This window comes from Neodiprion fabricii, chromosome 5 (assembly GCF_021155785.1).
Source record: "Neodiprion fabricii isolate iyNeoFabr1 chromosome 5, iyNeoFabr1.1, whole genome shotgun sequence".
Classification (NCBI taxonomy): Eukaryota; Metazoa; Arthropoda; class Insecta; order Hymenoptera; family Diprionidae; genus Neodiprion; species Neodiprion fabricii.
Window position 1 is genome coordinate 5,014,654 of NC_060243.1, and position 261,776 is coordinate 5,276,429.

At 39.2% G+C, this 261,776-nt stretch overlaps 12 protein-coding genes and 3 long non-coding RNA genes across 22 annotated transcripts; 12 read left to right on the plus strand and 3 right to left on the minus strand.

Moving 5' to 3' along the window:
* Positions 1 to 68,147: 68,147 nt before the first annotated feature.
* LOC124183569 lies at positions 68,148 to 68,967 on the minus strand. Its single transcript, XR_006871006.1, has 3 exons — positions 68,948 to 68,967; positions 68,749 to 68,886; positions 68,148 to 68,303 (listed from the first exon to the last, which is right to left on the minus strand). It is a non-coding gene; the product is annotated as an uncharacterized LOC124183569 (long non-coding RNA).
* A 2,203-nt stretch (positions 68,968 to 71,170) lies between these two features.
* LOC124183558 (laccase-5-like) lies at positions 71,171 to 101,114 on the plus strand. Of its 2 annotated transcripts, XM_046572197.1 has the most exons (11): positions 76,259 to 76,264; positions 86,083 to 86,089; positions 97,156 to 97,531; positions 97,625 to 97,909; positions 98,436 to 98,709; positions 98,797 to 99,001; positions 99,236 to 99,420; positions 99,508 to 99,703; positions 99,801 to 100,013; positions 100,124 to 100,354; positions 100,450 to 101,114. In XM_046572197.1, exons 2-11 carry the CDS (start codon positions 86,083 to 86,085, stop codon positions 100,623 to 100,625), a joined length of 2,148 nt encoding a protein of 715 aa, XP_046428153.1. In that variant the 5' UTR covers positions 76,259 to 76,264; the 3' UTR covers positions 100,626 to 101,114. The 2 variants fall into 2 exon arrangements, with proteins under 2 accessions (XP_046428151.1, XP_046428153.1); XM_046572195.1 differs by lacking the exons at positions 76,259 to 76,264; positions 86,083 to 86,089 and adding an exon at positions 71,171 to 71,662.
* A 4,168-nt stretch (positions 101,115 to 105,282) lies between these two features.
* LOC124183563 (laccase-like) lies at positions 105,283 to 109,794 on the plus strand. The gene is made up of 10 exons (XM_046572202.1): positions 105,283 to 105,527; positions 105,695 to 105,827; positions 105,952 to 106,236; positions 106,432 to 106,702; positions 106,784 to 106,988; positions 107,400 to 107,584; positions 107,673 to 107,880; positions 108,179 to 108,394; positions 108,482 to 108,712; positions 108,831 to 109,794. Exons 1-10 carry the CDS (start codon positions 105,392 to 105,394, stop codon positions 108,968 to 108,970), a joined length of 2,010 nt encoding a protein of 669 aa, XP_046428158.1. The 5' UTR covers positions 105,283 to 105,391; the 3' UTR covers positions 108,971 to 109,794.
* A 2,023-nt stretch (positions 109,795 to 111,817) lies between these two features.
* Positions 111,818 to 121,747, minus strand: LOC124183567. Its single transcript, XR_006871004.1, has 3 exons — positions 121,612 to 121,747; positions 114,133 to 114,135; positions 111,818 to 111,828 (listed from the first exon to the last, which is right to left on the minus strand). It is a non-coding gene; the product is annotated as an uncharacterized LOC124183567 (long non-coding RNA).
* LOC124183564 (laccase-like) lies at positions 113,023 to 126,713 on the plus strand. Of its 2 annotated transcripts, none has more exons than XM_046572205.1 (10): positions 113,023 to 113,180; positions 114,257 to 114,389; positions 114,514 to 114,798; positions 114,994 to 115,264; positions 124,010 to 124,214; positions 124,672 to 124,856; positions 124,945 to 125,152; positions 125,451 to 125,666; positions 125,754 to 125,984; positions 126,089 to 126,713. In XM_046572205.1, exons 1-10 carry the CDS (start codon positions 113,078 to 113,080, stop codon positions 126,226 to 126,228), a joined length of 1,977 nt encoding a protein of 658 aa, XP_046428161.1. In that variant the 5' UTR covers positions 113,023 to 113,077; the 3' UTR covers positions 126,229 to 126,713. The 2 variants fall into 2 exon arrangements, with proteins under 2 accessions (XP_046428161.1, XP_046428159.1); XM_046572203.1 differs by lacking the exons at positions 124,010 to 124,214; positions 124,672 to 124,856; positions 124,945 to 125,152; ... (1 more) ...; positions 125,754 to 125,984; positions 126,089 to 126,713 and adding exons at positions 115,346 to 115,550; positions 115,992 to 116,176; positions 116,265 to 116,472; ... (1 more) ...; positions 117,074 to 117,304; positions 117,409 to 118,074.
* Positions 126,714 to 129,861: 3,148 nt separating this feature from the next.
* Positions 129,862 to 132,994, plus strand: LOC124183261 (laccase-like; the record flags this gene model as incomplete). Its single annotated transcript, XM_046571522.1, has 8 exons — positions 129,862 to 130,157; positions 130,353 to 130,623; positions 130,704 to 130,908; positions 131,365 to 131,549; positions 131,638 to 131,845; positions 132,144 to 132,359; positions 132,447 to 132,677; positions 132,782 to 132,994. Coding segments are annotated over 8 exons (1,767 nt in total), but the record flags the coding sequence as incomplete, so codon positions are not given.
* Positions 132,995 to 136,227: 3,233 nt separating this feature from the next.
* LOC124183565 (laccase-4-like) lies at positions 136,228 to 140,665 on the plus strand. 2 transcript variants are annotated; one of them, XM_046572206.1, is made up of 10 exons: positions 136,228 to 136,451; positions 136,932 to 137,067; positions 137,147 to 137,431; positions 137,563 to 137,830; positions 137,907 to 138,111; positions 138,412 to 138,605; positions 138,703 to 138,895; positions 139,051 to 139,266; positions 139,354 to 139,578; positions 139,858 to 140,665. In XM_046572206.1, the coding sequence occupies exons 1-10, from the start codon at positions 136,340 to 136,342 to the stop codon at positions 140,010 to 140,012; spliced, it is 1,989 nt and encodes a 662-aa protein (XP_046428162.1). In that variant the 5' UTR covers positions 136,228 to 136,339; the 3' UTR covers positions 140,013 to 140,665. The 2 variants fall into 2 exon arrangements, with proteins under 2 accessions (XP_046428162.1, XP_046428163.1); XM_046572207.1 differs by having other exon boundaries at positions 136,965 to 137,067.
* Positions 140,666 to 141,076: 411 nt separating this feature from the next.
* On the plus strand, positions 141,077 to 145,997 carry LOC124183559 (laccase-1-like). Its single transcript, XM_046572198.1, has 11 exons — positions 141,077 to 141,473; positions 142,376 to 142,532; positions 142,797 to 142,926; positions 143,088 to 143,372; positions 143,477 to 143,750; positions 143,835 to 144,039; positions 144,143 to 144,333; positions 144,433 to 144,628; positions 144,718 to 144,930; positions 145,002 to 145,232; positions 145,326 to 145,997. Exons 1-11 carry the CDS (start codon positions 141,447 to 141,449, stop codon positions 145,490 to 145,492), a joined length of 2,076 nt encoding a protein of 691 aa, XP_046428154.1. The 5' UTR covers positions 141,077 to 141,446; the 3' UTR covers positions 145,493 to 145,997.
* A 900-nt stretch (positions 145,998 to 146,897) lies between these two features.
* Positions 146,898 to 148,197, minus strand: LOC124183568. Its single transcript, XR_006871005.1, has 3 exons — positions 148,128 to 148,197; positions 147,324 to 147,449; positions 146,898 to 147,227 (listed from the first exon to the last, which is right to left on the minus strand). It is a non-coding gene; the product is annotated as an uncharacterized LOC124183568 (long non-coding RNA).
* Positions 148,198 to 149,682: 1,485 nt separating this feature from the next.
* LOC124183562 (oxidoreductase ptaE-like) lies at positions 149,683 to 153,365 on the plus strand. The gene is made up of 10 exons (XM_046572201.1): positions 149,683 to 149,878; positions 150,151 to 150,280; positions 150,442 to 150,726; positions 150,831 to 151,104; positions 151,644 to 151,848; positions 151,951 to 152,141; positions 152,237 to 152,432; positions 152,516 to 152,723; positions 152,795 to 153,030; positions 153,124 to 153,365. Exons 1-10 carry the CDS (start codon positions 149,740 to 149,742, stop codon positions 153,288 to 153,290), a joined length of 2,031 nt encoding a protein of 676 aa, XP_046428157.1. The 5' UTR covers positions 149,683 to 149,739; the 3' UTR covers positions 153,291 to 153,365.
* A 2,756-nt stretch (positions 153,366 to 156,121) lies between these two features.
* On the plus strand, positions 156,122 to 160,236 carry LOC124183561 (laccase-1-like). The gene is made up of 10 exons (XM_046572200.1): positions 156,122 to 156,334; positions 156,606 to 156,735; positions 156,897 to 157,181; positions 157,286 to 157,559; positions 158,099 to 158,303; positions 158,406 to 158,596; positions 158,692 to 158,887; positions 158,971 to 159,178; positions 159,250 to 159,485; positions 159,579 to 160,236. Exons 1-10 carry the CDS (start codon positions 156,196 to 156,198, stop codon positions 159,743 to 159,745), a joined length of 2,031 nt encoding a protein of 676 aa, XP_046428156.1. The 5' UTR covers positions 156,122 to 156,195; the 3' UTR covers positions 159,746 to 160,236.
* Positions 160,237 to 162,204: 1,968 nt separating this feature from the next.
* On the plus strand, positions 162,205 to 165,834 carry LOC124183560 (laccase-like). Its single transcript, XM_046572199.1, has 10 exons — positions 162,205 to 162,398; positions 162,622 to 162,781; positions 163,032 to 163,322; positions 163,753 to 164,026; positions 164,101 to 164,305; positions 164,396 to 164,580; positions 164,658 to 164,859; positions 164,923 to 165,129; positions 165,198 to 165,431; positions 165,552 to 165,834. Exons 1-10 carry the CDS (start codon positions 162,308 to 162,310, stop codon positions 165,734 to 165,736), a joined length of 2,034 nt encoding a protein of 677 aa, XP_046428155.1. The 5' UTR covers positions 162,205 to 162,307; the 3' UTR covers positions 165,737 to 165,834.
* Positions 165,835 to 166,060: 226 nt separating this feature from the next.
* On the plus strand, positions 166,061 to 180,536 carry LOC124183566 (pre-piRNA 3'-exonuclease trimmer-like). The gene is made up of 12 exons (XM_046572208.1): positions 166,061 to 166,557; positions 166,726 to 166,960; positions 167,035 to 167,316; positions 167,446 to 167,650; positions 167,745 to 167,846; positions 167,921 to 168,034; positions 168,113 to 168,209; positions 168,299 to 168,398; positions 168,515 to 168,601; positions 168,883 to 168,971; positions 179,164 to 179,262; positions 180,341 to 180,536. Exons 1-12 carry the CDS (start codon positions 166,427 to 166,429, stop codon positions 180,411 to 180,413), a joined length of 1,614 nt encoding a protein of 537 aa, XP_046428164.1. The 5' UTR covers positions 166,061 to 166,426; the 3' UTR covers positions 180,414 to 180,536.
* Positions 180,537 to 197,339: 16,803 nt separating this feature from the next.
* On the plus strand, positions 197,340 to 231,480 carry LOC124183518 (calcium-transporting ATPase sarcoplasmic/endoplasmic reticulum type). Of its 5 annotated transcripts, none has more exons than XM_046572130.1 (14): positions 197,341 to 197,616; positions 201,157 to 201,358; positions 212,763 to 212,780; positions 218,513 to 218,595; positions 218,897 to 219,283; positions 219,933 to 220,420; positions 220,513 to 221,518; positions 221,642 to 221,862; positions 222,026 to 222,161; positions 222,260 to 222,412; positions 222,507 to 222,640; positions 222,801 to 222,918; positions 223,018 to 223,135; positions 229,815 to 231,480. In XM_046572130.1, the coding sequence occupies exons 2-14, from the start codon at positions 201,241 to 201,243 to the stop codon at positions 229,841 to 229,843; spliced, it is 3,009 nt and encodes a 1,002-aa protein (XP_046428086.1). In that variant the 5' UTR covers positions 197,341 to 197,616; positions 201,157 to 201,240; the 3' UTR covers positions 229,844 to 231,480. The 5 variants fall into 5 exon arrangements, with proteins under 5 accessions (XP_046428082.1, XP_046428086.1, XP_046428085.1 ...); XM_046572129.1 differs by having other exon boundaries at positions 230,429 to 231,480; XM_046572126.1 differs by lacking the exon at positions 229,815 to 231,480 and having other exon boundaries at positions 197,340 to 197,616; positions 223,018 to 226,011.
* A 6,743-nt stretch (positions 231,481 to 238,223) lies between these two features.
* LOC124183262 lies at positions 238,224 to 239,514 on the plus strand. Its single transcript, XM_046571523.1, has 3 exons — positions 238,224 to 238,249; positions 238,311 to 238,876; positions 238,962 to 239,514. Exons 1-3 carry the CDS (start codon positions 238,224 to 238,226, stop codon positions 239,348 to 239,350), a joined length of 981 nt encoding a protein of 326 aa, XP_046427479.1. The 3' UTR covers positions 239,351 to 239,514.
* The last annotated feature ends 22,262 nt before the right edge of the window (positions 239,515 to 261,776 follow it).

Genomic DNA, 261,776 nt, shown 5'->3' on the forward strand with positions numbered 1-261,776 from the left:
TTTCACCTCAACGTCGCTGCTGCTTATTTTGGAAACTTGATTATCGAATGAAAAGAATGATCGAGATAACAATTGACGTTATAGATCTATAACGAAGTTGTGCGACAGATTGCGCAATTTATTCTTCGTTGGTATTTTCTCCGCAGGAACTCGCAAGCAACGATATTTGAAAATATTTTTCCACGACCGAGAGAACGAGTAAAGTATCGATTATCAAGGAAGAAATGCAACGGAGTAAAACGAAGCGATCTAGACACGCGAAACTCGCAAGTCGGATATTATATAGACTTATAAATGATACGTGGGTACGTATAAGTTTTACGTAAGCGATTATAAAATGACAATATTTTACCACAATCGCACACTCAATAATTAACCAAGAATTCTTATGCGATATAAAAGAAAATATTGCCGCAAAAACCCGCAGGACGATTCGTTACGAATTATTATGTTTCCTTATAATCCTAATTTCGTTCACAATATCGGTGCGACTAGGCGCGTAAACTTCGCACTTTCTCTTTCAATTAGGTACTTAAACCAGGTTTTATTAGCTGCTCTAATTATTATTTATGATTGCTCAGAAATCCGTGTGTAAATATATTAACGAACGTCGAGTCTCCTCGCTCTTCGAGGTTTCATAAAACTTGTCGTTAAGTCCGTAGACAAATTTATATAATTTGTACGATTCGTTCCTTGTAAATTTTTTAAGCACACGCACGCAGCCGGAAATAAGATCGTTGTTAAACATCGTATCCTTTCTTTGTCGACGTCATGATTTTTGCACGAGTGGTGGACAGGAATTGCTTGACAAATGTACAACCGATGAGAAGAACGAATCGAAATACCGATGGAAAGTATCCAACGAACTTATACAGCACAATAATGTGGATAATTGGAGAGAAATTACTCTACGGACATTAACAACTGTCCGACCAATCTATATTTTGCCGAGCTTTCATACCACGCGGTGATATTTATCTTGGCACGCACTAAATTATCCTGTACATTACAATATAATAATGCGCTAACTCAATTAATATTTACAATTACAGCGATTACCGTAATTATAATAATCAGCGGCAGCAGTGACTGGCAAAAATTTTTCTACATTCTCAGACGAATATCGATCGGCTGTTGCCGTGAATTTATGATTATCAAATTATATGACGACAATTTTGATATCTATCACTCGTCTGCTTTCTCTGTGATTTTGCGATACCGGAATCCGAAGGGATTTATTTATTTTTACCGTTATCGTGCAAAATATCAAAAGCGTTACCGGTATTTATGTAATACGTAAATATTCGGGCGTTGATATTTATATAATATACATGTAATTAAAAAAAGTGAATAATCGTCTTGTAATTCTGCAAAATTTCCTTGATATTTGCTCGACGCGTATTTCTACAAAGATAAGCAGTAAAAAAAATCTTCTATTACGTAATACGATTTTATCGTACAAACATAATTCTTCCGTCATAACATCCACCGTGTATTGAAAATTTATAAAATCACATCGCACAGATATTACATGTATATAATATGTAATATGTAATACCTACACATGTAATACGCGTGTTCCGAAAGTTGCGTCGGCGTGATTTTCTAAATTTTCAAGATAATATCGGTATTCCAGCATCGAGGTGTGTTAATTATTTCAATTTCATCTTTGCATAATAAAGCACTCAGCGTATTTTAAATGAATCGATAATGCCGATCGGATATCTTCTCATCCCAGAATACGACAAGTAGGTAAATACATTACGTATTCGATGAGTGGTTCCGGTTTCTCCGGGTTACAAGAAGTATAAAAAAAAAATAATATTTTCAAAAAGCAATCGCAGGGTATTGAAACCGAGTTGGTCATAATTACGGTGGTGCAATTACTTGGAAAAATAAAATTAATAGAACACTGTGTGTGTGTATGTATATATATATATATATATATATATATATATATAGTATATGATAATAAATGTTGAACGAGTTTATCGGCTGAAATCTTATCGCATGTTTAAGCGTATAAGTAGCTATAATTCAATCACCGCTGATACATATATTTTGCGCTGGTTTTAAATATAATTCAACTGGACTGTGCCTGCGTGTTATATACAAATACATTGCATGTGTACGCGTGTGTATGTTTTTATACACGCGGAAGAATTTTGTCCGTGACAAGTCGTAGAACGCTGTAGTGGCAATTCATTAGAAAGGCTGTATTTGCTAACGCTTTGCGACGCAGCAGATATGCAGTTTTCTGCATATTCTATAGCCTCGTTAAATACTTAAAACGACAAATAATAAAAAGCGAAAATCAAACTGTCCCACAGTGAGAAAAATTTCATTTGTTACAGTAACTGGAGAAATTTGGTAAAACGGGTATCGTTGAAAAAACTGTTTGAATATTGTTGGGATTACGAAAAACGAGGTACGCGTAAACATTTTGTAAACAAAATCAGCTTCTGAGGTTTAATCTACTTTTTTGTTAAACAAGGCTTTAACGTCAATTTATTCTTGCAAGAAAATCCAGCAGCAGTGATCGTAATGAGAAAGAATAGTAACGGCTAGAAAACTAATTTTCATTTTCTACCCAGAACTATATTTTTCGATTGTGGTAAAAATTGAAAATATTTAATGACCGAGCGGTAACCGGAATTAAAAATTTCTCTCAGCGTGTGAATTTTGTGTAAAATGTGCAACGATTTCGAATGAAAGTTTAGGTAAAATTTACTCGGTGTAATAATCAGCCGATTCCGTGCAATAATTGCGCTCACAGATCGGTAATTTTATTCGTATCAAAGATTCTTTTTGTAATGGGAAAGGCCTTGCGCACTTGTCACAGTTAAAATCTCACCGCTGTCACCTCTGCGATAATTATTTATTTACTTTTATTCCACCCATACCCAATTCAAAACTGCCAATCAATATTTGCACGCGATCCACGAAAACGGCAACCAATTTACCTAACATCGTGTTTCAAGCGGGATTCCTTTTCAATCAAGGATCTCGGACAGGTCGGTTAATTCCAACGGTGAAATAAACGCACCATACAAGGTTCTCATATATGTAGACACGATGTTGAATATTACGATCATTGCATCAATCCTTGTCGAGTAATTGCCTCGAGTGTGAGCAGGTTTAGTTTAATAGATAAATAATACCGTTTATGAATTATTCAATACCGTCGTGTATGTCTTTTTTTCTTTTTCCAATAAATATTTATACGTATTACGATGCGGCATTTAAACTGCCACGGACGTAACAAAACTTTTATCATCTTTCCCATCTTCTCGACTGCATCACTAGACATCTTCTTATGTCATTTTCTTTTTTTGTTTTTTTTTTTTTTTTCTTCGGTTCCTTTTAAACATTTCTTTCATTTTTCATATACATATATATGTATAGAAACAATGGTGGTGAAAAAAAAAAATATATACGTATGTACGTATTTATCAATCCCAGTTTATATGTATATCAGATCGCAGCGCGAAACTGTATAATTTAATATACTTTCTCGAAGGTGAAGAGAAACACGAGCACGCTTGATATACCCACGCAAGATAAATACATGTATTAGCAACGAGTTTATATACCGCGTTACACGGTATGCCGTTATTATGTAATCACGCATACGTCGCGATGCAATTTATCTTGAATATGATATATTTTGTAGATAATTAAAACACAGAAATGCAATATCGGGCAGATTTAATTCCATGGACCAGAAGTAGAATGTTTCTTTGACATTGTTTTATACTTTTCATCCACGCGTATCTTACGTTTTATAGTATATATGTATATAACATAGGGTGATTGTTAAACTCTCTCACCCCTTGAACGGATAGATAATGACGAAAAAACAATCTGTCTGTTATTCCAGATTTTTATCTTCGTTAGAGAGGGTGCCGATATGGATTTGAAATCGAAAAAAAAACCACATTTTTGGAGTAAAAAATAAGGATTCACCGTACGATTAATTTTATTTGGAAAAAAATCGAGAATGAGAAAAAAAAAAAACGAAACAGTTTCGGTAGAAAAATGTGTTTGACGGTGTTCTTATCACATTGCAATGTTATGTAGGTACGGACTATATTTGTTTCACACAAAATGGTATAAACTTTAAAAGACATGACACGTCGTTGATCTGTAGGTTCGAAAATAAGGTGGCAAAAAAAAAAAAAAAATAAAAAAAAAAAATGCGACGCGTTGACGAATTGATTTCGACACCCTTTCCAACTTTCGAGACAAAAGAAATTTGTCTTTTTCTTTTTCGAGTGAAAAGGAAGAGAAAAGAACTAATTGAACAATAGTGTTCTTTTTTTTTCACTAGATAGCTGAAATTCTTTGATCACATTTCAAATTTTCAAAACCAAATAAAATGAATCGATCAACAGTTTTCTTCTTTCTTATACGTGAATTGGGAATTACAATTTTTTTTATTTTTAATCATGTATCGGTTTCGGCACCGTTTCCAATCAAGCTAAAAATCTAAAATAACTCACAGCCTGTTTTTTTTCGTAATTATTTATCGATTTCAAAGAAAATCAAGGACCACCCTAAAGTATAGGTAGGTATATTAAAAATTATATCTATGTTTGCATGTATTTATTAATCAATAAAAAAAATCTCCTTCTCTTCCGACAAAACGTAAATTTTATTCCGTAAGAGGATCAAGATGGCGGATCAATTATATTATGTCCAAGTTTAAAACCGGTCGATTTTCTAATTGCAGCAAATTGAGACGAGTGGCACACGCAGCTGTTCGATTTCATATTTCGTATCCCACGAATTATATCTCCGCGAGATTACCGTCTTGATACATGTATTTTCTGGCATTAACAGACACACGCCTCGTTTAACGACCTCCAAAGATCGATCGATGAGGTTTAAAATCGAGGGTAACTGTCGATCTAAATTTGTGATACCTAAATCTTGCCCCGCACACTTACAACAATTAGAACAGCGTAGAAAAGGACGGAATAAAAAAATATGGAGAATCAGCGGTGATCGTTCCGCCATATGTACCCACGTTAGAAAAGCAGCCGGTATATCAAATTGAGTAATTATGCGGTATGTGGATAAACTCATTCCGATAATAGAGAGTCGACTACAAGAATTGCAAGCTGGAACAATAATAGCCTGAAAATAATCACCGCTGGTGTGAGAAATTTTTCGAATAATTATGTTATATTCAGAGGTGAGGTCAGGTGGCAGAAAATAAATCAGAAACTCGTACGGCCCGACCTTCTACGTGTCATAATATAATTATACGTACGTTTGTATGTGTAACATACATATACACACGCATATATAAATTTGTATATATACGTAACTTTGTATATATGTATTTGTATATTGGATTACAAGCGGGTACGTTCGAAAATAATCTAAAAAAACCCGGAACGGGTTGAACGAAAACTCAGTCAAATCTCCTTCCCCGTTTACATTGCAAGGATTGTTTGTTTATACCCTGAAGTAGCGTAAGAATTATGTCTGGTCACACCCACGGGTAATGATCGAGATTATTGCCCACGCCTCGCCTTTGCGGAATTAAGAACAAAGGATATACTTTGCATTGAGAGTCGATATTATACATGTGGATAAAATGACGATATGTGTATACGTATAGTGGAAGAGATGTGAATTTGGATTATTAATCGGAGGTCGAAGGAGTGGGGTTGAAGATAGGAATTTGAAAAGTTCCGAAGGGGCCTAATTTCGGAATATTTGGTGGTGAAACTTGAAGTACAGAAATCAAACTTTGAAGAAAACACGCAGGTTTCGAATGGTCGGAAAGCCGGCGGCTCAAATTTCCGAAATGCAACACTGGGAAAAATTTCATTTGTTATAGTAACTAGAAAAATTTGGTAAAACAGGTGTCGTTAAAAAAAACTGTTTGAATATTGTTGGAATTTGACTAATTTTCATTTTCTACCTAGAACTATATTTTCCGATTGTGGTAAAAAATGAGAATAATTAAAGACCGAGCGGTAACCGGAATTAAAAATTTCTCTGAATGAAGATTCCGAAAATTCAAGTTACGATTGAGAAAAATTCCGAAAAGTAAAGTTCGGATGGAGCAAAATTTCGAATAATAAAGTTTCGATAGAGGGAAATTTGGAATATTAAAATATTCTCGCGCAGCTTAGTTTACTCAACGAGTGACTGAAAAAAATTCGAAAAACCGAAAATCGGAATGACCTGGATTCCGAACGTAAAAACATCGAAAATTCAAGACCAAGTAAGATCAAAGTGGTGAAATTTCGGCAAGCCAGAAATTTCGATGTTTCAGATTTTCAAATTTTCTCATTTTCGCAATTTCGAAAGCTTGAGCCTCGAGTTTCTCACCATTCGAAACTTTGATGTTTCGTCAAAGTTTGATTTCTTTACTTCAAGTTTCACCAGAAAAATATTCTGCGTTTTTGTTGTTTTTTTTTTTTTTTTCTTCTGCGTTTTAATTCACCAATTTTCACCACCGTGTCGTCGAACGATTTTAGTGATAATTCATATTTTCTCCTCTAGTTAAAAAATAATTTCGCGATTTATCGCCGCACGTGCAACTGGTCTGTACAAACGCGTTTGACGAAAGTCCCTTTAAAAGTTCTTTTCTAATTAGTCAAGCGAAACGTGCATGTGACGGATAGGAACCTGTCGACACGATGCAAAAAAGGATACAAAGTCGTATACTTCCCTCATATATACCTATAATCACGAGTATACATGGTAGCAATTACAGGATCTTGTTTTTCACAGCTATTATAGGCGCACCGTCTCTATGATCAGCTGGGAAACACAGCAGCATAAATCTATAGCTTCGAACCCTTAAGCGATTTACGCGATCAACTTTCGAAACGTCGTTTAAAGGAAATCGTTGTATCGATGTAGTGAAATGTAACGAATGTCCGCCGAGCTAAGATTATCGGTCTGCAACTATTCCATGGCAGGTATAACGTAATATTGATAATTGATTTTTCCATCATCCAAAGCGATATAACGCGCGTATTACGGAAGAACCGAAATCCGATTATAATAAATTCGAAACCGAAGATAATTCAATTATTACAGGTTCTCGAAGAACTATTTTTCCATACAATCCGTCACCTTTGACCTCCCCGAATTCCGTCAGCGTATCTTTATTGTAACGCCAAGGCTGAACTCTCAATAAGCGTGAACAAAAAAAATAAAATAAAAAAACCATATCTAACATTCTGCCGGTCGGTCGAATATATAGCGCAGCTGGTGATTTTAATTGTCCGGTGTGAAAAAAGAATGTTTAAAAAAGCTAACCAAAAAAATAAAAAAAAATAAAATAAAACGTGAACTTTTCGTTACGAAAATAATTCCGCACCGAGTTCGGTTTGATTTGATTTGACGGAAGAGAGAGAGAGAGACGGAAAAAGAAAAAAAACTAAATTTGCAAACACGTGTAGACACGTACATGAAGTATTTGTTGTTAGAAAGAATTGCGAGGAGAGATCGACGAGTCATAATAGAAACAGTGTAACAAAATGTGAGAAAAAAAAAGAGAATAAATATATTTTCGCGTGCGAAGCTCGACTCGGCGACATAATATAATTTTTCGCCCCAAGGTGAAACTTCGTTGTTGTTGTTATTTATTTTTTTCAACAGCCACAGGCGTTAAGAACCACATTGATCGGAGTAATTATCAGTAAGACCACCTTGGCTGTTCGGTCCGCATGGTGCACCGCATATTACACCTCGAGAATGTTGCCCACATTTAATAACCCGCAATTAATCCCTCAAGTATCACGATAATTACTTATAAATCGCTGAGTTGCGATAGGTTGGCCGATTTTTGCCGATTGAAATCACCTTCTCCTTACGATATTTGAAAAAACCGATCGGTTCCATCGAAGGAATTCGAACGGCGATTCTTACTCGTTCCTTTTTCCATAGACGAAAGAAATGTCGTTCGAACAATTCGAGATAAGAAATATTATTTTTCTATTCTTTTTTGTTTCTTACGAAAATCGTAATTGTTATTTTTCAGCCCTGCATACGCATTAAATACGAGTTTCAAACATTAGTTGCGTAATATCGAAGGTTCTCTGCTAACCAAAGACGGAGTGAAAGCTGCTGCATCATTTTGAAATCCGTATAGGCTCGTGAAATTTAACAGCAGCGCAAGTCACCCAAACTTTTAGAATCACACCGCCATAATTCAGTGAAAATTAATGAAAATTGCTTGACGACAATCTGACAAAGCAATTCGCTGCCAAGATTCATTCCTGAGAATTTCAGGTTCGTCAGATTTTCCATAAATATGTAGGTATACGAAAAATGTGCGTAACCACAGTTGTTTTTCGTCTCTTTTTTTTTTTTTTTTCTTCCTCTTCTATTTCCTTAATCGCATCGTTTTAACGTAAAAAATATCCCACAAAGTCACCGATCGCACGGTGAATTCGCAACCCGCGTTACACATGCCGCATCGCATCGCGTCGGTTTCATGACTCGACCGCTTTTCAGCGTAAAAATGTTTTTATCCTTTTTAAGCTCCGGCTTGTATAACACGCCGATAAAAATCTCCACATCCGTACGTGTATAGAAAACCGAGTGATTCAGGTTTTGTCCAACTTTTCATAAAGAACGGGATCTTGAAACGGCGAATTATGTACATACCGAGATTCCGATTGTCCATATTAAGAGAGGTGGAGCGTATCCGGTATAAAGTGATGCAGACATGGGAGTGGCACACGGTGTTCTTATATTGACATTGAACGTAACGAAACTGAGACACAATCACCGGGAAAAAACGCCCCACCACCTCTCAAATTTTTCGATAACTCACAAGTTGCATATATATATATATGTGTGTGTATATATATGTGTATATATATATTTGTGTACTTACATGTCCCGGCTTGCGAGACCTTGAACGATTTCTCAGGGTTGCGCGGGTGGTTCGAGGCCCGATTGATCCTGATTTATTATTTTTGTTACGTTATATCGGTGCGTCATGAAACCGAGCAAACGTTACGTGGACTTGATTGAATTTTTTTTTTTTTACGAAAAAAAAGGAATATTTTTCGAGAACTGAGAGCTTTGAGAGCAAAAATTATCGATTCGGTAACGAGATTTCACCAAGATTTTTGCACGATCATCGCGTTTTCTTGACAATTCGTTGCACACCTTTACACCCCGCGTCTCACTGACATCACATTGACATCCCGACATAGATCATTTGTTTCATTTGTTTTGACAACTTTTGCGAAACTGGCAACGCTGCGTGAGGAATTCGCGTGGCGCCACCTGACGTCAAAATCGAACCTTGCGACGTACTCAATGCGATTGGATGTACGTAACTTGTCGTTTCGATCGGAATACGATTCGAGTTTTGACCGTTTTTACTTGCTTTCATACCGAATGGTACATATAAATATATACCCGGGTGCCTTGACTTTTTTTCGTTAAAGGCTTGTTGTAACCATGCATTTGAAATTGAACGATTGTAATTGTTTATTATGCGATGAAGAATGCGATGTATCTTTACCGCTGAATTAAATCATAAACGGTACAAAACTATACACAGATTGTTGAACTGCTACGCTATATCAATGCTGAAAAAATATATAACATATCTGCGTAAAGTAATAAAACAGTTGATTTTCATAAGACCGATGAACAGTTTTAATAGATACCTTCACTGTATAAAGCTACGTTTTGTCCGGTTGTAAAATTCGCCTGATTGCAAATGATACGAGGGAATATAAAACGAGCGCAAAGTTTCCTCGTTTGTTATATCACCATGCCAATTCTAATAACGACACGCTGCACTGATTGTGAGACACGATTTTGTTGAAATTTTTTTTTTCTGTTGTTTTTTTTCTGTAAAATAAAAACCTAGTTTTTACCGGGTGAACACGTTGTTAGTTGTACACTATACTTATTCGTGTAGCACGAGTGAGTGGCAGAAGAGAGATAGAAGGAGAGAGAAAAAGAGAGAGAGAGAGAGGCTTAAATTATCCAGATTCTGAAATCTCGAATCCGGAATCTAGAGTTTTTACATCTGCATGGCTGTGGAGTGTCAAACGAGGGCGGAAGTTGCAAAATGGTAAACCTGAGAGCAGCGGCAATTACACACCATGTGACACAAGTGCTCGCAATCGTTACTTAACAATAATTGTTTTTTTTTTTTCTTCTTTTTCTTTCCCTACACCATTTTCTTCTCTTTGTTTCGTTTTATTTATCATTTTTCTTTTTTTTTTTTTCTACTCTTGTTACATTATTTTTTCTCCATTTAATTATTTAGTTGCGGAAAGTAGGCTCGAGGCAAGTCTCAGTCTCGCTCTCTCGCTGTTCGTTGTATTGCGATGTGTTTTTTTACACACGAGTCTAAGTAATTGTTCACCTTGTTACAATCATCGGTATCCGAACGAAAGGAGGGAAAGAACATGTGAAAAAAAAAAAAAAAAAAAAATTACCGCTCGCAGGCTTCCGTCCGACAAATATTCTTTGCGCGTAACGCAAGTTTGCACAATAATTTCAACAGTCTGAACGATACGCTCTTGGTAGTTGAAGATAGAAAATGAAACTTGGATGTGATATTTGTTAGTGCGGACTGTAAGTTCTTGTTAAAGAATTCATTTTCTTTAAATTTCAGAAGGTGTAAAAAATGTTCTTTCAAAGAGAGAATTCTGAAAAAGGTAGAAGAGGAAGCAGAGGAATTTTGCATACGGGAATGTTGAAAATAATCGTTGATAAATTCTGATTCACAAGATACTGAATTGTTTAGATCAGAATTCCGTCGATTCATGTCAACAATCTTGCGAAATAAGTCAACAGTTCTGACATCTGCTTCACTTTGTTTATAATTCATAAGTTTACGATATCAAGTGTCTAGTAAATATTAAAATTGACAAGGTTAACAAAATACGGTCTTCCAGTCTCGCTCCAGAAAAATACGTTTAATATAAATAAACAAGCTTGTGTTACCGTCTCATTGCTTGATGAATCAATGTCATTCGGGTATGACAACATTGAACCAATAAAACATGTCTAAATTGTTTTCAATTTTACACACGTGTGTGTTCAGTTATACCAGTTGTTTACATTACAATGCAAATCTACCAGCTCATCTAGTGAAGTGATTATAGTGGTTACTGGTGAAAAGTTGTAAATGATCGTTTTACTTTCCATTAGAGCCGGTTTTCTATGCGAATTACCTAAGCCCGGTATTCGAGACATTCATTTATTGCGTAACGATCATCATTTTCAAAATTTATTCACAGGATATATATAATGGACCAGGAACAAATTCACGACAATTTCGCCTGCAATTTCTATTCTATATATTCCGGTAAAATAAAAAATATCCAATCAACATTTTGTTGAAAATAAATTTCACGTAGTAACAACTGTGACCGCAATGTCACAAGTAACGAGTGAATAAAATCGATAAAATGATCGCAAATCAGCCGTGTAACGAAGAGATACTCGCTCGAGCACCAAAGACAAGTACCTTTCTATCGGGTTTGTCCCGTTCTCCGCGAAACGGCAGCTCGGATTCTGATACGGGAATAGAAGGGAGTGTCCCGGGCACCCGCACAACCATGAGACCCACCGTCTGTCCGCTGCATGTGGTGCAATAGCTAGCCACTGTGGTTATCGACGTTTCATTCCGTAGGAAAATACGTCCAACGGATTGATTGATATTCGAGGTTGTAAGTGGGTACCGGGCAGGCTCGGCTTGTCCGCTACATTTTGCTTGTAATGAAACGTAGCTTGGTCAAACCTAACAGCCTGGGTGTACCAAGTTCTTGTGTAGGTACCAGCTAGCTATGAGATCCGAGTTGCGAAACTCATTCTCTCTCGAGGCTCGCCCTCGACGCCGCCGACGCATATCGGCAGCTGTAAGTAACGTGCTTCACGACCATTCGATACGTGCTAGTTTCACACGTCGTTGTATTCCAATGGGATGCGCTTAAGGTACCTCATAGTAGCCTCGTCACTCCGAGCAACATCGATCGTCAGTCGTTTCGTAAGGTCTCGTCATTCTTTCAGTCGGATTACTCGAAATGATCAGTCCAATCTGTTTCAAGGACATGAGATGCGTTTGTACAGTCTTGGAATCATACCAACTCGAACAAAGTCACGCGATGTAAGCTTCAAGTCGTGAGATCATGTCCGAAGCTTGGAAGTCACATTAGCGGTCCATCATTGAGTGGTGAGTCCCTCGGGGTCAGAGCAATGGATTAAGACGAGAAGATTGAGAACGAAGACGTTGAAAGGATACAAGCATTCCAAGTAGGTGTACGGACTTGATTCAACGAGTGACTTCGGCACTATTTGAAGGCATTCGCTTCGGTCGGTGGTTGGTATGATACAAGAATCAAAGCGAGTCGTTGTCGAACGTACGGCGTACGCCTACGAGGACTTTCGCGTAACACGTTACGCCTTGGCACTAACTGTTACGTCAAAATAATACCGGGCGCCCGGGTTCGTTCACTCCTGAACTGTACGAGATCCAGATTGTTGGTATATTTGTGCTCGACACAATGGTAGCTCGCGGAAGTAGGCGAGGCATGGACATGCAGCTTACGCTTCACGCACATCGTACAAACCTGCCCACGACATTTTCGCATCCAGTTTGCCAAGCTGTAGTTGTATTTTTTACCTCCAAGTCAACGAGGTGGGGTGATTCGGAAAGTCGCTTTTCAATTTTACTAAAACTCTTTACAGCACTTGCCGATACTTGATCAGAGCTGGTCAAAAGGATAGTGATAATGCTCCCTGAGTCTTTGTAAGCGTCTGTCAGACAGGTAAAATGTCCGAACAGTATTCGAAGTGTCCAAGTTGAACCGGAACAGACTAGACTGGACGTGAATATTGAGCTGGGGCGTTCGGTCGATGCGATCTGTTGATAAATGTTGGTCAAGAAATGAATCAGAGTCCGTACCGAGACTGGAAAAGTACACGTCGATTGCGGGTCGGTGATTGTATGGAAGCGGGGTCGATGTTTAGGAGTGATTTAATGATACCTCATTCATACCGATGATCAAATGGTAGGAAACACATGTTATGTCACTCGACCGTGCGGACGTTGATGTTTGTTATGGAAAGTGATTTTTCTTTTGAAAGGAACGTGATTCCCGGCTGCAATGTTACATATTGCATACATCACGCATGGTGAAAAAAACATGGTATTTAATAAATGCGCGGCTGTACAGTCTGATTACAGCGAAACGTTTGCGTCACAGTACAACGTACGTACCTAGGTACTACTACGTAGCATGGTCTACAATGATTATCCTTCCGTTTCTCGGCTCGATTTCGCAACGCGATACGTGAGCTAACATAGGTATGCATATGGATACGGTGCCGTTCCTTGAGCGCATGCATGTGTGCCCCGTTTTTAAAACCATTCGTCCTTTGGTCTCCTTTGCCGTTACTTACCCAGTTGTTCGAGCCATTTTTTCTAGCTGACATCGAGTCGAAGTCCAGCTGCCATAAAACAACAGCCGCATGACGCCAATGCAAACAACCTCCACAGTCTAGATCAGAATTGCTTATTTGTGGCTGTAAAGACTCCACCATAAAACGGGACCACTTTCGCACCTCCTTATCTCACCGTCGGCACTTCGGAAGCCTTATGCCTGTTTCACCACGTTACGCGTTCCACGTACAACAGACCAGCTGTACTCTCCTATTGGAAAACCTAAGTGCACCGGTGTTTTTTCAGATGTTAAATTTACTTTCCATTTCAATGTCGTTCGCGAAACGTTGTCGGGGAAACAGAATATGGGGTGGAAAAAAACCGATTACTCTGATTCAACTAAGTACCTAAGTATCTTGATTCTGAGGTTGGGGTTATTCGTTTGATTTGCTAAGTGCTCCTCGGTAGGTACATTGATGAATATCAGAGGCACTAGTGCCACACATCGAGTTACAGTGAGTGTCAATCACGAGAGACGCACCAATTGTGAGAAGCAATAGTCGAATCAACTGCTTGAACATCAAATCTGAAAACTAGAGCGTTCTTTTACCATTTCGCTGATCTGCTTAAAACCCTCCAAGCGTGAATAAGAAAAGAACCCACAGATTCGAGAATGTCAAGCAGCACACGAGAATGAAGCTCATTGTCAGTGATTTCCTGAGTCAATTGAAATACTGCCAATTTGCAAATATACCAAGTATCACAATTTGAAGACCAACTGCTCGCAGAGCTTTTCCACAAACCCTGGACTGACTCTTTTTCACACTCTTTGAGAAGCACCAATTTGGAAAGGACTCGATACTCGATATCCAAGGCACTTTTTCGCGGCGTCTAAATTTAAGCACCACAAGCCATTCCGCCAAACCTCAAGCTTGTAATCCCAAAGATCCCTAGCTTAGAACCTGTGTAATCCATGCGTGTACTCGGGGGGTATCAGGTTCCATGAGGATTAGCATAATCCTCAGCTTCATCGAGAGGGTCGAAATTCTAGCTAATAAAGTGAGCCGCCCGAACGTTGGACTTGCCATGCCGCGCGAGGCAGGAAAGGCGGCTTTGATCTTGAATCCATTAGGCCCGGATCGACCCGTTGGTGGTTCAGGTGAAAGGAACTCCAGGTGAGGCGCTCGCTCACTTGCCTCACTCGCTCGCTCTTTACAGTGCCACTTGCCTATCCACCGCACTCGACCACGCCAAACTCAGGCTCCCGTAGAATGTACCATTTCCGAAGGACAAATGACCGAGAGTGAGACCTGCTTCACCCGTCGTACGAATTGCCGGACTTACGAGCCGAGCCGAGAAGCCGGACGATGAGGAAAAGGATCGGGCTACAGACCTCGCAGTTATTCACTCCGCTTGGTTTTCGATCATGAGCACCATGAAAGTCGATGTGGGTGTTGTATATATATTACACATGCTATATCCTTCGGGTGAAATTTCACCCGATGTGGCTAAACGGGCCGATCCGCAATCTCTTCAGCTCGTGGATAATCGACCAGTGATTGACGCATCATCATCATCATCGTCGTCGGGGTATATAATGACGATCTAGCAGCGGAGACGACGCAGGTGACGGGTTTCCGTGCGATTTTCTCATGACCCGGTGATGCTCGAGAAAGTCCGTCAAGCTCAACCCTTTCAAGGATCCTCCGCCTTCCGGGAATCAGCCTCCAGCTGCCGGACGCGGATCCTGTTTCAACGTGACCCAACCGATCAGGAATTTTGCAACACTCCGAGCGAGCGGCCGTAGATCATGTTAAAAATCGAAAATCGAACGTGACCGACATCCGGCCGAACGTCGAAGGCCAAAAATTCGGCCCTAGAGCCAATATCGATTCTGACCTCGATACGATGTCTCTGTTATACCCGTGTAATTTATCCCACCCATATGTAACAATTGTCCCGTCTATGGTGTTCAGTCTTACAACCCAAGCGTGATGTAATTTGGTGGATAATTTTTTCGACACTGTTCAGTGATTTATTACGTTCACTGTCAACGAAACGGATCGTGAGTTTCTCATGCCGGTGCCTGGATCGAAGTTTGTCTAATGCAACACGATACGAAGGAAGCTGCGGTCTGTTTGGCGCACGAAAACGCGAATGATCGCTTCGCGAAAATTGTGTCGCTGCTTTTTTTTTCATTGACTTCAATACGGGTGGCCCAATTTTCCGTTTACCGAATCGTGCGGCCTGCCTAGCGGATGAATGAATCGATGGCTATCAAGTCGCAGGCCGTGAATATGTAATTTGCGACAGCTGGTTTACAATTGAGCGACACACTTTGCGGGTGATAAACTTTTACGCGATCTACACGCTCGGTTTCTTTTCACCCGGAGTTTTCACCTTTTTCATCATATCTGTCTCTGTTCATTATACTTGTTTATCCCGTAACTCGCTTATCGCAAGATCGAGGACAACAGTGATAAATTGTTCTTTTGCCTTTGGTTTGGCAATTTCTTTCCTTGTTTCTCAAACGGTGACACTGTTCACCTCACAGCCTTTTCAACGCATCCATGGTGCTGTTACGGACAACGAATAATCACGCTTCTTGATTAGCGTTTTTTTCTCATTTTTCTTACTCCCATTTTAAAACCAATCTCCCGATCTTGTATGAATAATTCGATATTTTACCGTTTCAACAAAAAGCTGTGACGTCGGTTGCACTTTCGGATTGTAGCGTGTCAGCTCCATTTCGGAATTCAGAAAAATTTCACCCGTTCAATCAGCATATAATAATATACACCATACCGTGCGTACATTTCGCCAATTGTTTATTAAATTTTTTTTTTGTTTTTCATTTTCGAAATCTGTAATAGAAAATCTGACAGCTAAGATACCATTTTATGATTCTCGGCTACTGTTTTCATTTCCTCCGACTTGTCGTTCACGTGAAGAAATTTCATTTCAAAACTTCGTCGACAGTGCTAATTTCTCATATCATTTTCCCAAGGAACGTTTTTGATCAAAGAAATTCAAACGTGTCTGGATTAACTGGAGAATGAAAATCGTACATACAATTGAAATGAAATGAAGAATTGAAAGCCGGTTAAAATCTTTTTTTCTCCTGTTTCTGTATATTTGTATTTTAATAATTTATTAAGTAGATAATTCTTCGAATCGATTCTTGAAAACTACTTCGCGTTATTATACCGCTCTTCTCTCAATCTCGCACAGGATACGGCAGATGTTTAACCGTCTAATTAATAACATAAATCGTGATACAATTGTAATGAGATTCGGAAGTTCGTTTAGGGCAGTAATAAAATGTTTAGAGATTGGCCGAGATATCGAGTGGTGAGATTTTAATTAAATTTTATTTCTTAACATATTACGACCGATACAGTACAGGAATTTTGCCAGTCTGTTTTAAGCAGCCGGGACAAATTACCATAATATAGAAATACATTTACAATCGGGCGAGCCAAATTTCACCGCAAATGTGAAATACATGCCATATTATGCTTATTGTGGTATTTATATAGGCATGATTATCGATCCGTTCACTCATCTTCCGTATAATAAACATAAAAGATGTGTTTAAATACCGGGTTTCACAAATCACTTGTAAATGACGCGGCAGCCGTTCCTGATACAATTTTTCGTGTTAACGTGCGAGCAAAAAATTGGAAAAGTTCTTAAATTATTCAAAAAAACCGGTGTGATTGATGCTTGATAATATCAGGTCATTAGGATTGAAGAAATATGTTTAGTCAATAAGGCTTATTTTTTTTTTGGTTTTTTTGATTTTTAACAAATTTCATCAATCGTCAAAACACGGTTTCGTCGATCTCTTCTACTTTTCAAAAACGTTTTCCACGTCGTTCGTAATGAAATACAAGCCAGTAACTGGCAAGTCTAATGAAACTCGTAATCGAGGTTGTACGTAACTTTCCATTGATTTTAATTTTTTTCCCTACATTCTTCGCAGGCAAATAGGAATAACGAGGGTGTTCGAAAGGTGATAGAAATCGCGGTCATATCTGAAACACAACTCTGACAGGTTTTATTAGCCACCTGAATTGCAGGACATCACAGTTACTTTATATACCTGCGTTAGAAATGTATATTAAAATATAAATAACCTAATCATTTCCGCATCAGTGATATATGAATCCGCACAATCTCCTGCATCATAAGTTTGATAAGCGTTTACTGGCCAAACGGTTTTACCGTCAGTAGGTAATAACATCCGTAAACGAACAGAAAGATTCGCGTAAATTATATTTACTTTCACGTATAATAAACGAGGGTATGATTTGCGCACCTTTTAAGTAGGTGAAAAATTTCTGAATCCTTCGAAGCTGATCAAAGTTATCCCCACTGACTCGAGTTGCGAAATACTTGAGCTGAAAATTATTCATTTCAATAGATTGTAAAGCCCATCGAATCGTAAACGAAATGCAAAAGTAATCGAGATCCGATCGCGCATCGATCACGAGTAAACGGAATTGAGTTCGAGTCCTTTTCGATCGGTTAAAAAATCGTGCAGGACTAAAGCTTATTTTTATTATATATATATACATATATATATCAAGTATCGACGACCCGAAAGCTGCGATATGATTTTACCCATGCGGCGCAATATAAATTGCGCAACACGTCGAATAGCCGATTTTCGGCAATCTCTTTAAGAACGACACGACGTGGCATGGCGACTATACAGCTGCGGCAATAACCTGGAGAAAAAGTCTCATTCCAACGCTAGAAAGTATCAGATCGGTTCTAGGACCTCGCGTACACGGCAATCGGAGGCGATATCGCGCCGATTTATCGGTCTGCAGGATTTGCAGGAATAATCGATCAACATAGCGCTGCGGTGATAAAATCCGCCTCCAATTAACCCGCGGGATTTTTATTTATTCGCCTGGGACTTTTGGCTTCTACGAAGTAATCGATTACTTTTCCACGCAATCGGTTCTTGGCTTTTAATGCCACGAACGAAGCAATACAAATATCAATTTGTGCGATTAAAGTATCAATTATTATCATTGACTTACTAACAAATCGTAAGAGAACCTGTTTGATACAATAAGCGAAAGATAAACGAACGCTAACGAAAAAATATTTTAAATCAAACTGCAAATCATCAACAAACTTTTCCGCTAATGAGACTGCGTACTGAAATTTACGAAATTATGGTTTCATATGCCAAGTTTCAAAAAAATTCGAAACAATCTATTAATCGATTAATTTTTACCGATTCAATCGAGTTGCGTTCGATTATTTTTAGCTTATTGTTAGTGACCGTCGTTGCTACGAAATTGCAGAAATTGCTGCCAAATTTCGTCGGCACTCACAGCGTGAATTCCAGTGAACATAAATTTCAAAAATTTATATAAAAAAAAAAAAAGCTTCGCTGATCAGAAATTTTTTTTTTTCTACGTGATACCCAAGTTTTGTCCACAGTTCTGACACCTATCCGTAAAAAAAAATATATCGAAAACCATCATTCCATCATTTAAGTATGTTTTCTAGTCAAAAAAGTGCAGTTAAATTAATCGAATAAATATGCGAGTGATTTTTGATCTAATTTATAATTTTATAATCCATTTAAAATGAACTTTTTCTTTGAAAAAAAAAAATTTCCATGTTTCTAGAATATTTTCAAACGTCATGAAAGAATATATAACATATGTAAGCTCGGTACGTATCAATTCAAAGTTGTAAGCATAAGGGCTACGGAAAATTGTGAAAAAAAATTAGATATCTCGGTTGATAATTTTTTTTCACCGCTGGATTCGATTCACGTTTGAAAGGGTCAAAACAGTCCCCGGAATAATAAATCGCTCGCATTATACACACGCATACATACAATGATTTGCGAATTTCGCATCGCGTGAGTTTTGCACTACTTTGGATATTTCCATTGGATACTGTTTAAGAAAGAAAGAAAAAAAAAAAAAAATCCACGTTTCCTTATACAACAGCGAATTCCTTCAACGTATTATCGTTACTCAACGCCCCGGCCGCCCTCCAACCTTGATCTAGTTTTAATAATTACTTGGAAAGCCTGCAAGTATGTGGATACCCAACTTATGTAATATATATCCTGCACGTATAATAGATCACTGTATATTATTATTCTAAACGATCACTGCTGATTGTTTCACGTTATTTGTTCTCCACCGACAAGCACGAGAAATTTGACGGAATTGTTCTTTATGTTTTTACCGCCGTTATTTTGTTCGTCTGAAGAAGAAAAAAAAAAAAAAAAAAAATGTTCACTTCTCTTTATAGTCTGTAACTCATTGAATGACGAAATCAAGGATCAAACAAGCGCGTATATCGGATAAAACTCATTCCAAAGACTCCGTCGCCTTATAAGTGACTATATTAAGTCTGTTGAGCTATTCCCGTAGCGAATGAAACAATCTTGTAAAGAAAAAATTAATCGAATCGATGTCTACAAATTTTCGGAAATTTTTAAAGATTAAATTCAACATCCATCGTTACGCAATTTTCATATATTCGTTTCTTTTCATATTACCGATTTATTGCGGTAGAAAAATTCCGGTTATTTCTGAAACTTATCCAACAATTAATATACCTTTAACATAATTTAGCGCGCAATGGACGGTTTGAATTTTCAATTAAACAAAATACAAAAAGACAGACGCCTTCGTCCTTTTTTCTATCAGTCTAATAAACTTGACGTTGTAATTCCGGCGTAAGAAATTCAATAATCAATTTGCCAAGCGTAATAATAATATCTGTTACAACTGTCAGCGGTCTGCCGCTGGTAAATGATTAATAATTCAGCACAGCCTGAAGAGATTTGATGAATATTACATTCCCGTCAGGGTCACGGTACGACATATATAAATAAGTTACAGGTCAGTTTAATAGGTCATGCCAATGTCAAATATACAATTTATAACGTATATTTATATTAATATTACCTTCAATCCGTGCAGAACCGAGTCATAAGTAGAGGTATATTTAGTTTGCTGTTTCAGAAATCAATGATCTGCGAATGGTGAAGCGTAATTAACGCGGTTCCTACGATTGCGAAATGAATCGCATTAGATTTGGCAGTTTATAAACAAATCACGTACAAATGTCATTGATCGATTTGCCACGGCCAGACTGTACATGGAACACACACGCGCGCATATACGTATATACGTACACATTTAACCATATTACTGAAACAAAATTTATTAGATAATCAGCATTCCGTATATTACACGTTCAGTCTGCACGCGAACTGTACGTGTAACTGAAATTTTAAATTAATTTATTAGAGGAGGAAAAGGGAATAGAAAAAGTGAACCCAGGCGAGGGGGAAGAAAAAAATCTAACCGTGTAACCTTATAAATATTTGATAAAAAAAAAAATTAAAAAGGTACGTATGTACAGTACATATAATAATATATGATCTACATTATGTTATACGTGTATAAAAAGGCGCCAACGCGAAACTGACGGTAGGGGGGCGTAAGGAAATTAGTGAAAGGATATTGCAAATTCTTCGTGATTTTATGAACACGTAACATATAATCGAGCTCGTAACGAGCTGTAGAAATTATTACAACAGTTATACGTCAAACAGCTGAACTATGACGAATTATCGATGAAACCCGTCTAGTGTGTACTTCGTACACACTACACACGCACTATATATCCTAGACGATCGAGTTTCGCCTCCGTTTTACCTAATATAATTCGTCTATGATCGCCTTTCTATACCGGTATAACCGACTCGATGAATAATTCATTCAATTACTAAAAATTCTTCTCTCTTTCTTTCGGTTACATGAATGGATCGACTCTGCAATACACCCGTGTTTCTCTTACATTTATTTATTCAAAATCATTGGGCCAGGAAATTAGAGTCATTGCGTCATAGTCGAGGTACGCAGAAAGCAGCAGCGATCAGTTTTATCGGGGGAATATCAATGACCTAGAATATTGAAACGAATATGCAAAAAAAAAGAAAAAAAGAACAGAAAAATTATACATCTGCGGTCGAAGGAAACGAGTTTACGGTGAATTTTTAATCTGTGAACGTGAATTTTACTGCCAATTAACGCGGTTTTTAAAATTACAGGTACAATTTTGAACGCTGTGCAATAAACACCGATCGATGGATGTAATCGATCACGGTGTACAATGCACGTAGAGATCTATGAATCGACGGATCGTGACCGCCCGTTGCCAACGATGAGGTGGAAATGTAAGGGATTCGATCGGTTCTCGATCCCTGATCCGATCCATAACCGCGCGTGACAATCGGACAATGGAAAATTGGCAGTTTAATTTATACGAATTTCACTTTTCACGGAGCACGAGTGGCGGACTCACTCGTCCGTTCAGATCGAGCCACTCTATCGGTGAAATTCTTACTTAGTTGAAGCTCGAACGATTCCTTGAGCTCTCCACATTCGCAGATCTGTATTACGTGTACCAATAATTTGTTTACCAATTTATATCTCACACGTACAACGAATTTGAAAAATTTTACCGCACGTGTTTGCAAAACTTAGATTTTCGATTCGGGACTTTGATTCGCAGGAATAAAATATTTGCAGATCTTCGTTATTTCCATTGGAATTCTTCGGTAGGTCGGATAATCGACCATTTTTCTTTTCTTTTTTGCAATTTACAATTTTTGCAAGCCTTTTACGCAGAGTCCGGAATTTATAGGTGAATAAAATTTAACGGTTGTGCGAAGCAGGCGGGGATTGAAATTTATCGGAGGACAGATTTGATCTAATTTTTTTAACAAGCCGAAGTCTTACAAGACGCGTGTGTCCGAGAAAGTTTATATCTCTTGCCAACAAGAACGTTATAATTAATAAGGTCGACAACGCGTATCAACTTCGAAGGATTTCGTTATAATCTACGTAGAGTGACACGATAGGACGACTACGCACCTGCCGGTTTCGTGATTAAAAATATATACCTACGCATAGATTTGTAAAACACTGTGCGTGTTTGAAAAGCCGACGGCGATGTCTATCTGCGTCTGTCACGTTGCACAATTTTACACAATTTCGCGTGTAGCTTGTCGAAGAACGCAACGACGCCGGCTCTGCGCGTAGGTAAAAAATTTTTTACACGCAAACCGACTTTCGGAATTTTTCGAAGGCAAACGCAAATTTATTACGTTGTACTTCGATTTGATATTATTATTCGGCTAAGTGCGGTTATTCGTAATTATCGTTCGTCGAATTTTTTTTACAATTTTACACACTTGTACGTCAAATGTATTCCGATTACTCGGAAACAGAGAAAAACAATCGGCTGATTATTATCATAAGTTTAGCTAAATTTTGCTGGACAAGAAAAGAAAAAAAAAGTTCCAAATTTTACTTCTGGTATTTGCAAATTGAAAGAAACGATTAGAACTCTATTCGTATAAAATTTTCAATTTCCTGTATATCATAATTAATTCGTTGTAAATGTGTAATAAAATTTCACTTTCATGCACTGTGAAAAATTTCATTTGTTACAGTAACTAGAAGAATTCAGTAAAACAGGCATCGTTAAAAAAACTGTTTGAATATTGTTGGAATTAGGAAAAACGACGTACGCGTAACCATTTTGCGCTAACGTCGATCCTTTTTTGCTAATTGCAACGCAAAATCAGTTTCCGAGGTTTACTCTACTTTTTTAGCTAAACAAGGCATTAACGTCAGTTTATCGTTCCACGAGCATTAAATTTTCGCAACAGATGCAAGAAAATCTAGCAACAGTGATCGTAACGAGAAAGAATAGTAACGGCTATAAAACTAATTTTCCGATTGTGGTATAAAATGAAAATAGTTAAGGACCGAGCGGTAACCGGAACTAAAAATTTCTCTCGATGTGATATTGTTAAAACAGAGTGAAAATTGGGGAGAATAATTGAAAAATATGTTATTCGGGAACAAGTGATTTCGACACATGTGTATAATTTTGGTGAATGTGGATTGTGGAAGGTTATCTAATTCCGTCGCAAAATGAATTGATACTGTAAAATCGAGGAGCAAAAAAGTTGGAGCTGTGACAATAAAACGAGGCAAAGAAGAAAGTCGGTAACGAACCGAGGGCAGCGTGGACATTGGCCAATGTACTTTCCAAAATTCATTCGACTCCCGGAGATCGGTTAGCCGAGCATTCGGCAAGTTCGAACCCCGAAAACCGCAAGAATTCTCGTTGTTCTTTTCTATCGTCTCTCTTTAATCCGCGCCGATATAATCGTCGAGGAATTGCGAAAGCGCAAGAAAAGAAAATGAAAAAAACGTAAAAACAAGCACGTTATATATTATTCTTCCGACAATGCACTTTTATGGAAGACAATGGGCGAGACGCGGAACAAACGTTCGGTGCAAAACAACCTTTGCACAGCGGCGAGGTGTATTAAATTAATGCGTGGCGAACGACAAACTGCAGGCGAAAATTTCCGCGTTTCGCAATTTCACCGCAGGTCGCGTTGTTTCCACGTTTATTATACACGCAACGAAATTTCTGCGTTCTGAAAATTCCAGGTTTATTTATTGCACAGTTAATCACGAATTTTTAGTCTCGGTTCTAAAAGTAAAGATTATCCGATGAAGGAAAATAAATAGTTTTATTAAATAAAGTTTGCTTTTGTAGAAACCTTAACGATATTTCAGATTTTAATAAAAATTACATATTTTCTCAAACATTTACTGTAGGTAACAATGAATAAACTTCAGTTTCCTATTTAAATCACTTCTATTCAAAAATAATAATCAATCACAGGTCGACAGATGTTTCATTTATTTTTGAGCTTGTATTTAAATAAATGTATTTTGATTCTTTACATCAAATAATAAACAAAATCTTCATTATTACCCGCAAGGTTTGCTTTTGTTTCTTTCCCGTTCGTAAATAAGTTTTCAAGTTTTTGGTCGTAGAAGATAAAAGCAAATTTTAAAGGAATAAATGAAAATTTTATTTGTTATTCGCTGTGTAGAATCGAAATTTATTCGCTTAGATATAACTCAGACATTTTTTTAATTTTTTTTTTTTTGAAATTGATAAAAAAATAAGCACTGTAAATCATATTACAAGAATATATTACAGACAATTTTGTCACAATTTTTTCGATGAATTATCTGTATTTTGATGACTGTGTAAAACGATTTCAGTTTTATTTTATTTTTGTTTCTTGTTCAATGCTGTGATAGTTTCACAAATTTCATTGAATTCTCTTCATCATATACGAGTCGTTTTAATTTGTTCCCTGACATAATTTTTACTGGTTGTTACGTAATTCCAACTTCATTCGCTGTAACAATTTAGACCGAAGGAGTATAAAATTATAAAACGCTCGACATTCTTTCTTACAATTCGTTAATTTGCAAGTTTCGAGATATATAAACATTCGATGCATTGATTAATCTTTATTCATTTTTTACTATAAGAAAAAAAAATGTGAAATTCTTCGAAAAAATGAAAATGAGCTCAGCAGCAGCTACCATAAAATCTGTAATCGTGTCTTACTGTAATATCTTCGATTATTGTCCCTAGTACTTTATTTTCTCGTAACTGTATTGCGATAATTGCGATGCTGGTCGAAGAATAAATTGATAACGATGTCTTACTCGACTGAACAGTGTTGCAAATTAAACAACGAGATATTCAATGCTGGAGTGATACAGCTAAAACGTACTATTAACAAACCATAAGCACACCAACGATAAATAACAACTTGCATCCACACATTTTCTTGTCATTCCAACAGTATTGAATAGAACCGCGCTATTTATACACAAACGTAACTCGTTTTACAATAAAAATTTTCCATCACAATCGTTCCGCCTAATTATAGCAAAGCCTTTTTTTCAGTGGATCAATTAGAGTATAATTTGTTCATCAATCGAGTTACAAGTTTCAACGTTGCCGTTTCTTCTCCCTCTCCCTCTCTCTCTCTCTCTCTGTCAATTGCCCTAAATATTTTTTCTTCAATCTTTCTTCCTCTCCTTTTTCTCCGACGTAAATTTCAATTACTTTTTTCCCCACATCCCGCGGTTTTTCCACTCCACATTACAGCTCGCGAACGGCGATCCGACTTCGCGCTTCGCTAAACACGACACGAGCTTTCTCTGATCTACTGCAGCATGTACATCAAATCCACCGACACAGAGCCGTCTAATATGCGGTATATTTTCCTGGCTCACAGACTTGGCCTGCACCTGCAGCTCGCAGGGACGTTTCGACAGGTGGGAGAAGCGTCAACACCTTTACTTTGCAGATATCCCCTCCAGTCTGGATAGCACGACTCGTTTTGCACATTTTTGCATTCCTCGACTGCACCGGAATTTTTACAATTTTTATCCGCTAACCAGTTTCCAGATTTCCACTCCAATTTTTATCGACTACAATACGTAGATAATAATTTGCACCGCGTGCGCAATATTCGTCGGCGAAATTCAAGAATTTATTTCCATGGCTGAAATGCATTTTTCAATCGAAGAACATAGCGTGTTTTCACAGTAGTCGCAATAATCAAACTTGATGTGTAATTTTGTTTTTTGTTTTTTGTTTTTTTTTTTGCTTCTTGATATGACAAGGATAACTTGAAAACACCTTGTCAGAAACGTGTTAAAAAATTATTCTCTCAGACGACATTGACATCTTGTTAACAAAGTAGCAACGTTTAATAGAAAAAAAACATACCCTCGTTCCATCAGCAGACGTTGATGTCCTTCGACAGAATTATTTTGGCATTTCACATGTTGTCGCGATCGTCGCAAAATAGAAACGAAAAACAATTTTCCGAAGAATTTCTCTACCAATTTTTAAGTATATCTCGACAGAAAAAAAAAAAAAACAACAAAAAATCACATACCTACCGAGTTCGATGATTGCATTTATTTTTACGATCAGTTTTCGATTAAAAAATGCTTTTTACAATTATGATGTATGAAAAACAAAATTCTCGGATTTCGCCTGTGACAACTGCAAAAAATCCCTCAAGCCACGGATTGATAATCAAGAGCGTTTATCGAACTAAGAGAAAACCGAAAATTTGAACAAATAGCAATCATAAATCTTTCAGCTGCTCGTTTCAAGCTGCATCGTTAAAAGGAACGCCGTTTTGTTTCTTCAACCGGTTCGATCAATCGCACGATTAAATTCGCCGCGTTTACGGGGCTAATGAGAAAACCGTCGCCGGTGCGAAACGGTGCAAAACATACATCTGCAATACAAATAATGTCGAGAAGTGAATAATGAAATTCTTAATTAGCTTTGGTGCGTCCGCGAATTAAACCTGCGGGCTTTATCGTCTCTGATTTATTGAAAAATCGAACGCCGAAGGCGGACTTCGCTTCTCTGCAATAATAATCGTGCATCCTCATCGTCCGCATAAATGATCCTTTCTTTTACGGATATTATTATTTTTTTTTTTTTCTTTTTTATTTATTTATTTTTCTTTTCATACACGCGTGTGAATAATTTATAGCCATCCAGCGGTCTCACGCAGACTTAATTAAAGTCCCATATTGTAATTGCGTTTGCCAGACCCTGGCTTAATAACGTAATTACTCGTGTGTGACGAACACTTGCGTGAACAGACGTAGACGTTGTACGGTTCTAATTATTTCAAATAACAATGGAATTCGGACCCAATTATTTCTTCGGCGAATCGCCGCGGAGTCGTGGAAATTTTTTTTTTTTGTTAATTATTTATTTATTTTTATTTTTTCGTGTTTTTACAATTGCGGCATTGACTTTTCATCTTTCATTTTTAAATTGATCGCGGTACGCGTGTTATCCGAATGATTGAACGGATCGATGTAGGCGAATTCGTCAGACGTTATAGAATCGAGTAAAAAAAAAAAGAAACAGAAGAAAAAAAAAATTGAGAAGAGAAGAAGAATTCAAGTTATAAATCGAAGCTTGAGAAGTGAAATCAATATTGAAAGTTGTGAATTATTTTGATAGATTCTCTCGCCGACGGTTTAAATGAGCTGAATGAAACCGTAAATTTAAAATAAATAAAATTTTAAATTTAAAATTTAAGCATACGAAAAGTTTAAGCACGCTAAGAACTTGACAAAAATCGCTGCACTGATCCGTATAAGGTTTTTTTGTTTACTTGAGATGAGTTTTGAAGTTTATTCATGCGACAGCTTGCTGTGATTTCTGATACGTGTAATTGCAGAAAAATGATTCTTGGGTATACATCCCAATTTGTTACACGTAATTCATCGAGGAAAAAAGTATCGGGGTGATTTAAATTATGCAATAACGCAATAACGCAACAATTTCTATAAAATTATAGACAGTTCGGTCAGTCTGTCGGGATCAACGGAATTCGACGATATCTTTTTCACTTTCAACCGTATCGATTTATAATCGACAGTGAGTTTTTCGCCTGATTTATAATTGTTTATACGCATACCTACGCTTCGTGATTTTGCACACGCGTGGTTTTCATGGTCGAGCGAACGGTGCGTGGTTAACCGGTATTGAAAGTACGATCAAGACACAATAGAAAATCGACTCCAAAGTGCAAATCTGCAACGGCTGACCGCGAAAGGCGTGTCCGGCATGGAACGCGGAGTTTGTAAGTATAGCCGCGAGCTGTAAAACGGTTTTCATACGACAGAGCAAAGTTCCGAAAAGTAAAGTTTTGATGGAGTAAAAATTCCGTAAATTATATCCGAGTGACCAGAATTCCGAACGTAAGAGTACGAAAAATCCAGAACAAAGAGAGATCAAAGCGATTAAAATTTCGACGAGCCAAAAATTCGCAGGTGTGAAGATTGTCAAAAAAATCAATTTACAATCCCTCTGCGGGAACGATTTTTCAAATAATTTTCACCACGAAATCTTGGTCGCAAATTTGCAACCACGATTGAACGATCGTTATTTGACAATTTGCAGCACGAAAATCGCAAAAACACTGTCAGATGAATCGTAAATTAATACAATCGAGTCGAAATCCCGACTTGCCGATTAATTTTCGAGTGAGAAACACGATTAGTCGAAAACAAAGAGGCTTTCGTCGGCAGGTAAAAAGAAAGATGAAGAAAAAAAAGAAAAAAAATGAGAAACTTGAAGAACGTTTTGCATCTGAAGGCTGCAAGGTTTCTCAATTATATTTAAGAGAATATAATTTGTATGTAGTTGGAAAAAAAAATCTCTCTCACCGAGCATTCGGTACAATTATTACAGTTTCACATGCACTCGCAATCACGAGCACGAAACGTGCGAGCGTTACCTTATACGTTGTGCGTAAAACAGACGTACGTTTTAGTTGTGGGAATTTTTATCACGGCGACTGTAGATTTTGTTCAGAATTTCAGATTTTCAGCCTTAAAATCTGTCACCGAAGTCAACTGAATTATAAGCTTTCAATTTTTTCAAACCACAAAAAAAAAAAAAAAAAAAAACAACGTGGATTGAAAATTATTTTAGGTTACAATTTACAAAAATGTTGTGGGTAATAATTTACAATAATCATTTGTTTTATCGTATTGATAAAAAATCTTTTCAAATTTTGGCACGGTTTATGGTATGGAAAAAAATGATGTGATTTTCGTAAAGTTGTCAACGATTGAACTTCACAATTTATCAATTTTCTCCCAACACGTTACAAGAAAACATTATTTGCATAAAATTCGAGCCCATAAACCTTGAACTCGTTATTTCAACTATAATTTTATCATTTTTGTTATCTTCTAAATAATTTCGATCGAAATCAGGGCCAAGCTTTTCCGATTATCTATTGCCTCAACTTTCGTATCATATTTCCTTGTAACTATTCCGACGATTAATTGTGATTCGTGCAAGAATGAATCAATGTTAAGCCTTTGTTCTAGCAAAAAAAAAAAAAAAAAAATGCTATAGTAAACCAGAAGAACAATAAAGACCGTAGCTTCCAACAATATTCAAATTTTCATTTGCACAGTATCGACTCGGTTGTAAAATCTTGCAATTCAATCATACATTGTACGAAAAATAAAATTCCCCTGAGAATCATTGAAAGTGGCCGCGACGGTAATTAAATACCTTCGATGTTGTATTTGCGTAAATAATTTTGACATATCTGTAACATAATGCCAAAAGCAATGTTGCAACCTGTATACGGATTACAGGCATTACAGCTGCACGTGTATTTCGCGTATCAGCTCACCGGCACGTGAAGTCTCAGCCGCTGGACTGTAATCCGTTATTATACCGAATATGAAAATTAGTAACAACGACCTTGTTATGCAACTGTTACCTTTACCATTGCCAAACTTTATAACCGGAGAACGGCCGACCTCCGGTTGGTCGCCTGTCTTTACCGGCGTCTCTCGTTCCAAAATATTTTTATACGCCGAAACGTTTCGATTTTTCGAATCAGCGTAATTACGATCACGCCCGTGGTTTTTTTATCCATTCATTATTATATTTCTTTTCTCGGCCACTTTTATTACCCGACGAATTCATTTCGTGTTCATTTGTAACGAATCAGCATTAACGAGTGTTTTCATGCTAATTCCTTCTCCTCCTTTTTTCGTCCCCAAAATACAGCTTCGACGTGAAAAAAAAAAAATCGGCGTTGACGTTGACGACGCGGTTGATACAAAATAGAAACTCGGATCGTGCCACCAAATCAGGATCAAAATATGACCCAAATTAAATCATTTAAAAAAATACACGTTCGTACGTATACTGAATTATACAGAGTATAATTAATTCCGATCTATCTACCGGCAGGTTGAAATTTTTTTGGCGGTCAAGCTCGCAGATCAAAAGCCTTCAGCGACCGTCCAACTCGACTCTAAATTTTCGGACACGCCCTGAGTGTACCAAATTTCTTATACACATATGCATAATGCACACTAGTGCATATTGACCCAGAATGGTGTTGTCACGGAATTCGAAGCGTATCCAAGATCCGGAAATATTTTCAAACTTGATGCGTATAATCCTTTAATTTTACAGACTGCCTTTTTCGGATTGTGAAAACAGATACAAACAGATTCGACATAATGACGAATATTTCTTAAACGCGTCGCCAACATGAAACACGCACACGTTCGATCACAAATCATTTTCACCTTATCGCGTCTGATCGATACACGCCGCGTTCTTTAAACAGTCGAATTAACTTGACAAAAAGAGAAAGATCAGACGAGTTGCGATGTGAAACGATCGCAGTAACAGCAAAAAAATAAATACTCCAACAAGATGAGTTAATCCGAACCGTTTTCGGACCTACATACAAAACTGCCCGTTCGAGAGTCGACTAGTTCCGAAAGTTTTCGCACGGCTAAGAAGCCGCACGTACGTACGTCGTATAATGAAACACAGAGGAGGAAGTTGAGAGTACAAAAGGTAAACGATAAAAAAAAAAAAAAAAAGGAAAAGAAAGAAAGAAAGAAAAAAATCAACCAAAAACAACAAAATAATTTGCAAACGAAACTTGAGACGTTTCGTCGAGTCCCTCCAACCTCAGATCCTCAAACCTGAAACCTGCTCGAGCATATAATTATAGCACAACGTGTATAATCGCCCGTTGCTCGGGTGACACTTTTTCATACTCGCTTGTATCTTTCGCTCTCACATGAAAAACACGATAAAGAAAAAACGTAACAACATAACGGACACACGATCCGTTCTCCTTGTCCGCCGTTAATAAAAATCTCTCAGTTTTATCAGAAAATTTATAGGTTTTATCCATTTTTTTTTTTTTTTTGTAAATTTTTTTTCTTTCCAAAGAAATTTCAACGAGATTTAAGAGATCGAAAAACGCACGTTGTTCGATGTCTTTAACGTACAATGGGTAATATCAAATGGGTATATTACTTGTGTATACATATTACATGTACATTGTATACATGTATAATATACACGACGTATTAATGCGTTATTATAAATTTGGTAGAGATCGTGGCGTTTGAAATAAAACGAGTGAATTACGGGTATATAAATGTGTCGTGAAATATTGAGCGAAACGAATTGCCCAATTAAAAAGCAAACAAATTGCGTATATCGCCTGGCTCTCGTGAATCGTTAGTGCAATACCGATTAGTTTTGTCACAGCACAGTCATAACACGTAACAGCGGTTATATTAAACGGATATTATATACATATATATATATATATGTATCTATAACCCCGGGTAGAATTTTGCCTACGGCAAATCTATTAAAATTTGGAACGATATTTCACAACTCGTACCATATTATGATAAATATTCGTGAAACGTTGAAGTTTACGATAAGACGCGCGAGATAAAAAAAAAAAGAAATAATAATAATAATAATAATAATAATAATAATAATAATAATAACAAATAAATAAATAAAAAAAGAATTGCGAAAGATGAGTGAGGAATTGAAACTAAAAATCGGCTCGACGCGATATTTGTCGTATTAATAAGAAACTGCCGGGCCTGATCGCGATCTGACGGAGTAGGAAAAGAAAGAGGAAGAGAAACGACGAGAGCTTCGGGGCAGAAAAAATGAATTAACATCGAACCGATCGTGTATTATAACTGATTGTGAATCGCAATCTCTTTCGCTTGCGTCTGTGTGCGTGTGTACGAATAACATGTTTAACAATCGAAAGTGGCGTGGCAAGAACGTCGGGGAAAGTTTTTACATTATTTATACACACCGTGATATGTAACATCGTACGTTATGTTAATCGGACGAACGGAATATCAACGTTGAAAAGTATCGTTGCATAGCTTTTTTACACACTCATGTACGTACGTAATCACGTATTTGTTTATTTGACCGTGTATTTTACAGGCGTGTAAAATTATTTATACGCGTACACGTGTGAGGGGAACTTTGCACGCCAGGGACGCGAGATTGTAATATACGATAAGGATAAAACGTGCCGAAATCAGTTGTCCGTAGTATATGACATGTATCGTACACAATACGATCATCATCGAGGCGACAGAAATTTGCATACCTACTTATGAGAAATAGCGATCGTCAAATACTTCCGCCTCGATGGAATGTCCCATTTTTTCTAAAGCTTCGCGGATACCAAGACGGGTTCGTTGAATTACCTTTTATAAATGAGAAATCAGGAACAATTTTTTCATTCCATTTTTTTTTTCCCTATTTTCTTCATTCTTTTTACACGCATTACAGACTCGCCTGTTTGTCTAAAAACGAATCGCGTTGTTCCGCAATATCGAAATAATTTAGGAGGTAAATTTAAGAAGGTTACGAGTCTCGTTTTATCTATCGAAACAAAAAAGATAAAAAAAAAGAAAAATTCCACAAACGAATTCAAGAGATAAATAATGACGCTGTGAAAAAAATGTTATTTCAACGTTTTTTTAAAATTCTTGGATTTGTTATTTTCATATTTGAGAACGTGGAGTACGACCGTATTTTTCTTCAATTTTAAATTCATTATCAGAAAAAAAAATTAACCTTTCGCAATGAAACTAACCAAAACTTACCGAAACGTCTTGCCTTCTTTCGATTTTCCTAGCGAGTGTGAAAAGAAACAAAAATAGATTCGTTCGAAATGAAAAATGTATTGAAAAAAAATTTCGACATTCGAGAAAGCTGTGAATCACGGATCGCGCTAACGTTCCCTACCCAAAATTCCGCTACGATGATAATTGGAACAGTGATTGAAAAGTAAAATAAAAAAATTGCTGTGCAGGTAACGATTGTTGAAAAAGAATTGTGTTGAAAGAATGAACACAAAAAAAAAAAATATGGTATAAACTTTTACAATCGTTCTCTTAAATCGTCCGATGTCGAATAAACGGGAATAAAAGAGCGGGAAATTTGAAATTTTTATGCCGGGATCTCGGCGTTCGAGAAACGGAGTGGATGCTGGTCGTTGGCTCTTCGATCATTTGTCTCGCTCGTGCCGAGAGAACCTCACGAGCAAAGCTGGAGGACGATACCATGATCTTGTAACTTGATTTCCGAGAGTCGAGTCCGAGGACGACTCGCGACGAGAGACTAGACGCGGGGCCTTTGCTCGTAGGTATTCCTGGTGCAACGATCCCCGGTTATGCAAGAGCTTCGCTGACCGGCGGTGAACTTGAGACCCATCAGTAAAGACGGCCAAGGCGCTCCTCCGCAATTATTTACTCCCCGAGGCTCGTCCGCGAAACGCTTCGCAATAACCTCGCGCAAATTCCGAAGCCGATGTGTATAACACTTGCCCGTTTTACACGCGATTCGCGATTCGATGAATTTTTACGGGATAATGGTTTTTGCGATTTGCTAATTTATTGCCCGTCATGGCTGCGTGGAATTTGATTCGATCCTCGAAGTGATGAAGGGTTGGGATGCGGCAGGGTTGACGTTCCGAGTTTGGAAAGTTACGAATTCACCGAATTCAGAGTTATTTCGTGGCGAAACTTGGAGTGGAGAAATCAAACTTTGAAGAAACAACAGAGTTTTGAATCGTCGGAAACACGACGGATCAAAATTACGACGGAGCAAAATTCCAAAGATTCAAATATACTCGCACAGCGTAGTTTGATCAACGAGTGGGTGGAAAATGTGAGAAAAACCGAAATTCAGAATCACCAGGATCCCGAACGTAAAAATATGGAAAATAGAAAAACAAAGGAAGATCAAAAGGGTGAGATTTCAGGAAGGCAGTGAAATTTTTGATTATTCAGAAATTGGATGTTTCAGATTTTGAAATTTTCTCATTCTAGCACTTTCGGAACTTTGAGCCTCGGGTTTCTGACTATTCGAAACTTTGACGTTTCGTCAAAGTTTGATTTCCTTACTTTAAGTTTCTCCGTCGAAAGATTCGGAATTCGGCGCTTTGGGAACTTTTCAAATTCAAAATTTCAACCCCACCCGGTTGTGATAAAAAAAAAATAAAAATTGGGCATTGTGAACCAACGGAAAAAATTACGTATACACGAAATTTTAATCCAGGCATTTTTCAAAAATTGTTCCATTTATCAGAATAATTTTATCCGCATTCGTCTGATTGCGAGTACAAAGTCGTTTTCAGATCCGGTTAGCGAGCATGTCGAAAAATGATTGAAGACGAAAATTGAAAAAGGCTGTAAGTGCCATTTTTCAATTCTTCCCTTCAATTGTCAAGAACGTAATAAAAATACAGCAATTTACGAAACATATTTCGGAATCGATGAGGACAAATTAAGATCTTAATTTATACCTGATGATTGCAGAGAATAACTTGTCAACAGGCTCATAAGTATTCGATTTTTATCCACTTTCAAATCCCTCAAAAAACGACTTTATTTTTTCCAGTTTATAAATTGATTTTTGTTTTTTTTTTCCCCTTTTCACGGTGATTAAAATTATCACGAAAAAATTGTTTTTTTCGAGCTCGTCGATTCTCTCCTAGGATTCGAATGACAAAGAAAGCAGCCTTCGGAGTCAGTTGCATAGATTGAAAAGGAAGAATGACGAAGTAACGAAAAAAATGAGGTAACTTTGGAAAGCTAAAACGTTCGATATCTCGTGTTTGTTATTCGTTATCCTTGAACGGACACAGCTCCACCTTCGCTTAACTGCAAAGTATCAGCGCTGCGCTGTGCGCGATTTAATGGGAGCGATAGTATAGAGGCGGGTAATTAGCCGGCGTAAAATACGTAAGTAAGATTCAAAAGTAACCTACGGCCACACCTTACAGCCCCGCGTATCGGGCGTGGTTATTAAAAACGAAACTGACACTTCAATGCCGCCGCAAAATTGCCGCCAGGTGTAACAAAATTACCAGAATCCGGTTCCGGAACGTAACCGATTAAACGTCCGAAAAATCACACCGCCGAATCCTTCGAGCAGCGAAATTATTAAATCGTTTCTACAGCCGCATTACATAGCAATCGCCAATTGCGCTATGTTAGCGAATTAAACGTTCGAACGTTTGACGCGGGCACGATATTAGAATATAATCGATTGGTCAATTTTGTACGTGCAAGAATTCATCACACCTCTACAGATACGGATACGGTTCAATTTCACCGCTGTTCGTTTTGTCCGTGGTTTTTTTCCTCCGTTTTCTCACTCGCAAGAAAATTCATCTATATAACGAAACGATATTTTATTGATGTAATAAAAATTAATAACGGTCTTCAGGGATTTTCGTTGCGTAGTTTTGACGGACGTTGACTGTGGATGATAATCGTTAGGATCAAAATGTGCGATTTAATTTGTCTGAATAAATAGAAAATTTATCGCGAGTCGGAGTAAAAAAAAGGGTTTTTTTTTTTATACTGCACCTGAAAATAATATGAAAAGTCTGTCAGGCGGAAGTTTGAATTAATTTATCCGAAATTCAAACGAGTCATTTTTTCAATATTAAAAATTGTAATTCAATTTTATCAGCTGCGATGTGTTTTTTTTTTCGTATCGGAAATGCGAGAAGCCTGTTTAATCTGCTGCGTCCCGTTAATCCGGCTAATAATTAATGCTGCGAAGATTGGCGTCTCGTTAGATAAACTTGATTAAAAAAATCGTTTTTTCAAATAAATCTTCATGAAATACGGATTACGTAAATTCGAGGATTGATTCACCTTTCACAAATCGATAACTCAAAAGAGAAATTAGAATGCAGAGTTTTTGAAAAACAGATAATACGAAGTAAAAACTTGGTCTTTAACACCGAAACATTGACACTGTGTTTAATATGCCGAGTGACGTGATTTTATCTGATGTTCGTAAGAAATAAAAGAGAAAAAATTTATAGCGCGTATTCGAACTGATTGACAGGGTCACTTGTACCGAGTAACATGTTCTGGTTAAAGAGGGGAGTTGTTTGTTTCTGTACCGTTCGACAAAACAGCCAAAAACTCAGTTGCAGGAAATCCTCGTTTGAAACTGATATTAAACATCGCCTAATCACAATTTCTAATCGATTATACATTGTAGTTGCAGATTAGATTTGTATTTTGTATTTGAAAAAAAAAAAATAAAATAAAAAGTACGAACTAAATTTGTATCTTGTAATCCAAACAAAATCAAATACGAATCGCAATTGTATTTTGTAAACGCTAGGTCACCATAAAATACAAATTAAATTTATACGTATATTAATGTATAACATCAAACAAATATAATTTGTACTTTATCTTCTGCCGATTACGATACCATTGTAATTTTTGTTTTACAATTTTCTAATTACAAAACGGCGATACAATTTGCTAAACGACAAATTGCACGTCGTGCGCATTCGCACTCTATTACTTTACGAATTACAAATGATATTTCCTATTAAAAATATCGTCGATCATTATCGGAATTCAACGAATATTACAATAGCCGTGAAAAAATTATCGATGAAAAATTCTCTTCCCAAAATATCCGAACCGATACTTGTTACAATTTGTAATCGACCATACGTTGCGATCGCAAATAAGATTGACATTTCGTATTTAGAAAAAAGAAATTCAAACCACATTTGTATTTTGTAATTCGCGCAAAACCAAGTACAAATTGCAATTGTATTTTGTAAACGCTGGGCTGACGTAAAATACAAATTAAATTTTCTACGTATATTATTGTATAATATCGCACAGTTGTAATCTGTATTAAATTTTCTTCCGATTACAAAATCAATTGTAATTTTTATTTTCCAACTCCAATCACAAAAAACCCCGATAAAGTTTGCCAAGCAACAAATCGCACATCACGTGCATTCGCTTGTAATTTACAATTTGTACATGACCGATAACAATTTTCGTGAATCATCGTCAGAATCCAACAGCGTGTTACAACAATTGTGAAAAGAAATCGATGAAAAAATCCTTAGCCATAATTTTCGAGCCGACAGTAGCGGAGCCAAACGATTTGTGCAACATCATCTCCGGGATATCGTGCGAGAGCAGGAGAGTTGATATTTTCTGGGAGCGTGAGAGCGCGTTTCTAAACAGCCAAGATATGCGATTAGCATTCGTCAGCTGCGACGACCTCGCGTATGAAATAGAGAGAAAAGTTGGGTGGGTTGATACAGAGAGACAGACAGACCGGGTGAGAATACTTGGGTAATGTTTGATGTAAGGAAATGGGCGTGCGGATAATGCGAGATCCAGCCGTTACTAGAAGCTATCCTTTCCACCTGCGCTTTCGTCCTGCTGCATTACCGCAATTCCTTTTCCGTGTAATCTCGGTTATTAACCATTGCACAGGTGTGTACATGCATACGATGCATCGGCGACGGATAAACTCAACATGTGCGGAAAAGTGGAAACCGACTGCGGCAAAAGTGCACAAATGAACTGACCTGAATAACCGCTTTAAGAATATGGAAGTTATGCATGCAGGTTACTGAAGCGGACTTCGTCTGCAGGAGCAAACATTACCCGAGCAGTGCATAATGCGTTATATGTATATATATATATATGTATATGTATGTGTATGTATATGTATACGCGTAACGTAACCTGTAATATACGTTGTGGATATGTCGGTACGTTTATGCACAGGGCGTAATGTAATTCCGCAACTAACGTGGGCGGCGGCTGTTTGTTATTATAGGTATACGTGTAGGTGTACATTTTGCGATGATGTACCTCACGTACAGTCTGGGGAAAAATTTGACACCTACGTTGAGAGAAGTTTTTAGTTACGGTTACCGCTCATTTCTTGACTATTTTCATTTTTTAACAAAATCAAAAAATATAGTACTAGGTAGAAAATGAAAATTAGTTTTATAAAAATATGTAAAAATATTTTAAAACTGCGAAGAGAGGTGAACGAGTTGGAAGTTTTGATTTAATTTCTTAATAAAAAATTCAGAGTGTTTTTCTTGAACGGTTTTTTCTTCGTGATGTTAAAAATCGTAGTTCATTTTGCCCAGATTTTATCCATTAGAGAGATCCATTTCGTAAAATGAAGTTTTTCATAACGTTGATATTATTGTTCATTATTCAATACAAATTTTTCAACTATTACATGAAGTATATTATAATAAAAATATTAAACTTGACGCGTACTTGTAATTAGACGAGAAGCTGAGGGGGAATTAATCGCATTAAATTTATGAATAACAATTTGTTATTGAGCAGTTGGTTCACCCGTCATTTGTTATAAAATTTCTTGAAAAAAAGTAACGCAACGTCGTGTGAATCTTATTTCTAAAAGCATTAGTACATCAGGTGTTTCGGACAAAAATTTAGCGGGTTAGATTCTTAGGTTTTTTCTTATTTCAAGACCGTTTTGTCCGGACTGTACCTAAACCCAATAAATTCTTCCCGTAATTACACGTCGTTAGCTGATATTCGCAAGAAATTAACGACCCTTGGTCGAACAAAATCGGCGAATCGAGCGCAGCCGGTTTTACGGAAGGTGGAAGCGAGTGTAAGAGTGAAAAACGAACAAGTAATTAACAAAGTTTGTTTCTTCTTCTGTTTGAATAATTCGCTTTCTAGATAATAAAGCTGTAATTAAGAAAACCGACTTTTATACGCGGATGATATAGCTGGCCGAGTAGGTAGCGTGTAATTATAAACTATCGTACAATCTTGTTCCTATCTTCGTTTCTTCATTTAATTATTTATTTATTCATTTACGCCTACGCTATCCACCAGCAACTTTTACCAACCGCATCGGTTTTCGAACCCAGAATGAATTAGCTATCCTTATGCCAATAACTCGAAAGCACAAATCGTCTTATTCTTTCCCCACGATGAGAAAAATTTATATATATATACATATATATATCTCAATGAATTGAATTAAATTAAATAATTATAATAATAATCAAAGAAATATTGATCAAAGTCGACGCTTGCGATGAAAAAATTTCAAACCAATCGGATTCGAATAGTCGTCACAAATATCATTTTTGAAAAAAATTAATTTTTCAATTTCGGGAGAGAAAAAATGAAACGCAAATCTGAGGAGAAAAGGAAGTGAGAAGAAAAGAATAGAGCATTAGATACCGCTGACGGTTTAATACCTAAAGTAGTCCGATGACAGGGCGATATTAGACCGAAATCGAACGTTAACCTGCACAAGCATAACTCGGTGACTTGTGACAATTTCTACCAAACTCTGTGACGCAAAAATATTTTGTAACTGATTACGCTTTTGCTCTCCCAGATTCAGGTGACGAAAAAACAACGCGGTATTACTGAACATTCTCCGAAGGGGGTTTCAACTATTTTACAAATGATACTTGATAAACGATTTGCTGTAAAAATCACGTAGTAAAAAAAAAAAACGCATAACACGTTACAAGTGATATTGAGCTTATTGTTCACGAATTGAAAAATTTTATCCTTGCATCACCAGAACGCATAGTTTACGTTCAATTTAGGCAGACTATTTTCTATTTCAATATCGCGAACCGTAGGTGAAATTAAAATAACAAACGAGGAAGCGATCGAGGAAAAGAAAAAACAAGAATGTTCGATCGGGAATTTGAAATCGGAATTCGATCGATCTTTAAATAAATTCCCTAGCTTGATCTTCTCTCCTTTTCGTCGTCGATATGTAATTCTGATAACCTTTAATTTTAGGGTTAAATTTTACCCACATGCAAACGCAGTCCGTGTAATTATTTCACGTAAACTTACTATATCGCAAGGCAGCTGACTAGCGGTGATTTATTTTTCTATCCAACTACCTGCGCAGAGAAATTGAGCCGAACAGCACACGGAACTTGAGCTGATCTGCGCCCCGATGACGAGGTCACCGAATGATATTTAAACGGCATTACAATCACGCCATATACACACACATTAACACATACATATATTTACGCGAGATCGCATTCGTGGATCGCGATAAGCCCGCGAATTGAATTCATTGTTCACTGACTCGCAACACTCGGCTTGTATACCTTCGTAAAACAGCCATAGCAATTAGAAAGGGCCCGAACTTTTTTGTCTGGAAGGATATATTACACAGACGATGAATCGAATTGGTCGCGATTATTTAATCGGCAAGTCGAGATTGATGAGCTGTTGAAAAAACAAAAAGAAAATTTGGCATAATTGAAAGAAATTTGATGTATGTGATAAAAAGAATTAATTTTTCTCTTTCGCGTCGATGTTGGATGTAGAGTAATTTGCAATTCGACGAAATCGGCGATAAATCTTGACTCGAGGATATTTTAATATGTTAAATAAATAAATTGCAGTAAATTGCAGGTGTGTTATAAGCTGATTGTGATCGAGAGCTGGGGACCATATTTAAGAACGGAGTAGGACGACGTAGGAGGAAACCCCCGCGTCAAAGGTGAAATTTCTCTTTTCCCAAGTGACAAAACGCGGTGTGTAGTATCTACATAACGTACAATTCCGTATTACAACAATGGATGAGAAATAAGGAAAATGTCGCAATAAATTTAATACCGCTGCAGAGAGTGCAAGTTGAATGCAACGTGCTGGTAGAGGAAAAACGCGAAACCGAAGCAGCTCTAGAAATACGTCGTTTGTTAATAATCGTCACGAGATACGGAACAATTCCGATTATTTTGCACCTCGTCGTCAAAATACAATTTTTAATTGCAAAAAATTCGCTTAAACAACATTTTCTCAGCTTTTCACCGACTGATTTACTCACACGATTCTCTGCGAAGGAAATTCCGATCTGCGAATGAAAATTTGCATTTTTTTCTTTCATTTTTCTTTTTTTCGCACATCATCGCCGCATATTCGCACAGTCGTAGTATTGTTTGCGGGACTTCGAAGGTGCGAATTTCGCACTTGTCGTTCATGATTAATCGCGATACGCGAAGCGACGAATTTTGAGAGAGTCTTGACGAAGGAAGAATAAAATAAAAAAAAAACAGGATAAATTCATTCGTCCTACCTGTTGATACCAAACAATTTTGAGCTGTGACAAAAAGGCGATACGAAGTGAGGCAAGAAAGGCGGTAAGTCGGTTACACGATTGACGTGAAAACAAAAAAAAAAAAAAGAAAGAAAAATAACAAACGATTAGCGTATTTCGATCGGTACGAATGAGTTTCGTACAACTGAAATCGGCGTGACACTGTCTCGATATTTCCGTGTTGCAAAATTCCAGTCTCGTTATTGCGAATATTATTTACACTATATCGACAAGATTGCCGGGTTTCAATTCCGCCAGAATTAATAATAGGAAAGCGAAACTGAACAGCGTGGAATGCTTTATTTATACACACACACACGTTTGTTATTTTATTTTATTTTCATTTTTTTTCTCCGTTTGTTTGTTAATAAACGATCTTACCCACTGGTGTGTAATTAAATTAGCTCACCTTTGGTATGTTTAATTAATATCGGCAGGTATAATTGGTCTTGATGTAATCACGTAGATAAAGATAATTTATTCTTTATTACACGCGGGCAAACCGCAAATACCGAATTTCCGGAGATGAGATGCAGAGATAAAATTCCGTAACATGAGATATCCTCAATTATATCGAATGCAAAAAAAGGAGTGTCCCTTTTCCCCCCCCAATTTTTTCTTTTTCTCTTACATTGTCTTCGGGGAAGTGCGTGCTTTCGTTTTCTTATACGCGTTGCTCGCTCGGTGATCACGTTTCTTCCTTGTACCCATGATTACTAAATTAACTTGCGTGTTTCGCTCGAGCCGGAAATACCAAGCTCAAATCCAATTTCATTTCTTTCCTAGATGTACGTATAATTACTTGAAAAATAAAATATCGATACACGTAAAATTGTCGGCTGCGTTGGATGTAAAACGGAAAAAATGCAAAGGCAAGTTCAGAACCGTAAAGATAAAATTATATCTAAATACGCGGATATTTATTACTAACAATAAAATCAATTCATTTTCTTAATCTTTAAAAATTCATGTTTCATCGGGAAAAATCATGTTTCGTTTGTTACGGATTATTGTTAATATTTGACAAAGGTTCGACTGAGAATATACAAACAAACTCTATACTCCATATCTCCGAGTCTCTGGAAACTAGAAATTCGTCAAGTCTTGTCTCTCTAAGGAAAATAATGAATATGAAATGAAAGAAGAAAAAGAAAAAAGAATCATAGTTTCTAACACGAGTCTTTACATTCAAGCCGGTTTCGAGCACAAGACGAGATATCGAAATGTGAGAAGAAATGCAATTTCTCGAGTTTTAGTGATTCCTTTGTACAGTTGTTACGATATTAATTAGCGTGTAAACGGATGAGGGTAGGAGAAAAAAAAAAAAAAAAAAAAAAAAAAAAACGAGACATACTAATAACAACCTGAGTAAATAAAAAAAAAAAAAAATTATTCTCTCTAACGATAAATAACAAGGCGTGGTAATGACGGAGGTGTAAATTAACGAGGTTCGTTACATACGATTGCCGTGAACGTCGAAGCTACACCTGTGCACTTGTGGTCTTGATTTTTTTTTCCCTTTTCTTTTTATTTTCGATATATCTCGCGCGTACGTGCCGCCAGGCCTACTTAACCGCACGAAATCTTATTCAGTCATTCGACTTGAACCACAGCGGAGAATTTCAACCGAGATTTATTATACATTATGAGGCTGGAGTAGGCAAGCAGCCTAAGTATGAGGTGCGTACGCATTCCAACGACGTGTGCAACACCAACGGCGAACAGCAACGACAGCCTTCGTTACAGACTTTGTCACGTAATCGCGAAACCTTCGCGTGTGTCGATTCATTTTTTAAGGATGGGGGATAAGAATGTAGAAATATTAGAAAATAGAAGGGCGCGATACGTATAACGATCGAGAACTTTCGAAGACACGAATTACACACGTTTCGTTGAATTTTTTTAAAACCTCGAGCAATTCACAGTCGTCGAGAGAAAATTGAAATTGTACAAATTATAGAAGGACAAAATATAAAAGCACGAGAATCTTGTTAAAACTGTTAATTTTCACGTTTTTAAAAAAATTCGTCACCTCGTGGTCCGTTGATTTTCTATTCTTTATAAAATCTTGGCCACTTCCAAAAGAGTAGAAAGTATGTATAAAAAGGAAAAAAAAATGAAATGAAAAGAAAATAAAATCCACAAACTATCGCCGAAACCATTTTCGCCTGAGAAATGAAAAGGATCAAGTTCGTCTTGAATGAAACAAAAGCAGGCGATCGAAAGATTGTGTTTATGTAGGATCTACGCATAATTGTAAATGTGTAACATTGAACAGGACTCTCAGAAGTATCTTCGACCTTTCTCGCATATCCAGCGTCAATTAGCGTAACTTTGACCCAGTTATTTGAGCAACGAAACCAGGTGCATATAATCGTTGAGCGTGTATATAATATAATAACGTGTATTATACAGAGGTGGAATAATGAGACCGGTTGAGCTTGAAGCAACAACAATCAAGATTCTGGCAGAAGATAAATCTCTGGCCGTTCGAAATAGAGACCGGCTAAAACGAGCGTCGGATAAGAATCTGACAAGGCGTGGCAGCGGCAAAAATTCACAGCCAAAAAACCGCGATTGCGGCGGATGTGCGGAGATCGTCGATCGGCGTGAAATCGGTGCGGTTAATTGAAATAATCGGGCGAGTCGGGGAGAGCGAATAAAATACAGGCTAATGTATCGAAAAAGAATGTGAATTAGACGTTACGTCGTAACGAGATCACTCATCGTAACGCGGATAAACGACACCGCGACGATTGCTAAATCGCGAAGATCATCGTCATCCTTCCTAAATTTTTCTGTGGTAACAAAAAAAAAAAAGAGATAGATTTTCACCGCGAAAAGCTCTGCTGTTACTCAATTATGCGCCTTGGTAGTCGGACGGACACCGCATGCCCTAATGGAGGAGAACAATGAAGCCGTTACAAACCGTACAATCCGAGATACTCAACCCGGTACTCGAATTAATGCGAAGACGGAGCGACAACGACAGCGATCTTTGAGTGGAGAAAGTTTAATGCAATGCAGCGTGTCGTGTGGGCGCAACGCCCAGCGATAAACCGGCTGTCGGCGTCGGTGTAGCGAGTCTCTTTACCGATCGAGCAAAAAAAGCATCGAGCTTTCAAACCCCCAGATAATATCGACAGTCGATCGATGTCGCGAGGAAAAGGGGCTCGGAAAAAATTTCAGCTTAACAAAATCATCCCCAAACGTAACGATCATCTCGTTGCTCTTCTCCGTCTCTATCTGTACGAGCAAATATCGTTTTGCTTGTTCCTGCGTGTTTGTTGCCGATAAAGTCATAATCTACTCGACCGATTTCAACGGAACTCGTTCCTGTGTGTTTATTAACGATAAGCTCAAGATCCGCTTGACCGATTTCAACGGAACCTGTTCCTGCGTATTTTTTACCGATAAGATCATGATCTACTTGACCGATTTCAACGGAACTTGCTTCAGCGTGTTTTTTATCGATAAACTCAAAACCTGCTGGACCAATTTCAACGAAATTTGTATCGATGTCTTCCTGACTCTTCCAGGACTAACGTAGGCTACATGTAACTTATGTAAAGACCCTGACGACTTTAGATTTTATGAATTCAATCAAATACTTGCTATTTGATTACAATTTTTCCGACCAAGCATTAAAATTGCACAAAATAGCCCAAGATTCACTCTTGAATTGTTGACGATTCAAACCCACGATTTTCCACCCACGCGGTTTACTTTACCATTGTATCGGGCGCTGACAATAGCTGGCATGGGATTAGTTGGATTGTGCCTCTCAATTCTCGCTGACCTTACAATCGGTCTGAGTCTACTATTATTAGTGACAATACTGCCTATTGTCACCGTGTATACACGCCTAATAAACATACAGTGTACTGTTGTTAACGATGTGTTAATTGATATAAAGCCGAATCCTTTACAGATTTGATCGACCTTATTCCCCCCGCGAAAACGATATCGCGATTACACAAGACATGTAATTACTTCGAATTATCTTTCATTTATTTATATATATATGTGTATATATTTCTTCTTAATGCGAACAAGTTATTTCACTAATTCTTTTGCGCGTGCAACAGCTGTAATACAGTTAGAAAGTCATGCGGTATTATGTTACTTCGTCAAATTATAATTTGTGCTGTGGAAAGGAAAAAAAAAACAAAAAAAAAAAAAAAAACACTCGGTTACCTTTTCGTTTCTATTTTATTTTTTTTCCTTCCATCACCCCGCGAATAGGATGTCAGTCATCCAGAGGGAGCTGCTGTCTAAAAGCTCTTCGACAGAAATTATCTAAGGCAGAAACCATTAACGAACAGTACAATCAAATTAGAAACCTTTTACTCCGTTTCGCATGGATAATGATAAAATTGTAGAACCCCGAAGGCGGTTCGGAAACCGAATAACCGTATCGTTAATCAGAGAGTGGGAGCCTCTTACCTAACGTAATTAAGCGGTTCGCTGCGACACGGAGACACAAATCGGCCACCGAAACATGGCAAGTATATACATATATATATATATATATCTCAATTGTACTAAAATAAAATTGCAAAACCCGTTTCCACTTGGTATAAAATCGGTAAAAATAACCGATAACGGATAAACATTACCGATATACTGAAATTATACCGGAAATTACAAATGTTAAAAAAGTGACTTGTTGAAAAATTGAGCACGTAGTTAAAAATCTACCGGACGAGGACTTGAAGAACTTGACACGGAGAGTCGGCAAGAAAAACCGGACGATTACTCGAGTTAAATCGCTGAGTGACATTCGAGATAAGAGTCGCGGTGTATCGGAATGCACAAAACTGGTCTTCGTGTGAGAAAATCGCGGGGCTCGAGTGTCTTTCTCGTTTTTAACCTGCAGCCCGAGATCTCAGGGGTGTGGCCCACGTGTCAGCGCCGAGAGTCTGCGCGTATCTGAGATCTGTCATCGTTAATGCGATGCAGCGTCTCTCGCGTGTTCTCTCCTCCGCCAAAACGATGTTCATCGTCCTTACGTGGCGTGACGAAAAGCCTCTCCGTGATCTCTTGGTCGTGACTCGGCACTCGCTGACTTGAGAAGGTGAATTTTCAAGTCGGAATCAATATTCATCCTTTAATTGTACGAGTATTCGTCGAGTAAATATTATCTTCGTATTTATCGAAGGTATTGCGAATATTTTAACGCAATTTGAAGAACAATAAATATACCGAAAGATCACAGACAGTTGGAGGGTGAAAGAATCTAGTACAAACATAAATTTCCTAGATTTTACTCGACGATGATTTTGTCTGTTCAGAAAGAATCTTCTTTCGATATTTAATTGTAAAAAAGTTTTTTTTTCTTCGCTTTTTGTAAAAGCTTAAAAAATCGTGTATTTCAACGATGCTTAATCCGATTGACAAGAAATGTAAAGAAATGAAAAAAAAATTGCGTCAGTGGGGAGATTGTAGATAATAATTGAACAGTCCTCCGAACGAAACAAATCATTGTAGAGTGAAATCGAATGAATTATTACCCGGTTTTTTTTTTACCATTTTTTTTTTTATTTGTTCTTTACCAAACAAAAATACAATATCCGAAATCCGTTTCGTATTTCTTATTTCATCCTCTTGTTAAACGAATACAATTTAAGTTTCGTAAAATTTTTCCTACCCCCGACACTTGAAACTTTGACGTAAGACGTGAATTTCCGTGAAAATTCTTGCGGTGTGAAAATGATCGAGGCATTAATATTTGCAATAATAATTAATGACTGTGTAATATACGCGTACTAATGGCGTTACGAAATAAACACGTGTGCTGCGACAGGCTGAACGAGTTACGTTGGCACTCGACGATTTTCGTCTAATCGCGCTGGAATATGGGATTAAGTTTCGCCTGCCTTTCCGCAACGCGGTCCTTAGAGATTAATGAACCGTTCAGAGAATCGTGTATCTAGTATATCAACTGCCATGCAGAAACGAACGCTTCGAGAATCGAAAAGGGCCGGTATAAGAATTTTTACGTAGGTTTGAAGAACTTGCTTTTTCCGCATTTGAAATACCTTCGCAACAATTGTACAATTTTTGTTGAGAAATCGCTTCGCAATGTTATAACATGTTTCTCGACTTCCCAGAATTGTACTCTTCGAATTTCTACATCGATTTTTCAAAGTCATTCAAGAGGGTTCGGAGAGCTGGAAGTATATTGAAACGAGAAAATTTCTATCGTACAACATTGTGAATTCGTCTGAAAATCGGTAAAATCCGTTTTACCAAAACAAATCGAAAAAATCGTCCCATCACTGACCGACGTCGGAATGATCTTGACGAAAGATAAAATTTTCGACAACTTTCTTAGATTTGAAAGAAAATGCCGATCTTGAGACAAGTTTGAATAATCATAAAAAAAAATTAACGATTGTCGGTGAAAATCTGAAAAAATTGCCGAGCGCTCTTTTTGATATAGGAGAATCGTGTAAAAAATTCTCAAGCAAATGAAAAATTTCGTCAAGTTTACACGGGACGCTGCATAAATTGTCCAAGATTTGAAATGAATGAATGAAAAAACAAACGATCGCGATTAATTGTTTGCCCGAAGGTATAACAAGTTACGTACAGTCTGTACTTGTATGAAAAAAAAAAAAGAACAAAAAACAAATTAGACAACATTGTTGCGGTTATTTTTCATCCCAACGTGAATATATTGTCAAGTTTAAACGAAGAAGAAGTGAGAGAGATAAAAAAAAAAAGAAAAAGCCCTCAAACGCAAGAAATTAAAATAATTCAGTTCCAACTATTACGTGTAAGGCGAGAAGCGTTTCAACTCGGATGATCAATGGGATCAACTGCCCGTCATATTACGCGTATAATTTATAAAGTTGCCCGGATTAGCATATTTAGGTAATTATGTTGTCCGCGTGTGACAAAGGCACGCAGGTTTGTTTGTCAACGAATATCGTATCGCGCAGGTACGTAAATAAATGCGCAAGCAGCAGGGTAGAGACGAGGAAACGCGATGGAGGAATGAATCTTATTACACGTATAGTGAAAGTTAGGAGCATGCTACCCGGTGGCTGGGCAGGTCAATGATTCGCGTGTGTAAAATTCACGACACAGACAGAGAGAGAGGTACGCGTGCGTGTTGTAAAAATGTCGCGATCTATTTACATGTCATTGCCGAGTGTCTCTCTTTCGGAGAGCTTTAACGCGCGAGCGAAAATTGCGCAACCCCGTAAAGTGGTCACCCTCTCTCACAACCGTAGGTCTAGCAAAGCCCCATGACTAGAATCGTATGCGATTTATAATTCAGATTGCAGGCCCGTGTACCTAAACGCATACACGCGTAATAATCGAGACTCGAACGAGCGTTGCATAAATTTATGGAAAGCTGCTCAAAGGTAGATCGTTACTTATTTTACTGCAGTGTTGTATATACCTTCATGTATAATTTATTAATGTACTCCGGATGACTGAACTAAACGCGAAGCGGCGCCGTTTTAGTATTATATCATGTATAAATGTGTACCAATGTGAATACGGATTACATGCTTCATTATACTTAGTTGATCCCATCAATAAAACCTCGTTACGCGGCCTTGCTTTGGACTTTGCAAATTTCGAAATTTTACTCTGGAATCCGAGTCCATTAAACGTTGAGCAAAATCTAATATCTTCCTTCGTTCTTGCTTTTTATTTATTTATTTATTTATTTTTTTATTTTATTTTTTTATTTTTTAACCGTTTGAATGTCAATAGATTTATTCCCTTATAAATTGACGAGCCATGAACTTTTCCTCGCGTTTCAAGCTTTCCTTTTTTTAACATAATATAATAATATATATATATATATATATGCATCTGACGGATGACAGGACACTTTATGGACGTATTATGTTGAGAGAATGACTCGCGAACAAGCTGTTGTAAAATTTGAATATCAACGTTTTCACGTGCGTAAAACCGGTCGATAGAAATTTTCTGAAAATCTCGTCGGGTTTCCTTGATTTATAGATTCATAACCGTTAATTTCTTTCCATGATTTGCTTTCTCTTGTATTTTTTAATCGAAACGTTAGATCCGATTATTTCTCGGTAAATTCCAAAAGCTGATTAACCCGAAAATCGCTGCTAGAAAGTTGCATAACATACAAATCAGTCGAAATTTCCGAAATACGAAAAAAGATCTGTGTTGTTCGGTTTGTAAATATTCGAAAATGAAGCAGAGTAGATTTTTATATCTTTCTCTTCTTTCGCATTGCAGCGGTAAGAAAAAGAGTGAAAAAAAAACACACCGTTGCAACTTTGAATCGGTTGATATAACAAGTCGTATAAGTATAATATAATAAAGTCAAGAATAATTAAGTATGTAAATTATTCAGTAAAAATTTCAGCGGTCTCTTTCGAGAGCTGATGAAAATTTTCTTTTCATTACTTTCACAAATTATTTCAATCAAATTTATTAGTTTCGGACACTTTTTTTTCGCAATCCGTATGAGAATTCAATTGTTTAATATCGCACGTATTGTCTCCTTTTCCCAAATATACTGACCAAAAAAACGGTTACGCTATTAACGACACCGTTGATCATGGATCCAGTCATTCGAATATAGACGCACAGTTACCTACTACATAAAAAAAATTTCACCAAACATAATTACCGCCAGGTGTTACAGATTAGAGACTTCCTAATATGTAATTATTTTCGAGATCGTAAACAGCTCGTATTGAATTAACGTGTTTCAGATGCTTGTCGAAAAAACGGACACGACAGTTTTCCTAAAAAATATATGTGTACGAGAGAATTAGAAATCAAATGGTAAGCCCGTATAATACCGGAGAATTCTTCGTGGGAGTAATTATTCGGCATATCGATCGTACGGTCGATTAATCTCTGATTGACCAATCCGTTCTCTCTCTCTCTCTCACGTATCCACAGAAACGGAATGTGAAACGGAAATTGTCAGCGACCCGAGGGCACGATCCGATAAAATACTTACCGATGAATATATGCATGATATATCAGACGACTCGGGACTAAAACCCGCGGATGAAATCTATTCGTACCGATTAATGACCCATATTAAATCTGCTTCAGATATCCGGCCTGTTCTTGGCAAAGAAGTAAAACATTACGGATCGAAAGTGAGGGGGAAGAAAAAAAAAACTTTCTAAGCGTGCCGCAGCCCCGTTTTTTTGCCCAGTTTCAATACACGCACAGGCTTCGTTGACTAAAAATTCTCCATTCCGATAGAATTTCATTATAAACTTTCCTTTCTTCAAACTGCTATCTGTTCTCTAACTGTCCGTCTATCCGCACCGTGCTCTTAAAATCGAAAATTTCACACCGAAAATATTTTTACGAGTACAAAGTGCGACAATTAACGCCTTCGCGTTGACAGAGCTCGCACTTAAAAATTGTCCATTCAGTGTAAAATTTCTTAATAAAATAGATGCATTGAGTTTGAAATAAAAATAAGAAAATAGTCGCGCGGTTACTTTCGCTGAATTTCTTTGTCCGTTCCTTTTTTGACATCACTTCGCGAAGCTTTACTCTGACCAGGTGATTTCACGCTGATGACACCGGAGCGGATGTTTATAATTATAGAATTGACGGGTTACAAATTTCTTCAAGGTCTTTGACTTCGCGCAACGATCAGAATGAGTTTTATCTCTCGTTAAGAATTTCTCTCCCGATACAAAGCTCCGTTGAATTTTAGTGAAAATTTCTAATTCGGAGTGTCGAGCCGCTGCGCGTGCCCAAATTTTTCTTCGCCAATTTTGCGATCACATTTAAAACTGGTATCCATATTTACGAGTTCACTGTAAACAGTGAGGGAATTTTATTTCTTAAAAATTGTTGGATAATTTATTCCAATCTCCTCGTTTTCGATCTGTGAATTCAAAATATGGAGTGATTACTCTTTCTTTCTAAGCTTAATTATTTATTCGATAGAAGAAATCACGATATTCGTTTTGAATGGAATTAATTTCACGCTGATAAATATCGCAACGACCGCCGTGTCTCTGAGCGATCGATTAATTGATCGATCGACAAATTTGAAATGAAAAAAATGAAAATAATCAAGAACCGAGCGGTAACCGGAACTAACAAATTTCTCTCAGTGTTGGTTTCTTTCTTCGTATCTTTGTTCGTTTTTTTTTTCTTCTTCCGCTTCGGGTAGTGCACTTCGAAGAGAATCGATTTGAAAGAAAAGAGTTTTCTCGCTGCTTTATTCGTCCCCGTCCGAAAGTAGTAATATCCGTATTACTATGCACGTAATAAACGAATAAATCCGGCGTGTCTCTCCCTCCGGATTCTCCCTCTCCGACCGACATGATCGATACAATGGAATATTTCATCCTTTTGACGAATGCCCTGCAGAGTTATGAGCTCAGCTTATGCTGCACCTACGATCGGGGCCAGTGATGCAATAATTCGCGGCCGGAGGTGAGAAAAATTAAATGACATGTGACCCAAATTTCTACGCGGTTCACGCGCCTCGCTCGGCGTTCTTCGGGACAAAGAAAGAAAATAAAGAAAAATAAAATTAAAAATACAAAAAATAAAAACAAAACGAAGCGATTAATACTTCAAGAGTTGACGAAGATGAAAAGGCGATTTGAGAAATGAATTACAAAAATAAATGAAAAAATAAGAAATCGCTGAAATTGAACCGTGACGTCACACCCTCGCACTCGCACACGCGTTGCGAAATGTATACTTGCGAGATTCGCGAAACGGGCGCGAAGAGCTTGTCGGAAATCTCGACGCCTTGGGGTAGGAGAAGGAATGATGGACGGTTCTCGAGGAGGCTGCGGTTTTACTTGCGGGGTATGCAACGTTGGTATAAATCTCGGGAGAATATAACTTCATTTGTAACTCGACGAGAAAACTCACCTCCTCCCACACCTTTCCGTAACTCCTTGGCGAGTTGTACGTCGTCCTATATGCTTTGCGATAACGCGATTCGCCGATAAGAGACGAAACATTATTATATCTTTTCTCTTCGTTCGATTTTTCAAATTTGTATACGCAAATAAATATGCAAGTACCGATCAATGATTTAAAAATATCGTACTTGAATATTAAATCATCAAAAACAAAATAAAGCATTGGATTACTGTACTGAGAAAAATTTTATTTGTTACAGTAACTCGGAAAATTCAGCAAAACGGGTATCGTTAAAAAAAAACTGTTTGAATATTGTTGGACTTGCGAAAAAAACGCAAAATCGCAACGCAACGAAAAATCAGTTTCTGAGGTTTACTCTACTTTTTTAGTTAAACAAGGCTTTAACCGATCGTAATGACAAAGAATAGTAACGGATACTACACTTTTTGGTAACAGCTAGAAAGATAATTTTCAAATTTTACCTGGAACTATATTTTTCGATTGTGGTAAAAAATGAAAGTAGTTAAGGACTGAACGGTAACCGAAACTAAAAATTTCTCTGAGTATAGATAACGCGTAGAGAATAATTAATTCAATGACATATCGACGTTCATGTGATATTAAAATTACAATGAAAGTTAAATATCGTTAATCTTGGATCAGCCCACTAGTTATTAGTATAGTTTTTTAACTATCCAAATTTGAGTTAGTTAAAATTTAGTCTAACGATAAAATTTAGTTTAGAATAAATAAATGAACAAACGAATATGAAGAGAACATTTTGTCATTTTGTCATTTGATTGACATTGCGACGCGATGGCGTTTAAAAATTCAGATTGTCAAAGAAAAGAAATAAATATTGGAATTTTTGAAAGCACCTACTTAAAACTAGCGTGTAACAAGCGTCTGGAAATCGCCGTTGATTCGAGTAAAAGTTAGACAGACCCGTTGCTGTAATAGATTGGTATTTATTTATCGAATCAATTGTTATTTCACGTGGCTTGCGGGTATTATATATGCACGAGTGAGCATGCCGGGTTTGTAATACATGGAAGCATCCGAACCGCGAGGCGGAGAAAAATGTGGGATAAATACCGGGGAGGAGACGAATAGCTGACTTGAAATACGTGTTCAAATTTTATGGAGAAATTTTTTTCTTTTAAAATACACCACACGCGATTCGACAATCCGTTTTGTTTACGATCACCCGATGAAGGGGCATCGAGGAAAGGCGATATAAATCACGATTCTAAGCTTATTATTCGTCTACTAACATTCAGCCAACGTTTAGGTCCGACAGGCGGCCGAAAAGGTCGACCTTTGATTTCTAATTTCTTTTCTTTACCGCAAAATGATAATGCAACACGAGTGCGGAGAGTTTCTTTCTTTCAATTCGTTTTTTTTTTTTTTTCTTCATTTTTCAACATTTTTTCTTCCTTTTTCCTTGTTGCGACGCGGAAAATTACGCAACAATATTTTACACACATACGTGTACGTACATTTACGTACACGTACGACAATGAGATTACGATGATTGAACGAGAAGAAGAGGCGGGGCAATAAGAAAAAAAAAAAAATTCATGAAGGTATAAAAATCATTTGACGAATCGTTGACTCTGAACAGGGTTAATTGTCGAGAAGTTATGGAATATTTGCACGTAGGTATCGCTTGTATAAGGAAGCTGATTTTCTTTCGCCTATATGTGGGGACCCTGTCTTATTAATGAGGTATTCGTTCAATGAAATACAATTACGTCGCGCCGAGGTATGCACGAGAGTCATTCACAGATTTCCCAGGACGCGAATAATTCCCATACCTCAGTATCCATCGGCAATCGGCAATCGGCAGCGATAAGCGGGGCGGCTCTTTTCGCCTTCGTTTTTACAGAGAAAGCTTACTTGTACACGTACGTATAAACACACGCACAGACACGGACACGCGTCTAAGCGTTATTGCACACTTAAAGATTCTGTCATAATTCCCTCCAATTAAACGCCCAAGTTGCCGATCAATACGAAGAAATATTAAGACGTTCCGCAACTAGATCGCTGCAGCTAATCTCCAACGTATAGAATTGAAAAGTTAATTTGTTTCAAGTAAAATGAAAATTATTACAACAATTTAGCATCGAATAATATTCTTAACGGCACCGGATCACGTAACGAAATACGCAGTTTGCTTTTTATTTCTAAAATATCGTTCAAACCTTGTTTCATTATCCAACATTATCGACAAATTATTACCGATTCTTTGCTGCTTCTTCTTCTTCTTCTTCTTCTCAACGTTGCAGAAACGAAGAATTTTTATTTTGTCATAGATAAATCCTAGAACGATATAGTTATTAATATTTTTTTTTTTTTTGTTTCGTTTTATATAATTCTAAATTCTTTTTACCACCTCGCGAAAATGTTGATAATTTTCACCCGAAGTAACGAAATTTATCTCCGACGATATTAACGTTAATTTTTTCAAATTTCAAAAGGCGAAACGTACATATACGAGTATAACATAATACGCTGTAACGCATTGCGCAAAGGGTTGAAAATTTTGTCTTTAAAAATACAGCCGAGCGAGCGGGTTTGCGACTGTAAATCGTTGACCGAATCGACTCGAACGGTTAGCGCTGCACATGCACCGCAAGCTGCATTTACCTTGCCATAAAGTGAATTGGTTTTACGCGCAGCTACCGCGGGCAAAAAGCGTCTGTCGGGCGGTCGGTATTATATTTTATTATCCTTACTGCACCAACCGCACTTATCGAGACGGTTGAGAAGTCGGCTGCATAACTCGAGGATTTGCCAGTTCGGTGCAGGGATTAATTCGATCAGTGAAAATAGTTCGCCAATTATTCGGCATAAAATCGCTCGCTCAATTTCGCGAATATGCGAGAGACGGCTGACGTACGATTGATTCGTGAAGAGAGAGAGAGAGAGGGAGAGAAGGAGAAGAAGAAACCTAAGTTTTTTGACTTTTCTTTTTTTTTTTTTTATTTTGCACTAGGGCATAAATCACATGTTTTAACCCACGTGCAACGGGATTGTTGAAAAAAAAGAATGAAATTTACAACTATATACGGGTCGTTACATCGAATGAATGCGCAAAAGCTACCAGCTTAACGCTGGTCACCCGGAAACCACGAGCAGCAAAGGGTACTCAAACTGGCGCAAGAATCACGAGGCGCACATAGATGAGAATTTTAAATAGTGTAAAAGGAGCAAATGAAATTAGCGCATTCTTACCGGTTGATGGGCAAATAATTTCGTCCCCGTTTTTTTTTTTTTTCTTATTCTTTCCCCTCCACGATGCTTCTTAAACGGACGACTGGGTCTAAACGATATTTACACGGCGATTGAACAGATAATAAGTGGCGTCGAAGAGAGGAAATGGAGTTGCGAAAAGGATTTGGCACGAAATGGAAATAAAAAAAGTTTCAGGTTTGTGGGAACCTGAGATTTTTGTTTCTTGTCTTGGTGTTTTTTTTTTTTTGCTTTCCTTTCTCTCTTGCATACGCACACAAAAAAACAAAAAATACGTTCGCACTCGTCGTCTCGGAGATGAGAACGAGAACGAAATTCGTGGCAAATACGGTTCGACCGTATATCTATGTATACGTGTACGTGTGAGAATAATTTGGAGAAAGTAAACGCCCGCGGTAAACGGAATATCAAATATTTCACGTTATGTTAAATTATCCCTCACCTTTCTGCGGCTACCAGATTATAAGTTCAATCAGACTGCCCATTTAGGGCCTCTGGCGTAAATTCTTTCGAATTAGATGCGAACGGTCGACTCGTGATCTCGCTATTCAACGACTCTGTGGATATACTTGACTCGAAAATTCGTGACGTGACTCGATAATCCGCGTGATGCTCGATCGAACGATTATTATCCGCATTAACACTCGTCCAATCAGGGTACTTTGTACGGAACTGTGTTTGAAGCGAGCAGCGTTTTATGCGTTTTGATTTTCAGAGTGGTTATATTGGTTAGTTGGGCTTGAGATTTTTGACGCAAAAACTGCGACGTAACGAAATTGGGGCAGGGTTGAAATTCCGAATTTGAAAAGTTTCGAAAACACCGAATTCCAAATTTTTTAGCGGCTAAAGTTTAAGTAAAGAAAGAACAGTTTCATTAAACATCGAAGTTTGAAATGGTCCAAAAGTGCAAAATTCTGCAAGCTCAAAATGCCGAAAGGGCGTAACTCTGACAAGTCAAAGTTTTGAAAGTGCGAAAATGAGAAAATTTCAAAATCTGAAACATCGAAATTCCGAATGATCGAAGATTTCCAGTTCCGGGAATTTCTGGCTTGGTGAAATTTCTCTCCTTTGAACTTCCTTTGTATTGAATATTTGATATTTTTACGTTCGGAATCCTGTTAACTCTGATTTTCGGTTCTTCTGATTTTTTATATCCACTCGTTGAGTAAACTAGGCAGTGCGAGTATATTTTAACTTTCGGAATTTAACTCTGTCGAAACTTTATTTTTCGGAACTTTGCTCAATCGTAACTTGAATTTTCGGAATATTGCATTTCGAAACTTTGTTGTCTCTCCAAAGCGTGATTTCTTTACATTAATTTTCGCCACCAAATAATTCGAAATTAGGCGCTTTCGAAACTTTTCGAATCCTGAACTCCAACCCCGTCCCATAAAATTCGCTTTTTTCGTGCCTCTGTATAACGCAAAATCATTCGTTACTCTCGGGTTCCGACCCGAAATTAGCAAAAGCACTTTGTCGAATCTTTAAAAAATCCTCCAAAGTCCTTTGAAGTCATTAAAAATATTTGGAATCTTCTGAAATCTCAAAATCAGAGCTGTGCACCAAAATTGCCAAGTGATCAAGCCTTCGTGTGTTCTACGCTTAATTGAGGGTGGAAGAGGGGGAAAAAATCGAACTTTGTGACCAGAATTAGACTCGCAATGTCTCGCGTACAACGTACCTCGCATACTCGCTGATGGTGCAAGCTCGCCTGAAGATTTATCACTCCAGGTATACAAGATACGTAAGCAAAGTTTCTCGAGCATATACACGCATGTCATTACGGTGCAAATATTGCTCGAGGTGCACATTATACGCATCGTAATAGCTGCCGTCGTGCATATGTCGTGATAATTCACACTTGCTAACCAGAAGAGAGTACGCGCGTGGATCGCGGAGTGCGCTGCAGAAATTACGCAAAGCAATTAACCCGAAGGTATACAATTATTATACATTGACCTGTCGCGAATTTCAAAAACAAGAAGAAAAAATAAATAAAAAAAAAAAAAATTAAACAAATCTCTCAATCGCGTTTTTAACCCAAAGAATACAGAAATCCTCGTCCATTGTAATATCGTGATTACAATTACAGGATCACCGCAGGCGAAACGAAATTCTCACGTAAATGTCTCAAGACTAAAAATTTTGCAATTTTCGCATGAAATTTTTCATCCAGGTAGCGTATACAAATTCACAATTGTCGTTGAGTTATTCTTTCGCAACTGTATCATTATCGCTAGTTTCGAGTAGAATTTCAAGACTATTTAGCACACGCTTCAAGAAACTTGTAAGTATTTTTTTCTTTTTTTTTCTTTCAATTTTGTTCGGAAATTCCCGACTCGCTTTGTATATTCGCCGACTGAATTTGCCAATTTTGAGGTGTCGTCATATCGACGGTTCTTTTACGATCCCGTTTTAATCACCCGTAGATCATGGCGCGCAACTGAATCCACCATATATGCAAACCGAAAAATGTTGGAAAATTTTTGCCAACGGTGTCGCATGACGACGGTGAAAGTGCTCTGGTGGTGGACTCGACGCAAACAACCGTCTAGCGTGTTATTATTTGAAATTCCTAGCCGTCGAACGTATTTTGCATAAAAACTGTATCTCTCCTCTCTCTCTCTCTCTCTTTCTCTCTCTCTCGGCATCGCGCAGTTGGTACTGAAAACTAAGCTTCGGGCATGCACTCGAGAAATTCCGCCCGCGTGTCCGCTCGTGCGAAACTGATCGGCAAACCATTCCGAAGCCTTGCACATAAACACCAACGTAAATTATATTTCAAACCGTGGTACGCGGACAGACGGCTGTTTTTTTTTTTTTTCTTCAATTTTTATCGCTCCCGAATCAAACTCGAGGATGAAATATTGGCAAAAATTTGAAAGAGAGTTATCACGAGGCTCGAAGATTGCCCGCATAGACTCGTGTCGAATTTTTATTTAGTTATTTTTTTTTTTTTTTTTGCAAAATTTAAACCGTTCATAAAATCTAAAGATTTACGAAACGTTCTGGTTTCTAATCCGTATTTATTTGTCACAGATAATTTTCACTGCTCGAAGCAAAGGAAGAATTGCGGTTTTTTTTCTTTCTTTCCTTCTTATTATTACTTCTTTTAAACTAAATTAAATCAGCCAAGATTTCACATTTATGCTAATTTTATCTGCTCGGCTCTGGTTGTAATTACAGCATAATGTATCCGCGCGCTGTGATGATAAGAAAGTTAAACGAGAGCTTTTCTTATGTAGCTCGCGTTGTTTTTTTTTTTTTTCTTTTTTTTATTGTTATTTGTTTTATTTTTTTTTTCTCATCTTCTCAACGTGACTCTCGAAGTGCGTACAAAGACGTCGTCTTAACTACGGGTAAATATTGACACAGCTGCAGCAGCTACACGTCTGATTCGACCCAAAGTTTCCAACGCCAAGTCCCGCACCGCTGGCTGATATGAAATACCGAGGCTCGGACGTATAATCGCAAGCTCTGAGCTTATACGGATCGAATTTTTCCTTAGAATACTCGAACGGCGAAGATCTCGTGATTTATGATTAAATATTAGAAATAAAAGCAAAAAAGAGAAAAAAAAAACGAATTCAAAAATCCTTAAGCTACAAATAAGGATGTTTTTTTTTTTTCTTCTCACTCACCGTTCGAGGGAGAAAGAGAGAGAGAGCGACGAATGTTTAAACGTCTTAGACCAGAAGGCATAAATTTGTATTTTTAAATCACACGGACGTATCGTTTTCTGGCATCCCGGAAGTCGACGATGCATATAGGTATGGATAATTGATCGAAAACCCGGCCGGACGACGAGGTGCTGATCGATTAAATTTTATGACTGGTACAGCCGGCTTGATCGTGAGTACAAGAAACGTTGCTATAATGCGTTATCCCCCGACTCGTTTAAAGTTCGTTCGTTCGTTCTATTCGAGACGATAGTTGCAAGAGCCGGAGAGATATTGCCCGATTTAATCCACGTGCGAGAGCTGAAATGTCAAAAGGACAGATTCCTGTAGCGCAATGGCGTCCGATTACCGTCTGTATCGTCATAAAGATCCTTTATCGTGGCGGGTGGCGCGTGGCGCGTAATTCAGCGATTACATGCGCGATTTTTTCTCTTTTACCCACCTTCGGAGAGTTCGCGCGATTTTATCGGTGACGCGCGGCGTTTAATCGATCCTCGCGCAATTTGCGAGCTAAGTGAAATCTCGATAAGAGAAAAATAAATAAATAAATAAATAAATAAATAAATAAATAAATAAATAAATAAATAAATAAATAAATAAATAAATAAATAAATAAATAAATAAATAAATAAATAAATAAATAAATAAATAAATAAATAAATCAAAGAATAACAAAAAAGAAAAAAAAAACAAAGCAGCAGCTTGTAATTTCGCAATTGGCATGAAATCGCGTGATAAAAACGCCGATAAATAACCAAGAAATTGCTTGTAAAATGGCAAACTTCTGTCGGCACGTGTATGATTGAGGATATAGTTGTTGAAAAAAAAAAAAAAAATCACAACGCGTGTATACGAACCTTTCAAATTGCAATTGTAAAATAAGCAAACAAATCTTTCTACAATGTTTATTATTATTGCCAAAGTTTGCAGATTAGATATAAAAAAAAAAAAAAAATTAACGGAAGAAAAAAAAATAATTTTCAGAAACTGAAAAATTTTTGCAATATTCTTTTCGACAAGCTTCGGTTGTATTTTTTCAGATTTTTTTTTTTTTGCATTTATTATTGCTTCTTCTCAATTCACAACGAATCTCGAAGAGCCTCTTGGAACTAATGTAAAACCGGACAAGCCGGGTGAAAGAAATATTCAAACTGTATTAACGCTCTTTTATACGAGATAAATATTTCTCCTCGAGTATATTAATATACAATTACCGTACGATCTATTCTGGCCGATCCGGCACCTTGTAGATCATTCGTTAATCCGAGGATCGTTCACGGATTATTATGAATCACGTTACGCAATCGCATGGAGATGAAAGATGAAATAACGAGCCGTGAAGCTGGGTTAGTAAATGAATTAGAAGCGAGACAGTCGTTGAATAAATTCTGTAGGAAATAAAGCAGCCTGTCAAAAATCTGCCTATTCGCTAAACGGCGCCGATCGAACGAAGAATGTAAGCCGTCATCGGTGAATTAATGTTGCGATGCCGTTTACTGTAACGAATGTGTATCAATTCACGTTCATGCCCAAATTTTAATTTATTACAGGTTCAGTTTCCCACATTTCTATACAGCACCGGCGTTCAACGTTGCGTAATCCGTATCGCCGTGAGACGCAAATTATTTCAAACAGCTTATAATCATCTTGCAAGCCTTTCACCAACGATAAAACGTGATCGATTAATCCGAATTCGAGAAATTCGGCGACGAATCGATAGAACGAATTTTTGTTGCTCGATTTTTAATACCTGCCAAGCAATTTCTTATCATCATTCAACCCTGCTGTAAATAAATTAAATACATCGATAGATCGTTTTTCTTTTTAAATTTACGAACACCTGACGTTCGGAGACTCGGCTGTGTGATTAATCCGTAAAGGTACGAATCCGTGTATACGTGTATAATATATGAAAGTCGTGTCATGTACTTACGGCTGCTCGTTTACGCCTTTGCACATATAATCATCGGGCAATTTGTTCGACGTGTGGATGACGTTGATTCGCCAGAGGCCAAAAACACATCCCGGTAAATAACGCGTGATTTTAAACGCCACACCCGAGAACACCTCGCGTATAATTGTAAGACACACACCGCAGCTTGTCTCGCGTTCTATTATGTTTTCATAATTGATTCGCGTCTCGCGTAAGACACACATGTTTAAACGCACGTCAGTAATCAATCCGTCTTGAGTAACCGTTTGATTTTATACCCGCATATCGTATCGTATCACTTTGACAAAATGATAAGGGTAAATTAGGTATCAATTACCGAAGGTGTATGTTAATTGTTTCACACTGTCACAGGGGTAAATCAAACTCGCTCGCGTCAACCTCAGAGCTACGACAGAATCCTTCGGGGTTTATCACGGACCGTTTCGCTTCGCTGATCGCTAGCGATAATACTAGCACTTCTTCGCAACGATAATATTTTGACACGTTACTACCTCGATGTAAACACAGGCGTAAATGTTTATCTACAATCTAAGCCAATAGCAGAGTTCAGAGGGTAGAATACGCGTCGGAAAGTCAGTGTCGACGTGGCTTTCTTCGCGGATAGTGCTCTCGGAGGATTAATTGTTACGGATTGAAGACGAGTCGACATCTCCGATCAGGACTACCTCGTTGCTCCTGACAGGATCGAAGCTGCATCCGAAGGTGGAAAAGGATCTAAAATAGAAAACGGACAGTTTCATCCTTGAATACGATAAGGTGAGTGAATCGTAGGACGCACTGTTTTATCTTTGTTGAGGACGGGGAGGGGGGGTCGTTAATTCGGTGAATAAAAGACACTTTTTCAAACATTTTTATTACAAGATATAGCCAATGTATTTTAAATTAACCGATTAGAGCATTGTAGAGTAACATTTTAAGAATATTTTCTGAAAATTTTAGTGTAAAATATTAGAAAACAAACCGTTGCAAGCAAATCTCCGGAGACGTCTCGACAAAAAATTTGTTTTGCGGTGACGGTTGTAACTCATCACTGGGTCATCTAAAATCAAAAAATCAAATTTTTCAAATTTTTTTTTCACCGAATTAGCGATATCCCCCCCCCCTCCCCCCCCCCCCCCCCCCTCCCCTTACGATTAGTTCGTCAAAGTCAACAGCCGACATCGATTTCGTACTACAGACGCGTTTATCATACCATCCGACATTAGATATAACGTAATCGGTGCAGGAGATGCAGCGAATCGCGCACTGCACCCGATTATTAAACCGACCATGACCCAAATGATGGGTCACGTTCACGCTGCAATTTATTTACACGCCTGGAATATGAGAGGGGGAATAAATACTTGGGTAAGACTCTGGATCTGATTGCAACGAGTGAAAGTCCAGGCGTCTTGATGCAGTGCCGTTTCTACTCGATATACGCGCCGAGCTATAGGCCAACATGTTGGATAGGCGAGCTAGACTCGCGTCTGCACTGAGAAGAATTTCATTTGTTACAGTAACTAGAAAAATTGAGTAAAACAGGTATCGTTGAAAAGACTGTTTGAATATTGTTGGAATTAGGAAAAAGGAGGTACGCCTAACCATTTTGCGCTATCGTCGATCCTTTTTTGCTAATTGCGACGGAAAATCAGTTTGTGAGGTTTACGCTACTTTTTTAGTTAAACAAGGCTTTAACGTCAATTTATCGTTGCACGAGCGTTAAATTTTTGCAACAGTTGCAGGAAAATCTAGCAAGAGTGATCGTAATAAGAAAGAATAGTAACGGATACCAGACTTTCCGGTAACAGCTAGAAAACTCATTTTCATTTTCTATCTAGAACTATATTTTTCGATTGTGGTAAAAAATGAAAATAGTAATGGACTGAGCGGTAATCGGAATTAACAATTTCTCTCAGTGTGTATTGGCTAAAGTTAACAAGATAGTCACGTCGCGGCCAGAAGACTCCTGGCTGTGGGTAATAACAGAGGCTGAGACGCCGAGTTTTTCATTTTTTATTAACATTTTGCTGGACAAACCGCGCACTGCACGCAGATCCGTTAGTGAAACGCCCGTTTCGATTAACATTCGATTTCCATGACTCGGGTGGATTTAATTGGAGTGAAAATAAACCTCGGACGATGCGAAAAACGCCGGTTGAACCGATAACGTGTCATTTAGTCATTTCTTACCAACGACGCGAGGTCTCTGAACCGTAATGAAAATAAAAAAACTAGTGAACTAGAACTAGTGTGTACGATGATGAAGAGAAAAAAGAACACACTTGTCGTCTTAAATTACTTACAGACTTGAATTTTTGTGTTTTTGATCTTCTGATAGAAATTTCAAGGAGAAGAAAACGGTGCGTAGTGTATTTATGCTCCTTGTTGAAGTTCATTTTTTTTACACGCGTGAAAAGGTTGTGAAGAATTCTAACTCGGGGTAGCGCAAGAGTTATATGCAATTATAGATTGAAGAAGATAAAAATCTAGAATCAATCAAAAACCCTAAAAATTGTTGAATTTTTTAATTCGTATAATTGTACGAAGTTGCCGGTGAATAATGACCTTAAATTTTATTCAAACATCGCACTAATTCTCACAATGAGATCTAATGAGATAAGAGATGGCCGGTTAATTGATGTTATGAAGTTAAAGTTCACGCCTCGTTTACATCGCATAGTTATTTTCTCACTCAATTACGTTACGGCTAGAAAAAGAGTAAAATCTAACAGTTTGAATACCAAGATGATGCCGACAACTATTGAATGTATACCTTAACATTACCTAGCAGAATACTAGAGTTGCCGTGAACTTAAACTTTCCGTTTTCGATTCAATATCAAGAATTTTTCTTGATCGATCATTTTAGAAGTCGATGTAATTCAAGTTTGTCAACACTTTCATTGGTATTTCATTTACTTCTTTGATAAGAAACGTTTCGACTTTCCGATAAACAATCCATTGCAACATATATTCTTACCATTCAAATCATTCGTCAAGTTACGAAAAAATTACATGTCCGGTTAATTTGAATTCCTTATTAAATATCAGATGCGTGACCAATTATTCAATGACATAATCCGATCGATATAAAACTACAGGAATCTGGAAATGAACCTGAACTATCGACGGCGATCATATCTGGTACATGTACTCCAATATATGATGCAATAGATCAGTCGATTTTAGAAAAGTCGTTTTTTCTGCGTTTCTCATTGAAATCCATGACTTACGATTACCAGAAAATTCTGAAAAAATCATCTTCCACCAATTCAGAAAAAAACGCAATTTTTCCACCTCTAGATCTTTTTCCCAAATGTACAGTTTCCGAGTCGATGAAGATCAGATACAAAATACCTACTCCTAAGCGGCAGATGAAAAAAATCTAGAAAAACTAGAAAATGTATATTAGCTGGAACAAAAGTAAGAAATAAATCGGCTACCAATTCGTTGGGAATCGGGGTCAAATCTTATTCAAATTAATTTGGACTACCTCACAAATAATGCGATAAGAATAACTTTGGCACAAGGTATAAAGATTATTTCAATTTTACATTTTCGGAGAAAACGTTTCAAGTTACGATTTTATTAGTTCTATAAATACGCAATGTATAGGGTAAAATGTATGTAATAGGGTAAAATAATTGATTCAAAAAAAAAAAAAAAAGAAATACCGATATTTGGCCCAACAACATAATTGCAACTGAATCGCAACGATTGAAACGAAACACGCACGTATTTCGATTCACGGAGTTTTACATAACGTTTTCAATAATGAAGTTGATGCCTGCAGCTCAACCTGCCAGTTGGTCAATGTCCCGCCAATTATTACCGCCGCGTAATTGCCTTTCTTGACTTTCAACAGCGTTGATACTCGTAACGAGGGTGTGAATCACGCCACGGTGAGCTTTACGCTAATTGTGCAACATGCGCTTACACGATAGCCAAAACCGTTTGCCAGGTTATTCCTGATGTTCATTGCCCAATTATCCACCCGCCGATTCGATCTGTAGAAATTGTTGTGCTCCGTGATTTTTCGAAAGTGCATGTGAAAAATTGAAGGAAATTTTAATCTCGTCAATGGTAAAATTTTTTATTTTACCCCGAATTGCGGAAAAGCTATGAAAACGGGATGTCTTGATAAGTTTTGTCAAATTTTTATCGTAAAAGAAGATTTTGTTTAAAGAATAAACTCGAATGAAATAAACAAATTTAACGAGAATCTTTATCTTCGTTGCAATTTTTAACGAATCTTCGTTAAACTCGGTATTCAACTTTGTCTTCACCCGTTACCTGATTATCCTTATAATTTCTTTAGTGTAATTTATTTTTTAGCGCGTATTTTATTTTTCTTTAATCCCTGAGTGTTAGAAAATTATCAAAGAAGATTGAAGCAGGGTTAAATTATAATCACCACGAGTGAAATTATTCGAGAATTCGAATTTTCAACGACGACGAGATGACACACGTGCAATCAAACTGTAAACCGTGAAATGGTTATTTGAAATGAATTCGAAGCGATTCTTTGGCCCGAGGTGTTCACACAATTCGTCGAATTTCTCGTCAAGCTTAGCGATGCGGTAACGAAGTCGATTCGGACTATTTGCAATTCTGCTTCGTTTTATTTGATACTATTTTCTTGTCGAAAGGACGTCAAAGCTTGCATCATAGGCGAGCGCGTACGTAACGCACATAACATGCTGTGCGTCGAAACCCCATCGCGTATATATAACAGTGTTTACATAAAAAAAAAAGATATGTTAATAATCGGTGGGTAACTGACAGCGTGGCGAGCCGCCTGCTCCCAACCGATCACGATCAAAACTGGTTTTGTAATCAGCTTAGATTTTATTTAACCAGATGAATATACGCTGCAGCCGCGTGCGGCATGCACGGCAGTGTCAAAACGCTCCGCGTTGCATAACTCAGCCTGGTTACTTGGATTGAACGAAAAGGATGGCGGTAAAAACTAGAGAAAAAACAAACGACCGATAAAAAAAAAAAATTCAATTTCAATTTCAACTACAATCTACCGTAAATCGAATCGACGGTAAATCAATTCCATATAACGAGATTGCAAAAAGTATCCTCGATCGGTGTACACATGTATTATAAGTTTTAATTAACTCGGAACGTTTCGTCCATGCGACACTTTACAGAACGCGAGATACGCGATAGTGAAAAGATATTTCTGAGAATAAAAATAAAGTCTGCAGTTCGCACGAATTTTACATGGATTTAACATTATTACGAATTCGGGAAGTCGGTGTTTTACCGCTAATATGGGTGAAATTTATACCAGCGGGCAAATTTCTACGGGGTGCGCAAAACAGGCGGTTCTTGTACAACGGTGTTGAAAAATTTACAATTGTCCTTGGTATTATCCCCAGCTTTGGAAACAATGAATAATACGATAAGAATCGCTCGTAAAGCTCGTAAACTCGATTAAATTCAGCGCGTTGTCTGCCTTCGGCTTACGAATTGCCTATACATATACATATATGTAGAAAGTGGCAAGAGATTGGGAAAGTATATTAGAGGCATGGGAGTCCGAAGCTTATTAATAACTACGCCGCATGCTTTATGCAACATGTACCGATGTGTAGATAATCTGGAGCAGGAACATTAATCGGTATGCAATTCCTTAGGGATATTCTGTCGGGGGAATTTTGACCCTTTCCTCTGCGTGAGTCCAGGTATTTATTAACGTTATGGGTATAATTGTATTAAAATTCGCTAATGATCAAGGCTTGCAGAGTGTGTGAGTGCGTATAACTTGTACCTGGTTACACGCGTGTAATGTCGTAAATCAGTTAGGCTTCTGATTTCACTAGGTTAATTACCTACCTATCTCGCGGTTGTTTTGTTCAAAATTTCCTGCGGTGAATACAGGTACGTTCACAACCGCTGCTGCTTGACCGAATTATACAGGTGCGTCGTTCTACAGGAGTTGAAAAAATTTTCACCTCACACGCGTCACTGACGCATTGACATCTGCAACTGGAATTTCCGTAGAGGTTTGGTCCCGAATGAAATTCTGCAAACTATGAAAATGAGGTATACATAATGATGTTACATTTTCAAAATTTTATACAAGTCATTAAAATTTATTCGGGTTTAATTTGTATCTATAATTGTGTGACTGAATGCTTGAAGGAAATTCAGAATTGGAATTTATTATCAAGCTCCAAAGTTTTTTTTTCACACGTCACATAGTCGTGAGTGTACTTAAAACCTTAGATATAATGATAACGTATACGGATGTACAGAGACCTGAAATTCATCAATCATTGCCGAATGTTCGATCCGGTTTTCCACGTACCAAAATACAGCTACTGTGAATTATCCAAAAATTGCAATCGCACAATAATCCGAATACACAAAGTGAGCAGCGGTAGCTTCTTTAGCCAGTCACGTCATCGTGTCGTAATCGCATCGTAACGTCAATTCCAATTTTAACCGATGACGAGATAACAAAAAAAAAAAAAACAAAACCAATTCGTCGAACCGTTTTGTCACTTAGTATATAACGAGTACGATGTAAAAATTTCGAAGCTATAAAAGTTGCGCGATAATTCAACTGATCCACTTTCCTACGTAGATCCGAATTTTTGTTCTCCGCCTTTCATTTTCTTCCTACTCTATTTGATTCCTTTTTTTCTTTTCTTTTTTTTTTCGGTTCTCTTTCCTTTACGCAACGGAATTTATTCATGCTAATTAATACTCCGTCAGTCACTTTCACGCGGCTTCATCTCGCGATAGATTCAACTGTAATAAAGCAACCGGTGACCCATAACCAGCAATGGGACCGCTTGTCTGTCAAACCTCTCAGTGACCACGCGCCCCGGCGAATCGACTACCAGTTCCATTCCTTGATTATACAAAAGAAAAAGGATCCTCTGTCCCGGCTGCCTCGTGTCTCCAGCCATTGTGTCGAGTTTTGAATGGCTCGCGATAACGATCCAAGAATTGTCATGGAACTGCAGGTTGCTGGCCGCGGATCGTCGAATCTGTTTCGCACTATTGGTGATCAAGGTTACTCAACGGATTATTATTGTCGTTGCGTAATATCAGCGACGCGTGACCGCGACTTCTGATCGTGAAATTCGAAAAAAGGAAGAAAACAAAAAAAAAAAAAAAACATTCCAGAAGTAGAAAGAGGAAAAAATAATTCAATCTAGATAAATATTATCGAAACAAACCCCTCGATTCCGATCATACTTTTCCAAAGGATATGCAAGCACCGTTGCAAATGTGCAGTTACCATTTTTGAACCTTCACTCAGTCCACTGACCTCCAAAGCTTCATCTGGGTAGGTACGATATCCATGTGCGCTAAGACTGCAGGACAATGACTAGACGACCTTTACCGCAGAAATTCATCAGAGGTGCAGATCAGGTTCTCTGAAAACCAATACTGGAGAACGGTTAAAACGAAGCGTAATATATAGGCTCCCAGATGAATTGGCGAAATGGAATTGGGCCTGATGATATGTCTCGAGTATAACGAACTGTTGGTTGATAAAACGATGAAACGGAGGCGAGGACAGTGTCACTTGAAATCTTTGAAAACCCTGCGAATCATTCGAAATCTGATGGCTGTGTGAATAATGATTTTAAATATTCCGATCTCTCGAATACGAGCACTTTGTCCGAAAATTGCAGGATAGGTTTCATGACCCAATCATGCTGTAGGTACCTCCATTGTATACGAGTCTATTTCCCGTGGTCAGCAGTGATTCGTATCAGTCTGCGGGGGAAGGAGAAGTCGGGTCAATGAATCCGGGAGCTGATATGAGATAAAAAACGTCCTCGAGAGCCGAGATCCGTGTACGAACAATGATTATACCTTTGGAGAACCGAAGTCCAGACGCGTCGCTTCGGCAGCGTCGTTTCGGTGTTCCGCATAATTCGGCCTTCCAATTCTTGGGGGTAGAGTGACTCGGCTGTGATACGTTGAGTAACGAGCTCTTCCGTCCGTCTCGAGCTGCTGACAAAACGCGAAGTTCTGGGCGACGTCTTTTAACGAGAGGGCGGGTCGAACGAACCTTGAGATTGTTATCGATCGCGAAACTGAACCGCGTCTTCCGCATTCAGCTTCTGCGAGGTGCTACCGATCGAGCGATCGGACACACTGCGCATCGACGACTTGAAATCGTTGCCGAAGTTTCCAGACATCCCTCGACTTTCCAGATTTTCGAACCACTTGAGGTTACAAGTTATCGTTTCCAAACGTTTGCGAAATCCGCTTAGGAATCGGTAACGAAATATCGGACCAACGCCGGCCAGCCCAAATAAGTTCGTCCAAGGTTCCTCGAGATAAATGACCAATTAAACTAGCCGTATCTACCTTTTTATCTTTCGTACAAGTAATTATTCTGCCCGGTATAAGCATTACCGACTCATTGCGCACCCGACGTAATCCGCTCACCGACACCGATCTTAATCGGAGGTATTGGTCACTTGGCGAAATACGATGTTGGTACAAGATATCACCGCCCAGGAAAGTCGCCCGTACGCCAAATCGGATTTGGACAGTCCTTGCAATTGGCGTGGTCTACATTCTTCCGCGATTATTATAGCCGTTGTTAAATTTGTCCGACAGGAAATTTTCTGCCACGTTGTTGCGTCTTGATGATTTTTCAAGTCCCGTTCACCACCAGCTCGGAGAGAACCTTAGAGGATCCTTACTCTCTTGGATCCCGGTAGAAATTCCTGCACCTTTGTCTCCGGAGGTGAATTGTTTTTTGGTATTTGCAGCCGAGAAGAAGAAAAGAATCTTCTCGAATCTGATGCTGCACGACGATTGAAATCTCCCCTGATTATCTCGACCCATTATTAACGAAGGAACGGCTCGTTAGGCTCTCGAAAAAAATGCCGTGCAGTTGATGAATGCACAATGTACGATATACCCACGTGCGTCTCTTTATCGAACAAAGCAGACAACCGTTCACGTAACGCAGCTGTATGCTTGCAGGTTGATTAACTGCCGTGATCAGAGTATTGTGAACTCTCTCGTAAGAGATATCCGAACCGCGCCTGCATTTCACTGCACCATTTGCAGCAAAAAATTGGCACGATATATCGACCGAACGCGGAAGCGCGTTGGTTTAAATTAAAACTAGCATAGGTAAAACCTGAGAGACAATGTCGCGATCAGGCGCGTAGGCGCACACCGGCATGTTGATGGTCCAAGAGAAAGAAGAAGAAGAAAAAAAGTCGCCATTTCGAGTACCTACTACGCTAGGGTATCGATTCAGGAAAATTAGCAAGGCAGCGCGCGATCTCTTGGAAAGTAACGGATCAACCGACATATCCGTTCTGCCTCGATTTACATCGGTTTCGCTCGCTGCTCCAACAAATTCCCTTTCGATTTCTAACCGTGCAGGGGATTCCTCGAGCGTGGGTGCATGCCTCTCGACGATTGCATGCACTTAAGCTTTTCAAGCTGCACACGGACAGAGGCTGACTCCGAGATTAGAATGCGAGGCGTGGAGCTGGTCGCGTTTCTAAGTCGCAAGCGCACCTTGTATACACCTGGAAAGTCAATCACTGTGACAACGGACTGCTACAATTTCCCAGACATCGTTTCAAGCGCGGTTAACATCGACAAGGTCACGTTCCGATCCGGCGTGTCAAACACCATGGGACATTAGGCGCGGTAGGAGGAGTGGGCGAAAGCTTGTTGCATCTGGACGTTGAAGAGCGAGCGCGAAGACGCCGTGGAAATCGAAAGGAAAGGAAAATGGGTTCCCATTGTCAACGTCAAGGCGATAGTCGAAGGGTGTGGTCCTGGTAATCGCTGAAACGGGATCCCGTGGTTTTCCGCATCGCGTTACGGACGGCTGTTGCACGGCTCTAGGAAAAGGAAAGGTACCGTGCGATTGGTCGTGTAGCAAGTAGACTTTTAGTCCGGGTCTTGTCCCGGGGTCCGAGTCGCCGATGGCGCCCCACCTCCTGGTCTATCGTGGCCGAGCGGAGCTCCCTTCACCTTCGGAGGAAGTCCACCTCGGAATTCCTCATCGCGACTGCAACCTTAGCCCGAGCAAGAGACACGGGAGGCCCGGTCCTAGGCGAGCGTCCACCACCTCCACCGACTCCGCACCACCTTCGCAGGATAAACGGTACCACCACTTCCTCTTCTACCATCACCACCATACCGCCTCGAGAGCAACCACCACAAGCAAGGCTGCGGCATAGGCGAGTCAAAGCGCCAAACTCTCCTTGGGAACGGTTGCGGCCGTTCTTCGCCGTATCTCTCGAAAGGAGGTGAACGCGTGCGAATTTTACCATTGGCAGGGGGTATCGAGGGTAGGAGCCAATCTGGCGACAGCGGAGGTGGAGCGATAGGTATTAAATAGGCGAGCGACGGTTGGAGTTCGGGTAAACGCGCCGTACGTAATGGGTTGTTGGTATTTCGGATAGTGGTCCGTTTGTGGTGGCTCTTCGAGTTGTCGGTACCGTCGTAAATCGCGATAATTCCTCTCGTCGGCGAGGTTCGAAGGATCATCCGGTGCAGTGTCGCGGCTGCGAGTGACAACGAGTCCCGCGAATACCACCGAGAGCTAGTAAACTCAGTTACCGGTTTGCCAGTGCCGGAGTCAGTCACCAAGACGAAGTGCCCCAGGTATAAACCGAGAAAGCCATGCCGTCTACAAACGGCTGTCACCGCTTTGTCTGGGTCCTCGTTATCCTGGGATCCCTTTTCCTCGAGGACGTAGCGCCGGTACGCATCAGGACGAACACCGTCAAACGGAAGAAGGGTGAGTGGTACCCCAGCATTCCCAAAACTCATCATCCGTCCCGTTCCTCGTTACAAAGTGCGCGCCGTGCCGTTCTTGCCACTTACAACAGAGAGAGAGCAAGAAACAAAAACCAAAAAAAAAAAATGAAAAAAACAACGAACTAAGGAACGAAGCGTTTGGCGAACCCTTCCGAATCCGTATGCCTGGGCGTATATCCAGTATATACTCGATGATGCGAACGTGCATCGGACGCTTCTTAAGCGAGCTTGTTATAACGGGTCCAGGATGACGGAAGACTGTTACTACTAGAGTGTTGGTCAAGCTCGGCGTGAAATGCCGTAGCTACCAGAAACCTAGACACGGAACGGTCTGCCTACCTGCCTACCTTCCTGGTCAGTTGTTAACCTGCTCACCTACATGTCGCCTTCGTCGGTCATTGTCTCGTGCCATCTAGTCGAGGCATTCCGAAAACCAGTTTGTCCGATACGCGGACGCGTGTATTAACGGTTTCAGAGGGGCAGAAAACTTGTTTAATACAGTTTTGCAACCGTGCATGCAGCGTCAACGAACCCATCGCTTTGATTCCGTGCCTACTCGGGCGCCTACGGTTTGAATCGAAGAATTCGAACGAAGTTCAGTGTCAAAACTGTGCATTGGCCAACGCCAATGCGCTTCGAGTACGGTTACCGGACCATTACTGGTCAAACAACACTCGCCGATGTGTTCCAATTCACGAGTAGTCGCTCTCGATGTGTTTTTTCAACAATTAAAAACCAGTCTGTGATGATACGTCACCGATTGCTGTAAAACACGCACTCGACGATCGGCGCAGGCCGAATGAACGTGAATGAACGATGAATCAGACTTCTTTTCATTTCTAACAATCATGACCACCGATCGGAGATCCCTTATCGATCATCAATTGACTTGTTTCATCGGCAGCGGTGCACGTCGTTATTATCATTCTACATTACACCGTGTCCGATAGAATCTATTCGAATTAGAATTGACGTTGAAAACGTTTCGTGTTTCTTCTTGCTTTCTTCGATGCACGTTCCACACAGGATGAGAGAACGAATCCGCAAGATTGTAGAAGGTTGACGAATAATTGGTCAGAGAATGTGACGAGATTCTGTGTCATTTTTTCAAGGTTGCCTAGCGGCCGTAAGAAAAGATGAGGAGCAAAAAGACTAGGAGAAGAGAGAAAAAAAAAACTATTGGATAATTCAAACCTACTACGTCGAGATATCTCGAAGGATAATTACCTAAGCAGTAGAATCGTGTTCACCGTTATATTGTGAAAGTTCGGATGATCGAACCGCGTTGAAAAGTTCCAAAATTCCAATATTTTTAGTTCGCTTCATCTTATCATCTTCCAGATCTTCTTTCTCCCCCTTCTATCTCCTCCTTCCCTACTCCTCCCACTCTTTCTCTCTCTCTCTCTCTCTCTCTTTCTCCCTCTCTCTCTCTCTCTCTCTATCTTTCTCCATGTCAGTTATGCGTATCTACGTCGCTTCTTCTTCGTTAAAATACCCGAGACGGTATCCGCACCGTGGCTGCAACGCGCGAGTAACGGTTTTGGGAGAAAGTCCTGATGATGGTGACTATAAGCGGATTCTGCGTGCTCTTCATTCGTTTCGGTTCGCTCAGCGTTGCTGCCGGTTTACAGTTTTACCATAATTCGTTGGTTTTCACGAACATTTTTCTCGTCTTCTCCGCTTCTTTTCTCTGGTATTCCCAACCTTGTAAAAATCCCGCTTCATTCCAAGTTGGAAGAAAATCACTGATCGAAATTGATTGTAGTAATCAAGGTTATCAATTTCACTCGAAGCTTCCTGCAGGCGGATGAATTGAAAGGACGAAGCGATTCAAATCACTTTTTGCTCAAGAGGAACGGGAACGCGATCGATTATTGCAAGTCCGACAATTGAAAGATGAATTGGAAAGCGAGCTGTTTCCACCTAGGGCACTTCCAGATGACTACACGCTACTTTAAATCCGCCTAATTACTTCTAATCTTCTAATGCTCTCGTGCCCAGAGTATCTTTAGACCAAAGCCGATGTTCCAGGTAGGCTCAACACCTTTTCTGTGATTCGTTGGCACGATTTTATAACAGACATCTGTGTGTGGGTAGATCCTCTCCTTTCATTCATCCATTCCCCATGGCTTCGCTGCGGTAGACCCACGGTAATAAAGTGGCAGTGTTGAACGCGAAGAGTCAGCCGATTTCTGAAAAATTGAGGAAATTACCGCACACGAAGTCTCCAGGCTGTGGTTATTTGTTCTGGATAATTGTACCGCTCTTAGGATACCGGCGTAAAATATTGGAGAAATTAGGTTGTGAATAAACTTCCAGAAAACAATTTTATTTATGTTTGTTTATAATTGCACAACTGTGTAATTATTCGTCATCCTGTTATTTAGCAATGTTTCCAAAACCTTCCGCGTAACGCTTTTTCGGTAATACGGCGAAAGTCGAACGCAATTTTAGATCCTTCGTTCCTCCGACCTGGATACAGTGCCCTGAAATTATTTATCCCACGTTGAGACAAATTTTGTTTTCCCGTTTTTTACTCCCAGATCGATTACCGCAAAATCCTGTATATCGTTAAAAATGCGTGACATGTTACGCGTTTTTCAAAACAACGCGAGGCGATAGGATTTACTTTGACTACGGTAACTCATCGTCAACGGAATGGTGAACATAGCGAAGAGGCTCCAACGAGTGTATAATGCCGCGATGTTTTTATTGAAACGAACACACGTATAATTGGGACGCATTGACCATTCAGCCCATCTTTATTCATTAAATTTTCTACCCAACGTGGCTACAGACTCGTATAATTAGAGGTGATATTTTATCGGGCCAAATCGTCGACGCTATCGCTCTGCAGCCGCACTCTGTAAGTTACGAACTTGCTTCCTGCCATGCTGGATACGTCATGATTAGAGGTGTGAAAGGCTTTATTAACCGTATCATTTTCTGGTAATGAAAAATTCGTAGCACGCCTGTACCACTTAATTCGCCCATGACTCGGGGGAAATTAATTCGCTAGAGAGTCCAAAGCTGGAACCCAAGAACATCGTCCTAGGAGAAATACGGGTTTGTCGAAAGGACGCAATTTCCCTCCTGTCGAACAATGATAAAAAAGCAACGCAACAACCATCCAACGAGGAACGTGGACATTATCTTATTCCTTCCTGCGTTACACTGTTTTGCAAACGTTCAAATCCCTCCGAGTTTAATTAGCGGCATGTAATGAGCCATGGCAATCGAGGCTGGGAACGTTCGCGATTCTTGGCTAAAGTTACGTTACATGCCAGGGCATGGTACTTGCCTCATTTCCTGGCCTGAACGGGATATTGCTCGATGGTTGCAGCATTCGCATTTACTGCTCGGATTGTTGCGGCTTCTTTGGAACCGGCAAGAGGCGTCTGCATCCCAACGTCCGTCTTCCATTCACGCCGCGGCTCTTCCACCTGACCTTGTCTCGCTGCCTTAACAATCGGTCTGCACTCCGAGTACAGTTACCCTGCAAAACGGTTGGATTCTGACGAGGACGTAAACCAGGCTACCCGTACCAAACAAAAGTGAAATGGCACGTATCTTACATTCCGTCATTTCACTTAACGTCGAGTGAAAAATTACCCGTCGTATCTCTCCTAGAGGGGTAATTTTGCCGATTTGAAACGGTACATGACGCGAGATCGAGCCGTTTCATTTTCGATTTCTCCACGGTGTAATTTAACTTGCGATGAAGTTATCAACGTGTGAATATACGCGCTTGGGTGCGTGATTTACAATGATAAAACCTCCTTTCATATGCATTTCTTCGCCGCATTAAAATCTTCAAGGGAACAACGAGGGCTTTCACGTGTATAATGTTGCCCATTGACTTTGTAGCCTATGATGATGGTTGGACGGTCGTTAACAATTCGTTTCCAATCGTTTCAAAGAAGAAGGTGATCCCGATGAAGCGATGCGATCAATTTTTGATGCTGACTACCCTCAATGATTGAGAAATGATTTATCGATAAAAGTTTTGGATCTGTCGACCTCGATCCAGCAGCTTGTGTGCGTATCACGTAAAAGAACCGACCAAGTCGAGAGGGCAGAAGGTCACTCTTCTGGCTATGCATAATCAGGCCCAAATCGGAGCGAGTCCTCGATTAGTTAGGTAATAACTGCGGATCGACGATCGTAATTCGTTGGGCTAAAGCGAAACGGGCTGCATTAAGGCACGATACGATCACGTGCACGACGTGACACGGCGCTCACTTTCCAACCAGCTACACCGTCGTTTCTCATTACACGTCCATTTCGCTGACCTAAGAAGAGTGGGCCTACCTCAACTGGTCAATGTTTGGCCACCGCGCATGATGCAGCACGCAGTAATTGAAAGAGGGCCGACTCGAGTTATTCAACTAGGAAATTATACGGACATGTGTCGCTGCTGCGTTACCATTTTTGGAAATATCCCGTCGTGTCTTAAGTCGACAGCGACTTTCGTCCGGGCAGGACATTAAGACGACGAATTAATTACAGCGAGTACGGAATAATTTGCCAGACTTAGAAAGATTTCATTTGTTACAGTAACCAGAAAAATACCGTAAAACAGGTATCGTTGAAAAAAACTGTTTGAATACTGTTGGAATTAGGAAAAACGAGGTACCCCTAAACATTTTGCGCTATCGTCGATCCTTTTTCGGTGATCGCAACGCAAAATCAGTTTGTGAGGTTTAATCTACTTCTTTAAGTGAAACAAGGCTTTAACCGATCGTAATGAGAAAGAATAGTAACGGATACTAGACTTTCCTAGATTTGCAAGGATACTAGACTAGATTTGCAAGGAATGTCTGGCGCAAAATGAACGGGATACGAAAAAGGTTGACCGAGCCTCGTGCGGTTAACGTAAACTTCTTTGCGCGATCTTTATCAGGAATTAGCCGCAACGTTTATCGGTGCGATAGAATTTGTTTGGAAAGGAATTTAAATTATCACGTTCGAACGCGTGTATCTGGCGTGGAAAGTATCGGTGTCGGGTTTTCTTAACCTTATGAAGTTAGAGATCGACTGCAATAACGCGAACAAGTCCCATTAGAAAACGGCGCTGATAATCCGACGAGATTGAGGTATCCGGTTTCCCGCGATGTCCTACGTGCACCATTCCCGACTCTCGCTTGTACGATGCTCCCATGTTTAAGATTCGATCGCAGGATACATCGAAGGATCGGAAATGCGTCTCCGAATCGCTGGAATTTCTTGATCCGAGCCGTGATCTGGGATATCGTATAAATAGAAGGAAACATGCAAGAAGCGATTTATTAGGTGTGCATGTAACATTATGCATGGATGCGGAGTTATTTGAAACGATATATATGAACAATTATATTTTTCGCTCGAGTGTGAATTTCGTGGCTGTCACGGCCATGCCGCAAAGTTTGGCAAGCGAAACGGCAATTTTCCGGCCTCAATTGTTGTATCGTACCGCCTGTTGTTGTTATTATTATTATACTCATATTTGCGTGCTGCTCAACAGAGATAAAATCGATTCGCTGCACCGTGGATCAAGCTGTTGTGTGATCTAGTTTAGCCTAATTAAAGCAACGCGTGGTTATGTTTATTATTTTTATCGTGCAATCGTTCTGCAGAAATTTGTCGGCTGATTTAAAATTCAACACCTTGATTTTCTAACCCGATATGGTACGATTCAATTTTTGCGTCGGATGTCATTGGAATTTATGTTAAGTCCGAATTATTTGGTGGAGAAACTTGAAGTGAAAAAGTGAAACTTTGAAGATACAACGAAGTATCGAATGGTAGGAAACTCGATGGATCAAAGTTCCGAAACGCAAGATTCCGAAAATTCAAGTTACGATCGAGCAAAGTTACGAAAAATAAAGTAGTTCGTTTGGAATTTCGATTTTTCGGATTTTTTCGGAACTTTGCACTTTCGTAACTTTGAGCTTCGTGTTTCGGACCATTAGAAACATTGATGTTTTTTTGAAATTTTTATTTCTTTACTTCAAGTTTCGCTACCAAAATATTCGGAACTTTTCAAATTCGGAATATCAACCCTGTCCCAGATGTAACATGATATCGCGAACGCGGATGTTGCTGCAGCAACATTCGGCGATATCGCTGATTCCGTTCCGGCTCGTAGTCGCGTGTCGTAAACGCGAACGAATTAACCGTGAATAATGTTTATAAGCCGTAAAGAAAGGATGCTAGAAAGTGAACACGCCTAGACCGCCTACTATTCCGCACTATGAGTGGACTATATTTTATTACGTTTTGATCGAAATCACAACAACTTTTTTTCCAACGTCTTTTTTTTATCACGTAAAATATCACACGGCGAATGATTTATTCTCATTCTACCGTCAGATTTTACAATTAGTAACGATTCATCCGACACCTTAGGTACAGTTGAAAAATCAATTTTTATTTTCCTTACCAATTATATATCACCCTCGAAAAACTGAACAAAATTTCAACATACATTCATCCCGCAAACGGAAAAAAAACACACACACACACACATGCATTCCGAAAGCGATTTCAGAGAATCAAGTGAGGCAGGAAATAAATTGAGATCGAGGAAAGGGAGGTGGCGATAAAAAGTAAAAATCGAAACGTAATAAAAAAAGAGTTTACCCGTCCGTGATACTGTAAAGTTATTATAAATACGCGGCGTAGCCTGGCTCGGTAAAATTTTCTCAAGACTTTCATCCGAATAATTATCACGCTTGAGATTTCTGTCGTTAAACCATTCGGTGGATTATCGTCTGATTTCCCAGGTGCAATTTTTCGAACCTTTTATTGTTAAATCCCAGCAAAGTGCACGTCGGCCGTCCGAACGAATTCTGCGAAGTTAATTAACGTCGTACTTTGGCAAGCGTTATTGCCTTCGTTAAATAATTACCTTCCGCGTCGCATAAATAATTTTACATTCTCGCGCGCGTATATACGTGTGTTAACGGTCGTATCTCAGATTTTGGAGAAAGTTTCCCCCTCGATTATAATGCATACCTACGCATAATGGCTTATCTTTCTCTCTTGAAGGCAACGATGTCGATCAGCGCACACCGCGGTGAAGTTCCACTAAATTAATGGCCACGACTGTCATCGTGTGATGAAAAAAAAACCGCCTGTCAACGCCGAGATTGGTCAATAAATGGAACCATTAGGTGCTTACGCGCAGAGTTCGTACCCCGATAATCTCTAGTAGCCTGCGCCAGTTTCTAATACATTACCGCATAAACATTTGCATAAACAAAATACGGAGCAGCTATACACGAGCAGGACCAGTCAGCTAATTCAGGAGTCAATCAACTGATCGCAGAATTGATTAGCCCGTAAGATTTGACCGCTCGTTGTAGGTTTCTACGCATTTCTACGCATACGACTTGGATCTTTTACTTTTTTTTTTTTTTCGTTTTGTTTTCTTCCTTCATTATTATTATTTCGAACCCGTCCGATTACGCCGTCACGTCTCCGCACGCTAGGATGATCCGTGAGATAAATGGTGCGTGAACGGTGATGCTGTGGCCGTTATGAGTCCTACACTGAGAGAAATTGTTAATTCCGGTTACCGCTCGGTCCTTAACTATTTTCATTTTTTTACCACAATCGAAAAATATGGTTCCAGGTAAACCAAAATGGTTAGGCGTACTTCGTTTTTCGTAATACCAAAAATATTCAAACGGTTTTTTTAACGATACCTGTTTTACGGAATTTTTCTGGTTACTGTAACAAATGAAATTTTTCTCAATTCACGTAGAGGTATGTGAAAAATGAAAGCCATGTACGCGATTCGAACGTGTTAATAACAACATCACACGGTATACGATCGCAAAGATAGACGGGATGTGAACGCGGCTCAAAAAACATCGTTCTCCACTTTTAAACAAACAACCTTATCTCGATGCTCGGACCGATTAGTAGTTTGTACGAAATTTGCAATAGAATATTGATATGTTAATCGGGCGTTATAACGATTTGAACGAAAAATTGTTTCTCGCCTTCGCTTCGTAGAGAGATAATAAAAAAATAACAACAACAACGACAACTCGTTTTTTCATGGGAATAGTTTTTTTTTTTTTTATCAAGATCAATAAAGATATACCTGTAAACAAATTATTGGATACCAGTTTTCTTCAAATATTTGTGAATTCGAGAAAGAGTTTCTAATGACGGTTTCAATATTTTTCAAGTACCCACGTGATCCGCATCTTCAATTCGAATCTGCATATATCCAGCAGTTAAAGGCCTCTCGAGCTGACGCGAGGACCGATTCTTGAATTATGCTCAAACTTTTCGTGTCACTCAAAACGAGCCCAAGAATCTTGATGTCGATTTTATTCCGCGCCGCGTCTACGGAAAAAGTCGATTTCACCGGTCACACATCTTTATACGTACACAAGCACTCCGTCTGTATTATAATCTCGCACGTTTCTTCCGAGCTGGGACGAACGGATTCTGTAAAAGCGTACGAGGGCTTTGCAAGTGCGTGAATTGAGGCGCCGGGCAAAATGACGAGCAGCATTAGAAAACGTCGTTTCTCCTGATCGTGAGCATTTGAAATGTACACACAATGCGTAAATGTATATCCATCTTCTTCTCAGTTTCTCGCTCCATTTTGTTTTCCCTCAAATTGCACCGCTCGTGATTTTTTTTATCGCGTTACGCTGCCCCGCGTTATTTCCCTCCGTTCTAATCACGGTGAAATTTTTACAATGGGATTTACACTTTCGTGTATTCACGGATTCGAATATCGAGGAAGATCCGGTGTACCCGGTAGCAGCGATGATTAACGTTGAAATTATAACGAACGCGATTTTATACGCACAATACGTTTTTAATATATGTATATATATGTACTCGTTTCTCAAGGCTGTATTATTGTTGTGACGTACGAGCAAAATTTCACACAGGATATCACAAGTCTGACCTGTTAAACGGATGTAAAACAATAAGAAAAAAGTTTAGGATAGAATGCAAATTAACGGAATTGGAAGGAATAAAAATAGAACAAAAAACAGAAAAGTATGAAACTAAATATCTCCTCGGTGTATTAATTTTCAGGACAGTGAAAAGAAAGAAAACAACGCCCGCGAGGTAATGGAAAAGAAAAAAAAAAAAAAAAACTAAACAAACAAATTGATCATATTTGACATCGATAATGTTACAGAGCGCTTCAGACGTTCTCCAGTTTCTTTTTATTCTCTCATAGCTTTTATTTTATTTTTTTCTTATTCAACAATATTCTCAACTCTCGGGCAAATTTTCTCCTCCTTACGAATGTGGGTTAAAACGAGCCTCAGGCGTGTTCCTCCGGTACAAAAGCCAGCGATAAATATTAAATCCGATTTAGCATCTCGCTAAAATAATTAATATAATTCAACTTCACCCGCACATGTAGATAAAAAAAATTTTCAATCAGGTCCGCCGAAAGTCGCGTCCAGTATTTTTCATTTTTACTCTCCAATTTATTCCAACTTTTTTTCTAGCAACAAAGAGAAAAAATGTACAGATTATCCCCTGGGATACAAGAAATCGAGTTTAGCCTTTTTTTTTTTTTACACTCATGTCTCGAGCGAAATACGACTACCGTACTTACTTTTCATCCGCATCTCGCATCTGATTATCGAGGTTCGGATACAGAATATTTACGAATTTGTATTCGGACCGTGTTCGTTGTTCGAACGGCAGGCACGCCACATGTTAGGCGGTAGCCGAAATTGTTGTCGATTAAAGTAAGTGACTTAAACGCAACGCATATCAATCGTCGCGTCGGGACTTATGGGTAACAACCTTTTGAATTGAACTTAAATGTCCATAAAGCACCGAGTCACGTAAGGCTGCGGTTAATCTTCTTGTTAACTCGACTTTAACGAAACTTTGTTCCCTCTCTTTTTCTCATACGCATAATCATTGTGCCGGTGTAAAACGGGGTTTAAATTTAGTCGTGTCTTGTCCGATTATTATTATAATCACGTGTCGCACATTTGTGCGAATCAGTTCTCAAATCAATCACGGAAAAACGATTTTATAAACCAGACATTTTATACAGTAAATCTTGAGGGGTTATTCGTCCCCCGATAAAGTGACGAACGATTTAAATGTGACTTGAAACTAATTTCAAAAACTTTTAACACTGATTCGAAACGGTTTCAAACTGACTTCAACGAGTTTCATGCGATTTCTCAGCGATCGTATCCAAAGTGATTTGCGATTTTTATGAAAAAACTGCCAATCGCGAAATGAAATTTCTTATTCAGCTGCTGAGTATGCAACGATAATTCCAATGTACAGGATATTCGATACGGTTTGATATCTGTGCAACAATCGTGTCCGCGACGTATTCATAAGTTTATGTTATATATTTGTAACGATTACAAATTTGATCGTCAATAGCTGAATCGATGATCGAAACGTCCGTTTCACTATTTTACAACGTGACAAATTGTTCTCGAAAATAAGCTCGAAACGTTAATTCAACGACTTTTAAAAACGGCAGAGATTTGAAAACGCTAAATGAACGTTTGACGCGCTTCTGTTTCAGGCTCGTTGAAATTCTTTCCTCAATTTTAGGCCAAGCTTTTATTCCTACGGATACGCCCGCGTTCTTTGTCGGATCCACATGTGATCAGTATTCAGATAAACTAAGTGATTATAAGAGCGCGTTAGCATGAGAAACTGAGAATCGCGTGGACCTTTCACGTGGCCCCAATCGGAGTCGCGTTCTTCTTCCACAAAGTTTCTTATGTAGATTTTCATTCCTGATCACTGCAGAAATTCTTCGGAATAACAGTTTTCCTTTCCTTTTACTTCAATTTAATTAACAACGATTTCTTTCCACGGAATTTCATTTATTTCCGCTAGTATAAATACGGAGGAGCATCCTTTTGCACTTGTCGCGCATACTTGCGATAAAAATGTATCGCGCTGCAGTCTAGAAAGTTTCCACCGCGTTTATGCACTCGAACGCGTTTATAAGCGAGTTAGATTGTAAAACGCAGGGAACTTTGACCCGCGGACAAATAGAGAGGGAAAAAAAAAAAAAAAAAACACTTTTACATCGATCAAACGCGTAACAGTATAAATTCGGTGGAATTAGAAAAAATTCGACAAAAAGTCGTCGAACGGTCGTCGTTTTTACGATAGAATATAGGAGCGTGAAATCGCAAGTTCCGTTGTATTATTGAAGAGGCACGTGGTCAAAACGAGTTTCGATTTGACCGGTAAATCGGTAATTATGATGAAGCTATCGATTTCATTTGCATTTAATAATATAACGGTCGCTATTCGGATTCGATTTTGCATGTGTGAGAGCATTGATGCTGATCGCGTTCTGTGACACAGATTTAGTAGATTTTGCTTACGGGGATGCGGAATAGAGAGCGACCCGTCTGTCTTCTTCTTCTTATTCTTCTTCTTCTTCTCCTTCTTCTATTTCTACTTCATTCAACTCGTTCGACTGGTTGACGTTCGAGTAAAACGATGAGTTTTCTGCATTTACTCGCCGGCTCTCACTGCTCGACGACCAAAAAGAGAGAGCAAAAAGAGCAGAGTTCGAAGAAGCTGACGCAAAGTTGTCTGCTTAAGGACGAATATGACGGACCATCCGGATCAAGAGCTGAAAAAAGAGGCAAAAACAGTAATTAATGACTGTATAACAGAAATGATTCGGAGAAAACTTGAACGACGAAAGCAAGAATATCGATTTGAGAAATGATTTTATAATAAGAACGTTCAAAATGATCGGACAATGGTTATTTTTGTACGTTATTAATTTTTTTTTCCATTCCGGGTATTATTTTGTTTATGATACAGATGCACAGAAATCTTGTCATCAAAATTTATCGAACAATTATCATTCTTGACGCTTGAGTGGTTGGAGTGTAGAAAATTTTCAAAACTCTCCGAACTTTTCGTTCTTCTACACCTAATCTTCTGCTTCTGTATTCTTCTTTCACCCCCAAAGTTCTCCACGCACCTTTTCCACCCTTATTCCATTTCAAGCTTCTATTATTATTACTGCCCGAATATCATTGCTGTATTTTTTCCAAAGAGCCCCATGATCGATCTTATAAAACTTCTGATTCTGATTCCGATCACGCCTCTGTCCGTTTATATTTTTCAGCCGTCTAATTTTATGTGGAATATCTATTCCTCCACTGAGAAAAATTTATTCGTGTCGAGGATCGATGATTGATGTCAAATATACAGGGATCACACCGTCATTTGTCTGCATATGTATCACGCATGATTGCAAACGAGTGGATCGAAGCTCCTCGTATTATCTGCCAGTGATCGGTTGGTGCACATGGTGGATGAGCTTATGCCAAGCTATAATATTCCGATCTTTCCATGAGTCACGGTATGTTATACGGTGTAAATAAATTATCCGCTTCTCCCGTCAACTCTCTCTCTCTCTCCTTCACGCTCGTGTCTGACATGCGTCCGTCCAGTTTCTCTGGATTTATTCTTGGCTCGTCATACAGCGATATCGACGTCCAACGGCTTATCGAAAATTATCGGGATAATGATCAGGGTTTCCGTGTAGTTTCTTTATTTTTTCCTTTCCTATATTCTTTTCTCTTTTCTCCTCTCGTGTTTTTCACTTTGCCGTCAATTTGAACGAACTTACATTCGCTTCTTCACGCGCAGCTATCACGGCATCGTGCTAAACAGCTTTCAGCGGTAAACGACTGCAATTCGCGCCGCCTTGTTTAATCCCGATGCAAATAACCGGGTAACACGTCTTCGTAATTCTCTGTATCCTTATACATAAATGCCTGCGTGACGGATAAATACACGTTTCTAGAAACTCGTAATTAACGTATCCAGATAAATCATACGTTGTTAAATGATACGAGGGGAAAATTTTATTCATGTATTTTATATTATATCGATATACATTTTGTATACATTCATACATATGTATACGTATACACGCGCCTATATATGTAAAATTTGTGCACGATAACCGTTGAAGAAAATAACAAACGAGAGATTATATTTTACAATTCTCGCAGAGTCGGTATTTGTAGTATTTAAGTATTTCATTTCATTTCGGTTTCCAAGATAAAAGGACTGTGATTATTTCAAATTAATAACAAATTCAAAAACTTGAATGTAAAAACATAATTCTTTCATTCTTCATTCAAGTTACATTTTTTCCTTACTTTACAATTCAGCGCGTTCAGGTTTCTTCGAGAAATCTTGATTGCACTTTCGATTGAATTCCTTACCAATCCTCTCGCAGATGAATAAACTATGTTCTTTTCGAACGTGGAAATTGTTCACTCCGCAAGGTAGTCAAAAGTTTTGGTGGACACGCGTTTCTACGATTCGATGGGTAACTCGTATGATAATCGAGAATTTCGAGTAATAGGGGAGAGAGGAAATATTAATAATGCAGAGGATAATTGGTTTGACTGGTAAATATATAACCTAATTATGAACAATTCTGTAAACATTAAAAAGCTGAGTGTAGTAAAGTGGCCAATGTCAAGAGCATGTTCGGGTGAAATTGCGCCAGTATATTACCCAACTCGTGCCTACTGCATGCGATCTGTTATTTTAAGTTCACCTGCGTTATTGTACAATGCTGAATAAATTCCGACGGACAAGTCGAGCGATTAAACCGCGCGATTATCGAATGTCAACAGCGTTTTTCCTCCCGAAACAAAAAAATAAAAATAAAATAAAATAAAATAAAAGCGATAAAACAAGCGTACTTCTTACAGCCGTTTTAAAAAACGACGCAGCTTCGACGTCCTTCGAGAAATTTAATAATCGAACGCGTGCAACGACAATGCTGACTAGTTTTCTTTTATATCCAGTTCCATGAACGCTGTGGGTACGTAAAATCATGCTATCAAGGATTTATTTCACGTACAGAAATAAAAACTAACGGTTACCACAACGCGAAGGCGTGTTTTATATTAGATAAATTTCATAGACGTAATTATTATTATTATTGTCATATTGTCTACGTGGCAAATTATCCACGCACGCATACACACATTGATCGATGGTGGAGAAAATATTTATTGTTAGAGAATAGACAGAGAGAGATGGCAATAAAAATAATAACTAATCTCGCTCACGTTATTACATCTATTAAGATTCTAAATTGTTATCTACCGACCTAGCGGCAAATGGAAATATAATTAATCTGGGCATGTGGTAATTAAGCATCTAATGCTTGGAGCCTCTCGACAAGTTGCTAAGTTCCACACTGAAAGATACACGATGGGATGTTCTCGCAGAGTGATCAATTATAACTACAGTCTGTGTTTGACGATGAAGAAGACAAACAGCAATTAACGACAAATTATGATCGACGTAGTCTAATGATCCAGGGAAATATATATCAGAAAATAGGAATACAATTTTGAGTAATTTTATTGTCATCGTCAAAAGATGAAGGGTAGAAATTTTATTCCGTTTATCGAATTTCACTCAATGATTCTGCAATTCCTATTTTTCATTATTTTTTTATTTTTTTTCTTGCTCCCTTTCGTAGCTGGAACGAAACTTCTTTCCCAACTCTACACGAGCATCGTGCGTTAATCGCGTTTACAAATAGCGCGTATCGCATTAGCATGACAGTCGGATTTTCATTTGAAAAATAAATTTATTATCACATTTGTTTGACTTGTGTTCACGAAACGGTTTATAAATCACGTCTCGCGTGCAGGTTGGCATGATTTTAAAAGAGCGCTTGTTTAGCCGGTCTATGTAATTAATGTTACGCTGCTGAGAGCCGGCTTGGAGAAAGTGAGCCACAAAGTTCCAAGGTTAAGGGGAAGGGACCTACTCTGATCATTGGTTCAAAAATAGACGCTACGAAAAATACGCCTATCGGTTAAACATTATTTAAGATCATATTATACCGGTCTCTACGGTGTAACGTATGCGTAATACAATAATTAGAGAGTGAAAAAAAAAAGAAAAAAAAAAAGAAAAACAACCCACCGCAAATTATACACCAAGAAACCTGCAACAGCTGGGAGCGGATGAACGTTATTTTCTTTCTTTTCCTATTTTGTAATTTCATTCCATATTTCACCAGAGTCGGTTCAATTATGTTCACACGCGGTTTCAGACTGCAGGTAGAGACGCTTTACAAAAAAGGACAATTATTCATTAATCTTATAGTGGACTATTTTTCTTCTTCGTTTATCTATTTCTATCGTCAATATTTTCGTAGTAAAATGCAGAGGCGCGTTCTTTTAAAATTCTCCCTGAGATTACATTACGTGTTGGCGATAATTATTCTATTGCGTTCGGAATAGTGCGAAGGCGTGAAAAATAAGAAACCGTGGCCGTCGCTGCGTTTCAATTTACTCGTTTGCGAAATTTTCAACCTGTTACCGCGTCGCGACGCTCTCGAATATTTTTATCGCAAAAGCGCGTGTAATAATTGCTGCACAATGTTGATCTATGTGTTTGTGTTATTTTTTATTTATTTTTTTTGTTTTTAATTTTTATGTCTGTTACAGATGTATACGCACGATAATAACACGTTGATTATTGAAACGAAGCGTACAATTCAGAGAGGAGAGAAATTCATTTACCTACCTAGCAACGTCGAGTTCTTTTCTCAACTCCTTGCTTATTTTATATACATAGCTGCGAGATCTTAATTAAGAGTCTTAGGTATGCGATAATTGAAACGCGAGGTGAAAATTGAAATCACGGTTATAAAATATTATGATAATTCCAAGCCCCGACGAAAGCACCTGTCTCTAATGAAATTTTAATCCCTAGTCCCGACTGCGGTGTAATAATTTAATGCAAATCGAATAAATAACGAAACGGAAATTTCGTTCACACAAATTCATTATTTTGTATTTTTTTTTTTTTTTTTTCTTTTACGAAGTACGGCACTCGAGTTACTATTAATTCTATTTACACCTCGGGCGGTAATAATATTTTATTTCCCACCTCCTCGTTGATTAATGCGAGATGGTGTAAAAAAAAAACGTATTTCTATGTGTGTATGTGTAACAGTAACGTACATTTTATACGAATAAAATTTCGCCGTGACTGAACGGACAATATGATGAACGTCGATTTATTATTTCAGTAAATCAAAACTCAGCGTTTCACTCCTTCTAGTCCCTGCGTATAAAAAAAAAAAAAAATTCATATGCATATGTATGTATAATAACAATCGAAGTATTAAAAATCCCACGCAGTGAAATGGCACTCGAATATTCTCCAGCATCTTGAATTTTATACCGCACTATATTGTCCCGGAGAATGGAAGAAAGTAAAAAACTGACGCATCTCTGTAATAAGCGATTTATTGTGTGTCTGTGTGTGTAATATATTGCATCCGGGATAAATGAAACAAGTAACGCGAGTTTTTGACGTGAATCAGCGTCCGGCAGTGAAAAAAAAAAAAAAAAGTGTGATTTCTAAACTGACCAACACGCCCAGATGCAGTCACGCGTGTGGGCAACGTTAAATCAAGATTGAGAATTTTATCGGCTCGTTAAAATGGCAAAGTCACGGTCAGCCACCGGCTATGACCCAGTTAGCTTGAGTTTTGAGCAATAATTTAAGCCGCCGGCACGCGGGCCGAGTTAAATAAATGGGCGGGTGGAAATTAAATGGCACTTTGTCTTCGATACGATTTACGCATGCTGCTGGCACTGTTATAACGGAGGAATTGAGCGATTTCGTTTATACCGAGTTTAACAGTGTGAATATTTAGTTCCTTGTTTCAGCCTCGATCTTTGTCCCGGCTCGAAGACTGAGAATTATTATTTTTTTTTTCCACCCAGGTGGAACTCGATTTGCTTTCTCTGCTTAGTTATCACGTAAACAGCCGATTCGAAACTATGGAATACGCCATTTCATAGACCCGGAGGCAATTCGTCATTGGTCCAATTTATGGGAAACTATATCTTCAACGAAATTTACGCGAAGCTTTGTTTGTGGTCATAGATAAACCCCGTTACTAGACAAAGATTGCGAAGTGACGACAATGGCATTAAGCGACACACTGTTATAGTTATATGTTCTGTTCTGTGAGTACGCCTACTTTTCTCGGTGTTGCACATTCATACCCGTGGGAAAGCCTGCGGCCTCACGTTTTGCCTATCGCGATCACGGATTTGCCAACCGAGTAGATACGACCTGCAGCTTTCAATTATAAATCCTTAGAACGGTCCTTGAGATGTCACTGGAAATGTCACGAAATTGTTAAGGGGTTATAACTGGTGCAGGATTTTTCTAAAATCGATTTTCTTTTCACTTTCGTAATGTGCGTATAATCAAGTATGTACACGGAAAATTTTATGTCGATCTGACAAATTTTCTCCCAGATCAGATAACACCTCGTATTAACTAAATCTTTTTTGATTTTTCATTTCGGATGATCCAGTCCAGAGATATCTTGCTCACGACAAGACGCCTTTTTTTAAGATAGCAGATTTACAAATCATTATTTTTACAAAAATAAAAATATCAGAACGAAGTTCAATGTCACCCCAATATGTATATAAACTTCTATATTAATAAATTGAAACGTCTCTTCGCGAAAAATTCTTAAAAAATCGCGTTTTCCAGTCTCCCGACCAGGTCTAACCCCTTAAATTTAACGCAGGTAAAAATCGTTTCCATTTGAATTTTATGCTCTTATTAGTAGTCGTTCCTCCTACGATTGGTGCACTTCGAGTTTACTCAGCTGTGAATGATTTCAAGCTGGATGAGGATCCTTGAGCGTGCTGAAATATAGGGTAAAGACCAGGTACGCGATTTCCGCTACTCACTCTCAGACGGTCTAATGATCCGTGACGCGATGATAGCTGCGGAAGATATCGCCGATCGTCCACAGGGATGTAGTTATCACGTGGCGAGATCGGTTCACAGCGGATTCATTCTACCGGATCATCACACCCAGAGGATGCTGCGATTCGATATTCTCCGCCTGTTCCGACGGTAGGAGAACAAGGCGCGTCGGCACAGCGTGATAAATCACTTCTGCGCTTTTAAAGCTGGTCTAGAAACGCAGGAACAACGTGCCAACTGTCCGTTTTCCGCTTCAGACAATGTCCGCTTGATGATCGGAGAGTGAAAGGGCGTGTCAGGTGATCGTTGTAGGTTCGATCGTTACCGTTAAGAGCAGATCAGGAAGTCTCTTTGACGTTTTCCAAGATCGGATGGAGTGGGAAGGATTTATCCCAGTCTGCATAGCACTGTTGATCTGTAAAACTCAGCATCGATGGAGTTTTACTCAATCGGGAAATTAAGAGCAGATCGGAAAGTCTATTTGACGTTTTCCAAGATCGGATGCACTGGAAACGATTTATCCCAGTCTGCATAACATTGTCGATCTATAAAACTCGATGTCGATGGAGTTCAACTGCGACAGGAATGCCGATTCCATTGAAACTACCAAAGTGGGAAAGTTCCAACTGTAACGCTGCATTTGCACGTTTGACAACAAAAAGCCAGAATCGCGTCCTGCGCATAACGAATACTTTTATAGGTGCAGACTACAGATATTATAACGTTAAATTTACGGTAGTATGGCTGGTATGAAATTATGTCTCGAGGGCGAATTGAGTCATGGGCCGAAAATAATAGTGACGGTTTTTTTTTTATCCCGAAGAAGTACGACAACGGTCGGTTATGGCGTGACGTGCACAGGATATACCTTACAGTCTTGCAACACGTTGTTCAACCGAATTCGATCAAGTCTCACTGATGGATTCGTAAATATTGCCAACTTTTAAATGTGGACCGAAGCGTTGAACTCGACGTTAGATATACTTACTGCGTCAAAAGCGAAACTAGCGAACGCCCATTGCCCTCGGGTTTTATGAGAAAGATTTCATTACCTCGGGCTGTCTTTAATTGGAGAACATGGAATCGTTATGTTCATCGTTAAATATAAGGTATACCGAAGGTTCGTCTCGGTGTATTTTGCCTCTTCAAACGAACGTTAGACCACCATGAGTGAGGAGTAGGAATGAAATTGGAACAAGGAAAGAGAGAGAAAAAGGACCGGAAGTGCGCAAGAAGGCGGACAACTGCAATGGATGAGCAAGCGGAAACCGCCTGGTCAAAAACGTCGGAATTTTGTTGTTGCGGCATTTGGAGTACCTGCTACAATTCGAAATGGTCGCTTCTAGACTGACTCCCGAGTAATGACGTAACTTGGCATTAAATTGATATTGCACGATGTCCTGCTGGGCGAAATGGGTTAATACACAGTATGAAGAAAAGCACTTTACGTTACGGAATGCGGATTGAAGAAGGTGACCAGCACGACTTCCGGTGGTTTAGTTTCGCGACCACCTACCGTGTCCACGCAACGACGTCGTGCCTAGTTGGTTTTTCTTCTTCTATTTCTTCTTCTTCTTCTTCTTCTTCTAGTAGTAGCGACGAAACTCTTCATTGTCCTGTCAAGGTCTCGAGTCGTTTTTACTGGCGTCTAATAGCCGCACTGGCCGATGATGCGATTGTATGGAACTTGGTAAGGAACCGATGAATATCTTCTTTTTCTTTTTCTTTTTGCGCGTTTTGCAAGAATGCTGATCGACTCGGCTCACGCCCAGCGTGATGATGACTCGGCAAGATGCGACAAGGCCAAGGCTAATGCTCTCTTTAACTTGCGTATCGCAGCCAACACTTTCTATCGGCAATGGAGCGGAGAACCGTGGCGCATCGCACTGCGGAGGTTTTCGAGTTTAACGCTGAACGTCCGAGTGACATGTGGATTGGCAAAAAGTTACCCACCTACTTTACATATACACGATCCATCTAAGCTTGGACGTTTTTACGTGAAGAAATAGAATACAAACATATATAACAGTCCACCTAAATGTATACCTGTGCTATTCGTCAAGAATATGTTGGTGTTCCGCTCTTCCCAATCCTCGACACGTTTCTTATTTGACAACCGATTGTTGCTTTCTAAACAATCCTGACAGCACGTAGTGGAAATTCGTTGGTTATTTGTCACGTTTTTTACTCATTACTCCAAAGCTTGTTGGGATATGATAAGGAAGAAAAATGATAACTACACCATGGTCGATAGACCGTAACTTGGAATCTACTCGAACCTGATTTTCAGTATAAAACCTCTTTTGCCAATCTGGTCGAAATTACCGGAGGCGAAGGAAAATTGTGAGAAGAATTTTGTGTCGTTATCGAGAGGAGAAAACTTTCGTTACCATTTGTTCGAACTGTCCGATTCGCCCTCTCTGGGTTCCTCGCTAAACAACCGATCAGATATGTTCACTATCCGAGTATCTTTCTGCCCGGCTTGGCGTGTATATAATGTACAAGTACAGAGTTTGGTCGTTGACTCGTGTACAAGATGTTAATCGCACATCGCCAACAGTAGCCGTGTTTGAAACGGTGCAGTGCCGTTCACGTAACAGCGACGATGTATCTCCGGAGTGGTTAGACTATACATATGGGCGACATACGGCTTGTTGAATATGCGATTCTGAAAATGTTCCGCTTGTCTGATTCGGAGGTCTATTGTAGGTAGGTTGTTAGGTACTTTCTCCGTTTCTCCGCGTGCTTGTAACAAAGAGATAAGTTCAAAGTACACACGCACGTCGTCTCGCAATTAGAGGTGCATCGTCTCGTGCACGATGCACGTAGGTACGTACAAGCCGCAGGCCGAAGACGTGCCTGAGGTTCGGAGCAGCTGACTGAACGAAGATTGAATTTTCAAAAGCCGGTGACGTTGATTGATGCTGGTATAACGAATTCGTTACCGGGACAGAAGCCACGGCTGCTAGTACCAACATCGACGACGTACGAGCGAGGAAACCAGTTTGGTCTTGGAGTATCTCTGGCATCGCTCCTTCCGACTTCCAAGTTCCGAATTCCTCAAATTCTTGGGCTAATTTAATCACCGTCGTGATTCACTTTCCACCTCTCGAAACCGTTTCTACGACTCGACTCCGCCGCTTATGGAAGTTGACGTCCCTGGTATCCAGGAAACTCCGAATACGTTATGTCGATGGCTCATTCCCCTTGCTTTGCGCATGCTGGATCTACGCGTATATGTATACGCATCTCATCCAATAACGGATGTTTCCGGTCTCGGTTTTGTATCGTCCCAGATAAAACCAGTCGGAAACCAGCTCGTCTTCCACGACAGTCGACCGACTAGTTTGCTGACACAGTTTCGATCCTAGAACTGACATGCAGCTACACGGACGCTGTGCTCTTCTTCTTCCTTCTTCTTCTTCTTATTCTTCTTGATAATTTTTTTTCTCCTCAACAAGGGGCATTGAGTTACCCACATTCACGTTTCGTTTACCTTACGAGATGAGGATACATGCATGCTACAATGCGCTCATTTAACGTGTTATTCTTAATCTTTTTCTCATGCTCAACACCAATTTGCTTAATCGGTCACGCGATGAAAGTCAGCGAGCAAGTCTTCCACACTACTCGCGGCACTTTGTTTTTAACAGCATACCATATCGTAATCACCATTCCGGCTCTTCAAAAATACCCTGAACAGAATCTTGTTCCAATTATTTCTCGGTAGAATTATTTTTGAAATAGGATTTGAATAAGCGCTAGATGTCCGCGTGCCTTTTCGCATTGTTTACATCTTGGCGATCGATGCAATGCAAAGTGTCTTTGGGACCTAATATCGGTTTCTGGTTTCAGTCATGCCGTTTGCGCTTTCTACCCAGTAAAAAGACCGCTGAACGACTCGCTCCGATGCAATTCGATGTTTTTCTACGTTGCGGACCTGTTCAGGGTTTGTGAAATAGACGCTTTAGAGTGCTGCGTTGCCACAGTCGAAACTGAAGCCTGGACAAAACCTCTCTGCACAATGATTCGGCACAGTTCTAGATATCCTCTTTCTACATTCGATGTATTTTCCACATTTGAGTACGAAGCCGATCGGGCTTTACCGCAGTTAGTAATTTTCACCGATTTCGATCGGTCCACGGCTGTTAAAACTTTTGCACAATGCGATAAGCGTTACACAAATTATCGAAGGTATATAAATTTGCCGGAACAATTAATTGTGGCCGGTGACCGAGATCGATTTCCAAACGAGGCTTTTTTACGTTCGTATCACGCTGAAATTGTAGCCCAACCCGAATTCCTCTAAACCAATACAACAGGATATTACCTACCTGTAAAGAGTCGATGCGATTCGTTTTACGTCGTCGCGCGAGTTTTTCTTTTCTCTTGCACAGGTAAAATCGTGAAAGAGCGTTAATTATTGCGGGGACAAGATCAGCCCTGACCCAAAATACAGTTATACGGGAAAGCACACAGTGTACATACCATAAAAGTGATTCGAAAATTAAATTTCCTTGTGCAAATGTTTACACGATACGAGTTTGTCAACGTTTTACAATTGTCGTGAAAAATAAACATAGATTGTAACATTTCAACGCCTCTTATCATATGATGGATAACCGTTACAGTGGAAGTACAAAAGTGTAATTAAACTCTTCCCGAAACCAGGTGTTTTTTCGACCAATGAAAGGGCTGTACAGTTATGTCAACGGATTGTCCAGCCAACCGCGGCGTTATGACCGACTGAATACGGGATAAACCAGCCCGAGACTATCATAATGGATCAATCGTAATAATAATGAGACGACTGAAAGCCGTAGTAGAAAGTAGACACGCGTTACGTTTTTCTGTACAAATATGTATACTTATATATATATATATATATATATATATATATAACCGTACAATTTGCAGCCACTAAAGAATCAGCCCAGTCATTCATTTGGAATTAATTTCTTGCCAGGTATTGTTAATAGGAATTTTACTTTTTTATGCACCATGGATGTAAGACGCACGGATTCGATAATGGCCGGCCAGTCGAAGCTGTTTAGCAATTATTTCGGAATTGAATTGAATTTAATGCAACCAGTGAAATCTATCCCATGGTTTTTATCGATATGTATATATCAGCCTAGCACGCGTTCCGTTTTGCCCCCGATATCATTGTTCCGCTGGCGACAAAAGAATCACCAACCGAATGGTCGAATGCTCCAATTCCCGCTCCCCCATTGTCACGGTTATGATGAATCACCGTGTTCACACTTTCCTTCAAATTCACCGGCAGGATATCAAGTGCCGTTAATATTGTATCGAATTCGACGGCGGACCGCGTGACGAAATTTAAATCGAGTGAAACCGCGGTGATTTCCAATTAGTCGGGGAGAAACACAACGACCTCATCGAAACTTCTTATTGGCACGAGAACGTCGCGATTTGTCCGGAAATTCCGGTTCGTTCATCCGGAACCTCTGATCCCTAGTTTCCGAGTCGCTGCAACCATGCCAAAAGGTTTGAGAACTTACGTAAGAACGTCGGTTGTTTTCAACGACCTTCAGGGTTGTTGGAGAATCGTGTCATCGGCACGTTAAGAGTCTGCGATCTAGTGAAATTAAACGTAATGATATACCAAGGGGAAAAAAATGGTGTGAAAAACGTTTGCGCCGATGTTGTTTGTGTCGTGCTGTTTTATTCGCGACGCGACTTTCGGACTCTCTCTCATTCCGTTGCTCAGCTGCACCTATAATTGCCCGAAATAACAAGAAGTTGCAAATATCGCGAATATGCGTAATCGGCTTCCATTAATTGGTCTCCGATATACCTACTACCATACCGTTGCGAAGTACCGATCATTAGGCTAGACGACCTTAACTGGTCCGAGAACCGCTGATCATCGGACAAACCAGAGCACTAATCTATCAATCAGCTTTTAACTGGGTTCGGCCAATTCACAGAGACTACAAAGTGGGCATGGCGGAGGGCCCAACGTCCAGATGTGGATCTCGTTTGTGCAACAGTCTCATGCTTGTCCCCTTTATCAGCCTGTGACTCGTTAGCAGGATCCAGCTTCACGCTGGAGGCAAAGGAGACTTGAAAAGTTCGAAATCGCGTAAAGGCAAGTAAACGTGCGGCGCGAAATGAATGTTCCAGCGGAGGAATTTACGCACGTAGATTCAGTGACGCGAGACGAAAGCAGCGGAGCCAATCTTTAATGCATACGTACCACGGACAAATGCTTCAGCTGAGGGCTACAGACTCTAAGGTCGGTGGCGAAATCGTTCGCCTAGTTTAGCTGGTCACAGTCGCGACTCGCACGCACCGAGTCCGTAATTGTATCCATAAATTTCGACGTGGTATTTGAAATTTACAGAAATACGCGAAACTTGCACAACGCGCGATACGGTTACTCAAGAGTTTTATCACCGTTGGTTTCTCATTGCCAATGCTACCTTCTGGTCCATGTTCACCTGGCGCTGTAACGAATATCTTTGATACACGGTGGAGTGGGAATAATTCCAGACCGTATAAACGGCCGACTAAAACACCTGTACAAACGTCCAGGTAATTATTATGAAACTATAACGCGTTATGAGAGCAGGTAACAGGTCAGGTTGAAACGGACACTCTAATTGCCTAGGCGTTATGCGGCGAAATGTATGTTACACAACGACTAGGCGGCCCAAAAAGATGACGACGCTTTTGGTCAACGTGCCTGCTCAGTTTGGTCCACTTTCTTCCGACGCTGACCCGCGGAAAGAAACTCGCCTACGTAGGTGAAGAATCTGGCTTATTAGGATTAGCAAGGGCGTTATTGGCTCCGGCTTTCCTTCATTGACTCATCCGATTAACCGGGTCTACGCTTTCTTCGAACAACTGTCGACAAGCTTTTACGCCAGTCAAAGATCACGGAGATAATTACAGGGAAGTTGCAGCAGCATCAACTATGGGTGTAATCATGTTGCGTTCGTGTTAAAAGGTGACGCAACGCGGACCGCGAAAAGATGATCGTTTCACTTCTTTCTACTCGATCGTCGATTCTCGGTCTCGTCTGCGGTTCGCTGAGATTAGTAATATCGTACGCATCGCATGTAGACTTTCATATAAGTAAGTAAAAATCCATTGGCGAACGCGACCTCGGTCAATAATTGACCTCACGATCGGTCTCGAACAACCTAGTAGCACTGCTACAACATTACGCGAGGTCAGGTTGTAGGGAGATCACGGAATGTAGCAATTCCGTGTGCTTAATTGACCGCTGGCAATTAATTTTACCATCTGTTGCCGTGATGCAAAAAGGAGCTTTTTCTTACCCCCGTTTATCCAATTACAACAACTACATACACTCGTGAAAATTTATACTCAACTGACAACCTCAAAGGCGGCGACGCGTTCACTCCTGGCCCTCGAGGCATCGAAAAAACACGAGACTACTGCGTGTTACCCGAGTGAAATAACTCCTCGTGTCCCATGCTATTTATCGAATGCCGCGTTAATACTCGGCTGACAATGCTAAGTGGTTAATTAATCGTTCGCTGCAATGATATTAACGAGCCTTCGAAGAAACATAATATTGAAGAAAGCACTTCCTTCACCTCAAGTTCCCCTCCTCGTCAATGGCACTTCGGCACATGCATTCCGTGCACGCTCTCTCAGTTCAGTCAATAACGTTCCATTGCTTGTTCAAATTTTCAGAAGCTCTCGGCGATGCCATTGACCAATCGACAGCATCGTCTTTCTGGAGTCCAGCCATCAAGACCGGAAATGTGTTCCAGACTCCGGACGATTCCTCCAACTTCTTCTCTTCGACCCACGGTATACTGCAAACTCACCCATTGGGCACCTCCTTCCAAAGCGGATTCGGAGGCATCGACAACCTTGGTAGCAGAGGTTCCACCGTGAGGCCACCCAGGACTCGACCACTCGACTACAGCGAGCGGGCCACCGCCGAACTGAGACGTAATCCATCCCTCTCGGCACCCGATGAGTGTGCTCGGGCATGTCGCGAGGGCGACCCTCCAAGGATTTGCTACTACCACTTCACGTTGGAATTCTACACGGTCCTTGGAGCGTGAGTCCTTTTCTCAATTGCCCCGAGTGATCACAGTGTGACCCGACCTGCGAACCGGATCTAACACTTAATCGATTCCATTTCGTCCAACAGGGCCTGCCAAGTCTGCACTCCGAACGCCACGAACACGGTGTGGAGTCATTGCCAGTGCGTTTTGGCAGACGGTGTGGAGAGAGGAATCCTCACTGCCAACCGAATGGTGCCTGGACCAAGCATCCAGGTCTGCGAGAATGACAAGGTCGTTATAGACGTCGAGAACCACTTGGAAGGAATGGAGGTTACGCTGCATTGGCACGGGATTTGGCAGAAGGGGTCGCAGTACTACGACGGTGTGCCTTTCGTAACTCAGTGCCCGATTCAGCAGGGAACTACATTCAGGTATGTCAGGATAACTTCTTGTCCCGCCCCAGTGACGGCAGCCTTTCTTTATTCTATTACGGATAATTTGTGTGAATTTGGCTCGTGCCACGCGTCAGGAACAGGAAGCACGCTTATGCTCAGGCTGAATCGAGAAACCTGTTTCTTCAGGGACGGTGTGGCGGCGCAATTGTTCCAAGAGAGCGTCGACACATTCGTTGAGCGTAATTGAACATAATTGAATCGAAGATGAAGGAGCTTCGCTCGATTCGGATCAACTGTAGGCGAATGAATTATTACTTTCCCCCTAATAGTCTCCACGTTTACGTAACTAGGCAACTTACGTGTCCGCAGTCACCTTTCCCAGACTTAAATTTCGATAGCCCGGTACAAATAGACTTAACGCTGCTGTTCTCTTCGTCATGACTGGTCGTAATGGTTTTGTTTTCTTTTTTTTTTCTATATAATCTGTGAACGAGCGTACCGAACGAACTTCTGCTTGTATTCTTTTCACAACCGTATTTATAAACTGATGATCATTCCGAAGGTATCAATGGACCGCCGACAATGCCGGTACTCACTTCTGGCACGCTCATACCGGTTTGCAAAAAATGGACGGTCTTTACGGAAGCATAGTGGTCCGCCAGCCACCCAACAAAGAGCCTAACAGCAACCTGTACGATTTCGATCTGACAACGCACGTGATACTGATCAGCGACTGGATGCACGAAGATGCCGCTGAACGATTCCCGGGACGTTTGGCCGTCAACACTGGTCAGGATCCGGAAACTGCCCTGATCAACGGAAAAGGACAATTCCGGGTACTTTGATGCTTCGCTCGGTTGGACACGGCGATTGTACGTCTTGCCTCAATGGTATAACTTCATCTCGGTTTCTCTGATTCGCAGGACCCCAATACCGGTTTCATGACCAACACACCGCTCGAAGTATTCACCATCACGCCAGGCCGCAGATATAGGTTCAGGATGATAAACTCCTTCGGTTCCGTTTGCCCGGCTCAAATAACGTTCCAAGGACACACGCTGACCCTGATCGCTACAGACGGAGAACCAGTTCATCCTGTAAACGTCAATACAGTTATTTCATTCTCAGGTAAGGGGGTAAAGGCTCAATCAAGTATAATACGCTCTGCTGGATACCGTAGTATTTTACTCGATTGTGGTATTTTAACTTTCCCGGATGTTATATTGGTAGTTAATGTTGCGAGGTGTGGAGTTTATGACCACTCTGCAAAAATGAACCAGACGCTTGATCAAACTTCGAACGCTTCTTCGAGTGCCAGCGAATGGACAAATTAAGAGCTCTTACCAACCGATTTTACTACAGGTGAACGATATGACTACGTAATAAACGCTGACCAGCCTCCGGGCGCCTACTGGATACAGCTTCGTGGTCTTGGAGAGTGCGGAATAAAGCGAGTTCAGCAACTGGCTATCCTTCGTTACGCAAGAGGACCTCATCAGCCGAGTTCCGACCCACCGACCTACGATGTCGGGCTTCCCCAAGGAGTGGTAAGGGTCACGAGCTGAGCAGAGAAACCCTTGGAGAATCCTTCGATGGTTCTATCCGGTCGCAATCTTACGCCACGGTAATTTCAGGTCCTCAATCCGTTGGACGCCATTTGTAACAGACCGCGTGATGACGCAGTTTGCATAAACCAGCTGAAAAACGCCCGCCACATCGACGAGGGAATCCTGCAAGAAAGACCCGACGTCAAGATATTCTTACCGTTCCGTTTCCTTTTCTACAGACCCGAGGAGGTCTTCCAACCAAACACGTACAATCGATACTTGGGTAAGCCTGCGGTCGTTTTACCGTTGTCTTTGCAACCAGTTAGGAAATGGACTCTTCGTAATGGTGATGTAAAAAAAATAAAAAATGTTTCTTCCAGTCGCGCCAACCGGCGATCACGTTATTTCACTGGTCGACGAGATATCGTTCACTTTCCCACCGTCGCCGCCGCTTTCCCAGATCGACGATATCCCGCCGGAACAATTCTGCAACGGTGACAATCGTCCGGCCGATTGCGGTGCGAATTGCATGTGCACTCACAAAGTTGACATCCCGCTTAACGCCGTAGTTGAAGTCGTCCTGGTCGACGAAGGTAGGAGACGCGTAACTTGACTCGTTTTACATACGACGCCAATCTCCGGATTACAATGATCCAAGAGTCTCGGTTTACCGTACGTTTCTTTCTTTTTCCCCACTCGACAGTCCAACAGCCGAATTTATCCCATCCGTTCCACTTGCACGGATACGCCTTCAACGTGATCGGCATGGGCAGATCCCCCGACAAGAACGTGAAGAAGATCAACTTGAAGCATGCCCTTGATCTCGACAGGAGAGGTCTTCTCAACAGACAGTTCAATCTTCCGCCGTCGAAGGATACAATTGCTGTGCCAAACAACGGTTACGTCGTTTTCAGATTCCGGGCCGATAACCCTGGTCAGTACACAACAACCCCGTGAATGGCGCTTCGTCGCAGCTCGCCACTCTAGTATTCACTCTTTTGAAAATGTGTTTTCAACCTTTCTTAACAGGTTACTGGCTCTTCCACTGTCACTTCTTATTCCACATAGTGATCGGAATGAACCTCGTTCTCCACGTTGGAACACACGGAGATCTTCCACCTGTACCGCCAAACTTCCCAACGTGCGGAGATCACCTACCACCAATAACGCCGCCGCTTTCGATCGGAAGCTCGATTTACCACTGACCCTAAATCACATAATACCACCACCACTAGTAGCACTACTCTCTATTACCACTCTGAATGAAGCTCAGACGCTGAGACACGCTGGTCCAAAGCACTTTATACTTGTGGTATGAATTACTAAGGCAAGGTGTACAAATGCATGCTGCTGACCTTTGCATCAACACTCAAGGTATATGCTTACTGGTAACTTTTGTCTCAGCGACGAATTACTTCGTCGCGTGCTTTCCTTAGACTGCCACGTCACCGTACCGAACGCACCTTCGTACGATTCGGAAGAAAGTATGAGAAAAAATCTTTTGTCACCGAGACAAAAGTCACCAATGAGCATCTACCTTTAACGATACTTTTCTCTACACGGAGAGAAAAATCTGAGGAAAATTACCCCGCTGTTACTAATCGTGATGTAAAAGACACCTAATGCAGTTTTTATTGACGCATGGTACAAAAATTATGGGTTTTTATGAAAAAAATTACTACCTTGCTTAGAAACTATGTACTTTCGCAGCACAAAATTTAAAATGTGACGACGCATTTTTCTGATGCAGCACGGTAAAAACTGCATTAGGTGTCTTTTACATCACGATTATAGTAACAGCAGGGTAATTTTTCTCAGATTTTTCTCTCTGTGTAGAGTTGGACAAGGAATCGGGGCGTTTTTGCATCGCTTCTGTATCATTCTCTTATTCCTCATTTTCACCCTTACCCACTCTCTTCGTCCTACCTGAACTAAAAAAACTGCTCCAAACCCATTGTACGAGCACAACTTTTGCACGATATCAAGTACTTAACGTGCTTGCTATACCGGTCATCGACCGTGTCGATATTTTCTCCCTGTCCCTCCCTCACAAACTCCTTACTTCATCTTATTTTATTTCAATTCACCTTTTTAATATTATACACAAGTCGGAAGATCCTGAGAGAGACCTTGACAATGACAATGGGATCGAAGATATTTATTTAAACTTGCGGTATTTCACGCGATTTATTTATTTTTTACTACGTCATTTATTTTCAATTCTCTTTTCTTCTTCTTCTTTTTCTTCTCCGCTCTGGTGCTTCATCATATTCTCACGATTGATTATTCTTCGCAGAATATGTATACCGGTTTACGAATAGGTGTACGTATATCGAATCAGAGATGAGTAAAATGGGAGGAAAAGTATGCGAAGAATATCACGACGGCGCTATTTCCTTCTGTTTTTAATATATATATATATATATATATATAATATATTCATGTTGCAGCTCGTACTCATACGGTATATCCATGTGTGCATGCCGACGAATAGATCGCTAATGTACCCATGCATGTACGTGTACGTACGGAACTTGTATGATTTGAAGTATGTGTGTGTGTATGTGTGTATTTGCACGCGTGTGAATGATTTTATTTAAATGAAAAGTTACTTGAAAATACAGCGACGATCTACGAGAGAAAGAATACGAACGCAAGAAGGTAAGAAAGGAGAAAAGAATGAAAGAAAGAAGGATTAGAATAAATAAAATAAAGCAACGATGTGTGAATGTGTGAACTAACATAATTCTGTATATAATGTAGTGGTAGAAAAATAAAATTTAAATCTATATTAAATTTATTATAATATTATATTATTATATTATTAACGAGGGTGGAACTGGGATAATAGTCTGGAGACACGTCTTGAGGCGAATTCCGCGTGAATTGAAACAAATCGTCACGGAGTTCAGCTCATACGTTCTCACTTCGACGACTCTGGTCTGGTGTTACATTCGATATTTTCACCTTTGATATTTCAACCGGCACAAAACGCTAAGGATTTCGATATTTTGATACGCTTGCTTCGCTTCGTCTTTCCACAATTCACGCAATATTTACCACCCCATTCGCGCTCTTTACGTATTTCATCATCCCTTTCTACGTCTTCGTTTGAATATTCAACCACCTGTCACTTTCACCTTTATATACTATCCTCGACTCGACTCGACTCGACTCGACTCGACTTGACTCTCTTAATCTTTACACTCGCGCATCACGCTCCCTCTTCTTCTCTATTTTTTATAGTAATCTCACCTCATGGACCAAAGCAATGCCAATATCGTGCCTATTGTCATATACTCGTATTGTGTAAAAAGCAGCTGTTACATATTTACTCAGGTAGATCGTGGAACGAGACCCGAGTCGACAACTGTTATTAGTTCGATATACGCAATTAATCGCGCACCAAGTAGTCACGTGGTGCGATTGTCAGGGGACTTGTTTGCCATACCGTCTCCGTCTGTCCAAATCTCGATTTCTATCTTTTTTTTTCTCTCTCTCTTTTGTAATTCTTCTCTCATCTTATTTTCAGTTTCGTTATTTATTATTATTACTATTATTACTATTATTACAATTATTATTATTATTATTATTATTATTATTATTATTATTATCATTATTATTATCATTATTATTATTATTGTTGTTGTATTACTATTATAGTCGAATTGAACGTTTGTTGTTTTTCTATCACGTTTCTTTTTTTTTTTTTTTTTTACTTATCTCTATGTCGGGGTCTAAAATTACCAGGCTACTTGGTACTCCACAATTTGTATTCAATTCCCCGATCTTGATGCGAATCGGGGTCGGATTTTTTTCCTACGCGTTTATGTACGGTAACTGCTGATTAGACCTGAGTGTTTACCTGCATCACCAATGCGACTTCGATGATTTCGAATATCAGATACACGACGAACCTTTGCGGGCCTTTATATAGTTTTATGGGCGATTAATTATCGGAATCCCCGTAGCGTCCGAATAAGTATAAATACAGGACGGGGGGGTGATTGACCACCGGACAGAAAAACGGGCAGTCGATCAATCAGACCAATTTTTCACCGGAAGGATTAACAGGGCTATAATTGAAGTAACACGATGTATAACGTTATGTATATTGCGATACGTTTTTGTAATAAGAATATAATGATATTGTATAGAATTTGAAGAACGGGCGATATATCGCGAGCTGCTGGTCGGTCTGTCGACCAATGCGGTTCTATAACGCACGATCTGACAATTATTCGTTAGGATAGAAGAGATATGTATTTTTAGTAATAAAGTTGTTTTGAAAACTGTTATCGAGCATTTTCATATATGTGTATCAGCGTTTTACTTGGTAAAGAATATTGCCCGCTATTATTATAATTGCCAAAGATTTATACTTAGATAATTAGGAATACTTTATGTAGCTGAAATAGAAAAGTGATCCATGCTATAGATATCTTGAAGATTTGAGAAGTGTCCCAATGACGATAACTTTGGCTCTAATTTTATGCGATGTTTCTATTGCATAAGAATATGAATACTCGTTTGACTTTTTTACGTTCCAGATGTCACGTCGTCGATGGAAACGGTAAAAATTTGGTATAATAACGAAATACAGTAAAAAGTATGAGAGACGTTTTAGTTATTCTACTTTAAAGCTTTGTAGCCGGCGAAGCTGGAGTGAAATGAAAGACAGAAATTTAGCATTTATACATTCATGTTGCACACTGCGTATCCTGTTAGTTGCTGAGCCATTTCGGCCAGGCCTCATATATCGGATCGTGAATTTTATTTGCACACGGCACTTCGATCCACACCGAAACAACTAAACGCGTTTTTCCCCCGCCTTTACTGATTCCACTTCTCTTGAGCATCAAACGCTTCTAAAACTACAACTGTAATATCAGTGTGGCAAACATCAAACGCTTGAAACTTGTGACAATATAACGTCATCATTGTTCCTAGGAAGAATAACGAGAGTGTTGTTGACATGGGAAGTTTATTCAGAAAATGAGAGCGAAAACTCTTCTCTGATAAACAGAATAAAATGAATCTGAAAATTCTATACGAAACTTGAGGCGAACGTTAGGGGAAAATGTCAAAATAAAGTAATCGTACATGCGTGTACTATTAAAGTTATGTGTGTGTGTGTGTGTGTGTGTGTGTGCATATATGTATAATATATATATACATGTATATATAGTCACGTGAGTTTGCTGTCCCTCGTATCCGTAATGAGTCAGTCGAACATAGCTTTCCGCCTTCGATACTTTTCCTAGACTTTGGCATAGCTGACAGGCTTGAAAAAATATTATGAAAACGACGATAGGTGAAGCGATGAATGACTGGGATTGACGTACGATTGCACCTATTCGAACAACATGTTATCCCTGGAGAGCAACGAAAGACGTAAATTTTCAGAGACCTTTTGCTGTCGGTCATTCGTTATTGTTATACAACTCAGGATAATTGACCATTACCTGAGTGGAATCAAAATAAGCAACCCCCACCCCGGTTTTAGGGTGGAACATTAACTAGAATTGAAAACTGTACTGCTACCGCAAACTACGAAATTGAAAATGTGAAAATAGCACCTATGCCTACAAGTTTATTTTGGGTTCTTAGGAACTTATGCCTTCGGTACGAAGGAATAAAATAAACTTAACATATAGGTGTCACAAAACGAAGAAAAATATTTTTGCTGGGTATCAGTTTACGTTGTAATTCAATCAACATAAAGTCAGGTATCATGCGTATAGTGGATGTATCTGAAATATTTTGTTGACCTGTGTTAACTTTTTATGTTGACGACTATGTTTACTTCGGTTTCAAGAACATGCAGAATCCCCAGTATTTAAACGGTTCATCCGACAGTAGGAAACGTCGTGGATTATCATCCGGTACTTCGCTAACCCAAGTGCCCGGAGGCATCCTTTTCATTACAATATTAATCAAAATTGTTGATCGACACCACGAATAGTGAGTGATGGCTTCGCCCGGACGGAACCATGCGGTAACTGATTTAAGTAGAATCAATCGACTCGTCATACTGATGACAACTTGCTGTTTCTTGAGTGATCTTGCAAACGCGAAAATGCATCAAATCCTTCGCCATAAGTTAGGTATGTGTCTAATTTCGGGGATATTGCGATAAACGAGTTTTTGGTTTATTCTATTTTTTTCTCGTACTTCTCTGACTCATATCCGATGACCAGTGCGGTTTACATTATAACAAAGCGGATTGAAATGGTAAAATCTAGTTGAATTAATAAATTTTGATCCATTTCAGCTCCGATCGACTTCTCGAGAGGCGATGTCTCGTTATCAACGCCAATGGAATGTCTGCGACCGTGTCGGGAGAACGAACCACCTAAGATTTGCTATTATCACTTCACCCTGGAGATCTATAGTGCCCAAGGATTGTGAGTAGAAACTTGACCGAATGTTCTTTTCATAACTTCGGGTATTCTTCGGTCAAAACATGTGCTGATTTTGCTGGAGACTGGAACAGCATACTTGATTTCACAAATTATGTAAATCAACCAGGGCTTGCAGCCTGTGTACTCCCAACATGACCAATGACCTGGATCACACTTGTCAATGCGTCACTGCTGACGGCGTGGAAAGAACCATTCTAGCCGTGAACAGAATGTTACCCGGACCCTCGATTCAGGTTTGTCAGGGTGACAAGATCGTCGTTGACGTTGAGAATTTAATGCAAGGCATGGAAACCACCATTCATTGGCATGGAATATATCAGACAGGAACACCTTACCAAGATGGAGTACCTTTCGTGACTCAATGCCCTATTGCGACCGGACTGACGCACAGGTGAATCAAGAGTTATTATGAGCCAAACTGAGTCTGGGTGAATTTCACCCCAGACGTTTTTCAAACTCTTCGTAGAGTCCCTTAGTCGTGAAAATGAGCCTCATGGCGACATTCTTCATGCGAAATGAGGGTTACTTTTCAGTGACATTTTAATATCATAAAATTTTGTATTTGCATCATCTTTCCTGCTCTTAGATATCAGTTTATGGCCACAAATCAAGGCACACACTTTTGGCACTCTCATGATGCTCTACAAAAAATGGATGGCTTATACGGTTCCTTAATCATTCGTGAACAACCCGAATCGGATCCCAACAGCCATCTCTACGACTACGATACACCGTCGACAGTCATGGTTATTAGCGACTGGTTGCACCAAGAGACTACTGAACATTATCCAGGACTTCTGGATACCCCGGGTCAGATCGCGGAGGCAGTACTGATACATGGAAGAGGACAGTGGATGGTAAGTAAGAATGTTTGTTAATCGACGAACGCTCGCTCGTGTCGTTAGTTTCACTTTCATCCAAATTTCTGGTCCTTGCAGAATCAGACTAGCAAGGTAACAACCACTTCGCCACTGGCGGTGTATACAGTGAAACAGGGTAAAAGATACCGATTTAGAATGATCAATGCTTTCTGCACGGTTTGTCCTGCTGAATTAAGTTTCCAGAATCATGACATGACCGTCATCGCATCAGACGGAGAACATTTGCAGCCCGTTAGCGCTTCCGTCTTAACATCGTATGCAGGTAAGAAGAAGTTAATCAACGGCTGAAAGTCTCTCACTTACCTGGCAAAGCTGCACTGCTTCGTTTGAAATGAAAGTTTTTCTAATAGGTGTTTTCTTGCACAAACCGTACTTCAAATTATGAATTTTCTAGTTCCTCATTTGACGGTAAGTCATCGTGTTCGTTGACTTGACCAGTCCTTCCATTTTCCATCGTAGCAAACTTGTACGTAGGAGAAACTGCTATTTCTATAAGTCGTGCTTCCTTTCACTCCAAAAAACGTCGGAACAGTTTCTCGAGTGTTTCACACAGAAGAATGTCCAGCAGATGGAAATAATTTCCTCCAACTACAAAAATCAAAAAAACGAACGAATGTTGAAGCAATAAATTGGAAATTCTTCGAAATAATAAACCGTTACCATCGTTCCGTAGGAGAACGATACGATTTTATAATAGACGCCAGTCAAGCGGTGGGCACCTATTGGATTCGAGTACGTGCTGTCGGGGAATGCAGTGGTCCAGCTGTTCAGCAATACGGTATTCTTCGCTACGAAGGTGGGCCTGATCTCCCCACTTCTGAACAACCACTGTACAGTCAAAGCTTTGCCCAGGGACTCGTAAGAAAATTTCCAATTGTGCTCACGAATTCGGATACATATTACAAAGCACCTACCTCACATAATTTAACATATTTCTTAATCAAAGATCCTCAATTCGGCGAGCTCAAACGTCTGTTCCACCTCGACGCAACCAATTAACGGTAATTTATGCGCAAGCGGATTTAGAAGTGCTCTTCCTGTGGATAAGGAGATTCTTAAATCGGTCCCAGACTTCAAATTCTACCTGCCATCAGGGTTCGTGATATTCCCGAATACGGAAATATTCACACCGAACACTTACCTACAATATTACGGTAGGTTCTATAACACAACGTGATATTCGAAAGAGATTATTGCACTTCGCCACTTGGGGCGGGGTTAAAACTTCGAATTTGAAAAGTACCGGAAGCGGCAAATTCCGAATTTTTTTTATGCTGAAACTTAATACAAACTTGTTTCCTCAAAGTTTGATTTCTTTACATCAAGTTTCCTCACCGAATAATTCACAAATCGGCGATTCCGTAACTTCAACCCCGCCTGGTCTCTTAATTAAATCACGTCATGAAAGTCCGAATACTCGAGAGCTCCCCTTACAAAATGTATTTTTCGCAGTTCCCCCATCACGTGCTGCCTTCGCATCAGTTATTAACAACATCTCGTTCGTTTCTCCACCCGCACCACTGATTTCCCAGCGTAACGACATTCCCTTGGAATTGATCTGCAATGGAAATAATCTTCCCAAAAATTGTGATGGGTCTTATTGCGCCTGCACACATGTCCTGAGCGTACCCTTGAATGCCGTTGTCGAAATCGTCTTCTGTGACGCAGGTATGGAATCGACTTCGATTTATTTCACCCTAAGGGTGCAACGACCAGCTAGTTTTCACTTATTATTTTCACGTTTGAACATTGCAGCTCCGCAGTCCGGTGTCTCCCATCCATTTCATTTACACGGAAACGCCTTCCGCATCATTGGCATGGGTGCATCCGCCGACCCAAGCGTCACGGTACTGAATGCGACAACCATTCGTGATCTCGACAGGAGGGGTCTTCTGGTTAGGAACTTTGATCAGCCTCCTACCAAAGATACCGCCATAATACCTTCCAACGGATACTTGATTACGAGATTCCTTGCTAATAATCCTGGTAAGTTGTACTCAAGAATTTTTCAAGTTTGTCCTGGTAGTCAAAGTGGCGTTTGATCTCAGATGATCACCTACTAACTAACTACCAATTACCTACTAATTATCTTGTCTCTCATCAGGCTACTGGCTATACCACTGCCATTTCGTGTTCCACTCGATCGCCGGCATGGAGCTTGTCATACAAGTCGGTGATGTGATAGATATTCCACCAGTCCCACAAAACTTCCCCACTTGCGGGGACTACTTGCCGAAAATATAGCCTATCAGAAAATAACAACTTTAAACGCAAAATTTATTGCTTGACTATTGGATCGTAGGTTCCAATTATAATTCAGAAAAATGGACGTCAACCTCCTGGGAGGATCGTCAATGCTATTGGTCCGGGATAGAATTATGTGGACTCATGTTTGGCAGATATCGTATCATTCAGTATGGTTATCTTCGAACTACTACTGCACTTCTATTTCCACCCTTTTCATAGTATTAGTTTTACCTGAGATCTTCCTTAAATCTGACATTCATTGGACGTCTATTTCTATTAAACTTCAAACAAAGAAGAATATGAATATATAATTCGAGCTTCAATGCTCCAAAACGACATTTCAGCTTTTTAACCAAGAACGGAAGTGAAATGACACAATTAGACGCGTATATCCTCCAGCCGCAGTGTTTCATCTGATTGATTGATATTAGATCTCGTGATAGAGCATTAATATGAAGTCAAATAAACAAACTCATGTACGATTATTAACTCGTTTTGAATGTAGAATTTAATGGGTAAGTAGGGTAACACAATTGTTCTGAAAAATCTTAAACCCTCTGGCAAAGAAGAACTTCGCATCGAAATAATGGTGAGTCTTGAAAGAGAAATGAAAAAATTTTTCGGACTCTTATTAGCCCACAAAAAGTGTTTAAATGATTTCCAAATTGATTCAATTGAACGGTTTCGAGATACGATTTTTCTCCCAAATTACGTTTTTTAGAAAAACACATTTTTTGATTGGATGTAGCGTAAAAATTTAAGATCTGAAAATAAAATCTAATCGAAATAATATATCTACTCACTTTGGTTCGAAGTTTGATTAAATAAATGACTCTCTCGACTCGACATGAAACCGTTTTCACTCTTCGCCGAAAACGCGGGGCTGATGTCTTGGGTCTCAAAATATTCGCAACGAATGCACCTTCTTATGATAAAAATTCGATACGTACGGAAGCCTGAATTTTCAATACAAGCAAACATGATGATCTGATCAGTAAACTATTACGAAACCAAGTTGAATATCTCGTTAAGAAAATCGCAATTTACTTTGAAATTGAACCGTCAGAAAATAAGCTATTGCGCACGCAGTACATGAGATATTTTTTCAACTTGCTTGTCACTGAAACATGAACCAGAAGTATATTTCCGAGTACCTATAACCATCATACTATGGTGAAAAACTTTTTTCTAAGTCTAGTGTGTGAGATTTATTTTTTCAATCAATTGACAAGATATAGGGTCAATTGCGAGAAAGGTGGAAAAAGCACAAATTATAGAACGAGATTGGATTTATTAGGATGGACTCATCAGGAACGTCGTAACCAAAAGAGAGAATTTCAACGAATAAGATTTCTAACGACACTTGTACAATTTATATTAGTCATGTTTAATAGCGGGAGCCATATTAGCAAGTATAAAGAATGTGAAGAAATAGGATCATTTACAGTAAGTAGTATAATAGAGAGGCCTTTGTATAATCTGATACGTGTACGAAAATCATAAATTGGACACCGACGTATTCATACCAAAGCAGTAACTTGTGTAAAGTCGAATGAGTATAACGATAATAATTTGTATAAAGAAAACTGCGTATCAGGAGGACAAACGGTATAAAGACAATTGGCACGAGCGCAAATGTATATAAAGACAAAATTGTACAAACACAAAACGAGGATTACAGATCTAGAAATAAGCGAAATAACGGTACGATAAAGTGGCTAACAGCTTTCAACGTTTCAATAAACCTCAATTTGAATTCACGCAAAAAATTAAGGTGTTTCAATCATGAAATATAAACTATTCATAAACTCGCATTTGAAACAGACTGTTTTGTTAACTTAAGGCGAAGATACGATATGGAACGTCAGCTCAAATGCAGTGGCATCCGTCAAATTAAAATGCATGTGACTGGACGATCAATCGGTTACAAGGGCCTTGATTAATGACATAATAATATTATATGATCAGTGATAAACAGATGAATATTTTCACCACAATTTTTCACGATCTTTAAGGAAAATCAAATTGTAGTAGCTGTTGTTTCTCTTGATTTCACCAGAATTAAACCCTGAGTAACTGTTCTGATCACACGAGTTTTTTTTTTCGGGTGACAGATGCCATAACACAAAATCTCGACCTGATCGAATCAAAATAAATATTGTTTTATAATAAAGGTAGATGGGTATTTCAAAATTAGTGAAAACCTTCCTTGTTACAAAATTTTGCTGACCGGTGTACTGTAACGCTATATATGACCTTCTTTCTGTTCATGAAGACTAAAAAAATCATATTACAATAAAATCATTCGTATATGAAGTATTCTAACATCAATTCCATTATACTTAAACTTGTTCGTCTCATACTCAGTTGAAAGTTTTCATGCCAAACACAAAAAGTGAATTTTTGTCGACCAGTGTAACCCTAGAAAGTTTCATATTCGAGAAATTTTCAAAACACTCATCACTGTATGTTTGCAGTCTGAAGCATCTTACCGACAGTAGATAATTCTTTGCTCAAGTTATTGGCTATTTCACATCGTCATGCATGTCGATGATGTTCCACTATTAAAAATCTGTGCCCAATAATTAATTCACTGTCATTTGAGAGATTGTTGATTTTTTATTTCGTCAATGCTCTGGAATTACTTCACACTGCTACGGATCGGTACCCGACGATTTATCGCGAAACGATTAGAGGTTCGTTTGTTACTCACCCCGACTGTTCCTTCGTACGGGATCGTAGTGCTTCCATGAAGTTTCGGTATTTCTATAGAAAAAATTGAGTAAGTCGTATCCACGGTACTCTAGTCTCGTTGTTAGCGATGCACCCTTGATACTAGCTGGAGTGCTCTTCCACTTATAATTAGCTTATTCTTAGCTGGAATGAAAATGTGTCGATAGCCATTTTAATTTGATAGATGATGTTGTGGCGGCGCGTTTTGATGATACGACTAATATTTCAGTGGTTGAAATATAGCGTGGCGAGTTGTTGATGGAATCGTCCTTGCTGTGTTACCGGTTCTGTTATTTGCTTATGTTTATACTAGTAATAAAAATATTTTCTGAATAATCCAGTTTGTCTAAGCAGCTTGAACTTATATCTCAAGAGATGTAATCTGAACACAAGAATGTTAAACAATTTATCGGTCTCTAAAATTATTCTGTAAGTACTTTTGATTGGAATATTCGAATGGACCAATGTCGTAATGAAGATCGCTGAAGGTCATGTGACTGACTTTTTTTACCGTGAGACTCGCAATTTTGAATTCAACAATGCAAATAAATATCGTATCGAGATAAATACCCAGATAATTTTATCGGCTTTCACGTTACATCGAATAGTTACGTTTACCACATTCCCGAGGCATTATAACAGGTTATAATTTTATCGAACGCAGATTAAGTGAGATTGTACGTGATCGTTATTTCGAGTAACTCTGACAAAACCGACTTTTCCTCGTGGATAAATGCCCGAATAATTGATATAAATCACGTAATATTTTATTCTATTGTTCTGAGAGATTTCTTTATCGTAACCGAAAAACCCTGTACAAGAAGTTACATGTCATTGTACGACATTAGTTGATGCTCAATGCGAAATGCGTTTCGTGTAATCGAAATGTTCGATTGGAAAAATAAGATACTATCATTCGAAGGTTATTATGCCTGTCAAGTGACAGTCAACCTCCTATTGTGATGAATACAACAAGACCGAGAAACGCGCTTTCCCGATACCGTCTATAATGATATGAAATAATACTAGGCCGATATTGGATCTGAAGCATGCTGCCTCTTATTTATTTTTTCAATCGACTTCGCATTCTGAAGGTGCGTCAAAAATATTTCAACTTATTAACAATAATAATCACCCGTCGATGTAAATACGCGTCAACCGAGACGTCATTGCGCCTGGGATGAAATTGAATGCCTATATAAGCGTGTGTACTTCACATTTGTCAAAGTCAATTTGTTACAATTCGAACAAAGTAGCCGTGTCGTTAGATTTGGAAGATCCATTATCTGCAAAATCTCTGCGCCGGATCAATTCTGCAGAACAACGTTAAGCCCTTGAGCAAAGGGGTTGTCTAAGGCAGAGGACAACACCATGATTTCGATGGCTCTAAATCGATTTGCCGTCTTATTGACGTTACTTATGATCCTGGCCGGTTTTGCAAATGCTGGTCACGGTAATCGTCGAATGCATAAAGGTGGGTGGCATTCTTTAAAGGACTCAAAATACACGCGCAAACCATAATCGTGCATTTCTCCTCTCACATTGGTAATTACAAATAGAGAAAAACAAAATCGGAATAGCAAAATGTTGTGTGATGTGAATGTTGTCAAAAGTATCAAAATTATCCTCTACAACTCTGGAGACACAGAGCTGTATCAACACCTTGGTATTCTTATGAAACAAATGAGAACAAGGATGAGAGAAAACCTGGAAATGGACGAGTTGGACACTGAGTTGAAGGTCTCTGATCAGGCAAGACTCAGCAGCATGTGAAATTGACATATTGCTCGGTCTCAGTGATCAGAATTGATATTGACGATCGTTGATTGGTCACTCAAAACAGTTTCGGATGATTCATTAGTCATTGATTTCCATTCGAGCCTCAAAGGTTTTCCGCAAGTTCTAACGATGTACTCCATTTTCAACCTACCTATGATCTTTGCAAATAAGAAAAATACGTCATTCGATCGACGCCTCGTGAATGCATGCTCCCGTATTCCCGACATGAGAAGCCTAAGACCTGCTATTATCAGTTCGAGAATTCACTGGCGTGGGATTTGTAAGTACGGCATCTATGACCACGACGGAGTACCCTTTCTAACCCAATGCCCCATTGCGGATGAGAACTCCGATTATTATCCGACGCTTTGCTGACCCGAGTACCCGGAGGCATCCTGTTCATCACAATATTAATCAAAATTGTTGATCAACACCTCGACAATGCGGTAACTGTTATGTGTCTAATTTCTCGCAGGATATCGCGGCAAACGGGGCTTCTATTTACTTCAATTTTTTCTGGAACTTTTCCGACTTACGTCGGATGACAAGTACGTTTTATATTATGATAAAATGAACCAAATGTGACAATCTAGTTGATTCACCTGAATCTGCAGCGACGGCCGTTCATCAAACGATTATTTTGTTACATCCTTCGATCACCAACGTAGTCGAAGTGGGAATCATTTTTTCTCTCCTTCAAGCCAATGAATCTGAAAACGGAACATTTGTCGGAAGTCTGATAACGCTTCGATAAATTTTGAACTATTTCAGCTCCAATCGACTGTTCGAGAGGCCATGTCCAGTTATCGACGCCACTGGAATGTCTGCGACCGTGTCGGGAGAACGAACCACCTAAGATTTGCTACTACCACTTCACCCTGGAGATCTATAGTGCCCAAGGATTGTGAGTAGAAACTTGACCGAATGTTCTTTTCATAACTTCGAGTATTCTTCGGTCAAAACATGTGCTGATTTTGCTGGAGACTGGAACAGCATACTTGATTTCACAAATTATGTAAATCAACCAGGGCTTGCAGCCTGTGTACTCCCAACATGACGAATGACCTGGATGACACTTGTCAATGCGTCACTGCTGACGGCGTGGAAAGAACCATTCTAGCCGTGAACAGAATGTTACCTGGACCCTCGATTCAGGTTTGTCAGGGTGACAAGATCGTCGTTGACGTTGAGAATTTAATGCAAGGCATGGAAACCACCATTCATTGGCATGGAATATATCAGACAGGAACACCTTACCAAGATGGAGTACCTTTCGTGACTCAATGCCCTATTGCGACCGGACTGACGCACAGGTGAATCAAGAGTTATTATGAGCCAAACTGAGTCTGGGTGAATTTCACCCCGGACGTTTTTCAAACTTCTCGTAGAGGCCCTTAGTCGTGAAAATGGGCCTCATGGCAACATTCTTCATGCGAAATGAAGGTCATTTTTCAGTGAATTTTCAATATCATGAAATTTTGTATTCGCATCATCTTTCCTGCTCTTAGATATCAGTTTATGGCCACAAATCAAGGCACACACTTTTGGCATTCTCATGATGCTCTACAAAAAATGGATGGCATATACGGTTCCTTGATCGTTCGTGAACCACCCGAATCGGATCCCAACAGCCATCTCTACGACTACGATACACCGTCGACAGTCATGGTTATTAGCGACTGGTTGCACCGAGAGGCTACTGAACATTATCCAGGACTTCTGAATACCCCGGGTCAAGCCGCGGAGGCAGTACTGATACATGGAAGAGGACAGTGGATGGTGAGTCAGAATGTTCGTTAGTCAACGAACGCTCGCTCGTGTCGTTAGTTTCACTTTCATCTGAATTTTCGGTCCTTGCAGAATCAGACTAGCAATGTTACAACCACTTCACCACTGGCGGTGTATACAGTGAAACAGGGTAAAAGATACCGATTTAGAATGATCAATGCTTTCTGCACGGTTTGTCCTGCTGAATTAAGTTTCCAGAATCATGACATGACCGTCATCGCATCAGACGGAGAACATTTGCAGCCCATTAGTGCTTCCGTCTTAACATCGTACGCAGGTAAGAAAAAGTTAATCAACGGCTAAAAGTCTCTCACTTACTTGGCAAAGCTGCACTGCTTCGTTTGAAATGAAAGTTTTTCTAATAGGTGTTTTCTTGCACAAACCGTACTTCAAATTATGAATTCTCTAGTTCCTTATTTCACGGTGAGTCATCGTGTTCGTTGACTTGACCAGTCCTTCCATTTTCCATCGTAGCAAACTGCTATTTCTAAAAGTCGTGCTTCCTTTCATTCCAAAAAACGTTTCCAAACCGAAAACTGTTGGAACAGTTTACGTAGAAGCTACAAAAAATGAAATAAGCCTGTTTCTCAAGTGTTTCACACATGTCCAGCAGATGAAAATAATTTCCTCCAACTACAAAAGTCAAACAAACCAACGAATGTTGAAGCAATGAATTGGAAATTCTTCGAAATAATAAACCGTTATTATCGTTCCGTAGGAGAACGATACGATTTTATAATAGACGCTAGTCAATCGGTGGGCACCTATTGGATTCGAGTACGTGCTATCGGGGAATGCAGTGGTCCAGCTGTTCAGCAATACGCTATTCTTCGCTACGAAGGTGGGCCTGATCTCCCCACTTCTGAACAACCACTGTACAGTCAAAGCTTCGCCCAGGGACTCGTAAGTAAATTTTCAATTGTGTTCACGAATACGGATACATATTACAAACCACCAACCTCACATAATTTAACATATTTCTTAATCAAAGATCCTCAATTCGGCGAGCTCAAACGTCTGTTCCACCTCGACGCAACCGATTGACGGTAATTTGTGCGCAAGCGGATTTAGAAGTGCTCTTCCTGTGGACCAGGAGATTCTTAAATCGGTCCCAGACTTCAAATTCTACCTGCCATCAGGGTTCGTGACATTCCCAAATACGGAAATATTCACACCGAATACTTACCTACAATATTTCGGTAGGTTCTATCACTCAACGTAATATTCGAAAGAAATTATTGCATTTCGCCTCTTGGGGCGGGGTTGAAACTTCGAATTTGAAAAGTACCGAAAGCGGCAAATTCCGAATTTTCTCTCTGCCGAAACCTAATACAAACTTGTTTCGTCAAAGTTTGATTTCTTTACATCAAGCTTCCTCACCGAATAATTCAGAAATCGGCGCTTCCGCAACTTTAACCCCGCCTGGTGTTTCAATTGAATGACTTCGTGGAGATCCGAATACTCGAGAGCTCCCCTTACAAAACGTATTTTTCGCAGTTCCCCCAACACTTGCTGCCGTCGCATCAGTTACTAACAACATCTCGTTCGTTTCTCCACCCGCACCACTGATTTCCCAGCGTAACGACATTCCCTTGGAATTAATCTGCAATGGAGAAAATCTCCCCAAAAATTGTAATGGGTCTTATTGCGCCTGCACACATGTCCTGAGCGTACCCTTGAATGCCGTTGTCGAAATCGTCTTCTGTGACGCAGGTATCGAATCGAATTTGATTTATTTCACCCTAAGGGCGCGACGACCAGCTAGTTTTCACTCATTATTCTCACGTTTGAACATTCCAGCTCCGCAAGTCAATCTCTCCCATCCATTTCATTTACACGGGAACGCCTTCCGCATCATTGGCATGGGTGCATCCGCCGACCCAAGCGTCACGGTACTGAATGCGACAACCATTCGTGATCTCGACAGGAGGGGTCTTCTGGTTAGGAACTTTGATCAGCCACCTGCCAAAGATACCGCCATAATACCTTCTAACGGATACTTGATTACGAGATTCCTTGCTAATAATCCTGGTAAGTTGTACTCAACGATTTGTCACGTTTGTCCTGGTAGTCAAAGTGGCGTTTGATCTCAGATGATCACCTACTAACTAACTGATTATTTTGTCTCTCATCAGGCTACTGGCTATACCACTGCCATTTCGTGTTCCACTCGACCACCGGCATGGAGGTTGTCATACAAGTCGGTGATGTGATGGATATTCCACCAGTCCCACAAAACTTCCCCACTTGCGGGGACTACTTGCCGAAAATATCGCCTATCAGAAAATAACAACTTTGAACGTAGAATTTATTGCTTGACTATTGGATCGTAGGTTCCAATTATAATTTAGAAAAATGGACGTCAACCTCCTGGGAGGATCGTCAATGCTATTGGTCCGGGATAGAATTATGTGGACTAATGTTTGGCAGATATCGTATCATTCAGTATGGTTATCTTCGAACTACTACTGCACTTCTATTTCTACCTTCTTCAAGATGAAGTCAGATAAACAAACTAATGTACAATTAATAACTCGTTTTGAATGTAGAATTTAATGGATAAATAGGGTAATACAAAAATTCTGAAGAATCTTGAACCCTCAGTAAAAGAAGTACTTCGCATCGAAATAATGGTGAGTCTTGAAAGAGAAATAAAAAAAATTTTCGGACTCTTATTGGCCCACAAAAAGTTTCTAAATGATTTTCAAATTTCTTTAATCGAACGGTTTCGAGATACGATTTTTCTCCCAAATTGCGTTTTTTTCGAAAAACACATTTTTCGAGTGGATGTAGCGTAAACATTTGAGATCTGAAAATAAAATCTAATCTAAATAATATATCTACTCACTTTGGTTCGAAGTTTGATTAAAAAAATAACTCTCTCGACTCGACATGAAATCGTTGCCACTCTTCGCCGAAAACTCGGGGCATAATGTCTTGGTTCTCAAAATATTCGCAACGAATGCACCTTCTTATGACAAAAATTCGATGAATACAGATGTCTAAACTTTCAATACAAACAAACGAGATGATCTGATCAGTAAACTATTACGAAACCAAGTTGAATAACTCATTAAGAAAATCGCGATTTACTTTGAAATTGAACCATCAGAAAACAAGCTATTGCGCACGCAGTATACAAGATATTTTTTCAACTGGCTTGTCACCGAAACGTGAACAAGAAGTATATTTCCGAGTACCTATAACCATCATACTACGGTGAAAAACTTTTTTCTAAACACAGTCTATGAGATTCATTTCTTCAATCAATTGATAAGATATAAGGTCAATTGCGAGAAAGGTGGAAGAAGCACAAATTTTAGAACGAGATTGTATTTATTAGAATGGACTCATCAAGAACGTGGTAACCAAAAGAGAGAAATTTCAACGAATAAGATTTCTAACGACAATTGTAAAATTTACTTTTGTCATGTTTAACCCTTTCGGCCCGATCGGTGACTGTAGTCACCCAACGTCCGACGCCTGCTCTGTACGAGCGGTGACCATGGTAACCCAACATTTGACACTCGTTATGTACGAGCGGTGACCATGGTAACCCAACATTATGTTATAATTTTTGAAGCATTTTTTTTACGAGAGACTGCACTCGCTCTGCGTAGGAAAGCGTGGTATTGTGCGTCTGACGGGCGCTTGCAGTTGTTCCGCAAGTACGGACGCTTGCCGCGACTGCTCGGTCAGCGAGGATGGCGCGACGTGGAATGCGTCCGTACCGAAAGGGTTAATAGCGGGAGCCATATTAGTGCGTATGAAGAATGTGAAGAAATGGTATCATTAACAGTAAGTAGTTTGATAGAGAGGCCTTTGTATAATCTGAAATGTGTATGAAAATCATAAATTGGACACCGACGTATTCATTCCAAAGCAGTAACTTGTGTAAAGTCAAATGAGTATGACGATAATAATTTGTACGAAGAAAACTGCGTATCAAGAGGACAAACGGTATAAAGACAATTGGCACGAGCGCAAATGTGTATAAAAACAAAATTGTACAAACACAAAACGAGGATTACAGATCTAGAAATAAGCGAAATAACGGTACGATAAAGTGGCTAACAGCTTTCAACGTTTCGATAAACCTCAATTTGAATTCACGCAAAAAATTAAGGTGTTTCAATCATGAAATATAAACTATTCATAAACTCGCATTTGAAACAGACTGTTTTGTTAACTTAAGGCGAAGATACGATATGGAACGTCAGCTCAAATGCAGTGGCATCCGTCAAATTAAAATGCATGTGACTGGACGATCAATCGGTTACAAGGGCCTTGATTAATGACATAATAATATTATATGATCAGTGATAAACAGATGAATATTTTCACCACAATTTTTCACGATCTTTAAGGAAAATCAAATTGTAGTAGCTGTTGTTTCTCTTGATTTCACCAGAATTAAACCCTGAGTAACTGTTCTGATCACACGAGTTTTTTTTTTTTTCTTTTTTTTTCGGGTTACAGATGCCATAACACAAAAACTAGACCTGATCGAATCAAAATAAATATAGTTCTATAATAAAGGTAGATGGGTATTTCAAAATTAGTGAAAACCTTCCTTCTTACAAAATTTTGCTGACTCGTGTACTGTAACGCTATATATGACCTTCTTTCTGTTCATGAAGACTAAAAAAATCATATTACAATAAAATCATTCGTATATGAAGTATTCTAACATCAATTCCATTATACTTAAACTTGTTCGTCTCATACTCAGTTGAAAGTTTTCATGCCAAACACAAAAAGTGAATTTTTGTCGACCAGTGTAACCCTAGAAAGTTTCATATTCGAGAAATTTTCAAAACACTCATCACTGTATGTTTGCAGTCTAAAGCATCTTACCGACAGTAGATACTTCTTTGCTCAAGTTATTGGCTATTTCACATCGTCATGCATGTCGATGATGTTCCACTATTAAAAATCTGTGCACAATAATTAATTCACTGTGATTTGAGAGATTGTTGATTTTTTATTTCGTCAATGCTCTGGAATTACTTCACACTGCTACGGATCGGTACCCGACGATTTATCGCGAAACGATTAGAGGTTCGTTTGTTACTCACCCCGACTGTTCCTTCGTACGGGATCATAGTGCTTCCATGAAGTTTCGGTATTTCTATAGAAAAAATTGAGTCAGTCGTATCCACGGTACTCTAATCTCGTTGTTAGCGATGCACCCTTGATACTAGCTGGAGTGCTCTTCCACTTATAATTAGCTTATTCTTAGCTGGAATGAAAATGTGTCGATAGCCATTTTAATTTGATAGATGATGTTGTGGCGGCGCGTTTTGATGATACGACTAATATTTTAGTGGTTGAAATATAGCGTGGCGAGTTGTTGATGGAATCGTCCTTGCTGTGTTACCGGTTCTGTTATTTGCTTATGTTTATACTAGTGATAAAAATATTTTCTAAATAATCCAGTTTGTCTTAGAAGCTTGAAGTTATGTCTCAAGAGATGTAATGTTAACACAAGAATGTTCAACAATTTATTAGTCTCTAAAATGATTTTGTTAGTACTTTTGATTGAAATATTTGAATGGAACAATGTCGTAATGAAGATCACTGAAGGTCATGTGACTGACTTTTCTTACCGTGAGACTCGCAATTTTGAATTCAATAACACAAATAAATATCGTATCGAGATAAATTATCAGATAATTTTATCGGTGTTCACGTTACGTCGAATAGTTACATTTACCACATTCCCGAGGCATTATAACAGGTTATAATTTTATCGAACGCAGATTGAGTGAGATTGTACGTGATCGTTATTCCGAGTAATTTTCACAAAACCGACTTTTCCTCGTGGATAAATGCCCGAATAATTGATAAAAATCACGTAATATTTTGTTCTATTGTCCTGCGAGATTTCTTCATCGTAACCAAAAAACCCTGTACAAAAAGTTACATGTCATTGTACGACATTAGTTGATGCTCAATGCGAAATACGTTTCGTGTAATCGGAATGTTCGATTGGAAAAATAAGAAACTATCATTCAAAGGTTATTATGCCTGTCAAGTGACAGTCAACCTCCTATTGTGATGAATACAACAAGACCGAGAAACGCGCTTTCCCGATACCGTCTATAATGACATGAAAAAATACTAGGCCGATATTGGATCTGAAGCATGCTGCCTCTTATTTATTTTTTCAATCGACTTTGCATTCTGAAGGTGCGTCAAAAATATTTCAACTTATTGAGAATAATAATCATCCGTCGATGACAATACGCGTCAACCGAAACGTCATTGCGCCTCGGATGGAATTCAATGTCTATATAAGTGTGTGTACTTCACATATGTCAAAGTCAATTTGTTACAATTCGAACAAAGTAGCCGTGTCGTTAGATTTGGAAGATCCATTATCTGCAAAATCTCTGCGCCGGATCAATTCTGCAGAAGTACGGGAAACCCTTGAGCAAAGGGGTTGTCTAAGGGAGAGGACTACACCATGACTTCGATGGCTGTAAATCGATTTGCCGTCTCATTGACGTTACTTATCATCCTGGCCAGTTTTACAAATACTGGTCACGGTAATCGTGGATTGCATAAAGGTGGGTGGCATTCTTCAAAGGACTCAAAATACACGCGCAAACCATAATCATGCATTTCTCCTCTCATATTGGCAATTACAAATAGAGAAAAACAAAATCGGAATAGCAAAATGTTGTGTGATGTGAATGTTGTCAAAAGTATCAAAATTATCCTCTACAAGTCTGGAGACACAGAGCTGTATCAACACCTTGGTATTCTTATGAAACAAATGAAAACAAGGATGAGAGAAAACTTGGAAATGGACGAGTTGGACACTGAGTTGAAGGTCTCTGATCAGCAAGACTCAGCAGCATGTGAAATTGACATATTGCTCGGTCTCAGTGATCAGAATTATTATTGACAATCGTTGATTGGTCGCTCGAAACAGTTTCAGATGATTCATTAGTTATTGATTTCCATTCGAGCCTCAAAGGTTTTTCGCAAGTTCTAACGATTCACTCCATTTTTAACCTACCTATGATCTTTGCAAATGAAAAAAAGATGTCATTCGATCGACGCTTCGTGAATGTATGCTCCCGTATCCCCGACATGAGAAGCCTGAGACCTGCTATTATCAGTTCGAAAATTCACTGGCGCGGGATTTGTCAGTACGGCATCCATGACCACGACGGAGTACCCTTTGTAAACCAATGCCCCATTGCGGATGAGAACTCCGATCATTATCCGACTCTTTGCGAACCCGAGTACCCGGAGGCATCCTGTTCATCACAATATTAATCAAAATTGTTGATCAACACCTCGACCATGCGGTAACTGTTATGTGTCTAATTTCTCGCAGGATATCGTGGTAAACGATGCTTCTATTTATTCCACTTTTTTCTAAAACTTCTCCGACTTATGTCGGATGACAAGTACGTTTTATATTATGATAAAATGAACCGAATGTAAAAATCCAGTTGATTCACCTGAATCTGCAGCGACGGCCGTCCATCAAACGATTGTTTTGTTACATCCTTCGATCACCAACGTAGTCGGAGTTAGCATCATTCTTTCTCTCCTTCAAGCCAATGAAATTCAAAACGAAACATTTTTCGGAAGTCTGATAACGCTTCGATAAATTTTAAACTATTTCAGCTCCATTCGACTATTCGAGAGGCGATGTCCAGTTATCCACGCCAATGGAATGTCTGCGACCGTGTCGGGAGAACGAGCCACCTAAGATTTGCTATTATCACTTCACCCTGGAGATCTATAGTGTCCAAGGATTGTGAGTAGAAACTTGACCGAATGTTCTTTTCATAACTTCGGGTATTCTTCGGTCAAAACATGTGCTGATTTTGCTGGAGACTGGAACAGCATACTTGATTTCACAAATTATGTGAATCAACCAGGGCTTGCAGCCTGTGTACTCCCAACATCACGAATGACCTGGATGACACTTGTCAATGCGTCACTGCTGACGGCGTGGAAAGAACCATTCTAGCCGTGAACAGAATGTTACCCGGACCCTCGATTCAGGTTTGTCAGGGTGACAAGATCGTCGTTGACGTTGAGAATTTAATGCAAGGCATGGAAACCACCATTCATTGGCATGGAATATATCAGACAGGAACACCTTACCAAGATGGAGTACCTTTCGTGACTCAATGCCCTATTGCGACCGGACTGACGCACAGGTGAATCAAGAGTTATTATGAGCCAAACTGAGTCTGGGTGAATTTCACCCCGGACGTTTTTCAAACTCTTCGTAGAGTCCCTTAGTCGTGAAAATGAGCCTCATGGCGACATTCTTCATGCGAAATGAGGGTTACTTTTCAGTGACATTTAAATATCATAAAATTTTGTATTTGCATCATCTTTCCTGCTCTTAGATATCAGTTTATGGCCACAAATCAAGGCACACACTTTTGGCACTCTCATGATGCTCTACAAAAAATGGATGGCTTATACGGTTCCTTAGTCATTCGTGAACCACCCGAATCGGATCCCAACAGCCATCTCTACGACTACGATACACCGTCGACAGTCATGGTTATTAGCGACTGGTTGCACCAAGAGACTACTGAACATTATCCAGGACTTCTGGATACCCCGGGTCAGATCGCGGAGGCAGTACTGATACATGGAAGAGGACAGTGGATGGTAAGTAAGAATGTTTGTTAATCGACGAACGCTCGCTCGTGTCGTTAGTTTCACTTTCATCCAAATTTCTGGTCCTTGCAGAATCAGACTAGCAAGGTTACAACCACTTCACCACTGGCAGTGTATACAGTGAAACAGGGTAAAAGATACCGATTTAGAATGATCAATGCTTTCTGCACGGTTTGTCCTGCTGAATTAAGTTTCCAGAATCATGACATGACCGTCATCGCATCAGACGGAGAACATTTGCAGCCCGTTAGTGCTACCATCTTAACATCGTACGCAGGTAAGAAAAAGTTGATCAACGGCTGAAAGTCTCTCACTTACCTGGCAAAGCTGCACTGCTTCGTTTGAAATGAAAGTTTTTCTAATAGGTGTTTTCTTGCACAAACCGTATTTCAAATTATGAATTCTCTAGTTCCTTATTTCACGGTGAGTCATCGTGTTCCTTGACTTGACCAGTCCTTCCATTTTCCATCGTAGCAAACTTGTACGTAGGAGAAACTGCTATTTCTATGAGTCGTGTTTCCTTTCATTCCAAAAAACGTTTCCAAACCAAAAACTGTTGGAACAGTTTACGTAAAAGCTACAAAAAATGAAATAAGCCTGTTTCTCAAGTGTTCCCACATGTCCAGCAGATGAAAATAATTTCCTCCAACTACAAAAGTCAAACAAACAAACGAATGCTGAAGCAATAAATTGGAAATTCTTCGAAATAATAAACCGTTACCATCATTCCGTAGGAGAACGATACGATTTTATAATAGACGCCAGTCAAGCGGTGGGCACCTATTGGATTCGAGTACGTGCTATCGGGGAATGCAGTGGTCCATCTGTTCAGCAATACGGTATTCTTCGCTACGAAGGTGGGCCTGATCTCCCCACTTCTGAACAACCACTGTACAGTCAAAGCTTTGCCCAGGGACTCGTAAGAAAATTTCTAATTGTGCTCACGAATTCGGATACAAATTAAAAAGCACCAACCTCACATAATTTAACATATTTGTCAACCAAAGATCCTCAATCCGGCGAGCTCAAACGTCTGTTCCTCCTCGACGCAACCAATTGACGGTAATTTGTGCGCGAGCGGATTTAGAAGTGCTCTTCCTGTGGACAAGGAGATTCTCAAATCGGTCCCAGACTTCAAATTCTACCTGCCATCAGGGTTCGTGACATTCCCAAACACGGAAATATTCACACCGAACACTTACCTACAATATTTCGGTAGGTTCTATAACTCGACGTGATATTCGAAAGGGATTATTGCATTTGGCCACGTGGGGCGGGGTTGAAACTTCGGATTTGAAAAGTACCGAAAGTGGCAAATTCCGAATTTTGTTCATGCTGAAACTTAATACAAACTTGTTTTGTCAAAGTTTGATTTCTTTACATCAAGTTTCCTCACCGAATAATTCACAAATTGGCGTTTCCGTAACTTCAACCCCGCCTGGTCTCTTAATTAAATCACGTCATGAAAGTCCGAATACTCGAGAGCTCCCCTTATAAAACGTATTTTTCGCAGTTCCCCCATCACGTGCTGCCTTCGCATCAGTTATTAACAACATCTCGTTCGTTTCTCCACCCGCACCACTGATTTCCCAGCGTAACGACATTCCCTTGGAATTGATCTGCAATGGAGAAAATCTTCCCAAAAATTGTGATGGGTCTTATTGCGCCTGCACACATGTCCTGAGCGTACCCTTGAATGCCGTTGTCGAAATCGTCTTCTGTGACGCAGGTATCGATTCGAATTCGATTTATTTTACCCTAAGGGTGCAACGACCAGCTAGTTCTCACCTAATATTTTCACGTTTGAACATTGCAGCACCGCAATCCGGTCTCTCCCATCCATTTCATTTACACGGGAACGCCTACCGCATCATTGGCATGGGTGCATCCGCCGACCCAAGCGTCACGGTACTGAATGCGACAACCATTCGTGATCTCGACAGGAGGGGTCTTCTGGTTAGGAACTTTGATCAGCCTCCTGCCAAAGATACCGCCATAATACCTTCTAACGGATACTTGATTACGAGATTTCTTGCTAATAATCCTGGTAAGTTGTACTCAACGATTTGTCACGTTTGTCCTGGTAGTCAAAGTGGCGTTTGATCTCAGATGATTACCTACTAACTAACTGGTTATTTTGTCTTTCATCAGGCTACTGGCTATACCACTGCCATTTCGTGTTCCACTCGATCACCGGCATGGAGTTTGTCGTACAAGTCGGTGATGTGATAGATATTCCACCAGTCCCACAAAACTTCCCCACATGCGGGGACTACTTGCCGAAAATATAGCCTTTCAGCAAATAACAACTTTAAACGTAGAATTTATTGCTTGACTATTGGATTGTAGGATCCAATTATAATTTAGAAAAATGCACGTCAACCTCCTGGGAGGATCGTCAATGCTATTGGTCCTGGATAGAATTATGTGGACTCATGTTTGGCAGATATCGTATCATTCAGTATGGTTATCTTCGAACTACTACTGCACTTCTATTTCTACCTTTTTCGTAGTATTAATTTTACCTGAGATATTCCTCAAATCTGACATTCTTTGAACGTCCATTTCTATTAAAGTTTAGATAAAGAAGAATATGAATATGTCATTCGAGCTCTAATGCTCCAAAACGATATTTCAGCTTTGTAACCAAGAACGGAAGTAAAACGACACAATTAAACGCGTATATCCTCCAGCCGCAGTGTTCCATCAGATTGATTAATAATAAATCTCGTGATACAGCATTAAGATGAAGTCAAATAAACAGACTTATGTACAACTATTGACTCGTTTTAAATGTCGAATTCAATGGGTAAATAGGGTAACACAAATATTCTGAAAATTTTCAAACCCTCCGGCAAAGAAGGACTTCGCATCGAAATAATGGTGAGTCTTAGAAGCTTGAAGTTATGTCTCAAGAGATGTAATGTCAACACAAGAATGATCAACAATTTATTGGTCTCTAAAATGATTTTGTAAGTACTTTTGATTGAAATATTTGAATGGAACAATGTCGTAATGAAGATCACTAAAGGTCATGTGACTGACTTTTCTTACCGTGAGACTCGCAATTTGGAATTCAATAATACAAATAAATGTCGTATCGAGATAAATTCTCAGATAATTTTATCGGTTTTCACGTTACATCGAATAGTCACGTTTACCACATTCCCGAGGCATTATAACAGGTTGTAATTTCTATCTATTATCGTGCGCAAAGTTCGATTTTGCGCATGCATCTGCGTTCGCAAAGTACCACTTTCCCACACGTTGACAAGAGCATGCGGGAATGCAACTGAGCGAACGGGGATGTAGCTGAGCGTGCGGGAATGTATAAGAGTATACGAGCGATTCCATGGTATATACGCGCGCGCCATCTCTGCGGCACTCTCTTCGCATTAACAGGTGCGAGCTATACTTTGACGTTCGTTGTCCGTATTGAGAAAACGGCACAATACAAAACACAGAACGTACGTTTTAAAGATATAAACAAACCGGCGCTCAGCTCTCAGCTCAGCGCGCCGGTTTGTTTACATCTTTGTCGTCTGGAATGGACCTGTCAAAACGTACGTTCTGTGTTTTGTATTCTGCCGTTTTCTTAATACGGACAACGAACGTCAAAGTATCAGTCGCCATCGCATCAGCTCTCCAGAAAGAACAAGTAAAGTGAGAGTGAATAACTATGAATAATGTACAAAGTGATACGGATAGTGAGGCACCAAAAACCATTAAAAATGTATCTATAACCACATCAGAGTCATTAAAAAATATACCGTTTCATTTTGTAAATTGTAACGTTACGATGAATATTAATAATAATCGAAAATGATAAATAAATTAGATTTTTCCTAATTTAATAAACTGATAACAGTTCTATAATTTGTTTTTTTGGGGCGGGGGGGCTTCGCCTCCAAATTCGCCTCGTCATCGCAACCAAATAACCCTGTACAAGAAGTTACGTGTCATTGTACGACCTTGGTCAACGCTCAATACGAAATGAGTTTCGTGTAATCGAATTGTTCGATTGGAAAAATAAAATACTATTATTCGAAGGTTATTATGCCTGTCAAGTGACAGTCAACCTCCTATTGTGATGAATACCACAAGACCGAGAAAGGCGCCTTCCCGACACCGTCTATAATGATATGAAAATATACCAGGCCGATATTGGATCTGAAGCAAGCTGCCTCTTATTTATTTTTTCAATTGACTTCGTATTCTGAAGGTGCGTCAAAAATATTTCGACTTATTAACAATAATAATCACCCGTCGATGACAATACGCGTCAACCGAGACGTCGTTGCGCCTGGGATGAAATTGAATGCCTATATAAGCGTGTGTACTTCACATTTGTCAAAGTAAATTTGTTACAATTTGAACAAAGTAGCCGTGTTGTTAAATTTGGAGGATCCATTATCTGCAAAATCTCTGCGCCGGATCAATTCTGCAGAACTACGGGAAACCCTTGAGCAAAGGGGTTGTCTAAGGCAGAGGACAACACCATGATTTCGATGGCTCTAAATCGATTTGCCGTCTTATTGACGTTACTTATGATCCTGGCCGGTTTTGCAAATGCTGGTCACGGTAATCGTCGAATGCATAAAGGTGGGTGGCATTCTTTAAAGGACTCGTAATACACGCGCAAACCATAATCATGCATTACTCCTCTCATATTGGTAATTACAAATAGAGAAAAACAAAATCGGAATAGCAAAATGTTGTGTGATGTGAATGTTGTCAAAAGTATCAAAATTATTCTCTACAAGTCTGGAGACACAGAGCTGTATCAACACCTTGGTATTCTTATGTAACAAATGAAAACAAGGATGAGAGAAAACCTGGAAATGGACGAGTTGGACACTGAGTTGAAGGTCTCTGATCAGGCAAGACTCAGCAGCATGTGAAATTGACATATTGCTCGGTCTCAGTGATCAGAATTGATATTGACGATCGTTGATTGGTCACTCAAAACAGTTTCGGATGATTCATTAGTCATTGATTTCCATTCGAGCCTCAAAGGTTTTCCGCAAGTTCTAACGATGTACTCCATTTTCAACCTACCTATGATCTTTGCAAATAAGAAAAATACGTCATTCGATCGACGCCTCGTGAATGCATGCTCCCGTATTCCCGACATGAGAAGCCTAAGACCTGCTATTATCAGTTCGAGAATTCACTGGCGTGGGATTTGTAAGTACGGCATCTATGACCACGACGGAGTACCCTTTCTAACCCAATGCCCCATTGCGGATGAGAACTCCGATTATTATCCGACGCTTTGCTGACCCGAGTACCCGGAGGCATCCTGTTCATCACAATATTAATCAAAATTGTTGATCAACACCTCGACCATGCGGTAACTGTTATGTGTCTAATTTCTGGCAGGATATCGCGGCAAACGGGGCTTCTATTTATTTTAATTTTTTCTGGAACTTTTCCGACTTATGTCGGATGACAAGTACGTTTTATATTATGATAAAATGAACCAAATGTGAAAATCTAGTTGATTTACCTGAATCTGCAGCGACGGCCGTCCATCAAACGATTATTTTATCACATCCTTCGATCACCAACGTGGTCGAAGTTAGCATCATTTTTTCTCTCCTTCAAGCCAATGAAATTCAAAACGGAACATTTTTCGGAAGTCTGATAACTCTTCCATAAATTTTGAACTATTTCAGCTCCCATCGACTATTCGAGAGGCCATGTCCAGTTATCGACGCCAATGGAATGTCTGCGACCGTGTCGGCAAAACGAACCACCTAAGATTTGCTATTATCACTTCACCCTGGAGATCTATAGTGTCCAAGGATTGTGAGTAGAAACTTGACCGAATGTTCTTTTCATAACTTCGGGTATTCTTCGGTCAAAACATGTGCTGATTTTGCTGGAGACTGGAACAGCATACTTGATTTCACAAATTATGTAAATCAACCAGGGCTTGCAGCCTGTGTACTCCCAACATCACGAATGACCTGGATGACACTTGTCAATGCGTCACTGCTGACGGCGTGGAAAGAACCATTCTAGCCGTGAACAGAATGTTACCCGGACCCTCGATTCAGGTTTGTCAGGGTGACAAGATCGTCGTTGACGTTGAGAATTTAATGCAAGGCATGGAAACCACCATTCATTGGCATGGAATATATCAGACAGGAACACCTTACCAAGATGGAGTACCTTTCGTGACTCAATGCCCTATTGCGACCGGACTGACGCACAGGTGAATCAAGAGTTATTATGAGCCAAACTGAGTCTGGGTGAATTTCACCCCGGACGTTTTTCAAACTTCTCGTACAGGCCCTTAGTCGTGAAAATGGGCCTCATGGCAACATTCTTCATGCGAAATGAAGGTCATTTTTCAGTGAATTTTCAATATCATGAAATTTTGTATTCGCATCATCTTTCCTGCTCTTAGATATCAGTTTATGGCCACAAATCAAGGCACACACTTTTGGCACTCTCATGATGCTCTACAAAAAATGGATGGCATATACGGTTCCTTGATCGTTCGTGAACCACCCCAATCGGATCCCAACAGCCATCTCTACGACTACGATACACCGTCGACAGTCATGGTTATTAGCGACTGGTCGCACCTAGAGGCTACTGAACGTTATCCAGGACTTCTGGGTACCCCGGGTCAAGCCGCAGAGGCAGTGCTGATACATGGAAGAGGACAGTGGATGGTCAGTAAGAATGTTCGTTAGTCGACGAACGCTCGCTCGTGTCGTTAGTTTCACTTTCATCTGAATTCCGGTCCTTGCAGAATCAGACTAGCAAGGTTACAACCACTTCACCACTGGCGGTGTATACAGTGAAACAGGGTAAAAGATACCGATTTAGAATGATCAATGCTTTCTGCACGGTTTGTCCTGCTGAATTAAGTTTCCAGAATCATGACATGACCGTCATCGCATCAGACGGAGAACATTTGCAGCCCGTTAGTGCTACCATCTTAACATCGTACGCAGGTAAGAAAAAGTTGATCAACGGCTGAAAGTCTCTCACTTACCTGGCAAAGCTGCACTGCTTCGTTTGAAATGAAAGTTTTTCTAATAGGTGTTTTCTTGCACAAACCGTATTTCAAATTATGAATTCTCTAGTTCCTTATTTCACGGTGAATCATCGTGTTCGTTGACTTGACCAGTCCTTCCATTTTCCATCGTATTAAACTTGTACGTAGAAGAAACTGCTATTTCTATGAGTCGTGTTTCCTTTCATTCCAAAAAACGTCTTCAAACCGAAAACTGTTGGAACAGTTTATGTAAAAGCTACAAAAATGAAATAAGCCTGTTTCTCAAGTGTTCCCACACGTCCAGCAGATGAAAATAATTTCCTCCAACTACAAAAATCAAACAAACAAACGAATGCTGAAGCAATAAATTGGAAATTCTTCGAAATAATAAACCGTTACCATCATTCCGTAGGAGAACGATACGATTTTATAATAGACGCCAGTCAAGCGGTGGGCACCTATTGGATTCGAGTACGTGCTGTCGGGGAATGCAGTGGTCCAGCTGTTCAGCAATACGGTATTCTTCGCTACGAAGGTGGGCCTGATCTCCCCACTTCTGAACAACTACTGTACAGTCAAAGCTTTGCCCAGGGACTCGTAAGAAAATTTCCAATTGTGCTCACGAATTCGTATACATATTGCAAAGCACCAACCTCACATAATTTAACATATTTCTCAACCAAAGATCCTCAATCCGGCGAACTCAAACGTCTGTTCCTCCTCGACGCAACCAATTGACGGTAATTTGTGCGCGAGCGGATTTAGAAGTGCTCTTCCTGTGGACAAGGAGATTCTTAAATCGGTCCCAGACTTCAAATTCTACCTGCCATCAGGGTTCGTGATATTCCCAAATACGGAAGTATTTACACCGAACACTTACCTACAATATTACGGTAGGTTCTTTAACTCAACGTGATATTCGAAAGAGATTATTGCATTTCGCCTCTTGGGGCGGGCTTGAATCTTCGAATTTGAAAAGTACCGAAAGCGGCAAATTCCAAAATTTTTTTCTGCCGAAACCTAATACAAACTTGTTTCGTCAAAGTTTGATTTCTTTACATCACGTTTCTCAACCAAATAATTCACAAATAGGCGTTTCCGTACCGTCAACCTCGCCCGGTCTCTTAATTAAATTACATCGTGAAAGTCCGAATACTCGAGAGCTTCCCTTACAAAACGTATTTTTCGCAGTTCCCCCACAACGTGTTGCCATCGCATCAGTTATTAACAACATCTCGTTCGTTTCTCCACCCGCACCACTGATTTCCCAGCGTAACCACATTCCCTTGAAATCAATCTGCAATGGAGAAAATCTCCCCAAAAATTGTGATGGGTCTTATTGCGCCTGCACACATGTCCTGAGCGTACCCTTGAATGCCGTTGTCGAAATCGTCTTCTGTGACACAGGTATCGAATCGAATTCGATTTATTTTACCCTAAGGCTGCAACGACCAGCTAGTTTTCACTTATCATTTTAACGTCTGAACATTGCAGTTCCGCAATCCGGTCTCTCCCATCCATTTCATTTACACGGGAACGCCTTCCGCATCATTGGCATGGGTGCATCCGCCGACCCAAGCGTCACGGTACTGAATGCGACAACCATTCGTGATCTCGACAGGAGGGGTCTTCTGGTTAGGAACTTTGATCAGCCTCCTACCAAAGATACCGCTATAATACCTTCTAACGGATACTTGATTACGAGATTCCTTGCTAATAATCCTGGTAAGTTGTACTCAACGATTTGTCACGTTTGTCCTGGTAGTCAAAGTGACGTTTGATCTCAGATGATTACCTACTCACTAACTGATTATTTTGTCTTTCATCAGGCTACTGGCTATACCACTGTCATTTCGTGTTCCACTCGATCACCGGCATGGAGGTTGTCATACAAGTCGGTAATGTGACAGATATTCCACCAGTCCCACAAAACTTCCCCACTTGCGGGGACTACTTGCCGAAAATATTGCCTATCAGCAAATAACAACTTCAAACGTAGAATTTATTGTTTGACTATTGGATTGTAGGTTCCAATTGTAATTTAACATTGACGTCAACCTCCTGGGAGGATCGTCAATGCTATTGGTCCTGGATAGAATTATGTGGACTCATGTTTGGCAGATATCGTATCATTCAGTGTGGTTATCTTCGAAATACTACTGCACTTCTATTTCTACCTTTTTCGTAGTATTAATTTTACCTGAGATCTTCCTTAAATCTGACATTCTTTGAACGTCCATTTCTATCAAAGTTTAGACAAAGAAGAATTTGAATATGTAATCCGAGCTCTAATGCTCCAAAACGATATTTCAGCTTTTTAACCAAGAACGGAAGTAAAACGACACAATTAAATGCGTATATCCTCCAGCCGCAGTGTTCCATCAGATTGATTCATATTAAATCTCGTGATACAGCATTAAGATGAAGTCAAATAAACAAACTTATGTACAATTATCAACTCGTTCTAAATGTCGAATTTAATGGGTAAATAGGGTAACACAAATATTCTGAAAAATCTCAAACCCTTCGACAAAGAAGTTCTTCGCATCGAAATAATGGTAAGTCTTGAAAGAGGAATAAAAAAATTTTTCGGACTCTCATTAGCCCACAAAAAGTTTCTAAATGATTTCCAAATTTCTTCAATCGAACGGTTTCAAGATACGATTTTTCTCCCAAATCACGTTTTTTAAAAAAACACATTTTTCGAGTGGATGTAGCGTAAACATTTGAGATCTGAAAATAAAATCTAATCGAAATAATATATCTCCTCACTTTGGTTTGAAGTTTGATTAAAAAAATGACTCTCTTGACTAGACATGAAATCGTTTTCACTCTTCGCCGAAAAACTCGGGGCATAATGCCTTGGATCTTGAAATATTCGCAACGAATGCACCTTCTTATGATAAAAATTCGATACGTACGGAAGCCTAAACTTTCAATACGAACAAACGAGATGATCTTATTACGAAACCAAGTTGAATATCTCTCTAAGAAAATCGCAATTTACTTTGAAATTGAACCATCAGAAAACAAGCTATTGCGCACGCAGTATATAAGATATTTTTTCAACTTGCTTGTCACTGAAAATTTTTGAATGAATGCCCAATGGTGTTTCGGTACGAGCTATAATGGTAAAGGATCTTACTGTGGCGTTGAGGGTACGATTGAAAGAGCAACAGCTGGAGTAAGTATTCGATTTCCATTTAATCAACAACTTCCAACACCTTAAGCGTTACACGAATATGCTAAAAAACCAACCAGCTTAACGAACATCGAAGTAAAGTTCTCGACAATTCAAGATTAGAGTACCTACTCTTCTGCTTAGATGATAACAGAAATGTGTAACTCACTAATATCACTAGAGCGATGATGTTGTGACGACAAATTTTGATGAAGCAAATAATATTTTGTAAAATAAAAACACAGGTGATCAGTTGTTGATGATATCGTCGCTGCACTCTTTTCTGTTCTGTTATTTGCTTACATTCACACTGTTTATTGAAATGTACTTTCATTTGTCAAATTCTTTTGCTAGTCTGGAATGTATCATGAACATGCAGTGTTAACTCGCACTATATTGAGCCACTGAATTGCGGCAAAAGTACATTTTACATACATCTAGCCGAGATTCATAATTGAAGAAATGTTGTCAGTACGATCATTACAAGCATTGATTACTTCTCTTTCTTGTCGGCGAACCTACAGTCCTGGGTTCTAGAATACCAAATAAATGTTGTTTCGAAAGTAGTTATCAGACAATTCGATTCGTTTTCAAAACTAATGTCTCACCGAATAGTTGTGTTTGCAATATTCTCCAGGCAATAAAACAATCTATAATTCGACATTTCGAATAACCACGAGAACTACAATTCTTATCATATATAAACGCACTAAAATTTTATGCAGATGTAACGGATTGCGTGCTCGCATGAAATCCAGGAGCTAGGAATGAGACGGGAAACGGGATTCGAAAGAGAAGCGAGAGTCTTAGGAGGCAAAACTTGTTGTGCACACTGTAAGAAAAGACTTGAAGCTAATTAACAATACCTTGGATACCGCGTGACGGTCGGACACGCCTCATCCGACAGCGTCAATTTTAAATCTAATCACTCTAGGTGTGTAGATATGTGTGTAAGAGTGTGTGCGAAGGCGGGGAATAGGCAGAACTGCAGTGTGGCCGATGAAGTAATAACACTGGTCCGCAAAAAAAAAAACTTTTTTTTCTCTTTCTTATCATTCCGTGTAATTATAATAGATTTAATTCTCTTGAATAGAAATATAGTAATGAAAAATATGTACCACATATAGTTTTCATGTAATGTTTCTTTTTTACCAAACGCTATTTTTGCTAACTAATTATAATCAAACTCTAATAGCAGCAACTATGTTTATAAAAAAAAGTTATAAGGTTGAAAAAGCTTTAACTTTAAAATTATCAGAAAATTTATCTACTATTATAACTCTGGTCATTCCGTAGTTTTCTTCCTTTTCGTATCATTGATTGGAAATTCACGGCGAATATCTTCTCTTTCTAATTCCTGCTTCAAATTCTCTTTCCGTAAGTTAAAACTGGTTTTTTATGCATTAGAGATACTATTTAAATGGATTAAAGTAGTGTTAATGCAAAAGCAATGTATATATAGTGGTGCAGTTATCCCCACTCTTAGACTGATCACGACGGTGATCCTACAGAGTGCTGTCGAAACGAATTTGTAGGGGGCGCATGGAGGGGGTAACGCACCAAGAGGGATTATCTTCCCCTACAGTCCCAAGCACGGCCCTATTGACAGCGCCGACTGTATGTACTGTATATTTTTACAAGATGTATGGTCATGTAAGACCTTGATCGAATGCAGAATACAAGTTGCTTTTCATCGTAAGAGTATTCACTTGTGTAAATAGAATACTATGATTATTGGAAAATTTTCACGACTGCTCGGTCGTGGCTCACTTTTTATTATGACCAATACAATACGTTACACCACAAAAGCTACCTCTATTATCATTGCTCCATTGAACCACAATACCAAATGCCATGATAACAGCGTAACGTAATTAGACCTGGTATACCTTATATTTTCTGTGTTTATGGTTTTTTGTTGTCAGTTTTATTGTGTCCTGGTCTTTTTATTTAGCAAAAGTTTTGAAAATATTTGAACTCCTTAGTGTTAACAATACTGAGGCGTCAACAGCTGGCCATTGTCATGATCTGGTAGAGAGATGTTTCTAAACCGAAGTCCGCACTTATATAAGCGCGGAAAGCGTATAAGGTAGTAAATTTATAACGAATTAAACAATTTGTCGTCCAAATTTCTTTAATAAATGCGACAACTCCAGAATCTCTCTGCGTGGATTAATTAAGAAGACTCGGGGCAAAACCATAAGCAATGGGTTTGTCTAAGGGAAACGACTACATCATAATTTCAAACGTCCTGTATCGGTTTGCCCTCTTTGTGACACCCCTTCTCATCATATCCAGCTTTGCGGATGCTAATCACGGTAAGTGTGGAGACTATGAAGGTGGGTGGCATCCTTTAAAATACTCAAGATGCTTGTGCATACCATAATTATTCTTCGTCTCCTCCCGCGTTGGAGATTATAAACATAGACAAACAAATTCGGAACACCAACTTTTTGTGTGATGTAAATTTTATAGAAGGTATAAAAATTGTTTTTCACAAATTTGAAGGCCCAAGGTTCTGTCAACACCCTGGTATTCTTATAAAATAAATTAAAACACGATCCATGGATCCTTTTGAAACGTTTTTATGAGTTTAACACTGAGTTCAATATCTCTGTTCAGTTAAGACTAAGCAACATGTCAAATCAACGTATTGCTCAGTTTTAGTGGTCGGAGTCAAAATGCATAATTGAAAATTGGTCGCTTAAAATAGTTTCGGAAGATTCATTAATCATTGATTTTCATTCAACCGTCAGCATTTTTCGTAAGTTCTCACGATGTGTTCAATTTCTAATCAGTCCTTGATCGTTGCGATTCCGAAAAAGATGAAGTTCTATCGACGCCTCAGGAATGTGCCCGCCCGTGTATCGATGGTGAGAAACCCAAGACCTGCTACTATCAATTCTACCTGGAGTCCTACGTGACCATGGGGCAGTAAGTATAAGCCAAACACTATTCACGAAAATTACTTAAATTGAATTCAGAGTTTCACAAACTATCCATTCATCAACAGAGCCTGTGAATACTGTTTGCCCAACATTACCAATCAACTGAACGCTACCTGCCAATGCGTAACCGCAGATGGTGTGGAGCGAGCCATACTGACTGTGAACAGAATGGTTCCTGGACCTAGCATCCAGGTCTGCAAGGGAGATTACGTCGTCATTGATGCCGTGAACCTAATGAACGGTCAAGCAATGAGCATTCACTGGCATGGAATTCTTCAAAACGGCAGCCAGTACTACGACGGAGTACCCTTTGTAACCCAATGCCCCATTGCGGATGGGAACTCATTCAGGTATGCTGATGTATGTAAATGTCTAAAACAAAATCGAGACAACCGAAAAATAGATCAAATTAATAATCGATCGTGAAACGGGGAAATGTGATGAACGGGTCAATTTTCAATACCGTCTCTCTGATTTTAAGATATCAATGGCTTGCTGGTAACGAAGGTACGCATTTTTGGCACGCGCATCACGGATCTCAAAGAATAGACGGCATTTACGGGAGCATAGTTGTTCGTACAGCAAAATCTTTCCATCGCAATATGTACGATTACGACAGACCGCAAGATGTGATAATGTTCAGTGACTGGTTCCATGTAAGTGCCTCCGAACATTGGCCAGGAACTCAAGTTGTCAACGTGGGTCAAAATCCGGATTCGTTACTCATACAGGGATTGGGACAATACACGGTAAGAAAGAGTCTTGATTGACTTGTTCTTTTCTAAGCTCTGATTCCATTCTCATCCTAATCCCTCATTTCTTTAGGATCCAGCCACCGGCAACACAACCACTACACCACTAGCAGTCTATAAAGTGAAACCAGGAAAAAGATATAGGATGAGATGTATCGTGGCCACCAGTATGCACTGTCCATATGAGTTCAGTATCGAAGGGCATAGACTATTGTTAATCGCTACCGACGGAGTGAACATTGAGCCTACTTGGGTCGATAGCATCATGTCTACTGGAGGTACGAAAAACAATTTATGAAAAATACCTTTGTTACTGTTTGCCCAAATACGCGTTAGTCAATTGTACTAGATTGTCATTTCGATTCTACTGTTATACACCTTAGAGATCTGGTTGAAAATATCCAGGAGCCTGATGGCGATTGATCAGTTTTAAATTGCCCGTTACCATAAGCGACAATTTGATAACTCCGTTGGTGATAATATTGGATGGTTGAGAAAAACTCACACAATTAACTTATACTTACTCTAACTAAGTACTGATCCAGTGTGAGTGTAAAAAAGAATATGTTGCGTTCCAGGTGAGAGGTACGATTTCGTGTTATGTCCTAAAAAAAACTATTCTCAAAAGTCGTATTGGATTCGATTCCGTACGAGTACTTTGGGTCTATGCACTGGAATTCAGCAATTTGCTGTTCTTCAATACAAAGGAGGCCCAGACCTTCCCAGTTCTCCGAGACCCGTATACAACGAAACCTTCGTTACGAATGGAGTAGTAAGGATCTCGACGATAGCGTCGACAGTTGACATCACATGACGAAACCATTCTTGTACGCAAGTGGTACTTAAATATGAACATCTTTTTATTTTAGGTTGCAAACGCCCTGAATGTCAACTGTTCTGATAATAATCGCACTGAATTGTGCGTCAGCGATTTTCGGACTGCCATTTCGTACGATAACAACATAGGTGATGAACCGGACTTCAAACACGCGGTAGCGTTCAACTTCTCGGCTTGGCTACCCGCTGATCTCTATAAACCCAATTCTTATCGGCGTTTTTTAAGTAAGTCATCATCATCTCATTGAAATTTTTACACACATAAATATCCGTCGGAAGATAATATTTTTTTCGCGAATAATTCGTTAAAACATTCAATACATTTTATGTTGAAACTTAATGCTCTCATAACCATAAGGATGTCTCTTTCTCTCTCTCAGTGGTGGGAAAAGATGCTCCATTTGCGGCGAACCTCGGAAACCTATCATACGTCGGACCGCCATCACCGCTGCTATCGCAATTCGAAGATGTTCCACCGGACGTATTCTGCAATGAGACCCATCGTCCAGTTCCAGTTGATGGAATAAGCATATGCACGAACATGATGAACATTCCACTAGGTGCCCTCTGTGAGTTCATAGTCTACGACCCATCAGGTACGCAAACAAATCTTATCAGTCTTGTCATATAATGCCGGGATCGCCTCTAGAGTATCTTACCATCTAACTACGGTTCCATTTTAGCAAATGCGGGTCTGAACCATCCCATGCATCTCCATGGATACCATTTCTACGTCGTCGGTATGGGGCTAAATCCGGGAAAGTATCCGGTACTCAACAATACAGTAATACATATTTACGACAAACAGAACCTGCTCCCCAGAAATTTTATCAACCCGGTGCTAAAAGATACAGTTACAATACCCTCTCTTGGTTATGTGATTATTCGATTTTACGCTAATAATCCGGGTAAGTATGGTTATGATACATCGTAAACTCCTTCACTGTGTACAGTGCTTATAATACATGCGGAAAAACGTTATGCCACTAACGTATAACGCATATACTTGCGATTGAAAAAAAAAAAAAAAATTGAATCACGCGATCGCTGTAGTTACAAAAAATAGTACTTCGGTCTTCTAGAGGTAATAAAATTTGATATTCAAACGTAAATCTCATATTCGTCATGCAGTGAAGGCATCAATGTCTGAAACAGGTTGCTGCTACAAGTGATGATTTTGCTTTCAGGCTTCTGGCTACTTCACTGTCATTTCGATTTCCACATGATTGCCGGCATGCAAATGGTACTCCGCGTTGGTGAACAAAAGGATCTCCCACCAGTTCCTCCAGGCTTTCCTAAATGCAGCGATTACAAACCCCCCATCAAATCTGTGTATGAATGAAATACTTGTGAAAACCAGACGCGAATGAAGTGGTATTTCCGCCACCTCTCACACAGTCACACAGTTTACACCAGTGGTATGTTTCATACCGTGAACTTGTTATTAACACTCCGTGAAGGGTATGTGATGCATTGACGGTAAGATATAATTCGAATTGTCCAGCGTATAAATTTCTTGAACTTTCACAGTATAACGCCTTGTTGGTATCTGTTACCATTCTCCTAACACTGTCAGATTCGGAGAATTTGAAACCCAAAAATATGTCACCCTAAGAGGACACGAACTCATTGTGAGTCTTTGATCATCGATGGCAAGTTTTTATTGCAAATCACCATACATATTACATAACTGCAAAAATACACATTTTCCAGTCAACAGTCAGTATTAGCTTGAGAACACAGTCCGAATTATTATTTACCAATTTAAACAGTAATACCTAGTGTAGTTACTAAGTCATGCAGTATTACGATGTCGAGACTCCAAACTGTCGCTAACGGCAAACTAACTTCTCCATCCACTACTGTTATCCACAATCAGCATATTTTCCCTGTAGACTGTAATGTAAATATGCTTGTAAATAGATTACTATTGTTACAGTGAATTTACAAAACGTCAATATAGTCTGGAATAAAGGAAAAAGTACAGAAAATGAAGTTACGGTGAAGTTGAAGAATATATATTGTATCCTATGCGTAAAGATGAATTGCATCTATGAAATTGACGAGAAAAATCCGTCAGTGACGTAATTGTTTATAAATGAAAACTACGGCTCTGGTTTTTCAAGCTGTAGTTACAACAGCTTGTTTCAACCTAATGCAAACAAGTTTTGTAGTGTTAAAAAGAGCTTGACGCTACAGCAAACAGCTTGTGGAATTTTTCCTCCTAGCTATTCGGTGTGAATGATCTGGTTCTTCGAAAACGGTGGTCACCACGAATGGAATCACGTAAAAATACACGCGTTTATTATCATTTTTCCACCTCGTGTAAGATAGCGTGAAGGGTGAAGGATGAACCTATCCTAAGCAGCGTATAAAAATTAATTCGTTCCCCGAGATCTGTGATGCTGGGAACACCTGAATAAAGTGTTTTGCTTTCCTATCTTTCTGTTGGATGTAAATTATTTTGTATCCCAACAGATTTCGTCAATTTTTTGTTTCACAATTTATTATTACCAGTTCACTTGCGCATATGCTATGGCATGGGAAACGATGACATTTCTTATTATTATTTATTATTGCTATAGATTTATTATTTCTGGTCGGTAATTGTTGTTGAATTGCAATTTCTTTCCCCGTCATTCGATGTAATTGAGCAAGATGTTATCTTCTCTCATCACTCGATCAAATGGAAGTAAAGTATTATTGTCAATTTCTGAGTTCCTATCCGAAGGTTTCATTGCTTCGCTAACATCCACAGTAGAGAGTTGACCGTAGTATGAGATTCATTCGGGGCAGAATACAAGTACGTATTTATTTGATAGTAATATTTTATCGTCTAATTAATGAAATTAAATTTTCAATCAGTACGGTCCAGACCGTCTGGCATGCAAATTTATCAATGAGCATTAAACGAACTACACGAAAATGAGCTGTAGCATCTTATTTATGCCTGAAGCTTCTTTGACTTCGAACCCGTGCCGTCAAAGAGTGTTACGAATTCAATCAAAACGTGAACATTTAGATTAATGAAGTTTTTTCGCAAATCACTACAAAGTTGACTTAAATAAATCATGAATTAAAAATAACCTGTACATTGAATTAACAGATAATTCCGAATCAACCATTTAGGGTGACAATTCAGTCAATCCCGCAAGCTAAAAAATGTGTTGAAAATGGACTACTAGTGTTTGTACCTGTAACTGCATAAATTTAAATTACACAGTGACAGGTGACGAATTTCGTTGTCGAATTAGATATATTTGCCTTTTACATATATCTTCTTATAAATATAATATATCTATGTAGATATGAAAAATTTTTTTTTCAAATAAGAGTCACACAGTTTTGGAATATATAAAGGCAAATTTAAATTTCATTAACTGTAGCCTATTGCCTGTTACAGCCACGTTAAATAATTATGTTGCATCTATTGCAACGTTACATTTCTAAGTACTATGAATTTGTAACATAAAACGCGTTGAGATCATGACCGTATCCAGAAACTTCAATTTCTTCGTTTTTTCAAAGCTAGTGCACCAAGTTGACAAAAACAATTATATTTGTATCGTACTGTGGTAATCATAGTCATTAACTGCCATTGAGTGCACGTCTTATTACTGTAAAATACGAGGGTCGTCAATCCAGTAACTCCTGCTAGTCCTCGCATTAACTCATTAACCGATCATTCAATACTTTTACCTGAAGCAGTCGAACCGTTCGAAGATGGTATCAACGAATCGAAAAAGTTTTGTAAAACACCCAAGTTACGTTCAGCAATACCGCTTCTTCGCCCACACATTACTGATATTCGGAATGATCAACGTCGATCTTCCACAAGTTCAATCTGCCCGACCATTTAATGGTAAGTGATTTTATATCAGAATTTGTTGTATGAAAATATGTTACTACGAACATTTTCTCCAGCTTGGCGGGAATCTTAAAAAATATCGGTCTTTGCGCGTCATCTGACTGAGAGAAGGCATTCTATGATTGTGAGAACTGATAAAAGAAGGTTACATCGGCTGCCAGAATTTTTGAAAATAAAATTATTTACGGTCTCATTCTCTGTCCCATATCATAGCAGCGTGTGACATTGTAATTTTAATTGACACACTTCTCGGTGTAGGGTCGATGGAAATGGATAACTCTCGATATTTGTCAACACCGCAGGAATGCGCACGTCAATGCACAGAAGGGGAATCCCCAAAAACCTGCTACTATTATTTTACGGTAGAAATATACAACATTCTTGGCACGTGAGTAAAACCTCTTTCAAAAGTTTTTCTTCTCGCAAGGCTCGACCAAAGCAGATTCACGTCACAAATAGCGATGAGATGGTTACCAAACAAACTAGTGCTAATAGTTCGAAACACCAAATAGATTTACAGTGACGGAATAAATTTTTCTAATCAACCAGAGCCTGCGAACTCTGTACACCTGGCCCAAACAACTCACTGACGAATGAGTGTCAATGCGTGACTTCCGATGGCGTGGCGACGACCGTTCTAACCGTGAACAGAATGGTACCTGGACCCAGTATCCAGGTGTGCTTGGGTGACAAGGTCATCGTTGATGTCCTGAACAAGATGGAAGGCATGGAACTCACGATTCACTGGCACGGGGTTCATATGGAAAAATCGCCGTACTACGACGGTGTACCTTTCGTAACTCAATGCCCGATTTTTCAAGGAAATACCTTCAGGTTCGTCGAAACATTAAAATAACATGAGGCTGTCTACGTTTCGTCCAAAAATCAAGAGTGATACTTGACAAACGCTACGTTAAATTTAAATATCACAATTCAAGGTATCAATGGATTGCCGGAAACGCCGGTACACACTTTTGGCATTCCCATACCGGTCTTCAAGATATGGATGGCGTTTACGGGAATCTAATTATTCGGCAGCCACCCACCCAAGACCCTAACAGCCACCTTTACGACTACGATTTATCGGAGCACATTGTGCTTATTAATGATATATTTCACGAAATGCCTACTAACCGATTCCCAGGGCTGGTGAACAGAAGAGGACTCGACGCGCCAGTGTCAGCTTTAATTAATGGAAAAGGACAGTACACGGTAAGAAGAAAACTTGCGTCATAAATTCATAAATTGCATTCTGTTTGTTATCGAATATTCCTTAAAAATCGTGTCACTTTTCAGAATTCAACTACTGGTAACACAACCAAAACGCCGTTGGAATTCTTTCACGTTTCGGCGGGGAAAAAATACAGATTCAGATTGATCACTGCTTTCACGATGCCATGTCCTGCTCAACTCACAGTCGAAGGACACAAGCTGACCGTGATAGCCACGGATGGCCAATCGGTCGAACCTAGGGTCGTCGATAGTATTGTTTCTTTGGCAGGTAACGGAAGCTTATCCCTCTTTGTCCTTGCAAAAATCGAAGTATCATTCAATGTTGAAAGTTTCTCGCGTATCGCAATTTATTATTTCGAATTCACTTGCAGGTGAGCGATACGATTTTATCATTTTCGCCAACCAAACACCTCGTGCCTACTGGATTCAATTGCGTGCCATCGGCGGATGCAACAGCTCTGAAATCCAGCAAGTAGCAATTCTCAGCTACCATATAAATGGAAACTACAGCACACCTCGTTCCAAGCCGCCGACATACAATCCGGGACTTCCAACGGGACTGGTGAGGTGTTTTGTGATCAACTTTGACTCATCGTTCGTTGATCTTAGCCGGGAACTGACATGCCCAAATATCTAAAATTATATGTACACTTTGTTCCAGGCCCTAAATCAACTGGGTTCCAACTGCAATAAGACGCAAACAAACATGCTGTGCGTTGGGGATCTTCGGAAAGCAGGATTCGTCGACGAAAGTATCCTGAAGCCAAACCCCGATGTCAAAGTCTGGTTGCCGGTTCGTTTTATAGCATACATTACGGAGCAACTCTTTCAGCCCCACACCTATAAGTCGTTTTTGCGTACGTCAACGTTCCGTAAAAAATTTTTTTACGTTGAAATAAATCGCAAAAATGACGAACAATCGATTACATAATTGATTCCTTCGCAGTTCCACCGCCCTACGTTGAAAGCACATCGTTAGTCAACAACAGGTCATTCTCTTATCCGACGTCACCACTTTTGTCCCAAAGGAAGGATATACCAGCGTCACAAATTTGTGACCATGAAACAACTCCAGCTAATTGTGGTTCGCCCTGCTTTTGCACATACTTGATTAATTGTCCACTGGATTCCGTGGTTGAAGTGATCATCTTTGATGAAGGTACCGTACGAAATCGATGCAAGTACCTTTCAATTTGACGATGTATTTTTAGCTCTTCTCTATATTTCCAGGTGCGGTGACCGATCTGTCTCATCCGTTTCATATACATGGGTACGCCTTCAGCGTGATTGGCCAAGGTGAATCGCCGGAACCTAATGCAACCTACCTCACCTTAGATCAGATTCAAGAATTGGACAGAAAGGGACTACTTCATAGGCAGTTCGACAGACCGCCTTCCAAGGACGCCATCGCTGTGGGACCGGCTACCTACGTCATCTTAAGATTCCGTGCTAATAACCCAGGCAAGTTACGGGAACTCGGGACATCGTAGATGCAATCACCCTATATTACAATTCAAAATGTCCAACCTCTGACAACTCTTCTCCCTCTCTCAGGCTACTGGCTATTCCACTGTCATTACACGTTCCACTTAGCGATCGGCATGTCTGTTATCTTCAACGTTGGTGAACCCTCAGATCTGCCGCCGATTCCACGAGACTTTCCGGTTTGCGGTAATCATCTACCTCCCATGAAATTTGCCGGAGACAATTCGGTCTACTGATCCTGAATCATCGAAACGACAAATGGTCGTTGACGTCTAGTTGACATAAATTGATCAGCATTGAGATGTAAACCTTAGTTGAATTCTGCGCCTTACGGCTAAACTGCCTGTTGATGCAGACGTAGAAAATATGTCTCAATGATCTACAAAATCTATATCTGAAACATGTTGTTATAGCATGGTTTCACTCATTGTAATAACGTAGAACAATATAACTATAAAAATCCCAGCTCGATCCAGTTAGACCTCAATTAGGTGACCATAAAAATCACTGGGATACGGAATAATTGAAGTTCTTCAGATTACGCCATGGATATCGTTCGTATAGTACAACTTCTAATAACATATTCTCTCGTGTACGCAGAGGTCCATGTGATATTTTAAAATCTTTTACCTCTGTCTCTCAATTCATGGTGAAATTGTGTGTTTTAAAATCCGTGGTGTGGAAAGCTTTCATTCATTTATTTACAAATTTTGTACAGTATCTTGATGCCTGAACGAATCGGATGAAGAAATTACGGACCGGTTTCGAGTTCAAATCTTTCAAAGACTAGAAAATTTTCATTTTCAAGTTAGGCTGAAAACTTAAAATTCTCATTTGCAGTGACGAAACAATGCGCTATCACTTTATCTCCTAAAATTACTCAGACGTAGCTTCACCATTGAACACTGTGCTCAAAATGTGATTCGTTCTGATATGATACCATGGTGGTTACGTTACAACGATGCTAATAGATACCTGGCAATTTATCTTAAAACAGTCGCAACTTCACTTCTGATGTATTATTACTATTTCATATTGTAAAACGAAATATCAGATGAGCAATTGTTGCTGATATCGTCGCTGCTCTTTCTTCTGTTCTGTTATTTGCTTACATTCGCACTGTTTATTGAAATGTACTTTCATTCATCAAATTCTTTTGGTAGTCTGGGATGTCTCAAGAACATGTAGTGTCAACTCGCACTACATTGAGCCATTGAATTGATGCAAAAATACATTTGACATACTTCTAGCCGAGATTCATAATTGAAGAAATGTCAGTACGATCATTACAAGCGTTGATTACTTCTCTTTCTTGTCGACGAACCTACAGTCCTGGGTTCTAGAATATCAAACGAGTGTCGTATCGCGAGCAGTTATCATACAAGTTGATTGGTTTTCAAAACTAATGTTACACCGAATAATTGTGTTTATCATATTCCCTAGGCAATACAAAAGACTGTAATCCCACATTTTCAGCATCTGCAAAAAACACAATTTCTACATTATGCAAGTACACTAACGATCAACACAGATCTTGGAATTTATCTCTTTGCAAGATGACCCAGTATGTGTAAGAAGTATGGTCATGTAAGACCTTGACTGCTCAATAGAAATTGCTTTTACTATCAGACGTAAACGTACGCACTTTTCAAACTCGATTATATAGTTTAACGCGCGTATTAGCGCATCTAACGGTTCCCACAAAACTTTCTACCCTGGGATTATTAAGGTCAAAAATCGTCTCGTGTAACATAACCAAGTCTAAGGAGTCTGATCGTACTTAATTAAGGTCCGGTCTGTAATAACCGCTTTTACGACAGTACCAAAAGAACATTGCAACATCATAGTACCCTCAGGTGTTTAAATTTTTAATCCAGGCATGCGCCTATGCGAGTCATACGATGGTAAAATTCTCGTATATGTTGCCTCAGCTGCCTTTTGTAAACGTGTTTTCCACCAGAAAGTGACCACCTATAAGCGAATTGTCAGCTGTAGAAAAAATATACCGCCTCATTTCTTCGATGGCATCGCGTATATCAAAATACTTGAAAGTATAAACTTTGTTACCTTTACGCTGGAATAGCATTTGTTAACGATAATGCATGCAGATTTCTTCAGACTCCGATACGTCAGGTACCTCGAATGCAAAAACAACTGGCCAACTTTACCAGCCTCGTTTATCCGGTATCACCACTGCAACAAATTGATCAACAAATCATCATTATTGTTCCTATAAATTTACAAAACGTCGAAAAAAAATAACCATCGATCAAATCTAATAGCGATGAACATAAACAAGACGATAAATGATTCCAGTAGGTATGAATGAGGTTATGATCTTAAATATGGGAAGTTTCATGTGACGAAGAAGTATAATTGATCTAACTATCAACACGTGTCAAAACAACGGATGAAAAACAAGAATTGAAACAATATGTAGGTTCGTAAGCTTAGATCAACTGCACGTGTGTCATAGAATTCAAAAGTAATCAACATCGGTGATGATGATGGTATTAATGGTTGATTAAGAAATTAGCATCTTCGATGATATTGATGTTATCCTGTAATGTGAAGAATGTGGTAATCATATTTGTATGATGGAATGCTTTGGATGGAAAATAGATCACGCCTCACAGATCTACGGCGCTGATAATACTTGAATGAAGTAAAAATCTCCCTCAGATCGATGACGTGTCACCGAAATAAGTCCGAAGCTGAAACTCTATAACAATCATCTCGCAGGTTGCACGTCAGGCCACAAAATTGACATCCCTGTGAATTTAGTAACTTGAATTTTGTCGACTTTCGTGAAAGTATGAGTTTGCAATCGACTGATCGTTCGGTAAAACTATTTAACGACATCTTACTCACCTTCGTCTTTCTGGTTCCCATAGTGGTAGCCAGACGTAAAAATTTAAACCAGCCACTCTACTTACACGGACACTCTTTCATCGTAATGGACACACAGAGGATCTCGGCCAATTATTCACGTAAGATCAACAGTGCTGAAATTTTTCAGCTGTAGAGAAAAGACATCCTTCAGGGATGTCCAGCCGCTCTTTGTAAATATCATTCCGGTACCGCAAAACGATTTCGTCGCCTTCGGGAACCGCATGACTAAAACCTCTCGTACGACATCCGTATGCGTATAATGTACAACCTTCATCTTCACCGCCATATCACATGAGACTGACACATGTTAAAGCACGTAGAATTTATGAGTGAGTTTACTTTCGGAACATTCCATGACTGGGCTTGTTACCGTTTGAAACTTACACATTTTCGCAGAATTTTAGTGACTACAAGAACTGCTAACAGAGCACTATACGTATACTGGGTTACACAAATATGCGACTAAACTGGATCGTTGATCATCAGAATTATTCTAACTTGTCGTGTTCACCTGAATAAATGAACAAAACCATTATATGGAAAATGATACCACCGTCCTATTGGCAGGCTTTAGTGTTTGCAATTTGATGTTGACACATAAGGCATAATATTAACAAGATCTGGCTAATTTGGGTGTAAAGACGGTATTAATTTGGGTTGCAGTATAGTAAATAAAATTACAACGGCACATGCTAGTTCGTGGAGCATGACGCATCGATATACGTGGGGTATACAAAAAGTTTTTGTCACCTTCATGTCTTCCAAATTATCGTAGGTTACAATAGATCATATGTCTATTCTATTAGAGTAACTATAGTCATCGCTCGGGATTATTTGCACATTTTATCACTGTAAGAATAGCCGAACGCTGATGTAACTAATCTTGGATGATCCCCACAATGACCCAGTGGTGCAATATTCTGTTTGGTACCGCCGAATCGGAGAATTTTTTTGAAAAGCCCACGTGACGTTCAACTGCTCTTCGCCGTCACGAATGCATTACTAGTATTCAGCATCGTCTTTATCAATCTTTACTACTTTTCGAAGTACTTTCGTAAAACTTCAACTGTGATTGAAATCGTTGCAGCAGTAAGCTACAATGGTGTGCTGAAAATGTTTGATTATTCGGTCACTGATCAGCACAAGTCCTAAAATATGATACTCACTTGAGCAAATAACAGACATTTTAATATGATATATGCCGTATACGTAGGATCACGCTCCAGTGTGTACGGTCTGAATGTAAACTTGAACTAAATTTGAGTGTCAAGTCACCTTTTTTTGTACATCTCAGTTGACTATATAACAACAGCGCGGGTGCATATACTAATGTGTTATATACAACGCGTGGAGATCATTACCGTACCCAGAAATTTTGATATCTTCGTGTTTTCAGAGCTACGACAAAGAGTTCACAAAAGATTATACTTTTATCGTTATGTAGTAATCATAGTCATTAGCTGCCATTGAGTGCACCTCTTATCAAGGTAAAATGAGTGGGTCGTCAATCCAGTAACTCTAGCTAGTCCTTGGGTTAACTCATTAACATGTCATTCAATACCCTTACCTGAAGCAGTCGAACCGTTCGAAGATGGTATCGACGAATCGAGGAAGTTCTGTAAAACACCCAAGCTACGTCCAGCGATACCGCTTCTTCGCCCACACGTTACTAATACTCGGAATGATCTGCGTCGATCTTTCAGATGCTCAATCTGCCCGACCATGTGATCGTAAGTGATTTTTTATTGAAATATGCTGTAAAAAAACATTTTATTACGTCCACTTTCTCCCGCTTGGCTGGATCGTCGAAAAATATCGCTTTTTTGAAGTCATCTGACTTAGTGAACGCGATCTTTGATTGTGAAAGTTGATAAAAGAAAGTTACATCAGTTGCCAGCATTTTTGGTACTAAAATTATTCCCGGTCTCATTTTCGTGCAGTCTGTTCCATATCATAGTAGCGTGTGACATTGTAATTTTTATTTACGAACGTCTCGGTGCAGGACCGATAAAAATGGATAACTCTCGATCTCTGTCAACACCGCAGGAATGCGCACGTCAATGCACAGAAGGAGAATCGCCAAAAACCTGCTACTATCATTTCACGGTAGAACTATACAACGTTCTTGGCTCGTGAGTAAAACCTCTTTCGGAAGTTTTGATCCTCTCAAACCTTGGCTGAAGCAGATTCACGTCACAAATAGCGATAATATGGTTACCAAACAAACTAATGCTGATGGTTCGATACACCAAATAGATATGCAGTGACGGAATAAATTTTTCTAATCAACCAGCGCCTGCAAACTCTGTACACCTGGCCCAAACAACTCACTGACGAATGAGTGTCAATGCGTGACTTCCGATGGCGTGCCGACGACCGTCTTGACCGTAAACAGAATGATACCTGGACCCAGTATCCAGGTGTGCTTGGGTGACAAGGTCATCGTCGATGTCCTGAACAAGATGAAAGGCATGGAACTCACGATTCACTGGCACGGGATTCATCAGGAAAAATCGCCTTACTACGACGGTGTACCTTTCGTAACTCAATGCCCGATTTTTCACGGAAATACCTTCAGGTTTGTCGAATTATTAATATAACATGAGACCGTCTACACTTTGTCCACAAGTCAAGAGTGATACTTGACAAATGGCACGATAAACTCAAATATCACAATTTGAGGTATCAATGGATCGCCGGAAACGCCGGTACACACTTTTGGCATTCCCATACCGGTCTTCAAGAAATGGATGGCGTTTACGGGAATCTAATTATTCGGCAGCCTTGCAAGCAAGACCCTAACAGCCACCTTTACGACTACGATTTATCGGAGCACATCGTGCTGATTAGTGATAGATTTCACGAAGAGGGTACCGAACGATTCCCAGGACTGCTGAAGGGACGTGTAGGACAGGACCCAGTGTCACTATTGATTAACGGAAAAGGGCGGTACACGGTACGAGAGAAACTGACCAGAAGAGTATCTGACCTTCGGATCATGGATTCTGCTGAAACTTCTAAAGGCTTTTCTTCCGCCCAAAATATGGGGCTTCTGATGCGAGGATCTATCCACCGGGCCTTTTTTCGCACAACTTACAGAACATCAAATAATCTAAAATTCGAAATTTATACTTCACTACAGCACCGGAATAATATGATACACGTTTGCACTCGAATCCGCAAGATGCTTGCATCTTAACTTGAACGCACAACGACAAGAATTGATATCTAAGGTGAAAATACACAACAGGTTACATTTGTCATAGAATTTCACTCGCCAAATTTCTGATACCATCAATTTTACCCAGAGTGAAGGGATACCTCTGAGATTATACTACGTGTCACAGGCTTCCAATTTCCGGCCTAGGAAACAATCCTAGAAGCTTAAGCAGAATCCACGATTCAGAGATCTTACACTCTGCTTGTTCTACCTGAGCAATCATTAAATTGTTCCATCCGACTTATATGTTTCTCACACATCGTTTCACTATCTAGGACCCAAGTTCTGGTAATACGACTAACACGCCGTTGGAAGTGTTCAACATTTTGGCAGGCAAAAAATACAGATTCAGACTCATCACTGCTTTCTCGACTGTGTGTCCTGCTCAATTCACGGTCGAAGGACACAAGCTGACCGTAATAGCCACGGATGGTCAACCTGTTGAACCTAGAGTCGTCGATAGTATAGTTTCTATGGCAGGTAACGAAAGCTAATCCCGCTTTGTCACTGCGAAAATTAAAGTATCATTCAATGAAGAAAGTTTCTCGCGTGCCGTAATTTGTTATCTTGAATTCATTTCAGGTGAGCGTTACGATTTTATCATTTTCGCCAATCAAACACCGCGAGCCTACTGGATCCAGCTACGTGGTATCGGGGAATGCGGTATCACCAGAATTCAGCAGCTCGCAATTCTTCGCTACCAAGGCCATGGAAGATATAACAGACCGTGTTCCGAATCACCAACGTACGATCAGGGGCTTTCCGCGGGAGTGGTGAGCCATTACTGCGATTAACATAACGTTCCACCTATTTTGGTCTTCAACTAGATAGCCCCGAAACAATAGTTTTTAATTTTACTTCATTCAAGGTTCTTAACCAACTGGGAGTAACTTGCGACTCTTCGGATCAAAACGTGGTGTGGGTTGGCGATCTACGAAAAGCCGGATATGTCGACGAAAGCATCCTTGGGCCAGAGCCAGACGTCAAAGTCTGGTTGCCATTTCATTTCAACGATTACAAACCGGAGAATCTCTTCCAGCCAAATACTTATCTTCCATTCTTGAGTAGAATATAGTTTGCGGATTTTTGTTTCACTAGAATACATCGCAAAATTCGTAAACAATTAACAGCATGTATTCGTTCACAGTTCCACCGCCTGGTGTTGAAACAATTGCACTAGTTGGCAACAGGTCATTCTCTTTTCCAACGGCACCACTTTTGTCACAAAGGAAGGATATACCAGCGTCAGAAATTTGTGACCATGAAACAACTCCAGCTAATTGCAGTACACCCTGCATATGCACGCACGTGGTTAACTTACGACGAAACTCCTCGATTGAATTAGTCGTCATTGATGCAGGTACAGTACGATATTGATACAATTACGTTTCGACGTAACAAAGTGTTTTTTGCTTCTCTCCATCTTGCCAGAACCGTATACGAATATGTCCCATCCTTTTCATCTGCATGGGTACGCCTTCAGCGTAATTGGCCAGGGTCCATCGCCGGCTCCTAATGCAACCCGCCTCACCTTAGATCAGATTAAAGAATTCGACAGAAAGGGACTGCTTCGTAGGCAGTTCGACAGACCGCCTTCCAAGGACGCCATCGCTGTGGGACCAGCTACCTACGTCATCTTAAGATTCCGTGCTGATAATCCAGGCAAGTTACGAGGACTCGGGACATCGTAGATGCAATCACCCTATATTACAATTTAAAATATCCAACCTCTGACAATTTTTCTCCCTCTCTCAGGCTACTGGCTATTCCACTGTCATTTCACGTTTCACTCAGCGATCGGCATGTCTGTTGTCTTCAACGTTGGTGAACATTCAGATCTATCGCCGATTCCACGAGACTTTCCGGTTTGCGGTAATCATCTACCTCCCATGAAATTTGCCGGAGACAATTCGGTCTACTGATCCTGAATCATCGAAACGACAAATGGTCGTTGACGTCTAGTTGACATAAATTGATCAGCATTGAGATGTAAACCTTAGTTGAATTCTGCGCCTTACGGCTAAACTGCCTGTTGATGCAGACGTAGAAAATATGTCTCAATGATCTACAAAATCTATATCTGAAACATGTTGTTATAGCATGGTTTCACTCATTGTAACAACGTAGAACAATATAACTACAAAAAACCCCAGCTCGATCCAGTCAGACCTCGATTAGATGTCCATGAAAATCACTTGGATATTTGATAATTGAAGTTCTTTAGATTACGCCATGGATATCGTTCGTATCGTAAAATTTCCAATAACGTATTCTCTTGTGTACGCGGAGGTTCTTTCACCTCTTTCTCTCGAATCTTGTGAAAATAATATGTTCCAAAATCCGTGGTGAGGAAAGCCTTCATTCATTTATTTACATACTTTGTACGGGATCTTGATGCCTAAACGAATCGGATGAAGAAGTTGCGGATCGGTTTCGTGTTCGCGTCTTTTAAAGACTAAAAAATTTTCAATCTAAATTTTGGCTGCAATTTTAACATGATCAATTGCATTGACCAAGTAATACGCATTCGCTTTCTCTCTTGAAACTGCTCACAATGTAGATTCACCATTGACACACTGTGCTCAAGATGTGATCCATTTCGACTTGATACCATGATGGTTACGTTGCAGCTCTGCTAATAGATATCAAGCAATTTATCTTAGAACAGTTACAACTTCGTTTGTGATGTACTATTACTATTTCTTCTCGTAAAACCTGAGTACTTTCGTGAGATTTTGGTGTTTATATAGATGAAACCTGACAGCTGTCCGTATAGATTAATTAAGGAAGGCGCCAAAATCTGGATCCCAATATATTGAGCTACTGCTTACTAGCTACCCTTCTATTTAACTCACAAATAAACGTGCGAAGAACTCATATTACTAGACTGTCCATGTTGTGACAACGGCAAGTTTTGATCATACAGACAATATTCTGTAGAATGATATATCAGATGAGCAATTATTGCTGATATCGTCGCTGCACCGTCTTCTATTCTGTTATTTGCTCACATTCGCAGTATCTGTTAGAATGTAGTTTTATTAATAAAATTCTTTTCGGAGTTTACAATGTCTCAAGGCACGCAGTGTTAACTCGCACTAGATTGGACCATTGAATTACGGCAAGAATACATTTTATGTACTTTTGGCCAAGATTCATAACTGAAAAAATTTCGTCGCTATGATCATTACAAGCGTCGAATACTTTTGTTTCTTGTCGACAAACGTACGGTCCTTGGTTCTGGAATGCCAAACAAATGTCGTATCGTAAGCAGTTATCATACACTTCTTCATTGTAATGGACACAGAGAGGATCTTGGCCAATTATTCACGTAAGATGAACAGTGCTGAAATTTTTCAGCTGTAGAGAAAAGACATCCTTCAGGGATGTCCAGCCGCTCTTTGTAAATATCATTCCGGTACCGCAAAACGATTTCGTCGCCTTCGGGAACCGCATGACTAAAACCTCTCGTACGACATCCGTATGCGTATAATGTACAACCTTCATCTTCACCGCCATATCACATGAGTCTGACACATGTTAAAGCACATAGAATTTATGAGTGAGTTTACTTTCGGAACATCCCATGACTGGGCTTGTTACCGTTTGAAACTTACGCATTTTCGCAGAATTTTAGTTACTACAAAAACTGCTAACCAGAACACTATATGTATACTGGGTTACACAAATATGCGACTAAACTGGGTCGTTGATCATCGGAATTATTCTAACTTGTCGTGTTCACCTGAATAAATGAACAAAACCATTATATGGAAAATGATATCACCGCCCTAGCGGCAGGCTTTAGTGTTTGCAATTTGATGCTGACACATAAGGTGTAATATTTAACAAGTTCTGGCTAATTTGGGCGTGAAGACGGTTTTAATTTCGATCGCAGTATAATTAATAAAATGAAACTACAACGACTCATGCTAGTTCGTGGAGTATAACGCGTCGATATACTTGACGTATGCAAATAGTTTGTCACCGTCATTTCTTCTAAATTATCATGAGTTATATAATAAACTGTATTTATATTGTATTGTAGTAACAACAGTAATCGCTCGGAATTATTTGCACATTTTATCACTGTAAGAATAGCCGAACGTTGTTGCAACTAATCTTGGATGATCCGCACAATGATCCAGTGGTGCAACAATCTGTTTGGTACCGCCGAATCGGAGAACTTTTTTGAAAAGCCCAAGTGACGTTCAACTGCTCTTCGCCTTCAGGAATGCACTACTATTATTCAGAATCGTCTTTATCGATCTTTACTACTTCCCGCAGTACTTTCGTGAAACTTCAATTGTTACTAAAATCGGCGCAGCAGTATGCTGCAATGGTCTGCTAAAAATATTTAATCATTCGATCACTGATCAGCACAAGTCTTGAATGTGATACTCACTGGAGAAAATAACAGACATTTTAATATGAAATATGCCATATACGTAGTATCACGTTCCAGTGTGTACGGTCTAAATGTAAACCTAAATTACATTTTAGTGTCAAGACGCCTTTTTTTGTTGATCTCAGTTGACTTTATAACAGCGCGGGCGCATATACTAATGTGTTACATATAACGCGTGGGGATCATTACCATACCCGGAAATTTTGCTATCTTCGTGTTTTCGAAATTGCCATGAACAATTCAAGAAAAATTATACTTTTATCGTAATGTGGTAATCATAGTCATTAGCTGCCATTGAGTGCACACCTTATCAAGGTAAAATGAGTGGGTCGTCAATTCATTAACGCTGGCTAGTCCTTGGATTAACTCATTCACATATCATTCAATACCCTTACCTGAAGCAGTCGAACCGTTCGAAGATGGTATCGACGAATCGAGGAAGTTCTGTAAAACACCCAAGCTACGTCCAGCGATACCGCTTCTTCGCCCACACGTTACTGATACTCGGAATGATCTGCGTCGATCTTTCAGATGCTCAATCTGCCCGATCATGTGATAGTGAGTGATTCGTTGATGAAATATGCTGTGAAGAAACATTTTATTACGGTCACTTTCTCCCGCTCAGCTGGATCTTCAAAAATATCGCTTTTTTCAAGTCATCTGACTTAGTGAACGCGTTCTTTGATTGTGAGAGTTGATGAAAGAAAGTTACATCAGTTGCCAGCATTTTTGATAATAAAATTATTCCCGGTCTCATTTTCGTGCAGTTTGTTCCATATCATAGTAGCGTGTGACATTGTAATTTTGATTTACAAACGTCTCGGTGCAGGATCGATGAAAATGGATAACTCTCGACCTCTGTCAACACCGCAGGAATGCGCACGTCAATGCACAGAAGGAGAATCGCCAAAAACCTGCTACTATCATTTCACGGTAGAACTATACAACGTTCTTGGCTCGTGAGTAAAACCTCTTTCGGAAGTTTTGATCCTCTCAAACCTTGGCTGAAGCAGATTCACGTCACAAATAGCGATAATATGGTTACGAAACAAACTAATGCTGATAATTCGATACACCAAATAGATTTGCAGTGCGGGAATAAATTTTTCTAATCAACCAGCCCTTGCAAACTCTGTACACCTGGCCCAAACAACTCACTGACGAATGAGTGTCAATGCGTGACTTCCGATGGCGTGCCGACGACCGTCTTGACCGTGAACAGAATGATACCTGGACCCAGTATCCAGGTGTGCTTGGGTGACAAGGTCGTCGTCGACGTCCAGAACAAAATGAAAGGCATGGAACTCACGATTCACTGGCACGGGATTCATCAGGAAAAATCGCCTTACTACGACGGTGTACCTTTCGTAACTCAATGCCCGATTTCTCACGGAAATACCTTCAGGTTTGTCGAATTATTAATATAACATGAGACTGTCCACACTTTGTCCACAAGTCAAGAGTGATACTTGACAAATGGCACGATAAACTCAAATATCACAATTTGAGGTATCAATGGATCGCCGGAAACGCCGGTACACACTTTTGGCATTCCCATACCGGTCTTCAAGAAATGGATGGCGTTTACGGGAATCTAATTATTCGGCAGCCTTGCAAGCAAGACCCTAACAGCCACCTTTACGACTACGATTTATCGGAGCACATCGTGCTGATTAGTGATAGATTTCACGAAGAGGGTACCGAACGATTCCCAGGACTGCTGAAAGGACGTGTAGGACAGGACCCAGTGTCACTATTGATTAACGGAAAAGGGCGGTACACGGTACGAGAGAAACTGACCAGAAGAGTATCTGACCTTCGTATCATGGATTCTGCTGAAACTTCTAAAGGCTTTTCTTCCGCCCAAAATATGGGGCTTCTGATGCGAGGATCTATCCACCGGGCCTTTTTTCGCACAACTTACAGAACATCAAATAATCTAAAATTCGAAATTTATACTTCACTACAGCACCGGAATAATATGATACACGTTTGCACTCGAATCCGCAAGATGCTTGCATCTTAACTTGAACGCACAACGACAAGAATTGATATTTAAGGTGAAAATACACAACAGGTTACATTCGTCATAGCATTTCACTCGCCAAATTTCTGATACCATCAATTTTACCCAGAGTGAAGAGATGCCTCTGAGATTCAACTACGTGTCACAGGCTTCCAATTTCCGGCCTAGGAAACAATCCTAGAAGTTTAAGCAGAATCCACGATTCAGAGATCTTACACTCTGCTTGTTCTACCTAAGCAATCATTAAATTGTTCCATCCGACTTATATGTTTCTCACACATCGTTTCACTATCTAGGACCCAAGTTCTGGTAATACGACTAACACGCCGTTGGAAGTGTTCAACGTTTTGGCAGGCAAAAAATACAGATTCAGACTCATCAGTGCTTTCTCGACTGTGTGTCCTGCTCAACTCACGGTCGAAGGACACAAGCTGACCGTAATAGCCACGGATGGTCAACCTGTTGAACCTAGAGTCGTCGATAGTATAGTTTCTATGGCAGGTAACGAAAGCTAATCCCGCTTTGTCACTGCGAAAATTAAAGTATCATTCAATGAAGAAAGTTTCTCGCGTGCCGCAATTTATTATCTTGAATTCATTTCAGGTGAGCGTTACGATTTTATCATTTTCGCCAATCAAACACCGCGAGCCTACTGGATCCAGCTACGTGGTATCGGGGAATGCGGTATCACCAGAATTCAGCAGCTCGCAATTCTTCGCTACCAAGGCCATGGAAGATATAACAGACCGTGTTCCGAATCACCAACGTACGATCAGGGGCTTTCCGCGGGAGTGGTGAGCCATTACTGCGATTAACATAACGTTCCACCTATTTTGGTCTTCAACTAGATAGCCCCGAAACAATAGTTTTTAATTTTACTTCATTCAAGGTTCTTAACCAACTGGGAGTAACTTGCGACTCTTCGGATCAAAACGTGGTGTGCGTTGGCGATCTACGAAAAGCCGGATATGTCGACGAAAGCATCCTTGGGCCAGAGCCAGACGTCAAAGTCTGGTTGCCATTTTATTTCAACGATTACAAACCGGAGGATCTCTTCCAGCCAAATACTTATCTTCCATTCTTGAGTAGAATATAGTTTTCGGATTTTTGTTTCACTAGAATACACCGCAAAATTCGTAAACAATTAACAGCATGTATTCGTTCACAGTTCCACCGCCTGGTGTTGAAACAATTGCACTAGTTGGCAACAGGTCATTCTCTTTTCCAACGGCACCACTTTTGTCACAAAGGAAGGATATACCAGCGTCAGAAATTTGTGACCATGAAACAACTCCAGCTAATTGCAGTACACCCTGCATATGCACGCATGTGGTTAACTGTCGACGAAACTCCTCGATTGAACTAGTCGTCATTGATGCAGGTACAGTACGATATTGATACAATTACGTTTCGACGTAACAAAGTGTTTTTTGCTTCTCTCCATCTTGCCAGAACCGTATACGAATATGTCCCATCCTTTTCATCTGCATGGGTACGCCTTCAGCGTAATTGGCCAGGGTCCATCGCCGGCTCCTAATGCAACCCGCCTCACCTTAGATCAGATTAAAGAATTCGACAGAAAGGGACTGCTTCGTAGGCAGTTCGACAGACCGCCTTCCAAGGACGCCATCGCTGTGGGACCAGCTACCTACGTCATCTTAAGATTCCGTGCTGATAATCCAGGCAAGTTACAAGGACTCGGGACATCGTAGATGCAATCACCCTATATTACAATTTAAAATATCCAACCTCTGACAATTTTTCTCCCTCTCTCAGGCTACTGGCTATTCCACTGTCATTACACGTTTCACTTAGCGATCGGCATGTCTGTTGTCTTCAACGTTGGTGATCCCTCAGATCTGTCGCCGGTTCCACGAGACTTTCCGGTTTGTGGTAATTACCTACCTCCCATCGAGTTTGCCGGTGATAATTCGGGAAACTGATCCTGTATCAGCAAAAAAAAACAATTCATCCACCCCAATGTACGAAAAATCCGGTCGACATAAATTATAGAATTGAGAATAAGTTCTAAACATTTGCATATTAGGATATTTATTATTATACATAGAAAGTAATATTTGACCCTTTCTGTGTCTACACACATTCTGAGTGGGTAAATGTTCAATTTGCATTACGTTATTCCTCTGTACAAGTACTGCTCACTAATAATTAGTCAACAATATTACTATGTTAACATTGACACATTTCACCTCAGAAATTCTACGCGAAATTTTCGTAGCGCAAATCATTAACCCAGCAAATCTGCAATCTGATTATTAGTATATTAGTTAATATAAGTTACTTTTTGATTTGAATTTCTTCACACTAACGCTGTGTCTTCGAAGTACACTTTTCAGTTTTTTCGCTACGCCCTGTACGCACGAGTATTCACCTGTACGATACTTAATCAAAATAAAATATGGCTTGGAATTTATTTGCTAAAATATTGAAGCAGTCTGATAGCCGTTCGAGCGTCAGCTAAGGTATCAGACAAAAAAATTCGAGTATCACGGTAGTTATTAAAAATTAATACCTTACGTAAAGACTCGGCCCATGGTGTTCAGTCAAGTGTGATACCTAGCCATGCGTTATCGGAATTTTTCCCCTTTTACCCACCCAAGTTGTCTTTCACTTTCTACTAGATTTTCGCCACGCCCAACTCACGCGAACTTACACGCTTTCAGTGATACCCGACATACAACAATAACCGATATAACCAGTTTCATTTTCAACGCATTCGCAAAGTAGAACTTCCGACGTTTCACGCTTTACATCGCGTGTTGCGGCTTTGACGAGACTATACGTGTAAATCCAAGTTCCGTGCGGACTGTGCGAGCCAATCTTCGCCCTCGATCTCCACTCTAGATTGAAACGGGCTTTTATCAATATTGCGCATACTCACCGCAAATGGGTGAAGACAGTTTTAGCACTTCCGGGACTCTTGTACGTACTTGATCGCTAATTACAGTAGCAACGACCGTCTGCGGCTAGCATATTGCGAATGAGTTACCACCGTGCCAGTTGAAATTCACTACTCACCGAAGCGCATGCATGGAGCTATCAGCTCGCCACGCTTATACAACGATCTTTACATGCGCATTTTACGTTTCTATTCTGCAGTCGGCTGTGCATCGTTGTCAGCCAACCGTTACGTCGAATCCCGGAGAATTTATTTTTATCCAATTTATTCAGAGTTAACAACTTCGACGAAACTTGAAGCGTCAAAATTGATAGTCCAAGTTCGTTTTCAAACAACAGCCACAGAGAATTTTTATGAGAATTTCAAATTCAACTATGCACTCATGATAAGCGGCACGTTATCGATACACAATTGTAACGCACGCTGAGAGAAGTTCTTAGTTCCGGTTATCGCTCAGTCCTTGACTATTTTAATTTTTTACCACAATCGAAAAATATAGTTTTCGGTACAAAATGAAAATTAGTTTTCTAGCTGTTACCGGAAAGTCTAGTATCCGTTACTATTCTTTTCCATTACGATCACTCTTACTAGATTTTCTTGTAACTGTTGCGAAAATTTAATGCTTGTGCAACGATAAATTGACGTTAAAGCCTTATTTAACTAAAAAAGTAGAGTTAACCGAGCAAACTGATTTTGCGTAAAATGTGCAAAACGGTTACACGTACCTCGTTTTCCGAAATCCCAACAATTATCAAACAGTTTTTTTAACGATGCTTGTTTTACTGAATTTTTCTAGTTACTGTAACAAATGAAATTTTTCTCGGTGCCGAACTTGACGAATTAATCGATCGATAAATAATCTTGAATCATTTGACGTGATCTACATGTATCTGTATTTTTCATTAAAAGTATCGTTAACAGAGAAATGATTGTATCACAAAATAACTGGTTTACCCCGATGATCGAAATGTTCACATGAGGATTCGTTGAAGCGTGATATCGACTAAACGCGTAGGTGTAACTCGCCAGTATTTATGCTCCTGGATTGAAAATAAATGAGACAGTAGTCAGAAAGCAACATGACACGACACGATAAAATCAGCGAACTTTATGCCTGACAAGGGCAGAGTTTAGATCGAATTATAATTAAAGCGATCAGCAAAGGCACGAATTACATGTGCGAAATGTATCACTGATTCGTGAACGTATTATAATTTATTCACCACCTATTCGACGTTTTTATAAGCAGTTATTTAGCTACGAAAATGAGCTTCACCTATGAAGCTATCGCTGTATAAAGTTTTCAATAAAATTGCAAAGCGCAGTTCCGTCTCATCATCAATCACACGATGCACCAACCGTTCATTGCGTGACAAAAATCATACGGATACGCTATTTACTCAGCGATATTACAGGGTATTAAGTCCTTTGTACGGTGAAACTTTGCTCTATCGATGTGCCACCGCTCGATAACGAGCTCTTCCCACACCTTGCACCTTCTAGAAAACACGTGAGCTAAGTTAGCAAGCCAAGTTCGTAAAGCGGAGTTAGCTGAATAAGCTCAGATCAGATCCAACGGCTCGACATGCTCCTTCATGGCGCGTTCCTGGTGCATTTGGCCCTCACCTGCAACTTAGCAAGTGCTCGATATCACCACGGACACAGCGGGAATCACGGTTAGTGTAGATTATGGTCTAATTTACCCCTGAACGTAGGGTAAGTGTACCAGTTATTGCGACGTTCAGACCCAATTATCGACCCTTTTATTTTCCAAATACAACCAAAAAGGTCAATAATTGGAAAAGGGTCAGTAACTGGTAAACTTACCTTATTCGCACTCGTGTATTGAATGACAAAATGTTGTACCACTGGTGTGTATTTTTTTCATTTCCTCATCAGAGAACAAAATAGATTTCAACGGACCTGATAATGATTACGGAAAATATCTTGAGCCCAATTTTTCTACACCGGAGGAATGTGCCAGAGCCTGTAGAGACGACGAAATGCCGCGCTACTGTTACTACCAATTCATTTTGGAATATTATGCGACAATGAGCAGGTATGTGAAAAGGTGTTCGTGTATGTTCATGACGTATACTTATATGAAAATAAGCAGCGTGAACTTACGAAACATATTGGCACATGCAGGGCTTAGAAAGGCGTTGAAATTATTCTGTGCAAATAATTGTAAGTGCACATATAAACTCGAACGCGATAAATGACACGCGATGAATAATTTAACCATGAATATTTAATTTTGCGTTGAGAAAGTGACGATTCATCTACAACGGAAGAACGTTACTTCACAGGGCGTGCGAGCTGTGCAAACCCAACAACACCAATCAAATATCTAACGTTCCGCAATGCCAGTGCATCGAAGCCGATGGATTCGAGCGTGGAATGTTGTCGATCAACAGGATGCTGCCTGGACCAAGCATTCAGGTCTGTCAGGACGACATCATCGTCGTAGACGTTCGGAACAATATCGAAGGGATGGAAGTCGCCCTCCACTGGCACGGTATTTGGCAGCAGGACTATCAATACTACGACGGAGTCCCGTTTCTTACCCAGTGTCCCATTACCTCGGGAACCACGTTCAGGTGGATAATACTTTGGAGATTGATTTTTCTACCGCTAAGAGACTCTTGAGAAAAGTACCTCAGACGTACCTCACCGTTTTATTCATTCTGCGATACGTTGTGGTACATGGAGAACGATTAGGCTAGTATTTTTAAACGCTGATTCGGCCGTTCGACAGGTTCAAACAGCCCCAAAGAATAAGGAATGCCACTTTTGAGGACATGTATGTATATCGTCTGCTGATATTTAATGCTGAAAATAGAATGATTTTTCATGGTAAGCTTTCCGAACGGTTCTTGCCCCTTGAACGGTTTCATCAACACGCATAAAAAATACGCATCTGATGTTTTTTGATGTGCTACAACGTATCACAGAAGGAAGAGAATCGGTAAACTTCACCTCGGCCGATTTGCTTACTAGAATATCAACCGACTTTGATCCGTTTTCCAGGTACCAATTCACCGCAAGCAATCCAGGCACGCATTTTTACCACTCGCACGCTGGCTTGCAAAAAATTGATGGTCAGTATGGTAGCCTGATAGTCCGTCAACCGCCGAGCGCCGATCCACACACTTTGCTCTACGAGATGGATCTTCTCACTCACGTGATCCTACTGAGCGATTGGATGCACGAAATGTCAAGCGAGCGGTTTCCGGGACGGGTTAAAAACAACCCTGGACAAGTACCGGAAAACGTTCTGATCAACGGAAAGGGACGCTGGAAGGTGATGACTTGATTTTCCAGAAATTGGCATCGAAATTGCAGCAAAGCTTTAATGCAGATCTTCCGTACTTCCAGGATCCGACGACGAACAAGACGACCTCCGTTCAACTGGAAACGTTCGTAGTCCAAGCCGGAAAGAAACACCGTTTCAGGATGATAAACGCTTTCAGTTCAGTTTGTCCGGCGCAGATGACCATCGAAGGACATTCGCTGACTCTGATTGCCCAGGACGGCGAATCGGTGGAGCCCGTCTCTGTGGACACGATAGTTTCTTCATCCGGTAAGCGGTGACATTAATTATGAGTCATGTATTTGGTTTGTACCAAATCGTGATAGCATTAGTGACGAACGACTGTTCATCCTCGTTAAGGTGAACGCGTGGACTTCGTTTTGGACGCAAATCAGGCCGTTGGAACTTATTGGATTCAAGTGCGAGCCATTGGGGAGTGCATTAGATTTAGTCCCAGCCAGGTTGCCATCCTGAAGTACACCGGTGGTCCGGGAAGTCCAAAAACTCTTCGACCCAGTTACTTGGTCGGACTGAAGCAAGGAGTTGTGAGTTGAGAGGCTATCAGCATTCGGTGAAAGATATGGAATACAAAGACGTTGACTTTTTTCCTCGCTTTATGCAGGTTTACAACCCTCTGGATGCCAAGTGTGATCTGCCCAGGCCTAACGCAGTGTGTCCTAATCAGTTGAAATCTCTCGCACCAGTAGCACCGGAAGTCCTGAAAGCCCAACCTGATCATCGGATCATCCTACCTTATCGGTTCCATTCGTATAATAACTCGGTTCACAACCTCTTCAAGCCTGGATCCTACCCTCGATTCCTAGGCAAGCTCGTATTTTTATCCGTAATTTTTGAGAAATGCGTAACTTTTTTTTCGTCATCCACAGTGGCGGCAGACGCGGATCATCTAACCAGTCTGGTCGATGGAATATCGTTTGTGTTCCCGCAAGTGCCGCCGCTCTCTCAGTCAATAACCCAATCCGACACTTGCAATCGAATAAACTTACCGCAAAACTGCGGAATCCCCTGCGAATGCCCTCATACTCATCACATCAAAAAAGGCGCCGTTGTAGAAGTCGTCATATACGACGAAGGTAAGCGACGCAAAATGCACTACCCTCGCAGAAGATACTTCCATGTTTTTCAAAACTCGTTATTGCAGTGTCCCAGCCCATGCTAGGCCATCCGTTTCACCTCCACGGGTATTCTTTTAAAATTTTGAAAATCGGACGGTTCGCGGACGGGAGAAATATATCGCAAAGTGACATAGCGGGAGTTATTCACAAGCATCAAATGATGCTGGATTCGGCACAATACCCAAGGCCGGCTGGAAAAGACACGGTTACCGTTCCTCAGGCCGGATACGTCATCTTTCGCTTTAAGGCTGACAACCCCGGTACGCAGTTTGTTGGAGCTTAATAATATTATTATTAGTCAATTAAAAATTATAGGTGTTTACGCCTATCGATCAAAGTCACCAGAGTGGCTATAATATATTTTTCTTGAATTCTTACAGGATGGTGGCTGCTGCATTGCCATTTTCTTTACCACATATCCATCGGAATGAACGCCATTTTTCACGTTGGTGAAAAAACTGATCTGCCTCCTGTGCCTCCAATGTTTCCCACCTGCCATAGCTACACACCCGAAGTACGACCGACTTTTCCGTACTTATACAGGGGTAACAACTCCATGCGGTGATCAAAGACAGGATGTAAAAAAATGATATAGTTACAAAAATAATTGGATGATTCTTCAGGATTATGATATAACGTTAGTGATATTCTAGTCTTTGATGAGAAAAAAAAAATATATATATGTATATATATATATTGTTATCGCTCGAATTTAATTACAAAAGAAAAAAACAAACAGAAATTACGAGCAAATGAGGAATTGAATTTACCAAAATTACATCTAAATTTAATGTCCATAAATCGAGATCTCCGTCAAGGACAAGAACATGAATAAGTAATTCTTATATTATCATCAGCTTGTGTTAATCAATTAAATTGCCAGTCGTCAACGACTTTTCTAAAAGTCAACCATGAATCAACCCACCAAGCTTCTCTGTCAAAAGTTCTAAAATCAATTTAGAATTGGCATCCACTGCTTATCTAAGCCGAATGATTTACGAAAGGAAAAAAAAATTCATCCGGCGCCTAAGATTATGCATTCTCCTTACACCCCTGAAGAAGATTCGTGATGTTGCCAGACGACAGGCGCAAGCCTCAAAGGTATGTTTAGCCCCTGATGAACGTAGACCGTGCTTACACCATTCAGCAACACAGCGATGCTCGATGCAAATCACCGAAGAAACAAGTCGGTACGCACACGTGTTGATTGTCAACAGCAGGTAGTGCTAATAGTTAATCCTAAATAAAGTACGTAATGTATAATGTGACCGCGAGTAATTTCGGAGAATTGAGCCCGAAGATACGCGAATCTCTGACTAGAGCGAAGTTCGTATCGTTCGACTGTGAGTTCAGCGGTATAAATACGTTCGAAGAGACGAAAGTGAGGTTAGTTTCGACGATATTTCATCGCTATTTTAATTGGTGAAAATGAACAAAGCCATTGGTGTTATTCGCGGTACACAAATCCGCCTAGTTTTCGTCGTTCATTCATTCATTCAATCGCACAGCAAATACCTGTGAAAGAAATTGATCCAGAAAATGTTTTTGTCGCAGCCTTTTCGATACTGTCGAAGACCGATATCAGATACTTAAAAGCAGTATTAAGCGATGCGTCGCGATTCAGGTTGGCCTGACAACTTACAACTGCGACCGAAATGCGAACAAGTATAAAGCCGAGGTCTTCAATTTTCATCTATTTCCAAAAGTAGCGCCGGGTAGAGATACCGTATTTGAGTGGCGCGCCTCAGCGGTTGAATTTTTGTGCTCGCACAAATTTGATTTCAACAAGGTATTTTTTTCTTTCACTTTTACCCTTTTCTCTTCATCTTATTTCAATAATTTCTCATGCTCTCCTATCCGCAGCTCGTCTACGATGGGATTTCCTACCTCAACGAGGAAGAAGAGCAGGATCTGCGTCGCAGGGTCGCTGACAACGTCCTCCTGCGGAACATCGAACGATCTATATCTTATACGGAAGAAGACAAACTCAAGGAAAGTTACAGCCGTGTTGCGGAATGGCTGAAGACTTCTAATGTCGGGGAATCAATGAGCCTCGACGCTGCATCCCCCATGCTAGAATATTTGATGCAGAAAGAGCTGAGGACCAGGTACTCGCAGATTTGGACGGAACCACGAAACGGAAAGGTTCGAGTGCTTTCTCAACTCTTTTTAATCCTTGTTTATTTTTATGAGAACTAAAAAGACTTGGCATCTCTCATCTGCTTTGCTTTCTGCCTTCCTTTTTCTTTTTTTCTCTGTTTTCACCGCTTTCAGATCATCTTACAAAGAGTTGACAAAGAACTGCGCAAAATACTCGAAGAAAAAGAGGAGAATAAACTAGAGAAAAAATTGGTCGACTTTTACCTAGGATTCTCGGACCTGTTTAAACTCATGGTCAGTTTGAAAAAACCAATCGTCGGACACAACCTACTCCTCGATCTTATGTTCATGCATCAACAGTTTTACAAACCTCTACCAGGTGAATTTTCTGCTGTCTAAATGTGTCGTATTGTCCTAACTTTGAATCCATTTTCAATCTTGAGCAAACTCTACCTTCTCGCTTTAATTTTCAGACAAATATAGCATCTTCAAGAACAATATCCACAGGTTATTTCCCACGATTTATGACACAAAACATCTCAGCTTTGAGCTGCACCGACTAGTACAGAAAAAAAGTAACTCTTCAACTTCCCTTTGCTTTTACCCACATCCTTATTTCTATATTATAAACATTTCGATGTATTTACAGAATTGTGGGAATCCAACGGTCTGGCAACTTTGTACAATTACTTCAAAGTAAACAAGGGCCAAATTTTGGCTCTCAACTCGCCTCAAATCTCACTGGGCGATGAAAAATCATCAGGTAATTCAAATACGTTCTGCTATCAAATGTTGACACTGTCAATTTTTTCCTAATATCTTCCAATCGATTTATTTTCAGAAACAGACAGGTTTCATGAAGCTGGCTGGGACTCGTACTGCGCAGGCTACTGTTTCATAAAGTTGGCTCACGTTTTTGCAGTCTTACACTATGGAGGGTAAGCCTGAAACATTGCGGTTCGTTTTGTGAGTCGAATTTCTTAATTTACTCCTTCATTCCGTATTGTCGATCTTTTTGTCATTACAGCGATACCGAATTGAGGCCTCTAACCAATGCTGAAATACTCTCAGGTCCGAAAGAGCATGCAAACTGTATAAACTTGATACGTGCCAGCATAAGCCACTTAGTAAGCCGCACTCTTTTTTATTTGTTACGCCTCGTTCCGAACAAATTCGAAGAAAAATAAAATAAAATAGATCCAACGATAAACCAGTACTTAAATTATTGCGATACCTATTTCAGAACTTGGCTGGTCCTGATCCTGTCTGTGCGAGGCCACAATGGCTTCACGTCAAAAGTCTCGGAGCAAACAAGATGAATGTTTCTCAGGTAAGATGATTTCTACAACATTGGAATTAAAAATTACGATTAATCGGCAGATATCCGCGAAAACCGGTTCGTGAAAGATTTTTGGATCTCTCGGTTAGATTGCGAACTCAATATTCTTCAACTGAAAAAGATGGTCATAATTAGGCGACTCTACGTCAGTTTTACTCTGCATTTTTTGGATATGTGGTATTGAATCCAAACTCTTGTAGCACGTAGTTGCATAGACGAAAAAATCCTTGCTCTATATATTTTCTCACCGTCTGTTCGAATGAAATGCGCAGATCGCTGAGATGTTCTCACCGTATGGAGCAGTGGACGTGAAAATGCTGAAGCGTCATCAAGCTCTCGTCGCTGTTGGAAATCATGGAATGTGAGTAATGATCCATATCTCATGAAATTCCGCAAGCTAATTTAGGGTTTTTGTTTCTTATTCGGAGACAATCGTTGGTATAAACTAAAGTTTGCGATCTGCAGTACAGTTGAATAAACTCCGGGCCATTTTTTTCACCTGCGAAACAATCTAATTTTCACAATACGTATCGCCTTTTTACATTACCGTCAATGCTTCAGGCCGAAATACCTCCGCAATTAGTCAGCTTCCGTTTCCGTTTCTCCTGATTCGCGATCCTAAGTAACGAGTGGTCGTAAATCAGGCTTTTTATACGGGCCGCACGTCTAGTTTTAACCAGACTAGATAAGAGCACTCAGAATTATCGGATCTTCAAAGCGGTAATATCGCCCCATGAGCATTCTTCCCCGTGCTCGCTACGCCGTAATGTGTATTTTACATTTGTGCTCGCGTCTGTTACGAAGCCGATAAATATACGCGTAATATGAAACTTCAAACCGCGTTATCTGTATCGAAGACTTTCCAGTTCGACATACGATTCACAAGGCACACGCTGTTATGAAAAATCCGGATTTTTAAGTAAAAACTATCAAGTAAGAAATAGAAATAGAATTCAAACTTTTCAATATTTCGTGATAGCTATTTTCTCGATCAGCAAATAAATGAATCGTCCTTCGACTCTAGTCTTCGCGCAGAGAATAAAATATGCAATAAAAGAAATGTGAGACAACGCTTAGGTTTATAACGCTGAAAAACGATTTGATCTTAATTCTATGAACAATTCTGAGCTATCGGTTTGATTCTATACTGTACGTTCATGATACGCAAAAAAAAGGACTTGTAATTTTTAACAGTCGTCAGCAGAATCTAATTAACCAAAATTTGCCTCTCGGAAAAATTAAGTACCAGAAGCAACGAAATTTCATGTCAATACAGCTTTTTTAATCATCAGAAAATTGTCAAAATTTAACGATTCACTTGTCTTCATTTACTGAATTGAATCTGTTCGCTGTCGGTGAAAAGCTTTAGTTGGTTCATATACAACTCGAAAATGTAATTTCCTAAAAATTGACAAAATCCAAAATGATTATTGCCATTATATATACAGAAAGTGAAGAAAACAAGAAACTCGACGTGATCATTGCACAGATTCGTCAATCGTATCGACGGATAGACTGTAGTATTGAAATTTAAATATAGATTTTAAGCGTTAAATCACTTTGGTATATTATACGTATACCTAGCACAGCTATCACATTTGACCGCAGGCTTTATATGGCCCTGCTGCCAGAAATCCGGCTGCATTGCGCGCGTCTCCTGACTAGTAGTCTTGACTAGCTCTTGATGAGTGACGTTGGCTCCTGCAGCCCGAAAATCTCTAGGAGGTCTCGAAAATGTACCAATGCCTGATTTATAGCCGATCCCATTTGCCCAGCAAATTACCGACTCAGCTATGTCGTACTTAAGGTCTTGGCAAATCCCCGGCGAATCTTCTTTGACACGTTGCAAATCAACGCGGGTTTAAATTTGCGATTCGAATTATTCTTCTCCGGTCCCGGCCATTCTCGCACAAAAATATTCCCATTTTCTCTTCGTTCCTCCATTTTCGGAGTGGCGACAAATCGGGAAGAGTCAAAGAATCGTGACGGAGTATAGAGAAAAATGTACTTTTTTTTTTATAAATTGCTTTGAAACTTCAGCTATGCTTCGTAAATACAGTTAAGCTAACTTTCGGAAATGGTATTTGTTCAATTTCTAATCGTTTACGTGACACGAAGCAATACCATGTGTTTTTTTAGATCCAAATTTATATTTTCACGTTTCACGACTTCTGGAGCTTTTTATCATAAAAGCTTCCCAACGTTGCATACATTTCGTGGCAAAACGTCATTTCCTAAGTCTTTGATAATGAGTCGTAGGTAATTTTATTTGCACTGAGAAAAATTTCATCTGTCAGAGTAACTAGAAAAATTCAGTAAAACAGGTATGGTTAAAAAAACTGTTTGAATATTGTTGGATTTACGAAAAACGATGTACGCGTAACCATTTTGCGCTATCGTCGATACTTTTTTGGTAATTGCAACGCAAAATCAGTTTCCCAGGTTTACTCTACTTTTTTTTAGCTAAACAAGGCTTTAACGTCAATTTATCGTTGCACGAGAATTAAATTTTCGCAATAGTTGCCAGAAAATCTAGAAACAATGATCGTAATGCGAAAGAATAGTAACGGATACTAGACTTTCCGGTAACGGCTAGAAAACTAATGTTCATTTTCTACCTGGAACTATATTTTTCGATTGTGGTAAAAAGTGAAAATAGTCAAGGACTGAGCGGTGACCGGAACTAAAAATTTCTCTCGGTGCGAGCTTTCGCGATCTCTTACGTGTTTAGGTATATCCGCGCACTTGTTGAAAACTCTTATTTCCTCGAGTTGAAAAAGTTATTACAAGCTTGTCACGACGAACAAACATCGCCTACTCCAGCTTTACTTCACTGCCAGAGTGACAGCAGACACGCTAAGATCTTCTTGCACACGCCTTTCCCATCAACGTATTTGGGTTAAGACAATACATTTTGCAAAGTACATCCGTCTCCTGCATCGCTAACGGTGTATAATAACACGAATATGCACGAAGTGCGTGTAAAATGTACGCTTGAATTTTGGAGTAATATTCGTAAGATAGAAATTGGAAGAACAGAAATGTCGATTCATTTGCAAATAATAATTCTGATACTCTCGGATTGTACGTTTTTATATCAGTTTTATTTTCAGTTTTGACTTCGAAGGATCTTTTGCGTGATTAATTTTTATAGTACAAGCGGCGAAAACCCCACGTCTGACATTCTCGAATCCCCAATTCGTTGTGTAATTAATACAATTATAAATTATACGTATACCTATATACGAGAAATATACGCGGATGGTATATTTTAGTCCGCTTCTCGCAACCTCGCCGGTATAAAGCAAGGTAAAGAAAACCATTTTGGATGCTATCCAAGGACAGCAGGAATGTACCTACTAACTGTCGTATTTATGAATTAACATTAGCGTTACTGTTCGCAAGAATTTTGCAAAAATAAATTGAAGAAGAAGAAGAAAAAGAAGACAGAGAGCGAGAGAGAGAGAGAGAGAGAGAGAAAATAAAAAATACCGACGAAGAAGCGAGAGAAAATGAAGAAAATAACAAATATATTTAAAACTAAAAAAAGAAAAGAAAAGAGAAGGGGGGATGAAAATAAGGTAGACGGTTTAAAAAAAAAATTTTGCTTAAAGTTAAAATAATAATTCGCTAGTGATGAAATAAGTTGCGAGATCCAGCTACTGTTGATACGTCAGGTATTATGGTTCTCCCATACATATTACACGTACCTAAAATCTCCTAAAATATGCCACGTAACTCGGTATTCGAAAATTTTTAACGCTTATTAATCGTGGAAAAGTACATGAATTGAGCAGCAAAAATCTTTTAGCTTTAGTTGAAATTTGTATAATTTTCTTTCTTCATTTTGCCCGTAGACTTGATAATAATCTCGAGGAAAAATTTATTTACAATTTGAAACGATTCTTTCGTTCTTCCTTTTTTTTTTCAACAATGGTATGGAAAAATGGTATATTTCGTATTGCTAAAAAAAAAAACGCTCGATACACGCGGTGGGAAATTAAATATCAGCGTGTAAAAATGGGCAGGATTTAAAACGAAAACGGTACTTGGCATGATGCGATGACTGGATGAGAAATCGCTTGCGCGCGGTTCATTCCGCAATTGCCAATTTCTCGAGGACGTAACTCGACGCGTTTCGTGCTCCCGGCACGATAAGCGATGCCCGTGATGCATCTGCGCATCCGAATCCTGCGTAATTGTTCGTATTCTCTTTGCCGAAGCGACGATCAAACCGCGGTAGCTCAAAATAATAATTGGTTTACCTAGGTGACCTCGATGTTGCTGCTCGTGCTTCTGTCGTCCACCTGTACCCACCTGGATCAACCAGTAATTTACATTTAGAAAGCTCAGAGCAAACCGCTCGTTCCCTATAATTAAACGACAACCCTTTCGCTGATCCGGTATAATATATATATAGTAACGTGGGACGAATTAATTCATTCCCAAAGCATTCGTCGCAGGGAACGATCTTTAATCATCGGCAGTTATTTCACCGATAATCATTCGTCGGAACGAATTACGATTTTGACGAGTAAGCGCGGCTTACGTACCTTATAATCACACGAACTAGACGTATTCAGAATGGCCCGGAATTGTCAGGGGATTTTTAATTTGGTCGTAACAAAAAAAAAATATATATATATCAGTTTTCCATCATGCGAATTAGAAATTATTTTTTCTGGTAAAAAGTTTACTTTTTTCCTTATATCCGTTCTTTTTTCATCGAGTATGTAGCAACTGCTTGTACGAGTTCCTTTTGTTGGTAAGAGATGTCGCTAATAATCCTCCAGCTGCGAAAATAGCGCGATACCGGCCAAGAAACGCGTTGAAAAATATCACTGCATTTGTTCTTTTCTTTTCTTTTTTTTTTCTTTTTTTCTACCATCGGGAGAGAAATAAAGCACTCCGCAAGTGTTTTCGAATTTGGTAATTGGTTGTGAAAATTTTTATTCCGTACAAAAAATAAGCATCGATATCGGGATTGTGTTCGCTCGAGTGTAGACATAATAACAATGGCTTTCAACAATTTTTAAACTCGTCTCTATAGACATTCGTATAACGTAGTTTACATAATTTATGTTTATATATGTACGCGCATATCGTACACCTGTCAGTTCGTGATTCGCGTATAGATTCGCAAATTTTTTATACGGCAAATTCTTGCGAAAAGATATTTAGTTTCGTAAGCACATAACAAGGCGAAGAAAATATATATATATATATATATATGTTTCACACAATGGTGTAGAATCGATGTACCGTATTAATCTTTCTCCGTGACGTCAACAATATATAATATACATACTATAATGTATAAATAGTTAGCCGTAACCGCTTCGGAGACTAGCGGCAGTTTTTCAAAACTTGGCAGAGGGTTGAAATTTTTCAATAACAGGTAATCGCGGAGGCTCCGCAAGTTTCGCGACTCGACTTGTAATTCGAAATAATTTTGCCCGTTGCAAAATTTGAAACAAGAAAAAAAAAAACGAATCCCAACAAAACGTGGAGACCTGGTAAAGAAATCCAGATTATTTATATGCGTAATAAATTCTCGATCGTTGTCTCTTTTCTCTCGAAACAGAGGGACGGAAAAGTTGATAAATAAAACTTGACGAAGATTCGTTGAAAATCCCACAGGACCTATGTATATAAGAATTCGTTTAGCGTAATTGATCAATGAAACAAAGAAAAATTACACTTTTGGTAGATCTTTCTCTTTCTTTTTTCTCTCGACCGTGGAAAAAAGTTTCGCTGATTTAAGGCGGTAAATTTGATACTAACGGTAACAAATCCGCTTGCGAAAAGAATTTTAATATCTGAGAAAAAGAAATCAAATAACGTAAGAGAATTTGAATAAAAATGTGTTGTTTTTTAATCGTTTCTTCTTCTCGTCTTTTTGTTTTCTTCACCGTTTTACAACCGTAACCTCGATTTCGCGCAACGACTGTAGTGATATAATAGCGCGGAGGATATACAGCCGCGATTGTGATATAATAGCGCTATATGCCAAACCTGCGCGGTGCTCGAACCGACTCTAAAGCATGTATAATAGAAAGAGCCGGGAACCAATGACAACGAGAACGACATTCTGAGCGTATTGCTGGGAATATTGCTCCTCTCCTCTCTTAAGTGAGCTCTAATAATAGCTGGAACATCGGTATAGCCGTATACATACGCCACTTCACCCCGGAGTCTCAGGCCGGCAGGCAACAGCTGTATAATATAGACTCATAGACTCATAGACTCGTGAACGAGCATGCAGAGAAGGTCCTCTCGACGACCATCGCGGACACTGTGAAATATTGGGGGAATGGAAGAAAGAAAGAAAAACTAAAAGAAATCAAGATAAAAATCGAGAAAAGAATAACAAGTTCATTTCGTTCTCTGAAACTGGTTGAAAAATTCTTTGCAAATGTTTACATTTGCATAATATGCAATGTGGCAAAATTTTTGTTTCGCTTTCTTCTTTTTTTTCGCACGTGAAAAACTTGTTCTACACAGCAAAGAAGCAATCGTCGCGTAGGAACTTTCTTCCAAATTCACAGTTTTCGAGTTACGCAAAACGAGATATAAAATATCTACGCCTAAATAGTCACCAAATACATTCGACGATGTATTTTTACATAAAATTGTCTCTCAAGCCAAGACTTGTAGCTTTTCGACCCGTTCGAGGTACAAATTTTTACAAAAGACTCGATTCTGATTAGTACAAATTAAAAAAAAAAAAAAAAACTTGTAATTTCTAGGAGGTACTTTTAAAATTGGATTAAACAGATATTCTTCGGCGAGAAATTGTTTCTTGTTCTTTTTCTTTTCACCGCGTACAGAGAACCTGTTTTTTAGGCGGAAGAAGGGAAAAAAATTTATTCATATCGCATAGAATATTTACATTGTTTTCGAACAAAAAATTTTTATATTTATGCAAAATTTTTTACGATTCACTTATCATTACATGATTTATTCTCATCCTCTTTTTCTTCTTCTTCGTCTTCGTCGTCGTGGTCGTTTTGTGCTTCTGACGTTCGTTGAATAATCCTTCCTGTTCTTGGTAGCCGTTACAGTTGCATGTATACAACACCGATTGCATGTTTTTCTACGATCGCTTTATTCTATAATCGTGCTGCAGGCTTCCTTATCACACACGGGCACCGTTAAACAAGCCAAAAATACGTGCCTCGGGTGAACGGCCGAGGCTCGATCTTCCCTGACTGCAACGGCAACGACGGTATCCAAACGGGCCTTGACTCACCCAGGAGAATTTTAGTGCCCCAGAGCTTTACCTCCTAATTCTGGTACTTCTTGGACGTCGCTACAGCGCGATCGAAACCCTCCCCCACAGCAGCCAATCGCGCGATTTAAGAATTGATCGATTTTAGATTAAACCGATTATTTTTCCTCGCGAATGGTTGCGCTTTTTTTTTTTTTTTGAAATATAAACGAATATTTTCGCTTGAAATTGAAAAATAATCTTAATGAAACTATAAATTATCAAGAAACTTTTCCGCTTTTAAAACTACCCAATGAAATTTACCAAGTTTTTGTTTCATATGCAGCGTTTCAACGAATTTTTATATAATATTTAAACTAACAATAAGATAAGTGGATATTCAAATTATAATATTTCCAAATTTTACGAGAGCAATTCTCGTCGCCTGCAGTTGTAACAGGTTTTTCATTAATTCTTGTTTTACTTTTATTTGAACTTGATTTTGAAAACTATAAATAGTAAATTATAGAAATAATATATAGAAGTATATATTTGTCTGTTTTCTTATTCTTGTTTATCTTAAATTGAGTCGATGACACGCTGCACCTTCAACCTAAAATAAATAGCGGCCTTGATAAAGGCCGAGCAAAGAAGTTGTTGTGGCGGATAGTTTTCGCGGTTATAAAAATTCTCTAGTCATCGTACAATAACTCAAAATCCTTGTGTTCCTTGTATTTTTGTCGTTTTTTCTTTTTTTTTTTCAATTCTTCGTTTCTCTACTGTTTGCGCTTATTTTTGTTTCATTATTTTTATTTTATTTTTTTATTTTTTATTCACTTGTATTTTTTTCTTACCTTTTTTCTTTTACATTTATTTATTCTCGTACGCAAGAGACAGAACAGTGTTTTCGAGTGAAAACCAAGATCCAGAATTATAAGCTCTTTGCGTTGGACGATGATCACGTTCTCGGCACGTTTCGCGATCATTCGCAAATAACACGCCCCGCTTATTATATAAATACAGTGCAATTCGGAATCAAATTCTTATACACATACACCTATGTGCAATTTTTTATCATTACACCAGTACGCTGTGTCGTATAGAAATCGCTCGATTGTTAACAATCGTTTCGAGAATATTGTGCAATGAAATCAATCGACGACTATAATATATATATAAGGTGCAGAAACATTAACTGCGAATCTGCCCGAAAAGCGATTCTGTTAAATAAAAATTCTTACAGATTATCGAGTTACTTTATCATCTTTCTATTTTTTTTTTTTACGTACAAGTTTACCGATTCTGCACAGAAGACAAAGTTAACTAAGGAAAAATTTGGGAAAATTTGTTCAAAGCGTAAATTCTTCCATATCGTACGAACGACTTATCGGCACGTGTAAAAGTTTTCGGAACCACGGGGTGTGTGTAAATTTTTTTTTCTTGCAGAAAATGGCGCTGAGGTGGGTGTAAATTTTTGGAAATTCGAGAATTTTAATAACTGTAGTAAATGCGTTAAAACGCAGGTTTCGACGCGAGGCGGTGTAAAATTCTAATGCAAACAAATTAGCCACAAACAGCGCACACGCGACCAGCGAGTTTCGTTCGGTTGTCACGATCTCAGTTGGTGACGAACATCATCGGCGGGGTTGGAGAGGGGGCGGCGGGGGTGGCGGTTTAAAGATAGTCACGCGGGAAAAACGGACACCGCGCGCGTTTCAAGTTTGGGGGGGGGGGGGAGGTGGGGGTGAAGGAGAAAATGTTTGCGCTTTTGCGTGTAAGTGCTGTTGATCCTTCCAAGGCGGAGCTTGCAAGCTAGAAGCTATGACGCCGCAAGCTCACGCAGGCGATGACGTTCGTTCGTTCGGCGACTTGAATCACACATCGTGTTGCAGCAGAACTTCTGGATATTATCTGGAACTCGTAAACTCTGACGAGTATATGATACATTCGCGCGTATACGAGTATAGACGCGTGTCCGTATGTACACAGAGAGAGAGAGAGAGAGAGAGAGAGGGGGGAGAGAAACAGAGAGAAAGATATCTGCGAAACCGCACGGTTAGAGCTTGCAAATAACGTTTGGAATTTAGAACCGAAGTATACGTAGTTTTATGCCAACGCGGCTTCTTCTCATCTTCCTCTAATTCTTGTACACGTACGATCTACAGCGTCTTTCCGTTTCGCTCTTTACAGTCTCTTGTATTAAACAGAAGTAAATTATATCAATTTCACTGTATTATTAACTTCTTAACTTTAACTGTATGTGCCTACTTTTCGTTATATACATACATATATATATATATAACTTCGATCCTGCGGTCGATTTTACAGTCGTTTCACACGTCGTCGCGGGTATATAATAAACGTATATGCATGTGCACATACATAGTCGACGAATTCGCGTAAATACCGATTAAGCGAATGAATTTATTACATACCGCTATGCTATTTTTCTGTTTTTACGAAACGTTTTTTTTTTTTTTTTTTCTCTCGTCGCTACTTTCTTCAATTTGTAACCAATTTTCCTCATTTTTCGTTTTTCTCTCTAGACTTTCCGTTTACTTTCATCCTCATTTATCTCTCTGTACTTGTTCGTTTGATTTTTGAATCGCGTTATACAATTACAGATCATACGTTATAAATCCGCCTCCTCGACACCCAATTTTACGTTATACATACCTACCCATATAATATATATGTATAATATGCGCATGTCTGCATTTTGGCGATAAAACAAAATTTTACGCCGAAATTATAATATTTATGTATATTCTACAATGTGACATCGTAGCTCTCCGTTGTAATTCCTGCCTTTAGAATTTTAATAGATTTGCATTTTTTTTTTTTTTTTTGCGTCCCTTCTTCACCGTATTCTTAATTTTCTTCTTTTGTTTTATTTCTGTTTTTTTTTTTTTTTTTTCTTATCCCACTTTCTCGCACAATTTTTTCTGTTCCCGATCGACAAGTAATTTGAAAATTGAAAACACATGCAGGCTTGCATCGATAATTGTATAAATTTTTCACGTGCTTTGATTGAATATCAAAGATTTTTCGTTCGCCTGCATTCTGCTGAATAATTACGACATTGTATTTCATGAGCTTCGTTTTTATCAATACCCAACGTGTTAAAATTGAATTTGACGCTTTTTCCGATTTCTCGTCGTTATCCTTCTTTTTCGAATACCCGAATCAGTGCGTAAAACTGTAGAAAATAAATTCAGATATCTATCGATACTTAAAATTTTTCATCTCTCATTTGTAAATTTTTCAAACCGCGTGTATCGTATAATACTTAATAGCATGTCGATCGTTGTACAGATGACGATGATCGTGTTTGTGTTTACAGCGCTCGAGATATATTAACGCGTTTCCGGAGTAGCAGAGACATTCAAGTGGCGCCCTACAGTCTGTTCCGACATTCTCCGGCTCTGCAGATTCTCTTATGGTGGGTAAATTTTTATTTATTTATTTAATTTTTTTTATTTTTCTTCGTCTCTGAAAACGACCGAGATAATCGGTGAACGGAAAAGTCGCAAAAGAAAAAAAAAATAATAAAAAAAAATCAAAATTGTTTCAAAAAATAGAAAAATTACATCGCGTAACGCAGTTTTGATTTCTTTTTATTTATTTTTTTTCCTTCTTCTTTTCATTGTTTTTAATACTCTTCGGAAATTGCGCTGCAACCGCGGCGTTATATTATATTCTTAGCCTTCGTTGAATAAGAAAAAAAAAAAAAAATAGAACCGAGGAAAATTTTCACAACTGCAAACACGTAGAATATCACATGTATGTAATGTCTTAAATATTTCAAGAGCAGAGAAAGAAAAATTTTCTCTCATCCTTTCTTTCCTTCCTTCCTTAATTCTCACATTAATCCGGCGATAGTTTTCACCCGCAGATTCGAAGTATATATATATATATATATATAAAAAAAATACCCCAACGAACTTTGAATGTAAACTATTTTTTTTTTTTTTTTTCGCTGTAATAAGCAGCGATAAGGGATCAGCGCGTATATATAATATATATACATATTGTGTATAAGTCGGTATAATGTTTATTTAAAATGCCAAGTTTAATTGGACGTCGGGTAACGAGAAAAGACTGTCTCGCGCGATTCGTCAAATGAATTGATGGCCCCTCGAAAACTGGCACGTTACGACACTCGTAAAATCTCTAATTAGATCGGAAATTACAACTTGAACGTACGTTTTCCCTGTTCCTCCTCCCTCCCCCCCCTCCCTCGTCCTCCTCCTCCTCCTCCTCCTCCTCTCCTCCTCCATCCGATACCGGTAGGTAGGGTATGTGCGCGAATTCGTATTATTAGCGAGGTATCCATCCGCCCCGGACCGCCGCTCTCACCGCAAAATAAACCACGATCCATCCATCCATCCATCCATCCATCCATCTATCCGATGAACCGCGTCTCCGCAGAGACAAGCCGGTATCACGTCAATTACCGTAGGGATTTTGACTATTTTTCTTCCCACGCCATTTTTCAAATCTTGCCAATTTTCTTACAGGGGAGGGATCCTCGTCTCGGGCGGAGCCTTGGCATGGGTGATGCATAGGAATCTGCAAAAGAGTTCGGTGTAGTAAAAATATTGAAACTTATTTGATTTCGTCGAGATTTGTCGCGGAACAAAAGAAAAAAAAAAATCAAATCAAATCAAACGCACGCTTACAAACAGAGTGACGTCCGATTTGTCCGATACGATTTAACGATTATCGGTATCTTAGTTTTTTTTCTTTATCGATCGCGATGAGAAGTAAATTAGTTACGGTATTTAGTATTGTTTTAATTATGCAGCTTCGACGTGTTCGACAATTTGATGAGAGAATCGCAAGACGAATAAAAAGAATATGATACACGTAAGCTTGTTGTATCCGCGAATCTGTATCTCTTTTTTTTTTTTTTTTTCTTTCCCTTCTAATTTTGTTTTCGTCCGAACAAATCGTGACCGTGAAACAACAGTGCTCTTGCGGCTTGTCGCGTTGAGGAGGGATTCTTCACGCGTGAAGAGACAATCTTGAGAAACTGGCAAAGGAATCGGAAAATAAGAGTGAAAGAAAGAGGGAAATAGAGAGCTAGAAGGTGAGCTCAGCCACCTCGAGGACGCGCGAATTTGCTACTGTGCCAGTATATTTCCGTTGTTGCGAAAACGTCGTGCATAATATTCGGTCTATTGGTAAATTTTTATTTTTAACGAGACCCGCCTCGTCACGCGAATCAAGTTCTGGCGCGGGATGTTGAATTCATTTATTTTTTATTTTTTCTAATTTTTTTTATTTGTTATTTCATTTTTCTTCATACATACGTACCTGACACTGATGCAACATACCATACGTAAACTTTTCACCTCTAACCGCAATTATTGCCTCGTTGCGTTGGCGCGATTTTATCCTGATTTTTGTTTTTTTATTCATTTATTTTATTTATTTTTTTTTTCCTTCAATTTTTACATTTTTCACCATCCTGGTTTTTTTTATTTTATTTATTTATTTTTTTTTTCTTCCTTCTTCTTTTTACCTCAAAAGAACAAGTCGGAGATATCGTTTACTCTGTTTGCCTTACGACTTACTGTAAATTTATTTATTTATTTTCCCTTTTTCTCACTTCTCACGCTTGAAACTCAAGATCCGCGGCAGTTTCAACGGTGTTTAGTACACATTTCCGTCGGAAAAAAAAACGATCCGAGTAAACGAAATTTTTTTTTTTTTTTTTTTTTTTGTTCCGATTTCGCGAAACGCCATTTTAAATGATATTTAAACAGACAAAATGATACGGTCAAAGAAACGAACAGGGAGATTAGCGATTCTTCGAAAAAAAGATTTTCATACTTCCTACTGGTCGTACGTTACTCGCGTAATTTTCCGAGAAAAATGACGACATGGAGGAAAAGAAAAAAAAAAAGGTAAAAAACAGAAAAAGAAACCGGCAAACACGCGATTGAGAAAAAAATTGAGCGATGATATGAATGAATGTTGGTGAGAATAAAGAAAAAAAATAAAATAGAAACGTCGTAATAACGAAGGACGAATTGAACCGGTCTTCTCAGGTCGGTGGAAGCAACCTTCCTGTTTAGCGCTAGGAAACCTTGTTCTTATTTTTCGGTTTCCCAGTTTTACTGCAATCTTTGGCAACGGTCATTATACACGGTCGTGAATAAAACGCTGCAGCCGAGCATTAACGAAGAACCGGAACGGGGGCTGAGTTTAAACCTGATAACTATTTTATTTATATATACGTATAATATGTTTTCGAGCGATCGATGTTTAATTTTTAGATTGAACGCCCACGCCGCGTCGTATCGATTAATTGACGATCGTCTACGTTCTCTTGATTTCGCAGTAAATCTGCGGCCTGGTACGATGTAGAGTTATTTAAAGAATAGAGAGAGAGGAAAAAAAAACTCCCATCTAATAATACGGAAACGGAATCAAATCAATCAATTCGACAATAATGATGTCGTACAGGGTTTAAAAGGCGAGACTTGAACTAAGCGGGAGGGAGAGAGAGAGAGAGAGAGAGAGTGTAAAAATTTACTGAGAAAATGTGTTACATATTGACATATCCGAAATTTAAATTGAAAATTGAAATGACAAAATCGATTCCTTATTCTTTTAATATCAAATTCGTAACACGTTTTGTCCAATTTTTATAGATCAGAGCTCATTTTGTTCGCGAATCGCAATGATCAGATATAAATCGTTAAAGTTGAGACTGAAGCAAGTCCTTTGCTGTAGAAAAAAAAACTGGTACAACAATACAGTTAACTGAATAACATTTACCCAGTCTTGTTAGTCGAAATTCGTGGACTTCGAGAATTCTTTCTTTCTTCTACCGAGTATAAAGAGTTATTGTACAATTCATTTCAATCAAAGTTCTAAACTTGATTGACTTCGGTCACAGCGCTCAGACTATTATCTCGTAATTTCACGTCTTCGTAGAAATCAAAATCGAAAGTTAGACGGTGAGAAGAAAATCGTAAAAAAAAAAAAAAAAAAAATCTCTACGAATTAGACAACATTCGTGCTACGTGATAGAAATGAATCTATGCAAATTCAAATCATATAAGTTAAGATGTCAAGAATTTGAACTCCGGCGTTTTTCATTCGATTTTAATACTCTTGCGGCTCATTTTTTCACGCATTTCCTAAACCTCATGTTGTAGTATAGTTGTAACACGCAAATGTGATTGTTGACGAAAATTTGTTGCATTGTTCTTGCGTGAATCTATTTTTATCCAGTACAGAGAGGACTAGAAGTAAAAAAGAAATAGAGGAAAAAACAAAACAAATCTCGGGTAATCGAAAACACTAGAATTGGATGAAAAACAGCGGCGTTCGATAATTTCGATCATCGTGACTGCAAGACCTTATATATACATATATAAATAATACTTGGAATATTGTTCGCGTGGTTCGAATTTACTCCGATTCGTTTCCATCGTGCCATCATCGGCGATAAAAAAATTGCCGACGGTGTTTTCTCTAACCGACATTTCCGTTCCTTTTATTTTTATTCGTAGAGTCCGCGATCGGTCGATCCTTAAAACGCGTCGATGCGAAGGAGAGTGAGTCAACGTATCGTCGGAACTCGGAGTTGCATCGTTGCAGGGGCAAAGGCTGCGTCCCGGGCACCTGAAATGCCTCCCTTAAGGGGCGCCGGGTACGAAGCTGTACCTGGGCAGCCGGCGTCGTTAGCCAGGGTAGGAAAGACACAAGTTGGCCAAAATAACCTAGAAGCAGGGTCGCGACACGGTTACGCGGGGATTCGGCCGGGTCGGCGACGCCTGGCGGCCCGGCTGGCAGGGCAGCGCCTCCTCGAGGACGAAGCGAGTACCTCCGCCTCCACCTTCGCCTCCGGGACTAAGTAAGAGGAGAAACGCGGCGCGCAGACCCGATACGATATTTCAAAAGTTTTATCTGGCCGCAGCTCAAGGCCAAAATACCAAAAATAACGAAGCAATTTGTGTAGGCGTGTCCGTCGGCGACGAAGCTGCGTGGCCGTCTTAGAAAACGACAGGTGGCGCCGCCCGGCGATGAGCAGAAATGACCGGAGCTTTGGGACTTCCCGGGCTTGGCGTTTCGTTATTTATTTTATTTTCGTACCTTTTCACGCGAGTTCCGGTCCTCCTCTTACGCCGGTTCCGGCGACGCCGGCAACCCGCCACACGTGGATCAACCGAGGTCTGCAGCAGCCCGACGCCGGCGTTCGCGGCGTCGCGACGCCCGCGGATTATGGGAATTACTGCGGATATCGCACCGTGTCATCGCGCCTATCATGCGACTCGGACGAGCGTCTCTCTCATCTCGGCTTGTCGACCCCTAAAGGCCCTCGGTCGACTATTTTTGTCCATAAGCTGAACACCGGAAATAGACTAGCCTAGCCCCTGGCCTAGAGGCGCGTTTGACCGGCCGTAATAGCTCAACCACCTCAAGGATTCGCCCTCCTGGGACTCACTGACCAGCAATCCTCACCCGAATCGAAGATTGATAGACGAGTAGTTGGACTGATGTACAGGTAGATAGGTTAAGGTATAGTTAGACATGCGGAGATGCATAGATAGACGTTACTTACCGTGTCCTTGACGCTGATGGACAATATTGTACTGGAGAGACAGAATGACGCGAAAAATAGAGACAAGACGAAAACGATAATTAGAGTAAGGAGATGAAAGAAAAGGAACCTACCGAGAGGAAGGATCACGTGCTTTTATCGCAAAGTCAATATTCCTGCGAGTTAATTATCGGCGTGATTTTTCATCTCGTTGAAATCGAAGAGTGTTATCTTACATGTACAAGTTTTTTTTTTTCGGACCTCGGGGTAGTAAATTTTTGTTACAATCACTGTCCAAAGTCTGGATTACGCTTTGTGTTCAACCGTACCTCGGTATATATACACAGACGCATGAGGAACGGTCTCTTCGTTGCTAGCCGAACTTCTTCTCAATAATCGCATACATTATTTCGAGCGTTTGAGGCCATCGGCTCGAATGTGTGTGGGAATATATGTAAAAAAAAAAAAAAAAAAAAAAAAAAAAAAAAACGGACAAGGTACAGGTGAGCTAGAGAAACAATAAATCTAGCTGCCGAGGACAGTAGAAAATCTCGTGGCTGCGAGCTGTTGGAAAGGGGAATTTTTTTAACGCTTCTAATTTATTCGCAGGATCGCGACTGAGATGCAGGAAAAAAGTCAAAAGCGTCGCGGAGAGAGATACGGATTCGACTCGATAGACAACATAAATATGTCGAACGAAGAGAAGAGATCGTCTGTTGCATAAAAATATATTTCGCGGGTGGCGGGAAAAGAAAAGTTGAAAAAAGAAACCACATTTTTTTTTTTTTTTTTTTTTTCTTGCGCGAATGATTTTTGATTCTGTACTTTCAAGGTCACGGAATATTTGGCGGTATGAAGGTACATTTGATGAAAATAACAAAATACTTACCTCGGTAAATCTGCAATGGCATATATTTTTTTTTTGGTTGAAACGGATTCCTTTTTCTTTTCGTTTTTTTTTTTTTTTTTATTCCGTTCGCGGTAGACGAAAATAAAAATAATCTGTCAAACGAGCTTGCTGCAGAATAAAAAGAAACAATAAGGTTTAACAATTTTTGTCACACGCTTAAAGTGTCAGGGTTGTTTTTGTCGTAAATCTTTGTCAAGAAATCTTGCAGACTCGGAGCTTTCATCGAAACGAAGATCATCGTGCGAGATCGAAGAAGCATCTGGGTGTGAAAGTTTATTTTTCTTGACAATTTCTCTCGCTCGATGCTATAATTGTAATCATAGATGCTTACCGGAGATGAAGGATAATTCTAAACGCCGCGTTAATTAAATTACAAACAACGGCAATCACCGCAACAAAAGCGCAGGAAACCGACGCGCAGGTGTGCTTTGAACCGCGATTTATACAAATATATAAACTGTTGACAGAAATTCACTATCCGTGGGATACAATGGCGATAGTAGTCTAAACATTTGGACATTCGACGGTTCGAAAAGAGTCTAACTTTTTGCTAATCTCGGCAGCTGTCCGTCGTTTATTCTAATCTTGTGTATAAATTTTTTTTTCCCTCAAGTTCGAACAACCGACGGTAAATAAATTTCAACCAGCGATTGATTCTTGGCTCTTCGATTCTTGGTACAAGAAAAATTATCATTATTCTGAAACAATGCGAAAATGCGGAATTTCCCGTCATAATTATGTGCTTGAAGTTTCATACTCTCGAAAGTTTTTTCGAAACAGATAATTTCAACGATTTCTTCTATAACGAGTAGCAGACTATGCGATGTGATTATAACGAGATCAAATCCTGTGACATAAAGTTTACAAAAACTGAGCGATTTTGGTAAAAAAAATTACCGATAACACAGTCGTGCAAAATATTTTATTTTCCGATTGTGGTAAAAAATGAAAATAGTCAAAGGCTGAGCGGTAACCGGAACGAAAAATTTCTCTCGGTGTAGCGAAATCACTACCGAGTATTGTCAGGGTGAAACCATCGTAGGCCTGTGTAATTGATGCGGTAAGAAAATGCCGACGAGTCGATGGCGGATGAAGATAATATCTGAAACCGCCATCGGCGGAACAATGTCTCTATTTTAGTTGCAAGTCGTCTCAGGAGCGAGAATGAGACGAGGTTCGACGTGGATCCACAGCCGCCACGAGCGATCCACGTGAAGCCGCGAACCGCCTATTAAAACACACCAGTTATATAATTTACGAGTCTCTTATGCCTCCGGATCGCGACCGGTCTAGTTGAGTAATGATGCGAGGTCTCCTCTTACTCGGGAGATTTAAAAAAACTAAAACCCTGGACCCCCGTCATCCCCGATTTATCTCTATCTGGATACAGACGACGCCGTTGGTTTGACGTGAAACTGACAGGCAATACCGAATCGCCTGCAACTCCCTATAGCCGTCTGGTCGTCGACCGTTGTATCTTTCTTTAGTTAACTTTAAACTGACGCACGATATTTCTATTTTTATTTACTTACATATAGCCTCGTCACGCGTGTACCTAGTCTATTACACATTATTATCTGTATGTGCCCGATACTCCTGCTATATATATATATATTCATACATCAGGGTGTTTCAGAATAATTTTTTCCTTTTTTTTTTTAAATTTTCTTCTTCTTTCAAACAGGTTCGAAAGTTCCGTTCGGGTATTAAAATACGCCTGTTAAAATTCGAGCTCTTGATGTTAACGTTAAGAAGTTACGAATGACACTTTTCTATTTTTCATTAAGAATGACGTTGGAAAAATGGTTTTTACTTCTTCTGATTTTTATAACCAGCCAATGATGCGTCGTGCGGAAAATTTGCTGATATTTTTTTGTCGAGAATTGAACGCTATGCAAAAAAGGTCTGTTAATATCTTATGATAAATCTAATCGTTCCAAAGTTGTTTAAGAGATTTTAGATTTATCGTAAAATTAGAACAGACATTTTTTGAAAGCCGTTCAATTCTCTACAAAATTGTGTCTGTTAATTTTCATTACGACGTTAACTAGTTATAAAAATTAAAAGGAGCAGAAACCAATCTTCTCGTGTCATTCTTACGGAAAATAGAAAAGTGCGATGCGCAATCTCTCGAGGTTAATATTAAGAGCTGAAATTTTAACAGGCATATTTTTGTACTTGAATGTAACTTTAGAACATGTTCGGAAAAAAAATATTCTTTTCCAGGGTATAAACTTTAATTTCATTGCAATTTATACGATACAGTACACTTTACAGTACACTCTGGTGTATGAGAATTCTCAATTTTTCCACGTTAAGAAATTTTATCACGATTGCGGATTGAAACTAATTGTACCTAGTCGTTGAATTTTTAGCACTTCCTACTGAGGAAAAAAGCGTGACCCAATATGTTACTTTGTATAAAAAAAAATCTGTCGTTTTCAAATAAAATGTCGATTTCAAGGCAAATATTTTTGAATTGTTAAAGACGATGCTTTTATTGAGACATTTTTAATCCGGTGTACGCGAAGGTTCAAAAAAAAAAAAAAAAAATAGTCGTGATTCTGAAATCGGAATAGATATGATTATTTTTAGGGCCTTCATATGATATTTTCGTCTAGAGAATGTAAAAAAAGAAAACGTGTATTAAACAAATCTTAAGGATTCACATTTTCACGTTCCGAAAGATGAGAGATTTCTTTACGTTAAAAAAACATCAGGTCGTGTTTTTTTCCGACGACACGATGCGGTAAAAATTTCGAAGACAAAGGTTCGATTCGAAAGCAAAATCAATCGGCGTGTTTCTCGTAAACGATCCAGCAAAAACTCCTCAAAATTTGACAATTTTCATTTTATCATTAGCGTGTATCGAAAAGTTCGCCCTTAGAAAACTAGCCGGAAGTTGAGGAAATAGACGTTAGGTAATAAAAATTACGCCACTATGTGATAAACGATCAATTTCCCATCCCTCTGGATCTGTGTGCCCGTTCTAAACTGCAAGAGTATCGCAAAATGCGATGATAACACCGTCACATAATACCGAAGCTGCCAAAGCTTACCGCGCATCGTTAATTAGAATACAGAATGGACGCAGGTGCGGGATGCCTTGGAATTATAATGCGTAATTGGCCGATTAGACGTAGCTCTAGCCAGCGAGCTAGCTAGCTTTGCTCACGTCCGCGAAACCCAGAAACCTTAACTTAAATGCGGCTCGCATTCGCAGCGAAGGCGGAAGGTCGCGAAAAGCAGCTTGCAGGATATTAATACGAGATCGCGATGCAGCGCGGCTAATTTATTCCGGGAATATTTTTCATAATTAACAAATTCCCTGGTGAAAATTGGGACATCGTCGTGCAATCTTGTACGAAAACGATTTTTAAATATTCACAGATTTTCATAAAAACTTGTAGATTTTAATGAAAATTTTAAGCTATTACAGTTAAAAGAAAAGTTGACGATTCTTTTGCCAAAAAACTGCGCATACGTACAATATTTTTACTAAATAATACGAAACGTTACAATTTCCCTGAAACTTCGTAGTTACACTGAGAAAAGTTTTATTTGTTACAGTAACTAGAAAAATTCAGTAAAACGGGTATCGTTAAAAAAAACTGTTTTAATATCGTTGGGATTACGAAAAACGAGGTACGCCTAACCATTTTGCGCTATCGTCGATCCTTTTTTGGAAATTGCAACGCGAAATCAGTTTCCGAGGTTTACGCTACTTTTTTAGTTAAACGAGGCTTTAACGTCAATTTATCGTTGCACGAGCGTTAAATTTTCGCAACGGTTGCAAGAAAATCTAGAAACAGTGATCGTAATGAGAAAGAATAATAACGGATACCAGACTTTCCGGTAACAGCTGTAAAACTAATTTTCATTTTCTATCTAGAACCATATTTTTCGATTGTGGTAAAAAATGAAAATAGTTAAGGACCGAGCGGTAACCTCTCAGTGTGATAGAAATTTTTACCGGAATAGGTATACAAATTATCGAAGCTGAAAGTGGAAGAAGACAATTACATTGAGTTGATTTTTGGGAAAATTATTGTACGTGAGATACGTGCTTCGTCCGGTTTTAATTATTCCACGCGCAGCTGTCGTGCGACGACGATTTTAATGCCTGCAGTCACAACGCCGACGTAGGTAATATATTTTATAACGTAGATTCGCGGCGACGACGACTACTTAAACTACTCTACCCATCCCGCATCATCCGTCCAAGGTGGAACAGAATTAGAGCCAGCAAAATCGCTAGTCTTGTTCTGGTATGTCTATTCAGCCTTTCGGGGCTTAGGGTGCTGACAGACGCCTACCTTTATGATTTCGACCCGATGCCAATTCCCATCGTCGGTTATACCTACACATGTACATGGACTAAGTTACGCAGATACACCAGCTAGACTGTATTTGGGACGTTGAGAGACGCGGTGCAAGCTGCCGAAAACTACACTGTCGCATTTTATTTAAATGATCATTTAACTGGCCCAGTTGGCCCGCGGAATTTGGACCCATGGAACGAAGTATGCGCGTATTTTTAGTCAGGCAAAATAGCAAAACCGTTTACGATTTTTTTTCGTTATTTATTCACATGTGAGGACAAAAACTACGTCATATCTTTGTCAAGAGTCGGAGGTGGATGAGAGTCGGAAGCTTATTTCTGTTGAACGACTTTTATACGCTGTATACAAGTATAAACTTGCAAAGAGACAGAGGCAGCTTATTGCAGACGCGTGAACACTTTGTAATATATAATCCCAGGCCTGATTGATACGAGAAAAACAAAAAGATAGTACCAAGAGACAAACACGGCGCAGATATGTTATAACATGTGTGCCGAGCACCAAGTGCAACATGTTAACTTACGCAGCTTCTGACGATTTGCCAAAGGCGCATAATTTTTATCTTTCAAAAAAAAAGAACTTTTCCCCAGGCAATCGATGGGTCCAATTTCTTTTTAACGTAAGAAAAGACAAAATCCATGTCTATAAATTTTCTCTACCGAGCGAATCGCGTCTCTCGTTGCGCGTCGAGCGCAGCGGCGTTGTTTTTTGGTCAAATCGACTATAAACGATTATGACCGTAAGACATTCCAGAGATGGCGAATCAAGTCGAGCCAGGGGATTGCAGCTTAAAGCGTAGACGCATGAAGAGTTAATCGAATCTGTTGTTTCTGGCCATGGTCCACGAATGCAACGCCTGCACCTTTATGTATTACGCATCTCGTAGCTCGCGATTATGGTCACGGGAGGAAAATACCGGGCTAAGAGAAGAAATAGAAAAAAAAAAAGAAAAAATTAACGTCTACAATAATAAGGAAAATAAAAAACCCACGGAGCTTATCAAATTCATAACCAACCGTTGAACCGTAGCTCTGCAACGTTTACTCGAGCGTCGGTACACAGGCTTAAAACACACTTTCAAATCCACAGTTTGTAGAAGACCGGACAATCAGCACTTTGCCTAAACCACAATTTGTGGTATTCAATTCGTCGTGATAATATACTCGTAACGGGTCGTTATGAGAAATGTTCGTCTGAAACGCCGACGAAACGTTAAAAATTAAAAACTGTTTGCGGTAAGAAAATATCAAGCCTTACAGTTATTGTATGTATAATAAAATTTTTTAAAAAAATCCCTGTAAGGCCGACGTAAATTTCACCCCTTTTCAGAGCTTTGATCCCGCAGTCCGGCGGCACGGGCCTCAAAAGATATCAATCACCCTTGATGATTTCCCTGCAGTTTGAGGCTGTTCAATTCGGGGTGAATATAGCCTGAGAGTGAAAATAAAAAACAGAATAAATAATAATAAAATTAGAAAAAAAAAATAAAAAAATAGGGTAAAACCCAACTCTTGTACCGTCACAAGGGTGACCGGTACATGGTATACATGTATGTCTATAGTTGTTTCTGCAATGTCCCTTTGTGACGTCATTGCGGCGTTGGGGTCAAGAGAGAGAAAGAGAGAGACGGTAAATGCGACGGCCGGTGGCGGCAGGAGGGTGGAGGGGGGAGGGTTGTAACGTTCAAATAAACCGGGAATCCTGAAGACCGCGAAGCCCGTCTATTCTTGACGTTGGCAACAATAACGCCTCCCAGGGACACCGTGCGGCGGATCACAACGTGGTCTTTCCGAATAACTAATGGCGCTTCTTACAAAGGCCGAGCGTTCTAATTCCGTATTATCTTTCCCGAGGCCTAAAAATACGGGAGGGTGACAAGGGGGGGCCCGTTTCTCCTTTCCCCTTATATTTCGAACCGCGGCAGGAAAAAAAGTTGCAGGGAACAAATTGCAAATCTCGATCTTAAGGCCTGGTTATAATTACGCGTACGTCGGTATGCGAATTATTGTTATGAGGAAATAGTTGGGGATTTGTTTTTTTTTTTTTTTTTACAAATTTATATCCTACACGTAAGGATGTTAATTTGCATATTAGAGAAATTGATAATTTAAACCGTATTCTTATGTCGTTTGTGTATAACATTTTTATTTAATACTAAACGAAAAATTTACAGACGAGTTAAAGCTTGGCCAGCGCATGTACAAAATTTGCGACCTTGCTTTACACGCGTAAATCAGCGACGATGGGCTGCAGCAACGTTTCAATTTACGTTTGCCAATTTTACTATTATTTGTATATATTATCATAATATTATATTAATATTGTATCTGTCAGTTGAAAGTTTTCACAAAATTTAGATGTCTACTTGTAAGTTGTAATTCATTCATTTTTTCATTACCGTTCAAAACGGTAATAACAAAAGCTAGATGCACTCAAATTATTCTTCTCTGAACTACTGAAATGTGGAATTAAAAAAAAAACCATGAATCTTCACCGTCCGATTCGATTCAAAACTCCAAAGTACTAAATTGAGCAATGACACATGCGGTCAGATGATTTCAAAACATGTCCGATAGTGGTTTCAAACGTATTTCAAACTTTTGACATTATCTTTCAATTCTTATTCGTAAAAATCAATCGGCCATCTTGTGATGTCTTTATCTAATAAGATGATATTTTGTACGTCGACTTACATCTTGGAAATTCCTGTCGAAAATGTAAAATTCACACAAGTACTTGGGTAAAATCGTCATCTATATGTATTATTTTTTCTCGTATTCAGATCCCTCCGAAAATTTTTACAGTGAAAATTATGATGATAACAGGTGTTTTCCATATAAGAGCTGTGCAAAAACCGCGGCTTTATTTCAATTCCAGGTAAAAATTTCCGTATCGCGGCTTCGCAGTACGAAGGCGGAAGCGCCGATATAACAAGTCTACGTCATTATTGCAAGCGGGCGTAAAAATGGCAACTTATATCAGCCCGTTATACAGCTGTACAATATACGTCAAATATTCTCTGTAGCGTCGGAAGCGCTTGAACGACTTGAGTAAAACCGCAGCTACCGACATGATGTACACTTGGCCCCAGTGATTCCGAGACAGCTAAATTTTTCGACGATTCGGTTAGGTTGGCAATGCAGAATCAGCCCGCAGCGCCATCACCGGCCGGAAAAAATTAGGCGTCTCATGGTGTATTAGGCTCCCATGTAGAGTCGGATCGCCGGAATCCGGAATGACGGAATGGAATGGACGGAAAATTCACTAGAATTCGTGTTCCGCTAATTTTATTCCGTCGTATTTTTACTGAATGGTGGTTCCGTCCGGTATCCGCATATTATATCATTCTGTTTAAGGCGTCTGCAGGAGTAGCATATGCGTATAAATACGAAAGAAGAGGTTATACACAGTGCTATTACTAATCATGAGTGCTAACGAATGCCATCCCGTAAGTATTTTTACGATTATATTTGTTGTGTACAAAACGGTCCATGTTCCGTTCCGTCTATTTGCATCGCCCAGAGTCCCATGTACCCAAATTCCGTAACGTAGTGTCCGAGGGTCGACGTTTATTCTATCAAATAATTTAATTATAGTTACAAAATTCAACCTATCATAAAAGCGAATTAGATATAATCCTACAAAAGCTCTATCTAAACAATGTGACAAATGAAACCAAATAGCAGAAATATGAATCCACTCCGTTCCGTCAGTCCGTGCAATTTTCGTACATGGAACGGCAGGGTTTTTCAAGATTTGGAACGAACGCTGAAATTCGCTAGATTTCGTCAGCGTTCCGTTCCGTTGTTCCGGATTCCAACGATCCCGCTCTACATGAGAAGTGATCGTCAGAATCACTGCGTCCGAGTGTACGTACACTAAAAGCTGGTACCGCTCTTAAAAGTTAATCTCCGAGCGATCCGAATTACCCTGAATTCGTTTAAAAGGAGTCGCGTGCATGATCGCATCCCTTCCCTTCATCCGATGGCAATGCGGTAGCTTTATCGCCTGGTGATTGGCGGGCGCGACATTCGCTGAACAGGCGCTAAACGCCTGTAGGCAATAAAACCGTCGTTTTGACTAAATGTTTGTATTAGGTATCTGCATACGGCTACGAGGCTCCGGTTGCGTCAACGCCACCGATTTTCACCCCCGGCTTCTCGCAGTTAAACCTACATTGCATAGACTTGTAGGTGTAGTCAAACCGACTGCAGCACCGACCCAAAACGCTTGTGTGTGGATGCCCTGCCCACGCCTTCGTCCCTGCCAAAAAATCGTCTTATTTTATCAAGGCCGCAAGGTACGACACGCAAACTGCACCCAGCCAGGCTGTAATACAATTGCCAAATTTCTGCAATGCAACTGTTCGACGGGAAGCGCGTGCTCCGAATCAGATTCTAACATTTTTTCTCCATTTCCGTGCAGCTGCCACTCTCGCCCAATAATCTATAAGCATCCCAGATTCTTATCTGATTAGCCTACAAAACCGATAGGGGACCAGATTAATTCATCATGCGTTAGTCGTCACGAGAACTAAATCTGCATGAAATTATTTCAATAATTTGGGTGAATAAATCGACATTTTATAAGATTTTATGACAAAATTTATTTCCAATTTAAACTATTTTACTGCAAGATTATACAGAGTGAATTTCTAACGACTGCATGGTCTATCGTCGGCTAAAATTCAATGCCCACGCGCTACAATTCAAGAGCGGTTGTTTGCCAGGGCAACCAACCGTCATAAATTAAGAAGTCAGTTCGCCGCGATATACGTAACCTCAAAAATTTCGACAGCTGTCAGTGTTGAGCACAACTGCCAGCCGACAAATGTAAGCCATTTTTGAGGGAACATTTTTCACGGTTGGTCACCCTGGCAAAAAGCTGCTCCCGAGTTGTAGCTGTTGCGCATTGAATCTTAGCAGACGACGGACTATGCGGTAGTTACAAATTCACTCCGTACATGAGTACATGTATGAACGTAATCAACCACTCGGTTGTGAAAACCGAAATTCATCATACTTGTATAATTATGTTACACACTATACAACTAAAACGAGGTTTCATCATTTTTCTCAAGTGCAACTTCTTGAGTAATCAAATATCTTCGGCACATCTTTTATAAAAAGACTACCGCGGAACGCCAGCAGACCGTCTCCTCGGTGATCGGCTGATTCCCCGCTGTTTCCTGCAGCAGTAGTAGAGCTAGAGATGCGGGCTGACATTACGTGCGTGTTAATTCCCTTCGTCGATGCACGCGGCTACGTTGATGGAAATACCCAACAATCGATGGTGGAAAAAAATAATGCAAATACAGCATAGCTGGACAATTTAATTATTTTAACATTTGTTTATAAACATGCTTGTAAAGTTTTACTTTATTTTAATTCTTACACTAAGACATTTGCAAATTAAGTATCTCGTACATTATACAATTTGGTTTAATAGAGTTCTTGATCTGTGCTAGAAACAGTGAAGACGTATGTCCACGCGTCTCAAACCATGCCATTTCTTTATTTCTGCGTCAGATGAAAATTCATGGAATTATTTTTGTTCAGAATTATGTATAGAATGGGACTGTTAAGGCCATCTTCGCGTTTGAGATACGTGGACTTCGATATTTGGAGATATATACGTCAACGTCGAAATCAACCAGCCCCCCCACCCTTCCCCCGTATTTTAAATTCGTTCAATTAGCTTACTTATCTATACATTCTTCGCACGTGTCAAGTCGATTTGACAAACGGCATCAATGATCCATCGGAACTCAAATACATGTGTATACACGTACACGCTCTCGATGAGTTTTACATAACACCTCATGCACGGTTCAAATCGTCCGAAAATAACCAGCCATTTTAAACAACACACAGTCGAAATAAACGGGGAAATAACATGAGTCTATTTTTAAAATCCATAATGAGAATATGCTGATAGGTGGTAGTAGTCGGTATGTACCTATAAGTCAGAAGAGTATATATAGTCAGAATTCGAGCGGTGCGATGACTCGACACCGTTTCCGAGTTATCGGTTTTCGCCCTCTAACATGTACAACGAAGTAATAGATAGTTTGTTGGTAATTTTTCTCGGATCAAAGGAGGAGAGGCTTCTACGTCTGCCATGAGTAGTTGAAAAAACATATATATATATATATAGACCATTATATATATATACGTAAATACAAATAAATAAATAGAATTGGAGCTAGCTTCTCAGCGCTATATTTACGTTTAACGCATAATGTACGCGGAAGACCTCTCGCTTTGATGTGTGAAAATTGTACTTGCAGCTAAGCTAGTTAAAGCTCCAAAGAAATACGTTTGCGATGCATATTACGATGGAGGTGAGACGTGCATTGGGCGAACGTCCGCCCCCGTCTGTTTGGCGTGGCTGACATGTTGGTACTTTAAAATACTCGGCTCAGAATAACTGTTTACAATTCTCACAGTATTATAACAGCGAATTCATTGTTAATGCAGACGCAGAATGCAAACCCAGACGTTAGATATAATGACGGTCTTTCTCGATGACAGACGAGCAATAAATCAGCCCCCCCCCCCAGATCGAAAGGATTAAACCATTCATTCGTTCAAGGACCACATACAGTATGTACAGTGTGCATTATATAGGAAGGGCAAAAGAAAGAACTAGGTACCACAAGCATACAAATACCGATTGAATCACGCCTGTAATATCATAGTTTACAACGGCACTATGAAATTACATGTCAAAATGTCGTTACAGGCTCTATAAACAAAAAAAAGAGCTTGCTTATTAAGCAGCTTTTATTGAACGGTCGTCAACCGTTCTCCAGAAACACGGATCCCCTCTTTTTATTCACTATTTTAATTTTCTCGGGCCATTTGTTTGTTTGCTCGACGGTTTTTCCGTTGGGTTATTCATACGACATTCGGACATTATACGTTCCCCGTTAAGCATGACGCTCACAATGCTCCCAGTCATGAACGAAGTACAACGAGCTTGTTTCGTGGTCTGTAGTCGATCGAAAGACGAACACTGAAACGGTAGTTTTATTTAAAATTAAGGAGGAACTAGGGGATAAGTTGTTTACTCAGTGACCTCGTGTTATGGGTAGTTTTCCGTTTCATCGTCTCGCAAGAGCAGAGCTCGGGCGTCTGGAGCCTCACCGCGCGTCAAGGAGCGTAATTATTATTACGGTGATACACTGACTCCGGAGAGTATACTCTCGCTTTGGATAACTATTTTTGGAACTATATATATCCGTGAATGAATTACGCATTTTGTCTCTGTCTCGTTTCCCGCGCTCCCGGTTGAATCTGCGGATAGAATCTAGTTGCACCGTTCGGTCAGCTGATCTGCGCTAAATTTTTAGAGAAATTTTCCCCACCGCTAACCCCCTGAATTAGTTTTTCAAGGTCAAGTTAGCGGTGGAAAAATAACGAAAATACGACCCTCGCATCGTCTGAAATGAGAATAAAAGAAAAGAAGCGAAAAAAGAGCGGGAAGCATGTTTGAATTAGAACGTCGCGCGCGGTGATCGTTGAGACGCTGCGGCTGAATTAACGCGAAAAGCGATCACGCTTTTTTGTATATTAACGAGTGAAGAAACACATAGCGGACAAAAGTCGGGGGGCGACTGGCTTTCGGCCAGGTTTTCGCCTAGTTCGCCGAACCACCGTCAGGTAGCGCTGTCGACGAGTATTTAACCGAATTTCACCGTCGCCCAGCGCCCCGTCTCGTCGCAAGCAGCGCAAGCGTTGCCGTTTGAAATTTATTTTTCCCCCCAAAGAAATCACGCTCATTCATCAACGAAAAATGTTCGCTTGAGAGCAGTTATCGTCGTATCCTTGGGCCCCCCGTATCTATCAATATAAGTGCTGCGTTGTTGGTTTTTCTCGTTGTTTTTGTAAGTTTTTTTTTTTTATTTTGTTCAACAACAAAACGACGTACACAGTGTTTTAAAACGTTATATTGTTGGGACTACGGTGCCCCTAAATACTGGTAAGTTCGGTACTCCTCCCCTCTCTACATTAACGGTGTTAAAAGTGGCATAAGTGTGCGACACAGTGAAACAAAACGAAAGAAAAAAAAAATTACGAAAAGTAAGAAACGAAAACAAAAAAAAAAAAAAAATTTATACTAAAACGAGATGTCATTTTGTAACGTATCGTATTCGAGAATCAGTGAACTTATATTGTGACATGCAAGGGTGACAGGCTCGAAAGGAAAGGAAATATCTCAGAAGGACCGAAACCTAAACGGCCAGGACTGTCTATGTGGATTATTATATCTAAATACTGTATCTTACGGCTGCATTTATTATATATACGGTGCATGTTTATAGGTGGCTGTATAAACCTGCGAAAATATTTCTCTTTTCACGAAACAAAGCTTCCCTTAGCATGTGAAAATATACGTAAAATTTTTGTTCATTCTAGTTATTATTGCAAAAATTTTTGTCATTTTTCTATACGGAGCACCTATTATTTGGAATTATTTCAACCGCTCGAAGGTAGGGATACATAGCCATGTGTTTGTAATGTGACTATCAGACAACAACTTGCTCGCGTAAAAACACTTCAAATATAAAACACCACATCGCATGTAGCATGCTGCAAGCTCGCGGTATTTGCGAACCATTCAATGAAGCGGGGTCTGCTCATTTGTGCGTAAATCATATTTCGCCGTAAAACTTGTTATCAAAGCCTACATCGTTGCGTTATATAATTACTAAATGTTATATTTACCGCTATAATGCGATACTGCGAACGAACGGTATAGGAACAGCACCGGCCGAAAACACGCGAACAGTTAATCGTGCGCCAAAGTAACGGTTTTCGCTGAATTCAAATTTTGAGCGCAGTTCGATCTTGGCGGGAGATTCAAACCCCCGCTCCCCAAAGTTCCGATACAATGCGTTTAGTGTCGCAGCTGAAGTCGTCCGCGCGTGTGTATGTATCGGTTGAAATAGCTTTTGACCACCTGTCAGCGATATATAATACCAGAGAATCCAAAGACGAGATTAGACTGGAAAAAATGACAGCGGAAAAACGAGGAGGTGGGAAAAAATAGAAAAGGACAAACCGGTGACAAGACGACCGCAGCATCGCGATATTGCGAAATTTATGCACGTATGCGAAGCTACAATTGCATCGTACGCGTTTTTCTAAAATACAGCTAGCCAGCGGCGATTGTAAGATTCATATTGTAAGATTGAGTTGGCAGAACGTTGGCGTACGACTGGCCTACCCCTGCCAAAATAATTAGGAAGTCGTCGGAGAGATGTGCTAAAAGTGTTCGCTCGGGCACGCGCAATTTGGCCGCCGACCCACTCCGAGCCACCCCGAGACCCCCGGGCTGTCGAACGATAGTCGGCGACTCGGTCCGAGTCTCAGTCGCGAACTCATCCGCATAATCCGCGGCTGACAAATACCGACGGAACCTCGGATCGGGACGAGACGACTCGACTCTGCCGGATATACTCGCGGAGAGCCTGGGGCAAGTGCTTCCCGACTTCCCGCACCCAGCGCGTCTTATCTGCTCTCTATATTCATTTGCATCGCTGATTCTTATACCTTTAACTTGTCTCTTCTTATTGTTGAACGTAAGTGTGGCTGTAGCGAGGAAAATTTATTACATCTAAGCTGTGTGACGTTTGAACATATACGCGCAAGGTCGGACCGATTGGGATTCGGTCGGCATAATTGAAATTCCGGAATTATCGTGGAACTCGACGGGAGCATCGGAATGTTTAGAATCTTTTAAACACTCGAAACGGAGCTTTCCGAGAATTCGGTCAATCTCAGCCGTGGTCATAACTATTATGACAAGAAGCCGCGAATAAACCTCGGCGGGTGTTTTCGAACCCAAAGACATTTTCAAACTTCGAACGCGTGTTTCGTAATAATTTCCATACCGTGCGTGAAATATAATCGTAGCGAAGTACATAAAAAAAAAAATAAAAGTTTACATCCGATTTTGGAAGAAGAAAATAACGTCACCCAAAACCCACCGCAACGATATTCGAATCCAATTATGATAAGGATTATCCCGTGTCCGTTGGATAATAATTATTCGTAAAGTTACGCAACGACAAAATGCGGCTGGATGTCCTTTAGGCGTCTTAAAATACGCGCCAAGGAAATAGCCTAGCAGAAGTTCTGAAAATAACGAAGTGCGTCACAGGTGTAGGGTCACATGACAGGTTCGGGCCAATGGCGTAGCTCCACATGCTCCGATATGTTCGACTCGTTCGTTACCGCGCAGAGTGTCGCGGGCTGTTCGCATGGTGAAAAATCGTATAAAAGGTACAAAGAGTGCTACAGGGGGTTGAAACAACCCACAAAACCCAAACGGTCGTCTCCAACCTCGCGCAAAAGGTTCCCGATATCGCGAAATTCTTCGAAATAAACCACCGCCGGTTAGTTCCACCGTTTATCCGCCAGGCGGCGCACTATCGGCCTGATCGTAGTTCGCATCGTTGGCGTTCCATGTGTGCGTGCGTAAGTTCGGTTCGTTGAGCCAGTTTCGCGTAAGAGACTTGCGTGTAACCGTGTAACGGAACTCTGAAGTTGCTCGGTGGTTCTAACCCAGGGAGTTTATAGTTCATCGGTAGTCAGTCAGTCAGTCCGTCTATCCGTCCTTGTCTCTATCTCTGGCCAACCGACCGCATTGTCTCGCGTTAGTTCGTTCGTTTATCCGGTGTGCAGTAATACTAGATACGATAAAATAATATTATAAGAATAAGAACAAGGATAAGAGAAACGGGCAAATAACAAAAAGTTAAAAATGACGTGTAATTTCAACGCTGCTTGTCACGGCGCCCTGTGATCATCCTCCTCGTGTCGCAGAAAGTGATATACACATATATAATATACACACGCACACACAATATATCACATACGTGTATATATATATATATATATATATTAAAAATTACACCAGCTTACGCGGCAGTGTCGTCGCGCTGCGTTCAGCAGCCAGCAGTCGCCGTCGTCGATTCCTAACCTAAATATCCGACTTAACACCCGTTTCGTCGCTATTTCGCTTCGCCAAACGGGCAAACTGTTGACCGGTGAGTTGCATCTCCTCGCCCTTGACCGTCGGACATAGGAAAAAGTGGCCGAAGGGCGGTATCGTCGTTCCGACGTCGACGGGGCAAAAGTCACGCCGCATCGCGATTCCTCGCGATTCATTTCCCCTTCGTCACGCTCGCGTCTCTCGCTCACCTGGACGTTGACGCGATGTCTCGTTGTTGAAATCGAAACGGGAATTTGATAGGAAATAGTTACTCGATTCTTTCCACCTTTTATTTTCTTTGTTCAATTTTCATTGCTCTCGTATCGCAATTTCTTTACTTATTTATTTAATTATTTATTTATTTATCTATTTATTTATTTATTTACTATTGTTGTTACCGTTGGTGTTGTTGTTTTTATTGTTGTTGCGGGTCCCGTTATTCGACCTCCAATACCACCCGGGTGACGATGATTTTGCATTATTTTCAAACTACAGTCTCTATCTTTTCTAAACTCTTTGCAGGATACAACTTTCGTGAATGACTGCCGATAGCTGCTGATACACCGATTACGCACAACTGGCTCCGAACTTAGCAGCAAGCTAACCATGGATGACGCCCACTGCAAGACTGTGGACGAGGTGCTAAACTACTTTAGCACCGACTCTGATAAAGGATTATCGCCCGATCAAGTTAAGAGGAACCAGGAAAAGTATGGCCTCAACGGTGAGTGAATGTTTTAACTTAATTTTTTCTACCTTCCAATCAATTATCGTTGGCCTGAAATTCTACTCGCCGCTTTCCACCGCGCCGAATCAAGAGCGAAGAAACCAGACAGCCACCTGTTTTAACGCTATCAGCGCAATTACAACTTGCAGCCTCGGCTCGAGCAGCGTCTGCCGAGTTGCAAGCGGCGGTGATAAATCACTCCCCGTGCATAAACCTGTCGCTTGTGAAAATAAAATGAATAGGATAAACAAGAAATGCCCTCGCTTTTCGTAACCAGTAGGCCAGCAATTCTGCAACTCGGTATCTAGATGAGCCACAGATATTCACCTTGAATATTCGATACGTGTGTGAAAGATGGGGAAATAAGGAGGGGATATAAGAAAAAGGTCGAGAAGATGTGGTTGGGCTGCCTAAACTTGAGCCAAATACTTTCGGTGTGGAAATAACGGAACTACATTAACTGGAGAGTGGAATAGAATAAGATAAATACGGGTCGTGGGATTTTAGCGATAATCAAAAGGTCAGAATTAACTAATCCTCGACGCGTCCGATGTGGATGTTATAGATAGACCTGTCGGTGTGGAATAGTGAAATCTAAACATACAAAATTCTCTCGTGCCTCTCTATAATTTCTCCTCCGCCTCTCAGCGAAGCTTTTGATTGATAGTTACAGCGGCACATATCTTGAGCTTTTCCTGGACTTCTCATCACCCAGTCGGTATTTATTTATTCACTACCCCCCCCCCTCTTCTTGAATCTATCAAAATTCAATTCGTTTTACTCTGAACATTTGTACTGAATCGTATTTCCCGGAGGATTGAGAAATCGGGTTGCTCAATTTTTATGAAAAGATGTTACATTTGTATCGAGTGCAAACGACACGAATGAAAAAATCTTGTACCTGGGTGATATAATTTTTTTTTTTTCTTTTTTCTTCTCAAACCAAACAGAAAATCAAAGCAAAGTATGTACAGTGCTGGTTAAATTGCCAAGTATTAGAAACTTCCGCAATTACTTTTTGTTTTTGTCTTCTTGCAACGAAGAAGGAAATAATATGAACATGCCCTAGGATCTCGCCGTGTTTTTGTTCGCATTGTAAGCGTTATAACAGCAACAAACAATATTTAATATATATATATTTTTCTTGTCGTTTTTTCGAATATCCAATTGAATTATTTCCTCGTCGGTCGCGTTCCTTACGCCTGAAATACCGCGCTGTTCGGTCAGCTGGCTGCATATATTGATTGCGCGACCTGGTGCAGGCAGGTCGCCGGATTCCTCGCTTATGTGTACAATGTACGCACAATGGTGTATTTGTACATGTATACGTACAGGAATGAGAACGCGGAAAAAGATGTGCGGTAAGCACTGCGAATAGTTTTTGCACGCCTGAAGAAAAAACGCTCGATCACCGTAATGTTTGATTTTTCCTGAGTGGAGAGAGGGATGAAATAGAAAAAAAAAAAAAATCGAAAAATCGCCCGTAATCTCACTCGTCTATAATTATGAAAATTTAAAAAGACGAAGAATATAACATAGAAATGTAAAATTTGGAATCTCTGATACGATTTTACATTATTATCACCTAGACGAATTCTTACGATTCTAAATTCCGACCTTTGGTGTTTCTTTTCACGTCTCCACGCTTTGGTCTTTCCATATTTTTAAATTATATGTAAATCAAATTATCGCTGCTTTGAAAATTTCGTATCCTCGTGGATGTTGCGTTTTTATATTTTTTTTTTTTTTTTTGATCACTCTATATTCTTGCTTCCCCCCCACCCCCCACCCTCTAAGCAAGTAATTTTTATTCATCCGAAACGCGTCCGAGGAAGGGAAAGGGAATGTGCGGAGGGGGGGGATTCGTCGTTCGTCGAAAATCACAGGTGATCGCATCTCGGGCGTGCGGTGAGTAGGAGAGGCCTTCCGCCTGCAAATTGCTTATGTAAGTTTTATATTTTCGTTTAGAGCCCCGGCTGCCGAGGAGAGCGGATCAAGCGAGCAACGGGCTAGGCTAGAGATTCCGATCTTACTTCGAGTCTCCTAGAGAGACCCCCGCGAAGCACACTCGCCTATCCCGTCCACGTGTCCGACGACGAACGCTTCTCGCCTCTCGAATTTCCAGGGTTTCACGACCAATTTAGCACAAACTTTTTCTCTCGGGTATTTTTATAATTTTTATTTTCGTATTATTCCCACCTACCTCTACACCCAACTACTCGTATTGTATACGTACGTACGCACATTCGTAACGTCAAAAGTTATATACCTAGCGGAAAGTAAAAGAAAGATCAGCCCCGTCATCCCCCCCTGTCCCCCTCACACTAAGCATATAATTATCATCGTACAGCAAATTCAACCACCTTTCTCTATCACTCTCTCTCCGATAAAATATATAAATATATCAAGGTGTTTCCGAAAAAGATAATTTGCAGTTTTTTTGTTTTTTTTTTTTCGGCATCCCCTAAAAAATTTATTCCTCAGGTTAAAAAGAAAGATTTTGGGAAATAATGAGCTTTCTGCGTTATGTAACCAAGATTGCCAATATTTGATTTTTCACTTTTTCTTTGGACATTTTTTTTGAATATTTTAAGCAACGAGTTGTAGCATTTCAATTATTATTTGTTTTTATTCTTAATTTCTCAACCGAAAGATCACGATCCATAGCATAAGAATGCAGATCGAATGGGAATCTTATATTCCTAATTTAAAAATTCGTATTGAATAATAATTATTTTATGAGATCGAATTGATGATGAATAAATCGTCAAATGCACTTCTCGAAAATCAACTGGAGACGTAATATTACACGTGGAGTTGGTCTTCTTTACGATGTTTCATTGATATTTTGATTGACTTGAGCAATAAATGAAAACAAATTTTTGTTCAATATTCTCCATGAGTAGAAAAAAAATTTTTTTTTTAATTAAAAATTAAACTAGAACGATTTTCTACGTAACGTAGAACGCTCAGCTATTTCTCAGAATTTTTCTTTCACATTGGAAAATCGCAAATTATTATTTTCCGAACCAGATTATTTATATATACATACGCGAAAAAATGTAATATTTTTGTCCGTTGCAAATCGACGAGGTTCAAGTTTGTGTCTAACGTTAATGTATCAAATATATACATATATATATATATATATATATGTATAGGTATAGGAATTAAATTGAGTAATGATGAAAGCATTATTCACGTTGCGTTAATGATGAAGAATATTTACGAGATGGTGAAAACGAGAAATGAACATTAAATTTTACGTTATTGGAACGGTAATTTATGCGTTCTTGGTTTTCGGTTTCTTTTTTCTCTCTTTCTTATCTTTCCATTCTCCCTCCAACGTTTTCGGTGTATTATTATATTTTACGTTGCCGAAGTGGTTCAATTTTTTTATGTTCACGATGTATTTTTGCGCCGATGTTATGTACATTATACACGAAAGAATTTAAACTACCGAAGTAGAAAAATCTCGTCATCCTACGGCATTAATCGAAAAAACAAATAAAACGGCGAGGTAAATTCAACGATTTTTATTTGCTCAAGTGGCAAATGTGCGCCATATATCTTTACACCTCCTTCTCAAAGCTCCTTCTACTCCTTCCATCGAAATTTTTGTTTCCATATCATCGTAACATTTCGCGAACGTTCCGTCAATACTCCTGAATATATGTAGGATGGTAAAATTGAAGAGTAGGTTTATTTTTTGGGTTTTTTTTTTTTTTGTTTGATATAAAAATCAAAGTAAAGAAAAAAACAGCCGTGTGAAATAGGGTGGAAATATTTGACCGGATTATGATTGCTCAGTTTAACTCTATAATCTGATGAGATAACGATTCATTGTCTCAATTTCTGCCTAATCGATTTTATTATCGTAACTTTATATCTGCAATTCGTCGCCAAGAAGATGATTATCAGGCACATAACACAGCGCAAATTAATAAAAACCGTAAAATCTGTCACGGTGTAACGATTTTTGTTTAAATCGGTTATTATTATATGTATATATATATATATATATATATACATATATATATATATATATGAAATGCAATCGACGAGTTCGATCGTCTTAATTTTAATTCAAATTTCGTATCAATTTCACCGATCTATGAAGAAGCTCTTATTACGCTACATTAAACCTTATTTCTGTTGTAATAGAATTTATATAGAATGTGATGATGAGGTGTTTTTTTTTTTTTTTTTTTTTTTTTTTTTCATTTCTCCCACTAAATATTTGCATATGTAGGGTTAAACCCAATTATTGACCCTTTTATTTTCCAAAATTATAAATTTACGGTACAAATTGTGAATTCATCGATAACTAAAACCAATTGTTAGATGATTTAGACACTGCAAATTTATTTATTGGTAATTTTATAACCGAGGATCGAACATGTACAAACAAAAATGTCGATAATTGGGTCAGAGACGATAAATGATACACTCACTTTATATTATGATCTAGTAATTTTTCACGCAAATCTTTTCTCGTGCACCGATATCAAGATGCACATATTTACTTATCTTATTTTCTTCTTCGTTAATTTATTCTCTGCGTGTAAAATTTCCCAGTATCTCTCTCTCTCGGTACAGTTCGTCATTCGGTGATCTCTTGACGTAGGTACATTACCACTCGATCGTTAATGACGTCATAGATATCACTACTCCATTCTCTTAGGCAGTTATGCCGCTGGAATAAAGAAGTAGGGAATATAATTAAATATATTATGGCGTCCGGTTCACCTTGCGCGTTACGAAATATCGTATCGTATTATAGGTAGTACATGATATTCGCGTGTTTGAATTATTTCACAGATACTCAATTTCGAAAACGCAACGTCGTCAAGTTTTGTCGATATTTCAACAAATGATGCACTGTTTTAAATGGAAATATACTCTCGTGCGACTGTAGACAAATTTTATATAATTCATTGTCGGAGGTGAATAATTAATATATATATTTATATAATTGATACTTGTGAAAATGACAATAAAAACAACAACAATAATAATAATAGTAACAATAACAATAATGACACTTCATAATTAACGATAGAAAAATGGCGTTTCCTCCTCTGAACGAAGTGCGAATATAATAGACGACGTATCGCTGTTAATTGGTGCGATCAAGAAGTCAATGATTGTGATTTATGCACTGAGAAAAGAATTTGTTTACTGTTCAACAAACGTATATTTGGATATGGTGAAATAAATGTTTCGTTATTATTTTTAAATTTTATTTGAGCGAACATACGATTTGTTAGCTATTAACAAATATGTATCGATCATTACTTGGCTTGACTCAAATTTGATAATAATAACGAAAAATTTATTTCGCTGTATCCAAATATAAGTTTTTTTAACAGTAAACGAACTCTCTTCTCGCTGTGCGTGATTTTTTAATATTATTTACAACATTACGTTGTCTCGTGTGTATTTACGCGCATGAAGAAACATCAATCAAGGGTCTTAATCTTTGAGTAGATTCGAAATACGAGAAAGAGAAGACTTTGAATATATTACACGTACAGCGGCTGCTGGTGTTCAAGCACAGCTTTATTACCTGGCCATTCGTTTTTTACGGCTCGTCTGCAGTTGTAGGAGAAAAAAATAGGGTCAATTGTAAGATGAAGATTTTTTATTTCGCGATTATTCATTTTTCTTTTTTTTTTACAATTTTTTTCTTCTACTCCTGCAAATTGTACAGCGCTTATTCACGATTTGATCAAAGACGGAGATTCGATATAAATTTTTATTAATTTTATCTAGAAAAATAGTTGAACAAACGGGGTCTTAACTGACTCAAGTCAGTCTTTGAACTTGACGTTTTCAAACTCTTTTCAAGCTTGAATAATAATAACAACATTAATAATAATGATGATTAAAAAAAAAAAAAAAATTGCAACATTACTTTAAATTCGCGATCAGCGATAAAAAACAAAAACGTTATTATACCGATTTTCATTCGAATAACTTGATCCATTCTCAAGATATCACTTTTATTTTATTCTTTATAATTTTCTTTTTCGAATAATTCGAAAATCACCGAGCCGATCAAAGTCAGACACAAATCAGTCCTAAGTTTGGAAAAGTCGCGTTGATCGGGACTAAAATCATAAAAATCCGATAACTCAACGTTTTATTTACTGGGTCATTACAATAAATTCTATTTTTCTTTTTCTTTTTTTTTTTTTCTCTGAAAATAGAGAAACGGGTAGTTGAAAGAATATTCCAAAAATATAGAAAATAAAAAGCTGATCAAAGCAAATAACGAATAATAATTGTCTTTGTGCCGGATCATTCGGATTTCGCACAATATTTGTTTAAAAACGATATTCGAAACGAAATTGTCATTCGATATTAATCGATCATCTCTGCGTAACCTTGGACAGTTGTTAATATTTTTCCCCGTCTCATCAGCGGCTTCATTGTTAATGCTAAATTTATTAATTAATGTGAAATATGCTAAATAAGACTTAACGATTAACGATCGACGGGCGAAAGGAAAGGTCGGGCTTCTCATACTTTATATATATGTATATATATATATATATATAGATGTAAACACAGACGATGTGTGCTCGACGATAGGTTTTTATCACGGATCGTCTCGATCCTTGTGACGTAACACGCTGTTTATCACCACGTTGCAGGGATTTCGTAATAAATCTAAACGCTGCCGAATAGCGGAATTGTATAAAACGTTTGGATATTAAGAAATTTTATTACCGCTTTATTTATGGCTCGTATTCCTTTGTACTATTCTTCTATATTCCTCATTTTCATTTCTCACCTCTTTTTCCAATTCTCCGTTTAGTAGCAGGCATTCATAAATAATCGAGTCTTTCTGCGTAGTAACTTGTATTTTCGTATGAACTTTGTAATCGCGATTTTATCCTAGTATCATGATTTAATCATTGTACAAATACCCGACACAATTACTGCTTATTTCAATCATACGATAGTTGTAATACTGGAAAAATTAATTCCACGCGCGACAAAAAATTCCATTTTCATTCGTATCGTAGGAAGGTGTTTAACAATAATTAAAACCCGTTGCGATTCGACGTTATCGTTCACGCGAGAATAAAAAAAATATACCAAATATCGTATGAATCACAAAACTGTGCACAGTAAAATTTTCCGTGTGATGAACAAAAAAAAAAAAAAAAAAGCACAAGATTCTCTTTCCTTCTGCTGACATTAATGAAAAATGGTCGATTATAAAGTTGAAAAATTGTCTATAAAATTGATTATTCATAACTCATGTATGCTAAAATTGGTGATCACGTTATCAAAGTACGGATTTTGACTGACCCAATTTTCATATCATTTGTGTATATATGCATAGATATACATATGCATGTACATAATATTAATCGTAGTCAATACCTGCGTTGGTATTAAATTTTTTTCCATCACGTCATATTTTCAGCGTATATTTCTTTATTATTGTCTCTTTTTCCGTCCGTTGATTTCTAGTTGATTCAAGCTTGATCGATTCGATTTAATTGCACTAAATATATACCTATGTTTGTATACTCATTGTGTGTGTACATAGCCTTCGGGTGGAATACATATATATATACATATATAGATTGTATATCTGATTAATGCTGGTGTGAAAATGTCTTATATATTTTCATAGGTCGAAATCGTTGATATTTCATTCTTTCTTTCCCCCTTTTTTTTTTTTTTTTTTTTCAAGCCTTCTCGTTTCCGTTCATTTATTCCATTAATCGTGGACAGGAGTGAAATTTCGACAAATCGATCTTTCTTACAGACATGTTAACAATCATAACTGTTACTTTGATACTTTCGCGAAAAATTCACACAGCAAAGAAACAAATTTGTGTCATATTTATCGTTTATCGATCAATTGATGCAGGTATAACGGCCAATTAGTGTGTCTGTCTGCGTTATCTTTCATCACTTCCGTACACGTGATATGAACGTACATGCAATCATCGTTATCGTTTAGAATCATTGGTAAAAAAACACCTTCTACCGTGTCACGACACATTATACGTTTATCGTCTGTTTCACAAAGAATTATAGAAAGAGAAATCGAATTGACGAATAAAATTATTGAGTTATAATTATTATTATTATCGTTGTTGTTACTGTTATTAATCGTGTTGATAAAGAAAAAGAAACTTTTCCCTTTCTTTCGAACAATTTTGTATACGCAAAATATTTTTTTTTCGTCATCTTAATAACTTCTCTCTTCTGTTATCAATCGCGCGAATAAAAAAAAATATTAGGTATATTATATACTCCATTATAGGTCTAATTGTGTAGTGATACGAAATGAAAGATCAAATCACAGTAGCAAGCATCATCAAGCAAGGCCGTTGTGAGTATACATTCGGGTAATAGGAAAAACGGGGGGGGGGCAAAAATAAGAAAAATAAATTAAACTAAGACAACGATTAACAGTCGAAATAGGCGATAATCGAGTCGGAACGATTCGTTGACCTTGCGGGAATATTTTCTAATCCTATGTCGCGAACGTTGTATAAACTTGCAAAGTTTAAACACAAGTATCGTGGATGTATAAAATATAATATAAATAATATATAATATAATATACATGATATAAAATAACAGCGTGTTAATAATCGCGACGATAAAACATTGACGAAACTTTCCCGTGTACGATTGATTAATTAATATGTTGTTAGTTGTTGGTTTTTTTCTTTTTTTTTTTATTCTTTATTCTTGCACATTTATTCGCGTATAATAGATGAATGATCGTTGTATAATTTTTATTGATAATTTTCCTTAATTTTTTTCTTTTTTTTGCCATCTTCTGTTTGAAAAAACTTATTATTTATTCTGGCATAAATATATATGTCTGGTAGCAATGGATTTTATTTGTAACAAGATTTTCATGAAATAGCTTGAATATTGATAGGTATTATTTTTGGTTTGTCCTTCAGTCTTTTTTCTCTCCTTTTTTTTTTTTTTTCTTCATGCGTAATCGGATAGTCTTTCTAACTGTGCTGTAATCATGTAGACGTTTCGGTTTACCAGATCTTACGTCTTACGAATTGAGCTGTGACCTAGAGACGAAGAAGGCAAAAAGTTGAATAATGATAGTATTAATAAATGAAAAAAAAAAAATAACTAAAATAACGTACAAATTATAGACAATATAATATAGACTGTAAACGGTGTCGAAGTTAGTAACGTTATCGTAACGAAATATTGGGGAAAAAATCATTATTTTCTATTTCTATATTTATAATTTTACAAATGATTTTTAAAGAAACTAAGATTTCCAAATATTTTTGTATCATTTTGTTGAGATTTACGGAATTTCAAAGAATTCCAAAATCTCGAACCAACTGTTTTTCCTCGGCATAAATCGTTACGATAACCTTACTAACTTCAATATGACGATTATAAAGGAAAAATGAATACATAACCATCGTAAAATAGTGGAGAAATATTATTGTATAATGTGGTCCGTATAAATATACCGTCACACGCGTAAAAATTGATTTTCAGTTTACTTTGGCAAAGTTCACATCGCTCTATGTATATATATATATATATATATATATATATATATATATACGCTAAACTATACTAATGAAAATCGAATTAGACGGAGGACAGGTTTGTAATACTGAAAACTACACAGGCGATCTATAAACCTCTGTTCTTACAGTAAATACAAAACTTGTATAATAACCTTCTGGCATCTTTTTATTACAATGTATACACGCAAGAATTATTTTACACGCGTTACTGACAAATTGACACGTAGCCTATATACAATTTCTCTCGAGCATACATTTTCATTTTTTCTCTTCCAATACATTAATATTATTATTTAATACAGGGGGGAAAAAAATTATGAAAATAATTCAGTAGTGAAAAACAAATTCATACATATTTTCGATTGTAACACGTTCGCGTTGCAATTATTATTTTTCAAAATTCAATACGTCTGTTTATTTCAATAGATAATAAAAAAAAAAAAAAAGAAAGAAGAAAATCTACTTTACAATTTTTCTGTCGACTGTTTTAAGCAAATCGTTTATTCGATGTATTGTTTGTAAATCATTTTCAAAACAAATTACGAAGTTGCTGGAAGTAGTTTCATTGCGAGAGGCGTGATTACGCATTATGGACTGTAACTTGCGGTTCGCCTCCGATTCTCTCACAAATCCGTCAAGTATCACTGAAGAAGAAAAAAATCTTACACGTACACGTGTAAATAAACCGGAAAGTGGAGTCGCCTAGTAGTTAAAAAATTGCGATGCACGTTGCTTCCGGTTTTACTTTCCGCTTGTATGCAAGACGCTTGCATGCACGTTTATGTTGCACATTTACACTCTACGCGTAATTACAAGGAAACGAGTGGCTGTCTGATCGTGAGTTTCTCAGAGACAGCATACAAGAAGCGATGTGACTGCGCTGAACCGCTACGTTGAAAAGGAATGCGATGTAGAACAAAACACACAAGAACAAAATAAAAAACGCGTCTAGGTATTAAAATAGGATTCTATACACGCGCAAGGAAGTTGGTGAAAAAAAGTTGAGTGAAGAAAAGAAATTAAATGGGGAGGAACTAAAAAGAGCGGAAAAAATAGAGAGGGAGGGAGAGAGATTGAGACGTGCATGCGTTACAAGTTACTCACAAGATTGACGGGTGTATATTTATTTATTTCATCTCTGTAAAAGCACGTGCATCATTTATGAAAGAAAGAGGCACAGACTTAATGATCAAAAAACACACGCTTATGAATTCAAACGTTCGTTGTTGGCGATTGAAAATGAAATTTTTACAATGCTTACGATTGTAGAATCAATCGTTTCTGCATTTTATTGAACTGGGAGAAAGTTCCCGCTCTTCGAATCTACTTCGAGAAGTATTCGTCCGTCAGCGACATCTCGCGACGAAAATGAGAGCTAATTAATCAAACGCCCCCTTTCTCACTTCTTTGAAAACAATATTTTTTTTTTTCTTTTTTTCTAATTTTATTTCTATTCAAGTTGAGAAAAAAAAAATCCCCTCGGGCATAAATTTGTTACACGACAAATATTTGTTTGTAAATAAATATCAAGGAAATTAATCGGAGGAAAGTCGCGAGTCGATCGATATGTCGCGAAAGAATTCTTTCTGTACATATATACTTATGCAATTTATATGTTGGTATATAACTATGTGTACCAATTAGTTACAGTATGTTTACTTGGTCGTTTTTATACACGCCCGTATTTCTGTACATAAAAGCTGCTTTTGATAGTTAATATTATTTTTCATCAGGTCAAACTCAATCTGTCACGGCCATAGCTTATATTTCCGTAAAAGTGTACGTTATGTATTATATAACGAGTATGCAACTTATAACTGACGGTTTGCTTTCTCTTTCTGTTTCAGAACTGCCAGCTGAGGAGGGTAAGTGAAAAAAAAAATACAGCAATTTATGTTTATTGTGTACATGATAATCATTCGGATTTCGGATAAACGGAAAATGAATCAACCTTTTTTTTTTTATATGTACATCGAATATGTTCATCTATGTATGTCTGTACGTATGCATTCGTTCAAGTTTCATCTGCGTACAAGAAAAATCTCCACGAAAATGTTCGGAGAGAATTTTTTACTCGGGTACAACAAATCTCAAAGGATAATAAGAGACAAGGGGTAAAAAGTGAAAAATAGTAAACGAGAAAAAAAAAATGTTGTGGAAAATAGAAATAAACCAAATGAAACGGCAACAGAGCGCAGAAAATAAAGAAACTGTAATAATTTATCGATTATACGAATTATATAACGATCGGAATCTCCGCCACAGGCAATGGATATGTACAATAGAGTAGTTTTTATTTTTTACTTTTTCGAATTTGGACTTGTCCGCCACCCAGGTTAGTTCCAAATACACGAATAAGAATCCCCTCCAAAGCACAGATGTCTCTTTTATCTCAACCCTAAATCCTCGCGCAAGAGCCGTGAAGTTTGTCATTTAAAATATTACACACGTTTTTACTACATTTTCAGTATATATTTCCTCCCAGGAAGAATTGTTTGTGCGATAAAGAAAAAAAAAAAAAAAAAATCAGTCACTGCGTGAAATCAGTGAGCATTAATTCTAATATTGAATAAAGATATCAAGCATTGTCTGTGGATCGTTGTTACGTCAGCTGTATCCGATTAGAATTGAGCTTTTTTGTGAGTTTCACACCAGTGGACGATTTTTCCATTTACTGTGTTGATATTAATTTTGTCAAATAGTAGCATCAATGCTGATTGATTTTTCTACAAACAGTTACTCCCATCATCAAATATACGTACACAGTGTACTAAAATTTAAGTAAAAATATGTATATCTTAAATGGCAAACTTCACAAAGCTTGCTCTCTTGTGCTTTTCGTGTTTTTCGAAACCTACTCGTGTTTTCGCGGAGATTTCGATTCATTTGTTTGGAATCAATTTGGGGGGAGGGGGTCCCTATCAAATTTCGAAAAACTCCAAAATAAGGATCGCCCTCATAATGTCACGTATAATCATTACACGACCAACCTGTGCGAAGCAAGCTTGTGCTTTCCGCACTTGTGGGTGATCTTCCAAACAAACACACGAGTAATTTACGCTCTCTCGCATGTGTCCTGCGTCCTATATAGACACGCGCATACGGGTATATATGGAGCATTCCACGTCAGATTAACCTGACCAAAAGCCTGACCTCTCGTAATTTGTTTAAACTTTGTGATAACCTTCCGTTACTTGTCGATAATATTTGTTATTATTTAAAGATTTTTATTCGTCGACGGTCAGACGTTAGCGTTCTGTATAAAATGTATGCGGAAATTGGGAATATCCGAAGTTTAATTGAGTATAACGCGAAAATTGTTACCAAGAAAATACGCAGAAATTTATCGAGGCCGCTGAAATTTCATGAAAACTCAAAAAATATTAGTCTTTGAAATTTTTCTAAATGGTTAAATTTTTTCGATAAAAATTTCACAGAATATATATATTCCCTTTGTTATTGTTCAAAAACTTCTCCCATGTAAAGTTCATCATGGGTCAGGATTTCGTTTCAAAGCTGTAAATTTTTTCTGAATTGTTTTCTAAGAAAAAAAAATAAATAAAAGAGGTTTATTGTTGTTGTTGTTGTTATTATTATTGTTATTATTTTGTTCCGAAATATTCTCGACGACCAACAGAAATTTTTCACAAAGTTTATACTAAATTTGAGATGGTCAGGTCGATCTGACGTGGAATGCCCGATATATTGTATCATACTCGCGTGTACAAGTATAGGTGTTGTTGCGTGTACCGGAGAATTTGGCCTCAAATTGATACGCGCCGCTGTTATGGATCCGTGAAAACGATCGGATAGACAAGCCGAGCCAAGCCAAACTTATAAACCAAACTAAACGAAAGGAAAGGAAACTAAACGAAACTAAACCAAGCCACCGGCGGCCCGCCGCACAGCCGCAACAAATTTTCGTCTCTAATATCTTCCCGTGCATGCTGTGAATATATGTATATGTATATATGTACACACACACACACACACACGTGAACAAGTACGTTCAAACCTACGTCAAAGCCGACCGTCCGCGCTTCGGTTTTAACGGTGAAATTCTGCAGCCATCCCTAAATTTGTGATCCAACGATTATTCGGTGACGTTGCTGCAGCTATATATAATGGCAGGCGGCTCTTCAGAGTGCTTCAGAGCACTGGTGTGCAGCCAAATCCGTTATACGGTTCACGTGTACGTAAATTACGTTACCTATCTCTGCTGCACAGCTGACAAGAGACTCGTCGTGTATCGGGGGGGGGTGGGGGAGAATTTGTTTGAAAATTCGAATGGCTGCCAGGTACAGGAAACATTTCCGCCGAAAAGGGTTGCGCGACGTACGGCTGGTGAAGTTTCTAGTTTTGTTCTTTTATTTTTTATTTTTATTATTTTCACTCATTTTTCGTTTTTTTTTTTTTTTTTTTTTTCACAAATGTATAATATTTTCTTTTAACCATCGCGATAGAGTTCGACGTATCGGCGCGGTAATCGATTCGAGTAAATAAGGTTCCCTGTTGGACTGAAAAAATGTGGGAAACGAAGGAAAACAAAACTGCACAAATTTCTATTTTCATTAACCGGTAAATTTAATAATAAAAATTGTGATTAAAATCTGCACATTAGAAGACACTTGAAAGCGAAATTTCATATAGCTAATTGTCAAAAAAAAAAAATTAAACCTTGTTCGACTTACACGCTTTACGACAACATGCTGCAAGTGTTGCGCAAAAAACCTAATTTTTTTTTTTTTTTTGTCAGTTCCCACTTACTTTCTTTCCTTAGCGCCCGTGTTTATTATTTTCTTGGCAGTAAAATTCACGTAGCCGAAATTAAATGACATTCGCAGAGTTTTTACTGCAAGAATTACCAAACCAGAGTTAGCCAATTGTGGCTGACGGGTGTAACAAAATTTTTGGCAAGATTGTAAGAGTCGGTACACAGAGTCGACCTCTATTACAGACCCCGCTTGCAGAAAGTAAGTGTTGAAATTTGACTCTAAGTCTACCGTAACAATAGACTCTTGAAATTTGTTACCCGTAGAGAAGTTAATGAGTTGCCATGCTGCAAATTTCAGCGATTCTTACAAAGCTTTGTCGGCAATCGGAGAATCTTTAAGTAAAGGGGTAAAAAAAAAACAAAAAAAAAGAAAATCAAACACGATATGAAACAGCTTTACGTGCAATCGTGGTTGATAGATTTGGTTTCTTTCTTTCTTTCTTCTTTTTTTCATTTATTGTTTCAAATTTCATGAAGTGAAAACGAAGAAATATGTTTCTATTTCGACATCCGTTTTCGCGTTACAAATTTCCTGTACTGCTATTGTACAACGGAAATCAATTCGATCATATCCAGCCTTCGCTACTTTGTCTCTCACTACGGTATTAAAGGACCTTTCATAGGCCACCGGCTATAACAGGCTTAACGGGGATTCAATTAGTGGTTGCTAGAAGCAGCTACAAACGTTCATTTTAATAGTCGAAATTCATTTTTTCATTAAAACACGTTTATATTTCCATGTAATATACACATACGCGAAGGTATTTCGACGAATTGAATTTTCATTCCGTACTGCGGAACTGTACATCAACGGAAGATTACTAAATACTTGATTCTCAATTTATAATTATATATATTTTACTCGTCTTTCTTCTGTTGCGATATTCGAAACTCGAAAAGTATGATAAAAAAATAACAATAATAATAATAATAATAAATGAAAAGCAATCGTACACGTGTTCGAAGATCACGTAATTAATTAAAATTGAAGATACTTGGTTATCCTTCGACGAGTTGCCAACTTATGCTTCTCACGCTCTGGATGTTTCATTGAATAGCGGATATAATCCGGTCCCTTACATAATATACGTATACGTATACAGTTTAGTATACAATGTATTAGGCTTATCAAACTAGGCCACATTAACAACCATCGTGCAGATCGCCGCCTTCAGCTCACATGCCACCTTATTAAATACTCGTTCGATAATTATGCGTTTTTACAAGTTTTTATACGTATTATAATACCCATTTTGTGAAGAAGAAAAAAAGAGAGAAAGAAAAAAAAGTTCAACTTAATAACCGGTGAAAAATATGTCTTTCGTACATTTACCTTATTATTATTGTTATTGTACGTCTGTATAATTTTACCTATTACATCGTATGTCTGTAGTATACCGAAATAATTTTTATACGGAATATTAAAGTTGCGGAGGTTTATTTATTTATTTTTTTTTTTTTTTTTTTGTTGAAATTCGATGACCCCGTTCTTTTCCCATAGTTAATTATTGTTGTACACCTGTATAGCAATAATATAAATTCACAACGGTATTTGCACAAGGACGTGTCATTGTAAAATACGTATAGTTGTATATACGCCGTTGTCTCATTTCTTGAGGTTAATCACCGCTGGTTTAAAATATTATACACCTATACGAGACTAGAATTAAACGTTTCTGTTTGCCACTCTTGTATATATATATATATATATATATGTATGTATATGTATGTATATATATACCTACGGATAGGTTTATATCTGTTTACGTGACACGCTTGACGATACGCAGTGCGTATATGTATGCGGTACCTAAAGTAAATTTCGAAAAAAAAAAAAAAAAAGCTCAAAACGATCGAAAATTTTCATTTTTATTATTTTGATAGATTAAACGTAGTATTAAAGATATGTCGTATACAAAATGTAGGTATGCACGAATGATATTAAATTTTAAATCGCTTACGGTAGGAATTTCTATAGCCCCAGCATTAGCGAAGGTACGTGTGTGTGTGTGAATATGCATATATACATATATGCTGTAAGCATACGTGCATACACACAGCATAAATCGTTGTGTTTGTTAAATATTGCGAGTGTAGAGATTCAAGGACGACTGGGAAACGTCGCGATGCCGGTGTCTTGGCTTTTAACTAATACGCTCAAGTGCCTCTGTAATCATATCGCTAGTGCATACTATGACCGAACATAACTATATATATATATATATATATATATATGTATGTATACATATAATCGTAGAACAGCGTTTCGTTTAGGCACGGTAAGTATTTGTCGGCGATTAGGCGATTTCAAGTCGCCCTGTGAGATATATGAATTGGCCGATGTGAGAGGCAGTTCTTTTATCTTTTTTTTTTTTTTTCCTTACTGAAAAATAAAAGGAAAAAGAATTTACAAGAATGAAACAAAAAGAAGAAAGAACGTTAACAAAACCTCGAACTTGAACGAATATTAGGTACAGAAACTGGATATATACATATACCGACATATATACATACATACATACATAGATGCGCGTATACATACATATATATATATATACACACACATGCCATGTATCCATAATGAAGAAATTGAAGTGACATCAACTCTTGTTCAATATTTGGATTTTTAGTCTCGTCATACAGGCATTGACTCGTATTTCGTTATAACGATTCGCTCAATTCGGTTACAATATATATATATATATGTACATGCATTTGAAATAAATTCCTATTCTTATACGCGTACTTAGTTTGTAGTTTGTTTATGCGTGTGTGTGTGTGTGTGTGTTTCATGAAATTTATTCTCGTTTTATTGTATTACAGGAAAATCCATCTGGCAACTCGTTTTGGAACAATTTGACGACCTTCTAGTTAAGATTCTTCTATTAGCCGCTATCATATCATTCGTAAGTGTTTTTTCGAAGCATTTGTCTCAGATATATGTGTCCTGTTTAATTTTTTCACAGAAAAACCAGTATATATATGTGTATATACGTAGACGTATGACCAAAAATATTTGTCACCATATTCAGCGTGGAATTTCATTGAGCAAAAGAAAATATATAAAGTCGAAATTATTATTATTATTTCTACAAGTTGAAACAATTGCTTGACTTGCAATAAGGAGTTGTGAAATGAAAATAAAAAAAAGTGACACATATTCAAACGTGTATTGTATATAATCTACGAATTATTTTTTTTTAACAGGTTCTAGCTTTATTTGAAGAGCACGATGACGCGTTCACGGCATTCGTCGAGCCCTTCGTTATTCTCCTTATTCTTATCGCGAACGCCGTTGTCGGTGTTTGGCAAGAACGTAACGCAGAATCCGCGATTGAGGCGCTCAAAGAGTACGAACCTGAAATGGGAAAAGTTGTCCGAGGTGACAAATCTGGTGTACAGAGGCTCAGGGCAAAGGAAATTGTACCTGGTGATATAGTCGAGGTATCGGTTGGTGACAAAATACCGGCTGATATTCGTCTCACTAAAATCTACTCAACTACACTAAGGATTGACCAGTCCATTCTCACCGGTGAATCAGTTTCCGTCATCAAACACACCGAGGCCATCCCAGACCCACGTGCTGTCAATCAGGTTTGTACATCGCTTGTTGTATTGAAACTTTCGATAAATCGATACTCGATGGGGATGAAATTGCCACTTATGTCCTGTCTTACAATTAGCCACTCCGTCATCCCTTTTTTTTTTCCTACCTCAGAACTTTTCCCTGTATCGAAATTAGCTCTGATCGTGATTTTTCAACTGTCCAAGTACCGCTACTTGACATTGATTTAACCCTAATCGAAAAATTCCGAACTCTTTAATGTTTGGTGAGGAAGAAATGTGAAAAGAAAAAGAAATAACTATGGATTTTTATTGTGAGACGTCGCTGAGTTTGTTCTTGTATTGATATTTCACTTACATTCGGTAAAAATCGTCATTCTTTGCGATATTGTTGTTTATAACGTTTGTGTGACGAAATATCGAAGAAAGAATTAACAATTTTAATATGACCGAAGGAGTTACGCTTACAAAATATGGCTATGGTTTTTTCTAGATCTTATAGGTATAGTTTATCGCTTTTTAATAAACCACTTCAAAAAATTGAGATAAAAATTACTTCCCAATAAAAATGCATAGTTGAATTGAGGTTTTGAATTTCAAACCTCGTGATTCTTATCTCCAATAGTTAAGAAGCTCGTTTTTCTTGACTAACATTTTTGTCATATTTTTCTTTGTTCAGGATAAGAAGAACATTTTGTTCTCCGGAACTAACGTAGCCGCTGGAAAGGCGCGAGGCGTTGTAATTGGAACCGGATTGAATACCGCCATTGGTAAAATCCGTACCGAGATGTCGGAAACCGAGGAAATCAAGACGCCGCTTCAGCAAAAACTCGACGAGTTCGGTGAACAATTGTCGAAGGTAATTTCGGTGATTTGCGTCGCTGTCTGGGCGATCAATATCGGTCACTTCAACGACCCGGCTCACGGAGGATCATGGATCAAAGGTGCCATCTACTACTTCAAAATTGCCGTCGCCCTTGCCGTCGCTGCTATTCCCGAAGGTCTTCCGGCCGTAATCACGACTTGTCTTGCCCTCGGCACTCGTCGTATGGCCAAGAAAAATGCCATCGTACGGTCACTTCCGTCCGTCGAAACCCTCGGTTGCACCTCCGTCATCTGTTCCGATAAAACTGGTACCTTGACCACCAATCAGATGTCCGTCAGCCGGTAGGTGGTATCTCTTATATATCGTTGAGCCGCACTATGAAATTGGTTACGTTGTGAAATTTTTTGTGAAAATTTGACGTGAATTGTTTCAGCATGTTCACATTCGAAAAAATTGAGGGTAACGACAGCAGCTTCCACGAGTTCGAGATAACCGGATCGACCTACGAGCCGATCGGTGAGATATTCCTCAAGGGTCAGAAGATAAAGGGTAACGATTTCGAGACGCTCCACGAGATCGGAACGATATGCATAATGTGCAACGACTCTGCAATCGATTTCAACGAGTTCAAACAGGCCTTCGAGAAGGTCGGCGAGGCGACGGAAACCGCGCTTATCGTTCTAGCCGAGAAGGTTAATCCCTTCGGCGTTTCGAAGGCCGGTCTGGACCGTCGTGCATCGGCTATTGTAGTCAGGCAGGACATCGAGACCAAGTGGAAGAAGGAGTTCACCCTGGAATTCTCCCGCGACCGCAAGTCCATGTCATCCTACTGCGTCCCCCTGAAACCGTCTAAACTCGGCACCGGACCAAAACTCTTCGTCAAGGGAGCACCGGAGGGTGTCCTCGACAGATGCACCCACGCCCGTGTCGGAACCCAGAAGTTCCCACTGACATCGACCCTCAAGAACCGCATTCTCGAACTCACCAGGCAATACGGAACCGGACGCGACACCCTCCGTTGTCTCGCTCTCGCGACCGCCGACCACCCGATGAAACCCGACGACATGGACCTCGGCGACTCTACCAAATTCTTCACCTACGAAAAGGAACTCACATTCGTCGGTGTCGTTGGTATGCTTGACCCGCCCCGAAAGGAGGTATTCGACTCGATTGTAAGATGCCGTGCAGCCGGTATTCGCGTAATCGTTATCACCGGTGACAACAAGGCAACCGCTGAAGCTATCTGCCGACGCATCGGTGTTTTCGGCGAGGACGAAGACACCACCGGAAAGTCATACTCTGGTCGTGAATTCGACGATCTTCCTCTGTCCGAACAAAAGGCCGCATGTGCCAGGGCCAGGCTCTTCTCCCGTGTCGAACCTGCGCACAAGTCTAAGATCGTTGAATTCCTTCAGGGAATGAATGAAATCTCTGCTATGGTTAGTTTTTTGTTTGTTTTTTTATCGTTCATTTTTTAGGGGTTTGAATTTCGCGAATACGCGCTTCATCGGTGATTCGTTTCATAACGCTCTTTATTTTTTTCTCTCAATCCATGATTACAGACTGGTGACGGTGTCAATGACGCTCCGGCCCTGAAGAAGGCTGAAATCGGCATTGCCATGGGATCTGGTACCGCTGTCGCTAAGTCCGCTTCTGAAATGGTATTGGCTGACGACAACTTCTCATCTATCGTCGCTGCCGTTGAGGAGGGTCGTGCTATCTACAACAACATGAAACAGTTTATCCGTTATCTCATTTCGTCCAACATTGGTGAAGTCGTAAGGTAAGGAAACTCTGTATGAAAGATTGAAGAGTTGCTTTTAACAACAGTTGTAGTCCTGAAAATCCCGAGAATATCGTCAGATCCACGTATTCTGTTACCCGATATCGCCGCAAAATGATAAACATCAGAGCACATTGCAAAGAAAATACCATACGTTTTGTAGTATTTTCCTCACTGCCGCCCTCGGTCTTCCGGAAGCTTTGATCCCCGTTCAGCTCCTTTGGGTCAACTTGGTAACAGACGGTCTTCCTGCCACCGCGCTCGGTTTCAATCCTCCAGATCTCGACATCATGGACAAGGTGAGTTTTAAATTTTAATGAATAAACTTTGTCATCTTGAAGCGAGCTTGCGTCTTAGCAGCAGGTCCGAAAATTTCTTCACGTAAACGCGCTTTCAGCCCCCGCGCAAGGCTGACGAGTCCCTCATTTCCGGATGGCTGTTTTTCCGCTACATGGCTATTGGTGGATACGTCGGTGCTGCTACCGTTGGAGGTGCTGCATGGTGGTTCCTGTATAGTCCCCACGGACCTCAGATGAACTACTACCAGCTGGTAAAGAGAAACCGGATCCAGAGAATACTGATACTTGTCATTGATTGTCGTTGAGTTTATTTTTTTATCATCATTTGTAATAATTATTTCACAGACGCATCACCTGGCCTGCATCGGCGGTGGCGATGAATTCAAGGGTCTTGACTGCAAAGTCTTTACCGATCCTCATCCCATGACAATGGCTCTCTCGGTTCTCGTTACCATTGAGATGTTGAACGCTATGAACAGGTACGAATTTTCTTTTTACTTATTGTTTGTAATTGCGTGTGTTTTTCAGTCGGAAATTTGTCTCACGTTACATGAACAGGACGATACACATCCAAGAGTAATTCTTCGATGCCCAAATCAATAAATCAACAATCGTGAATATCTTTTCATTTCTCTACAGCTTGTCCGAGAATCAATCTCTGATCTCCATGCCTCCATGGTCGAACCTTTGGCTGATCGCCTCGATGGCTCTTTCTTTCACACTCCATTTCGTCATCCTCTACGTCGACGTACTATCCGTGAGTTGATGAAAACAAAAAAAGTGAAACATAAAAGTGCTAATTGGATAAAACTTGAAAGAATATGTGATTAATGAAATATTAATTATTGTATTTCAGTCCGTGTTCCAAGTGTGCCCCTTGACCCTGGACGAATGGATCACCGTAATGAAGTTCTCCATTCCAGTGGTACTTCTTGATGAAACCCTGAAGTTTGTCGCCAGAAAAATCACAGATGGTGAGAACCCAATATACACCGTGCATTGGATTGTACTGATGTGGGCTGTGTTCTTTGGAGCGATACTAGTTTCTCCAATCTAGATAAAATAAAAATAAAAAAAACAAAAACAAAACAAAAACAGCAAAAAAAAAAAAAAAAATCAAACAGAAAAGAAAAGAAAAAAAACCTCGTCTAATATTAGTTGATCAATAATAATAATAATAATAATAATGTTTCTTTTTCCCGTGGGGGTAACGTTCATAAATAACTGAATTACCTGGACTTGCAGTTGCATTTAATATTGAACTTCCCCCATGGCACGGGAGAAGTGACGAAATGAAAGAGAGAAAAAAAAAAGCAAAAGAAAAAATAACCAACAACCACAAAAAGAGATATATATATATATATATATATATATATATATATATGCGTATATGAAACATATATACATATATAACAATAATTAATAATAATGAATTATTAACGAAGTGTGTTTAAGTGAGATTTTTAACAAGTTTTTGGACTGCTGCGCATGGTGTTAGTCAGTGCAATCATAACCGTGCGTCGTTACTAAATGCTCCCACGATGTCCCCCTGCCCTTCTTCTCCCCCTGTAGACAACAGCGTTACCACAACCGTCGCCATAAATTCTACCAACTCCAGTGGCTCCAAGTGTTTTTGAATATTCTACCGTTATTCAAGAATCATGATTTTTAAATTATTTTATACAAGTGCCTTTTTAAGCATTAACGTATGTAAATCGTAGCCAACTGACCTCAGTATTGATTCCGATGACACGATTTTCTGATAATACTGATTAAAAGAAGAGAAAAACAAAAAAAGAAAAAAAAAATGAAACGAGAAAAGAAATAAAAATTCACCGCACGTCAACAAGCAATGCACTTAGTTTCGTCACAACACTTGGTGTGGGTGCATTACATTTAAAAAAAAAAGTTCAGTTTTATTTTTTTCCCCTTATGTGTCCGTAACTTGTGCACGCTGACTAATTGCGCATGCTGACTCCATCGACATTTTACCGTTTCACGAATCGAACTGTGAATACGAATTCAATGGTAAATTATGTTCACATTCGTTGCCCGGTCGAATTTATCAAAGCAATTTTTCTTCACATAGACAATTAATTAATTGCAACGGTAATCAGTGCATTGCATTGTAGAGTAGAATTGTAGATTACACACACACACACACACACACATATATTATATACAACCTATCACATAGTAGATCATTTCCCCCCTTATTTTTTTCATTATTTGTTACGCGTAAAAAGCAAATAGGTATATTCCATTGCTAATTTGAGGTATTTCCCATTTTATGCGTAAAGAAGGTAAACGAAAAAAATCAAATGTACATACCAATACATTATTGTTATTATTATTATTATTCCTATTATTATTATTATTATTCCTATTATTATTATAGGTATGTTGAGATATTAGTGACATAATTTTATTATTTATATTAATGCTTAGGGTTGAAAAGTTATTTTTCAAATACACAAAGTGGTAGATTTAATTAGCGAAAAGAGTGTAGGAGAATATAATTGAATGAAGGAAAAATTACCAACAAAAACAAAGAATAAAAAGAAGAGTTGCTTTTTTTTTTTTTTACAAAAGTGTCGATGGAGAGGTAGATAGGAAATACATACATGTAGATTAACTCGTGTTTTCTCACTTTTGCATCTGTAGTTCCTCACTCACAATCTTCACACAATCATCTGTGTTTACGTTGAACTGAGTTTATCTTTTTTCCCTTCTAATTCGAACTAATTCCAGTGGTGATAATTATTTTCGTACATTCATAGGTATATCTGCCCTTTTGTAAATCCCAAAATTTCTCTCTTTCTTTCATTTACAGCTTTGTGATTGACAATTACACGTACATGTATATATATGTGTGTGTGCATTAACATTCACAGTACCAGGTTTGCCTGCACCTTCGAGGAAGAAGCTGAAATCGGAGTAGTAAACGTCGGGAGTATCAACATTTCGAAAGTATTGCAAGATAAATTATGTGCATGGGGAATTGGATTGAAGATGTTTCCACGACACACTATTCGTAACGTGTCTTCCTTCACTCCCTCACCCAGAGCTTTTGTGCATGTTCGTTGTACACGCTTAATGTAGTTGCACCTCTGTCACCTACAGACACCCATTCCTAAATAATTGTTCGAAATTACCATTACCAAATAATTCAATCATCTAAATTAACGATTAACAACTAAGTGACATTGTTATTCAACGTAACTAATTAGTTTATGTGGATTTTACGTTATGTATACGATGATATTTGTGTGGGTGTGAGTGCGCGTGTGTATGCACATCTATTGGCAATGCCGATTCGATGTTACGTAAGCGTAATTTCTGTATTTTTATCCAATTTCGTTATCGACGGGGCACCAATAACCCTTTGAACATGATTAGCAGAGAAATCCTTGGACCAAGATTTGTAGATTCCTACTCATCGAAGCGCTCAGAGCGAGGAAGAGACGATATTTGAATATTGATAACGTATGATTTCGCTGATAAAAATTACCTATATTCATTCACCCTACGCAAAAAGGACAGTGTTACCATTGATTGACTTTTATCTGTTCAGAGTTTTGTTTATAATTTTTTGAACAATTCTCAACGATTCAGACGGTCTCAAACTTTGACCACGGATTGGATTATTATTATTATTTTTTTTTTTTTTTCTAATAACTAACAACGTGTATCGAATTAATTGTGAACGGTGTAAGATGCAAAAGTAGAGAATGTGCAAAACTGGGGTCTACTAAGGGTACAAAAAAAAAAAAAAAAAGAAAAAAAAAGAGTGAAAGAAAAAGAGGGATAGAGGAAGATGATCGTGTGTAAAAGAATTGTACAAACGACCGATAGGCAACGTCGTAACAATAACTTATTTTTAATTATTCTTATTTAGCCGTACACAGTTTTTGGCGGCTGTTTAATTTTTGTGAATCCGTTAGTTTTTTTTTTTTTTTTTTTTTTTTCCTGCTCCTCGTTTTCAATATCTCTTTCCTTTTGTGCTGTGTGATAACGTAGCTGCGCCCACTATTTTGACCCTCGAAAACGCAACAAGACTGATGAGCAGTGGTTTGATATAAATAGTGGGCCAACTGCACAATCGATGATTTATCGAAGGCATTCAATGCATATATATATACATAATATTATAAAATATTGAAACGGTTTAATAATCCATCAAGATTATTAAATTATTAGATCACGACATAATAGTAATTTATATATATATATACATACATTATATATAGCATAAATAACATACTACCTATACGTTTAAAGTGAAAAGAAAGAGAATTAAAGAAAAGAAAAAAAAAAAACAACAAAATCACTATACAGGTGTGTGTATAAATATAAATATATATATATATATATACACATGCATAGAATTTTGGCATAATTGAACTTAACCGGTCAAGAATGGAAAGAGTTAGTGTTGTGGACGGTACTGTTTTATTGCCGGTAAACTTATCACGCACTAATTCGGAGTGGTTGTGTTTTTAATAATACAATAACATTTGTCTATTGTGTCATCCCTATTATGTGCTACAATAACCGATTTTAAAAATCCAGTAATCGCGTCAGTTGAATACATAAATGATGTTAGGCAGAAATCGGTATCTCTGCTCGAGGTAAAAGTTATTGTTAACGGTTTCGAATCTTTTTTTTTTCTTTCTTTTTTTTTCAACGAAAGTAGAGTTGTAATTTTTTTTTTTTTCTTTTTAACGCAAATCGATGTACCGTCTTGTAGACTTATCGCGAATCTCGAAAATCAATAAGTAACAATGTGTAAAACATGTAAAACATCTCGAGGAGAGATTCGACGATTCTCTGACGCGGCTACGTTCATATTAGAAGGAGAAATTTCAATTCTACTCTACTATGCTCAATTATAAGGTGAGAAACTTGTAGAAAGTTGATTAACGTCCGTTTTTTTTTATTTATTTTTTTTCCTTTGTCTTTTTTTTGTTTTTTGTTTTATTTGGAGTGTCACTGCAATTGGCTGGGTATCGCATAATAAATAGTAAGTACTACGTTTAAACACGTTAACCCGCTGGTGTGAAACGAATGAGAAGTAACAACAATCATCCGAAGCTTTTTGACAAGGGGGAGAGATGAGAGAGGAAAGTGCGGTGTGCCATCCGATGATAATAATAATAATGTATATTTATATTAATTTAAAAGAAAAAAGGAAAACACACACATAGAGAGAACAAATATGAATACCACAGTCGCATAAAGTTTTTGTAAAGTGAGGTGACTATATAATGTGCACGGAAGAGTGACGGTTCGTATTTGGCGTTGACGCCGGAAAAACGAGTGAAAATTTGCAGGAAGCATGTTTATAACAAAAGCGTGCGATTAGGGTGACCGTTAATTTTGCACCCTTTGATTAGTCACAATTACCTGAACTAAGCCTAACCCTGAACTGAAACTTAACGACGTTCGACTTTAATGTTATTATTATTATTATTATTAATATTATTACTGTCACAAGTTCTAATTACAACGACTGGGAATAGTCGTGAGTATGGAACTCGATTGTGTAGCAACGATTTTGTTTATTTATCAATTTTATTTATCTCTAACGATGCGAGCGAACGAAGATAAATATTATAAATACTACATTTACGAATTTTGAACTGAATAATATTATAACAAGTAGAAAAGGAAGGGAATTAAAAATTGATGAAAATGATAAAGAATATGTATAATAAGAGGAAAAGGAACGAAACTGCAGAATATTATCTAATTAATTGATTGATTGATTGATTGATTGATTGATTAATTAATTGGTTGATTGATACGTTACCAACTTGTTATAATAATAAAGAAAGAAACAAATCATGTGTTACTAATTGTGTGTGTTGAAAATTAATAATTGGCCATACATACATACATACATACCATGTCACACAAAATACTAATCTGTCGAAATTTATAATATAAATTGACCAATTTTTGGTAATGTTGAATCATCGTCAGTCACTCAGACAATATGACAGTTTGAGCACCATTATACACGTATAATACATTACATACTAACTAGACAAATTTCTCTGTAATTTTTATTTCAATTCTTGTTTTGTTTTGTTTTTTTTTTTCCCCCGTTTTAATCAATTTTTTTTACTTTCAACACTTCATCTCCGTTAATTTGTTGTTACTTAATATAAATGTGTATGTAAATATACATATATCATATATGTAAATACTGCCACGTCCTCAAATATCAAACGTGAATTATTTCAATAAATTCAATATTGTACACAAATTATTTCTTTGCTCTACAATGACGTATCATTGTGTACAGAGTAAATTCCTTCGGTTTTATGGTATACGATAATCTTGATGCAATTGTACAAATCGTATTTGAAATTTCTTTAAATATTGTGGATTTTCGGGGTAGGACAATGAAATATTAACGTTTGAAAGAACACAATGGTCTGAAAAAAAGAAAATTACGATCATTGCGATACCTGCGATGTTAAATCACTATTGTCGAAATTTCAAGCATGCTTGTTTTTGATAGATATGTTCGAATCGATAAACCGAGCGATCAAATTATACTTATACGGTGAAGAATTACCGAATTTGTACTTAAATTCGGCTGTGTTGTACATCTGCTACAGTTGGCGTTTCTCTGTAATAATTCACAACGAAAAAGAGAAACGTTCGTTTTTTTTTTTTTTTCTTTCTTTCTTTCTTTTTTCCTTTTTTCTTTCACCACACTACCATGCCTGCTGGTTTGTCAGTTCAGTCAAATCTCCGTTCTTACTTCACCACGAAGGAAACACCGACCTGCACGTCACTCGACATTTCTGGTAAGGTAACGCACACTTTTTTGCAGTATACTTATATATATATATATATACGTTTTATTATACTAATCTACATGTATATGACGACCATTCGTTGTTATAATTAATATATTGAATAATTTATACATGTCTCGTTGTTTCCGAATGTGTACACCTGTTTTTCTCACAACCTGTTGTATTCTGGATAATTAATTCGCAGGACTACATTTTTTTTTTTTTTTTGTTTTTTTATTTTATTCTCAATCCAGCAATTATAATAATACGTTACTCTATTCGTTTAATACGTAAAAATTGTTTCTATAACATTTGTGTCGATATTCTCGGTTTACAAAATTAGTCTCGTGCCATTTCGGTAATTGTCTTGTCCGTTAAAATTCTTCCGTCAAGCCCGATGTAAATTTATAATTTGTTTTAATCGTTGCACGATATCCGTATCCGTAACCAATGTTTCCAATACTTGTATATCCTCGGGATTCTTACGATGATAACTTATCACATCTGTTGTACATATTCACAAAGAGACACGATCAAATTACACCGGATGCAATCGACGTTATAATAGTACTATCAAAAAATCGCGTAAACACTTCCAGCCTTTATAACTATCGTAATGTGAAAAAAACTACAGCGACATACGTTCGATATCAATCAATTGACGCATCGAGTTTAATTTAATACGATAAATTTGATCACGGACCGTTGAATATACATATTATATAAGCATAACGGATCGAAATACGCGGGATGCCAGTACTGAAATTAATTCCTACGGTATATTTATTTATCAAAACTTGTTAGGTGAACGGTAAATTGAGAGTAACAAATGTGATTGCAGTTTCCCCGACGGTGGTCGTGAGGAAATAAGATGGAAGATAATCGCACAAGTGATTCGTGCAGCGACAGAGCGGACACACATCGCGCAATAAAACCTACACCAAACACCGCCGATGCAAGGCAGACATGGAATTGACAAAGAAAGGGGGAAAAAAATGAAGAGAAATTCTCTGAAGAATTGATCATTCTCTATATATAAAAACACGGATGGATATATACATATATACATATACGTATATAATATATATATATGTGTGTGTGTGTGTGTATATATATAGAAACAAGTACGCGTGTACAGCGAATTGTCTGTACGCAGCAATGATTATTATAAACGATGATGATAATAATAATAATAATAATCGTCAATGAATGATTCCATTGATTGCCTTCGGTGATGCACATATATGTATATATATATACTGCACATGATATAATACATATATACCTATATTTATATATGTATGTATATATATACACGTACACATTATATATTGCCATACGAAACTAATATTAACAGAAGTGTAACGCTGTGTACACGGTGAAGGTGGCAGGCGTTTGCTGGTTTTAAAAGCGGCAGAACAGTAAATTAATTCAGACACATTGTGTATGTTGCAGTGGGTGATGTGGTCGTCGACAAGTGGGCCTAACCTACTGGTCCCCCACTGGCCTCGCGACTACTATTCCGTTATAATATCAAACATCCCATCCTGACAAACGTTATATGTGTGTTCAGCGACAGTACGATAGAGTACGGAAGACAGAGATACAGGTTGATAGAGATAAAACGAGGGGAGAAAAAAATGTTACATTCAAGTCGAAGCCCTGGTACACGTGATATTGCATTAGCGACATCTTGGAAAATTTAACAATCGGTATATTTGATATAGAGAAAATTGATAAGCGAACAATCAAATGAAAAGAAACGAAACATCTAGAAAGGCACGCACACACACACACACACACACACACACACACACTGACTCACTCGTTAATATGTAGTACAATTATTTACTGCACTGCTACGGATGCTAGCAAACCTAATTAGAAAAGACAACGTCGGACCTTAATTCTGTTTATACATACATACGTACACATGTATGTGTGTATACATATATGTATATATAAAACACGGCTGGAGGTGCTCGCTTGATATAATAAAGTTACACAGATTTATGTATGACAATAACGCCCCCACCCCCCACCCCCAGAGAGACTGTCCGTATTTTTGTCTGTTTTTATTTATTATCCTTTATTATCTCATCGCGGTATCCCCCCCCCCCCTTGCCCCTTTTAATTTTTTATTTTTTTTTTTTCTTCGGCGCTAATTACATTTATGTATATTGTACGATATTGTATTTTGTTTTTTTTTTTTTTTTTTTACCCCCCCCCCTCTCGTTTATTAATCGTTTTTATTAACAGGAAGCTGCATCACCGATTTTCCCCAAAACTTCGTTTTTAACACGTCGCAATTAGCGATTACCTTAATTCCTAACTTCACCCCTCATGTTATACTTGTACCCGTGTTACTTTAAATTCGCAATCTCTCTTATCATTGATATCATGTTTTAACCATTAATTTATTCGTTATTATCGCCTTTAGATATTTACTATAACTGTTATAAGAATAAACGACGGAAAAAAAAAATAAATAAATAAATTTAAAAAAAAAACAAAAAAAAAAAATTAAGCAGATCGAGAAGAGATGGAATGAAATTGAAGATAAAACAAACAATATAATGTAATTATTTATGAGATTGGTTGATCATGTTCTTCCTTCCCAGTTTTCAATGATAATAACAATAATAATAGTTATAATATTATTAATATCATTAATAATAAGCACCGACTAGTGAAACGATTGTTACAACTATATAATTAATATGACGAGCCGGGCATATTGAAAAAAATCATTGAATATACTACTACTGTAAAAAGAGAATAACGAAAGAAAGGAAGAAAGGGAAAAATGTTGCTCGGGAGTAATAATATAATTGCGTGAGTGTCTCTTTAATGTAACACTATCTGTGCATATCTTATTATTATTATAATATCGCATCACGACACTGTCACACGATATAAAATTATACATGATACAAGATCATCGTTATGAATTATATATATATATGTATATTATGTATATAATATATATATATATATATACACTGCCATGTACAATATACATGCATGCAAAAAAAAAAAAAAAAAAAAATCGAGAAATATGTATAGACGCGCACAGACACGAGAATAACTAACGTAACAAGAAAAACGGTCGAGTCTACCGATAGTCGTGCATAGTGGTAGAATTCAACATAAGTATATTATTATTATTATTATGATTATATGTATGTATATATGTATACAATACAATTTTATGGATACATATATGCATACATGTAATAAGTAAATTTACGATAAATTGTAAATATATATTTAAAACATACCAACAAAAAAAAGAAAAAATGAAAACCAAAAATGAAATAAAAAGTAAAATAAACGAAAAATGAATAGAACGAATATACGTATATGAATTGGAAAAAAAAAATACATAAATTCAATTGCTTCGAACCGATTAATCAAATCATTTACTTGTAATAATAACGTAGGTATTATAACTTGAGGAGAGGAATTCCGAGCGAGCCATTTAACAATCATTTTCTTCATTTTGTGCCGTTGATCAAATAGTATTTATTATATACGAAGAATTTATCTATATCTATGACTAATTGTTAATGTTCTCGCTCAAGTTGCCTATAATTTATTTATATATATATATAATATATAACGTAATAACGTATATAATATTTATTTGTTAAGATCAAATTTAATTATTCTGTTCCAAAAACGAAAGGACTAAAAAAAAATCTTTTCAACAAATTCTTTCCTTCCATTGAATTTACGGAAAATATAAAAATCCGTTGCTTTTTCCTAACGGTAAAAAAATTGGAAGGAAAATTTTGAGGCCTGTATTCGTATGAAGAACAATGATTGATAAATTTTCAATCTGTCTATACGATCTACATACATTTTCGCTTTGACGTGATATATTATCGACATGAAAAATATTCATTTTAAGTTAACGATGTTTAAAAAAATTTTACGGTTTCATCTCTCCCGAATTTCTACGATGTTCCTCGATTAAATTCAGAGTCCTTGACAAACGTTCGTTTTGTCGTATTAATTTATCGATTAATTCTCGATTCGTTGTCAACTGTTGCCTCATGTCGATTTCCGGGTCACCTTTGGCAGTCGAAAAATCTGCGCTAGTTTTTTCCTCCGTTATTTCAACTGCGACAGTTTCTCGCTTCCTTCGATCAATATTCGTTGAGCCGAAGTGCAGCTTGCTTTTAGCATCTTGTTGCAATTTTTCCACGATTTCTGAATGCTCTCGTTTCAAGTTCTTCAACTCTTCGCGGTGCTGCTCTTCCATCTTACAAAAAGGGAAACAGTCGCGTTAATCGAATAATACGATTTCAACATCTGTCAAATCACCGAAATCTTCTCCTCTCGAAGCTGATCGAAACTTTTCTGCAGACTTTCGGTCTCGCTTGAGCTTGCATCACGCGTAGCTCTTAAATCTTCGCGTAATTGTTTAACGGTATTTTCCCACGCCAATTTGCTTTCCCCAATTTCTGCGATCTGCCGGAGAACGATCTCGAGAAAGGCTTCTGCTTATCGTCATTTAAAAAACACTTATAAAACAAAAATTTCGAATTATGGCTTATTACATGTAGGCGTATAATTATAACAAAACTCGCGGTATATTTGCCTGAATTCGATGAATTCTCTTCTGCCTCAGAGAGAGACTCGACCAGGGTTTTATTCTCTTGAACCGATTCGGCATGACGGTTCTGCACTCTCTCTAACTGACCTTCAACTGAACAATATTGAATTCGTATATTCATCACGCGTTTCGTTCAAGTATCTAAGGTGCATTGGAGTTACCGATTCTCATCCGGTCAATCGTCTCCGCAATTTTTAATTCAAGGGAGCTTTTTTCGGCGCGTTGTTTTTCCAGTTCCTCGTTTAAGTTTCGAGCAGTTTTTTCGTGCTCCATTTTCTCGGCCTCGATGTTAGATACGGCACTGAGCAAACTCTTGATATCCGCTTCTATCGCTCGAACCAATTTAGTCATGACAGCCCATTGCGTTTTTTCAAAGATGTCTGCGCGGATGTCTTCACTGCGAATTACACGCCCTGTATATAAAAACGATGCACCTTCCACGAGGAAGCAATCTCCAATCTTACCGCACCCTAAGAACTTCTGACGACAAGTTACTGCCGCGCAAAGCTGCGCTCGTGCTGTTACTCAGATCTGCGATTGCCTTTCCGGCGTAACGGCAGCTCTCGCAGGAAGTAAGTGAACCGGATGCTTGGCATCCACAAGATACCCGATCGGAGAACACGGAGCCCTGATCCAGCTGCTTGACTTTCGTCTGATCAACCGCGAGTGGAAATTAAATTTCGGGATTAACATATTTTTTTTCAACACTTGGGATCATCTCTTCACCGTATTTCGCGTCCAAGTTTCCGGTATCGACTTCAACCCGCACCATAAAATCCGAACCACGTTTGCAAGGCTCATTTTTCGGGGAGTCTTCTTCGCCTTGGCTGTTTCATTGAAGAAATCACCGATAAACGAGTGACCGTTCATGAACTCCACCACGAGCCGCAAGACGAAATGCATCCTGGCGGGTCAAAGGTCGAGATATTGTTAAACGGGTATTTTAACACTTCACCATTAATCATCAGACCCAGACGTATCTCTAATCGTACAATTGTTCAAACCTGTCGTAAGCCAGTTCTAGGAGCAGAATGTACATCTCACCAGCCGATCCGTTGTGTTGTTGCACAACTGCGATGGCGTTGACATTCCTAGCGAACCTGGTTGGATACCTCCATGACAAGTGTTCGACCTTACCAATCCAGGAGCACATCTCGTTTGATACCGCAACGAGTTCTTTCAGGTCCGCGATCATTGACGTCATCAGCCATCGGTTAAGTTTCGGCATGGTCAACGGATCTTTGTCAACCTCGACCTGCGTCAAGTGGTTGACATCTTGATGTCACTATTATACTATCGAATTCTATTGTTAATCGATTCCTCGTTTCACGCGGTCACAGGATCAATTGTGCGTGATATAAACGAGACGAATTGTGAATAATTTCATACTGTAAAGTGATTAGGAAAGACGGAATATTTCGATGCGAATAAATACAACATCGATACTACGTAAGGTATGTGAAATTATTTATAAGTATACAAGTATGAAAAAGAACTTGTGCTGTTTTATTTGCAGCGACGTTTTTTCTGGGAGTAGAAATAAAATTCATACCAAGGGAAAAAAAAATAATGTTCCAATCGTTGATTCAGGTACGGAACCGTTTTATCGTTGTATGTGCAATTAAGAAAAAAAATGTTCAGCTCCGACGATCGTCGTTCGACCGATGCGACATCCTAGCTACAATTATTTTGACCCTAGATATTTCTACTTCGAGATCATTTTTTTCGTTTCTTTCTGTTCTTTTTCTTCTTTCTTGCGCAACAGGTGCAACACCCCGTTGACTTTTCGTCCAAATCTTTGGACTCGTTGGAATCATTGGGCGGAACGTTGGCGTCCTGAGTGCCGACGTTGGTCACGTCAACGGAACCACCGCCTCGCCTGCCGATGCTGTTCCTCTTTGGAACTCTACTCACGGTTCTCGGTCCCATAAAGCCCTGCTCCTCGTCGATCGACGTACGCTTACTGAAAAGCACATTAATCTCAGCCCCGAGAAATGCAGGTTACCCTGGAACACTTACATGATTTTTGGCTTTTTTTTCCTCAGTCTCTCAAAGCAAGCCACAAGTCTGTTCCGCAGAAGAAGAGCGCAACAGCATGTGAGCACCATTATTGTACCAAGAACCAGCAGAGCTGTACTCAGCGAGACCCTCAAACAAGTCGCTGTCTTATCGTCGGTCAAGTGAGGGAACAGCTTCGAGAGCTTTGATTTTCCGTGCTTTTTCTCGTCGGATTTTGTCGTCGAATTCGATCCGTCGTTTCCCTTATGAACCGTACCGTTCACCGAAGCGTCCTTATTACCCTCCTCGACTTTCGCTGGGGGAATTTTCAGTCCTGAATTCGCCGTATTTTCAGACTCTGGCTCTCCCATCACTAGCGAACGGTCCTGGAACACGTCCAGATCCTCAATTCCATTCAGCTTTCGCCCTTCGGGAATACTGACGATTGACCGCTGGTAAAAGCCAGTTGGAGACGATCCACGCAGTGATTTGTTCTGACGTGGCCCAAATATCAAATTGTTTATATCCGGTAATGCCGAGAACTCGGACGAGAACTTCGAGTTCCCAATATTCATCATCTTACTGTCCCAAGGCCTGGAGAGCGTGATGAAGGGATAAATCATTGACGTAGTGATTTTGCTGTATAATTTTCGATATCTCACTTGGATTCCAAGGTTTGTTCAGTGGCGCTCCTCTCTCTATTATAAGCCGAAGCTAGGAGCCAGGATGCCAAATCACTTCTACCGATTTTACGAAGTTTATTTCCCAGCAATAATTCGGCGTCTCTTCGATTAATACGAATATTCGACGCCCAGTTAACGAGCATTCGAAAGCAATCAATTTCGTTTGATGACAAATGGTAAGGTGACTCTATAAATTATGACCATGTAAAATCCAAATCGAAATTCTATCATCAATTATAACTAACAGGTTTTTTTCTAACATTAAATGACACTGATTGTGAGTTCTTGCGTGGCTCTTACTTTCAAAACCGTGATTGACTATGCTCTGGCACTCATTTGGAAGCAATCGCTTTGCGATGTGCTGCAAAGCCGTTGTTTCTACGTCAGCTACGATGGCCTGTAATGAAAATTTATTATTTACATAATTATTTATACAACACAATTGGCGTTTCAAAAACTTGACTGACTTGCCTGAAGCAGAAGAAAATAAACGAGAAGGAGTGACGGTGTGATGTTGCCGGAAAAACTTTTGGACAGCTGGTATCTGAACATGACGTACTTTTGTGCTCAAATGACATCAGGGATCTTAGATCAGATCACACTATTGATACTACCGATGTAAAATTTGATCATCATTTAACGAAAGGTGGAAATTGAATCAAACGACGTAGAGTAACGAAGTTTTCCCCCCCACTGTGCTTTGGAAGAAGTGGTAAAATTTTTTTTATTACATGAGAAAATTAGTCTGGATAACCATCTGCACCTGTAAATTACGATAGTTGAAAACACTAATCACGTGACGAATATTTAACCAACCTGGGCGTACGCCAGTCCTTTGTCACAATGTATTGACTGCAATTTCGTGATGTGGTCGTTAGGTTTTTTAAGGATATTTTTACCATGAAATTTGTATGTAATTTTTATGTTATTATCATCATTTTGAGGGTAAGCACGCTGGTTAATTACCGGCTGGTATACAGTCATGTTTGCAATGTTGTTTGCATAATCATTTTCGAGACTATACCTAACCTTCTACTGTAGACATAATGTAAAACGCACGTTGTTTCATACCTTAACTTCAGAGCACACGAATGGTTGAAAACGTGGCAAACTTCACCCATGACGAGTTAATGCTAATTTCGCGTAAACTAAAACCCATGGAATGCATGCGACTATTGGAGTCACTGTACTTGTCAATTCCCAAAGATGAGGAGCACAGAATTACTCGAGAGACACCCGTGAACGCCTGGATATCGGACCACGGATGTCTGGACGAACTTACGGCATGGAACCATCAGTTCCCAGGTGAGAGTCAAGGTGAAGAATAATAAAATCCCGCCAACTTCTCGCGACTTTATTTAACTCGATCATTTTTTAGACAAGGCTGAACCCCCAGGTCGCGTCGTCATGATTTTGCATCTGAATGCCTTGGGCAGAATTGACCTGGCGAATCACGTGCGTAGAAATTGGAACGCGTTAGTATCCAGTGCGAAAGCAAATACATTCCAGAATATCGTGAAACAGAGAATCTCGAGGATGGTTATGGCTAAAGAAGATACAGACCATACTCTACACTATACGCATGATGGAAAGAAAAGGTGGACTCGCAAAATACAGCGAACAAAGACGCCCAGAAGCACGAATCAGTACATCAACATCCGTCTTCCGATGATCGCAGGGTAAAAATGGACTGGTTTGAATATTACTACAGTATAGAGAAATTGTAAGAAAAGCATGTGCACGCTATATTTTACAGTGCTATTGAAGATACTACAAGCATTGGACAACAAGCTACCGCCTACACAAATTCACCAAAGAATTGGAAACAGACAACGTCAAAACATGCCATGATTTTTGTCATAATTTTGAGTGCTCTAATCATCATTGCTTGCGGAATTATGCTATTCCTTCTTCGAAAGCCATTGATAAGTTGCCTATGTGCTGCTCAATGGAGGTGAACGATTATATCAGTCGGTGAAAAAATACATGATGATCTGTACGTTTGTAGGTGGCTTGATTCGATTTCATTTTCCAGCGAATTCTGCTCGGGGAGCTGCTTTGACACTCGCGAAAAAGGGCTGCAATGCGTCGGTTATTTAGAAGATGTGAACGACGCTGAAACTCAGTCGATCAACACCTGCCCAATATCGGAAATCAACATTGAGGGACGTAGTTGTGTTAATTCTGTGGGTACCGATAGTCGGAAAAGTTTTTCAGATACCGCGTTAGGCAATGAGACATGCACGGGTGGAACCTCGATTGAAAATTGCAAGCATTTTGTCGAGGAGTCTGTAGAAGTGCAAACAGAAGCTTGGCCGATTCCGTGCAGGTGTCATCGGTTGGAACCAGAGACTTGCAAGTCTGAAATTGGAACGAAGAAGAAAAGGAAGAAAGCCAAGAGCAAGTCGAAGGAAGAAACCAAGGGTACCAAAAGCTGCCTCAAAGCTATGCAAGAGATAGTTCGACCACGACAGAAACGCCAAACAAGGAAGGGCTGCACTTTTGACATGAAACACTTTCAGGATAAAATACTTACGCTGCTTGATCAAGAATGCGGAATTTGTCAGTGCTGTAATTGCAATAGCCCTGGGAAACTGAATGGTGAGTATATTATTTTTAAAAATCGTTATTTCTTGTTCTTCTGTGTTATTGCCTCGTATTCGATTTTTTGTTTCGTGGTGAAAAGTGGAAAGTAGACCCGAAAGACACGTCGACAGACAAACCAAATGCGAGAAACGAGTGGAGAAGGAGGAAAAACAATCAGGTCTAACTAAACGCGAAAGGATACCGACAACTATACAACGAGATGACAAAACTGTGATGGTATACCGTACGTCGATGGCGTCTAACAATAAGTCATCGACGATGTCCGGGAGGCAACGCGAGTCTGCAGAGAAAGAGAAAAATATTGAATCATCATCTCGAAGGTCGGGTTCGCGAAGGGCTAAAAGAGCCAGAAGAGTTCAAGTCTCAGCCTCGTCTTCTGAGTTGGAAATCTGCAATATCAATAGGAAAGAAAAACGGAAGAAACGTCGATCGAAGGAATCAAAGAAAAAATTTTCATGCGATTCTTAATTAGTGATAAAGCTGCAGAGATGTTTCTTGGATGACGTCAGGCCAATGCTCTGAGTTTGATCCGCGCTATTAGCAGCTGTAAAATTGCATAGCTAGGAATTTCGTTTTCGGACGAAAAAACAACAGATACGCGTTCGATGAACGTGAATGGAGTTACGAATTATGCTCGATTGTCAAACGTACGTATAAAAGGAAATGCAGTTGGTAACAGCGGTTTATCGATGCAATTTGAACTTTTTTATAAATATATGTATCTTCTTTTCAATGTAATGAAACTTGTACAGTTTTACCTTTTGACGATTGTTATTGCAACGGTAAGTAGCGGACGTAAAATTTATTTACGAGTAAATCACCTCGGTATTTTTTGGCATAGCGCGATATTGTTTAATTTTTCACACCACGCGTTTCACATTTTCATCCTCATATGCAAGGATGCTCAAGTCACCGATGAAGGCTATCTGACCCAGAGCGAACTCCAGTATCTCTCCAAAAGACTCTATCCAGAAGAATGCGCATACTTGACGAATGCCTTGTCGAACAGCCTACAAGCAAATTGTAAAGCTCAAGAGCAGATCTCCACTGATAAAACTTTTTCATTTAAACCAGACATTCATTGTCTCCTTAAACTCGACAAGTGGAATAAAATGGCTCTGAAAGACGAGAAAGCTCATGAGCGAATAGAGAAAATCTTACATGAGATGGGGAGATTCGATCTTGCCACGTATTTATCAAAGAACGCTACCGACCTTATAAATTTTTACAAATCACTACGCTAAGGGTATTTATAATTTTTGAGCGTTCTTGTCTCGCTTAAAAATACCTTCAATAACATCCGGATTCAACAGCGCGCAAATGAAATCACACAAGATTATTCGTTATTGCTGTATATGGGAGCTGAAGAATATTATAAAAATCGAATATTTATTGCATTCTGTTTAATCTCGATACAAATTATTCTGCCCTTGATTCTTTGTCTTGATGCTGAAGGTTGCACTCCAAGCAAGTACTTTACGAATATTCGTTATGTATAAATTTTTAAACGTTATTATATCTTCGTGTTATTCGTTTCCCGAACACGCGCATCGTGTTTGGGGTACTTGATACCTATTCTTGCCACTGGATGCAGGTGATCGCTTATCGTTACAGCTGCTGCAGGCATGCGGCAAACTTCGTATATCTTTGTCAGCTAGTGCTCTGTTAGTATAGAACAAAGTCGTTATTTTGCATTAAAGAACAATTACGAAATTTCTGAATACCAACATAAGATTCCGTATGAATAAACATGGTAATTTTGAAAGATACAGAGAAGTTAGATAATATTCACCATAAATCGTTGGAGCTTATAGATTATATTAAGCGAATAATAAGCGTCTTTTACATGTATTGAGAAGGTTTTCGAAATCTTCTGAACAACCAGTTAACGCAGAGCAGCGCGGCTGCCGTTGAGCAAACCGCCAGGGCGATATAAATCCACATCATCGAGTCCAAGGTAGAATCAATCAAAGCTCGGTTCACCGTTTCACGATTTGAAGCCATTGCAGAGTGGTCAGTCTTTGGATGACTGGAGTAGATCGGTCTGCGAAAGTGAAGGGTTGTTCTTGGATTCTACTTTAATTAAGTTGTAACGCTTAAGTATATGCAACGTGCAAAGCACAAGTTCTGCGACATTACGATTCTAGAAATACCAAGTTTCTGGCCGAGTAGCTTCCGCAGTTAACTTACATCATCTGCATCTCCGAAGATAAGGGAGTGGCATCGTTTGTTCCATTTAAATCACCGGTTCTGAAGAAGTACGAAGGCCGCCTATAGCACAGCCATCTTGCTAGGTCTTGTCTTTTCACTTTTCGAAGAGTCCGCGATACCTGGGAGCAATCTCTTTGACCCCTGGAACTAGGATCTCGCCAGTAATTGAGCAGCATTGTTTCACAGGGTGTTATTTGGGCAGACCTTTCATGAATGTTTGATTCTTTCTAATGAAGAGAACCTTTTTTTGTAATCAAATATGCAGTATGCTAGGTTAAAAGCTGATACATGAAGAAATCCCAATAGTTGTTCACGTGGGGAGTACCTCAGCCGAAACTTCTCTTCTACGTCTTCTGTTGTAACCGTGGTGCAGCAAGTAGAGCAAACTGAAGCACTCACTGGGCTGCAAAGTGCTGGCAATGTACGATATTTCCTCCTCTGTCACAGCTCTTCCTTGAACGAAATCGACTTATGTTTTAAGATAATACCAAGTGAGTGTTAGTGGACCTCATGTAGACCACACGATTCGAACTCACTTTTCATATTTCTTAAGCATAATTGATCGTGTTTCTCATCAGCCTCCACTTCGGCCCCCAGTACCATGAACTTGGAGTCAATAGTGCAAGTAGAATTCGACCACGAGAGGTTTGACATCAACAGGCAGACGAGGAATCTAAGCACAAGCCAGAATCGCATGGCGTAAAGGACATGAAATCTTCTGAAAACTTGGCCCCCTCAGTTAGGAACATGAATATTTGAGAATCCATTGCATGGGGCTGCAGGGTTGTATTATCACATGCATCTCAGAATATTATCGCAAGACATTTGACTTAACTGTTCCACCTGAACTGTGGCGTAAAAATCCTAGTCACTTGTTGGAATACGTTCAAATTTTTCGGAGCCTCGAGTGGAATGTGAGAGTCTGGTATACCTCCTTGATAAATTGGAGACTATCTACGATTCTGTTTTGATCCCAATTGTGCAGACCGGATTATTAACTGAGCCAGAGAACGGAAAATTTCATTCGTCATTTCTGTTCTGGAAGTCCGACAAACGTTTTGTTGCATTTCCTGAGTTTCTAGGGGTCCGATTAGCTTAACAAGTGACATACGAGCCGTATCTGAGACGAAGAGTTTTGTGCACAAAAGATAGATGAGGCTGACCCCTTTGCATTTTTGTCGAAAGTTTTCGCGATTTTGAAAAGTGCTGGAATAAATTCTTTCTGGCACTATTCCGATGTGATTTTGCGAGAAAAATCGATTGGGCGCAGTTCCAATAGGCTGCGATCAACAGATCAAAAGTTACAGCCAAAAAACGAGAACCTGTTTTTTCGCCATTTTTCAGCAGCTGCTTTTTCTCCGTAATTACTCTTCTGTTGGTCCCACGCTCTTTTCGCCGTGTTTTCTGAGTTCCTGGGGGTCCAATTGGTCGGGAAAGGGTCATACAAATCAATTCTAAGACGAAAAATTTTTCGGCCAAAAAAAAAGGAAGGTTAACCCCTTTGTATTTTTGGCGAAAATTTTCGCGATTTTGAAAAGTGCTGGAATAAATTCTTTCTGGCACTAATCCGACGTAATTTTGCGAGAGAAATCGATTGGGCGCAGTTTCAATAGGCTGCGATCAACAGATCACAAGTTACAGCCAAAAAACGAAAACCTGTTTTTTCGCCATTTTTCAGCAGCTGCTTTTTTCTCCGTAATTACTCTTCTGTTGGTCCCACGCTCTTTTCGCCGTGTTTTCTGAGTTCCTGGGGGTCCAATTGGTCGGAAAAGGGTCATACAAATCAATTCTAAGACGAAAAATTTTTCGGCCAAAAAAAAAGGAAGGTTAACCCCTTTGTATTTTTGGCGAAAATTTTCGCGATTTTGAAAAGTGCTGGAATAAATTCTTTCTGGCACTAATCCGACGTAATTTTGCGAGAGAAATCGATTGGGCGCAGTTTCAATAGGCTGCGATCAACAGATCACAAGTTACAGCCAAAAAACGAAAACCTGTTTTTTCGCCATTTTTCAGCAGCTGCTTTTTTCTCCGTAATTACTCTTCTGTTGGTCCCACGCTCTTTTCGCCGTGTTTTCTGAGTTCCTGGGGGTCCAATTGGTCGGAAAAGGGTCATACAAATCAATTCTAAGACATAAAATTTTTCGACCAAAAAAAAAGGAAGATTAACCCCTTTGTATTTTTGGCGAAAATTTTCGCGATTTTGAAAAGTGCTGGAATAAATTCTTTCTGGCACTAATCCGACGTAATTTTGCGAGAGAAATCGATTGGGCGCAGTTTCAATAGGCTGCGATCAACAGATCAAAAGTTACAGCCAAAAAACGAGAACCTGTTTTTTCGCCATTTTTCAGCAGCTGCTTTTTTCTCCGTAATTACTCTTCTGTTGGTCCCACGCTCTTTTCGCCGTGTTTTCTGAGTTCCTGGGGGTCCAATTGGTCGGGAAAGGGTCATACAAATCAATTCTAAGACGAAAAATTTTTCGGCCAAAAAAAAAGGAAGGTTAACCCCTTTGTATTTTTGGCGAAAATTTTCGCGATTTTCAAAAGTGCTGGAATAAATTCTTTCTGGCACTAATCCGACGTAATTTTGCGAGAGAAATCGATTGGGCGCAGTTTCAATAGGCTGCGATCAACAGATCAAAAGTTACAGCCAAAAAACGAGAACCTGTTTTTTCGCCATTTTTCAGCAGCTGCTTTTTTCTCCGTAATTATTCTTCTGTTGGTCCCACGCTCTTTTCGCCGTGTTTTCTGAGTTCCTGGGGGTCCAATTGGTCGGGAAAGGGTCATACAAATCAATTCTAAGACGAAAAATTTTTCGGCCAAAAAAAAAGGAAGGTTAACCCCTTTGTATTTTTGGCGAAAATTTTCGCGATTTTGAAAAGTGCTGGAATAAATTCTTTCTGGCACTAATCCGACGTAATTTTGCGAGAAAAATCGATTGGGCGCAGTTTCAATAGGCTGCGATCAACAGATCACAAGTTACAGCCAAAAAACGAGAACCTGTTTTTTCGCCATTTTTCAGCAGCTGCTTTCTTCTCCGTAATTACTCTTCTGTTGGTCCCACGCTCTTTTCGCCGTGTTTTCTGAGTTCCTGGGGGTCCAATTGGTCGGGAAAGGGTCATACAAATCAATTCTAAGACGAAAAATTTTTCGGCCAAAAAAAAAGGAAGGTTAACCCCTTTGTATTTTTGGCGAAAATTTTCGCGATTTTGAAAAGTGCTGGAATAAATTCTTTCTGGCACTAATCCGACGTAATTTTGCGAGAGAAATCGATTGGGCGCAGTTTCAATAGGCTGCGATCAACAGATCACAAGTTACAGCCAAAAAACGAAAACCTGTTTTTTCGCCATTTTTCAGCAGCTGCTTTTTTCTCCGTAATTACTCTTCTGTTGGTCCCACGCTCTTTTCGCCGTGTTTTCTGAGTTCCTGGGGGTCCAATTGGTCGGGAAAGGGTCATACAAATCAATTCTAAGACATAAAATTTTTCGACCAAAAAAAAAGGCAGATTAACCCCTTTGTATTTTTGGCGAAAATTTTCGCGATTTTGAAAAGTGCTGGAATAAATTCTTTCTGGCACTAATCCGACGTAATTTTGCGAGAGAAATCGATTGGGCGCAGTTTCAATAGGCTGCGATCAACAGATCAAAAGTTACAGCCAAAAAACGAGAACCTGTTTTTTCGCCATTTTTCAGCAGCTGCTTTTTTCTCCGTAATTATTCTTCTGTTGGTCCCACGCTCTTTTCGCCGTGTTTTCTGAGTTCCTGGGGGTCCAATTGGTCGGGAAAGGGTCATACAAATCAATTCTAAGACGAAAAATTTTTCGGCCAAAAAAAAAGGAAGGTTAACCCCTTTGTATTTTTGGCGAAAATTTTCGCGATTTTGAAAAGTGCTGGAATAAATTCTTTCTGGCACTAATCCGACGTAATTTTGCGAGAAAAATCGATTGGGCGCAGTTTCAATAGGCTGCGATCAACAGATCACAAGTTACAGCCAAAAAACGAGAACCTGTTTTTTCGCCATTTTTCAGCAGCTGCTTTTTTCTCCGTAATTACTCTTCTGTTGGTCCCACGCTCTTTTCGCCGTGTTTTCTGAGTTCCTGGGGGTCCAATTGGTCGGGAAAGGGTCATACTAATCAATTCTAAGACGAAAAATTTTTCGGCCAAAAAAAAAGGAAGGTTAACCCCTTTGTATTTTTGGCGAAAATTTTCGCGATTTTGAAAAGTGCTGGAATAAATTCTTTCTGGCACTAATCCGACGTAATTTTGCGAGAGAAATCGATTGGGCGCAGTTTCAATAGGCTGCGATCAACAGATCACAAGTTACAGCCAAAAAACGAAAACCTGTTTTTTCGCCATTTTTCAGCAGCTGCTTTTTTCTCCGTAATTACTCTTCTGTTGGTCCCACGCTCTTTTCGCCGTGTTTTCTGAGTTCCTGGGGGTCCAATTGGTCGGGAAAGGGTCATACAAATCAATTCTAAGACATAAAATTTTTCGACCAAAAAAAAAGGAAGATTAACCCCTTTGTATTTTTGGCGAAAATTTTCGAGATTTTGAAAAGTGCTGGAATAAATTCTTTCTGGCACTAATCCGACGTAATTTTGCGAGAGAAATCGATTGGGCGCAGTTTCAATAGGCTGCGATCGACAGATCAAAAGTTACAGCCAAAAAACGAGAACCTGTTTTTTCGCCATTTTTCAGCAGCTGCTTTTTTCTCCGTAATTACTCTTCTGTTGGTCCCACGCTCTTTTCGCCGTGTTTTCTGAGTTCCTGGGGGTCCAATTGGTCGGGAAAGGGTCATACAAATCAATTCTAAGACGAAAAATTTTTCGGCCAAAAAAAAAGGAAGGTTAACCCCTTTGTATTTTTGGCGAAAATTTTCGCGATTTTGAAAAGTGCTGGAATAAATTCTTTCTGGCACTAATCCGACGTAATTTTGCGAGAGAAATCGATTGAGCGCAGTTTCAATAGGCTGCGATCAACAGATCACAAGTTACAGCCAAAAAACGAGAACCTGTTTTTTCGCCATTTTTCAGCAGCTGCTTTTTTCTCCGTAATTACTCTTCTGTTGGTCCCACGCTCTTTTCGCCGTGTTTTCTGAGTTCCTGGGGGTCCAATTGGTCGGGAAAGGGTCATACAAATCAATTCTAAGACGAAAAATTTTTCGGCCAAAAAAAAAGGAAGGTTAACCCCTTTGTATTTTTGGCGAAAATTTTCGCGATTTTGAAAAGTGCTGGAATAAATTCTTTCTGGCACTAATCCGACGTAATTTTGCGAGAGAAATCGATTGAGCGCAGTTTCAATAGGCTGCGATCAACAGATCACAAGTTACAGCCAAAAAACGAGAACCTGTTTTTTCGCCATTTTTCAGCAGCTGCTTTTTTCTCCGTAATTACTCTTCTGTTGGTCCCACGCTCTTTTCGCCGTGTTTTCTGAGTTCCTGGGGGTCCAATTGGTCGGGAAAGGGTCATACAAATCAATTCTAAGACATAAAATTTTTCGACCAAAAAAAAAGGAAGGTTAACCCCTTTGTATTTTTGGCGAAAATTTTCGCGATTTTGAAAAGTGCTGGAATAAATTCTTTCTGGCACTAATCCGACGTAATTTTGCGAGAGAAATCGATTGGGCGCAGTTTCAATAGGCTGCGATCAACAGATCAAAAGTTACAGCCAAAAAACGAGAACCTGTTTTTTCGCCATTTTTCAGCAGCTGCTTTTTTCTCCGTAATTACTCTTCTGTTGGTCCCACGCTCTTTTCGCCGTGTTTTCTGAGTTCCTGGGGGTCCAATTGGTCGGGAAAGGGTCATACAAATCAATTCTAAGACGAAAAATTTTTCGGCCAAAAAAAAAGGAAGGTTAACCCCTTTGTATTTTTGGCGAAAATTTTCGCGATTTTCAAAAGTGCTGGAATAAATTCTTTCTGGCACTAATCCGACGTAATTTTGCGAGAGAAATCGATTGGGCGCAGTTTCAATAGGCTGCGATCAACAGATCAAAAGTTACAGCCAAAAAACGAGAACCTGTTTTTTTGCCATTTTTCAGCAGCTGCTTTTTTCTCCGTAATTACTCTTCTGTTGGTCCCACGCTCTTTTCGCCGTGTTTTCTGAGTTCCTGGGGGTCCAATTGGTCGGAAAAGGGTCATACAAATCAATTCTAAGACGAAAAATTTTTCGGCCAAAAAAAAAGGAAGGTTAACCCCTTTGTGTTTTTGGCGAAAATTTTCGCGATTTTCAAAAGTGCTGGAATAAATTCTTTCTGGCACTAATCCGACGTAATTTTGCGAGAGAAATCGATTGGGCGCAGTTTCAATAGGCTGCGATCAACAGATCAAAAGTTACAGCCAAAAAACGAGAACCTGTTTTTTCGCCATTTTTCAGCAGCTGCTTTTTTCTCCGGAATTACTCTTCTGTTGGTCCCACGCTCTTTTCGCCGTGTTTTCTGAGTTCCTGGGGGTCCAATTGGTCGGGAAAGGGTCATACAAATCAATTCTAAGACGAAAAATTTTTCGGCCAAAAAAAAAGGAAGGTTAACCCCTTTGTATTTTTGGCGAAAATTTTCGCGATTTTGAAAAGTGCTGGAATAAATTCTTTCTGGCACTAATCCGACGTAATTTTGCGAGAGAAATCGATTGAGCGCAGTTTCAATAGGCTGCGATCAACAGATCACAAGTTACAGCCAAAAAACGAGAACCTGTTTTTTCGCCATTTTTCAGCAGCTGCTTTTTTCTCCGTAATTACTCTTCTGTTGGTCCCACGCTCTTTTCGCCGTGTTTTCTGAGTTCCTGGGGGTCCAATTGGTCGGGAAAGGGTCATACAAATCAATTCTAAGACATAAAATTTTTCGACCAAAAAAAAAGGAAGGTTAACCCCTTTGTATTTTTGGCGAAAATTTTCGCGATTTTGAAAAGTGCTGGAATAAATTCTTTCTGGCACTAATCCGACGTAATTTTGCGAGAGAAATCGATTGGGCGCAGTTTCAATAGGCTGCGATCAACAGATCAAAAGTTACAGCCAAAAAACGAGAACCTGTTTTTTCGCCATTTTTCAGCAGCTGCTTTTTCTCCGTAATTACTCTTCTGTTGGTCCCACGCTCTTTTCGCCGTGTTTTCTGAGTTCCTGGGGGTCCAATTGGTCGGGAAAGGGTCATACAAATCAATTCTAAGACGAAAAATTTTTCGGCCAAAAAAAAAGGAAGGTTAACCCCTTTGTATTTTTGGCGAAAATTTTCGCGATTTTCAAAAGTGCTGGAATAAATTCTTTCTGGCACTAATCCGACGTAATATTGCGAGAGAAATCGATTGGGCGCAGTTTCAATAGGCTGCGATCAACAGATCAAAAGTTACAGCCAAAAAACGAGAACCTGTTTTTTCGCCATTTTTCAGCAGCTGCTTTTTTCTCCGTAATTACTCTTCTGTTGGTCCCAAGCTCTTTTCGCCGTGTTTTCTGAGTTCCTGGGGGTCCAATTGGTCGGAAAAGGGTCATACAAATCAATTCTAAGACGAAAAATTTTTCGGCCAAAAAAAAAGGAAGGTTAACCCCTTTGTGTTTTTGGCGAAAATTTTCGCGATTTTCAAAAGTGCTGGAATAAATTCTTTCTGGCACTAATCCGACGTAATTTTGCGAGAGAAATCGATTGGGCGCAGTTTCAATAGGCTGCGATCAACAGATCAAAAGTTACAGCCAAAAAACGAGAACCTGTTTTTTCGCCATTTTTCAGCAGCTGCTTTTTTCTCCGTAATTACTCTTCTGTTGGTCCCACGCTCTGTTCGCCGTGTTTTCTGAGTTCCTAGGGGTCCAATTGGTCGGGAAAGGGTCATACAAATCAATTCTAAGACGAAAAATTTTTCTGCCAAAAAAAAAGGAAGGTTAACCCCTTTGTATTTTTGGCGAAAATTTTCGCGATTTTCAAAAGTGCTGGAATGAATTCTTTCTGGCACTAATCCGACGTAATTTTGCGAGAGAAATCGATTGGGCGCAGTTTCAATAGGCTGCGATCAACAGATCAATAGTTACAGCCAAAAAACGAGAACCTGTTTTTTCGCCATTTTTCAGCAGCTGCTTTTTTCTCCGTAATTACTCTTCTGTTGGTCCCACGCTCTTTTCGCCGTGTTTTCTGAGTTCCTGGGGGTCCAATTGGTCGGGAAAGGGTCATACAAATCAATTCTAAGACGAAAAATTTTTCGGCCAAAAAAAAAGGAAGGTTAACCCCTTTGTATTTTTGGCGAAAATTTTCGCGATTTTGAAAAGTGCTGGAATAAATTCTTTCTGGCACTAATCCGACGTAATTTTGCGAGAGAAATCGATTGGGCGCAGTTTCAATAGGCTGCGATCAACAGATCAAAAGTTACAGCCAAAAAACGAGAACCTGTTTTTTCGCCATTTTTCAGCAGCTGCTTTTTCTCCGTAATTACTCTTCTGTTGGTCCCACGCTCTTTTCGCCGTGTTTTCTGAGTTCCTGGGGGTCCAATTGGTCGGGAAAGGGTCATACAAATCAATTCTAAGACGAAAAATTTTTCGGCCAAAAAAAAAGGAAGGTTAACCCCTTTGTATTTTTGGCGAAAATTTTCGCGATTTTCAAAAGTGCTGGAATAGAATTTTTCTGGCACTAATCCGACGTAATTTTGCGAGAGAAATCGATTGGGCGCAGTTTCAATAGGCTGCGATCAACAGATCAAAAGTTACAGCCAAAAAACGAGAACCTGTTTTTTCGCCATTTTTCAGCGGCTGCTTTTTCTCCGTAATTACTCTTCTGTTGGTCCCACGCTCTTTTCGCCGTGTTTTCTGAGTTCCTGGGGGTCCAATTGGTCGGGAAAGGGTCATACAAATCAATTCTAAGACGAAAAATTTTTCGGCCAAAAAAAAAGGAAGGTTAACCCCTTTGTATTTTTGGCGAAAATTTTCGCGATTTTCAAAAGTGCTGGAATAAATTCTTTCTGGCACTAATCCGACGTAATTTTGCGAGAGAAATCGATTGGGCGCAGTTTCAATAGGCTGCGATCAACAGATCAAAAGTTACAGCCAAAAAACGAGAACCTGTTTTTTCGCCATTTTTCAGCAGCTGCTTTTTTCTCCGTAATTACTCTTCTGTTGGTCCCACGCTCTTTTCGCCGTGTTTTCTGAGTTCCTGGGGGTCCAATTGGTCGGGAAAGGGTCATACAAATCAATTCTAAGACGAAAAATTTTTCGGCCAAAAAAAAAGGAAGGTTAACCCCTTTGTATTTTTGGCGAAAATTTTCGCGATTTTCAAAAGTGCTGGAATAGAATTTTTCTGGCACGAATCCGACGTAATTTTGCGAGAGAAATCGATTGGGCGCAGTTTCAATAGGCTGCGATCAACAGATCAAAAGTTACAGCCAAAAAACGAGAACCTGTTTTTTCGCCATTTTTCAGCAGCTGCTTTTTCTCCGTAATTACTCTTCTGTTGGTCCCACGCTCTTTTCGCCGTGTTTTCTGAGTTCCTGGGGGTCCAATTGGTCGGGAAAGGGTCATACAAATCAATTCTAAGACGAAAAATTTTTCGGCCAAAAAAAAAGGAAGGTTAACCCCTTTGTGTTTTTGGCGAAAATTTTCGCGATTTTCAAAAGTGCTGGAATAAATTCTTTCTGGCACTAATCCGACGTAATTTTGCGAGAGAAATCGATTGGGCGCAGTTTCAATAGGCTGCGATCAACAGATCAAAAGTTACAGCCAAAAAACGAGAACCTGTTTTTTCGCCATTTTTCAGCAGCTGCTTTTTTCTCCGTAATTACTCTTCTGTTGGTCCCACGCTCTGTTCGCCGTGTTTTCTGAGTTCCTAGGGGTCCAATTGGTCGGGAAAGGGTCATACAAATCAATTCTAAGACGAAAAATTTTTCGGCCAAAAAAAAAGGAAGGTTAACCCCTTTGTATTTTTGGCGAAAATTTTCGCGATTTTGAAAAGTGCTGGAATAAATTCTTTCTGGCACTAATCCGACGTAATTTTGCGAGAGAAATCGATTGAGCGCAGTTTCAATAGGCTGCGATCAACAGATCACAAGTTACAGCCAAAAAACGAGAACCTGTTTTTTCGCCATTTTTCAGCAGCTGCTTTTTTCTCCGTAATTACTCTTCTGTTGGTCCCACGCTCTTTTCGCCGTGTTTTCTGAGTTCCTGGGGGTCCAATTGGTCGGGAAAGGGTCATACAAATCAATTCTAAGACGAAAAATTTTTCGGCCAAAAAAAAAGGAAGGTTAACCCCTTTGTATTTTTGGCGAAAATTTTCGCGATTTTCAAAAGTGCTGGAATAGAATTTTTCTGGCACTAATCCGACGTAATTTTGCGAGAGAAATCGATTGGGCGCAGTTTCAATAGGCTGCGATCAACAGATCAAAAGTTACAGCCAAAAAACGAGAACCTGTTTTTTCGCCATTTTTCAGCGGCTGCTTTTTCTCCGTAATTACTCTTCTGTTGGTCCCACGCTCTTTTCGCCGTGTTTTCTGAGTTCCTGGGGGTCCAATTGGTCGGGAAAGGGTCATACAAATCAATTCTAAGACGAAAAATTTTTCGGCCAAAAAAAAAGGAAGGTTAACCCCTTTGTATTTTTGGCGAAAATTTTCGCGATTTTCAAAAGTGCTGGAATAGAATTTTTCTGGCACGAATCCGACGTAATTTTGCGAGAGAAATCGATTGGGCGCAGTTTCAATAGGCTGCGATCAACAGATCAAAAGTTACAGCCAAAAAACGAGAACCTGTTTTTTCGCCATTTTTCAGCAGCTGCTTTTTCTCCGTAATTACTCTTCTGTTGGTCCCACGCTCTTTTCGCCGTGTTTTCTGAGTTCCTGGGGGTCCAATTGGTCGGGAAAGGGTCATACAAATCAATTCTAAGACGAAAAATTTTTCGGCCAAAAAAAAAGGAAGGTTAACCCCTTTGTATTTTTGGCGAAAATTTTCGCGATTTTCAAAAGTGCTGGAATAAATTTTTTCTGGCACTTATCCGACGTAATTTTGCGAGAGAAATCGATTGGGCGCAGTTTCAATAGGCTGCGATCAACAGATCAAAAGTTACAGCCAAAAAACGAGAACCTGTTTTTTCGCCATTTTTCAGCAGCTGCTTTTTCTCCGTAATTACTCTTCTGTTGGTCCCACGCTCTTTTCGCCGTGTTTTCTGAGTTCCTGGGGGTCCAATTGGTCGGGAAAGGGTCATACAAATCAATTCTAAGACGAAAAATTTTTCGGCCAAAAAAAAAGGAAGGTTAACCCCTTTGTATTTTTGGCGAAAATTTTCGCGATTTTCAAAAGTGCTGGAATAAATTCTTTCTGGCACTAATCCGACGTAATTTTGCGAGAGAAATCGATTGGGCGCAGTTTCAATAGGCTGCGATCAACAGATCACAAGTTACAGCCAAAAAACGAGGACCTGTTTTTTTGCCATTTTTCAGCAGCTGCTTTTTCTCCGTAATTACTCTTCTGTTGGTTCCACGCTCTTTTCGCCGTGTTTTCTGAGTTCCTGGGGGTCCAATTGGTCGGGAAAGGGTCATACAAATCAATTCTAAGACGAAAAATTTTTCGGCCAAAAAAAAAGGAAGGTTAACCCCTTTGTATTTTTGGCGAAAATTTTCGCGATTTTGAAAAGTGCTGGAATAAATTCTTTCTGGCACTAATCCGACGTAATTTTGCGAGAGAAATCGATTGGGCGCAGTTTCAATAGGCTGCGATCAACAGATCACAAGTTACAGCCAAAAAACGAGGACCTGTTTTTTCGCCATTTTTCAGCAGCTGCTTTTTTCTCCGTAATTACTCTTCTGTTGGTCCCACGCTCTTTTCGCCGTGTTTTCTGAGTTCCTGGGGGTCCAATTGGTCGGGAAAGGGTCATACAAATCAATTCTGAGACGAAAAATCTTTCGGCCAAAAAAAAAGGAAGGTTAACCCCTTTGTATTTTTGGCGAAAATTTTCGCGATTTTGAAAAGTGCTGGAATAAATTCTTTCTGGCACTAATCCGACGTAATTTTGCGAGAGAAAACGATTGGGCGCAGTTTCAATCGGCTGCGATCAACAGATCACAAGTTACAGCCAAAAAACGAGAACCTGTGTTTTCGCCATTTTTCAGCAGCTGCTCTTTTCTCCGTAATTACTCTTCTGTCGGTCCCACGCTCTTTTCGCCGTGTTTTCTGAGTTCCTGGGGGTCCAATTGGTCGGGAAAGGGTCATACAAATCAATTCTAAGACATAAAATTTTTCGGCCAAAAAAAAAGGAAGGTTAACCCCTTTGTATTTTTGGCGAAAATTTTCGCGATTTTGATAAGTGCTGGAATAAATTCTTTCTGGCACTAATCCGACGTAATTTTGCGAGAGAAATCGATTGGGCGCAGTTTCAATAGGCTGCGATCAACAGATCAAAAGTTACAGCCGAAAAACGAGAACCTGTTTTTTCGCCATTTTTTAGCAGCTGCTTTTTTCTCCGTAATTACTCTTCTGTTGGTCCCACGCTCTTTTCGCCGTGTTTTCTGAGTTCCTGGGGGTCCAATTGGTCGGGAAAGGGTCATACAAATCAATTCTAAGACGAAAAATTTTTCGGCCAAAAAAAAAGGAAGGTTAACCCCTTTGTATTTTTGGCGAAAATTTTCGCGATTTTCAAAAGTGCTGGAATAAATTCTTTCTGGCACTAATCCGACGTAATTTTGCGAGAGAAATCGATTGGGCGCAGTTTCAATAGGCTGCGATCAACAGATCACAAGTTACAGCCAAAAAACGAGAACCTGTTTTTTCGCCATTTTTCAGCAGCTGCTTTTTTCTCCGTAATTACTCTTATGTTGGTCCCACGCTCTTTTCGCCGTGTTTTCTGAGTTCCTGGGGGTCCAATTGGTCGGGAAAGCGTCATACAAATCAATTCTAAGACATAAAATTTTTCGACCAAAAAAAAAGGAAGGTTAACCCCTTTGTATTTTTGGCGAAAATTTTCGCGATTTTCAAAAGTGCTGAAATAAATTCTTTCTGGCACTAATCCGACGTAATTTTGCGAGAGAAATCGATTGGGCGCAGTTTCAATAGGCTGCGATCAACAGATCAAAAGTTACAGCCAAAAAACGAGAACCTGTGTTTTCGCCATTTTTCAGCAGCTGCTTTTTTCTCCGTAATTACTCTTCTGTTGGTCCCACGCTCTTTTCGCCGTGTTTTCTGAGTTCCTGGGGGTCCAATTGGTCGGGAAAGGGTCATACAAATCAATTCTAAGACGAAAAATTTTTCGGCCAAAAAAAAAGGAAGGTTAACCCCTTTGTATTTTTGGCGAAAATTTTCGCGATTTTCAAAAGTGCTGGAATAAATTCTTTCTGGCACTAATCCGACGTAATTTTGCGAGAGAAATCGATTGGGCGCAGTTTCAATAGGCTGCGATCAACAGATCACAAGTTACAGCCAAAAAACGAGAACCTGTTTTTTCGCCATTTTTCAGCAGCTGCTTTTTTCTCCGTAATTACTCTTATGTTGGTCCCACGCTCTTTTCGCCGTGTTTTCTGAGTTCCTGGGGGTCCAATTGGTCGGGAAAGAGTCATACAAATCAATTCTAAGACATAAAATTTTTCGACCAAAAAAAAAGGAAGGTTAACCCCTTTGTATTTTTGGCGAAAATTTTCGCGATTTTCAAAAGTGCTGAAATAAATTCTTTCTGGCACTAATCCGACGTAATTTTGCGAGAGAAATCGATTGGGCGCAGTTTCAATAGGCTGCGATCAACAGATCAAAAGTTACAGCCAAAAAACGAGAACCTGTTTTTTCGCCATTTTTCAGCAGCTGCTTTTTTCTCCGTAATTACTCTTCTGTTGGTCCCACGCTCTTTTCGCCGTGTTTTCTGAGTTCCTGGGGGTCCAATTGGTCGGGAAAGGGTCATACAAATCAATTCTAAGACGAAAAATTTCTCGGCCAAAAAAAAAGGAAGGTTAACCCCTTTGTATTTTTGGCGAAAATTTTCGCGATTTTCAAAAGTGCTGGAATAAATTCTTTCTGGCACTAATCCGACGTAATTTTGCGAGAGAAATCGATTGGGCGCAGTTCCAATAGGCTGCGATCAACAGATCACAAGTTACAGCCAAAAAACGAGGACCTGTTTTTTCGCCATTTTTCAGCAGCTGCTTTTTTCTCCGTAATTACTCTTCTGTTGGTCCCACGCTCTTTTCGCCGTGTTTTCTGAGTTCCTGGGGGTCCAATTGGTCGGGAAAGGGTCATACAAATCAATTCTAAGACGGAAAATTTTTCGGCCAAAAAAAAAGGAAGGTTAACCCCTTTGTATTTTTGGCGAAAATTTTCGCGATTTTGAAAAGTGCTGGAATAAATTCTTTCTGGCACTAATCCGACGTAATTTTGCGAGAGAAATCGATTGGGCGCAGTTTCAATAGGCTGCGATCAACAGATCACAAGTTACAGCCAAAAAACGAGAACCTGTTTTTTCGCCATCTTTCAGCAGCTGCTTTTTTCTCCGTAATTACTCTTCTGTTGGTCCCACGCTCTTTTCGCCGTGTTTTCTGAGTTCCTGGGGGTCCAATTGGTCGGGAAAGGGTCATACAAATCAATTCTAAGACATAAAATTTTTCGGCCAAAAAAAAAGGAAGGTTAACCCCTTTGTATTTTTGGCGAAAATTTTCGCGATTTTGATGAGTGCTGGAATAAATTCTTTCTGGCACTAATCCGACGTAATTTTGCGAGAGAAATCGATTGGGCGCAGTTTCAATAGGCTGCGATCAACAGATCAAAAGTTACAGCCGAAAAACGAGAACCTGTTTTTTCGCCATTTTTTAGCAGCTGCTTTTTTCTCCGTAATTACTCTTCTGTTGGTCCCACGCTCTTTTCGCCGTGTTTTCTGAGTTCCTGGGGGTCCAATTGGTCGGGAAAGGGTCATACAAATCAATTCTAAGACGAAAAATTTTTCGGCCAAAAAAAAAGGAAGGTTAACCCCTTTGTATTTTTGGCGAAAATTTTCGCGATTTTGAAAAGTGCTGGAATAAATTCTTTCTGGCACTAATCCGACGTAATTTTGCGAGAGAAATCGATTGGGCGCAGTTTCAATAGGCTGCGATCAACAGATCAAAAGTTACAGCCGAAAAACGAGAACCTGTTTTTTCGCCATTTTTTAGCAGCTGCTTTTTTCTCCGTGATTGCTCTTCTGTTGGTCCCACGCTCTTTTCGCCGTGTTTTCTGAGTTCCTGGGGGTCCAATTGGTCGGGAAAGGGTCATACAAATCAATTCTAAGACGAAAAATTTCTCGGCCAAAAAAAAAGGAAGGTTAACCCCTTTGTATTTCTGGCGAAAATTTTCGCGATTTTGAAAAGTGCTGGAATAAATTCTTTCTGGCACTAATCCGACGTAATTTTGCGAGAGAAATCGATTGGGCGCAGTTTCAATAGGCTGCGATCAACAGATCAAAAGTTACAGCCGAAAAACGAGAACCTGTTTTTTCGCCATTTTTTAGCAGCTGCTTTTTTCTCCGTGATTACTCTTCTGTTGGTCCCACGCTCTTTTCGCCGTGTTTTCTGAGTTCCTGGGGGTCCAATCGGTCGGGAAAGGGTCATACAAATCAATTCTAAGACGAAAAATTTCTCGGCCAAAAAAAAAGGAAGGTTAACCCCTTTGTATTTCTGGCGAAAATTTTCGCGATTTTGAAAAGTGCTGGAATAAATTCTTTCTGGCACTAATCCGACGTAATTTTGCGAGAGAAATCGATTGGGCGCAGTTTCAATAGGCTGCGATCAACAGATCAAAAGTTACAGCCGAAAAACGAGAACCTGTTTTTTCGCCATTTTTTAGCAGCTGCTTTTTTCTCCGTAATTACTCTTCTGTTGGTCCCACGCTCTTTTCGCCGTGTTTTCTGAGTTCCTGGGGGTCCAATTGGTCGGGAAAGGGTCATACAAATCAATTCTAAGACGAAAAATTTTTCGGCCAAAAAAAAAGGAAGGTTAACCCCTTTGTATTTTTGGCGAAAATTTTCGCGATTTTGAAAAGTGCTGGAATAAATTCTTTCTGGCACTAATCCGACGTAATTTTGCGAGAGAAATCGATTGGGCGCAGTTTCAATAGGCTGCGATCAACAGATCACAAGTTACAGCCAAAAAACGAGAACCTGTTTTTTCGCCATTTTTCAGCAGCTGCTTTTTTCTCCGTGATTGCTCTTCTGTTGGTCCCACGCTCTTTTCGCCGTGTTTTCTGAGTTCCTGGGGGTCCAATTGGTCGGGAAAGGGTCATACAAATCAATTCTAAGACGAAAAATTTCTCGGCCAAAAAAAAAGGAAGGTTAACCCCTTTGTATTTCTGGCGAAAATTTTCGCGATTTTGAAAAGTGCTGGAATAAATTCTTTCTGGCACTAATCCGACGTAATTTTGCGAGAGAAATCGATTGGGCGCAGTTTCAATAGGCTGCGATCAACAGATCAAAAGTTACAGCCGAAAAACGAGAACCTGTTTTTTCGCCATTTTTTAGCAGCTGCTTTTTTCTCCGTGATTACTCTTCTGTTGGTCCCACGCTCTTTTCGCCGTGTTTTCTGAGTTCCTGGGGGTCCAATCGGTCGGGAAAGGGTCATACAAATCAATTCTAAGACGAAAAATTTCTCGGCCAAAAAAAAAGGAAGGTTAACCCCTTTGTATTTCTGGCGAAAATTTTCGCGATTTTGAAAAGTGCTGGAATAAATTCTTTCTGGCACTAATCCGACGTAATTTTGCGAGAGAAATCGATTGGGCGCAGTTTCAATAGGCTGCGATCAACAGATCAAAAGTTACAGCCGAAAAACGAGAACCTGTTTTTTCGCCATTTTTTAGCAGCTGCTTTTTTCTCCGTAATTACTCTTCTGTTGGTCCCACGCTCTTTTCGCCGTGTTTTCTGAGTTCCTGGGGGTCCAATTGGTCGGGAAAGGGTCATACAAATCAATTCTAAGACGAAAAATTTTTCGGCCAAAAAAAAAGGAAGGTTAACCCCTTTGTATTTTTGGCGAAAATTTTCGCGATTTTGAAAAGTGCTGGAATAAATTCTTTCTGGCACTAATCCGACGTAATTTTGCGAGAGAAATCGATTGGGCGCAGTTTCAATAGGCTGCGATCAACAGATCACAAGTTACAGCCAAAAAACGAGAACCTGTTTTTTCGCCATTTTTCAGCAGCTGCTTTTTTCTCCGTAATTACTCTTCTGTTGGTCCCACGCTCTTTTCGCGGTGTTTTCTGAGTTCCTGGGGGTCCAATTGGTCGGCAAAGAGTCATACAAATCAATTCTAAGACATAAAATTTTTCGACCAAAAAAAAAGGAAGGTTAACCCCTTTGTATTTTTGGCGAAAATTTTCGCGAATTTCAAAAGTGCTGAAATAAATTCTTTCTGGCACTAATCCGACGTAATTTTGCGAGAGAAATCGATTGGGCGCAGTTTCAATAGGCTGCGATCAACAGATCAAAAGTTACAGCCAAAAAACGAGAACCTGTTTTTTCGCCATTTTTCAGCAGCTGCTTTTTTCTCCGTAATTACTCTTCTGTTGGTCCCACGCTCTTTTCGCCGTGTTTTCTGAGTTCCTGGGGGTCCAATTGGTCGGGAAAGGGTCATACAAATCAATTCTAAGACGAAAAATTTCTCGGCCAAAAAAAAAGGAAGGTTAACCCCTTTGTATTTCTGGCGAAAATTTTCGCGATTTTGAAAAGTGCTGGAATAAATTCTTTCTGGCACTAATCCGACGTAATTTTGCGAGAGAAATCGATTGGGCGCAGTTTCAATAGGCTGCGATCAACAGATCAAAAGTTACAGCCGAAAAACGAGAACCTGTTTTTTCGCCATTTTTTAGCAGCTGCTTTTTTCTCCGTGATTACTCTTCTGTTGGTCCCACGCTCTTTTCGCCGTGTTTTCTGAGTTCCTGGGGGTCCAATCGGTCGGGAAAGGGTCATACAAATCAATTCTAAGACGAAAAATTTCTCGGCCAAAAAAAAAGGAAGGTTAACCCCTTTGTATTTCTGGCGAAAATTTTCGCGATTTTGAAAAGTGCTGGAATAAATTCTTTCTGGCACTAATCCGACGTAATTTTGCGAGAGAAATCGATTGGGCGCAGTTTCAATAGGCTGCGATCAACAGATCAAAAGTTACAGCCGAAAAACGAGAACCTGTTTTTTCGCCATTTTTTAGCAGCTGCTTTTTTCTCCGTAATTACTCTTCTGTTGGTCCCACGCTCTTTTCGCCGTGTTTTCTGAGTTCCTGGGGGTCCAATTGGTCGGGAAAGGGTCATACAAATCAATTCTAAGACGAAAAATTTTTCGGCCAAAAAAAAAGGAAGGTTAACCCCTTTGTATTTTTGGCGAAAATTTTCGCGATTTTGAAAAGTGCTGGAATAAATTCTTTCTGGCACTAATCCGACGTAATTTTGCGAGAGAAATCGATTGGGCGCAGTTTCAATAGGCTGCGATCAACAGATCACAAGTTACAGCCAAAAAACGAGAACCTGTTTTTTCGCCATTTTTCAGCAGCTGCTTTTTTCTCCGTAATTACTCTTCTGTTGGTCCCACGCTCTTTTCGCGGTGTTTTCTGAGTTCCTGGGGGTCCAATTGGTCGGCAAAGAGTCATACAAATCAATTCTAAGACATAAAATTTTTCGACCAAAAAAAAAGGAAGGTTAACCCCTTGGTATTTTTGGCGAAAATTTTCGCGAATTTCAAAAGTGCTGAAATAAATTCTTTCTGGCACTAATCCGACGTAATTTTGCGAGAGAAATCGATTGGGCGCAGTTTCAATAGGCTGCGATCAACAGATCAAAAGTTACAGCCAAAAAACGAGAACCTGTTTTTTCGCCATTTTTCAGCAGCTGCTTTTTTCTCCTTAATTACTCTTCTGTTGGTCCCACGCTCTTTTCGCCGTGTTTTCTGAGTTCCTGGGGGTCCAATTGGTCGGGAAAGGGTCATACAAATCAATTCTAAGACGAAAAATTTTTCGGCCAAAAAAAAAGGAGGGTTAACCCCTATGTATTTTTGGCGAAAATTTTCGCGATTTTGAAAAGTGCTGGAATAAATTCTTTCTGGCACTAATCCGACGTAATTTTGCGAGAGAAATCGATTGGGCGCAGTTTCAATAGGCTGCGATCAACAGATCACAAGTTACAGCCAAAAAACGAGAACCTGTTTTTTCGCCATTTTTCAGCAGCTGCTTTTTTCTCCGTAATTACTCTTCTGTTGGTCCCACGCTCTTTTCGCCGTGTTTTCTGAGTTCCTGGGGGTCCAATTGGTCGGGAAAGGGTCATACAAATCAATTCTAAGACATAAAATTTTTCGGCCAAAAAAAAAGGAAGGTTAACCCCTTTGTATTTTTGGCGAAAATTTTCGCGATTTTGAAAAGTGCTGGAATAAATTCTTTCTGGCACTAATCCGACGTAATTTTGCGAGAGAAATCGATTGGGCGCAGTTTCAATAGGCTGCGATCAACAGATCAAAAGTTACAGCCGAAAAACGAGAACCTGTTTTTTCGCCATTTTTTAGCAGCTGCTTTTTTCTCCGTAATTACTCTTCTGTTGGTCCCACGCTCTTTTCGCCGTGTTTTCTGAGTTCCTGGGGGTCCAATTGGTCGGGAAAGGGTCATACAAATCAATTCTAAGACGAAAAATTTTTCGGCCAAAAAAAAAGGAAGGTTAACCCCTTTGTATTTTTGGCGAAAATTTTCGCGATTTTGAAAAGTGCTGGAATAAATTCTTTCTGGCACTAATCCGACGTAATTTTGCGAGAGAAATCGATTGGGCGCAGTTTCAATAGGCTGCGATCAACAGATCACAAGTTACAGCCAAAAAACGAGAACCTGTTTTTTCGCCATTTTTCAGCAGCTGCTTTTTTCTCCGTAATTACTCTTCTGTTGGTCCCACGCTCTTTTCGCCGTGTTTTCTGAGTTCCTGGGGGTCCAATTGGTCGGGAAAGGGTCATACAAATCAATTCTAAGACGAAAAATTTTTCGGCCAAAAAAAAAGGAGGGTCAACCCCTATGTATTTTTGGCGAAAATTTTCGCGATTTTGAAAAGTGCTGGAATAAATTCTTTCTGGCACTAATCCGACGTAATTTTGCGAGAGAAATCGATTGGGCGCAGTTTCAATAGGCTGCGATCAACAGATCAAAAGTTACAGCCAAAAAACGAGAACCTGTTTTTTCGCCATTTTTCAGCAGCTGCTTTTTTCTCCGTAATTACTCTTCTGTTGGTCCCACGCTCTTTTCGCCGTGTTTTCTGAGTTCCTGGGGGTCCAATTGGTCGGGAAAGGGTCATACAAATCAATTCTAAGACAAAAAATTTTTCGACCAAAAAAAAAGGAAGGTTAACCCCTTTGTATTTTTGGCGAAAATTTTTGCGATTTTCAAAAGTGCTGGAATAAATTCTTTCTGGTACTAATCCGACGTAATTTTGCGAGAGAAATCGATTGGGCGCAGTTTCAATAGGCTGCGATCAACAGATCAAAAGTTACAGCCAAAAAACGAGAACCTGTTTTTTCGCCATTTTTCAGCAGCTGCTTTTTTCTCCGTAATTACTCTTCTGTTGGTCCCACGCTCTTTTCGCCGTGTTTTCTGAGTTCCTGGGGGTCCAATTGGTCGGGAAAGGGTCATACAAATCAATACTAAGACGAAAAATTTTTCGGCCAAAAAAAAAGGAAGGTTAACCCCTTTGTATTTTTGGCGAAAATTTTCGCGATTTTGAAAAGTGCTGGAATAAATTCTTTCTGGCACTAATCCGACGTAATTTTGCGAGAGAAATCGATT

Coding starts and splice junctions, on each gene's coding strand:
- LOC124183561 (XM_046572200.1), top strand. CDS start 156,196: ATGGTATCGACGAATCGAGGAAGTTCTGTAAAACACCCAAGCTACGTC. Junction 156,736..156,896: donor CTATACAACGTTCTTGGCTC/GTGAGTAAAACC, acceptor CTAATCAACCAG/CCCTTGCAAACTCTGTACAC. Junction 157,182..157,285: donor TCTCACGGAAATACCTTCAG/GTTTGTCGAATT, acceptor TCACAATTTGAG/GTATCAATGGATCGCCGGAA.
- LOC124183518 (XM_046572126.1), top strand. CDS start 201,241: ATGGATGACGCCCACTGCAAGACTGTGGACGAGGTGCTAAACTACTTT. Junction 219,284..219,932: donor ACCCACGTGCTGTCAATCAG/GTTTGTACATCG, acceptor TTCTTTGTTCAG/GATAAGAAGAACATTTTGTT. Junction 220,421..220,512: donor AATCAGATGTCCGTCAGCCG/GTAGGTGGTATC, acceptor GAATTGTTTCAG/CATGTTCACATTCGAAAAAA.
- LOC124183562 (XM_046572201.1), top strand. CDS start 149,740: ATGGTATCGACGAATCGAGGAAGTTCTGTAAAACACCCAAGCTACGTC. Junction 150,727..150,830: donor TTTCACGGAAATACCTTCAG/GTTTGTCGAATT, acceptor TCACAATTTGAG/GTATCAATGGATCGCCGGAA. Junction 152,142..152,236: donor AGGGGCTTTCCGCGGGAGTG/GTGAGCCATTAC, acceptor ACTTCATTCAAG/GTTCTTAACCAACTGGGAGT.
- LOC124183559 (XM_046572198.1), top strand. CDS start 141,447: ATGAGATTCATTCGGGGCAGAATACAA. Junction 143,373..143,476: donor TTTCAAGGAAATACCTTCAG/GTTCGTCGAAAC, acceptor TCACAATTCAAG/GTATCAATGGATTGCCGGAA. Junction 144,040..144,142: donor TAGTATTGTTTCTTTGGCAG/GTAACGGAAGCT, acceptor ATTCACTTGCAG/GTGAGCGATACGATTTTATC.
- LOC124183262 (XM_046571523.1), top strand. CDS start 238,224: ATGGAGGTGAACGATTATATCAGTCG. Junction 238,250..238,310: donor GTGAACGATTATATCAGTCG/GTGAAAAAATAC, acceptor TTCATTTTCCAG/CGAATTCTGCTCGGGGAGCT. Junction 238,877..238,961: donor TAGCCCTGGGAAACTGAATG/GTGAGTATATTA, acceptor CGTGGTGAAAAG/TGGAAAGTAGACCCGAAAGA.
- LOC124183566 (XM_046572208.1), top strand. CDS start 166,427: ATGTATAATGTGACCGCGAGTAATTTCGGAGAATTGAGCCCGAAGATA. Junction 166,961..167,034: donor ACAAATTTGATTTCAACAAG/GTATTTTTTTCT, acceptor TCCTATCCGCAG/CTCGTCTACGATGGGATTTC. Junction 168,035..168,112: donor GGGCGATGAAAAATCATCAG/GTAATTCAAATA, acceptor ATTTATTTTCAG/AAACAGACAGGTTTCATGAA.
- LOC124183565 (XM_046572206.1), top strand. CDS start 136,340: ATGGGTTTGTCTAAGGGAAACGACTACATCATAATTTCAAACGTCCTG. Junction 136,452..136,931: donor CTTTGCGGATGCTAATCACG/GTAAGTGTGGAG, acceptor ATTTCTAATCAG/TCCTTGATCGTTGCGATTCC. Junction 137,432..137,562: donor GCGGATGGGAACTCATTCAG/GTATGCTGATGT, acceptor TCTGATTTTAAG/ATATCAATGGCTTGCTGGTA.
- LOC124183563 (XM_046572202.1), top strand. CDS start 105,392: ATGGCTTCGCCCGGACGGAACCATGCGGTAACTGATTTAAGTAGAATC. Junction 106,703..106,783: donor ATGGAAGAGGACAGTGGATG/GTAAGTAAGAAT, acceptor TGGTCCTTGCAG/AATCAGACTAGCAAGGTAAC. Junction 108,713..108,830: donor ATTCCTTGCTAATAATCCTG/GTAAGTTGTACT, acceptor GTCTCTCATCAG/GCTACTGGCTATACCACTGC.
- LOC124183564 (XM_046572203.1), top strand. CDS start 113,078: ATGATTTCGATGGCTCTAAATCGATTTGCCGTCTTATTGACGTTACTT. Junction 114,390..114,513: donor ATCTATAGTGCCCAAGGATT/GTGAGTAGAAAC, acceptor TAAATCAACCAG/GGCTTGCAGCCTGTGTACTC. Junction 115,551..115,991: donor CGTCTTAACATCGTACGCAG/GTAAGAAAAAGT, acceptor ATCGTTCCGTAG/GAGAACGATACGATTTTATA.
- LOC124183560 (XM_046572199.1), top strand. CDS start 162,308: ATGCTCCTTCATGGCGCGTTCCTGGTGCATTTGGCCCTCACCTGCAAC. Junction 164,860..164,922: donor ATCCTACCCTCGATTCCTAG/GCAAGCTCGTAT, acceptor CGTCATCCACAG/TGGCGGCAGACGCGGATCAT. Junction 165,432..165,551: donor CTTTAAGGCTGACAACCCCG/GTACGCAGTTTG, acceptor GAATTCTTACAG/GATGGTGGCTGCTGCATTGC.
- LOC124183558 (XM_046572195.1), top strand. CDS start 71,545: ATGCCGTCTACAAACGGCTGTCACCGCTTTGTCTGGGTCCTCGTTATC. Junction 99,002..99,235: donor TACAGTTATTTCATTCTCAG/GTAAGGGGGTAA, acceptor ATTTTACTACAG/GTGAACGATATGACTACGTA. Junction 99,421..99,507: donor TCGGGCTTCCCCAAGGAGTG/GTAAGGGTCACG, acceptor CGGTAATTTCAG/GTCCTCAATCCGTTGGACGC.